At 44.7% G+C, this 288358-nt stretch overlaps 4 protein-coding genes, 1 long non-coding RNA gene and 1 pseudogene across 11 annotated transcripts in view; 3 read left to right on the top strand and 3 right to left on the bottom strand.

Moving 5' to 3' along the window:
* The window catches only part of ADAM19 (ADAM metallopeptidase domain 19), a 98571-nt gene extending 26604 nt beyond the window's left edge, over positions 1-71967 (top strand). The window contains exons 4-23 of one of the 2 annotated variants that reach the window (XM_001105246.5): positions 11781-11859; positions 18867-18943; positions 29711-29903; positions 30887-30952; positions 36248-36319; positions 40310-40476; positions 42656-42740; positions 43994-44133; positions 46171-46348; positions 49529-49618; positions 52093-52288; positions 54324-54432; positions 55836-56040; positions 57086-57163; positions 57274-57382; positions 59252-59396; positions 60522-60606; positions 60915-61139; positions 67361-67513; positions 68301-71967. In XM_001105246.5, the coding sequence (XP_001105246.3) occupies positions 11781-11859; positions 18867-18943; positions 29711-29903; positions 30887-30952; positions 36248-36319; positions 40310-40476; positions 42656-42740; positions 43994-44133; positions 46171-46348; positions 49529-49618; positions 52093-52288; positions 54324-54432; positions 55836-56040; positions 57086-57163; positions 57274-57382; positions 59252-59396; positions 60522-60606; positions 60915-61139; positions 67361-67513; positions 68301-68354 (2506 nt within the window). In that variant the 3' untranslated portion in view covers positions 68355-71967. Of the gene's footprint in view, positions 1-11780; positions 11860-18866; positions 18944-29710; positions 29904-30886; positions 30953-36247; positions 36320-40309; positions 40477-42655; positions 42741-43993; positions 44134-46170; positions 46349-49528; positions 49619-52092; positions 52289-54323; positions 54433-55835; positions 56041-57085; positions 57164-57273; positions 57383-59251; positions 59397-60521; positions 60607-60914; positions 61140-67360; positions 67815-68300 lie in introns of those variants that run through there. The other variant, XM_015141319.3, reaches the window with a different exon arrangement.
* Positions 71968-74575: 2608 nt separating this feature from the next.
* On the bottom strand, positions 74576-89966 carry NIPAL4 (NIPA like domain containing 4). The gene is made up of 6 exons (XM_015141320.3): positions 89808-89966; positions 86815-87054; positions 82442-82498; positions 80759-80849; positions 77781-77941; positions 74576-76962 (listed from the first exon to the last, which is right to left on the bottom strand). The coding sequence occupies exons 1-6, from the start codon at positions 89842-89844 to the stop codon at positions 76334-76336; spliced, it is 1215 nt and encodes a 404-aa protein (XP_014996806.1). The 5' UTR covers positions 89845-89966; the 3' UTR covers positions 74576-76333.
* Positions 89967-123171: 33205 nt separating this feature from the next.
* On the bottom strand, positions 123172-143964 carry LOC715046 (large ribosomal subunit protein uL24 pseudogene; annotated as a pseudogene).
* A 1247-nt stretch (positions 143965-145211) lies between these two features.
* Positions 145212-278640, bottom strand: CYFIP2 (cytoplasmic FMR1 interacting protein 2). Of its 5 annotated transcripts, XM_078004304.1 has the most exons (32): positions 278138-278438; positions 259113-259247; positions 257456-257545; positions 249375-249452; positions 247459-247560; positions 243639-243820; positions 241386-241482; positions 239896-240024; positions 236392-236496; positions 234411-234502; positions 232475-232592; positions 229384-229503; positions 228753-228878; positions 223930-224096; positions 223052-223199; positions 220832-220906; positions 219771-219924; positions 218214-218370; positions 217581-217677; positions 215610-215686; positions 212852-212960; positions 210248-210367; positions 204420-204619; positions 202506-202593; positions 184960-185103; positions 183722-183812; positions 182529-182659; positions 158075-158147; positions 157376-157470; positions 151365-151603; positions 150123-150270; positions 145219-147986 (listed from the first exon to the last, which is right to left on the bottom strand). In XM_078004304.1, the coding sequence occupies exons 2-32, from the start codon at positions 259227-259229 to the stop codon at positions 147819-147821; spliced, it is 3837 nt and encodes a 1278-aa protein (XP_077860430.1). In that variant the 5' UTR covers positions 259230-259247; positions 278138-278438; the 3' UTR covers positions 145219-147818.
* On the top strand, positions 168737-182249 carry LOC106999011 (uncharacterized). Its single transcript, XR_013394968.1, has 4 exons — positions 168737-168861; positions 177428-177603; positions 179623-179705; positions 180992-182249. It is a non-coding gene; the product is annotated as an uncharacterized LOC106999011 (long non-coding RNA).
* Positions 195538-202067, top strand: FNDC9 (fibronectin type III domain containing 9). 2 transcript variants are annotated; one of them, NM_001194600.3, is given in 3 exon segments: positions 195538-195548; positions 198024-198158; positions 200119-200985. In NM_001194600.3, a coding segment is annotated over 1 exon segment (675 nt). In that variant the 5' UTR covers positions 195538-195548; positions 198024-198158; positions 200119-200125; the 3' UTR covers positions 200801-200985.
* Positions 278641-288358: the final 9718 nt, after the last annotated feature.

Genomic DNA, 288358 nt, shown 5'->3' with positions numbered 1-288358 from the left:
GAGCTCAATATTTTAATTCTCCCATTTTTGGCTTTGAGTTGCGTTCTCTTGCCTCAGGTAGACCCATGTGGTCAGGGAAGTAGGTGATCTACTTCTAGGAAACATGCTTGAAGTGCACTCTAAAGCTAGGCTGTATTTCTACACCTTGGAAGAGAAGCAGCTTTCCTCCCACCCCTCCCCACTGAAGAACAATTTGGGCCGAGCCAAGGGGATGGAGGTGTACTTGGTGGATGGAGCCCATGGATTGCAAGGCAGTGATGGCTTCTTCACAACTTCTGTAGATGGGGAAGCCTCCTGAGATGCAAGGCTGGTGGGCGGGATGCAGATGGATTTGTGGATATACATTTGGATTTGGGAGAGGCCCTTTTGGCCCTCTCTTTTCTCCCAGCTCCGAGGATGTGACTAAGCTCTTCATCTAGGCTCTCTGGAAATTGGAGGATATTTCCTACTCTTTATGCTTTGTGCTTGGGCAATGGAGCATGACTATCCTGGAGAAAAGTGAGAGGAGGCTGACAGTGTGGCCCCTGGACAGATTCTGTCCTGAAAATGAAACTACATTTACACTTCACCCAGGAGATATTTTTGATTTTGAGCAATTAATGTTTGCTTTTTCTTTATTTAGAACTCAGTGATATACACAGACCTTTGGCTGACCCCTTGAATAAACTAAGTGAGTAGTCTTTTGGGTACTCTGGGGCAAGTTGCTAGGTCTTGCACAAACTCAACTGGGGCAGGTATTGAGTCAGAGAATCCCTGGCTTTTCTGGCAAGTCTCTTCCCAGTGTACTGGGCTTGAGCTCTGGACTACTCATTGAGAATTCCTAATTTACGTCGTTCTTTTCTTCTCTTCCTTCGTTAAACAAATATTGTGAGTGCCAACTATGTGGCAGGCACTGGGATAGGTCCTGGGTATTCCTGGGAGAATCAGTGGTGATCAAAATAGTCTCTGCCATCATGGGGCTTAGAACTTAGAAGAGGGGACAGATAATTAAACAGTTACAGAACAATGTGGGGCTTGCTAGGAGGGAGGAAGTAGAGGGTACTGTAGGAACATGGGGAAGGGGAACTTCCCCTGGACTGGGGGCACGGGAAGTCTTATAGGAGGAAGTAAAGAAAAGGGGGAGTGTGGTGGTGGTGGAGAGTGTGGCAGAGCTGGCTCATGCAACAGCGAGTATGTGCCAAGCAGCACAAATCACAGGATCAAAGGCCCAAAGGCAAGAATGACATTGAAAATGAAAAGAAGTTCTCTATAGTTAGAACAGAGAGAAGGAGGAAGGAAATGATGAGAAGAAATTGGTGAGGCAGGCAGAGGTGAGTCCTTAAAGGGCCTTGCAGGCACCTTAAAGAGTTTGGACTTTTATCTCGAGGGCAATGGGAAGCGGATGAAGAATATTTTAAAAGTCACATAGTGACAGCATCCAAAATTCATTTGAGAAGGACTAATTTAGGGAAGAGGTAGCTGATATAAAGAGAAGAGGATAGATTCCAGAGATATTTATAGGGTGGAATCATGGAAACTGGGAAATGGGTTGCATGTGGGCTGAGGGAGAGGGTGGTTTCAAGGGAGAGTCCAAAGTTTCTAGCTTGAATAAGTAGCAGGATAGTTGTCTTAATTCATTTTGCATTGGCAAAACAGAATCCTAGAGACTGGGTCACTTATAAAGAAAAGAAATCTGTTTCTCACAGTTCTGCCAGCTGGGAAGTCCAATATCAAGGTACCAGCATCTGTTGAGGGCCTTCTTGCTGTTACCCCATGGTGAAAGGTAGAAGGGCAAGAGAGCACATGAAAAAAAGAGCAAGAGAGCACACTTGCAGCCTCAAGCCCTTTTATAACAGCATTAATCCATTCATTAGGGTGGAGCCTTCATGGACTAATCACTCCTCATCAGGTCTACCTCCCAACACTGTTGCATTGGGGATTAAGTTTCCAACACAGGCTTTTGGGGGGACACATTCAAACCATAGCAAGGGTGGTGTCTGTCCCTTGATTTTTCCTTAGCTTGTGGTGGGACCTTGGACAAGCCACCTCTTTCCTTGGATCTTTAGTTTTCTCATTGGATAGGTGATTAGACTCAATAGACTAATTAGACTAGGTAATAATTCCTAGTCACCAACTTGGCAGGATCATCATGGGGATGCAATAATAAAACCTATGTGAAAAGCAGTATCCTGTACTCTTTCCCTAGCGCCTACAGGCCCAGCAGAAGCAAAATCTGTGCCTCCCCTGGTTTTCTCTGTTTTTTCCTCCTTATCTAAAATTCTAAGCACTTGATCTCTTAGGAACTGGTGAGACCTCTGCCCATTCCAGCAGCTGAGGCTTCACTGGGGACCTCTCTAGGGATTCTGAAACTGGCTTTTGTTGAAAACAATGATATCATTGAGTAGGTGGAGCTGGGCCGGACTTTCCTCAGCCAGTTGAAGGAGAAATGGGGTCTTTATGACTTCTGTACTTGTGGCTCTTTTCCAGCTTCTTCCATGGCTCCCATGTGTCTCACTTCCCCCCTTTCCTCCTTGCAGAAAACTGGCAGTCTCCACATTTTCTCCTCTTGCATCAGTCTCCCTGGGGAGAAGGCCAGAAGGGCCAAGGAGCTATAATGGCTGCATTATATCAAGCATGGTTTCTTTTTCCAAGGGCTCCCTTCTGGGGAAGGGAAGGGCAAGTCATGGAAAGGGACTCCTTTGGAGGGAGACTGGAGTGCTGGGGAAAAGGGTGATCTAAGTGTGGGGAGGAATGTCAGGCTCTTTGTATTCTAGAAGCTCTTTATCTCTTGACTCACTGATGCTAGATTTGGGGCTTGGGTAAGAATGCAAAGGTCAAACTGGCCTCTCTGGGATATGGTAATAGGAATATGGGTTTGGAGAAGGAGGGCAGCCATGTTGAGTGAGTATCCTTAGTTCCTGATCCCCAGACTGGTCTTGCTCTCTGCTCACAACACACACACACGCACATACACATACACACACACACGCACACACATGCATGCGTGCACATACACATCCCTTCTCCATAACTGTGTAGACAGCTTGTTAGGAGAAACTGGAAATTGATTACCACACTGGTTTGCAGCTGTTGCAGGAAGGAAGATGAGCTGTGAAACAGTGCCTTCTGGGGACCAGACAGTTACACCTGCCCTATGCATGGTGTCAGCATTTGCCAAGCACTTGGAAACTGCAGGTGCCAAGCCAGGAGAGGGAAAGGAAACCTAGGCCTGCCTCATTGGCTGCTGAAGCCCCATCCTGTAGCATAGTGCCTGGACTTGCAGATGCACGGCCTGCAGGGCCTGATGCTCAGGAAAGGTGCTGCATCTTGACCAAGGACCCCCAGCAAATAGTGATGAAATCAAGCTGTGAGAAACTCTGCCCTCCCGATGCCAGGTGGCCTGCAGTTTGTACCACATTACACTGCTTAATATGCAGTTATTCATGAGATTGCATGAATAGCCTTTCTCTCTGCCTTCTGGGTGTGTCTGGATGGCCCAACTCTTGGCTTGTCTACCACTGACATTTAGCTTACTCTAGTTCATTGAGATGATGGGTTTAGAAACAAAATATAACTGTGTGATGCTGGGCAAGTTGCTTTTGCTCTTTTGCAGATTCTTCCATCTGTGAAAGTGGAGGTCAGGGTTGGGCAGAGAGGGTGGTATATAACTAATGTTTCATTGCGGTAGACTCTGTAACTTACACACTAACCCTTGCTTCTCCTGAACAATCTTTTTGGAAAGGATATGGGGGAATGCATAGAATGAGGGAAAAGTTGAAAAACTAAGGTTTGGAAAGGTTGAGGTCCCAGAATGAATAGATGGTCCCTTCATGTACTATCATCTTGAAGTTTCGAGATGAGATCTGACTGTCCAGGCATATCATGAAGCATTCATTTGGCCAGGCAAGGGCAGGGATCTTGATCAACTCCAGGTGCCCTAGTCAGCAATGCTATGAGAAGGGAGTATTTCTTTAAATACAAATCGGGCCACTGTTATCTCAGGAAGGTGGCACGGATGCTGGGCAGGCTCCGACAATGGGTATCCACTATGATCTAGGAGGGCTTTCCAAGTTCTGACATCCTTGACTTATGCTTTGGGTGTGGTTTGTGCCTTAGTGTGCTAAGAAACATTGGACAAGTTTTTGAAAGTTACTGGGATATTTAATCAGAGCCTAAAAAGCGCTAAGCACCTACACCTCCCTGTTTTATGTTTGTTTGTTAGTTTCAGGGAGTGGTCCGCTTATTCCCGTTTTTCTAAGCATATTCTCACAGCTTCAGTGATCTCAGAGGGTCCTTCTCTTCATTTCCCCTGTGTCTTATCCACACCATTTTTCTTTATGATGTAGCTCTCTCCTCATACCCTCTTACATCCGTCTTTCCCTTCAGGTTTTCTGTGGTATCGGCTAATCTGATAAACACTGTGGTTATTTACCAAAAACTGGTTGCTAGAGAAGTTGCTCCTACTCACCATTTTCGCTTTTAAATTTTTCTCAGAAATACTAAAGGTAGCACCTCATTTCCCCGAACTGTTCTTATCTGGTTTCAACAAATACACATAATGGACTATTTGGGACACTGGAAAACAAATTTGTGAACTCTTCTTGGGTGAGCCATTTTGAGGGCCCCTCAGGTCCCTGCCAGTTAAGTTGTCTGATCTCAAGAAGTCAGCTCTATTTGTGCAGAGAGGTTACCCATCTTCATAGAGGCAGCCAAGAGGGAGGCCTGAAGAGGGTTAAGTAAAGACCCTGCTGGCCAAAGGAGTCAGTGGTGCTCATCCAAACATCCTTTGGTATATAATGTAATAGCAAAACACAGGACCAGAAACTAGTCGGAAGGGTGCCAGGTCTTGTGGGGACTGGGAGAAGATGTCATGGGAAGTGGTTGGTGAAAGGGAGTGTTGACTTAACGCATTGTTTGGAAACTTCCTTAATAGGAAGTTAAAGAAAACATACTGAGTAGCGTTGGCCTTTTGCCAGGCTTCTGGATGGCGCCATTTTGCCTTCGGAGTGTTGCTTCCAAAGCTGCTCCTCTGGCAACGATGGTGCTTATTCAAGGGAGTCCCTGGAATAGGAGGAGGTCCCAATTTTTTACTCTCGGAGCAACCTCCAAAGTTCCCCCTTCCTTGGCCTTTCTGTTCCCTCATAAAGGAATGTGTCTGCTTGCAGCCCCCTGGACTCATCAGTCCCTTATTTGGCTTTGGGGCCATGCCTTTGGCACGTTGGTTTGTTTCCATTCCTTTGGAGTCAGAGGTGGAATGAGCACTGATGCAGAAATCTTGGTTCTGAAGCAGCTCTAGCTGTCTCTTCCCTGCTTGTCTTTCAGCATCTTAGAAAACAAAACATTACTCACTGAATTTATTTTGTCCCAAATCTAGACTAGCGCAGGCCATGACATTAGAATAGCACTCTGCTTTTCAGAGACACTTTCCAGGACCTGTCTGTCCTGGGCATTGCCATTTCTGTTTGATAGAAAGGGAGACTGAGGCTCAGTAGTTTGTGACTTGCACCGTATCACCCAGCTAGTTAAAAAATATTGTCAAAATTTATAAACCCAAAAAGAGAGAGACTAGTATTATAAGCCTCAGACAGCCATTACCTAGATTTAACAATGATCAAGATTTTGGCACGTGTATATATAGCTAGTGCTGGAGAAAATGATAGCAATATTTGTGAAGCGCAAATACTTTCTACTTTACAAAGAATTCTTTCACATTTGTTCATTTTATCTAACGAATAGTCATGTGATCTTCCTATATGCCAGGCACTATTCTAACATCTTACAGGAGCACTGTGAAGTAGATTTTATCATTCTCCTCATTTTTATGATGAGAAACCATAGGCATGGAGAAGTTACTGACCAGTCTGAACTCACACTACTTATAAGAGCTAGGATTTGAAAGTATTTTCTCATTTGGTCCTCAGCATCGCTGTGATACTGACGGTGATTATTAGTCTGTTCGTTTTGCAGTCTAGAAAATGGAGGGGGTTTTTGTGGCTCACGTGAAAACACTTTTTATACAAATGCATGGTGAGCTCTTCTCGAAGTTTTATTTATCTAATTAATGGGGGAACCAGCAAGATGATAAAACTGGTTTAAAATTAGATAAGGGAAACTAAGATGTATTTGTGTGGGTGTGTGTGTGTATTTAATAGTGAAAAAAGGAATGCTGAGATAAGATTGCTAAATGAGATACAAAACTAGTTAATATCCTAGGGGCTGTAAAACCATAACCTTTGGGGTTATCTTTTCTACTAGATGGAAATATTTGCATTTCTGTTGTATCTTATTAAGTTTTTACAAGTTAACATCTGATTTTACAGAGTGCAGCAAGGGCTGCCGTAATTAATTGTAAATAGTACATCTTTCAAAGCCACATTCTTCCCATAAAGACCAGAGAACAGTAGGCAGGCCTCTGAGACTCTAAAGCTTGGCTATGCTCCGTGTTTTTTAATTTAATTTTTTGAGATGGAATCTGGCTCTGTCACTCAGGCTGGAGTGCAGTCGTGCAATGTCAGCTCCCTGCAACTTCCGCCTCCCGGGTTCAAGCGATTCTCCTGCCTCAGCCTCCTGAGTAGCTGGGATTACAGGCACGCACCATCATACCCGGCTACTTTTTTTTTGTAGAGAGGGCTTCTGCCCTATTGGCTAGGCTGATCTTGAACTCCTGGCCTCAAGTGATCCACCTGCCTCGACCTCCCAAAGTTCTGGGATTACAGGTATGAGCCATCGCGCCTGGCCGTGGCTGTACACTTGTGTGACATTGAGAGGAACCATAGTCATCTTTTGCTTTATTTCCAAAAGATGGCTTTGGAAGGGCAGTTGCGTAGCGCGGCTGCTGCTTAAACCAAAGCATTCTGACTTTCCCTCTCTGCTGGGCTAGGATGATCTTTAGATTTTTGGAAGGTGATTAGGAGGCTAGACATGAAAAAGAGAATTAAAAATGTTAAAATTGCTCAAATGGAGTAGAATAATTCCCACAACCTGAAAACATAAATCACCTGAAAAAAAAAAACGATTAAAAATACAGATTTCTTAATCCTTCCCTAGAGAAGGCAGGGGATTGTGTATTTTTGAACAGTCTTTCCGTGTTGTGCAGTTGCTGGGCTAAGTCGCATGGTGAGGACATTATTACTAACAGAGGCAGAATGAAGTGAAATAAGAGAGACCAGAAAAGCAGGACCTCCCAAGGCATCATCTGGAGACTCTTGGAAGAATTAGATAGAGAAAGACCCAGAGAAAGGAGGTGTCAGCAAAACTCGCTACTGAGGTGAGCAGAGTGATGCTCGCCTATGCTGAGCTCGTCTGCAGAGAGTGTTTTTCAAGGTAATTTGGAAATTGTTATCACTTTATCTTCACTGGTTTGCTTATCTGAAGCAGGAGGAAGAAGGTTTGAGCTCCCAGAAGATGTTTTGCAAATTCATTTTAGCGTCACTGCTCCTTCCTCTCTAGAGGGTGGTTTAGCATAGAGAGGCACTTGAAATTTGTCTGATGATAAATAGAACTTAAAGGAATTGTCCTGAGTTTGAAGCTTCCGAGCCTTAGGAAAGATGGGTCCAAGCTGTTTTCAGGCTGCAGTGTACTTTTGGGGCTGGCTGCTTGTACAGGTTTCAGTTCTTTTTCCCTAGAGAGTGACCTGATGTTTTATGTCCAGTGTTTGGGGGTAGCTTATTTTCCTAGGTGGAAGTCTGAAGATGCAGGTTTTGCTCGGGGACTTTTGAATCTAAGTGACACAGATTTTGCTCAACTGTAGTGCTGGCTACTATTCTAATGGTGCTGAGACATGGCAGTGTCCTACTGATTTCCGCCTGTCCATGGGCTCCTGAGCACGGAGCAGACAGAGCGGGAGGCAGCAGGGTAGAACAGAAATTGCTTTTCTATTAAAGCTAGAAAAAAAGAGTGGGCGGAATGGGAAATCATGCACAGTCCTTTCTCTTCCTGGATGCACATCACTCATAAGTCGTTTCCTGAAAATCCTAATGCAATCCAGTGGTGAGAGACGGCTTCCTGCCGGTCTGCTGAGCCAGCCGCTTGTTAGGGAGGAGATGAGAACAAGATGTGGTCAGAGAATGGGGCAGCTGGGCTGGGCCGGGCTGCTCAGTGGCCATGTGCCCTCCTCTCTGTGGGATAGCAGTGTCCTTTGGTTCTGAGAGCAGCACCTGAACACATGGGCGTATATGGACCTAGCTTGGGGGAGTTGCAGAGTTGTTCAAACCGATGGCTGGGCCCTAACCCTAGAGTTTCTATCTGATTCATGAGTCTGGGTGGAGCCCGACAATTTGCATTTTTAACTAGTTTCTAGATGATACTGCGGCTTCAGAAAGGGTGGTTAGGTGGAAGATGACGGCAGATTGTTTTATGCAGATTCAGAGGCCAGAACGAAGGCCTGTGGGTACCAGTGCCAGAGGGGTAGTTTTTAATCTGGAGTAAAAATTAACTACTGTATGTGGTCAGATATGGAGTGGGTAGTCTCAGGAGCAGCCTCTCCTAGGAGGTGTCCAGTGGTGAATGGCCATCTGGCAGATTCCTACATGAGATAAAAAGTTCATTTATTCATTTGCGAGTTTATTCACTCATCCACTCGTTCACAGAATGCACATGTACTGCCTGCTTGCTAGGTGCTGGGGGCCGGGGAGAAGCCTTCAAAGACACCGAGGTCCCTGTTTTTGGGGAGCTCACAGTGTAACTGGAGTTTAACTGTATGATTTCTAGGGTTCCTTTCAGTGCTGAGGGTCGGAGAGTCCTGTGATGACGGGGTAACGTCACTGGATGGATGATTGTTTTCCCCCCTTGCTAAGTCTCAGAGGAGGCTGAGAATGTTTTTACCAGGAGTGCATTTTCTGTGGGAAAAGTCACACTTCCCCACTGACACCTGGAATGAACCATTAAACTCTGAACTCCTGACCAGCTGTACGTGGCGCAGTGTGTGAAAGCAGACCCAGGAAATGGGCTGCAGGAATGAGCACGCTGCGTTTTACCACCTCTCTTAAGCGATGGACTGGGGAGTTCATGGCTGGGGAAAGTTAGAGAAACTTTCTGGGTTCTTCTGTCATAATCCCTGTTGAAAGCAATAATGATTATCACTAACTTTTACCGAGCTCCACTTTGTGCCAGGCATGGCATTAAGCCTGCTACATTTATTATGTTGTTTGATCCTCATCACAGCCCTGTCAAATGAGTATTTCATCCTCTTTTTTGTCTAAGAGGAAACAAAGGTTCAGAGACATACATTTACTTGTTCACGGCCGTAGAGACAGTAAATGTCAGAGCTGGAATCAAAACATCAGTTTTTCCAGTGTCCAGACCATGCTCTAAGCTCCCAGGACACTGAACTACTCATCCATCTATTCATTCAGTAACTAGTTAAGTGGTTTTTTCATTGAACAAATGTTGAGCACTGACATAAACCAGTGAGCAAAACTGCTTGGCCTCTGCCCTCCTGAGGCTTACAGTTTTTCTCCCTCAGGCAAATGGGTGACTCTTCCCTCGAATCTTGGGCTAGTTAGATGCTAAGGAGAAAGAGAAAGGACTGGGAGACAGATTCTGTCAAGTTAGCCACTGATCCAAAGTTTCCATGTGAATGAGAATTTCTCTTCACAAAGCTGGGGTTTGTGCTTTGCTTTATTTTTACATTTTCCTGTTGGGCTTCTTTTCTTCTTGTCCAAGGCGAGAAGTTGAAGGACTTGACATAGTGCAGAAGACAATTCTTGTGGCATTTGCCTTCTGACCACACACTGGGGATGGAGGGAAATCTGAGCGATCCCAGAACTTAGAGCTAGAAGTGACTCTAGAAGGATTCTAGAGACCCTCAACAATGACCCTCTCTTGCTGGGAAACGTCACCTCCTTTAAAACCTGGGTTATTCCTGCAGATTCCTTTGGCTTTCTGTGCTGGCCACAGCCTACATTTTCTTCTTTTTAAGAGCAGTTTTAAGTTAAAATTTCAGTTTTCAAAACAGCTCTCTGACAGTTAATTTAAAAGTCAACCAGCTTCAGAAATATGCAACTTATATTGTGAACATCTTCTGCAACTCCTGAGATAATCACCATCAACAAAGGTCATTTGTTTCTCCTTTTTTTTTTTTTTTCTTTTGAGACAGTCTCGCTCTTGTCACCTAGGCTGGAGTGCAATGACGGGATCTCGGCTCACTGCAACTTCCACCCCGCAGGTTCAAGCAATTCTCCTGCCTCAGCATCCCGAGTAGCTAGGCACCTGCCACCACACCCGGCTAATTTTTGTACTTTTAGTAGAGACAGGGTTTCACCACATTGACCAGGCTGGTCTTGAACTCCTGACCTCAGGCAATCTGCCTGCCTCAGCCTCTCAACGTGGTGGGATTACAGGTGTGAGCCACCACACCTGGCCTCTAATTATTTCTGATGCCTGCTTTAGAGTGTGTAGTATTTGATTTTCAATGAAATGGACTTTTAAAATACATACTCTTCAGAACTTTACTGTTGCTGTCTAACTCCATTTTAGACATCTTCCCATATTAGTACATACAGAGCCACATCATTCTCTTTTTGTCAGATTTGAATTTCTAATGGTGCCTTCCTTTAGAAACCTTTCTTGCCCCTTGACCTGGACTTTTTTTTTTTTTCTTTTTCCTTTTTTTTTTTTTTTTTCTTTTCTCTTTTTTTGAGATGGAGTGTCTCTCTTGTCACCTAGGCTGGAGTGCAATGGCATGATCTCGGCTCACTGCAACCTCTGCCTCTCAGGCTCAAGCGATTCTTCTGCCTCAGCCTCCCGAGTAGCTGGGATTACAGGCACCCACCACCATGCCCAGCGAATTTTTGTATTTTTAGTGGAGAAGGGGTTTCACCATGTTAGCCAGGCTGGTCTTGAACTCCTGACCTCAGGTGATCTGCCAGCCTTCACCTCCCAAAGTGCTAGGATTATAGGTGTGAGCCACCGCGCCTGGCTGACCTTGGCTTTCTCTAGATCAATTCTCCCTTTAGTGAAGCTGAACTATTAATAGTTGAAAACTTCCATTTGACTCTTGTATTTTTCTTTTAATTTTTAGAGAAATTCTAAGAATATTTCTTGGAGTTGCCTGGCCTTTGGTGAGGAGATTCTTAACCTCTACTTCAAGGGGTCTGTGGTGAGAGAAACCAATGTCCAAGTTTAGAAAAGAAAAAAAGGAATTTATTGGAAGGGTAATATAGAATTACCAGGTCTCAGGGAATCTGAACCACTAAGCGTCAGAAAGGGCAGGCAATGGAAGCTTAGGGAACCTTTGTGGCAGGCACAGAAGAACAGATGCATTGCTTCCATCTGTTCAGACCTGGCAGCATCACTCCACTGGCCAGGTCACCCCTTGGCCAGGGCCAAGTAGGACTCCTTGATTGACAGTCTCACCAAAATACACATCAGAGAAGAGGTATTCCCTTAAAGAAAAATTGGTCTGCTGATACTAAAAATTGGTAGATCCAGTGCTGGAAAAATCAACCAAGGTACACAATAGGGTTCATAGGCCCTGGAAAATTTTACATGTGTTTGCATGTCTGTTTTCCCAGGACCCAGACAAATACTAAGATCATTGCTTTAGTTCTGTCAATTTGATCTAGTTGGAGTGATGTTCCCATAGTGATGATAAATTATATTTAATTTACATTAAATATAAAATTAATAGCAAACTTCTGGTTTTCCCTTTTGTTCCTTAGCCCTTAGTGGCTGCCCAGTTTCTTTTGCATGGAGATGCTTGGGATAGTCCTGCCTGGTTCAGTTAAAATCACTAGTTGTTGTTGCTAGGAGAATGGAGTTCATCCACTTATGATATAAATGTCTCTTTTTATTTTTTGCAGGCAACTTTTTGCTCCTTCCTACACAGAAACCCATTATACTTCAAGTGGTAACCCTCAAACCACCACACTGAAATTGGAGGTGAGTTCAGGTCAACAAATGTCTACACAGCAACTGTCCTCTCCCAGCACCACTCCTAGGACCTCAGGAGACGCCTGATGGAGTTGGTCCCTCCCCTGAAGGGAGTGTTTCCCCCAAATGAAGACCAAGGGAGCAAACCAGAGAAGCAAAACATATATTTGATGTTTCATAGGTGCTCCCCCTTCTTTGCTAACTAAAATGGCTAAAGAAACATAGACTATTTTAGGGTAATTGCATCTGATTACAGTTGGTGCAAATTATTATGAAACATACATGCTCTTTACTTTATGTTAATTACCCACATATTAACGAAAGTTTTAGTAAAAGGAATGACTTACTCATAATCCTGTCATCTCATCCAATTAGATGTTTGATCAGTCCTTTTTAAATGGATGTATAACATTTACCGAGTTGTAATAACTGTGCATATACATTTTGTAGTCTGCTATTTTAATGTGATTTTTAAGTCACGAAGATTTTTAAATTTTGCTTCTGTATTCATATTGGACATTTTTTCCCTCAAAGTTGTTTTTGAGTAGGGATGTTTACACAACGTCAAAGATCTTTCATTTAGAAAATGGTCTTTCAGATGGTTACATGTCAGTTTGCTTTGCCGCACTCCACTGGTAGACATTTAAGGTAGTGAATGATACACATTTCATGGTGTCTGGTTCTTCTTACAGGGATGCCTATTGGAATTTGTAGGCTCAGAACATTGATTCTCAACCAGGAGAACCAGTGGTTTTCCCCCGACCCCAGGGGACATCTGGTAATGTTTGGAGGCAGTTTTGATTGCCGTGACTGGCAGGGAGGATCTACTGGCATCTGCATTCTATAATGCATAGGACAGACCCATCACTCCCCCACAACAGAATTATCCAGCTCCAAATATCCGTAGTGCCCAAGTTGAGAAACCCTGGATTCAAGTGACCATTCTCAAAGTCTGGGCTGGTGAGATGGGGGTAAAGAAGGGAAGACGCACGCTGGTAGGAGCAGCAGTGACCTTTGCCCTTGGGGCAGGACATAATGGACTACTGAGGCACACGGACTGGGAGGTGCGGTGTAGAGAACAGCAGGAGAGGTCCCTCCACCTCAGGACTCCTCCAGCAGCTTCCCATGGAACCTGAGTACTCTAGCAGGCCCGTTCTTTAAAATATCCCTGCTGGAGTGCAAGTGTCCAGCAAGATAACACTGGCCGCTATCAGTCATTAACAGCTCAGATTAGTTCACCAGATTACCCCTGGATGGGGAAAGGGACACAGGACAGGCAATTTTTGTGTGTGTGTGTGACAGAGTCTCACTCTGTAACCCAGGCTGGAGTGCAGTGGTGAGATCTTGGCTCACTGCAACCTCCGCCTCTCGGGTTCAAGCGGTTCTCCTGTCTCAGCCTCCCCAGTAGCTGGGATTACAGGCATGCACCGCCACACTTGGCTAAGTTTTGTATTTTTAGTAGAGACAGGGTTTCACCATGTTGGCTAAGCTATTCTCAAACTCCTGACCTCAGGTGATCCGCCCACCTTGACCTCCCAAAGTGCTGGGATTGTAGGCATGAGCCACCACGCCTGGCTAATGTTGTATTTTTAGTAGAGATGGGGTTTCACCATGTTGGCCAAGCTGGTCTCGAACTTCTGACCTCAGGTGATCCACGTGCCCCAGCCTCCCAAAGCACTGAGATTACAGGCATGAGCCACCGTGCCCGGCCACAGTTTTTGATAGATCCAAGAGACCTGGAGTATAGTAACTGGGTAGTTCAGGGGCTGTATTATATGGCTGAATGCGAGGACCAGTGCTGCCTTCTTCACCAAGACTTCCCTGGATAGGGAAGGAGTTGGTAGTGTGGCCAGTGCCTGCAGCACAGTTGGGCTGTGTCTTCTCATCCCCAGGGAGGCTGTCTAGCTGTGACTTCATATTCTTCAATGCCCCTTGGTCAAAACTTTTCCTCTCTTCTTGAGACCTCTGTTCTCTGCCTCCAGGGGCAGGGGTGGGATGGGGGAACAGGCATGCCTAGAAAGCCTAGCTATGACAACCTCCTTCAAACACCCTCCTCTGAGTTTGGATCCTGCCACTTCTATACCCACAGCTCAAGAATGTGTCTCAGTCCACAAATTTGCCATGAGCTCATGCTTCCTGCTATGAAAGCCCCCTTGGGGTGGCCCCATCAGGCTGAGAAGCTGAGGAATGCAATGACTTCATGACTGATTCTTGACTTGTTCTTTGTGCTCTCAGCTTGTGCATTAGGCAGAGATGTTGTAAGGGCCTTTCAGAAATAGAGGACTGGAAGAGAACTCCCCCTCTCCCAAAGTCCCCTCCTTCCAGAAGGTCTTGTTGGTTGAAGCACATCCTAGCTGAACCTTGGGACGGACAACTCACTGTTTGCTTATATCCCCTGCTACTAGACTCTTGCAAAGCTCCCACCCAGGCCCATGGGGTTCTCAGTCAGACTTCTCGTTTGGGAGCCGAGATCTCAATGAAAAATGGGAATGGAATAAACCACTCAGCTGCCCTTGACCCGAATGTTGGAGACTGCACTCTACTACCAAACTTGGCCTGGGGTAGCTGGAATTCTGGCAACCTTATCAAGACTCATCAGCCAGGCCTTTTGGCGACAGCCTGCATCTAGGTCAGGCGGCTGGGGGAATGGTCTGTGAATGTGTTCCGACAGAAAGAATGACACGGTTTGCGATCTGAAGCCAAGGTTGTTATCTTGGCTTTAACTAGTTATATGACCTTAAACAACCCCCTTGACCACACTAGTGTTGAGTTTTCTCCTTTGTAAGTTGGATATGCTGACATCTGACTCGCAGCGCTGTGGAAGGGTAAGATGAATCACTAATTTTTATGGGAATTCATAAACTTCTCTTCCAACCCCACATTTTACAGATGAGGAAATTGAGAGAAGAGGAAAAGTAACTTGCTCAAGTTCAGATAACCAGCAAGTGGCAAGGCTTAGGCTAGAACTTGTCTCCTTTGTTGCTAGAGAAGCTGGGGATAAAAGAGCTCTGACTAGCCAAGTTCCTCCTTTGCTACTGCTGAGAGAGGCAGAGGATGGAGCTTGGGGCCAGGCTGGTGGGGTTCCAGTTTCCACTTTGCTGTGTCACCTTGTGAATGACTTAAAACCTCTCTTTCAATTTCCCCCCTTTAAAATATGGCAATAATAATATCCACCTCGTAAGATTGTGGTCAGAATCAAAGGGAAAAATTTGCCTAAGTTGTTCAAACAGTAAGAGCTGGGTAGATATTAGCTCTTTTATTTTAGACATAGGGCCTCGCTCTGTCCCCAAGGCTGGAGTGTAGTGACATGATCACAGCTCACCGCAGCCTTGAACTTCTGGTTTCAAGTGATCCTCTCACCTTGGCCTCCCAAAGCATTGGGATTACAGGCATAAGCTGCCATGCCTGGTTAGATGTTAGCTCTTATTTTTTTATTTTATTTTATTTTTTGAGACAGAGTCTCACTCTGTTGCCCACACTGGAGTGCAGTGGCATGATCTCAACTCAATGCAACCTCCGCCTCCCAGATTCAAGCGATTCTTATGCCTCAGCCTCCCAAGTAGCTGGGATTACAGGCGACCACCACCACGCCCAGCTAATTTTTGTATTTTTAGTAGAAATGGGGTTTCACCATGTTGGCCAAGCTGGTCTCAAACTCCTGGCCTCAAGTGATTTGTCTGCCTCGGCCTCCCAAAGTGCTGGGGTTACAGGTGTGAGCCACCCCACCTGACCTCTTACTGTTAATAATACAAGTTGTAGGTGTCGTCGTCGCATGAGATAGTGTATGTGAAAGCTCTGTAAACTATAAAGCATGTTACAGAAGTCAGGTGCTCTATTTTCGAGAGAACTGGAGTTGTGAACACTCTTAGCATCCATTCAAAGATAGGAGGAGGTGCAGGGATTCTTCACAGCCATCCCTGGGTTTCACTTCTTTCTTTTTTCTTTTTTATTTTTTTGGAGACAGAGTCTAGCTCTGTCACCAGGCTGGAGTGCAGTGGTGCCATCTCGGGTTCAAGCAATTCTCCTGCCTCAGCCTTCTGAGTAGCTGGGACGACAGGCGCACACCACCATGCCCAGCTAATTTTGTGTATTTGTGATAAAGACAGGGTTTCACCATATTGGCCAGGTTGGTCTAGATTTCTTGACCTCATGATCCGCCCACCTCGGCCTCCCAGAGTGCTGGGATTACAGGCGTGAGCCACTGCGCCTAGCCTCAGTTCTTTCTGTTAACCAGCATTTTGAAACTATACCGATATACGTTTCTGAACTCCTTGATTCTTGGTCATTCCAACTCCTCTGAGCCCCATTTACCCCACACAGGCCTGGCCCCTCTTCTCCCCATGAATAATCCTGTGCTATAGGGCTCGTGGCTTCCCTGTTGAGTTCTAAGGACCAGGTTCAGGACTTGAGTGCTTCATGAGGGGCTTCCAAATCCCAGATCCCAGGGATAGGTTGAGAAGCCACATGACAGGCTGGCATTTGAAAGCAGTTGGAATCCTGGCCAGGAGGAGGGTTTTGCCTGCCACACTTTCTTTCATAATCACAGCACAGTGACTTTCCTTTGTGCTCCTCAAGGGTGACATCTGACTTGTTTAAAATCCAGAAGAGTTTGATGCAAAGACAGGGGTTGGCTCTGTCCCTCCTCCTGACTGTATGAGCTTGAATGGGCAGAGAAGCCACATTGCTGGCCGAGGGACCATATGCGGATGAAAGGGCACCTGTGTTCTGGAGGACGAGGCCATGTTGAGTGTCAGCTTGGCCTGTATCCTTTGATCTGGCTGCGTGGCTGGCTGGATAGGATGGAGCACTGGCACAGCTAGGGCTTTGGATTCAGCCTTTTGGTGGGCTTCCAGGTCCCTTGAGGCCATATTATTTGATAAAGGAGAATTTCATGATTATATGGTTGCCGATGTTTATTGCCTGCCACTCTGGGCCAGGTACTCTTACTAGCTCCTTTATGTACAATATTCTCACCACCACTCTGGGGGATAGAGGCTAAAGACACTGAAGGTCAGAGAGAGGTTGTGGAACTGCTTATGCCTGGATTTAAATATGCCTGGCTATGCCAAAATGCTTGAATTTAATTATTCGTCTATACTCATGCTTAGAGCTGGGAGGGAGGTGGAGCCAGAGAATACAGACACATGGGATAGCTGATTACTGGTCACATCCCTGTCCGGTGGGGACAGAGAAGCAACTGCAAGCAGCATGGTCCTAGAGGTGGGGGAAAAGAGAAAGCTTCTGTGTCTGCAACTGTGTGGTTTGCATCCATCCCTTTTGAGATCTTTCCAGAACTTGGCTCTACCCTGCGGGTTTTACCTTCTCTCTGTTCTGACCAGTGCATCTCTCTTGACTTATTTGGGAGGAAGCCTCTAGGAATGTGTCTCTTGTTGTTACCTCTCCATTTGTTGGACACAGTCCTGATTTCATCCCCGTCTGTCTGGTTTAGCGCATTAGCATGCTCAACAGTGCATATTTGCTTCCTAAATTCTATGGTTACCTGACTTATAAAACACTCAGCCCACACCTGAAATGTTTGTTTCAAGCCCCTTCTTTTGGTTTGTAATTGTATCTGTTTGGATTTCTCATTAATGACTGCCTCTCACAAGACCATAAGCCCCATGAAGGCTGAAGCTGTGACTCTATTTGCTGGCTATGGTGTCTCCAGGGGCTGGCCCCAGGCCTGGCACAGAGCAGTGCTCACAGCTGTTTGTAGTGATGGAGGAATTCTGACAGCTGTGAGACACAGTGGCTGGAGAGCAGCAGCAGACCTCATGGGCATAGGTGACAAATCAAGTATGATTCAGGTGTGGAGGGATTTGTGTAGAAGAGCATCTTGAGCTGTGGAAGAGTAGGCAGTGTTCATTTCCTAGGCCTATGGCAACAAAGCACCATAAACTTAAAGATTTAAAACAATAGAATTTTACTTTCTCACAGTCCTGGAGGCTAGAAGTCCAAACTCAGGGTATTGTCAGGGCCACACTCCCTCCAAGCCTCTGGAGAGAGTCCTTCCAGGCTCTTCTAGCTTCTGGTGGCTTCTGGCCATCCTTGGTGTTCCTTGGCTTGCAACTTCATCACTCTAGTCTCTGTCTCCATCTTCATGGCCTTCTTCTCTTTCTCTGTGTGTGTCTCTCTGTGTCCTTTCCTCTTCTTAGACGGACACAAATCATTGGATTTAGGACCTGCTCTAATTCAGCATGACACCACCTTTTTTTTTTTTTTTTTTCCTTTTCCTTGAGACAGAATCTCACTCTGTCACTTAGGCTGGAGTGCAGTAGTGCAATCTCGGCTCACCGCAGCCTCCACCTCCTGGGCTTAAGCAATTCTCCTGCCTCAGCCTCCCAAGTAGCTGGGATTATAGGTGTGCACCACCACGCCTGGCTGATTTTTGTATTTTTAGTAGAGACGGGGTTTCACCATGTTGGCCAGGGTGGTCTGGAACTCCTGACCTCAAGTGATCCATCTGCCTCGGCCTCCCAAAGTGCTGGGATTACAGGTGTGAGCTACCACGCCTGGCCCAGCATGACATCACCTTAATTTAATTATATCTGCAAGACCCTATTTCCAAATAAAATCACATTCTGAGGGGGACATGAATTTTAGGGGGTTCTATTCAACTCATTGCAGGGGGTTGCGAAGATAACGTTGGTGGGGAGGCAGGCTCTTTCAGGAATCAGTGTTTTCTGTGGCCAACAGCATGCCATGGAAAGAGCTCTGAACTAGGAAAATACTGGATTTTCCAAACAGCAGGGAGACCTTGGGCAAATCTCTTTGCTCCTTTGAGCCTCAGCCTTTCATCAGCTTCATGGAGATAATGACATCTGCCCTGCCCCGTCTCCAAGGATTATTTTGGGAATCAAATGAAATTGTGTCTTGGAAAGCTCTTTGCAGGTTGTAAGGTGCTATAAAGTTGGGTAGGTATATAATAAGCCATGAGTCACCCACCATCCTGAGACATTAACGTTGCCATGCTTATCAGTGTTCTTTAGCCTGACCACCTCCTTTCTCCTTGTTAGGATCACTGCTTTTACCACGGCACAGTGAGGGAGACAGAGCTGTCCAGCGTCACGCTCAGCACCTGCCGGGGAATTAGGTAAGAGACCCTAAGGCTACAGGTGGCACCTGACACTCTCCCCAGGAATGGAAGTTTCAAGACAGACAAGGCAAAGGCAAGGACCTTGGGAAGGAGTCCATTGAGAATGTGTGCAAGCCAGCCCAGAGAGGGGCTGAGCCTGGGAGGACGGGCAAGGGAAAGCCTAGGTAATCCACAAATCCATTGGGATTTAACTTTCCTGATGAAACCTGATGTTTTAAAATATAGGTTTTGTTATTATTTAGGTATGGTGAGGCCAAAAAATCAGGAGATGACTGCCATTGAAAAGATGGTTATACTCACAGAAAAAGGAGGGGCCCAGCTGTGCCATGGGGGTGGCCTGGGGAGGCACTGGGGTTGGTCAGCAGGCCGAGGGAGCCTGGAGAAATGTCAGCAGAAGCCCTTCTTGTGGTTTCTGCAGGAAGGAAAGGGAGAGGCAGAGTAAGCAGGTTTAGGATTGGCTAGTTTGCATCATTTCAGCAGGCTCTGGGGTTTATGGGCTCTCTGTCCTTAGTTGTCCTATACCTGGTTCTGGGGTGATTAGGGAAGGGGGATAGTGGCCCAGAGGTTGACAGCCCCATAAAATAGATGGCTAGGGTATGGGTTCTGGATTGATTGGCTTGCATTTGAAAGGCAAGGTAGCTGGGAAATTGTTGACCATCTCTAGGAGCTGGCTAACCCTGGAAGGGGCAGTCCCTCTATGGTCAGCAAGACTCAGATGTCAAAGAAACAGAAGATAAAAAAGAAGACACATGGTTAATATGCTCGCAATGGATGAGTTTGAGCATTTGGTTCCACACCTCCTCAGTTCTTCTTTGGGAGTACTTGGAGGTGGTGAAATAGGAAATGGACGGTTAATGAACAGAGAGTAGGAAGAGAAAGGAGAGGCAAGAATAATTTTCAAGAGAGAAAATCAATTGAAAAGTTCCCACCAGAATGTGCTTTTGAGAGTGACCCTTCCTTCTCTGAGTGAGACTACCTGGCTTTGAGCTGGTAGCAGTTTACCAGCTGGGTGACCTTGGGTCTCAATGGTCTCATTTGTAAAATGTGGATAAAAAGAATATATGCCTGTGGTTGTGAGGATTCAGCTTGCGAATAGCCATCTTACCTAGGAACTTGCAGCGGCACACTGTCAGCATGCGGTGACCTCCTAGGCCTTTGCTTCTCTAGGTGTGGTCCATGGATGGGTAGCGTCAACTTTACCTGGGAGTTTGTTCAAAATGCAGCTTCTCAGGTTCCACGCAGACCTACTGGATTTTAATCTGCATTTTACCAAGATTCCCACGTGATTTGTGTGCACATTATAGTCTGTACCTGAGAAGGTGTGTTCCTTGAGAATATGCAGTATATCTCACATATCTATTTCTCTCCACCAGCCTGCCCTAATGCCTTGCATGCAATAGAATCTACGCATGTATGTTGACGTGATAAGTCTTATTTATGTAGACCACTTTCAATCTCCTTCTCCTTCCCTTTTTTTTGAAGAAGGATGATGATCTAAAAAACCTGATATCTCCTTGTATATACTAATTGCCTGGGTTTTGATTGCCTGTACTATGTGGTGCCTCTGTGCAGTGATAGACAGTGAGCTACAGTTTCCAAGAATACACAGGCTCAGTGAGAGACACTTCAGCCCAGTGTAAACTGGCTCTATGACAAAAAGGAAAAAGCCCTGATTTGTAGCATCTGCCAATATGCTGGCAAAGATAATCCCACCATGATCAATTTCAAGCTACCCATGTGATGTTATTGAAGGCAGAATTGGGAAGACATGCCTTGGATTGGCTCTTGTGAGCTGATAGGAGGTGGCTCCATTGTGTGTTCTTCCTCTATTGACTGATTCATTCATTCAGTGATTGCCTTTTTCATTCACAAATTGAAATTGAGTGTCTTCCTGATGCCAGTGCCCTACACAGGCGGAGGGAAAACCAGCATTGTAATTTTGGAGCCCTCAGTTTCCTTGTCAATAAAGTGAACATCAATATTAGGCATGATAGAGATTATTGCTGTAATTAAGGTACTTTTAAATGTAAAGGTTTCTCCTCATCTTACACTGGTGAAACGATGCTAAGACTTATGCAGGCTCCTATACAAATGGAAGGTTTCTGACACTGCAGGTCCCAAGTGTCTGTTTATAAATTGGGCCATGACTTTGTTTGAATGCTGCATGGTGAGTTGGCTGGAGGAAATTAGGCAGGAAATGGGCTTTGGATGGGAAGCAATAACAGAGTGGCCCCAAATCCCCTCTGTTTAAGTGACCTGGTTGAGCCAAGCTAACTGGCCTCACAGTGGTATTTACAAGCCCAGCCACCGCCACCTGCAGTCTGCAAGTAAACAAAGTTTGTCCCAAGAAGGAGGAAAAAGAACATGCAGGTGTGACCTGCTTCTGTCTGCCTCTTCCTCCATCCCCTCAGTCTGGAGCAGTGGGAACTTGGCTTGGCGTCTTGTAAATCATTCCAGCAGCAGTGCTGACAGGGAGGGGGATACCGGGTGAGCTGTCCATGTGTTTCTGTTTTGCATGTTTCCGTCTGGTGAGGTCCACCTGCCTTACTTTCCCAGTCTTCTCACTACACACGCCTTAAGAAACCAAGGCGTGGACTGTGGGTGGACTGATTTAAGAGCTGGAGACTCATGCCAGATGGTTCCATTTGGACCCTGGAGAAGGAGCAGCTGCAACAGCAGCAGTATTCAAACCCATGTCATCAAACCTCAAGGCGCCTCCCAAAGCTCATAAAGCACTGCTACAGTGAAAAATCTCCATAGTGATTGTTCTTCTGTCCTGGAAACAAGATCCCGTGATTGGAGAAAATAGGTAGGATTTCTATCAAGTGAGATCTTCAAGCTGATGATACCAAGAGGAATTCAGCTGAGCTTCTAGATGGTTGCTAGGCCCCCTCTTCTCTCCAAAGCAGTTCTTTAGGTTACTTTAATTGAAGAAGTCATATATGATCTTAGTAAAAATAAATTCAAAAAGTACAAAAGAGTGTACAATGAAAGATACGTCTCTTTTTACCCCAGATTTCCACATTTCCCCCCCTTCCCAGAGACAGCCTTGGTTACTAGTTTCTTATATATCCTTTTAGGAATATTCCTTGCGAAAAAAGAACATAGATATGTAATTGATATGGTTTGGCTCTGTGTCCCCACCTAAATCTTATCTCGAATTGTAATCCCCATGTGTTGAGGGAGGGACCTGGTGGGAGGTGATTGAATCATGGGAATAGTTTCCCCGTGCTGTTCTGGTAATAGTGAGGGAGTTCTTACAAGATCTGATGGTTTAAAAGTGTCAGTTTCCGGCCGGGCGTGGTGGCTCACGCCTGTAATCCCAGCACTTTGGGAGGCCAAGGCGGACGGATCATGAGATCAGGAGATGGATACCATCCTGGCTAACACGGTGAAACCCCGTCTCTACTAAAAATACAAAAAGTTAGCTGGGCGTGGTGGCGGGCGCCTGTAGTCCCAGCTATTTGGGAGGCTGAGGCAGGAGAATGGCGTGAACCCGGGAGGCGGAGCTTGCAGTGCACTGAGATTGCATCACTGCACTCTAGCCTGGGTGACAGAGCGAGACTGTCTCAAAAAAAAAAAAAGTGTCAGTTTCCCTTGTGCTCCCTCTCTCCTGCCATCTTGTGAAGAAGATGCTCTCTTTCCCTTGGCCATCTGCCATGACTATAAGGTTCCTGAGGCCTCCCCAGCCATGCAGAACTGTGAGTCAACTCAACTTCTTTCCTTTATAAATTACCCAGTCTCAAGTAGTTCTTTATAGCAGTGTGAAAACAGACTAATACAGGAGTATAATGTCTGTAATCTTATTTGGGCCCCTGGACCCTTTGAGAATTGATTGGAAGCTATAGTACTTATAAATGACACCAATAGGCTGGGCGAGGTGGCTCACGCCTTTCATTCCAACACTTTGGGAGGCCGAGGCGGGCGGATCACTTGAGGTCAGGAGTTTGAGACCAGCCTGGCCAGCATGGCAAAACCCCATTTCCACTAAAAATATAAAAAATAGCCAGGTGTGGTAGTGCATGCCTGTAGACCCAGGTACTTGGGAGGCTAAGGCAGGAGAACCGTTTGAACCCGGGAGGCAGAGATTGCAGTGAGCTGAGATCGTACCACTGCACTCCAGCTTAGGCGACAGAGCAAGACCCCTTCTCAAAAAAAAAAAAAAAAAAAGACACCATTGAAAAGACGTGGCATCCCATCTCACTGGGGATGTCAAGTGTCATTCTCCCAAGCCTGTCTCAGATTAAGACATTCTCTAAATATCTACACTGGGTTAAGGTATCTCTGACTGAGCTTGTGTGTTCTGGGAAACTGTGTGTGTGTGTGTATGTAGTTCACTGTCAATAGCAGAGGTGTATCTGGTTGGTAAGTTGTTTACTTTTTTTAGAGAAATTTTTAACAATTATCATTATATAACTAATACGGGTTTAGTATTAAATGTTCAAATCATGCAGGAATGTGTAAGCTTTAAAAAATGAAAGTTGTTTATCTTGTCCTACCCTTCCAACCAATCCCGTTCTCCATCTGTTATTACTGTTGGAGGTATCCTTAATTACTGTTGGAGGTATCCTTAATTGAAATGCATAATTGTGTGTGTGTGTGTGTGTGTATATATATATATGTATGTAATATATGAACATATTTAATCCAAATGAGGTTACCTTATACATACAGTTTTGTTTTTTTTTTCCAACTTAGCATTATGTTTTAGGTATACATAGATCTATCTCATTCTTTTAATGATTGCATAATATCATTTGTACTAATGTCTGACAGATTTTCATTATATAGAAAGTCTTTCAGAGGCATACAGTAAATCATCCATCGTGGTCTATTTGATGGATCACCCTTATATTACAGCAGCCCTGCCTTCAAAAACATAGGGCTCACTCTCACTGTAATTATACCTTAACTGTGGTCCCTGGACTAGATTCTGTGAGAGAGGGAGAAAGGGAGAATATGAGATTGAAAATGAATGCAGGAGAATGTGTAGGAAAGTGCGCATGATGGCCTGGAATAAGCTCAAAATTTAAAGTCAAGGGATCCATGTTTAAGATCTAGCTCCATACTTCCTGGCTGTGTGGCTCTCTGTGTTTTCCTCTCCCCATTAAATTTTTTCCATGTCTTTGCTGTGGCCAGGCTGGTCCCTCCACAGGCCCTACTCTGTCCGAAAGGTGGGTAAGTCCTGGGAGTGGGGTGGGTGGTCAGTGGGGGTGAGGTCGCGGGCATACCCCAGAGTCATGAACCTGGACGTTAGGAGAGCTGGGATTTGCACCGGCTGTCACATTAACTCACTAGGTGAGCTTGGGCAAGTTCTTTTTTGGGTGGGCTTTCCTCTCTTCTGTAAAACGAGAGTAGACCAGACTGTTAAAAGCTTCCTTTTGTGTTGGAAGTCCTGGGATGTAGAGAGGTTGGGCAGAGTCTCAGGGAGGTGGGAGCCTGGGGCAGAAGGAGGTGGTTCATGTATACACAGCCAGCCCTGGACGAGAAGTGGCAAGTCGTTTCCACCTTTGAATTCCTTGCCTTCCTTCTGCAGAACAGATCATAAATGCCACGTCCATGTCAGGCATTGCGCAGACTAAGCCCTCAGAGGACAGTATTATTAAGTTGTGATGAATTTAGATTCTGGAGCCAGACAGTTCCTGGTTTAAACCCTGCCAAGCTACTTAAGCTATCTAGTCTCAGTTTGCTCATCCATAAAATGGGAATAACAATATTGACATCACTGGTGGATTTACAATAGGTGAGGAGTGCAGGCTCCTTGACAGCAGGGACTTTGCTTTGATCATGCTGTTTCCCGTGCTGAGAACAGCTCCTGTCACACAGTGGGTTCTCAGTACAGATGTGTGGAATGGCTGTCGAATAAAACACTTTGCACTTTGCTTGACGTATAATACACAATCAATGACTGTTAGCTGTTCTTTTAAAATGCTGCTTTGGTTATTAGTGAACATTGCCTATTCAGTCCATTATCACAGCAACTCTGTGAGATGGGCAGTGTTATTACATCACTTACCACACAGCTAGGAGACAGCACAGCCAGAGTTTGAATCCAGGTGCTACATGGGGGCACCCCGTCCCTAAGATAGCACATGACCTACAAGCCTTCTCTTCTCTTTTTTGCAACCTTTGGAATTCCCCGTAACTCCTTTTGCATGGATATAATTTGCAGAGAAGGGGAGAGGAAAGAAGGGTAGCAGGGTAGTTACCTTTTAGGGCACCTCTGGGTAGAGGGATGTAGAACGTGTCCCCTTTGGTTTAGCTCTGAATGGACAAGTCCTCAGGAAGCAGTTCTTGGCCTACTTCCTTGAAGAATGCATTTGGTGAATCCTTCAGTTATGCAGGGGTTAGACATGAATTGCCTGTTGCCTGCCCGACCTGGCCTGCCCGGGTTTTTCTGTACAATTTCATTTGTATCCATCTCTTAACAATGAGCAGTAGGATGGAGGACAGAATGGAGAATGGCATGTGAGGCTGGCCACCCAGCCTCCTGGGCCCCGGCTCATGCCTTCTGGCTGAGTTCTGCCTTTGCCAGCGCTAACATTCAGCAAATTAGATCAAGCAAGGCTCCTAGAAAGATAAACAACTGGTGGTGTTTGGAAGGGGGCAGCTAAAGGAATTAGGGGTGGGGGCGGGGAGGGCCCCTGGAGCCACATTCTCAGACATTCCCCCAGCAACAAAGCTGCAGGCCGCTGACAGTGCTGGGGCTTGTGCCAGCCTCTCCTCCATCCCCAGGCCGTCTGAGGGGATTGCAACCGTGACATGGGCACATTACCAGGAACAGCAGTTGGAGGAAGGGAGGGAAGTGGCCACAGAATCCTATTGCTGGAAGGACCTCCAGGGTCCTTCTGAGCCTGCGTTTCTCTCAAACTGTAATCTGCCCACTCCCTGAATCAGAATTACTAGGGTCCCCGTGAAAAGCAGGTGCCTGCTGCAGAGTGCGGTCTGCAGGCCAAAGTTCCTGAGTGTGGCTGGGCAGGGAATTACTCATGGGCCTTGATAACAGTGCAGACACTCAGGCCTGCAGATCTGGGTTTTTTAAGTTGGGCCCTGTATGAGTCCATTTGTGTTGCTATAAAGGAATACATAAGGCTGGGTGCTTTATAAAGAAAAGAGTTTTATTTTGGCTCACAGTTCTGTGAGCCATACAGGAAGCATGGCGCCAGCATCTGCTTCTGGTGAGAGCCTCAGGCTGCTTCCACTCGTGGCAGAAGGAGACGGGGAGCCTGTATGAGCGGAGATCAAGTGGTGAGACAGGAAGTGAGAGAGAGAGGGAGGAGGTGCCAGGCTTTTTTTAATAACCAGCTCTTGAGGAAGCTCTCACGGGAATTTGCTGAGTAAAACTCTCTCATTACCACCAGGATGCACCAAGCCATTCATGAGGGATCCACCCCATGACCCTAACACCTCCTACCAGGCCCACCTCCAACACTGGGATCACATTCTACCATGAGACTTGCTGGGGACAGGTAAACCATATCCACAGCAGACCTGGATAGCCATGTTTTCAATACACTGTAGAATATTCTAGTAGATATCCCTGAGACCTCTGCTCCTAGAGATCTCTGACACTTAGGCCTGGAACTCACTGATGGAGGCAGAAAGCATAGAGGCTAAGGGGATGGGGTTCAAAGTCTGTGGACCTTGAATCTTTGACTCTAGATTACCTGGTCCCCATGTCTGGAGCCCACACTGCCCTTAGCCATGAGAGCTTGTTATTTAATGTCTCTGAGCCACAGTTTCTTCATCTATAAAGTGGGACTCATGAGGGTGCCTCCTTATAATGATGATGTGGGAATGAAATAACATTTGTAAACACAGTGCCTGGCATCCAGTTAGCTCAATCAATGGCATCTGAAGGTGAAAAGTAGGCTGCACACCTCCTTTGTCTTTTCTCCTAGGAAACTGAGGTGAGGCCAATCACCCCTCAAAGGAGAGCTGCTGGCACCATCACTGGAGCCATCTGTAGGCTGGTGGTATCTTTCTGATTCACTCTACAGGGCTGTTTTTTTTTTTCCTTTTGGAGACGGAGTCTTGATCTGTCGCCCAGGCTGGAGTGCGGTGGTGCGATCTTGGCTTACTGCAACCTCCACCTCCCAAGGTCAAGCAATTCTTCTGCCTCAGCCTCCCGAGTAGCTGGGATTACAGGCGCCGGCCAGCACGCCTGGCTAATTTTTGTATTTTTAATAGAGACAGGGTTTTACCATATCCAACTCCTGAGCTCAGGGAATCTACCAGCCTTGGCCTCCCAAAGTGCTAGGATTACAGGCGTGAGCCACTGCGCCCAGCCTCTATAGGACTATCGTGACTGAGGCAGTGGAAGGTCAGGGTAAAGTTGTGGGACTTGAAACTAGAATACTTCCATTCAAATCCCAACTCCTTTAATACCTAGGTGATGGGCTGATCTGTGCAGCAAATCACATGGCACATGTTTACCTGTGTAACAAACCTGCCCATCCTGCACATGTACCCTGGAACTTAAAATAAAAGTTGATGAAACACGAACAAAAAACAAATCCCTACTCTTTACTCTTACTATTTATGTGACTTTGGGTTAATTAACCTTGCTGAGCCTTTGTTTTCCCATTTGTACATTGGGGACAATATTTGTAAGGATCCTAGGAAGGTGGTGGGAATAATAAAATGCTCACTTGGCACAGTGCCAAGTCCACAGCAAAGGCTCTATAGTCTGCAGCCACTATGAGGATTCTTATTTATTGTGCACCACACTTTGGCTTGGTCTCTGTCCTGTTTAGCTCACAGGCTTGTTCAAGTGATGCCAGATCAATTGCGCCTTGTGACCCTCCACTGGAACTTTCCCCGATTCCTCTATGGAACTTTCCACTCACTGGGTGTCATCCTGGCAGCCACAGCCTGGTGCACAGAACCATCCGTTGGTGGTCAAGCCCTCTGTGTTCCCAAAGTGTGTAGCCATCAGGGGAAACTGAGGTGATGGGAGAGGCCTTGGTTGGCTGGGATGAAAGGATAACTTGGGAACAGGATGTGTGTAGCAGCTCTCTCCTCTGCCCTTTCCTGACTGGATTAGGGAGTGGATGCGACCCTTGCTCCTTGCCCCGCTCCCACCCCCAGATGTTCAGGGAGTACCTTACATGTCCGTCCGAGGGGGTGGTCGCGTATTGCTGCGTCAGCCTGGGTGAGGCAGCCAGGAAGTCATCAGGCTTCCTGGATCTGGAATAAGGTCAGCCAGGGATGGGATCCGGGAAAAGCTGCTGCCCATCACAGCCTGGCGCTGATTTTCCTGAGAGCGTCACAGGCTCTTCCCAAAGGGCAAAATCTGGGCGGGAATCCCAAGTGGCGGTTGTGGTGGAGGTCGAAGCTGAGATAAGCTAAGAGAGAGGTCCTGCCAATTTACAGTGGCAAAGACTGGGTTGGAGATGCTGTAGATTCTGAGCTCTCTGGATGGATGAGAGCCTGCCTGAGGTTTTAGAGCATACAAAATGCTGCTAGAGTCTGTAGGGCTTACTCCTGGGCTTCCTTCTCCCCCTGAGCCTTGATTACATACCTTTACAATCATGTTTATCTCATTGTATCAAGGATGACAAATGCCTGCTGCCTGGGCCTTCACTGATCATTAGCAATAGCAATAGATCATAAGTCATGGTCTTCTTTCTTGCTGAGGCTAGAAAAGCCCTCAGAAGCCTTGGTGATGTAACACTTGGAGCAGCTGCCTCCAGTCCAAGGGGTGATGAAATTTTTGCTCTCTCTGTTATACATTAGAGTGACTTATTCCAATGTTTAGACTCAACGCTTCACAAGGGTAGGCACTTGGTGTGTCTTGTTCACTATTCCATCCTCAGCAACTAGTATGATAACCTGGCCCGCAGCCGGAGCTCAGTAAATGTTTGTGACTGTCCTCCAGATGACTGTGAGTTTCTTGAGGAAAAGGATTATGTCTAGATTATGTGTAGGACACAGTAAGGGCTCCATGAGTTTATTCTGAGTTCAATGCTAGTATCTATAATCAAGGGAGGAAAAAAAGTAGTCACTCATGCTTGGTGGTGGATGTCACTTCACCAAATAACTGCCGTGCTGACGTGGGGCAGTTGGGACAGGTAGGCATGTCATCACTGATGCATCTAGCTTTAGTTTCCAAGCACAAAGACCCTTGTCTTTCCACTTAGTCATCCAGGAGCCTTGATAAGTTATAATTGCCATTTTAGGGATGAGGAAACTGATGCTTGGAGAGATTTAAGATGCTTGTTGAAGAGCGTGTGACAATTGAATGTTGGAGCTAAATCCAGAACCTGGGTCACCTCACTTGCAGGCCACTGTTCTTTCTCTGGCCACTGTACTGCTTCTTCTGAGTCTCTAAAGTTTTGACCCATGATTTGTCCTATGCCATGTTTTGGTTTGGGAGGCTTTTTGGAATCCTGGACCTACCATCCTTCATAAGTTTTAAGTGTCACAGGTACAGCCTTTTCAGAACTTTTTGAGATTTCCCAGTCCAGAGATTCTTAACCTGGAGCCTCACGATGAGCTTGGTGGTGGTGGTTGGGTGGGGTGGGGAAGGTCCAAGTGCCCTGAGCTCATGCACCACGTTTTATGTATATGTACATTTCGCTAGAGAGGAAGTGTGAGCTTGCATCAGAGTCTCACAAAGGGGTACATGGCCCCATAATGAGGTTAAGAACCGATGATCAAAACCCACTATGTCATTTTGCATATGGAGAAACTGAGACCTACACAAGGGACTTTTTCAGAACCATAATCTTTGACCAGAGTTTCTATTTCTCCTCTCAACAGAGGACTGATTACGGTGAGCAGCAACCTCAGCTACGTCATCGAGCCCCTCCCTGACAGTGAGGGCCAACACCTTATTTACAGATCTGAACATCTCAAGCCGCCCCCGGGAAACTGTGGGTTCGGGCACTCCAAGCTCAGCACCAGGGACTGGGCCCTTCAGTTTACACAACAGACCAAGAAGCGACCTCGCAGGGTGAGTTTTGAGGCTCAACCTGGGGACAGGCTTGTCCCCTCTGAGGTTGTTTACTTTGAATCCAGGAGTATTTCTAAATTGAAGGGTGATGCCTAAGAAGAAGGAAATAGTGTTTTTCTTTGATTCTAAGTCATTGTTGAGTGTGAAATACCATCATAATAGAATAACTGCTTTTGGGGAGAACACCACTACCTTTAAAACACTCAGATGCTGACTTCAGAAAGCTTAAAAAGTGAAAAGAAGGCTGGGTGCCATGGCTCATGCCTATAATCCTAGCACTTTGGGAGGCTAAAGCAGGCAGATTGCTTGAGGACAGGAGTTTGAGTCCAGCCTGGGTAACATGGCGAAACCCCATCTCTACTAAAAGTACAAGAATTAGCTGGGCATGGTGGCTGGGTACCTGTAGTCCCAACTACTTGGGAGGCTGAGGCACGGGAATCACTTGAACCCGGGAGGCGGAGATAGCAGTGAGTCGAGATGGCACCACTGCACTCCAGCCTGGGTGACAGAGGAAGACCCTGCCTCAAAAAAATAAGAATAAAAAAGTGGGAAAGAAAAGTATGCCTTCCCTATTGGAGTAGACACTACACCCTATGCACGCAGTCCTCATATTGATTCATACTGAAAACAGCAGGGTGTTTTGAGGTTTTGAGGTTTCGAGGTTCTGTGGGAACGTGGTGGTTAGCACACTCCCTCTCGTACGCTGGCCTCTGTCCTGCCTGTGCTCACCAGCTCATCTCAGTATTTTCTGAGAATAAAGGACTGAATCCAATGTCCCAGAGCAGCCTCCAGCAATAACCAAATGGCAGTGGAAGGTGTTATGTGAGTGACGGCCACCACAGCCAAGAACATCTCTAGTGCCCAATGACAAAATCATTACAGAGGTAGCTGCTGCTTCTCCAGCAGCTCTGTTTCTTAGCAGTTTTTTAAAAATGAGGCCAAGTCCACCATTTCTATAGCGCTGATCTGTTTCTCTTTCTTAGATGAAAAGGGAAGATTTAAACTCCATGAAGTATGTGGAGCTTTACCTCGTGGCTGATTATGCAGAGGTAAGGGGGAGGCAATGGGTTTGACAGAAAAACTGCTCTCTTGATAGCTTCCATTCCAGGCTCCAGACTGTTTGGGGAAATGTTGCCTATTCATCTTTCTCCAGTTCATCTATGATTTTGACCTTAAGTCTGACCAAGGGCTGGGCGCGGCAGCTCACGCCTGTAATCCCAACACTTTGGGAGGCCAAGGCGGGTGGATCACCTGAGATCAGGAGTTTGAGACCAGCCTGGCCGACATGGTGAAACCCCGTCTCTACTAAAAATACAAAATTAGCTGGGAATTGTGGTGCATGCCTGTAATCCCAGCTACATGAGAGGCTGAGACAGGAGAATTGCCTGCACCTGGGAGGCAGAGGTTGCAGTGAGCTGAGATCGTGCCAATGGCACTCCAGCCTGAGCAACAAGAGCAAAACTCCATCTCAAAGAAAAAAAAAATCTGACCAAAGGCTCTTTTTGCCATTTTAAACATGGCTGGGGGGAGCTCCCCTCACTCCCCTGACCCTTTGTTCCCCTCCCCCAACCCCCCACCCCACACAGCTAAGCCTCTCCTGGCTTGATACATCAATCACATAGAAAATCAAGACAGTTATCTGATTAACATTTCTTGAACTGGGTCTGAAGACCTTAAGGTTCTGGTGTTTATTCTTAGGAACCCATGAATTGTCCATGGAAATTCTAAAACTCTTTTTTGTTTGCAAAGATAGTAAGTACATTCCTAGTCATCCGACTGAAAACTGTGTTCTTGCCCATGTGTGTGGGTCCATTTTTATAATCATGTCAAATGATGCCAAATGATGACCTAAAGCCATGGTCCCCAAAATGTGGTTCCCAGAGTGCCAGCATCAGCAGCACCTGTGATCTTATATAAAATGCAAATTCTTGGGCCCTACCCCCGACCACCTGAATCCCAGACCATCAGGATGGGGTCTAGGAATCCATGTTTTAACAAGACCTCTGGGCGATTGGGTTGTACAGGCAAGTTTGAGAACCACTGACCTAAAGGCACAGCAGTTCAGCCTTTAACACCATGTTCCTCAAATCAGACAGGTTCTAAGATTTGGTGAACCCTCACCTGGCTCATTGTATATTTCATTTATTCATCAATGATCTCTTGATTTTCTATTATGTGCTAAGCACCTGGACATATAGCTCTCAAGAAGATGTACCCTCCCCTGGCATCGCAGAGTTTGCAGTAACAGCACACAAACCTGTAGGTCCAAAGTGTGATGAGCACTAAGATGGACCATTAGGAGGGATGAGAGCGCAGATAATGAGGGATTCAACATAGTTTTGGGAATTAGGGAAAGCTTCTCTAACATTGAAGCAGACACTTAAAGAGTGAGTTTAGGCCCTGAGCCCATATTCGCCTAAATTAGCCAGATGTTACCTCCAATTCTCACTGTGTTTAGCGTCTCCATCATATAAGTACTAAGCGCATCTTGTGTGCATTGGATGTCATTATGAGCTGAGCGCTCGCTGTGTTGGAGCAGGGCAGACACTGGCCTTGGTCTCTCCTGAGGATAGAGCCCATCGCTACTCCAGTCTGTCTGTATCCCATCCACATGGTTTAGCTACCATCTCCCCAAAGAGCTCAGTCTAAGGCGCCTATATCTAGTCACATTTCCAAAGCATGTGTCCTGCGGCAGGGCCTGGTAGTGTGGGGAGAGCACTAGGCTGTAGGCCAGAAGGTCTTTGAGTGTTAGTCACTGGATGTTCGTTAGTGGCAGAAGGAGGTGGCCCTTGAAGCTGTCTTAAAAGACAAGGAGGAGTTAACTGGGCAGAGGAATGGAGATGAAGGGCATTCCAGACCGAGGGAACATTGTGCTCTGCTTTGAAAAGCGTTTAGCTTTTTAATTGATGTTGATATTGGTTTTTCCAACAGCTGTGTGTGTGTGTGTGTGTGTGTGTGTGTTTTCTATGTTTTCTGTTTCCTCTCCAAAGACTGTGTACAGGATGGGGGAATAGTGTGGGGAGCAAAATCCAAAGCTGGTTTAAAAGCCAGCTGAGGCTCCAAAGTCATGGGAGGAGATAACTGACTCTGGCCTGCCCTGCACGACTGCCCGTCGTGGGAGGACTGGTGGAAGAAAACCGAGCTCCTCTGACTCTGGGACATTTTTCCATTTAAGCTTTGCATCTGTGATCATCTAATACAATGGTCATGAGTCATTTCTTTCAGCTACAGAATCCTTTGGTTAGATGGCAGTTCCTGGGAATCCCAATACTTAAGTATATAGAGCCCAACTGCTCTAGTTTAAAGGTGGGGTGTTTCTCCCCTTTGGCCTTGCACTGTTCTCAGAGGAATTCTGTGCAGGTTTTAAAACCCACTGGGTGTGAATCTCCAGCAGCTGGAGAAGTGGGCAGCATGGGGGGAGGCAGGGATTAGGCATCTTCTGTCTCCTGACCTCCAGGGTCACAGCACACCCCCAGAGAAAAAGTGTCTGCTCAAGGTGCCTCGAGGACTCTGGTGTCACCTAGAGCCATCTTTCTCTTACAAAGGAGAGCATCTCAGCAACAGCCCGGGGTTCCCAGCAGGGCTGTGATTCATGCAGCCGTGGCGGATAAAGGAATGTGCTCATTTCTCAGAGCCCTGGGCACCCCTCCGCTGAAGGCTTTGAATGATTCATTTGAGGGACTGGGGTGGGGGTGTAACAGGCCAGGCTGGGTTCACAGGCTCACGAATCATCCCCTCTCCACCTGTCTCCATCCTCTGCAGACAGAAATATATTCTTGACAATTAATTAATCAATCTGAGAGGATGGGATGGCAGGAAAGGGGAGGGCTGCTTTACCATGATTTATAACCTCCTGCTGAGACAGGACAGCCTTCACCTTGCGGCTCTGAATGCAGAGGAGGAAGTGGAGACACAGATAGGGAGAGCGAGACGCTGCTGCTGCCTAGAGAGAGAGCTGTCAGCAGTAAAAGTGAGCAGGCAGCTCCTCGCTCCCTGGTCCTCGGTGGGAGCTTCTAGTTTATTCATCCCCCAGGTGGAACGGAATCCAGGGCGGAATAAAGAGTAAGGTGGACTGTTGTAGGGGTAGACAGGATAGCTGTAAACACAGGCCTGTAGAGGACTTCCATGATGCTGGTACAGTGCCAAATGGCTGGGAAAGGATGGTGCTGCATGTGGTACTTGCTGTGTCACCCTAGAAAATGTGAGCTTGAGACAGTCCTTTCTTTAGATCAGGGGTCTGCAAACTATACTCCATGGTCACATCCAGCCTGTACTATGTGTTTGGAAACAAAGTTTTACTGGAACACAGCCAGGCCCGTTGGTTTCTGTATCATCCAGGCCTGCTTCCGAGCCACCGCTGCACAGTTGAAGAGTTGTAGCAGAGACTATATGGCCACAAAGCCTAATCTGACCTTTGCAGAAAAGGTTTGCCGACTCCTGCTTCAGACTACTCTGGACAACAGAATTCACTCCTTAAATTATGGTGGTCTCATTAGGCAGTTCTTTGAAGAGAAGAAGGTTAATATTTTTTTGAAAGACAACGAAATCTGACCCTGATGTTCTAATAAATATTACTAAATGAATGGAAATGCTGCAATGCTATCTGTGCTGAGAGACCAATTTAGAAACAGGAGACCTCTAGAATGAGAAACTCCTGGATTAACACCTTGGAAAGGTCTAAGTTACAGTGTCTCACTGAATCTCACTCTAGAAAGCGGTGGTGACAGATTCTCTTCTGGTGAGTGGCAGTTTTAAGGAAGCCCTGAGAATGTCCACAAGCTGTGCTGAAAGGGAAATGGTGGATTTCTTCCCTGTGTCAGGGCTGGGACACACCTCTGGCCCAACAAATATCCCAGGGTGTTTTACTTGGCTGTTCTTGTTTCTTGCTTAGATACTCTTGCAGGATAGAGGGGAGGAAGGACGTGAAGGTTCAGAATTGAAGTAACATGTACAGTGGGTACCCAAGATAAATTAGAGAGGACCCAGATTCTATGTAACAATGGCAGTGTACAGGACATGCCTATGATTTTCAACTTTAATTTGCAGTTGTAGCAGGTTTTCTCTTTACACTGTGAAGCTTTCCTTCATCGCAGCTCAGAGAGATCTATTTTTTTGAGGCAGGAATGGTAAATAGAAGGTATTCACACTGAAATGTCCTCTTTCTGGTACCCATGGCAGATATTTCTAATGGAACACAGCTTTCTTTCCTATGCTTGGTTAGAAATGTCTGATTGCGGCCGGGCATGGTGGCTCATGCCTGTAATCCTAGCACTTTGGGAGGCCGAGGCAGATGGATCACTTGAGGTCGGGAGTTTGAGACCAGCCTGACCAACATGGTGAAACCCCATCACTACTAAAAATACAAAAATTAGCCGGGCTTGGTGGTGAGCACCTGTAATCCCAGCTACTCAGGAGGCTGAGGCAGGAGAATCACTTGAACCTGGGAGGCAGATCTTGTGAGCCAAGATTGCACCGCTGCACACCAGCCTGGGCGACAAAGCAAGACTCAGTCTCAAAAAAGAAAAAAAAAGAAATGTCTGATTGAATTGATGCAGTCTCAGAATTCTCCTCACTGTAGAAGGCATTGCCAGTGGATCTGAGTGGTGTGCAAGATGAAGCCTATTTGCCAGTGTCTTATGGTCCTCCTCGTTAGCACTCATGCCATTCACATGGCCTCCTACTGTGGTTTTTCTGTGCACGTTTTCCAGGCAGGTTTTCTCAGACCATTTCAGTTGTATACTTCTTAAGCACAGGATCTGTCACTCAGGATCTGCCACAGTTATTTCTGGCCCTTTCTGTTTTAATTGAAGCTCCTCTAGGCTAGGACCAAGATCTCACACTTCTCTGGGTCCTACATAGTGCTAAGCGCAGTGCCTTGCCCATAGCAGGCATTCAGCAACAATTCGATCATTGTTGATTGACCACATGTAGGGAAGCCTCCTGAGATCTGTGCGATGGTGGCTTCATGTTGCGGTGATGACCGAGGTGAGGATTGGATCAGTCCTCCTAAGCCCCAGTGGGAGTTTGTCAGAGGCCTTGTAGTTTGAAGGGCAGGAGAATAAGATGTGCTTCAAGGGTTAGAGGAAGGCAGTTCAACTCCATGCATAATTATTACATGCCTACTGTGTGTGCTGCACTGAGCTAGTAGCTGTGGATACAAAGATAGATGTGACAGGTACTGCCCTCCATCAGCTCTTACTGTGGTGGGGAAGACAATTGCATAAAAATGACGGCTCATAGAAGACAGAAGGAAATAAGAGCAAATTCAAAGACGAGTAATGGGGCGCAGGAAGCATCCTGCGAGAGGTTCTGGGATCTCACATGGCTCTGCTTGTCCCATTTAGTTTCAGAAGAATCGACGAGACCAGGACGCCACCAAACACAAGCTCATAGAGATCGCCAACTATGTTGATAAGGTGAGACCAGGTGTGTACTTTGTGGGAAAGGTGCCAGGTGCCAGCACTTCCAAGGGCACTGGAGCTGCCTTCTACTGGATTGGCTGCCCCAGCCATCTTCTGAAAGGGAATGAGCAATGCCATAGAGGCCCAGGGCGGTCATGACAGAGCCCTGAACTACGTACCCTTAGGCAAGTAACTCATTTTCTTTGAGTCACATTTTTTTTTTTTTTGTTATTTTTATTTTTCCGGTGGAATCTTAAAAAATGAAATCTTATGCCAATGTCTAGTATAAAAGTTGAATGAAAACAGACTGCTCTAAGCGGGAGCAGGGGTGAGGACCCAGAACACTGTCCTTCTGACCCCTTCCTCTTACCCCTGCAGTGGATCCCAAGCAGCTTGGGCATGGAAGAGCCCAGTTTAAGAATCCTTTAAGGTTCTTTAAGGTTCCCCCAGATACAGAGCCCAGGGATTCTCTGACTTAGGAGGGAACTGAGGTGGGTCAGGGTGGGAAAGACACACAGCCTTGAGAAGTGGGCTGTTTGAGAAGTGGGCTGTTTGAGAAGTGGGCTGTTTGAGAAGTGGGCTGCTTGAGAAGTGGGCTGTTTGAGAAGCGGGCTGTTTGAGAAGCGGGCTGCTTGAGAAGTGGGTTGTCTGAGAAGTGAGTTGCTTGGGGCTAATCTGTAAAGTCTCCATGTGTAAAACTATCCTGAAATTATGTCTTCCCCCTTAGGAAGGATGTGCAAATGGTTAACTTTCCTAGGTCAGGACCTTTTACAAGATGCTCTTGGGAAATACCAACATTTTTGAATTTTACTAGAATAGGCTGGTCTGGGACTTGGAAATACATTGTGTATAAGAAAGAGGATATTTGTTATAGTACACAATGCAGAATAGGTAACCTAGAACGACAGTAGCCTCTTGGTAGGCTAGAAGTATATAGTTTTTAAAAGTAGGTTTTAATGTGTTTGGGATCACAGGTCTCTTTGAGAATCTGGTAACGTTTATTGCACAATTTTAGAACACTCATAACATTGATGAAGCTTAACCTTGGGCCTGCTAGGGATTCATGAATTCCAGGCCTAAAAGGAAAATCATTTTTTCCTAAACACTAGAGAATATAGGAGATTACTTAAAATATTTTTTAGGGACCAATAGGCAAATATGTTAGCGTTCTGAAGTCGTGTGATGGCAGTTTCCATGCCCTTGGTTTTTTTTTCTGCCCTAGATGGCTCTGGAAACACAGGTCAGTGGTCAGTGACAGGTGAAAGTCAAACACTGGTATTTCCTGGAAGGACAGACTCTAGGGACACAGTCCAGTCCTCTCTCTAGCTCCTGACTCACTCAAGAATAACATTTAAATAATCCTACAACCCAAACACTCAACATCTGGGAAAACATGGGAATCTTGTTTCCCTGGGGAGAATATGGGAGGCCGACTCTGCTTTCACCCATGTGACATCCATTGTTTGGGGACCTGGCAGGTGGGGACTTGGCTGGGTATCCCCTCTGTGGGGTAGGTGATGGAGCCAAGGGTGCTGGTGACAAGTGAAGGGAGAAGAGAGGCACCAGCAAGCCTCAGTCCTTACTGAAAGCCCTAAGCCTGGGTGGCCCATGCATCCTGTCTTGGCTCTCTCCTCGCGGCTGCTGTTAGTCACTCCTGGCTGGTGAGGGAAGCCACGCCCACTTCTCTGGAGCTTGCTGACCCAGCTACTTGAACTGAACTATTGTTGAACTAAAACTGGAATGAATTGCACTCCTGTGCTGAATCATGAACCCAATCCAAAATGTTTCTCTGTAACTGTGAAAAAAAGCCAAGTTTACTTCCTTGAAAAGCTCCCTAGGAAAGCAAATTCAAATTGGAATCTGAACCTTTTATTTTCTGTTAACGATTGAACTGGCACAAAATGGAAAAATCAAAATTTCCGTTGAAATAAACTGATATTTCACTGAATCTTGAGCCCATCTTGACCAGCGTTTCTTGGAGCAAGTGGCTTATCTGGATGTGTCGATACTGCAGCACTGAGGCAGTAAAGGATCACACATAGGCTCTGAGGTTGTTATTTAGGACTTCATCCTGCCTCCACTATCTTCTTGCCGAGACTTTGGGCAAGTTCCTTAACTTCTCTAAGCCTCAGTGCCTAGTACATAAAAAGAGATGGAAAAATGTTGGTGCTATGATTATTCTTTTTAGCTGGGGCAGGACCTACCAATTTTGGATTAAGATGGTATCTTCTGCTCATACGAACTCTCCATACATGGGGCTTTTTATTAAGTCACGGGCTCAGGATTTGTAGGGTGGACCCATCAAAAAACCTGTTGTACTCACACCTTCCAGTGGTTTAGTTTTAAAGAAAACCCTCCTCCTGCTTATATTTGTATGAGATGAAAGATGCCAGGCCATCAAGGTTAGATGCAGCTCTAGCCTCGAGGAGGTTGAGTCAGATCTTGCGTATAGAATTTCAGGATCTCGGGTTTGCACAAAACCCTGAAGATTACCAACAATCTTTGTAGTCTATTGCTTGCAACTTGCTTATTCCATCCTTGACAAAACCTGAGACTATCCAGGGATGGGGAAGAAAATTTGAAGAATAAGCATATCTATGCACTTTTATGTCGTTGATACTCATTTACTTCCAAAATGAGTGGGAGACATTTTATAATAAAATATCCATGTATTAATATAATTTGGTATATCCATACAAAAGAATATTATTCAGCAATAAAGAGAAATCACAAAGGATACAGTCTACCACATGGATACATCTCAAAAACATTATGGTAACTGAGAGAAGCCAGACACACAAAACCACATATTGTAAAACAAATGTCCAGAAAAGGCAGAATAAAAACAAAGTAGATGCATGGTTGCCTGGGACTGAGGGTGAGAATGGGAAATGACTGTAAATAGACATGAGGGATTTTACTGATGTGATGAAAATATTCTAAAACTGGATGATGGTGATGGCTTTATTTTATTTTTATTTTTTTGAGATGGAGTTTCACTCTTGTTGCCCAGGCTGGAGTGCAGTGGCACAATCTCGGTTTACCGCAACCTCCACCTTCCGGGTTCAAGCGATTCTCTTGCTTCAGCCTCCTGAGTAGCTGGGATTACAGGCATGCGCCACCACACCCAGCTAATTTTGTATTTTAGTAGAGACGGGGTTTCTCCATGTTGGTCAGGTTGGTCTCAAACTCCTGACCTCAGGTGATCTGCCCACCTCAGCCTCCCAAATTGCTGGGATTACAGGTATAAGCCACCACGCTTGGCTGGTGATGGCTTTAAAACTTGGTAAATTTACCAAAAACGTATTGGGCTGTACACCTAAAATAGGTGGGTATTATGGTATGCAAATTATACCTCAATGAAACGGTTTTTTAAAAATCCATATACAAGAGAACTTTTTAGATACCCATAAGAAAGATAAGGCCCATGTAAGAAATTGGGAGAAAAAATGGTACCAGACAACCTGGCCAAGGGCACTGATTACAGAAGACAGCAAAGCTCAACTCTGAGCTATCTCATGACCAGCTTTGTTTGAAAGCCTTCTTCCTATTTTAAAATGAAATGTATGTTTCTGTCTCTTTTACCTGTTGACCTAAGCCCTACTTGAAAATCATGCAGAACAACGCTAACCCTTTTTCCACATGATAGACCTGTTCGTATCTGAAAGCAATTTTATCTCTTATCTCAGTCATCTCTAAGCAAAGTCACCGCAGTTCTGCCACCAGAATGTCCTGCTCTCTCTCAGGACCTCATTTTCCCTTTCTAAAAAATGTCAATAACACCAGTTGCCTCCTTCCCTTGGAGCCATGGGCAGAAGAGAAATCTGGTATCTGTGCTCTGTGTTCTTAGGTTGAGAAGGGGCTTTTTTTTTTAAATTTATTTTTATTTTTAGTTTTTAGTTTTAGTTTTTTTCTTTCTAATCTCAAGCTCCAGCAGAATGAAAGGAAGGGGCTTTTAAATCCCAGGTGGTTTGAGACGTACCGTGGTTTTCTGTGTCCTTTCAGTTTTACCGATCCTTGAACATCCGGATTGCTCTTGTGGGCTTGGAAGTGTGGACTCACGGGAACATGTGTGAAGTTTCAGAGAATCCATACTCTACCCTCTGGTCCTTTCTCAGTTGGAGGCGCAAGCTGCTTGCCCAGAAGTACCATGACAACGCCCAATTAATCACGTAAATAGCCTTTTTCCATATGTTGTGTTGTCCTTGGCTGCAAAGCCTCTGCCCACCGTGCACATGCTCAGAGTTTGCCCCATGGCGAGTGTTGGTTGTACAAGGCCATTCTGACTCCCTGGTCCAGAGAATCAGGCATTTCCTAAACATGCGCTCTGTACCCAGCATACCCCAGAAAATGTTTAAAAGCCTGAGTCACGTTAGTCCTAAGACGTGTTTAACAGTCTAATGGGAAAATTAGACTTACCCATATTCCATTGAGCATCTGAAATAATTGGGTATATATTTGGGAAGGGACTGACTGTTGGTCAGGTCTTAGACTTTCTAAGAGGCTCATCTCAATCTTCCTGGCACTTTGTTCTAATACATGAGCTGATCTCCCAACACAGGCACAGGAGAGGGGCTCTTTGTGTTGTCCTTCACTTGGTTCCCAAGGGGCACAGGGCTGAGTGCCTGAGAGAGTTGAAGTGTGAGACAGTGCAGGAACTGAGGGTTTGGCTGGAGGGAGACATTGAGGAGGGATTGTGCTAGATTTTCATCAGCCCCAGAGAGATAGTGATGGGGGTCGCATGTGACTGTGCCCCAGGGTGATTATTTGGTATTTATTAGTGTTGACTTCTGAAGGTATTTTGAGGCAGTTACAACAAAAGGCATATAGATAATAAAACCATTTGTCTTCTTCTTCTTCTTCTTTTTTTTGAGGGAGAGTTTCCCTCTGTTGCCCAGGCTGGAGTGCAGTAGCACCATCTCGGCTCATTGCAACCTCTGCCTCCCGGGCTCAAGCAATTCTAGTGCCTCAGCCTCCCAAGTAGCTGGGATTGGAGGCATGCACCACCAAACCCGGCCAATTTTTTTATTTTTAATAGAGACAGAATTTCACCATGTTGGCCAAGCTGGTCTTGAACTCCTGGCCTCAAGTGATCCGCCCGCCTCGGCCTCCCAAAGTGCTGGGATTATAGGCGTGAGTCACACATGCCTGGCCTTAAAACCGTTTTTCTTCTGTTCCCTAAATATAGCTGAGCCAATAATCATTTAAACCTTGGCTTATCCTTTTAAAGAAACTGGGAAAAATAACTGTCCCAAAACCTGGGCTGTGAACAGTTACTTCATGACAATACATTTGCCTAGGAAGAGTCTTTGGTTATTAGAACTTTTGGCCTGAACTTTGGAACATTTAGAAAATAACTAGTAGGACTTCATATCAATTTGCATAGATTTTGCATATTTCTTTGCAGATTGTTTCTCTGAAGATAAGTCTGCCTGTAATTCAGCAAACATTTATTATATACCCACTATGTGTGACATTCTGTGCTAGGTTCTACTGATCCCAAAATAGTTAAGATAGTCTTGCTGTCAAAGATATCATGGTCTAGATAAGAAGACAAACATGGAGATAAGTACCACATAATGAATTTCCACATAGATTCTTTAAATATATTACATGTTTGTGGCATGCACAGAAACACTGGTAGTTTTTTTTTTTTTCTTCTCCCCTACCCTGGATGTATGTAACTGAAAGAAGGATGTATTCAACTGGGGAAAATGCAGCTTGCTGCTGGCAGATGAGGATCCCATTGCAAAACAAAGGCAGAAACAGCTCATTCTTGCATCCAGCTGCACTTTGTGAGGTTCCTGATGGGACACAGCTGTTTCCTTGGCCCCTGAGTATGTGGGAATGAAGCATCATCAGCCCCACAGCTGCTGCCCCGATGCCCCCACCCCTACCCCGGGGACTCACACCACAGAGCCAGGGATAAGGCATTGGATCCCGGCAGCTGGTGGAAGTGGGCATGATTCACTTCAGCATCAGAATCTGTGCCACCCTTCCATCAACCTCTCCCTCTGACCTTTTCCTGTGCAGCAGGAATGCGATGCAGCTTTGCAAACCCTGCCCATTTCCTTCCAAAGAATCGGTTATGGGTATATTGTGGGGGATAAACGACCTTTCTCTCTCTCTTTGTGTTTCTCTGGAGTCATGAGGGAGTAGGTGAGAGGAAGTGAGAGGTGTGGTGAGCTGGAAGTTGTCCAGTTGGCCTGATTACAACAGCCTCTACCCTTGGGGATGACCTGGGAAAGTCAGCAGGGCCAAGGAACCCCGGGATGGCCACCTACTCCTGGGCACATTGGAACAGCCCTCTCAGTCCCCTCCCAGGTCACTCTCTCTCCTTGCCTCCTGCAGGGGCATGTCCTTCCATGGCACCACCATCGGCCTGGCCCCCCTCATGGCCATGTGCTCTGTGTACCAGTCTGGAGGAGTCAACATGGTGAGTCTCAGCCCATGTGTGTGTGCTGCAGAAGGCGCTGAACTGCCTTACAAGACCAGAGGTCATCTTTTGAAAAAAAAGTTGATATTTATTATTGTAGCAGAAAAAGCTTTGATATCAGGAAGGGCAGTTGTTTAAAATGAAGTCATTAAGTTCTAAGAGATGGAGGTACCCAAGGGTGAATTTTCATTTATTATAGTTCATTCCGTATCTCCAAGCTGAGGAACCCTGAAGAGATTACATGCATTCATCACTAGATCTCATATGTTCCAAACCAGGGACTGGAAAATAGTAAAAGAGTAGAGGTTAAAAATGTTTTTATTCCAGGTCGTGCGCTGTTATATATGTCATTAAGAAACAAGAACCTGTCTCAAAGTCATGGTTAGGAAATTACTGCCTTCTTTTGAAATTCACTCTGACTTCATGAGACTATTTGTTTTGACTCTGTATTTCTAACCTGTGAAGTGCATATCGAGGAAGACTTCTCTCCATCTATTTGTCTGTCCCTCTATCCATTCTGTATTTATTGACAAAGTAGCGTAATGGCCAAAACCACAGGCTCTAGGGTCTGAGCCTGCTGGGTTCAAAGAACACCTGTGTGATTTTGGGGGAGTTAATGAGTGTCCTCAGCTGTAAAGAAACATAGTTTTACAGTTGATAATCATAGGATAAGAATGGGAATTAAATGAAATAATGCAGGAAACACACATCCATGTTTAGTAAATCTTTCTGCTGCTTCTTTCCTGCTGGGTTTTTTTCCTCTTGATTTCTTTAGCTTTTGCATCTGACAATTACATACCAGACAGTACACCAAGTGCTGTGCCTGGAGTGTAGCTGTCTTGTGTGGCTCTCTCAGGAAACACTAAGCCGAGTACATCCTATGTTTGAATCAAGGTGGTGTTTTCTATGTTGATTCCCTTATGTCTGGAGAGGGATATATGTTCAGAAGAAGAATGGGGAAAAATCTTCCTCTTATTTATTCAGAAAGCATTTATTGGTCTGGAAGTTCATCAGTAGGTCAGTTGTGGTCTGCAACCTTGGAGAACTCAGAAACACGGACTTTTAAACATTTGATTTCCTCCTAGTGACAGCAGATTCAGCCTTGCTGTCAGAGGCACATGTAGAGAGTCTGTATGCTCAGTGACAGTGGAATTGGTGGAGACCTGCAAGACTTGGCTAAGGATAAGGCAGGGATAGGGGGCAGAGGCGGATCTGTCCCCTGGACCTTGACCTCAACTCTGTCTTCTGAGCAGGACCACTCCGAGAATGCCATTGGCGTGGCTGCCACCATGGCCCACGAGATGGGCCACAACTTTGGCATGACTCATGATTCTGCGGATTGCTGCTCGGCCAGTGCGGCTGACGGTGGGTGCATCATGGCGGCTGCCACTGGGTGAGTCAAACAGGAAGAGGGAGGATGGGGAGGAGGGTGGGCACACCTGGACAGTGTGACACAGGGGTTCCTCCCAGCTGGTCCCACTGAGACTCCCTTAAACTTCTGATGGGGCCAAAAAAATGTGGTTTTTACAACAAAGAAATTGAGAGAAGACCAAGGCAAATGTGTGGCGAGAACTTAACTTTCCAGCAGGAGGTTTGGTGCGGGTGTAACCCTAAATTTACTTAATTTCTGTTTTAAGGGGTTGAGTTATAAATTGGCTTGGCCACATGTGTCTTTTTAATTTCATGAATTTTTGATGAGGACACATTTTGATCATAGCCACAAACCTTAATTCTTCTATCCCAAGAGAGTTGAATCAGTGCTGTTTCAATTCCAGGCTTCACTGAAAGCTCGGATGTAACAGAACAAGTTGAAGAAGAGGGCCATCCATACACCCTACAGTGACTTCTCAGGGAATTTGCAGGCTGTGTTACCCGTGAGGAACAGGGCGAGGCAGCTGCATCTCCCTGTGGTCTTGAGGGATTTTTAAAACCAGAGCCTTTGAAGAAAATTAGGAAGTTTCTTCAAAGGACTTGTCTTCTAGCATCTGGACTCAGGCAGCACAAATCTTTGGGTTCTTCCAGGCTCCTTGGAAGGCATCACGATAGGACCTTGCGTTCTTTCACCCCAAACCATTCGGGCCTGCTTATGGTTCTTTCTTAGAGGATGGTGTTTCAATGCCTCCAAGAAACAATGCAGCTTTCTTAGACCTCTGGTGTTAATTTTTAAAAATTACTTCTCAGCTGTGACATAGAAAGGATGATGTTGACTGGGTGCAGTAGCTCACGCCTGTAATTGCAGCACTTTGTGAGGCTGAGGTGGGCAGTTCATCTGAGGTCAGGAGTTTGAGACCAGCCTCGCCAACATGGTGAAACCCTGTTTCTACTAAAAACACAAAAATTAGCTGGGCCTGGTGGTACACGCCTGCAGTCCCAGCTACTAGGGAGGCTGAGGCAGGAGAATCACCTGAACTCAGGAGGCGAAGGTTGCAGTGAGTCAAAATTGTGCCACTGCACTCCAGCCTCCAGCCTGGGCAGCAGAGCAAGACTCCATCTCAAAACAACAACAACAACAAAAGAATGAGGCAGGATACAACTTCAGAGTCGTGCCTGGATCCCTATAAGCTCATGGTTAAGCCCACCCGTTTCTCTCTCAATCTGAAAAACATATCTGAAGACAAATGATTGAGAGTTATATTGATTACTACTCCACTTTATTTTAAAATTATTCACCAATTTGGGTAGTTTAACAATAACGATTAGTAACAAATTCCTTGTAGCATACCTTCTCACTGAAGGAAAACCTCTAATTTCTTAGAGGGTTTAACCTTTAATTGGTTTAGAGAAGTGGGAGCAGGATAACTCTCCTTTTGTAGACCCAGATGGTTGTACTTTTTGTCCTTCTCACCAATAGTGGGACCCAGGACCTTCCACGCTCCTGTGATAAAGAGCATGCGTTTATGAGTTGGCTGGTTGAGTTTGGAGTGCTCTCGGCATCCTTGGAACAGCGATGAGATCACTGGCCCAGAAAGAAATAAAACTTATGATCTTGGCCTTTTTTTGGCCTGGTCCTCTGTTGCAAGAGAATATTCACCTGATATCAGCTTCAGGAAAGGTTTAGGTTGACTGGTATTTTCTCCAGCACTAAGGCTTGGGAGACCTATTGTAACACACTCAAACCTTTTACTTATTGCAACCCCCTCATGCAATGGGCAGAAATTGATACTCCTGATTCTCAAATGCTTCCTCCATGCAGAGTGAGAAAAATAAAATGCTATGGGATGGTTACTATCTCATCACTAAGGATGAAAGAATTCTAAATTAATGTATTGGTAAATGTTCTAAGGGGCAAGAATGTGTGTGTGTGAGACAATGGGGGTCTGAGCCCAGGTGGAGTCAGCCCCACGGGTAGCAGGAGTGACAGGAGGAGTGACACCTGCCTGACTGCTGGATGCTTAGATTCCCCACTAATTCCAACCTTGTCCTCTGCCAGGCACCCCTTTCCCAAAGTGTTCAATGGATGCAACAGGAGGGAGCTGGACAGATATCTGCAGTCAGGCGGTGGAATGTGTCTCTCCAACATGCCAGATACCAGGATGCTATATGGAGGCCGGAGGTGTGGGAATGGGTACCTGGAAGATGGGGAAGAGTGTGACTGTGGAGAAGAAGAGGTGAGGGGTCACAATGGTGCTAGGGGGAGGGGAAGAATTTGCATTGGTTTCAAAGCTCAAGGTCAAAAAAGAACACAATTGAAAATTTCTTAGTCACAGGCATTTCCTACACATAACTATCCAATACCCCATGACAAATCAGATACGGAGAAGAAGCTTCCAGATGGAATGTTTCTGCTGCCTCTCCCAGTTTGTGGCCAGCCTCGCTAGTGTCCAAGATCAGTTCTTCTTGTAAATGTCTGGTCTAACCAGAAACCACAATCGCGTGGCATGTTGACTCTCTCTTCTTCGGTGGAGCTGCACATGCCTGCTTGGCCCTCCAGCTGCACGGAATTTATTCTGGAGGCCACACAACTGGATATTTGGGCTTGAACAGGGGCCTTATGAGGATGCTTAAAATAACAAGCTCGTGCTGTTTAGGCTGGAGGAGAAAGGATGGAAAGGGGATGTAGGAAGTGCTGTCGAGTCTCGAAAGGGCTGCTAGGAGGAAGAAAGGGCAGAACTGTTTATGTGTAAACTCTCTCCTTCCTTCTGATCTTCACAGTGAGTGTGGAGGGCACACGGCAGAGCCTGGTCATTTTTAACAAATGCATGTGGTTCTGCAGAAAGCAGAACTGGATTGTTTCGTCTCTATTTTTTGAAGGCTGAAAATATGTATGTTTATACATGCATAACAATTTGGGGTAGATAACAAGTAACAGTAAATTATGGGGGTGAGACTGGGGTTCTGTATAAATGGAAAAAAATATATGATTTTATGGCCTTCTCTCTCTCACTCTGTTGCCCAGGCTGGAGTGCAGTGACATGATCTCTGCTCACTGCAACCTCCACCTCCAGAGTTCAAGCGATTCTCCTGCCTCAGCCTCCTGAGTAGTTGGGAATACAGGTGTGCACCACCACACCTGGTTAATTTTTTTGTGTGTGCTTTTAGTAGAGACACGGTTTTGCTACATTGGCCAGACTGGTCTCAAACTCCTGACCTCAGATGATCCACCTGCCTCGGCCTCCCAAAGCACTGGGATTACAGGCGTGAGCCACCGCACTCTGCCTGTGACCTCTATGATGTGAATTTCTTTTTTTAATGCCAGCATGCCACTTTCAGAATAGGATAAGTACTAGTCAAGGATGCCACCCCCACCACCATGAGCCCAGAGAGATCAACCCAGACCCATCAGAAAGAAGGGAGTGGTAGGAACATGGAGGGCCCATTGGGGTTGAGGAATGGCCTGAGAGTGGGCGTGGCCAGTTGGCTTAGGTTCTGAGCAGCTGCTCATTCTACAGACACACTGAGTGTGGGCTACGGTGTCTGGTCCTGGGGTTAGGATGAATGGCAAAAATGACATCGTTCCTGTCCTTGGGGAGCTGATAGATTAGTGGGAGAAACACATATTGAAATAATTGCGAAGGAATATACGTGCAGTCCATGGCAAGTGCTAGGAAGACAAATGACACAGTGCTCTGAACATGTATAATGTGAGGGGGAACCTCCTTGCTTGTGTGGGAGGTGACCGTGGAGCCCATATCTGAAGGCTGCATTAGGAGTTAGTGAGGCACGCAGGAGGGAAGGCACATATCAGGTGGAAGGGGAGCGTGTGCCTTCGTGGGAAGAAATATGATACATTAGGAAGGCAGGAATACAGGTCTTCCTGGAGCCCAACATGGTGGGAGATTAATGGGAGGAAAGTGTTCTATTCCTTCTCTTAGGGGAAACAGGTGGACAGGTGTCTGTGGTCAGGGGATGGGATGTGGCTCTCCAATATGCTAGAGCCCTGGACAGTTAGGGGTATAAGGTTGATAAACATGAGGCAGGCCTCAGGCAGACCTGACTTGAATTCGGCAGGCGTGTCCCTCGGCCAGCTACTGGACTTGCCTGAGCTGCAGCATCCCCATCTGTGGAATGGGGACAAGGCTGCCTCATAAGGCTGTGGTGGAGAGATGTGTGGAGCCCCATACACTCTTCATCAGTGGCTGATGGATTGGCCTGTGAATACTGTAAGAGTGTGATGAGGACACTCGGGGTCACTGGAGCGCCTCATCATCTTTTAAAAATCTCAGGCCGGGGGGCAGGAAGCAAGAGAGGAGAGCAAGGAATGCTTGGGCCTTTCTGTTCCAGAAAGGTCCAGGCCAGGAAGGGCTTAGGAAGAGAAGCAGATGGAGAAAAAAGTCTAAGGAAACAGGCCCAGGAGTTGACATAAACTATTCAGAGAGGTTGTTCCAGCAGCCTCTTGCACCAGCAGCCCCTTTTCATGAGATAAGAAAGCCTAGGAGGGTTGGAGGCAGGAGGGCACCCATGAAAGACGGGGTGTCTGGATATTCTACTGGGGATTAGAAAAACAAATCTTAAAATTTCCATGTACTATGCTAAAAAGTCAATTTTAGAAGAATACATGGTTACAGGGAGAAATATGCATGTTATATTAAGTAAAAAGCACTGTGGATACTATGATTTTGTAAGGTAAGTATAAATATATATGTATGTGTGTAGAAAATGCCTGGGAAAATATTCATACTCAAAATGTAGCTGTGTCCTAGCCGGGCATGGTGGCGTGTGCCTGTGGTCCCTGCTACTTGGGAGGCTGTGGCATGAGAATTGCTTGAACCCAGGAGGAGAAGGTTGCAGACTGTCTCAAAAAAAGATGTAGCTGTGTCCAAGTCATGTTACTAATGATTGTGCATATATATGGTTCTTGTGATAAGTACACATTAGCTTAGTGACAAAACTGTCACATGATTTTTGAGGTCAAAAGTTTCTAGGCCAGGTGCGGTGGCTCATGCCTATAATCCCAGCACTTTGGGAGGCCGAGGCAGGCGGATCACTTGAGGTCAGGAGTTTGAAACCAGCCTGGCCAACATGACGAAACCCAATCTCTACTGAAAATACAAAAATTAGCCAGGCATGGTGGCGTGCGCCTGTGGTCCCAGTTACTTCGGAGACTGAGGCAGGAGAATCGCTTGAACCCAGGAAGCAGAGGTTGCAGTGAGCCAAGATATATTGCATCACTGCACTGCAGCCTGGGTGACAGAGTGAGACTCCATCTCAAAAAAAAAAAAAACAAAAAAAAAAACAGAGAGAGAGTTGCTAGAGAGCTGGGGTTCCAGGGGTGTGTGGGCAAGGGTGGGGAAAATGTTGGGGGTGGTGAAGGCCCTCCCCAACTCACATCCACCCCACTGCCTCCCCAGGAATGTAACAACCCCTGCTGCAATGCCTCTAATTGCACCCTGAGGCCAGGCGCGGAGTGTGCTCATGGCTCCTGCTGCCACCAGTGTAAGGTAAGTGGCCCTTTCCTCCATGCCTTGGGCCCTGGCCTGGCAGTGAGACAACAGGACTGCTCTGCTGGGGTGGCTGGCTGGGATTTGCCTCCATCCTGGGGGAGTGATGGCAACAGAGTTTCAGAAACATGGAGCAGGAAAGGCACCTTGAATAAAATTTACTGTTCCTATACTGGGCCTCATGAATTCAGACCATCCCAGAGGAGGGTGGCGCCTCTTGGGAAATGGTAGTTTTTTTTCTTTTTCAAAGAAGCGTCCGGAGAGAGTGGACTTGATTTTACTGAGCTCATAAACAATAATAATTATCATAATTGGTATTGACATTGATGAACCTCTCAGTAGATGCCAGGCACTGTGCTGAGAATTTTATGTGCCTTATCTCATTCTCTCCTCACAAAAACCCCATAAAATAGATGCGATTATCCTCATTTTAAGATGTGGAAACTAGGGCTTATAGGGGATAAGAGGTTTATCTGGAATCAGGCAGTCAGGAAGGGACTGAATCCAGCTTTCCCTGACTCTGGTGCCCACATTCCTAATACTGATGTGGGAGATAAATCGTCTATTACTGCTAGTGTTACTGTAGAACCACAATCTCTCTTGCACAATTCTGAAGTTAAGAGAGTTCTAAAAGCTGGAAAAAAAATGTAAACACATTTGGTGGCAAAACTTGACCTGAATTGACACGAGACGAATTGTAGTCTTTTTTTAAAAAAGTCACTCCTAAAGTGAATATTTATATTGCATTATAGAAATATTAATATGTTTGATCAGAAGGTGTTATCCCCGGCCTTGCTGGGGGGTTGTGTAATATACATATGTAGTTATATATGCAGACATATGTAATTATTCATATCCATATATATACACACACATGTGTAATTATATATGTACACACACGTACATATGTACCTATGCATTACAATATCTGCTTTCTAAATCTGAAAAGGCTGAACCGCATCTGGCCCCAACATTTTAGGCAGGAACTGTGGGCCTCGGCTTCTGTCCAGCACTTGCTGAGTACTCGTTAGGGGCCAGATACCATTCACGTACTTCATTCTAACTCATGTTGAATCACCCATGAGTGGGTTATTATCCTGAGTTGTGGGTGAGTGAGCACACACAGGTCACACAGCAGGTGCCCAAGGCCCCCCTGCTGGTTAAGGAACGGGGATTTGTGCCCAGGCAGGCTGGCTCTGGGGCGGGTCCTCTTTGTCTCCACCTGCCTCTGGGTGGCAGAGGTGTGTCCTGCAGCCTCCTCCTGCATACACCACCCTGCCCACACTTGCAACGGGGCATCCACTCTCAGCATGCTGCTCGGCTGGCTCAGTCTCAGCCTGAGAGTGGCCAGTGGAGAAGCCTGTCTGCCTTCTCTCCTGGGAGGACCCTGTGGGTGGGAGGAGTGGCCCAGGAGCAGGGGAGGGGGTCTGTTCTCAGTCACAGGTTTCCTTGCCTGGCTCTCGGAATTTGCATGGCCTCTGGTTTGGCTGTGCATCCCCCAGGGAGGCTGTGCTGGGTCAAGTTCTTCCAGTTTTGGCCCAAGACCTAAGCATAGGCATGGAGTGGACCCCTTCATTCCACACAAGAATTTCAGTTTGAGCCTCAGAAAGGATTCCCTGGTGTCCGAGACTGACTTCAAACCCTGGCTGTGTGACTTGGGGCAACCTATTACCTCTGTGAGCCTAGGTTCTTTATTTGTAAAATGGGAAGAGTATTAGTAACACCGACTACCCAGGGACGCTGTAAGACTCTTCGCCCGTTGCCCCAGGTGTGCTGTTGATCAACTTTTCATCTGCAAAGTGGGGCAAATAGCAGTATCTATCCCATGGAAACTGTGAGGCTCCCACGAGATACATGTATGTCACACAGTCAGCCCAGTGCCTGGTTCCACAGTGGGGACGGATTATTGCTGAGGTGCTTTGTAAACTCCGGTGTTATGTGAATCCTAGGGGTGTGTGTGTGTGTGTGTGTGTGTGTGTGTATGTGTGTGTGTGTTAGTGGGCCTGGCTCCTCTGCCACTTACTATGAGTCTTTGGATGCATCATGTAACCTCTTTAAGCCTACAGATTTTATCTTCTGCAGAAGGGATAATTATATTACACAGGACTGTCATGAAAACTAAATGAAGTCATATTTGTACTGGATACTTACGTGGGAGCTGCAGAAAAGTAGCTGCTATTACTAAAGCGTGTAGGAAACTGTAAATTATTGTATAGGTATTGTTTCTTGCTTCCTTCTTAAGGCTTCCATGAAGAGAAAGTGAGTTAGCATTTGTGAAAACACCTTGAAATTCTGTCAGTATTCACATGAGAAGGCTGAAGATGGTTTGGGCTAATGAGGTCATGTAAAAAGTGCTGTAAAATCATGGTAATGGAAAATTCTGTTCTATGAGAGTGATCCTTATGAGCCCTTGGGCAATAGGGTTGAGGATGGGGAGGAGATTGACTGTGTTTTCCTCTCGTTCCTTGGCTCAGCTGCTGGCTCCTGGGACCCTGTGCCGCGAGCAGGCCCGGCAGTGTGACCTCCCGGAGTTCTGTACGGGCAAGTCTCCCCACTGCCCCACCAACTTCTACCAGATGGATGGTACCCCCTGTGAGGGCGGCCAGGCCTACTGCTACAACGGCATGTGCCTCACCTACCAGGAGCAGTGCCAGCAGCTGTGGGGACCCGGTAAGGCTCTCCTGGGGAGAATGGCTCTCCCCAGCCCGCCACTTCCCAGCCAGCTCCCCTGGCCCGCAGGGTAGTTTGGAATCTTGGCTTCAAATGGCGCCTCTAGATACTGCCTCTTTCATCCCCTTGACTCAGGGTAGATGTTCAAGGAGAACCAGAGGACAGTGTTCCTTCCTGGTACCTGGATGCTTTTATTTCTCAGAGTGGACAAACGAATAAGAGTAATCCAAAAGCAAAATGAGCAGAGGATGGAGACAGAGAAGCAAATGCAAACGGCCCTTAAAGCTATGAAAAGACGTTTAACCTCAGTCATACTGAGGGAAAGCAAAGTATAATTATGATGAGGTGAGATTTTTCATATATCAGATTGCAAAGACTGAAGTTAAGATAATGATGTAATAACAATACTAATGATGGAGCGTTGTGGAGGGTGTGAAGAAACAGGTAGATACAACCACTATGGAAAGCAATTCGGAGATATACTTAGAAATGCAGCTAACACTTGCACATGTATGTGAGGATATATTTACTATGATGTTTACTGCACCATTGTTAGCCATAGCAACAACAACCTATATGTCTTTCAGGAGGGACCAATTAAATTAATTATGGTACATTCATATAATGCGATGCTTTATGGCTAAATAAGGAGGCAGGCCCGTATTTACTGAATAAAATCATCTTCCACAAAAAACAAAGTGGAAATTGCAAGGTGTAGAACAGTGAACAAAATCTGCTTTCAAGCCAGATTTGGTGGCTGGCACCTGTAATCCCAGCTACTCAGGAGGCTGAGGTGGGAGGATGGTTTGAGCCCAGGAGTTTGAGGCTGCAGTGAGCCACTCCACTCTAGGACTCCAGCCCAAGTGACAGAGTGACGTACCATCTCAAAAAAAAAAAAAAAGGCCGGGGACAGTGGCTCTTGCCTATAATCCCAGTACTTTGGGAGGCCGAGGCAGGTGGATCACCTGAGGTCAGGAGTTCAAGACCAGCCTGGCCAACATGGTGAAACCCTGTAACTGCTAAAAATACAAAAATTAGCCAGGTGTGGTGGTGGACGCCTGTAATCCCGGCTACTCGAGAGGCTAAGATAGGAGAATCACTTGAACCTGGGAGGCAGAGGTTGCAGTGAGCTAAGATCGTGCCACTGCACTCCAGCCTGGGCGACAGAGTGAGACTCTGTCTCAAAAAAAAAAAAAAAGAAAATTCTTCCATTCTTTATTAGATAGATTATCTCTAGAAGATACACAGAATTATACCTAGGAGATATAGAAATTAGAGATGTAAGTCTCTTTAGAAAATATTGTTAATAAGTGCTATTCCTCCAGGATGTAGAGAAGTAGGAACTAGATGACTACAAGAAAAATTTTCCAAGCCATATGTATATCTTTACAATATTATGCGTGTTTGACCTATTTTTTAAAATCTTGAAATGGAACATGGCTTCTTCATTAGAGAGCAGGCTTAGCATGCAATCCTCCCCACACACAAATATAAATCCTCAGTAAGGTAGGAAGAATTCATATAAAACAGGCCAGGTGTGGTGGCTCACGCCTGTAATCCCAGCACTTTGGGAGGCCGAGGCAGGGGAATCACGAGGTCAGGAGTTCAAGACCAGCCTGGCCAAGATGGTGAAACCCCATTTCTACAAAAAAAATAAATAAATAAATACAAAAATTAGCCAGTCGTGGTGGCAGGTGCTTGTAATCCCAGCTACTCGGGAGGCTGAGGCAGAGAATTGCTTGAACCCAAGAGGCAGAGGATGCAATGAGCCGTGATTGTGCCACTGCATTCCAACTTAGGTGACAGAGTGAGAATTCATCTGAAAAAAAAAAGAATTTATATAAAACATTATTCTCTGAGTAGATCTTGATGAGAATATGGGGATGGAATAACCTGGGGTGGGGGGAACAGGAAGAAGAGGCTGAATATTCCCTCCTAGAAAATATTCTTAACTTCACTACTTTACCAAAGATACCTTTGCTCTTGGGGACTTCTGACAGACGAATATACTGACAGATGTTGCTTGCCCACCCAGGAGCCCGACCTGCCCCTGACCTCTGCTTCGAGAAGGTGAATGTGGCAGGAGACACCTTTGGAAACTGTGGAAAGGACATGAATGGTGAACACAGGAAGTGCAACACAAGGTGATGACCAAAGGGCAGGCCCCATGAAATGAGGATGAACAAGCAGTTTCTACTCTGTCCTCACTGCTGCCCAGCTTAGCAGCGTGACTGGCCCCAGAGCTGCACCTTTACGTCAATCAGTTGAAGTCAGTCATCTTTTCTCGGCCCCCTGTTTGACAGTGCACTATTCATCTCTAAGGAAGTCAGAGGAGGGTGTGGGTGGCAATGCTTCCTAGAAAGCTGATCAGGCTTCCTTTGGGGACCATCTTACAGTAGGGCAGGTAATCAGCCCTTTTGCGTCATTTCTGCAAAATTCTAATCGTGCCCTAATTTGAATAACTCCTCATTCATTAATTCACTAATTCATTCATTTATTCATCATTCATTCCAACCAACCATCCACTCATCTGTCTACCTATCCATCCATCCATCCATCCATCCATCCATCCATCCATCCATCCATCTATCCATCTAGTATCTATTGAAGATTTACCAACTATCTACTATCTATCGAAGATTTACCATGTGCAAGATACAGTGCTGAGTGCATGGAACTTGTAATTAACAATACAGTATGATAATGGGAGTGTGGAGAGAGCCATCCAACCCATCTTAGTGTGTCAGAGTGGTTTCCCAAAGGAAGTTATACCTACACTGAGATCTGGAGCAGTTACCTAGGTGAACAGGGTGGAGAGTGGTACTGGTGCATAGGAGAGTGATCCAGGAAGAGAGATGAATGGAGAAAAACTGGCAGTTGAAAGAATTGAGAACAGTTTGATACAGTTAAAGTATAATGTTGGGATGCGAAGGAGAAGGTCTGCTGAGAAATTAGCCTGGATAGTTTAGCACGGACCAGGTCATGAAAAGCCTCAAATGCATGGCTAGGGGAGTTTGGACTTTAGCTTGAGAGCAGTGTGGAAATTCGACTCCTATGGGGCAGACTGGAGGCAGGGAAATCAGTCTTCTGCAGACCAGGTAAGGGGAGTGGGGCAGTGTGAATTAAGGTAGATCTATAGGAGGGAAGATGGATAGGGTTTGAAAATGGCTTGAGCCCAGGACTGAGGGAGAATGGGGAATTGGAGATGACCCCAGATTTCTGGCTGGAGCTCCTGGGTGGATGGCAGTATAAGGAGCAAAAAGGGAAAGATTGCTCAGCTCAGGTGGCTGTTCTTGGAGTTAAGGACTTTTCGAGGCCAGTTCTCTGGTCTGGATTTGCTCAGGGTCAAGGAGCCTGTTCTCTTCCCTTGGTGTCAGTCCACATGGAGTCTCTCCTGGTGAGTCTCCAAAGCACATGACTGCCCTAAACCTTTGCCCCACCCCACACAAGCCCGCTGTCTTGGTCAGGAAAGGCTGAAGCTCTCTGGTGCTCCAGCTTTTCCTCTGCTCTGATTCCACCTCCTTCCCTCTCTGTCTCTTGTGCCCAGAGATGCGAAGTGTGGGAAGATCCAGTGTCAGAGCTCCGAGGCCCGGCCCCTGGAGTCCAACGCGGTGCCCATCGACACCACTATCATCATGAATGGGAGGCAGATCCAGTGCCGGGGCACCCACGTCTACCGAGGTCCTGAGGAGGAGGGTGATATGCTGGACCCAGGGCTGGTGATGACCGGAACCAAGTGTGGCTACAACCATGTGAGTCCCTTCCCCCAGCTCACCTAGGAGCCGGCTGCAGAGCAGAGTGATTGAGAAGTGAGCTTTGAGGGAAGGATGCCTGGGCTCAGATGCCACCTCCCCAACCTCTGAGCCTCGGTGGCTCCCTTCATGAAGCGTGTATAGCGACAGCAGGCGCCCACCCCAGAGAATTGTCAGAAGGATTAAAGAAAATCATCCCGGTAAAGCACTTAGGTCACCTAGCTAGTGCCACTTTCATTCTCATCGCTAATTATCATGGGAATTAAAAATGGACTAGGAGTTAGGGAAGCCTGAGCAAAATGATAGCAACTATCCCGTAGAGTCGATTCTGATAATGAAACTATGAAAAACATGAAGCATTTAGCATAGCACCTGGCACAGAATACTGTCACCATCATTATTTTTAAATATAATGTTAAAATTGATACATATTAATGACAAGTAATTAACATAATAAACATAATAGTCCTATAATATTATATTGTTAAATGTGATACTTTAACAATGTATTTGTTTTCTCCCTAATCACAAAAGTAATAGCAGAATTTAGCTGACTATTGTCCTGTCCTTAGCGTTTGTGGGCTGTTTTCCACTTTTCACTTTGATAGTTACCTGAAGTGGGCTGCCTTTTTGGGTCCTCATAATTTTTTTTTTTTTTTTTTTTTTGAGATGGAGTCTTGCTATGTCACCCAGGCTGGAGTGCAGTGGTACAATCTCAGCTCACTGCAACCTCTGTCTCCTGGACTCAAGCAATTCTCCTGCCTCAGCCTCCCGAGTAGCTGGGATTACAGGCACAGGCCACCAGGCCTAGCTGATTTTTGTATTTTTAGTAGAGACAGAGTTTCACCATGTTGGCCAGTCTGGTCTCGAACTCCTGACCACAGGTGATCCACCCACCTTGGCCTCCCAAAGTGCTGGGATTACGGGTGTGAGCCACCAGGCCGGGCCATGGGTCCTCATATGTTCCAAGTGCAAAATCTTGCCTCCTAACTCCCAACCAGCGTACCTCCCACTGCACTGATCATTCTATTTTCTCCCTGTGCAGATTTGCTTCGAGGGGCAGTGCAGGAACACCTCCTTCTTTGAAACTGAAGGCTGTGGGAAGAAGTGCAATGGCCATGGGGTGCGTGCTGGGTTCTGGCTTCTTTGTGTCATGGGGACGTCATGAGGGCAGGCCCTGTGGGTGGTGATGCTCTCTGGGGTGCTGATGCCTCTACCCTTTCTTCACTCTAGGTCTGTAACAACAACCAGAATTGCCACTGCCTGCCGGGCTGGGCCCCGCCCTTCTGCAACACACCGGGGCACGGGGGCAGCATCGACAGTGGGCCCATGCCCCCTGAGAGTGAGTGCCAGCCCTGCTGGGGCCACTGCCCGCTTTTGTGAGAAGAGCGGGTTTCAGGGGCAGGTGGCATGTTGCAGAGCATCCACACTGAGTCAGCTTCATTGTCCTGATTTTGCAGAGAGGAAATCAGGATAAAGAGAGACCAAGAGAGAGGAGCGACTGCCCGTAGTGTGGTGTGGGGTCACGGTTCAGTCTCTCTTCTCCCATCCTTTCTACTGAGGAGGGGGAGTCTGCTTAGTAGAATGAGAGTAAGAGAGACTGTGTAGGTCATTGAATGTTCCCATTCTTTTTAGGGAACGTGGTGAATATTTCTTTTTGGGCACTTAAAAATCATCATGAACCTGGCACACATTATGGTAGTTTAGATTTCCTCTAATGGACACAAGTTAAAATGGGGAACCAGACTCTCAGAAAAGTTTTGTAGTATTTTAGTGGATCTCTCAAGGATTCTAGCACTGTGGTTTCTAAAGATTTAAAAAAATAATAATAACAAAGAACTTAAAAAAAAAAAGCACCAAAATCTTTCAAGGAAGAAATCCCAATATGTAAAACTGATAAAAGCAGTATTTTGTTAGTACAAATATATTCTGTATATTTACATTAACCACTTGAGAGAATATTGGGGTAGTTTTGATGAAACCAAATGTTAAGTTATGGATTATGGGTGAGAGTTCTAGTCTTAAATCTGTCTGAGTCTTTTTGCTGCTTTGTTCTTTTTTTTTTTTTTTTTTTTTTTTTTTTTTTTTTTGGGTAGGGTGCGGTAGCTCATGCCTATAATCCCAGCACTTTGGGAGGCTGAGGCAGGTGGATCACAAGGTTAGGAGATCGAGACCATCTTGGCTAACACGTGAAACCCTGTCTCTACTAAAAATACAAAAAATTAGTCAGGTGTGGTGGCGGGCGCCTGTAGTCCCAGCTACTCGGGAGTCTTGCTCTGTCACCCTGGCTGGAGTACAGTGGTGTGATCACGACTCACTGCAACCTCCGCCTCCCGGGTTCAAGCGATTCTTCTGCTTCAGCCACCTGAGTAGCTGGGATTACAGGTGCCTGCCACCACATCTGGATAATTTTTGTATTTTTAGTAGAGACAGGATTTCACAATGTTGGCCAGGCTGGTCTCGAACACCTGACCTCAAGTGATCTGCCCACCTCAGCCTCTCAAAGCTCTCAAAGCATGAGCCAGCACGCCTGGCCAAGTCTTTTTGTATTTTGTGTTGGTTCCTTTGTGTTCAGGAAAATCATGATTCAGGCTAAAAACTAGTGGCAAATTGTAACAGAGCTTGAACTGCTTGCCTGAAAAGGGACCTCTTCAATTAAGTAGAAGTGGCTATAGAAGCTTTGTACTGTAGAGTCTGTGCAAAACAAGTTGACTTGGCTCTTTGAGCTAACATTAGTGACTTCCCAGTGGTACATAATGTGTGTGGTTTTTTTTTTGAGACGGAGTCTCACTCTGTTGCCAGCTGGAGTGCAGTGGCACAATCTCTGCTCACTGCAACCTCCGCCTCCCAGGTTCAAGCGATTCTCTTGCCTCAGCCTCCTGAGTAGCTGGGACTACAAGCGAGTGCCACCACGCCCAGCTAATTTTTGTATTTTTAGTAGAGATGAGGTTTCACCATGTTGGCCAGGATGGTCTTGACCTCTTGACTTTGTGATTCGCTCACCATGGCCTCCCAAAGTGCTGGGATTACAGGCGTGAGCCACTGTGCCTGGCCCATAATGTGTGCTTTTAATTATAATTTATAAGTTAAAGTAAGTAATACAAATTAAATGCAAATCAAATGCCTGAAGAAGAAGCAGGAATACTTATTTTGAAATCTGCTGTAGCCCAGACAGCTTCTAAATCTCCCACTTGGGTTCTGTTTCTGGAAGGTGTGGGTCCTGTGGTAGCTGGAGTGTTGGTGGCCATCTTCGTGCTGGCGGTCCTCATGCTGATGTACTACTGCTGCAGACAGAACAACAAACTAGGCCAACTCAAGCCCTCAGCTCTCCCTTCCAAGCTGAGGCAACAGTTCTGGTATGACAGGGTTCCATGGAGGACTCAGGGTCAATTTATGGGTCACAAAGGTCTCCATAAATGGTACTTAGCAAAAGTGTTGGTGACAGTGGGTCTAATTCAGGGAAGACAAATGCAAGGAACACGCTGCCCTCTCCCCTGCTGTGACTGTGACAGGCATTACTAGTTGGTCTTATTATAAGTACTCTACTGATTCTGGTCATCACTCCTGAGTTCTTCTCAGCAGAATATCCCCAACCAAATCAAGCTGAAATATAAAATAAAATCTATTTGCCATCCTTTATCTACTTGATTTGTTCCCCATGTTATTTTATTTATTTATTTTCGAGATGAAGTTTCGCTCTTGTTGCCCAGGCTGGAATGCAGTGGTGCAATCTTGGTTCACTGCAACCTCTGTCTCCTGGGTTCAAGCGATTCTCCTGCCTCAGCCTCTTGAGTAGCTGAGACTAGAGGTGCACGCCACCATACCCAGCTAATTTTTTGTATTTTTAGTAGAGATGGGGTTTCACCATGTTGGCCAGGCTGGTCTCAAACTCCTGACCTCAGGTGATCTGCCCGCTTCGGCCTCCTAAAGTGCTGGGATTACAGGCGTGAGCCACCATGCCTGGCCCCCTCTTTGTCTTTTTAACCACTGTTGCTTTAAAGTTTGTTTCATCTGATATAAGAATAGCTACTCCTGCTCGCTTTTGGTGTCCATTTAAAAAGTGATTTATTATTTTGGATATGGAAGATGTACAGTCTCTGAATCACCTATTAAATAATGCTTGTTCTGGAGGGGATTTTAAGTCCTAGGGTCTGTGGGTCTGTGCCTGATTGGGATTGGTTGATGGCTTGTGACACCCTTGTGTCTCCTCAGAGGGGAAGGATCTTAAAAGGGTGAAGAGAAGGTGTGGAGAGAGCTCTGCTTTGTATAAGGCCAACTCTGTTTCCTTGAGAGTTCTCCATTGGCCACACGTTTCCCTACTTAGGAAGACGTGGTTTGAGAAGACCAATCCCACTCCCTCCAGAGCAGACTTGGGGAAGATTTAGCTGCTTGCTGGCCCTGCTTGCGTCAAAGGGAACTCAGCCACTGTCCCCTGCTGAACATCTGCCCCTTTCTTCTCCTCCCCCATTTCTTGTTTCTAGTTGTCCCTTCAGGGTGTCTCAGAACAGCGGGACTGGTCATGCCAACCCAACTTTCAAGCTGCAGACGCCCCAGGGCAAGCGAAAGGTAAGAGCTTTGCACCACTGAACTTGGCTACTTTTCCTTTATCCCTCACGGTCATGCTGTATTTTTCTAAGAGCCTCTATGGGCCCATGGATTGGTAATAAAAGCCCTTTTATTGGCTGGAGAGACATGTTATTTGGTTCTGACTTCCCCTAATGACTTTAAAGGTTGCATCTGACCTCTGGGATCCTCGGGCGGTTGATAGATGGGTGTGTCTGTTCTCCCTTTGGGCTCTGGTTTATCTCAAAGAGACACACAAGGGCAGCCCGAGTGATTTCTTGTCTCAGGTGTTCCTTGACTTGTGCATACAGGTAATCAACACTCCTGAAATCCTGCGGAAGCCCTCCCAGCCTCCTCCCCGGCCCCCCCCAGATTATCTGCGCGGTGGGTCCCCACCTGCACCACTGCCAGCACACCTGAGCAGGGCCGCCAGGAACTCCCCAGGGCCCGGGTCTCAAATAGAGAGGACGGAGTCATCCAGGAGGCCTCCTCCAAGCCGGCCAATTCCCCCCGCACCAAACTGCATCCTTTCCCAGGTAAGTGGATTGTCAGCAGCCTTGGGCTGGGAACATTGCTTTTAAGGCCACTTTCACTGGGTAATGGCAAAGGTGGGGAAGGTGAAACTTGTGGGGTCATGAGCTGACTGCCTTTTCTGCAATTCGGTCAATACGGGGGGCGCACAGCGGGTTAGAGCAATTAACGTGGGGAAACAGACTCTCCAGGCAGCTCCTAAACCACGTGACATTTTCTCCCAGATTGGCCTATTTTATGACAAGCCACTACCCACCTTCCACCCCAAATGAACTTCTGTCAGTTCCCCATGCTCGTCTGCCTGCTAGGTCTTTGCCAATGCTGCTTGTTCTGCCTGATACACTCCTTCTGCCTTGGCGGGGCCAGCTCCTGCTCGTCCTCAGATCTGCTCCTAGATGCCGCTTCTCCCGGGAAGCCTACTCTGATTCCTCAAGTCTGAGGCTGATGGGACTGTATTTTTCTCACCAGAGTACACTTCCCACCAAATTGTACCTGTTGGTACCTTCTACTGATGGGAAAGTCTTACCCAGGGATGTGCCCTGATGCCTTGCCCATCCCAAGGGGGCAGGTGCCTCTGGGAGGTGAGAGTGGGGTCCAGATTCTCTGCCCCCAGGCCTGGTGCTCATGGAAGCAGAGCCTGCCCTGCAGCCTGTTCCCACTGCGTGTGTGTGCTCTGATGGCTCCGACCACACCTTCTGCAGGAGATCCCCCCGTGCAGACACAGGTGTTTCCTGGGTGGCGGCTGGGCGGGTTGCCTTCCGGAACTGGCCTGTGTGTTTTGGGGGTGACCTCTCAACTGAGACTGCTTTCCTTTCCTCGGGTGTGGTCCAGAGGGGTCCATGCAACCCAAGCTGTCTCTGACCCTAAGGACTCTGGGGTTGGCTGCAGGCTTTGGAGGGTCCTTAGGATGTGTGGCAGTGGGACAGCTTGGGAGAGCTGAGGGCATCCATTCTGTTTCTCTGCTGTGAAACAGCTGCTCTCCCCTTCCTTTTGTGTGGGGCCGCGGTAGAATGGAGAAATCCGTGCAGAAAGAGAGAGGGAAGATTGACAAGGAGAGAGAGGGAAGGAAGAAAGGAAAAAAGCAAGAGAGGGGAGGAGTGGAGAGAGGAGAGGTGGAGAGTGTAGTCGTGTGCTGGGGGTGCTCTAACAGAGTACTGCACACTGGCTGACTTCAAAACAGACACCTATTTTCTCACAGTTCTGGAGGCTAGGAGTCCAAGGTCAAGGTGCTGGCAGGGTTGACTTCTGAAGCGTCTCTCAGTGGCTTGCAGGTGGCCGCCCTCTTGCTGAGTTCTCACGTGGCCTTTCCTATGCACTCCTGCCTCCCTGGTGTCTCTGCGTGGCCAACTGTCCTCTTCTTATGAGAACACCAGATTGGATTAGGTGGCCTCATTCTACCCTAATCACCTTTTTAAAGACCTTATCTCTAAATACGGCCACATTCTGAGGTACTCAGGGTTAGGGGTTCAGCATATGATTTTTTTTTTAAGTGATGAGTGCACAGTTCAGTCCCTAACAGAGAGATGAAAGAAAGGGAGAAAGCAGGCGTGTAGAGACTTGGGGTTACGGGAGAGCAGGGGTGCCGGCGGAGGGAGGAGGGAGTGGGTCGGACTAGCAGTCCACTCAGACTATTGTTCCGAAAAACCCACACTAGAGGCGTGTTCAGAGAACACGGGGCCAGCCTCACCCCTGTCACCCCGAGGTGCTGAGCCCTAGGTCAGGAGGGGTCAGGGACAGTGGGGACCCAGCTGTGTGTTAAGTGGTGGAGGCTGCGTGTACCCTGCGCCTGCGTTTCTGGGGCTGCTGGCAGGAGTCCCGGGTGCAGGAAGCTGCCCAGCCAGTGGCAGGTGCCCCAGAACACAGCTAGCTCCCGAGTACAGCTTCTCCTGGGCCCCAGGGCCCAGTTGGGGGTCTCTCTACAAGCGAACAGTGGGAGGCAGCTGCTCCGAGTGGGGGTTGCTGTGATGACATTGGGCTGCCACCTGCCTTCTCACAGCCATTCCAAGAAGGGAGTTGCCGCAGCCCTCATTTCTCTTGGAGGTTGCCGGGCCTCACGGGGTTGAAGGGACTTGCCCGACATTGCGCAGTTGTGAGTGGAGGAGCTAGGACTTGAACCCAGGTCTCACCCAGCTGAGCGAGACAGCCTCCTGCCCTGGGGCCACTCACAGTCTCCAGTCTGCCATCAGAGATTCCCCACTTCCTAGCTGGGGGACATGGACGCCCTGGAGAAGTGATGGATGAAACCTCAGCACTTCTTCAGTTCTGCTATTCTCAACCGGCTTATGCACCTGCACTCTGGGCCAGGGGATGACGAGGAAGGCAGATGGCAGCTTTGCCTCCAGGAGCTCGCATTCTGCTGGGACAGCGACTGCAGGATACGTGTCACTGCAACAGCGATACGTGCTGAGAAGGAGAGGCTCAGGGTGCTCAGAAGAGTAACAAGGGGATTTGACCTAGTCTGGGAAATCCAGGAAGGTTTCCCTGAGGAGGTGACATTTGAGCTGAGACATGAAGGAGGAACAGGACTTAACCAGGCTGTGAGGGCAAGTGACGAAGGAGCTTTCCTGGTCCCAGGACCCACTAGTAGGGAGGCTCTGTCATGGGAGAGGGCCCTGCGGGTTGAAGGAACTTAAAGTTTTGTGTTCTTGGGGCCCAAGGAGCTATGAGATGAGGCTGGAAAGCCAGGAGGAGCCCAACTATGCCTAGGCCACATGGCCTTGGTCAGGACTTTGGTCTGTATTCCATAGAAAGAGGACAGTGGTGACATGATGCAATTCTCTATTGACAAGGATTGATCGCTGTTTGGGATATCTTTAGGCAGGAGGGAGGTGTAGTTCCTGCAAGGGGCCCATAGATGCTTCTGAAGCTGTTAATCTACTGTTTGACCTGCATGAGGATTACTTGGTGTATTCACGTTGTGATAATTCATCTAGTTGTATATTTATGATTTGTTCACCTTCTTCTGTGTATATTATATTTGAATTTTTAAAATAGTTTTAAAAAATGAAAGTCACTCTAGAAGCAAATGGGTGTCCTAGTTAGAAGATTGAAAGGTTGTCCTGAAGAAAGATGGTAAAAGCTCGGAGCAGGGAGTAGGCAGGGCTGATGGAGTGAAGCTGATAAGAAATGTGCAGAAGAGAAAATAGACAGGACTTGAGGATCCATTGCAAACAAGGCTTGGCAGGGGATGATGCCCCGTGTCAGGCTTGTGCAATCTAATCGAGTGAGATGCCGTCCCTTGTGGTGGAAGGGAGCGTGGGCCAGAATAGCCGAGGGACTGTTACTGCTTTAGAAAAAGGAAAACAGTGCGGGGCGAGGGCCCTGGTAGGGCTGAGTCGGATCATCACAGATGTGGCCTCTGGCTGGTTGCTGTGCTGGGAGGCCCAGCGCTGACATGCTGATGAGGCTCCTGCCCAAACACCAGCCCCTCAGTGGCTCATTGGCACAGCTCCTTGGGAGCACAGCCTTTACCAGTTGCAACCTGACATCTGCACCCAGCTGTCATCTGCCCCAGAAGGTCTCTATCCTGGCTTCCAGCAACCACTGCAACTTGGCAGCTATTCTGGGCTGGGGAAAGTGGTGGTGAAGGGGGCAGGTTGCATTGTCCTTCTACGTGGAGCTGAAGAACATGGCTTCTTGGCCCTAAGAATTTGCTTTCCTTTCTGATGCCGTGAAGCTTCTTGGGGAAAATCTCGGCTCTTTGTGTTATTCCTGGCCTCTCTACATGCTTGCCTTTTGTCCACTTTGATATGTGGTAGTAACCCTCTCGAGAAGGGAAGGAAGTCAAGGAGAGCAGGCACTGGAACGCCCATCTATGCAGTTGGCTTCCCCTTAAACCCCAACAGCTTGGGGGCCTGCGGGTGGCACCATCATTCTTTCCCCCTAAAAAAAAACATGGATCAATTAATACATGTTGAGCACCTACCGTATGCTAGGCACACTGTTCTGAAAGCCGAAGATGTATCAGTGAACCAAACAGATGGAGACCCCACCCTGCTTCAACTCTAGAGGGGGATGGAGAGACAGAAAGTAAAACTCAACTTGATAAGTAACTAAATTATATATGTTGGAAGGCGGGCAGTGATACGAAAAGAAAAGAAGAGATATGTTAGGATACAAAGGTCAGGGAATGTCAGGGTGGGGCTGTTGTAATTTTAAATAAGGTAGTCAGGGCAAAGCCTTGTGGAGATGGTGAGAACATGAAGGTAATAGTAAACAGCAAGGACAGAATCCATGAAATGTGCCACACACATAGACAACCAACATGAACAAAATGTAGCTGCTTCTTTGTTTAAATTTTGTTTTAATCTAAACAGGCAATACACATACATGCTCTCGTAAAAAAAAAAAAATGGAATGTTCGAGGGCTGGGCATGGTGGCTCATGCCTGTAATCCCAGCACTTTGGGAGGCTGAGGCAGGCAGATCACCTAAGGTCAGAGTTCGAGACCAGCCTGACCAACATGGTGAAACCCCGTCTCTACTAAAAATACAAAAATTAGCCAGGCATGGTGGTGGGCCCCTGTAATCCCAACTACTCAGGAGGCTGAGGCAAGAGAATCGTTTGAATTTGGGAGGCAGAGGTTGCAGTAAGCTGAGATTGTGCCATTGCACTCCAGCCCGGGGGACAGAGCAAGACTCCATCTCAAAAAAAAAAAAAAAAAAAAAAAAAGGAATGTTCACCTGGACCACACCCCTCCCCTCTTGCACCCCATCCCAGCATAATCTCTTTTCAATTTGGTCCGTATCCTTCCTTTTTTTCTGTTTATAGACATTTCTAGTAGGTGGTGAGCATGGTGACTTATTTTATGTCAGCTATCCTCCCCAGCTTGTTTGTTCCACCTGACAACTCTTGAACATCTCCCCACGCCAGCCCCTGTCAACCTACTTCATTCTTTTTAAGTGCTATGTCATCTGTCACTTTATAATTTTAGTTATTTTTCTGCTGATGAAATTTTGCTTATTTATGGTTTCTTTGCTGTTACAAATAGTGCTGCAAGGAACAGATTTGTTACATAGGTATACACATGCCATGGTGGTTTACTGCACCCATCAATCCGCCATCTACATTAGGTATTTCTCCTAATGCGATCACTCCCCTAGCCCCCTACCATCCAACAGGCCCTGGTGTGTAATGTTCTCCTCCCTGTGTCCATGTGTTCTCATTTCATGTTCAACTCCCACTTATGAGTGAGAACATGTGGTGTTTGGTTTTCTGTTCTTGTGTTATTTTGCTGAGAATGATGGTTTCCAGCATCATCCATGTCCCTGTAAAGGACAGAACTCATCCTTTTTTATGGCTGCATAGTATTCCATGGTGTATATGTGCTACGTTTTCTTTATCCAGTTTATCACTGATGGGCATTTGGGTTGGTTCCAAGTCTTTGCTATTGTGAATAATGCCACAATAAACATACGTGTGCATGTGTCTTTATAGTAGAATGATTTATAATCCTTTGGGTATATACCCAGTAATGGGATTGCTGAATCAAATGGTATTTCTAGTTCTAGACTCCCCCTATTTAATAATGATGCTGGGAAAACTGGCTAGCCATATGCAGAAAGCTGAAACTGGATCCATTCCTTTCATCTTATACAAAAATTAATTCAAGATGGATTAAAGACTTAAATGTAATACCTAAAACCATAAAAACCCTAGAAGAAAACCTAGGCAATACCATTGAGGACATAGGCATGGGCAAAGACTTCATGACTAAAACACCAAAAGCAATGGCAACAAAAGCCAAAATAGACAAATGGGATCTGATTGAACTAAAGAGCTTCTGCACAGCAAGAGAAACTATCATCAGAGTGAACAGACAACCTAGAGAATGGGAGAAAATTTTTGCCATCTATTCATCTGACAAAGGGCTAATATCCCCAATCTACAAAGAACTTAAACAGATTTACAAGAAACAAACAACCCTATCAAAAAGTGGGTGAAGGATATGAACAGACACTTCTCAAAAGAAGACATTTATGCAGCCAACAAACAGATGAAAAAAAGCTCATCATCACTGGTTATTTGTCCTTTCAATAGATACTGCCAGCTTGCTCTCCTGACTTCCTCTTGAGAATATAAACACATTATACATACAGTTTCTTTCTAAAGGGGACCATACAGTATATAACCTTTTCCTATCTGATTTTGACCCATAAGATAGCAGGGATATTTTCTTTCAAACAGGCCTCTGGCCTTCAAGTGAGGCTTGTTGCTTTCTCTCCAGGACTTCTCCAGGCCTCGGCCGCCCCAGAAGGCACTCCCGGCGAACCCAGTGCCAGGCCGCAGGAGCCTCCCCAGGCCAGGGGGTGCATCCCCACTGCGGACCCCTGGTGCTGGCCCTCAGCACTCCCGGCCTTTGGCAGCACCTGCCCCAAAGGTGAGTCCATGGGAAGCCCCGAAAGTGAAAGCTGGTACCAGAGGGCTCCAGGGGGGCAGGTGTAGAGTTGAGAAAACGAAGCAATTCATGCTTCTTGTGGTCTGGACTGAACTTCCAGAACAAAAGCCAAGGGCAAAACATTCATGTTTCTTGGTGCCTGCTTGACTGTGGAGTTTTGGCTTCATGTGAAAGTTGATGCTTAGAATCCCGAGCTGCGGTGGCTTCAGTCCTGCCCCTGCACGTGACCTGCGGAGGGACCCTGAGCAAGTCCCTCTTGAGTCTTTTTCCTCATTTGTACAGAGGCAATGATGGGCAGTAGTACCAGCCCCATCAGGTTGCTGTGAAGAGCAAGGCAGTGCATTAGTAGAAGCCACCTGGTCTGCGGGAGGCTGTGCACACTTGGCCCCTCCTCGTACCTCTTCTCTGTGGCTGACAGTCTCAGTTTGCCAGTCTTGGGAGTTGGGTCAGAAAGGGATGTGGTGAAGAAGCTGGCTGACCATCCTGTATTCCCATGAGGCACCGGGAAAACTATGGGCTGTGCTGTTGCCTTAGCAGAGAAGGAAAGAGGAAGGGGTGACTGGTCAGTTTGAGACAGTGGCATCCACCACACCCCTCCTTGCAGGACTGATGGTCTGGGTGAGCGGACACACGGATGCACTTCACAAGAAGCCTTTGTTCTCAGTGGGTTGTCCACCCCTTCTTGTAAAATCAGGAGGATGACTCCCCCTTGATCCCACTGATTAGCATCAAGCTGATGTCTCTCTCCCTCCCTTCTTTTTCTTCCCAGTTTCCAGAATACAGATCACAGAGGGCTGGAGGGATGATTAGCTCGAAAATCTAGACCTGTCCAGGGGGCTTCTCCCTTTCCTTGAGCTCTCTGGACACTGCAGAGGACGCATGGCCATGGAACCCTGAAGAAGCATGTCTGGCCGCCGCCTCTGATCTCCTCCCACCCTCCTCCAGGAACCTCCACATCTCCAAAAATCTCCTTGTTGACTCAGTGCCTCCTCGGCTTCCTTGGAAGCCCAGAGGGACTACGATCCAATGGCTTCTAGGTGTTGTTTTGTGCAATATACAGCCCCAGGTAGGGAGGGGAGAGGAGAGGAGGGTGAATGGCAGCTTCTCCTCCAGACTCCTAGCCCCGAGGTGCTGATGGAGATGATCAAGGCTGGCAAGCCCCTCAGGCCAGCTCATCCATTCACTCCTGGGGTGTAGGGCACGCAAAAGAGCTTCCCATTGCTTCTGCTCTCCTCAGAGGTCCCGGGCTGGACAGAGGCTGGTACTTACCCACTCCTTTTAGCTTTTAGGGATTAAAGAAGGGTCAAGCCAGCCACTGCTGTGGCTCTGTCCAGGGCTTGGTTGAGGGAACGGCTTCTGGCTGTATGGCTGCATGTGACAAGCCAAGTCCCCTCCCACCTCTCCCCAAACCCCTGCATCCCCGTATTCACACGGGTCACTCTGACTCAGACAGGTACTATTCATAGGCAGTGTAGACAACAAGAGGAGCCTGGGCTTGGGCTTCCTCTGAGTCGTGATGCCAAAGGTTGCGACTCCTGACTCTGGATAATTTTTAGTTGCTTTCTGTTTTTTCTGCTGCACTTTCCTGGTGCCCCATGTTTTTCTCTCTTTCTTCCCCTCTCATTCCCCTTCTAAGTGTGGTGCTTTGGTGGGCAAACCCTCAGCAGTCCTGACCTTCTGGTGAACAGGTGCTTGTGACCTACAAGTCAGAGTCCTCTGTCACAGTCGGCCACTGGATTTCCCGCGTTGGCTCTCAGGAGTGTGACCAGAGTAGACTTGGGGCATGGCCATGTGGTCATATGTTTATTTTTCATTGTGTTTTGTGACCTCAGCAGGGTGGGGGTCTTCCTCCGTAACTCTGAGCTAAATCTAGTGAGGTCCCCCCTTAGGAAGCCCAGCTATTTACAAAGTACACACGAGGGAGCCAGCCTGCCCTAGTGGCTGGTCATTGACTTCGGGCTGGACCGTTGCCTTCTGAGCAGAGAACGGACCCATTTCTGGGAGCTGCCTGAGATCACTGGAGGAGGCAGCCAGCAGCAGCTGGGCTGGAACAGTCAGAGCTGGGAGCCTCTTCCTCAGCTCAGCTTTTTGTCATTCACTGCCTTTTGTTCTCTGTCTGGTCACTGCCCTTACCTGACCCTCACAGAAAGAGAGCTCTGAGCAGGTGAGGGGCTCTGCGGGGGCTCCTGTCTTCCCTGCGGCAGGGAGGGAGGGCCACGTGGTGCTGTGCTAGATAGGACGGTTTTTGCAAAGCGCCTGGAGATGTTTTCTGGGAGATTGACTCCCACCCCACAAAGGTGCTGGGTAGTTCTCTGGACAGGAGCTGGCTTGACTCTCACTCCTCTGAGGCTTTTCTGGGGCCTCCTCCTGTCCTGCCATGAGCAATTGTTTGCTCTTGAAAACCTCACTGCAAGGCTGAGGCTGAGCTTCTGATTCACCACTCCAGGGCCTCCTTAGAGTTCTCTTCATACAATAGGTGCTTCTTGGATGTTCTTGGGTTTGGAAATAAGTGGAAAATACGGGCTGTATCCCTGGGGGAAAAGCCTGGGTTGGGTTTAGAAAGATCTCAGGAAAATGAGTTTCTCTTCCCTCAGGGTGGCGGTGATACAGGTTCCCCATCTCCCTGCCGTGGGCCATCCTTGCTCCGGAGATCCATTCCCCACCTTTCCTGTGGCCTGATTAAGTCAGGAGACAATCTTTTATTTAAATGTGCCACCCTCTGCCTCAAGGCTTTGGTTCCTGGAAAGTAAAGGTGAAAACATCCCCCTTAACCCCCCTGCAAAACAAACAAGCAACATCCTCAAAACCCAACCCCATGCCTCGCAGAGGTTCCCGTGGCTTCTCCAGCCTTTCTCCCTCACATCAGGAGGTAGATGGCTCTGAAGTGACAGCGCCACAGTCATAATGACTGCGTGATCCGGCTGAACCTGCAGTCCACCCTCCCTGAAACCACACCAGAAAGAGGCCTGGGTTGTTGTTTTCTTGCTTTTTGTTTTGTTTTATTATTTTCCTATCACCTCCATCCCATAAAGTTGTACTGTGAACTAGAAGATGGTGGAATGTTTTGGAATTTGATAGACTTTCGGCAACCAGTTCTACTGATGCTTCTTCACTCCTGGCTCTATTGAGGAAGGCTGCCCAGGAGGAAGACTGGCCATTGTGCATCCCCTTTTCTCTCCAGTGCCCAGTACGCTGTTTTGAGGTGTCAAATACAAATAAATCTGGGCTTAGGGAAGGAGAGACCTTATTCCAAAGCACGATTGCAGAAGGGGAAAGGGAATATTGCAAAGGGGAGAGGAAGGGGCCTTATGGGAATTGTGACAAGGCTCAGACCCACCGATGGCAAGATCTGCAAGTGTCTCAAAGCCCAGGCAGAAAAGGCCTTTTCTTTTATTGGAAGAATTAACATGGCTAGAAAGAGCCATGTTCAGGGAATGACTTTGTGCCCAGCCTTTTTTTTTCCCCAGGGGAGGGGCTGTTTGCTGGCTCAGGCTGAGGGTGGGTCAAAGTCCAGGGTTGGTGGGGAGGAGGGAAACTTAACTCAAGTTTGGGTTAGTGAGTTACAAGCTCTTTGTGCAGATGGAGATGTAGGCAAATCTTTTTAAAAGTGAAATTAACCTCCTGCTAGTTTTACAACCCAATAATTTTTTTTTTTTTTTACAGGCCTTGGAGCCATCTCTAAAACAAACCTCAAGGGATTTAGTGCCCTATCTCCCTGTCTCTGTAGAAGCTTTAGCCTGGGCACCTGGCTCCATCTTGTAACTGCCTGCTAGCCATAGGTTCCTCTCTGCCTTGCTGGCTTCTCCCTATAAAAGTAAAGCCCTTTTCTGCCCCCGCTCTGAGACACTTGCAGATCTTAAGGTCTGAGACTTGCTGATTTTCTGGTTGGAGAGTTTTTTGTACTGCCATAGACCCTTCCCCATGAAGCAATAGCCCCTCACTACCTCCTGCAATAGGCCTTTCCAATAAAGTCGCTCCCTGCCTACTTCCTAATTTATTCCTATTTGACAGAAGGTATGGAAGACTTGCAATTTGAAAACTGGGGACCAGTTCCAAAGTCAGTCATCGTGTTAACCACGTGTATAACAGCTCTGCTGGACACCCAAGAAAGCCATGGGAACACCAACTGGAAAGGTCCCCTTCCTGAGGGAAGCCTGCGAAGGAGAGGTTCTGTAGAATCCAAGCCCACACTTCCAAAGTCACCCCCCCCACATCCTCTCACACCGTCCACTGTGCGTCCGTATGTGTCTGGGATCCAGGGCAATGTGAATTTTCTTTTTATTTGGAGATTGTTCACGGAAAACAGATCTTCTTCTCTCTTGTCCACCTATTAATTGTTTACAATATTTGTACATCTATGCAAAATACTTGAATGGGCCATGGTGCCTTTTTTCCTTGTTTGTATTTAATTAAAATGAATCGTTTGTCATTTGCAATGTTATCTGGTTTGGCAACTCTTTATTGCGTGTTTGTTGTAATGTCCTGCTGCTCAGATTAGATAAGATTCATGATGTGGACTCCAGAAAGAGTTCCCACAAGGACCATGAGTTCAGCCTATAAAGCCATCATGGTGGACCCGGAGCCACAGCAAAGCCTGTGTTTTCCTATGACCAGCAGAGGGGGCTGTGTGTCTTTGCACCTGGACGCAGGCTGCTTATTAAATCCTGAGATTCTTCGGTGTTTCTTCTCATCCTACTCTACTGAATATAGAAGACAGCTGAGAGCCTCTGCTCACCTCCTCATCTTGTTAAGGCAAGGGATCATACTTTAAAGAGGGGAGACACTTGCCTAAGGTCTCTTGGGCTGGGTAGGTAGGCACAGCCAGGGATAGGGTTGGGTGTGCTTTCTGATTCCAGAACCCTGCGTGATACCACATCTCATATTCATTAGTGCTTCCCAGTACATAAAAGGATCCCACTCTTATTCTCTCATTGATCCCTACCTCAATTTTGAGGTTCTCTCGGAGAGATGGAGGATTAATAACCATGATGGAAGGTAACAGTTACTGAATACAGTCGGCCCTCCCTATCTGTGGGTTTCAAATCCATGGATTCAACCAACAGCAGATTGAAATGTTTGGAAAAAAAAAAAAAGTACAACTATAAAAAGTAATACAATTTTAAAATACAGTATAACAATGAGTTACACAGTGTTTACATTGTATTAGGTATTATAAAAATCTGGAGATGATTTAAAGTCTATGGGAGGATATAGTAGGTTATATGCAAATACTATACCATTTTATATAAGGGATTTGGCCGTCCTTAGATTTCGTTATCCATGAGGGTCCGGGAACCAATCTCCTGCAGATACCAAGGAACAGCTGTATTTAACATATGTGCGCCACTGCATGCGATTTACAAATAAGGATTATCTCATTTAATCTTCACAAAAACGCTGAGAGGGGCTTCTTGCTCTCTGATTATACTTTTTTTTGTTTGTTTGTTTTTAAAGATGGAGTCTCTCTCTGTCACCCAGGCTGGGGTGCAGTGGCATGATCTTAGCTCACTGCAGCCTCCACCTCCCAGGCTCAAGCAATTCTCGTGCCTCAGCCTCCCGTGTAGCTGGGATTACAGGTGCCCACCACCATACCTGTCTAATTTTCACATTTTTAGTAGAGATGACCTCATGTGATCCATCCGCCTCAGCCTCCTGAAGTGTTGGGATTACAGGCGTGAGCCACCGCGACAAGCCTGATTATACTTTTCTAACCTCTCGTGGTTATGAGGTTGCCTATGGACCCTAAAGAAATGTAAACACAAATGCTTTCACTACTAACATGCCTGCTCATGAAATTGCTTCCTACTCACACATCCCTCCCTGGTTAAGAGGCCACTCTTTCCCTGCTGTCAGCCAGACTCTGGGGTGATGCTCATGTGTTGGTCACTAGCATAATGGAGAAAGCCTGGTTGGACAGACCCTGGTTAAAGTCCTGACTCTGCTTTCTACTCAGTAGATGAGTGGGCCTGGATAAGTTCCAGATTTCTGAGTCTCTTTTCACTATACAAATGGGAGTAATATACCTACCTCAAAAGTGTTGTGATCATCAATGAAGTCCTGTATGTGAAAGCCCCCAACAGCGCCTGTCACAGGCTGTGTGCTGAGACACTGCTGACTATATCAGTTTACAGTTGCTTTGCTTAACATGCAGGGTTCTATTGGGATCTCCCTTGCATTGAGTGCTGGTCCCAGGAGAATTTGGGCAAGGAAAGATTGTGATATTGTTCCTTCAATCTTGTTTTTTTTTTAGTGCCTATGATGTACTAGGCACTGAGGATAAGCAGTAAATCAAAGCCAACTCTCATGAAGCTTGTATCCAGATGGGGAAAGAGCACAGATCACAAGAAAATAAATGAATAAAGTAGTAGCAGATTATGTACCAGGCACAGTGGCTCAGGCCTAAAATCTCATCATTTTGGGAGGCCAAGGTGGGAAGATCACTTTAGGAAAGGAGTTTTGAGACCAGCTTGGGTAACACAGCAAGGCCTCAACTTTACCAAATCTGAGCCTGGGCGTTTGAAGCTGCAGTGAGCTAGGATCACACCACTGCACGCCAGCCTGGGGGACACAGTCAGACTCTGTCTCAAAACACAAAAAACCAAAACAAATTATACAATTGGGAGCAAGGTTAGTCTTGGAGAGATGCATGATGCCTGGTGGTTAAACCAGATATCGGCTCTGCTCTTCCTGGCTGTGTGACCTTGGGCAATTATTTAACCTCTTTGAGTTCCTCTCCTCATCTATAAATGGGAATAAAAACATATCCAACTTGAGGATTTGTGAGGAGTTAAAGAGAGAATTCACAGGAAGCACCTACTATGCCTGGTGCCTGGTAAGGGCTCAGGTGTTAACTAGGGATGAGTTGTCTTCAACTGACTCCATTTCAAAAACTATCTTTCCCACTCTACCAAGGGTGTTAACTATCAAAGACATGGTAGGGGCTTTATTGGCAGTCACATTCATTCAGAGATTGGAGACTGTCCTTCCAGCACTGGAAAAACCAGTTTCATCACTCCATGCTCAAGGAAGGTCAAGACACAAGTATCAAGTAAATATAATCTGAAATCTTTATTCTTGATCCTGCAGACCACACTCTTAGGGCCCTCAGTTTACTGCCATTCTCAAGATCCAAGTTGTTGCATTGCTTTTAATTACAGACGGAAATCCACATTCATCAAAAACTGGGGATTTGAGGCTGAAGAGTCAGGAGCCAGTCTGCTGGTCAGCCAAACCTTGGAGCTCCAAGGCCAGCAGGAATTTACCTGGGCTTGGCCCACTTAGGGCACAGGATAGAAACACAGAGTGCAGGTAGAGTCACACAGGGGAGGCCCTGCACCAACCTCGGGGCTGAGGATCAAAGTCTTCCCTCTTTTCAGATATACCAGCCCACTAATTTCCCTTTCTAATGGTTATTCTCCAACCCCTGCACTCTTGCAGCCAGAAAAGAGATGGGAAGGGAGGGAATAGTAATTATCTCTCTCTCCAGCTGCTCTGTTTTTTTTTGTATGCCTCCGGCCAAATGTGAAGGGACCAGAGGTACTCCCCATAGCAGGTGGTGTTGGAACAGTCAGGGCATGCTACTTCCCCGTGTGGCAGCTCACCAGTGGAGTGGGGGACTCGGTGGCAATCTGGTCAGCAGCTAGAATGCATCCCATGCCAAGTCTGCACCTCCACTTGGACATTGAGATTCACAGCTGATCCCACTGTCTAAGCTTTTAAGGCTGCAGCCCAGAAATTACCCCTGAGTTCTTTTCTCCTAAGTTCCTGGATGAGCACCAGAGTCAACAAAAAAGCCCCTAGTATCCAGACAGCCTGGGACTGTCTTCTGCCACATCCCAACTTTGCTCCTCATCCTCTTCCCACCTCCCCAGATCATAAGTTGGTTGACTCCTTGAGGAATAGAAAAGTACATTCTGCCAAATTCTAGCTTGGCAGCCAGGCCGCTTTGAAGCAGTGAATTTGCTGTTCTTTTTTCAGAGTAAGACAAAATGAAAACACTGGGTTTGGCCACCAGAGTTTGGCTGTGGTTCTGTTATTGTTTTGTTTCCAGTTCTGCGATTACTGCCTTTATGTCTCAGTGACTGACTCCTTAGGATGTAAGTAGAGGGGGAAGGGGTGATGGTGGGATGGACTGGGTGGATACCGAGGTGCTGACTGCCAGGCTGGAGTGCTCGGGGAATGAGCTGGTTGACATTTTTCCCTGAGACATCAAGTGGCTTTCACAGTAAGAAGGTCAGCTGAGGCCTTGCTTCTGCCTCCAAAGAGGAAGTGACAAGAGCAACAGGATATTTTACATTGGTTATATCCCTGTCAGCTCTGGATAGGGAGGCATGGCCACTCGCCCTTTGGGCCTCTGGGAGCCAGCTCTATGTCATCCTTGGGCTAAACAACAACAACAACAACGGAGATTCCATCTCAGGAGGAGAATTGGTGTAAAGGAACTCCCAATGACCAATATCTCAGGGAAGTCCTTGGACTGTGCTACATTCAATGGGTCAGATTCCACCTTCTTCCCAATGGCATAGAGATGGCACCGAAAGAATGAATGAGAAGGGAGGTCCAGGGGACCTGCAGGCACTGATGTAAACTTGGGTATTTGGTCACTGAGTCTGTTTCCAGGAAGTTCTGCCACCACTGCTATTAGAGATGTTTCTCCTGGAAACAGTGATGAGGTATAAATGAACTTCTCAAGAAAAGAGAGCCCATTGGTAACAGTTGCACTGGAAAATAACCAGGTGGTTTTGAAATTGAGAGGTCAGGCTGTACCACTGGGCTCATCCTCTCACTCACATATTCCAAGCTTCAAGAATGGATTATAAATACTTTGGGTTTCTCTTCTGGCGATGAGGTGCTGGCGAGTTCTATATTGTCCACAAGGACGTTCTTGTCTTCCAGTCTAATGACAGTGGGTTCTGGGGCGGGAGAAGGGGGTGGGTTTTTGTGCATGTGGGGCAAGCTGGCGCAGCTGATGTCCAGGTCTTTGAAAGCATGCAGCATGAACACGCCCAGGATGATGGTGACAAAGCCCGAGAGGGTGCCCGCAATATCCACAGCAGACATGCTGTACCACTCCTTGAAGAGGATGATGGACGAGGTAACGACCACTGTGGTGAAGAACACGTAGTAGATGGGGAACACCAGGGAGGTGTTGAAAATGTCCAGTGCCCTGTTGAGGAAGTTGACCTGAGTGCTGAGGGACAGTGCCAGGATGAGGGACAGGATGTAGGGGAGCGGATGCCTGACAACTGGCAGCCCCTGGAAGAAGTTCTTGATGGTGATGCCCAGCCCCTTGACAGCAGCCACGGAGAAGGCCCCGATCACAGAGCAGATGATGATGTAGATGAGAATATTCCTTTGCCCGTAACGTGGGGCGATGACAAAGATGAGGATGAGGCATGACACCAGCAGAAGCACAGCAAACACGATGAACCCTTTGGGAGGAGAGGGAGAAGGATCACCCAGCTGTGGAGGGTGCAGGCAGTGTCTAGGGCCCAGACTCATGGCAGTGGGAGGTAGCATTAAGATCGTGGGCTCTAGAGTCAGACAAACACGGGTTCCAGTCCCAGCTTCATGACTTTCTAATAACTTGGTTAGGTTGTTAAACCCCCAAGAACTCAGTTTCCCCATTTGTAAAAGAGAACCAAGAATAGGATCATCCTCATAAAGCTGTTTTGTGGGATTCAGTGAGATAATGTATATAAAGCATTCATAACAGTGCCTGGCACATAATAAACACTTATTAATGGTACCCATACATACCAGGCCTGGAAGCCTTTAAGCTAGCCTCGCTAACAAGTACCAGCCCATTAACGTTTCTTCTTTAGCTTGCCTTCTCCTCTAGGTGGCAGCACCTGAGATGGTCAGAACCCAATCTGAATTTTGTTTGTTTGTTTGAGACGGAGTCTCCCTCTGTCACCCAGGCTGGTGTACAGTGGCACCATCTCAGTTCACTGCAGCTCCACCTCCCAGATTCATGCCATTCTCCTGCCTCAGCCTCTAAGTAGCTGGGACTACAGGCACCTGCCACCACGCCTGGCTAATTTTTTGTATTTTTAGTAGAGACGGGGTTTCACTGTGTTAGCTAGGATGGTCTCGATCTCCTGACCTCGTGATCCGCCCGCCTCGGCCTCCCAAAGTGCTGGGATTACAGGCTTGAGCCACCGCGCCCGGCCCAATGTGACCTTTTATGGGGCAGAGGGGGGCGTTCAACCTCCAGTATTTTCCTGCTCTTCGGGGACTTGGAGTCTACCTGTGTCTTTCATCTTGGAAGCCATCTCCATGATGGTGGTGACCTTCTCTTCCTCAGGGGCATGTATCACCATCACCGTGCTGCCGGCCACACAGATCACGCAGCCCAGCTTCCCCAGCAGATTCAGACTCTCTCCCAGGAAATATGAGGAGAGGATGGCACTGCACATGGAAATGGGAGAAGGGGATTAGAGCAGATATGCCTGTCCCAGAGTCCCAAAGAAAAATGGGGCCTGAGCAAGCACTCCCAGAGAACAACAGATCAGAACTCACTGCTCTCTCACGTGGAAGTTTTTCTTCCAAAAAAACTTATGTTACCATGGGCAAGTCATGTGACCACCCTAAGCCTCATTGTCCCTGTCTGCAAAATGGGGATGCTAATAATATCCAGGGGGGGCATTGTTCTCAGGAACTAAATGAGATAATGCACAGAAAATGCACAGTATAGAGCTGGCACCAAAGAATAAACACAGCTGTCACATACGGAGGGCTCAGTATGTGCTGAACATTCTGAATGCATCCCGCATATTAACTCATTTAATCCTCACAGCATCCCTAGCTGAGGCCAAGAGAGGTTAAGCAACTTGGCCAGGGTCACCAGGTTCTAAGAGACCAGGCCAGAATTCTAACCCAGGCAGTCTAATTCAGAGTCAGAGGGCTTAACTGCTATGCCACGTTGCCACTCAAGTAAACACTCATCAAATGTCTGATAGTTTTAAAAATAATTGATACGAAATATCTGTGCTTCCCACCACCCTCAGTTCTCCTGGGGGGGGGGCAAAAAATGTTTTATATAGAAACTCATTTCTGGGAGTGTTAGAATGTTTGCTGGAGGAATAGAAATGCAGGTGAATTTCTACCATTTTAGAGACTGAAAGTATTCCCAAACAGAAGAGTTGGAAGAACACTTCGAAATGCTCTTGTCACACTGCCTGCCCAATGGACACATCCTCTCTTAGCACTGCCAACAGATGGCTCTCAGCTTTGGCTTATAGATACCTCTGGTGGCAGAGAGCCCACCCCTTCACAAGCCAAATGAGGCTGTTGTAGATTTGCTCTAATCATTTACCAAAAATATGCCTCCTGGTAATTTCTATTTTTTGCTCCATCTCTGCTCCTCGGGTCATCCATAACAAATCTATTATTTCTTTCATTTGTATAAGCCAATATAAACAACTTCAGTGACAATCACAGGTACCATATCTTAGGCATTTATTACCTACTATGTATGGTGCTAGGAACTTCCTGTCTACCTCACTAGCATCTCACAATTCTTTGCAAAGTGAAATATACTATCTCCAGTTGATAGATGAGAAGACTGAATCTCAAAGAAGTTAAAATGACTTGGCAAGTTCAAATGACTAGCAAGTAGTGGAACCAGGAATTGAGCTCGAGTCCTTTCTAATTATAAAGTTCATGGGTTTTCTTCTATGCCTCATTGAAGAGGATCTTGTGACTTCCCTGAGTCTTCAATTTCTGGGCAAATTATCTCCAGTTCCTTGTCGCGCCGTGGTGACGTGATTTCCATTCCCCTCACATCCTTGAGCCGAGCCAGCAGAGGCGAGAAAGTAAGGGAAAAAAATCACGGGCAAGCCTCATGATCTCAGGGGCATGCTTCTGTCTCTTCACAAAGGTGGCATTTGTTTAGGGTAAAACCTATTGGCTGTCTCGGGACACAATTAGCCTCAAAAATCCTGCTTCAAGTTGTCAGGGGAGAGGAGATTGATGTCTAAGCTCTCTTGTCTGTCTTCCATCTTTCCTCTGAAACTACCAAATACATTTTGGCCACAATGTCCCATTCAAGAGATTATTCATGCAGGCAGGGGTCACACACAAGGATTTCATGGCTCTCCCAGCTTCCCCGGAGTAGGAATTTGCAAACTAATCAGATATGCAATTATAGTATCACAGCTACATCAGCTATGTTAGGCCAGTTACACAGCATGAGTCAGGCCAGTTGTACTATTTGGTTTTTGAGTGTGCAAATGTTGCAAAATTTTCATCAAGACGGTAAAACAAATGATGGGTACTGGGTGTGGTGTGCTAGGATTTACCAGTGTTCCAAGGTTAGGCCAAGGTTAGTCTCCTTCAAATGAGGCTCCAGGACCCCCACAGAGGAGCTGGCTCTGTGTTTGTAGCTCAGGGGGCAGCGGGAAGCACAGACGTTTAGTATCAATTATTTTTAAAACTATCAAACATTTGTTGAGTGTTTACTTGAGAGGCAACGTGACACAGCAATTAAGTCCACTGACTTTCGAATTAAGACTGCCTGGGTTAGAATCCTGCCTGACCTCTTAGAACCTGGTGACTTTGGCCAAGTTGCTTAACCTCTGTTGGGCTCAACTAGGGATGCTATGAGGATTAAATGAGTTAATACGCAGGATACATTAAGAATGTTTAGCACATACTAAGCCCTCACTATGTGACAGCCGTGGTTATTGTTTGGTACCAGCTCTGTACTGTGCATTTTCTGTGCATTATCTCATTCAATCCTCAGAACAATGCCTCCAGTAGGTATTATTGGCATCCTCATTTTGCAGATGGGAAAAATGAGGCTTTGAGTGACTAAGTGGCTTACATGACTTGCCTATGGTAACAAAACTACTAAGTGGCAGAGCGAGGATTAGAACTAAGGCAGCGTTAATCCGGAGCACATGCTCTTAACTTGTATGCTGCATCTATCGAGGCACCAAAATACTGGTATGCACCGTTCAGCCTGTTGATGGTGGAAGCCCTTCCAACTGGTTTGGGCTTGGCCTGCCTCTCTATGACCCAGTCAGTCAAGGGGATGCTCGGGCAAGTGGCAGCAAACATTCCCAGGGTCTATAGCTCTGAACTATAGCACACTGCCTCTTTCTGGAGGCTGAGACCAACCCAGGTCCCTGATTGCCAACTGGCAGTCAATCCCACTTGGCATTCCAGGCCTCAACAAACTGAAAACGGAACAGAATAAGAGAGGGCTAGAGAGGGGACAATAACCTTATGAGGACACTCAGTGCTCCCAGAGGCGTGACGACTGTTGCAGGTGCAAATGCATAGGCTCCAAAGTTGGCAACTTCTCCAGCAGCCACTAGGAAATGAAGAGAGAAAAGAGGCTAGCATGGCGCAGAAGCACCATCTCCGTCCCAGATGAATCATTCCGTGTGCAATCAGCTGGAGAATCCCCAGACCAGCATTCCTTAAAATCCTGATCCGTACGCTCTCTCTCTGGAGAGTCTGATCAAACGTCAGTCCCAATCTATCCAGATCGGATCCTTCCATTTTAAAGATGGTGAAGCTAAGGCCCCGAGCCTAAGGTCACATGACATGCTTATGGGGTAGAAGCCCTCTTGTTCTTTAGGCCTCGTGGCTTCTAGTCCAGGCACAAATTTGTCTCAGGGACTGCTAGTATTTTGCACTAGATCTTTAATTTAAATTCTAGGAAGTGTTAATTATCAAAGGAAGAAACAGTTACAATGATTGATACTCCAGGTACCAATTGGTCCATGGACCCCTCTTTTCCAGGGGAACTGTGAAGAGTCTAGAACTACAAGCAGGTGATTAGAAAAATCTGACATTCCTGGCTGGGGGTGGTGGCTCATGCCTGTAATCCCAGCGCTTTTGGAGGCTGAGGCGGGTGGATGACCTGAGGTTGGGAGTTCGAGACCAGCCTGACCAACATGGAGAAACCTCCAGCTCTACTAAAAGTACAAAAAAAAAAAAAAAAAAAAATTAGCCGGGCATGGTGGCGCATGCCTGTAATCCCAGCTACTCGAGAGGCTGAGGTAGGAGAATCACTTGAACCCGGAGGTGGAGGTTGTGGTGAGCCGAGATCGTGCCATTGCACTCCAGCCTGGGCAACAAAAGTGAAACTCCATCTCAAAAAGAAAAAAGAAAAGAAAAGAAAAGAAAAGAAAAATCTGACATTCCCAAGGGGGCAAGTCTTTTCTCTCCATCCGAGTTTTCCAATTTGTAAACTCCTGAGTTAATATACAGGATAACACTTAGAAAGTTTAGCACATAGTAAGCCCTCAATATGTGATAGCTGTGGTTATCAAAAAAGTGTCTTTTCCATCTCTCTGCTGATAGACAACGACCTGGTCTCCCCTTTAAAAGGAGATCGTCACTGGGATAGCTCTGGCTGAGACGGGGATCAAAACTTGATGTAGGGGGATTATGAATAGAAACCTGGTTAATTTTCCACCTAAAAGAGTCAGGGTTTGATAGCAGGAGAGGATGGGTGGAAAGTGGGGGAAATGTGTGAGTATACAAATTTGGGCAAACTTTAAGTAACGGACCAGCTATGTTATAAGTGGGCCAACACATTAACTGCCTGTGGACTGGGGGAAGTTGGCCTAGGAGTTCCAGCTTCTACCATGTAAAAGTCAAGAGTCCACTACCAACAGAGCTATGGAGCTATGTTGAAAGGGAAGTTGAGAAAATACACCTTCATTGTTGCCAGCTGTGTGCAGACCTCTCTGGGAGTAGACGCTTCATGGATGAAGACTGGCTTTGAGGGTAAGATGTTCTCCCTGCAAGGGTTGTCAAGGTTTTCCCCTGGGAATCTGGGCCTCAGATGGACACTTGCCATACTAGAGACAAAAACGTCCCACCCACCCCTCCCTTTGTCTCTGGCCCTGCTATCAATAGGCCACTGTTATTAGTAGCAAACAACCCACTTACTGGTGAGAAATCCAGCCCACCACATTGTATCTTTCAGGTAGCCGAAGCCTCCGTCCACTGTGGAGGGAATGGACACAAAGTTAGGATGGAACTTGGCCACACTTTCTCAGGCACCTTTCCTAACTCTCTGCTCACTCCCCGGCCTCCTTGAGGCTTGGTTCTGGGCCTTCTCCTGGGTGGGTTAATTTGTTCCTAAAGTTTTAAATACCATCTATATCTGGTGCCTCTGTATCTGTAGCCTGGACCTTCCTTCTGAGTCCAGGTGTATATCCAACTGCTTACTTCACATCTCCTCTTGGATTTCTCACAGGCGTCTCAATCTCTGTCCTAAGTGGAGCTCTTGGTTTGAAATGTTCCCCACCCACCTGCCGAATGAAACACAGTAAGTGGCACTCTCATTTATCCGGTTGCTTAAGCCAGAAACCAGGGAACTGCTCTTTGACTCTTCTCTCTCTCCTTCTGCAACTGGTAACTCTGTCTCCAAAAAGCATCTCGCATGTGTCCACTCCACTGCCACCCGCTACACCAAGGCAGTGTCATCCCTGCTCCAGGTTGAGGCAACAGCCTCCTTCATAGTTACTCTAGTTCCACTCTTGACCCTTTAATAACCTATTTTTCTTTTCATGTTAACCAGTGGTCTTTTAAGAATGCAAATCAGGGGAGGCCGAGACGGGCAGATCACGAGGTCAGGAGATCGAGACCATCCTGGCTAACACGGCGAAACCCCGTCTCTACTAAAAAATACAAAAAAACTAGCTGGGCGAGGTGGTGGGCGTCTGTAGTCCCAGCTACTCGGGAGGCTGAGGCAGGAGAATGGCGTGAACCCGGGAGGCGGAGCTTGCAGTGAACCGAGATCCGGCCACTGCACTCCAGCCTGGGCGACAAAGCAAGACTTCGTCTCAAAAAAAAAAAAAAAAAAAAAAAAAGAATGCAAATCAGGGCCGAGCATGGTGGCTCACACCTGTAATCCCAGCACTTTGGGAGGCCAAGGCGGGCAGATCACAAGGTCAGGAGATCAAGACCATCCTGGCTAACACAGTGAAACCCCGTCTCTACTAAAAATACAAAAAAATTAGCCAGGCGTGGTGGCGGGTGCCTGTAGTCCCACCTACTCGGAGGCTGAGGCAGGAGAATGGCGTGAACCCAGGAGGCGGAGATTGCAGTGAGCCGAGATCGCGCCTCTGCACTCCAGCATGGGTGACAGAGTGAGACTATGCCTCAAAAAAAAAAAAAAAAAAAAAAAGAATGCGAATCGAATCAGCTTATGTCACTCCTCAACTTATGGCTAACCAATGGCTTCTGAGTGCTCTCAAGATAAAGACCAGAATCCTTAACAAGACCGTGCATAGTCTTGGCTCTGCTCACCTGTCCAAGCACATCTCCTGCCACTCTTCTCCTCTCTCTTAGCTCTCCAAAAACGATGAGCTCTTTTCTGCCTCGAGGCCTTTGCACATGCTTTCCCTGTGTCCAGAATACTCTTCCTACTAATATTTGCCTCAACTTACACTCACTTTACAGGTTGCTATGTGACTGTTGCTTCCCCTACGATGCCATTCCTGACTCCCTGATTTCTATTATTTCCTGTTGGAGTTCCCTGTCTCCCTGCCTCCCTCCATCCTTTCCTTCCTTCCTTTCTTCTTTCCTTTCTCTCTCTCTCCCTTCCCTCCCACCCTCCTCCCTCCTTTCTTCCTTACCTTTTTCCTTCACTCCCTCCCCCACTACAGGGTCTTGCTTGGTCGCCCAGGCTGGAGTGTGCAGTGGCACGATCATAACTAAATGAAGCCTCAAACTCCTGGGCTCAAGGGATCCTCCCACCTCAGCCTCCTGAGTAGCTGGGACTACAGTCATATGCCACCATGCCTGGCTAATTTAAAAAATTTTTCTGTACAGATGGGGTTGCACTATGTTGCCCAGACTGGTCTCAAACTCTTGGACTCAGATGATCCTGACACCTCAGCCTCCCAAAGTGCTGGGATTACAGGTGTGAGTGACTGCACCCAGCTGGGGTTCTCTTACTGCGCAGTTCTTCTCTTTCATTGCATTGTTGTTTATAATTTTAGTTGATCTTCTTATTTTATGACATTTCGCCCAGTAAAATGGAAGCTCTGCAAAGCCAGGAACTGTGTCTGCTTTGTTCAGGACCTGGCACATAGTCAATACTCAATAACATTAGCAACAAGGATGATGATAATGATGGATGATCATAGATGGGTTTGAGACAGTTTTGTACAAATCCAAAAATCTTATGTTGCTTTTTGGGAATGCCCACTTTTCTAAGGAAAAAGTTTCTTGTTTTCACCGGGTTCCTAAAAAGGTCAGAATTTCCCGTAAATGTTAACAACCCTGAGAGCATTCTACTCTAAGGGTTGAAATCACCGAAGATACTGAAATAGCAGATTGGAGAAAAAAACCTATTCCAGGGAAGCTGTCATTCTGAATGGTCGATGATACCTTCTCTGAGCACAAGCAGAAATTTTCCGGGCACTCTGGGAGTTCTCTGGCCTTTCGAACACTTGTCTAGAAGTGAAGGGTGGAATAGCAATGACCATTGTTCCCAGCTTCATCCCTGCACCTTACAGCTATTCATTTTGCAGCCCACATGGGCTCTAGACCTGTACTTCTAACTGTGGGAACCTCCCACTGAGATAACAGTAATACCAGTACTAGTGCTAGTGTTTGCACCAGTACCTCTAACTGTGGGGACCTCTGACTGAGATAATAGTAATGCCAATCCTAGTGCTACTCTGTGCTAGGTATGATTCTAACTATGTTGCATTTTCTTATAACCCTTCAGGCTGGTACTATTCTTATCTCCATTTTATAGATGAGGAAACTGAGGCATAGAAATGGATACTTTTCTAGCCCAGAATTAAATCACCAGGAATTGAGGAACCAGAATTAGAACACTAATAGTCTGCTTCCAAAGTGCAACATCCCATAGAAACATTAAATTGAACATGTCCAAACCTGAATGCATCACCTTCCCATAAACCTGTTCCTCCTTCGATGCTCTTCATCTCAAGAAATAGCACCTTCATCTCCCCAGTTGCTCAAGTCAAAAGCATGAGTCATCCTTGACTTCTTCCTCCGCCCCCCCTTGCTTGAAGCCAACCTGTATCAAAGCTGGTAAGCTCTACCTTCAAAAACTAGTTCTGGAATCTGCCACTTGTCTCCATTCCCATTTCCATCTTCCGGGCCCAAGTTCTGTCCTTTCACTCACCTACTTGGCCTCCCAGGCTCCAGGCTTGTCCCCTAATCCATTCTTCACCCAGCAACCAGGGATCTTTTCAAATTGCAAATTAGTCTGTGTCACTCCCCTGCCTAAAACCTTTCAGTCACCTAACAATTGCACTTAAGCTCTGTGCTTCCGTTTACAAGACCCTTCATGAGCTGGCCCTTCGCTCACCATGCACCCCTCCTGCTCCTGCCATCCGGAATGACTTTCGATTTCTAATATCACTCAAGTTCTCTCACCACTGAGCCTTTGCACATATTATTCCTTCTGCCTGGAACACTGTCTCCCTCTTTCCCCTTTTACCTTGCTGTCTCCTCATCATCTAGGTCTCAGTTTAGAGATCACCTCTTCTAGAAAAACCTCCCCTAATCTCCTGAGTCTGGGCTTTACACACCCCTCCAAAATATTCCCCCATAGCAGGCTGTGTTTTCCCCATGATGGTACTTAACACATGATAAAACGACTGCCTACTGACTCATCTGTCTCTGCCACTTGACTGAAGGTTCCATGAGGACACTGAATCCCCGTGTCTAGTATTGTCCCTGGCATACAGCAGGCATGCGATAAATGGTGATTAAATGAATGAGTCCTTTTGCACAGGATTCCTTTTCTTAAGCACTGTTTCATGGAAAAACATCTTATGTCCCAAACAAGCAAATCCCTTGGGGTCAGAGACCTCACCATTTTCTGGCAGCCCAGAAGGGAGCTCAATTGGATGGCAAGTGAGGGCACACCAGTGTCTGACATTGCTCTCAGCAGAGGAGCTATTCCCATTTTGCAGAGAAACTGTGACTTGCCTGTGATGACGCTGGTAGGAAGTAAGACCAAGACCAGACCTGCAGTATCTGATTCTTGGTCCTGAGACTTGTCCCTTCCCTCCTCTAATAAAGACACCATGAAGGTCTCAGGAAATTGGATTCTAAAGGAAGTCCTCCTGCTGGATCTCTAAACTGAGACCTCCGGTTGGAGACCTTCCTTTTTAACCCTAAACCCTAACCCTGTTGGCAGGTGGGATTCCAGACAGGGTTGACAATGAGCCTTTTGTATCTCGCCGAGGCCATCCTCTTAGACTGCAGCCCTGGCCCCTGTGAGGGTTCAGCTGCCCTGTGCCCCATCCTCTCCTGGCCCAGGGACCTACCAGCTCTCGTGGCTCCCGTGGCCACGAGTCGCAGGAGGCCTTTCTTCTTGAGGATGACGCTGCTGCCGATGAGGAAGCTGGACAGGAAGGCCAGGCCCAGGCCGATGTAGAAGCCATAGTTCTGCCGGATCCTTTCCTGCCAGCTGTGAAAGGTGGCATTGCTGGGCACCTCAGGGCTGAGGTCACCGACAATCTGGCACAGGACTTCTTGGGAGGAGCAGTAGAGGTGGAGCAGGGAACCTGGATGGGAAGACCATGGTGAGAGAGTCACACTGGGGACATTTGCACACTTTTAAAATATTGGAATTGGCCACTGTTTCAAATCCTGTGCTTCTGCTACTGCAGCGCTATACCCATATACTGTGCCTCCATCCAAAAATAATAATGTTCAGTGAGTGCTCACTCTAGCTAGGGGCTTTCTTTGCATGACCAGAACAGATTTGTACCACCACACGCCAGATACAAACCTGGGCACAGGGGCAGACCCTCAGTCAGAAGAAGTACACAAGTTCAATGAAACTGCAAAAAATAGCCAATAATTCTCCAGTGCTACCACTCACATGGTCCTCTGCTCTGGGGTTTTCCAGGAGGGTCTCTAGTGACCACTTGGAAACAGGCACAACAATCATTTCTAGGCTTTTATTTGAAGAAACCAAAGCTCTGATAAGTTTAGAAACCTGCCCAAAGCCAAAACATGGGTACTAAGTAGTGAAGCCAGTGTCAGATTCTAAGCTTATCTGATGCCAAAGCCCATGCTCTTAACCACCACACACACCTCAATAAAGCAGGTAGCATCTGGCCTCCTAAGAAGCTTTTCGTTTGTTTGTTTTTGTTTTTTGGGTAGAGATGGGGGGTCTCGCTGTGTTGCCCAGGGTGATCTTGACCTCCTAGCCTCAAGCTATCCTCCTGCCTCAGCCTCCCAAAGCACTGGGATTATAGATGTGAGCCCCTAAGAGATATTTTAAAATAGAAAACGTTTAAAAATTGGGAGATTTTCCATGAAAATTCAGGTGTGAGGCTACGGTGAAAAATCAGGTCTGCTCACCATATTGCGCCCTCTTCTAAGGCAACCACTGGCTGCAGCTGGGCAGTGTTGCCCCCTAAAACAGGACATACTTTCTGCAGTTCCCCAAGAGTCTTATCTGACTCCTTTCAGTAATTTCTGGCATGTGCTTGGCCTTTGTAGGCATCTGAGTTTGTGACCTCTGGAGGTAGCCTTTTACAAGCTGTGTGCCACCAAGGCCCAGGTCCCTAGGCCAAGGATGTAAGCCTCAACCAAGTGTCCCTCCCACCAACCTAGAACTCCCAGCCAGTGCCTGGAAGGGCCCCCAAGTCCATGGTCAAGCAGCTCTGGCTCTGGCACATCTGCAGTGCAGAGTGGCATCTTGGTGGAACAGACTAAGGGCAATGTTGACCTTTCTTCCATGACACAGACTCCTGAATAACAGAGCTTGAAGAGCCCTTAGAAAGCAGCCTAAATTCTTATTTTCAGCTGGGGAAACTGAGAAGGGGAAGGGCTTGCTGAGGTCACCCCAACATCTGGTGAAAGATCTGGATCCAGCACCCACTAGGGCACATTCATGTGTCTTTTGCAGTGTGAGATTTCTCTTTCCAAAACCCATGTCACAATCAAGGGAAGATGAGACAAGAGGCATCTCAGTCCCTAATCAGACTTGTTCTGCGCCGCTCATTCCTGTTTCTCCAGCTCAGGCTTCCTTGCCCAAGAGCTGAATCTGGGGAGTTCCCTGAGCCCAGGAAATGAGCCAGAGCCTGGGATGACATAGGCTAGGGGAGGTGACTCCTGAGAGGAAGACCAAACTCATCCCCACGCCCTTCCCCTGCTCCCTGAAGATGCACCTCTAGCAGGTGGAGCCAAATAACCCTCTGTGGATGGACTTGGCTATCACAGTAAAGCCTGCAGCACCCAAGGGCTCAGCACCCTCCATTGAGTCAAGTTCTTCCACTGCAGTGAAAAGTAAAAGACAGAGGGCTGATGGCCAAAGTAATCCAATTCTGAGCATAGGCCAGATGATTCCTATCATCCCTTCCGGAATATGCTAGGACTGGGGAACACATTCTGGCCCAGAGAAAAGGTGAGGCTGAAAATGGCCCGCCTTGTTCAGGAAACCAAAGTCAGACACCTAACGGGCTGGCTTTGAAAGCTTCACGGTAGAAGGGAAGAGGTTAGAGGAACAGGGACACCTCACAGCCTGCAGTTCCAAGACAAGGTGGGAAAGTGGAGCCGCACCAAGGAAGGAGTCAAGGTTTTACCGTCCACCAGCCCTGGATCTATATTCCATTTCCTTACCGTATTACCTTGAGCAAATTATTAACTGTTCAGAACCTCAGTTTCTGGATCTTTAGAATGGGGATAGCAAGATAGTAAAAGAATAATATCTACCTACCTTCTAGAGGATTCAGGGAGATAATGCAGGCAAAGGGCCTAGTCCACTACCTGCTTTATGATCAGAACGCAATAGGAAGCCAACGAGCTTTCTTTACCCCTTCCTGTGGTTCTTTCTCTTTCTTTTCCAAAGACAAGACCGTCCTGTGGTAGTCCTCCCATTGACCCAAACAGAAAGCCCAACTGCTCAGGTACTAAAACCTGAAGCAACTATACATTAAAAGCAACTGTACATTAAAAGCAACTATACATTAAAAGCACAACAGTATATTAAAAGCACAGAATCCCCCACCCCCAACTCTCAGAGTGTCTGCTGTCGACAAAATACCGGTCCCAACTAACCCCCCATCTCAACCCAGGGACATCCTTTCCCTCCCTGCCTCCTCTCAGCTACCCCAGCTGCGAAGATGAAAATGAAGTCTCAGCCAGAACCCTGATCTTCAAAGCTGGGTGGGAGCCACCTCGTGCTGGCCCTGCCCCTCCCCAGCTCTGGCCCCCTTGGGAGGAGAGGATGCGAGGGAGAGGGGTGGCAAGGAGGGGAGGGCGGGAAGCGCGGAGCCCGCCTGGTCCCCAGCCCTGCCGTACGCACCGTTCTCGCAGCTGGCGTTGCTGACCCGCAGCTCCATGGGGCCCAGGGCACATGAACCGACGCGCGGGCGGACGGCGCCCGGCGCCCGGCGCCCGGGCTCCCCAGCTCCGGAGCAGGTGGCCGCGACTTGTCTCCCGCTTGGATCGCGCGCTAGAAGCCGCCGGGGGTCCGGACCCAGGGGTGAGGAGAGTGACGCCTCCCAGAAGGGGAGGGTCCTCGGGGAGGAGTCACCCGGCGTCTTGGGCAACTCCGGGGGAAGGGGGCCCAGGGCTCGGGCCGCCCGCAGAGGGGCGCCTGCCTTCTCTGGGTGAGGACGCTGCCGGGCTCCCAGCTCTGGAGTCACCGCCCGGTGCCAGGGGCAAGAGGTGAGGGGGCGGGTTCCCCGGCACCACCCCTCCGATGCCTGAACCGGTGCCCAGCTCCATCCCCAGTGAAAGAGTACAGGGGCCCTGGATGGCTGGAGAAGGGGCAACTTTCCTGCCGAGGTGGAAGTGGCAACATAGGGGTTGGAAGTGGGTACTGCTGCCAATTGGGAACCTGGGTTCCTTCTTTTCCTTCCTTCTTGCCCTCCCACCCTCCCACTCTCCCTCCTCTCCTCCACCTTTCCTCCCTTCCTCCCATTGGACCCTCCTACCCTTCCTCTCTTCCTTCTGCCCTGGACCTCCTTACTTGCCTTACCCATTCATTGATTCAACCTAGGTCTGATCTGTGCTGGTAGGTAACAGGTACATAGTGAGTGCCTAATAAATGCTCAATATATATTTATGTCTAATGAATAGATAATAGGAGCTTGGTAAATTAAATGAAAGAAGGAAATGAAGTGATTGGAGACCAAAATGAGTCAGACTATTCCCTGTCCCCCAAGTACCTTATATTTTAATGGGGGAAACAAAGTGTGATCATCTCTTAGAGACCAATGTTTTTGAAATTACCACTTTAAAATTATTTACATACACACATTGTGATGGAAAGCATATTTGTTACTATGGGTAACAGTAAAAAGCAAGTTAGAAAAACACTGACCTGGACCATAAAAACACTTATGTAGAGTTTGCTATAGGCCAGAGTTCTAAGTGCTGAAAAATTCCAGTTCATTTAATCTTCATAACTGCCTTATAATGTACAGACTTTTCTTATTTACCAGAAGGAAACTGAGGCACAAAGTGCTCAAGTAACTTGCCGGGGATCTCAGCTAGGAAGTGGAAAAGCCAGGATCAAACTCATGCTGTCAGTGGCCACATTAAGCCGCCTGGCAATTTACACTGAAAGAAACTGCTCCTGGGCAGTGAGGTTGTGGGGCTACTGAGAAAGCAGTGATTGGTTCTGCCAGTGGTGGTCACCGGCTTCCTGGAGGAGGCAGCTTTTAAGAACTGTCATGTATGGAGTCGTCAGCATGGGCCAGACACCGTGCTAACCCCTTTCCAGGCACTGTCTCATCGAAGCCTCCTAGGAGACAGATATCCTTACTCTTTCCATGCTACAGATGAGAGGAAACTGTTATTTTAAAAAATTTTATCATGAGATAATTTTAGACTTATAGAAGAGTTACGAAAATAGTATAGAGAGTTTGCATATACCTGTCACCAGCTTCCCTTAATGTTAACATCTTGAATAGGAATAGAAAAAACTATACTTTAAATACTCCAAGACACTTGCTCCCAAGGTTGCACAGTTAGTGAGTGAATGAGGGTGCCAGGTATAAACAGAGCTGCTCTGACCCCCAACCCTGTCCTCCTAGCTACTACCCTCCACTGTCTACGTACGGACTTCTAGCTGGGCCTCCAAGGATGGGTTCTTCCAGCATGGGGCTTCCCCTAACTTGCTGGACGACTTTGAACAAGTTGCTTACTCTGCAAAAGGATCAATTTCTTTGTCAAATGCAACAGCCCCTTCTCCAAGGGGTCGGGATCGGGTTGGGGAGAGGAGAGGTTAAAAGAGAAAGCGAAATGTGAGACACAGCGAATGTAACAGGCCACGTTTGCTCATTTTACTTGCCACAGAATTTCACAAGTCCTTGATTCTGTAATGATGTGCACTTCTCTGGAAAAACGCTTTGAAAACAAAACAGGATAGAGCGCAAGGCCCCCGCATCTCTTGTCTGAGACACTATATTTCTTCAAAGATAAATGACCCTAGACCTTGCCTATTCCTACACATAGGATAAAGTTTGGCAAGGTTAGTGACTATGCCTCTGTCATCTATAACCAGATATACTCTTGCACCCAGACTTTCATGTGATTCTGCTTTACTGTAACTTCTGAGCAAGTTTGATGTAATGTTTGAGCACACACTGCACTTCCGCTACCTGTATATCAGCCATGAGCTAAAACACTGTTTCAGAGCAGTGGGGCAAGACCTCTCTGAAAGACTCCTCCCAGACTTTTGTCTTCAGTCTCTAGTCCTCAGTAAGGCTTATTTTTATTTATTTATTATTATTTTTTGAGACAGAGTCTCGCTCTGTCGCTCTGGCTGGAGTGCAGTGGCTCGATCTCCGCTCACTGCAGCATCCGCCTCCCATGTTCAAGAGATTCTCCCACCTCAGCTTCCGGAGTAGCTGGGATGACAGGCACCCACCACCACACCCACTAATTTTTGTATTTTTAGTAGAGATGGGGTTTCACCATGTTAGCCAGGCTGATCTCGAACTCCTGACCTCAGATGATCCACCCGCCTCAGCCTCCCAAAGTGCTGGGATTACAGGCCCTCAGTAAGACTTCTGAATAAAACTAACTTAAAATTTAATTCCTTAAAAGCTTGATTTTCTTTTCTTTAGTTGATGGAAGTCATAGCCGTTGCCAACAAATGTATCTAAGTCTGCGGGTGAGTGCGCCCAGGCCCGCCTGTAACTTTGGAGGTGTGTGGTACCACCGTTCAAGTAGCGGTGAACACCTCCAAGACTGTATGAATTTGAACACAAAGCAGCAACACACTGGATGATTGACCCTCTTCGGAAGTGATACTTCATGATGAAAAAATACATGCATCCATGCTGCCTGCAAGGGAGAATGTGACAAGAGAATTCAACTTCTCTTTCTCTTCCCTAAGCATTTCTGCTGTTCAGCTCCTCCTTGTGCTATAAACCAGAGTCAGCACTGAACCCGGCGTGGTACAGCCCTCAAACCCTCACTGCATTCAAACTTGACTGCTTTTGTTCCAAGGACATAAGGTGAGACATGTGGAGTATTTCCCTCTGGTCCTATCCTATCTTTTTTCTTCCTTGCATTATTGAAGTATGACTGACAAATGAAAATTATATATATTTAAGATGTACAACGTAATGATTTGATATAGGTGTACGTCGTGAAATGATACGGCAATTAAGCTAATTAATACGTCGATCACCTCGCTTAGTTATATTGTGCGTGTGTGTGCGTACACGTGTGTATGTTGAGAACACTTTAAATAGTGGTGCCTCTCGGTGGCCTGACTTTTTAAATCACAAGAGAGGATGTTTCGGATTGTAGTTGCCAGAGCTGAGCCCAGATCCTGAAAGACAGATGCACGTATATGTTCTTTAATACATTTATTTTTGTGTGTGTTTGTGATTTGTGGAGCCTCTAAATTTTAGGTTCAGGGCAGGGGCCCCCTCGTCAGGGGTTAAGGGCAATATTGAGCTTATCCTGTGTTTCGAGACGGGCCTTTTCAGAGTCAGGGGAATCTCATGTTTTAGGGCAGTGGCACGAGGTGAAGGAGGCCAGGATCCACTGCAGGGACTTCCACACCCTCACTGGGCCTCAGGCTCCCCATCTGTTCTAGAAGGGGGCTGGGCCTCGACAGGGCTGGCATCAGAGCATCTCGCCAATACAGACATAAAGGGCCCCATTGAATTGCAGGCTCCTCGGCTGCTGTCCTGACAAAGCCCTTTTCTCCTCCAGCCACAATGGCCCTGTCAGGCAGGTAGCAGGGCCTGCAGCATTGTCTCCCCAGAAAAGAACAACAGGGTTCACTGTCTGTTCCAGGCTCAGTCTCGCTGGGGAGGGCGCGTGGCTTAAGAAGGGTCTAACCAGCTAGGGACAGATGGGTTCTGCCCTTAGCCAGCCAGCGACTGGTGACCCAGCCACAGCTCTTTTGGTCAGTTATTCCGGGATGAGTAGGAAAACAAATTCACCAAAACCCAAGTTTTTAAAAACTTGCTTTTCCAAGTGCATGTTCAGACATTTTAGGTTATAGAGCTGTGCCATCCAATATGGTAGCTACCAGCTGCATGTGGCTTCTGAGAACTCGATTAGCCACTAATCTGAATCGTGATGTGCTGTAAGTAGAAAATAGGCTCACTTAGCATTTTGGACCAGATTGTTCTTTGTGGCGGGGGCTGTCCTGTGCTCGTAGAATTAAGCACCCCTGGCCTTTACCCTCCAGATGCCAGCAATGCACACACCTCTGCACCCCGACGCCCACCCCAGTTTTGACAGCCCCAAACACCCCCAGACAATTGCCAAAATCACGCTGGATTGAGAACCACTCAGATTTCAAAAACTTAGTAAGAAGAAAAAAGGAAAATCTCATTAATGATTTTTAAATATTGATTATATGTTGAAATGATAACATTTTGGATTATTGGGCTAAGTAAAAACATTAAATTATTTTTCCTATTCTTTTCACTCTTTATAAAGTGGCTACTAAACTATTTAAAATTACATATGTGGCTCATGTTAAGTTTCTATTGGGCAGTGCTGTTAATAGAAGAAACTGGCCAGACGTGTTGGCTCACGCCTTTAATTCCGACACTTTGGGAGGCCGAGGTGGGCAGATCACGAGGTCAGGAGTTCGAGACCAGTCTGGCCAACATAGTGAAACCCTGTCTCTACTGAAAATACAAAAAATTAGCCAGGTATGGTGGTGTGTGCCTGTAATCTCAGTTACTTGGGAGGCTGAGGCAAGACAATCGCATAAACTCGGGAAGCAGAGATTGCAGAGAGCCAAGATCGCACCTTTGCACCCCAGCCCAGGTGAAAGTGCAAGACTCTGTCTCAAAAAAAAAAAGAAGAAACTGAGTGCCAGAAGGAAAGTGACCAGTGGAGGGTCACAGAGCAACAGAGAGGCAGTCAGGGCCCCAATCAGTTTTTCAGACTGGCACCTGTAGGGTAAATGCACCTGGTAGCAACAACTTAAGCATATGCTTACAATGACCTTGTATGACACACACACCTGAATGTGTGTTCCAAGGTCTGGAATCTGGGAGTGGCCAACCTGGAGACTTGTTCCTTGTCTACGAGGAACATCTGAGCCCCCGGTCTGTCCCATGGAATATGGGCTGTACAGAAGATTGAAGCCCTGACTTTCGAGTTGGATGAAGGTTGCCAGGTGGAGGTCATTAAGGGGAGGGTGTTAAGTGAAGATGGAATATAAACTGCATGCGGTTTGCAATTGGTTGTGGTTTTCCTGCCAGCCCTTCACCCCTGGGTTATCTTGTCCAGCCCACTGCGGCTGGACTGTAGGTAAGAAGGATATCATGTCCTTATCTGTCCTAGCCTGTCATCAGTGGACGGGTTTTCCTGTCTAGCTCGCCACCACTGGACTTGCTTCCCCGTATGTAAGCTGCCAATCAAACCCCAACTCTCATTTGCTGGCTCTGGGTCTCTTCTTCAGCCTCGTGAACCTGGTACCTTCCCTATCAAGGTTATAGGAGTTCAGCACAATAGCACCCAGACCAAGTCTTCGTCTCCATACAGCTTCACAACGGAAAGGAAATCCAAAAATCAGTGTGTTGCGTCTTTCTAGTGTGCTACGGTCAAAGGGCACTACAGCAGGAATAGAGAGGACAGACATGACGTCTGTGGCCCACATTATGTTTGACCTTCATTTAATCTTTGCAGCAACCCTGGTAAGAGACTCCGTTATTAAGCCTATTGTCCAGATGAGAAAACTGAAGTCCTGTGAGGACTCTTAGCCTGCAAGTTGAGAAACTAAGCATCAAACCCAAATACTCCTTTCAATATTACACATACTGCCGTGCAGTCCTAGGTCTAGTGAGACCTGGATAGGTTATCTCTTCTCCTTACATCCTACCTGGGTAAGAGGACTGCGCAAGATATAGTCTGAAGTCCTTCCTAGCCCTGCCGAGCTGGTCTTCTGGGCAGGGTGGGGAGAGACAGATGGTTATCACCTCCTTCAGGCTGATGGGGAGTCATGGAATCTGGATGGTCAGCATGCAGAGGCTGGCCCACCCCTTTTCAGGTGTGTCCCTGGGATGGCTGCTGTCCTCATAAACAGCTTTGCTGACATCAGAAATAAGGCTTGGAATGGACACGTGTACTTGCTCTGCTTCTAAGAAGAGCACCATGCCCAACGATGGGGTCCACTGGCATCAATAATGATTACTAACCGAACACTCTACTGAGTTCTGTGTGTTAAGCACTTAGCAGACATTACCTCATGTGCTCTTACAATTCTTTACTCTGGTACCGCTCTAAATCCCATCTTACAGACGAACGGAGGCTCAGAGAGGTGAAGTGACTTTCATAAGGTCACACAGAGTGACAGAGAATTTCAAGCTGGGATTGTGCATTCCCACAGCAGTTCCCTTAACTAAGGCACCGGTTTGATGAGGCCACTGGTTTGAGGATTAGTCCCCTTCCTGATCCTCCTCTGTATGGGAAGACTGGGGCCATCCAGACTCAACAGCGGGCAGCTGTATAACGTTCTCATCAGCCCTTCTCCAGAGTCAGAGTTGAAGCAGCTCACCTAATCCAACCCTGCTGGTTTGAAATTGTGGGGAAGCTGAGATACAGAGAGGGGCAAGGTCATGTCCAACGTCACTCAGCTAATTTGTGGCACAATCAGTACTTGACTCAAAGTCACTGGAATCCAAACCCAGCACTTTTATCTCTCTCGGCTTCTTTCTTTCTTTCTTTCTTTCTTTCTTTCTTTCTTTCTTTCTTTCTTTCTTTCTTTCTTTCTTTTTTGAGACAGGGTCTCACTCTATCACCCAGGCTGGAGTGCAGTGGCATGATCTCAGTTCACTGTAACCTCTAATCCCCAGGCTCAAGCAATTCTCTCACCTCAGCCTCCAGAGTAGCTGGGATTACAGGCGTGTGCCACCATGCCCAGCTAATTTTTATACTTTTAGTAGAGACAGGGTTACACCATGTTGGCCAGGCTGGTCTCAAATTCCTGACCTCAAGTGATCCACCCACCTCGGCCTCCCAAAGTGCTAGGATTACAGGCGTGAGCCACTGCACTCAGCCTGTTTCTTTGCTTTCTTTCTGAGAAGTAAGGACAGACTTTAGGACAAGTCATGAGTTAATAGTTTTTAGCTACTTTTTAAAGACGAGTCAAGGCACTGAGGTTTTCACAGGTATTATCCCATTTAATCCTCAAAACAAGCCTGGGAATTAGGGACTGCTATTATTCGCATTTTAGAGATAAGAAAACTGAGGCTCAGGGAGGTTGAGAAACTTGTCTTCTATTAAATAGTGGAGCCATAATGAAACCCAGCAGACTAATTCTAGAGCCAGTTTCTTCTCAGGCTGATCCAACAGCATCTGTGGAATTCTCCCATCAGAACATCTGCCTACAGGTGGAAGACTGTCAAATCACTGCAGAGGGCAGGGCTCAGGCCAGCGCAGGTATGAGGAAGTGCAGCATTGCTTGGCCTTGATGTGGGTGTGCAGAGAGCCTAATGCACTTAAAGTATGTATAAGAACTTCAGATCTTGTCGAAAACCAGCTGTAGTTAAAACAATAATATTGATATGAACTATTACTTGTTGCACAACTTCCGTGTTGCAGGTTCTTTATGTGTATTGCCTCTGAGCCTTACAGCAACCCCATGTTAGGATACCTTCATGGTAACTTCATAAAGTTACCCAAAGTTTACAGCTGTTGCAGTGAGACTTTGTGAGGTTAAGTGACTTGCTCAGGTTCCCATGGAGAATAAGTAGCTAAGCTGGGATTCAAGCAGGTTCTCAAAGCATCTGCCACTCTGTCTTCCTTGTTCCCTGCCGTTTGCTTCTCACTGGCAACAGTGAGGGCAGAAACCTCCTGGTGGAGGATTGAGGAGGACTGTAGTTACACTCATCCCCTGGGCCTGTGTGGACCCACAGCATTTTTTATACGGGAACAGGGAGGGTTGGAACACAGTGAGCTTTGAGTGCGGCCAGAGGGAAGACTGATTCTAAAGTCAACTTGAACATGAACAACAAACTTAGGTTCTGTTTTTCCTTTCAGTTAAAAACAAACAAACAAACAAACAAACAAGAAAATGACCAGGCGTGGTGGCTCACGCCTGTAATCCCAGCACTTCGTGAGGCCGAGGTGGGCGGATCACGAGGTCAGGAGATCGAGACCATCCTGGCTAACATGGTGAAACCCCGTCTCAACCAAAAATAGAAAAAATTAGCCGGGAGTGGGGGCAGGCACCTGTCATCCCAGCTACTCGGGAGGCTGAGGCAGGAGAATGGCGTGAACCTGGGAGGCGGAGCTTGCAGTGAGCGGAGATCGCACCACTGCACTCCAGACTAGGTGACAGAGCGAGACTCCGTCTCAAAAAAAAAAAAAACCTGAAACAAAACAAAAACAACCACCTCCGACTCTGCTGTTTGACAGGCTGGTATAAAAAGAGACAGGAGATGTCAGGTCCACTCTCTATTCTGTCACTAACACACCGGGACCTGCGGCAGTTCCTTCCCACCTGGGCCTGTCTTCCCAATACGCACAGTGGAAATGAAGAACTAGATCAGTGGTGTTTAAAACCTTTTTTTTTTTTTTGGTGGTGGTGGTATGGGGGTAGACAGCAAGCCTCTTTTTCAAATAGAAAGTTACATGGAAGCACAACATACAAACTGCTTTCAAGAGCAACTGCTTTCATTGACTCAGGCCCAGAACCTAGAACCTTGCCCCCCTCGGCCTCCATGTTGTCTCCCTGCTGCCCCTTCCCTGTGACAGCCACAGAGGCATCCCCCGCGTACGCTAGGACTTGGAAGATCCCAGGTCGACAGCCGGGGCCATGTGGCTTCCTCTACATATAACATGTGCACTGGCCATGGATGCTCCCTGTACAGAGAGGCTCATAAAGGGATGCGCATAGGCTCAGGACCTTCTCAGTTCTCCAGGCCCATTTGTCAGGGCCTTGGGTCATGGGCATGCTGTTGTCAAGTGGGTCTGAACGCTTATGCATGGGTGGTAGGGTCTGCGTTCTAAGGGGAAATTCCCACTCACTCCCGAGTGGCATGTGATGTGAGGCGTGGCGAGGAAGAGAGGTTTTATTTGCAAGTTCAAATAAAATGGGCTTAGCCTCCTTCAGGGATCCTGGAGAGAAAGAGCAGGTTTGGGGTTCTGTATAGGTCTCAATTCCGCCACACACCATAGCTGTGTGGCGTTAGGCAAGTTACTTACCCTGTCTGGGTCTCTGCTGTATGATCTGTAAAACACGAATAATGATGAGGATAATGATAATAATGATGAGGATAATGATAATAATGGTGAGGATAATGATAATAATGATGAGGATAATGATAATAATGGTGAGGATAATGATAATAATGAAGTGACTTCTTACTGTATACTTCCTGTGTGCAGATGCTAAGTAAGTGCCTCTCGTGCATTATATCTGCAAAGCCTCATGATAACCATATTAGGTACACATTGTATTATCCACTTTGCCAAGGAGAAAACTGAAGCGTAGAACAGTTAAGCGGCTTGCCCAAGTTCACACAGCTATAGCTATCAAGTAACATAGCTAAGATGCAAACTCATGTTTATCAGACTCTAAAGCCTACATTTTCAGCTGCAACATTATCCCACCTTCTTCAAATAAAGCCTGCTTCAAATGGCTGTTTTGAGAATCATGAAAAACAATCTAAGCCATGATCACAGAGCTGGTATATAGTAGGTGCTCAGCAAATGAGTTCCCTTTCCTTATCTCCATGCTAACCAAAAGTCCCTGCAGACTTGAAGGAGTGGATGACTGTTTATAAGTTCCTCTTTTCCTAGCAGGTGAAAATAGGGCAAAGGAAGAGAATTCTGTCTGATCTCAGGAAAAATAACTTTTTTCCTGCAAACAAGCTATTTTTATTTTAATATTTAGACTGGGTCTTGCTATATTGCCCAGGCTGGAGTACAGTGGGGCAGTCATAGCTCACTACAGCCTCTAACTCCTGGGCTCAAGTGATCCTTCTGCCTCAGTCTCCCAAGTAGCTGGAACTATAGGCGATTGCCCCTACACCTGGCTAATTTTTTTAAAATTAATTTTTTGAAGAGACAGGGTCTTGCTATGTTGCCCAGGCTAGTGTTGAACTCCCAGGCACAAGTGATCTTCCTGTCTCAGCCTCCCAAAGTGCTGAGATTACAGGCATTAACCACTGTGCCTAGCCCAAATAAGCTTTTAAAATGACTGTTTACCAATCTATGTTCCATGGGATACTATTCCACATTGTTCTGTGTTCAATAAAGTTTGAGAAATGCTACGTCCTCAACCCCGCTCTTGAAGAGTTCCATTGTACATTAGCAAATTAAAGGCACTGATAAATCCTGCTGCAAAGAGTTCCACCTAATTTAGCTTAACCCTGCCCGCCGCCATAATACATATTAGCATCTTTTTCTAAAGAACACACATGGAAGAGAAGCTGATTCTTGTCCATTTATGCACATAAGGCAATTAAGGGCCAGAAAGCTTTGGGTTTAGAGCTTAGTTCACATAGCTATCCAGTGGTAAATACTTTTGTAAATGAAGACTTATTCTCAAATCCATTGCCGAGGTGCAGGGTAGAGTGGCAAGTAAAAGAAGGAATCTCAAGTCAGATAACCTGAGTTTATATCTTGCCTCCACCATTCTTTAGCCTTGTGACCTTGAGCAGTTTGCTTAACCATCCTGGGCCTCAGTCTCCTCATCAGTTACATGAGGTAATATGATACATACCTCATGATGCTAGTTTGGGGAGCCAGTGAGTTAATACACGAGAAGTATTTAGAACAGCACCACGCATGAAGTTAGTTATCAGTATGCCTGTTGGAGTTTTGCATAAAAGGAAGTCCACCAGAATATACATGGTACTGGAGGCCTGCTGTTTGAGAGTGCCTGCTGCCTGCCGGGGCTCACAGGGCCTTGCTGGAGGGAGGCCGGGCCTTGGCTTGCAGCTCTGGGGAGGCCTGTTTTCCAGCCAAAGCTCTCAGGAGGTGAGAGCTCCTATCCTCCCTCCCCCACCAGCTCCAGGGCCAGGCCTCTTGGTGCTACCAGATCAGACAATATCCACATTTCTGTTTCTTCTCCCTGTCTCCTAAGCCCAGAGGAATCCTTGTTGGAATTGACAATTTGTGAGGCTAGATCGATCTGGAAGAAAGAGCTGAAATAAGCAGTACAGCATCGTACAAGGAGTACCGGCTTTTGAGCCAGACAGTCCTGGCACCAAACCCAGGCTATGACACTTCCCACTTGCATAATTTTGGCCAAGTCACTTAATTCCTTTGAGTCTCAGTTTCTTCATTTGTAACACGTGCATAATAATGGTACCTACTTTCTAAGTGTGCTGTGAGGTATGAATAACAGCTAATGTTTAATACATGCTTACTATATGCCATGCGCTGTTCTAGCAGCCAGGTATAGCTAATGTCATAATAGACAAGATACCTGCTCTCGTGGAGCTCAGTTCTATTAATAGAAGCGGTAGATACGACACAAGTAAAGAAATAAAAAAAAACAGATCCGAGTGTAATAATGTATATAGAGAAAATAAAATAGGGTAAGGGTCAGAGAATGAATAAAGTGGTCTGGGAAGGACTCACTGAGGCCCCGATATTTAAACTGAGATCTGACTGATAAGGAGTGAACTGTATGCAGCGATCTGGGGGAATAGCCTTCCAGACAGAAGGGACAGCCAGGCCAAAGGCCCTGAGGTGGGAGTAAGCCTGGTTTGCTTGAGGGACAGAAAGAAGGTCCTTATGATGCAGAAGGGGGAGAATAGTATAAGATAAAATTATCCAACCCGACTATACACTTAAACGAATGAAAACCTATGTCCACACAAAAACTTGTGCCTGATTGTTGGTTCATAGCATTATTCATAAGAGCCAAAAAATGGGAACATCCCAAAAATCTATTAACTGATGAATGAATAAACAAAATGTGGCATATCCATACCACGGCAGCCACAGAAAGCAATGAAGTACCGAGACGCACATGGCAGACAACATGTATGAGCCTTGAAAGCACTATGCTAAGTGGAAGACACCAGACACAGAAGGCCACATATATGATTCCATTTCTATGAAATCTCCAGAAAAGGAAAATCAACAAAGGCAAAAAGTAAATGAATGACTCCAGGGGCTGAGGGGAGTGGAGAATGGAGAGTGACTGCTAGGGGGCACCCTTGGTTTTGGACTGATAAAAGTGTTCTGGGCTGGACGCGGTGGCTCAAGCCTGTAATCCCAGCACTTTGGGAGGCCGAGGGGGGCGGATCATGAGGTCAGCAGTTCAAGACCAGCCTGGCCAACATAGTGAAACCCCTTCTGTACTAAAAATACAAAAAATTAGCCAGCCATGGTGGCGGGTGCCTGTAATCCCAGCTACTTGGGAGGTTGAGGCAGGGGAATCGCTTGAACCCGGGAGGCAGAGGTGGCAGTGAGCTGAGATCACACCACTGCACTCCAGCCTGGGTGACAGTGGGAGACTCCGTCTCAAAATAAAATAAAATAAAAAATGTTCTGGAATTAGTGGAAATTGTTGCACAACTTTGTGAAGATACTAAAAACCACTGAATTGTACACTTTAAAAGGATACATTTCATGGTACGTGGATTATATTTCAATCTTTAGAAAGAATTGGAGGGCTAGGCAGGGGCCAGCTTAGAAGTTAAACTGGATATTGGGGGGGTAGTACTACTGTTATGAATATTATGGAGGAGGATCCTAACATAGAGAGAAGATATGGAACTTGCCGGGGACCACACAGCTACAAATTGGCTGAGCCTGGCTTCAGAGCCCATTCTTTTATGTAAAACATTTATGTAGCACAGGGGCTGGTATCTGTCCATATAAACACGATATATGGGGTTAGGGTTTCAGTTTCCAGATTCCCTTCCCTCGAGGCCTCCAATCTCACGTCTGGCCTCCACTTCCTGAGATGCGCCCTACCCAACCGCCTCATTCCAAGCAGAGAGACTAAGGACCTGGCGTTCTTTTGTCCTGCCCTCTTAGGCAAGTCTACAGCAGCGACAGCCACATCCTCCTCGGTTGCTCATTAACTCTCTGCCAACACAGTCACACTGGAAATTCTGGTTTGCGGGCTGGGACTGGATAAGGGACCCCAGAGGAATCCAGAGCATGGATTAAGCTTTCTTCAGGCTTGTCAGGTGAGGCAGAGGGTTAAGCTGCCCCTCTACTACCAAGGACCTCCGCCCAGCCAGTGCGAGGCCAGATGTCCTGATGGGCAAAGGCCTGCAGGGCTGGGAAGAGCTCCGCCCACCAGGGTGTGGACACAGCCGCCCACCTCGGGATTGGCAGCACACAAAGGCGCTGGGCCAATAAAAAGCCACGCCTTTTAAACAGATGCACTAAAGCTTAAGTGGTGATAATTATCTGCATATTGCTCCCCAAAGAAAAATGTAGCTGTTTGTTCTGTAGCCAGCCCATTAACTACGTTGGTGCCTACCTATCTCAAGGCCTGCATTTCTGGCAATCCTGTTCTGACAGAGCAGTCTGACCTTCAGTCAAACCCCAACAGAACCAGGGGTAAGTAGTCTTTATTTTAGGGAAGGCCTTCATTGGTAATTTTTAACTTTTTAGGAGCTCCAAATTCCTTTAAGAATCCAACAAAAGGGGTCAACACTTGCCCAGAGAGAGGCACACACCACTTTTGCACTGAATTTCAGAAGGATACAAGTCAATAACCCTTGACTTTTGGCCAAAGGGGGGAAAACATCCTATATTTTTGAATGCATATTTTTTATTAAGGCAGAACTTCACAGAGAATAGTGCACAAATGTTAAGTGTGAAGATAGTGGGTTTTCATGTATGCATACACCCTTGTAACTACCATTCATGTAAGAGATGGAACATTTCCAGCTCTCAGAATGACCAAAAGAAATTTGGCAAGACTTTTTCATTTATTTATTTATTTTTTGAGACACAGTTTCCCTCTGTGGCCCAGGCTGGAGTGCAGTGGCGCAATCTTGGCTCACCGCAACCTCTGCCTCCCAGGTTCAAGTGATTCTTCTGCTTCAACCTCCCTACGAGCTGGGTTTATAGGCACGTGCCACCACGCCCGGATAATTCTTGCATTTTTCGTAGAGACGCGTTTTGTCATGTTGGCCAGGCTGGTCTCAAACTCCTGGCCTCAGGTAATAAATGCCCACCTCAGCCTCCCACAGTGCTGGGATTACAGGCATGAACCACGGCACCCAGCCAAATCATAAAATTTTAAAATTGTATGTTATAATTGGTTAAAAAAATACATAAAGTGCAGTTCAGAAGGGTGTAAAATGAAGGAAAAAAGTACCCTGGCTATCCTACACACAAGAGGTAGTCACCACCATTAACAGATTCTGTGATATCCATCCAGAAATTACATATACATACCACAACACGGAGTCACATTATATAGCTTTTATTTCGGGTTGCTTTTCTCCTAGCAACTGACTTAGAGACTTTTTCATATTATACATATGAATATACTTATGTTTAGAATACTGCATCTTTTTGGAATATGCTAATGTATAAATATTCCTAGCTTATTTCGTTACGTTTCTACTGATTATCAGTAGAACAGCTTGTTTCCAGGTTTAAATATTATAAATTCTGTTGTGTGGACATTACTTCTTTATACAGTTTAGCCTGTAGGATAAACTCTGCAAGTGGAATTGCTGGGTTAAAGGATATGACTATTCAAAAGGCTTCTGGTAGGCTGAATATTCACATTCCCCACCCATGTCTTCATCCCTGAAACCTGTAAATTTGTCACCTTACATTGTAAAAGAGATTTTGTAGATGTGATTAAGTTAAAAATCCAGAGACAGAGAGAGTACCCTGGGTTTTCCAGGTGGACCCAATGTAATCACAAGGGTCCTTATAAGTGGAAGGCAGGTGGGTCGGAGTTAGCAGGGAAGGTCATGTGAGGATGGAAGCGGGGGTGGAAGTGATGTGGTCAAGAGCCAACAGCCTCTAGAAGCAAGAAACAGTGAGAAGTGAATTGTTCCCTGGTGCTCCAGAAAGAACCAGCTTTGCCGACACATTGATTTTCATCAGGTGACTAAGAGACTTACGTCTTTTGGTGTCCATAATTGTAAGATAATACGTTTGTGTTGCTGTTAAGTTGGTGGTAATTTGTTACACCGGCGTTAGGAAACAGGGCTGCACCCTCTCTCATTTTCACCAAGACAGTAGGAGAGTACTGGGTTCCCCAAAGTTCCCAAATAGACTCTTTAAAAATGTTGCCAGTTTAGAGCAGAAGTTTGAGAATCTGAGGCTGTCTACGACTCACTGTTTTCTGAAGAAGGCAAAACACATATATACGTGCCTGTAGTTTGTGAGTGCTCATGGATCCCCTAAGGTTAGAGCTTTCCTTTTAGGGTTTTGGGTTCCCCTTCCCTTGCCATCTCCCCCAAGGCAGCTGTGGTTCCCATCCATGGTTCCAGTGCAGAAGATCTCAAACTGCCAGGGCAGGAGGAGTCCTTAGAGATCATCTGGGGTACTATGCCCATTATAAAGATGGAGAAAAAGAAAAGCTGGGATGAGATGTGAGTTTCGTGACTCCCAGTGCTGTGTGTGTGTGTGTATTTGCCTACACATCCTCCTCTGCAAGGGAGGAGAAAGGACAGAGAAGCATCCAGGTCTGGGCTGAGGCTTGGGAGATCCCTCCTGTCACAGGTGAGCCCAGTTTTAGTAACCAGTCAACCCCAGGCAGTAAAGGCCTCCCACAGGCTCGTCTTCCCTCTTCTGGGCAGGGAGATGCACACATAGAAGACCTATCCAGAGACTCCTGGCCTCAGGCTTCAGGTCCTGGGAGTGAACTCTGGGTTCTTCAGAGCTAAAGAGTTTGCCAAGGAGGGGCTGAGATGGGGAACTTGATCTTCTCCCCACTGGTCTCAGGTGCGACCCTTTCCCACCTCTGGGCTTCCTGGGCTCTGCCATAGTCCCCTCCAGCTGGCGGTTTCTTCCTCATCTAGGCTTTTTGATTCCTGAATCTGTTGGAAATAGCTTTGGACGGAATGGGGATTAGGGGTGATCAAGATCTTCCAAGATATACTTCCACCTTCCCTGGGGAATCCTGAATGGAAACCCGAGTTGGAAAGGAGGAAACGGGGCGGTGACACCTGGCTGCAGAGGGTAAGAACAAGTGCCTTCAGCTGACCGAACCCTTTTCTGTCTATCGGCACCAGTTATTGATCACGGACGGTGTGCCGGGCACCGCGCCAAGGCAATTCGTACATACTATCATTCATTCCTTGTAACAACCCAAGAAGCGGGTATTATCACTGTTATTATTATTTTGCAGATCAGGAAAAGGATGCTCAAAGATTAAGAATTTGCTAGTTCCTGGCAGAGCTGGGTTTTCAACAACCCAGATCTTAACCAGTTACTCTCTTCTGCCTGCCTTCTTGGTTGAAAAGGGTTCCAAAAGAGAAAATTAACACCACGAAACCTCATGCTCAGCCCTGACTCTGTCCCTTTGTGTTTGTCCATGTCCCTCCTGCCTCAACCCTACCTTCATAGTCCTGTTTTCTGCAACCCAATCTAGTATACCCATAATACTTACAGTCAGTGCCAGTTAGCCCTTTCCTCTCTTATGCCAGCTGCTGTTTTAAGGAAGGGTTTTTTTTTTTGTTTTTTAGGGGAAGGAAACAGGGAGATATGGATTCATTTAGATGACATACATGGAGCATTTATGTGTCACCCGCTGTGAACGGCACTGGCACTATGATGGTGAGCAAGACAGGAAGTCCCTATACTCCTAGACTGTGTTCATTACATGATCACACAATTAACATTGAATTATAATTTTGATAAGAGGTAAGAAGGTCAAAGACAGGTGCTTAGAGAATATTTCACAGATCAGCTGGAACCCAGGCTTCCAGGAGGAAAAGGCATTATAAGGATGATAGAAGGCCTTGGTCTGTGAAGAGGGGGAGGTGGGGAGGGGGGAGGGGAAAGATGGTAGGGGGAGGGGAGCAGGCAGTGTGGTTGCTTGACCTCTGTTGTGTTCTAAGTCTGAGTCCTTGTGTATGAAATGGGGATGATATTTGCTCCTCAGGGAGGGGCGGAGTGATATGACATGAGAATATGTGGTAGCTAGTAGACAGGCTGCACCCAGGCTGCCCTGCCTACGGTCAGCCCCCTCCCCATTACAGTTCAACCCAGTTTACTTTCTCCAGCTCATTCCTGGGTTTGGCTTCTTGCCAGAAAGCCTATTAGAAAAGTTCCAACCAGGGACTCTTTGATTTCCTCTTTTCCTGTCAGTCTGAAACTCCAAAAGGCAGAAATCCCTGGGTTTTATTCTGGCTAATGAAGGTAGAGTTTGGGGGCTGCATATTTTTCATTTGGATAGCATCTCACAGCGTATTTTCCCAGGGAAACTCTCCTCTATCCCTGTTCTGCCAGAAGCTGTGGGCTAGCCAGATAGTGATGTATCCGTCATCCCGCCGGACTCAGCCCAGAAAGAAGCCCAGGTGGAGAAAATAAGAGTAAATTAAACCATATGGGAAGTGAACTGGCTTTGGGGGCTGCTTACTCTTCTCCTTCCATAGAGGGGAAACAGATATGTCTTTATCCCTTTCCCACTGTGGGCTTTATTCTTTTTAGGGGTGCAGAATGCAGGTTGAGAGCCAGCCCCCTCCCAAAGTTTCTAGGGTCTGGGGCAGAAGTACCACATACCATATGTCTCCAAATAAAAGTTACATATCGCACCAATAAACTGTTTAAAAGATGCTCTATCTTCCTAACTTGACAAAGTAGACCATTATAACACAAAATAAGGTATATTTAAAGTCATGGTTTTTATGACTAGAAGCTGGCAAAAATATCAAAGATCACTGAATTTAATTATTGCATATTTCTGCGTGTTCTGTTTATGTGTCAGTGACATTTGAATAAAGACACTTGTAACTTACATGATTCTATGCATTTATTTTCCAAATCAACTTTGATTTGGAGAAACTGCTCTGATAAGGAGTTGCACCTGGAATTGTCAAGCAACATTTAGGTTCATTTCTGAATCTAAAAGGCCTGTGGTAGGCTAAATAGTCACATTTAAGTATTCATTTTACCTACTACATTCACCTGTAATGAGGCCACATGTACAGAAAGCCCTCAATTAACATTGTGGAGAAGTTCTTGGAAACTGCAGCTTTAGGTAAAATATACAGGTCCTCGAATGTCGTCACTGGTTCTACATCATTTTGTTATAATGTTGATGAGGACAAAAAAACGGCTTTTGTGTAGTTTCACTTAAACTTGTAGTTTCCAAGAACCTAGTGATAATTACTGAGACTTACTGAAAACAGTATCACAGAAAATTACAAATTATCTTCGCCTTATTGTATAAATATTCCTTATATTACAATTTTCTCTGTCTCTTAAAGCAGTATCTAGATCATACAGTATTTCTTGAACTGTTCTTTCAAAATTTTCAATTCTCAGATATTATAAGGAAACCTCTTTAAAAGCAGTATTTTCCTCACTTTGTTCTGACCTCCTTCAATCAAGATTATACCCTGACCTGTAATGGTCAAAAAATGGTTTATAAACAAGTTAGTTTGGGAGTACTTGCATGTGAATCTTCTCTTTCATAGTCATTTGAAACATTTTTGTTTTATTGTTTCGGTTTCTTTATATTTCACTGGAATGCCATTTTTGTTGTATATGTCACATGCATTTTTATTTGGGAAAAGCAGTTTCTAAAACCTGTAATACTTCAGTTGTTAGCGTAAATTAGGCAAGCGTAGATTCCTTTTTTGTGTGGTAATAGTAAAAATAGTTCATACTAAATAACTATAGATGGTGCTTATTCAAAATTATTTTTATTTTCTCCCAAGATCACAATTTCATTCTTTTTATTTCTTTTTAAAAATTTTTTCCCACAATTTTACTCTTTGAGGATCCTGTTTTACTTATTTAATGCATCTTTTACTTTTTCCAAACTAAATCTACTTTAATAGCATTTTGTCAACAGTCCTTTGAGTATGTGAAAGTGGTTTCAGTGTGAAATCTGATGTTTCATCAAATGTTCTCTTTTAGCAGATCCATAAAATATTTTAATCTTTTTCTAAAAATTGACACAATTCTAGGCACAGATATAACTGTGTCTCCTAGTAACAAATTTAAACTACATGCTGTATGTGGTAGAAAAAATACCCCCGGATTTTCAGCTAAGTTAATGCCATTTCCATGGGCTTGCCCTAACAGTCTTTTAAATAAATTCCTCAAGTGGAAAGTTGATTTGTTTTTTTTTCAGTTCTCCTTTATGATTGTCTGTCTTTTCTCTTACCCAAGTGCCTCCACAGCTCATACTTCTCCACAGTTCTAGGGAGCGCTCATCCCTGATATTGGTGGTGGCACAATCCACAGACGTTTGCTGTGCTTGGATGCAGTAGCATTTTGTCTCAGGGATGTACACGAGGTATTAAAAAGATTTCATGGGGGCCTGAATGGTGTGTCACAGAGTAGATGTTTAGGATTACAGATTGCACTAAGCCAGCACTGAGCATTAGATGCTGAGTGACAGTGATGCCCACTGTTCTTTGATAAACTTATTGTGACCTTTAGGGCCTAGTGAAGTGTGGGGCTTGGGGCAGAAATGTGTTTAACCTAATCTAGACTGCGTGTTGATCAGGGCCACCATGTGTTGTTGGTAGATTACTTCTCTTGGTGCTCTCATGCTTCTCCCTCCATGTCCATGAGTTCAAATTCTCATTTTTTTAAAGTTTATTTTCAAATGAAACCTCTTCCATGAAGACCACCCTGATACAGGCCTCACCCTGTCAATCTTATCCCGCTGGAATATTTTTCTCTTTCCTTTGGTCTTCCAAAATATTTGATGTGGCCTTGTTAGGATCCCATAGGATAGAGTTACTGTACATGTTGTTACATATTTTAGTGGTGAAGAGCTTGGACCTGGATCCAAACTCACTAGACTTTGGATCCTAGCTTCATTCTTTATCAGCTGTGAGACATGTGCCTCAGTATCTTCATCTGTAAAATGGGAGTAAATAATAGTACTTATCTTCTACAAGTTTTGTGAGGTTTAAAGTGTTTAAAGCTCATTTTCTGATGGGTGGCATGGAGAAAGCACAATAAATGCTAGTGATTATTAGATTCATCATATTCTCCTTCACATTCTAATACAATGTGTGCATATTTTATCCCTGCTCTAACTCCCTAAGTTCCCTCAGGTCTGTGGTCATGATGGATTTTTTCCATTGTTCTTATTGTGGTAAAATATGCATAAAATCTACCATCTCAAATTTTTAACTGTACAGTTCAGTGATACTAAATTCATGTTATTATGCAGCCCTCATCAACATCTATCTCCAGAACTCTTCATCTTGTAAAACTGAAACTCTACTGATTAAATACCTTACTCCCCTCTCCCTAGCCCCTGGCAACCACCATTCTTTGTCTCTGTGAAATTGACTACTCTAGGTATCTCGTACAAGTGGAATCATAGTATTTGTCCTTTTGTGACTCACTTACTAGACTTAATGTCCTCAAGTTTCATCCATGTTGTAGTGTATGTAAAAATTTCCTTCCTTGTTGCGGCTCAGTAATATTTGATTGTATATATGAATATACCACATTTTGTTATCCATTCATCCATCAATGAACTCTTGGGTTACTTTCACCTTTTGGCCATTATATAATGCTGCCGTGAATGTGGGTATACAAATATCTGTCTGAATCCCTGCTTTCAATCCTTCTGTGTGTGTACCCAGAAATGGAATTGCTGGATCATATGATAAACCTGCTAAGTTTTCTGAGGAACTGCCATGCTGTTTTCCATAGCAGTGGTACTATTTTGTATTGAACCAATGGTGCACAAGGGTTACAATTCTCCACATCTTCACCAACATTTATTTTCTCTTTTTTTGGTAACAGTCATCCTAGTGGATGTGAGATGATATCTTACTGTGGTTTTAATTTGCAGTTCCCTATTATTAGTTGAACTTGTCTTTATGTGCTTATTGGTCATTTGTATATCATCTTTAGAGAAATATCTATTTAAGGTCTTTGTCCATTTTTGAACTGGATTGTTGAGTTTCAGTGGTTCTCTGTGTATTCTGGATGTCACTCCCTTGTTAGACATATAATTTGCAAATATTTTCTCTCATTCCATAGGTTGACTTTTCACTCTCTTAATAGTGTCCTTTGAGGCACAGAAACCTACTTTTTGTGAAGTCCAACTGGTCTTTTTTGTTGTTGTTGCCTGTGCCTTTGGTGCCACATCCAAAAAATCATTGCCAAATCTAATCTCATGAAACTTTTCCCGGTTTTTTTTCTAAGAATTTTATTGTTTTAGTTCTTATATTTAAGTCTTCAATCAATTTTGTGTTAATGTTAATATATGGTATTAGATAAGGGTCCAATTGAATTCTTTTGCATGTGGATATCCAATTTCTGAGCACCATTTGTTGAAAAGACAGTCATTTCCCTGTTGAATGGTCTTGGCACCCTTGTTGAAAATCATTTGACCGTAAGTGCAAAGATATTTTTCTAGGGTCTGTATTCTATTCCATTGGTCTATATGTCTGTCTTTATGCCAGAACCACACTGTTTTTAATACGGTAGCTTTATAAAAAGTTTTAATATCAGGAAGTGAGTCTCCCAATTTTGTTCTTTTTCAAGATTGTTTTGGTTATTGAGAGTCCCTTGAAATTCCACACGAATATTAGAATAGATTTTTCTATTTTCAAAAACATCACTGGTATTTTTACAGAGATTGCATTGAATCTGTAGATGACTTGGGTAGTATAGATATCTTAATATCAAGTCTTCCAATTCATTAACATGGTGTATTAGTGTCTTTTCATGCTGCTGATAAAGACATACCCAAGATGGGAATTTACAAAAGGAAGAGGTTTAATTGGACTTACAGTTCTACATGGCTGGAGAGGCCTCACAATCATGGCGGAAGGCAAGGAGGAGCAAGTTACATCTTATGTGGATGGCAGCAGGCAAAGAGGGAGCTTGTGAGAGAAACATTATTTTAAAACCATCAAATCTCGTGAGACCCATTCACTATCATAGGAACAGCATGGGAAAGACCTGCCCCCATGATTCATTCATCTCCCACTGACTCCCTCCTACAACACATGGGAATTATGGGAGCTACAAGATGAGATTTGGGTGGCGACACAGAGCCAAACCCTATCACATGGTATGCCTTTCCATTTATTTGTGTGCTGTTTAATTTCTTTTAGCAGTGTTTTATAGTTTTCATTGTGCATGTCTTTCACCTCCTTTGTTAATTCCTGAGTATTTTATTATTTTTGATGCTACCAGAAATGGAGTTTTCTTAACTGCCTCTTCAGATTAGATTGTTCCTCATTAATGTGCAGGGATGCCACTTTTTGTGTGTGTTGACTTTGTATTCTGCTAATTTGAATTTGTTCTAACATTTTTTGTGTTAAATATTTAACGTTTTCTACATAGAAGACTATCATCTGTGAACAGAGATCATTTTTCTTCCTTCCCAATTTGGGTGCCTTTAATTTTTTTTTTCCTAATTGCTCTGTCTAGCATTTCTAGTATTATGTTGAATAGAAGTGAAAGCAAGCAAAGCATCCTTGCCTTGTTCCTCATTCTAAACAAAATTTTGATCTTTTTCATCACTAAGTATTATGTTTACTGTAGATTTTTCATATATGGCATTTATTATTTTGAGATGAGATACTTTCTATTTCTAGTCCGTTTTTACCATGAAAGGGTGTTGAATTTTGTAAGACACTTTTTCTCCACCAATAGAGATGACCATTTGTTTTCTCTCCCCTTCATTCTGTTAATGCAGTATATCACATTGATTTTTCTTTTTGTATGTTGAATCATCGTTGAATTTCAGGAATAAGTCCCACTTGGTCATTGCTATGGTTTGAATTTGTGTTCCCATTCAAATCTCATGTTGAATTGTAATCCCCAATGTTGGAGAAGGGGCCTGGTGGGAGGTCATTGATCACGGGGGTGGACTTCCCCTTTCTGTTCTCATGATAGTGAGTTCTCATGAGACTCATGCCTGTAATCTCAGCACTTAGGGAGGCCAAAGCAGGCGGATCATGAGGTCAAGAGAATGAGATCATCCTGGCCAACATGGTGAAACCCCGTCTCTACTAAAAATACAAAAATTAGCTGGGTGTGGTGGCACATGCCTGTAGTCCCAGCAACTTGGGAGGCTGAGGCAGGAGAATCACTTGAACCTAGAAAATGGAGGCTGCAGTGAGCTGAGATTGTGCCACTGCACTCCAGTCTGGTGACAGAGCGACACTCTGTCTCAAAAAAAAAAAAAAAAAAAAATGTGTAGCACTTCCCCCTCCTCTCTCTCTCTTCCTCCCACTCTGGCCATGTAAAATGAGCCTCCTTTCTCCTCTTCCTCCATCATGACTAAGTTTCCTGAGGCCTCCCTAGCCATGCTTCCTGTACAGCCTGTGGAATCAGGAGCTGATTAAACCTCTTTTCCTCATAAATTACCCTGTCTCAGGTAGACATAATTTGCAAATATTTTCTCTCATTCCATAGGTTGACTTTTCACTCCCTTAATAGTGTCCTTTGAGGCACAGAAACTTACTTTTTGTGAAGTCCAACTGGTCTTTTTTGTTGTTGCCCGTGCCTTTGGTGCCACATCCAAAAAATCATTGCCAAATCTAATCTCATGAAACTTTTCCCGGTTTTTATAGCAATGTGAGAATGGATTAATACAGACATGGCACATACTCATTTAAAAATGCTTCTTAATTCTGTCTGCTAATAGTATTTTGTTGAATTTTTGCATCAAAGTTATTGAGGGAGATTGGTCTGCACGTTTCTTGTGTCTTTCTCTGGCTTTAGCATCGTGAAGCAGATTCACTGCACTAGTTACCAGCTTGTCTGAGTCTTATGAGACAGAACACACACATATAACAAATTACATGAAGTGGGCTTGTTACTTACAGAAAAGCAGCAAGGGACAACAGAAACCTCACATTCATTATGATCTGGTCTTCCAAAGTTCAGAAAAGCTGCTCAAGGTGCATGGAGTCTCATCTGTGTGTGCTCCTTTTGCACTGCAACTGAGGCAACCTGGAATGTACCCCACCCTGGGTTTGATTTCCTTGGGGTGATATGACATACTGGGGTGACGTGACATGCTGAGTGAAAGTGTTGAAGGACATCTTGTCTCCGGAGGTGGGGACTGGATCAGGACCTGGGCGTTTCTGACTGGTTCCTCCCTGTCTCAGAATATTACACTCCCAGCACATTCTATAGTTATTACTGAACTACAAGTAAGAAAGAAGGGAGAACTGTGTCAGTCCAAGGCCACCCAGAGAACTGTCCTGCTGATATCAGGCCAATACTGGCTTCACAGAATGAGTTAGGAAATGTTCCCTTCTCTTCAAATGTCTGATAAAAGTTTGAGAATAATTGGTGTTAATTATTCTTTAAATGTTTGGAATTTACCTGTGAAACCATCAGGTCCAGAGCTTTTCTTTATTGGGAGGTTTTCAATTGGTGGTTTAATCTCCTTACAAGTCATAAGGTCTATTCAGATTTTTTTTGTGTGTGTGTTTCAGTCTTGGTAAGTTTTGTGTTTCTAGAGAATTTGAATTTTCCAATTTCCCTTCTGTTTTTGAGCTCTAACTTCACCCTATTGTGGTTGGAGAAGATTATTTGTATGAAACTTTTAAAAATCAGTTGAGACTTTGTGGCCTAAGCTCTAGTCTATCCAGGAGAATGTTCCATGTGTACTTGAGAAAAACATATATTCTCTTGTTGGTAGAGTGTCCTATATGTCTATTAGGTCTAGTTGATTTATTGTGTTGTTCAAGTCCTCTATTTCCTTATGTCTGGTTGTTCGGTCCATTATTGAGAGTGAGATATTGAAGTCTCTATCATTGTAGAAACATCTATTTCTCCATACAGTTCAGCCACCTTTTGCTTCATATGTTTTGATTAGCTGTTATTAGGTATGTAAATGTTTATTATGTTATGTTTTACTGTATTGAATCTCTTATTAATATATAATACCTTTGTCTCTTATGATTCTTTTAATTTAAAGTCTATTTTGTCTGATATTCCCATCCCTGCTCTTCTTGGTTGCTATGTGCATGAAATATCTTGTCACTTTCAACCTATTTATGTCTTTGGATTCTAAAGTGAGTCTCTTATAGACAGCATATGGTTAGATCATTTTAAAAAATCTATTCTGCCCAACTGTCTTTTGAGTGAAATATGTAATGCATTTAAATTTAAAGTAATTACTGAGAAGGAGGGACTTCTGTCATTTTTTGTTTTTTTTTATATGCCTTATAACTTCTTTTGTCTTTTTTCTGCATTGTCTCTTATGTTTAATTTTTTAAATAGTGAAACATTTCAATTTCCTTATCTCCTTTTGTGTAAATTCCATAACTATTTTCTTTGCAGTTACTGTGAATATTACATTTAACATCCTAAAGTTATAATACTATAATGTGAATTTATATCAGTCTTAATAGCTTCAATAACACAAAAGTTCTGCTCATTTACAGCTCCATCCCCACTGCTGTCAGCTATTGAAGTTAAAAAATGCATCTTTGTACATTGTGTCCAAAAATGTAAACTAATAATTGTTTTAAAAAATGCATTAGTCTCTTAAATTATGTAGAAAACAAAACGTAGAATTACAAACTGACATTGCAATAACACAGTTGACTATTGAAAATGTGGGGGTTAGAGGTGCTGACATCAGTGGAGTCAAAAGTATTCATACAATTTTGACTTCCAAAAAAACTTAGCTATTAGTAGCTTATTGTTAACCAGAACCATTACTGGTACCATAAACTGTTAACACATATTTTATATATATATCATATACTATATTCTTAAAGCGAGCAGGAGAATACAGAAGAGAAAATATATTTACTGTTCGTTAAGTGGAAATGGATCATCATAATGGTCTTCATCCTTGTCAACTATGTTGAGTAGGTTGAGAAGAAAGAAGAAGAGGACAGATTGGTCTTGCTGTCTCAGGGATGGCAGAGGCAGAAAGGTGGAGGAGGTGGAAGGAGAGGTAGGAGACACATGCATACTTGGTGCAACTTTACAAAACTACATTGTAATTTCTGACTTTTTTTTTTTTTTTGCTTTTGCATTTTTCTAAAAGTATTTCTATGTGGTACCAATCCTTCTTCCACCATTTGCTTTAGTTTCAGTGCCTGTATCATAGAAGGGTCCAATGTCAGAAAAGAAGTCAAAAGCAGTCTTGAAGAATCAAAACCCTTCTTCCAGATGGTCTAATGTCAATTTGTTTTCTGACGCAGCTACTTTTGCGTCTTCTTCCTCATTGCCTGGCCCTGGTTCTGAAGCACTCATCTCTAAGTCATCTTCTGTTAGTTGCTCTGGAGTGGCATCTATTGGTGCTTAAATTTCTCTAAGATCCAAGTCATATTCACAATCGCTTTCATGATTTCCTTGATTGTCTCTGTTGTAAATCCTGTGAAGTCATGCACAACATCTGGACAGGGTTTTCTCCAGTAGGAATTTATTATTTGGGGCTTGATGGCTTTAACAGATTTTTCTGTAATACTAGTGGAATCATGAATGGTGTAATCCTTCCAGACTTTCTTGATGTTCTATCAGGGTTCTCCTTGGTAGTGTCAACAATCCTTTCTGTAGAGTACCATGTGTAACGGGCCTCAAAGGTACTTATGACCCTCTGATCTAGAGAGATTGAATTAGAGATGTTGTGTTTGTGGTATTATTTCAGAGGGCTCTGTTCTGTTCCATTGGACTATATATCTGTTTTGGTACCAGTACCCAGCTGTTTTGGTTACTGTAGCCTTGTAGTATAGTTTGAAGTCAGGTAGTGTGATGCCTCTAGCTTTGTTCTTTTTTGGCTTAGGATTGTCTTGGCAACGTGGGCTCTTTTTTGGTTCCATATGAACTTTAAAGCAGTTTTTTCCAATTCTGTGAAGAAAGTCATTGGTAGCTTGATAGGGATGGCATTGAATCTATAAATTACCTTTTTTACAATGTTGATTCTTCTTATCCATGAGCATGGAATGTTCTTCCATTTGTTTGTGTCCTCTCTCTTTTATTTCATTGAGCAGTGATTTGTAGTTCTCCTTGAAGAGGTCCTTCACATCCCTTGTAAGTTGGATTCCTAGGTATTTTATTCTCTTTGAAGCAATTGTGAATAGGAATTCACTCATGATTTGGCTCTCCATTTGTGTATTATTGGTGTATAGGAATGCTTGTGATTTCTGCACATTGATTTTGTTTCCTGAGACTTTGCTGAAGTTGCTTATCAGCTTAAGGAGATTTTGGGCTGAGATGATGGGGTTTTCTAAATATACAGTCATGTCATCTGCAAACAGGGACAATTTGACTTCTTCTTTTCCTAATTGAATATCCTTTATTTCTTTCTCTTGCCTGATTGCCCTGGCCAGAACTTCCAACACTATGTTGAATAGGAGTGGTGAGAGAGGGCATCCCTGTCTTGTGCCAATTTTCAAAGGAAATGCTTCCAGTTTTTGCCCATTCAGTATGGTATTGACTGTGGGTTTTTCATAAATAGCTTATTATTTTGAGATGTCCCATCAATACCTAGTTTATTGAGAGTTTTTAGCATGAAGGGCTGTTGAATTTTGTTGAAGGCCTTTTCTACATCTATTGAGATAATCATGTGGTTTTTGTCTTTGGTTCTGTTTGTGATTGACGATGTTTATTGATTTGCATATATTGACCAGCCTTGCCTCCCAGGGATGAAGTCAACTTGATTGTGGTGGGATAAGCTTTTTGATGTGCTGCTGGATTCAGTTTGCCAGTATTTTATTGAAGATTTTTGCATTGATGTTCATCAGGGATATTGGTCTAAAATTCTTTTTTTTTGTTGTGTCAATGCCAGGCTTTGGTATCAGGATGATGTTGGCCTCATAAAATGAGTTAGGGAGGATTCCCTCTTTTTCTATTGATCTGAATAGTTTCAGAAGGAATGGTACCAGCTCCTCTTTGGACCTCTGGTTCAATTCAGCTGTGAATCCATCTGCTTCTGGACTTTTTTTGGTTGGTAGGCTATTATTGCCTCAGTTTCAGAGCCTGTTATTGGTCTATTCAGGGATTTAACTTCTTCCTGGTTTAGTCTTAGGAGGGTGTATGTGTCCAGGAATTTATCCATTTCTTCCAGATTTTCTAGTTTATTTGTGTAGAAGTGTTTATAGTATTCTCTGTTGGTAATTTGTATTTCTGTGGGATTGGTGGTGATATCCCCTTTATCATTTTTTATTGCATCTATTTGATTCTTCTCTCTTTTCTTCTTTATTAGTCTTGCTAGTGGTCTATCAATTTTGTTGATCTTTTCAAAAAACCAGCTCCTGGATTCATTAATTATTTGCAGGGTTTTTGTGTCTCTATATCCTTCCATTCTGCCCTGGTCTTACTTATTGCTTGCCTTATGCTAGCTTTTGAATTTGTTTGCTCTTGCATCTGTAGTTCTTCTAATTGTGATGTTAGGGTGTCAGTTTTAGATCTTTCCTGCTTTCCCTTGTGGGCATTTAGTACTATAAATTTCCCTCTATACACTGCTTTAAATGTGTCCCAGAGATTCTGGTATGTTGTCTTTGTTCTCATTGGTTTCAAAGAACATCTTTATTTTTGCCTTCATTTTGTTATGTACCTAGTAGTCATTCAGGAGCAGGTTGTTCAGTTTCCATGTAGTTGAGTGGTTTTGAGTGAGTTTCTTAATCCTGAGTTCTAATCTGATTGCACTGTGGTCTGAGAGACAGTTTGTTATGATTTCTGTTCTTGTACATTTACTTCCAACTATGTGGTCAATTTTGGACTAAGTGCAATGTGGTGCTGAGAAGAATGCATATTCTCTTGATTTGGGTGGAGAGTTCTGTAGATGTCTATTAGGTCCGCTTGGTGCAGAGCTGAGTTCAAGTCCTGGATATCCTTGTTAACTTTCTGACTCGTTGATCTGTCTAATGTTGACAGTGGGGTGTTAAAGTCTCCCATTATTGTGTGGGAGTCTCAGTCTCTGTGTAGGTCTCTAAGGGCTTGCTTTATGAATCTGGGTGCTTCTGTATTGGGTGCATATATATTTAGGATAGTTAGTTCTTCTTGTTGAATTGATCCCTTTACCATTATGTAATGGCCTTCTTTGTCTCTTCTGATCTTTGTTGGTTTAAAGTCTGTTTTATCAGAGGCTAGGATTGCAACCTCTGCTTTTTTTTTGTTTTCCATTTGCTTGGTAGATCTTCCTGCATCCCTTTATTTTGAGCCCATGTGTGTCTGTGCATGTGAGATGGGTCTCCTGAATACAGCACACTGATGGATCTTGACTCATTATCCAATTTGCCAGTCTGTGCCTTTTAATTGGAGCATTTAGCCCATTTACATTTAAGGTTAATATTGTTATGTGTGAATTTGATCCTGTCATTATGATGTTTGCTGGTTATTTTGCTCATTGTTTGATGCAGTTTCTTCCTAGCATTGATGGTCTTTACAATTTGGCATATTTTTGAGGTGGCTGGTACCGGTTGTTCCTTTCCATGTTTAGTGCTTCTTTCAGGAGCTCTTGTAAGGCAGGCCTGGTGGTGACAAAATCTCTCAGCATTTGCTTGTCTGTAAAGAATTTTATTTCTCCTTCACTTATGAAGCTTAGTTTGGCTGGATATGAAATTCTGGGTTGAAAATTCTTTTCTTTTTTTTTTTTTTTTTTTTGAGACCGAGTCTCGCTCTGTCGCCCAGGCTGGAGTGGAGTGGCATGATCTCGGCTCACTGCAAGCTCCGCCTCCCGGGTTCACGCCATTCTCCTGCCACAGCCTCCCGAGTAGCTGGGACTACAGGTGCTCACCACCACGCCCGGCTAATTTTTTTTTGTATTTTTAGTAGAGATGGGGTTTCACCATGTTAGCCAAGATGGTCTCGATCTCCTGACCTCATGATCCGCCCACCTTGGCCTCCCAAAGTGCTGGGATTACAGGCTTGAGCCACCACCCCTGGCTGAAAATTCTTTTCTTTAAGAATGTTGAATATTGGCCTCCACTCTATTCTGGCTTGTAGAGTTTCTGCTGAGAGATCTGCTGGTTAGTCTGATGCGCTTCCCTTTGTGTGTAACCAGACCTTTCTCTGACTGCCCTTAACATTTTTTCCTTCATTTCAACTTTGGTGAATCTGACAATTATGTGTCTTGGAGTTGCTCTTCTCAAGGAGTATATTTGTGGCATTCTCTGTATTTCCTGAATTTGAATGTTGGCCTGCCTTGCTAGGTTGGGGAAGTTCTCCTGGATAATACCCTGAAGAGTGTTTTCCAACTTGGTTCCATTCTCCCAGTCACTTTCAGGTACACCAGTCAGACATAGATTTGGTCTTTTCACATAGTCCCATATTTCTTGGAGGCTTTGTTCGTTTATTTTTACTCTTTTTTCCTCACTTCATTTCATTCATTTGATCTTCAATCACTGATACACTTTCTTCCACTTGATCGAATGAGCTACTGAAGCTTGTGCATGCATCACATAGTTCTCATGCCATGGTTTTCACCTCCCATCAGGTCATTTAAGGTCTACTCTATGCTGTTTACTCTAGTTAGCCATTCATCTAATCTTTTTTTTGAAGGTTTTTAGCTTCTTTGTGATGGGTTCGAACATCCTCCTTTAGCTCAGAGAAGTTTGTTATTACCGATCATCTGAAGCCTTCTTCTCTCAACTTGTCAAAGTCATTCTCCGTCCAGCCTTGTTCCGTTGCTGGTGAGGGAGCTGTGTTCCTTTGGAGGAGAAGAGGTGCTCTGATTTTTAGAATTTTCAGTTTTTCTGCTCTGGTGTCTCCCCATCTTTATGGTTTTGTCTACCTTCGGTCTTTGATGATGGTGACATACAGATGGGGTTTTGGTGTGGATGTCCTTTCTGTTTGTTAGTTTTCCTTCTAACAGTCAGGACCCTCAGCTACAGGTCTGTTGGAGTTTGCTGGAGGTCCACTCCAGACCCTGTTTGCCTGGGTATCACCAACGGATGCTGCAGAACAGCAAATGTTGCTGCCTCTGGCAGCTTTGTCTCAGAGGGGCATCCAACCATGTGAGGTGTCAGCCCCTACTGGGAGGTGCCTCCCACTTAGGCTATTCAGGGGTCAGGGACCCACTTGAGGAGGCAGTCTGTCTGTTCTCAGATCTCAAACTCCACACTGGGAGAACCACTACTGTCTTCAAAGCTGTCAGACAGGGATGTTTAAGTCTGCAGAAGTTTCTGCTGCCTTTTGTTCAGATATGCCCTGTCCCCGGAGGTGGGGTCTACAGAGGCAGGCAGGTCTCGTTGAGCTGCGGTGGTCTCCACCCAGTTTGAGTTTCCTGGCCGCTTTGTTTACCTAGTCAAGCCTCAGCAATGGTGGATGCTCCTCCCCCAGCCTCACTGCTGCCTTGCGGTTTGATCTCCGACTGCTGTGCTAGCAGTGAGCAAGGCTCTGTGGGTGCAGGACCCACTGAGCCAGGTGTGGGATATAATCTTCTGGTGTGCCATTTGCTAAGACCATTGGAAAAGCACAGTATTAGGGTGGGAGTGTCCCAGTTTTTCCAGGTACCGTCTGTCGTGGCTTCTTTGGCTAGGAAAGGGAATTCCCCGACCCCTTGCGCTTCCCAGGTGAGGTGATGCCCTGCGTTGCTTCCACTCACACTGTGTGGGCTGCACCCACTGTCCAACCAGTCCCAATGAGATGAACCTGGTACCTCAGTTGGAAATGCAGAAATCATCTTTCTTCTCCGTTGCTCATGCTGGGAGCTGTAGACTGGAGCTATTCCTATTCGGCCATCTTTGAACCATATCCATGTATGCCTTTCTTCTAGCAACCCTGTACTCATATGAAAGCTGCATTTTCAATATGAGATAAAGTATTTTGTACAGAGAACAAGGTTTTTCATGCCTGCTGGCATAGCTGCAGCTTTAGCTTCATTATTTTACAGTGGTCCTAATGTAGGATTCATTTATCTTGAAGTGGTGGACAACCCCAGCTGCAGACCTCAGTCTATACATATCAAGTAGTTCAACTTTTTCTTGTAATGTCATGACTTTTCTCACCTTCTTGAACACTTCCAGCATCACTAGTGGCATTTTGTATGGGCCTCAGGTTGTTACTCAAGTTTTACAATATTTCACTAAACATAAGGAAAAATACGTGAGGACTGCCGGAGATCTTTTTACTGCTACATGCAATTTACTAGAGGGACAAACTGTTCACATGGAGATGCATAGCATCACACAACATTTTAAGCAGATACTCACCACACTTGGTCTCACTGCAACAGCAACAGAAAGTATCTATGAAATTATTACAACAGTACAGTATGTACTCCAGTTAATTTTATGCAGTTGTGGTTTAATACTACATCTTTATTTACATTTCTCTTGATTGCAAATAGCACAAGTATGGCATGTAAGTGTGTGTGTAAGTTTTCATAAATTTTAACTTTTTCTAATTTCTATATATTTTATGGTAGTAAATGATAAAATAGCACCTATTTATAGTTTATATATTCATAACATTTACTTTTTTATATTTCTAGACTATGCAATTCATCTGTGATTATTTTCAAATTGTTGCAAATCTCCAAAAAGTTTTTCAATTTTTTTTTTTTAAATCCACATGTGGCTGGGCATGGTGTCTCACGCCTGTAATCCCAGCACTTTGGGAGGCTAAGGAGGGTGGATCCCTTGAGTCCAGGAGTTTGAAACCAGCCCAGGCAATATGGCAAAACCCTGTCTCTACAAAAAAAAATTAGCCAGGCATGATGGCACGTGCCTGTGGTCCCAGCGACTTGGGAGGCTGAGATAAGAGGATCACCTGGGCCTGGGAGGTTGAGGCTGCACTGAGCCATTATTGCACCACTTCAATCCAGTCTGGGTGACACAATGAGACCCTGTCTCAAAAAAAAAAAAAAAAAGAAAAAGAAAAAGTAAAAATCCACATATAAGTGGACCCATGTTGTTCAAGGGTTAACTGTACTAGCTTTTGGACTAGTAATAATTTTTAGTCTCTTAAATCATGCAGGAAATGAAGAATATGGTTACAGATCATTCTTACAAGAATATTAGCTTTACAACTTGCCCATGTGTTTACCTTTGCTGAGATCTTTATTTCTTCATATAGCTTCATGTTATTGTCTAGTGTCCTTTCATTTCAACCTGTAGGACTCCCTCTAGTATTTTTTGCAGGGCAGGTCTAGTGGTCACAAACTCCCTCAACTTCTACTTATATGGGAATCTCTTTTTTTGGTCGTTAAGTTTTAATCAAAGCTTGTGTATAAGATTACTTTATTCCTGCCTCTTCTTAATTGTTTCTTCCTTGTATTTGCCCTTTTCCTTTCCTACTTGGTGAGATTTGGCTTTCCGTTCAAAGATCTTTTTGTGGTCTTTGTCCACTTCTAGCCTAGTGATAACCACCTTGCTGGGGTGAATGCCTACGTGGACTGTTGTGCCGTTAGCCTTTTCACACTGCACCCATTCAGTGTAGATAACATATTTCTTTCTGTAAACCTGGAGTACTTTGCCAATTTGCTGACCTTTATAGTGTCCTCATACAACCTGAACTTCATCATCCTTTCGGATGGGCATGGATTGCGCATTGTACTTTTGTCTCAGCTGTTTGGAAACAGGGGAAGACATCCTCCTGCGAATGTGGAAAGGTGCTTTTGTGATTCTTGCTTTGGTTGGAAGTCACAAAGGGACTGAACCTCGTTTTGGCTGTTCCCGCTTTGGTGATGGCTGCAAAAGGGTTATCTGGGAATCTTTTAATATGTCCCTCACTGTTTTTTCCCCAATGAAACTTAATTTATTACCCTAAAATGTAAATTACATAAAATTTTCACGTGTTGTGAAATATTATTCCTGTTAATTTTTCAACTATTTTAAACTGTAAGAATCATTGTTAGCTCATAAGCTGTAGAAAAATGAGTAGCAAGCTGAATTTGGCTCAAGGGCTGCAGTTTGTTGACTCATGAGTTTATTTTTAAAAATTTTTTATTTCCATAGGTTATTGGGTAGTGTTTGGTTACATGAGTAAGTTCTTTGGTAGTGATTTGTGAGATTTTGGTAAATGCCCATCAATCATGATCAATGAGTGGATAAAGAAACTGTGATATATATATATGTATATATATATCACATATATGTATATATCACAGTTTATATATAAATAACATGATATATATGATGGAATACTATCAGCCATAAAAAGGAATGAATTAATGGCATTCACAGCAACCTGGATGAGATTGGAGACTATTATTCTAAGTGAAGAAACTCAGGAATGAAAAACCAAACATTGTATGTTCTCTCATAAGTGGGAGCTAAGCTATTAGGATGCAAAGGCATAAGAATGACACAATGGACTTTGGGGACTTGGGGAAAGGGTGGGAAGGGCATGAGGGATAAAATATTTCTCTCACTTCTGAAGGACAGTTTTGATTGATATAAAATTTGTTGGTTGTCACATTTCTAGAATTGATACATAATATTTGTACATATTGGGTACATGTTATTTTGTTACATGCATAGAATGTGTAATAATAAAGTCTGGGTATACAGGGTATCCATCACCTCGAGTATTGTTTCTTCGGGTTGGGAATATCTCGAGGCCTCTCTTCTAGCTATTTTGACATATATAACACATTGTTAACTATAGTCACCCTACTCTGCTATCAAACATTAGAACTTATTCCTTCTATACAACTGTGTGTTTGTATCCATTAACCAACGTCTTTTCATCCCCCCTCTACCAACATACCTTTCCCAGTCTCTGGTATGTATCATTCTACTCTCTGCTTTTATGAGATCAACTTTCTTAGCCTCAATATATGAGTGAAAACATGCATATTTGTCTTTCTGTGCCTGGCTTATTTCATGTAACACAATGACCTTCAGTTCTATGCATGTTGCTGAAAATGGGATGGTTTCATTCTTTATTTTATGGCCAAATAGTGTCCCATTGTGTATATATCACATTTCATTCATTCATTCATTCATTCATACATTGATGACCACTTGGGTTGATTCCCTATCTTTGCTGTTGTGAAGGGTACTGCAATAAATATGAGAGGGCAGGTATCTATTTGATACACTGATTTCTTTTCCTTTGACTAAATTCCCAGTAGTGGAATTGCTGGGTCATATGGTAGCTCTATTTTTAGTTTTCAGAGAAATCTCCATATTGTTTTGCATAGTGGCTATGCTAATTTACATTCCGACCAACAGTGTACAAGAGTTGCCTTTTCTCTGTATCCTTGCCAGCATCTGTTTTTTTTTTTTAATTTTTTTGTTATAGCCATTCTCATTGTGGTTTCAATGTGCATTTCCCTGATGAGTAGTGATGAGCTTTTTAAAAATTTCATTTACTTATTGGCTACTTGTACGTCGTCTTTTGAGAAATGTCTATTCATATAATTTCCCCCCTTTTTAATGATTATTATTATATTATTGAGTTGTTTGAGTTGCTTGTATATTCTAGATAATAGTCACTTGAGGGATGAATAGGTGGCTAATATTTTCTCGCATTCAACAGATTGTCTCTCCATTACATTGATTGCTGTGCAGAAGCTTTTTAGTTTATGATAGTCTCATTGTCTTTTCTGTTTTTATTGTCTGTGCTTTTGAGGTCTTAGCCAGAAAATCTTGGTCTAGATCAATGTCCTGAAGTGTTTTCCCTGTTTTCTTCTAGCAGTTTTATATTTTCAGATGTTACATTTAAGCCTTTCATCTAGCTTGAGTTGACATTTATATACAGTGATAAATAGGGATCCAGTTTCATTTTTCTGCATATAGATATTCAATTTTCCCAGCATTACTTATTGAAAAGCATGTCCTTTCCCCAGTGTCTGTTCTTGGTGTCTTGGTCAAAAATCAGTTGGCTGTGAGTATGTGACTTTTTCTGTGTTCTCTATTCTGTTCCATTGGTCTGTGTGTCTGGTTTTATACCAATACTGTACTGTTTTGGTTACTATAGCCTTGTAATAGATTTTGAACCAGGTAGTGTGATGCCTCCAGCTTTGTTCTTTTTATTCAGGAGGACTTTGATTATTCTGGCTGTTTTTTGGTTTCATTTGAATTCTAGGATTGTTTTTTCTATTTCTGTGAAAAATGACATTGGTATTTTGATAGAGATTGTGTTGAATCTGTAGATTGCTTTGGGTAGTGTGGTCATTTTAACTATGTTAACTCTTCTGATTCATGAACATGGAATGTCCTTCTATTTGTGTCCTCTTTAATTACTTTCAACCGACTCTTGTAGTTTTCCTTGTAAAGGTCTTTTGTTTCCTTGGTTAAATTTATTCCTAAGTATTATTATTTTTTGGAGCCATTGTAAGTGTGATTGCCTTTTTGATTTATTTCTCAGTTTATTATTGGTGTTTAGAAATGCTGTTGATTTTTGTAAGTTGATTTTATATCCTATTTTGTGAAATTTATTTATTGAATATAAGTTTTTAAAGTTTTTTTCTAGATATAAGATCATATTATCTGCAGAGGAACAATTTGACTTCCTCTTTCCAAATTTTGAGGGGTTTTTTTGTTTGTTTGTTTTTTTGAGACAGGGTCTTACTCTGTCACACAGGCTGCAGTGCAGTGGTGCAATCTTGGCTCACTGCAACCTCTGCCTCCCAGGTTCAAGTGATTCTCCTGCCTCAGCCCCATGAGTAGCTGGGATTACAGGTGCCAGCCACCACACCTGGCTAATTTTTGTATTTTTTTTTTTTTAGTAGAGACGGGGTTTCACCATGATGGCCAGGCTGGTCTCAAACTCCTAACCTCAGGTTATCCTCCTGCCTTAGCCTCCCAAACTGCTGAGATTACAGGCATGAGCCACTGTGCCTGGCCTATGTCTTTCATTTCTCTTACTTTATTGCTCTGACTAGGACTTCCAGTACTATGTTTAATAAGAGTAGTGAAAGTGAACATTCTTGTCTTGTTTCAGTTTTCAGAGAAAAGGTTTTCAGCTTTTTCCCATTCAGTGTGATGTTAGATGTGGACTTGTTGTATATGGTCTTTATTATGTTGAGGTATGTTCCTTCTATGCCTACTATGTTGAAGTTTTTATCATTGAATTTTATCAAATGCCTTTTCTCCATTTACTGAAATGATCATATGGTTTTTGTCCTCCCTTCTGTTGATGTGATATATTGTGTTTAACTTGTGTATGTTGAACCATCCTTGCATCCTTGGGATAAATTCCACTAGATCATGGTGTATTATGTTTTTGATGTTGGATTTAGTTTGGTAGTGTTTTGAGGATTTTTGTCTGTTAATCAGGGATATTGGCATGTGGTTTTCTCTTTTTTTAATTAGAGAAAAATTTGAATTACAGAAAATTTCCTCCTTTTCAATTTTTTGCAATAGTTTGAGGAAAATTGGTATTAAATATTAAGTTGGCAGAATTCAACAGTGAAGTCATGCAGTCCTGCACATGTTTTTGTTGAGAGACTTTTTAATACTGGTTCAATCTCATTTCTCATTGTTGGTCTGTCCAGGTTTTCTATTTCTTCCTGACTCAACCTGGATAGGTTTTATGTGTCCAGGAATTTATCAATTTTCTATTAGTTATTTATAATTTCTGATCTTTTATATGTCTGTGGTATGTCTTCTATTGTAATGTGTACTTTTTTGTTTCTTTTTTTAAATTTTAGATTTGGGGGTATATATGAAGGTTTGTTATATAGGTGAACATGTGTCATGGGGAATTGTCATACATATATTTCATTACCTAAGAATTAAGCCAGTACCCAATAGTCACCTTTTCTGCTCTTCTTCCTCCTCCCAACCTCCCCACTCAAGTAGACCCCAGTGTCTGTTGTTTCCTTCTTTGTGTTAGTGAGTTTTTATTATTTAGCTCCCACTTATAAGTGAGAACATGCAGCATTTGGTTTTCTGTTCCTGTATCGGTTTACTAAGGATAAGGGCCTCTAGCTCCATCCATGTTCCCACAAAAGATAGGATCTCATTCTTTTTTATGGCTGTGTAGTGTTCCATAGTGTATATGTACCTCATTTTCTTTATCCAGTCTTCATTTATGGGCATTTAGGTTGAGTCCATGTATTTGCTATTGTGAATAGTGCTGCAATGAACATTTGCATGCATGTGTCTTTATGGTAAAATGACTTAATATTCCACTGGGTATATACCCAGTAATGGGATTGCTGAGTTTAACGGTAGTTTTGCTTTTAGCTCTTTGAGGAATCAACATACTGCTTTCCACAATGGTTGAATTAATTTACACTCCCAGCAACAGTGTATAAGTGTTCTCTTTTCTCCAAAACCTCACTAGTATCTGTTATTTTTTGAGTTTTAATAATAGCCATTCTGACTGGTGTGAAGTGGTATCTCATTATGGTTTTATTTGCATTTGTCTAGTCAGTTATATTAAGCTTTTTTCTTAAGTTTTTTATTATACTTTAAGCCTTTTTAAATATGTTTGTTGGCTGCATGTATGTCTTCTTTTGAGAAGTGTCTGTTCATGTCCTTTGCCCACTTTTTAATGGGGTTGTTGTTTTTATACATTTAAGTCCCTCATAGATGCTGGATATTAGACCTTTGTCAGATGCATAGTTTGCAAACATTTTCTCCCATTTTAGATTGGCTGTTTACTCTGTTGATAGTTTCTTTTGCTGTGCAGTATCTCTTAAGTTTAATCAGACCCACTTGTCGAATTTTGCTTTTGTTGTGATTGCTTTTGGTGTCTTTGTCATGAAATCTGCCTGTTCCTATGTCCATGATGGTATTGCCTAGGTTGTCTTCTGGGGTTTTTATATTTTTGGGTTTTTACATTTAAGTCTTTAATACATCTCGAGCTAATTTTTGTGTATGGTGTAAGCAAGGGGTCCAGCTTCAATCTTCTGCATATGGCTGGCTAGCCAGTTATCCCAGCACCACTTATTGACTAGGGAGTCTTTTCCCCATTGCTTGTTTTTTGTCAGCTTTGTTGAAGATCAGATGGTCGTAGATGTGTGGTCTTATTTCTGGGCTCTCTATTCTGCTTCCTTGGTCTATGTGTCTGTTTTTGTACCAGTACCATGCTGTTTTGGTTACTGTAGCTTTGTAGTGTAATTTGAAGTCAGGTAACGTGATGCCTCCAGCTTTGTTCTTTTTGCTTAGGGATGTCTTTGGCTATTTAGGCTCTTTTTTTGGTTCCATATGAATTTTAAAATAGTTTTTTCCAGTTCTGTGAAATGTTATTGGTAGTGTGATAGGAATAGCATTGAATCTGTAAATTGCTTTGGGCAGCGTAGCCATTGTAATGGTATTGATTTTTCCTATTCATGAACATAGGATGTTTTCCCATTTGTGTCTTCTCTGATTTCTTTGAGCAGTGTTTTGTAATTCTCATTGTAAAGCTTTTTCATCTTCCTGGTTAGCTATATTCCTAAGTATTTTATTTTTGTGGCAATTGTGAATGAGATTGTGTTTCTGATTTGCCTGTCAGTTTGGCTGTTGTTGGTGCATAGAAATGCTAATGATTTTTTACATGGATTTTTGTATCCTGCAACTTTGAAGTTATTTATCAGCTTAAGGAGCTTTTGGGCTGATGCTATGGGGTTTTCTAGATATAGAATCATGTTATCTGTGAACAGATAGTTGGACTTTCTCTCTTCCTGTTTCAATGCCCTTTCTTTCTCTTGCCTAATTGTTCTGGCTAGGACTTCCAATATTATGTTAAATAGAAATGGTGAGAGAGAGCATTCTTGTCTTGTGCCAGTTTTCAAGGGGAATGCTTCCAGCTTTTGCCCATTCAATATAATGTTGGCTGTAAGTTTTTCATAGATGGCTCTTATTATTTTGAGGTATATTCCTTCAATACCTAGTCTGAGAGGTTTTAACAAGAAGGAGTGTTGAATTTTATCAGAAGCCTTTTCTGTGTCTATTGAGATAATCATGTGGTTTTTGTCTTTAGTTCTGTTTATGTGATAAATCACATTTATTGATTTGCCTATGTTGAACCAACCTCGCATACCAGGGATGAAGCCTACTTTGTCATGGTGGATTAGCTTTTTGATACGCTGCTGTATTCGATTTGCAAGTATTTTGTTGAGGACTTTTGCATCAAGGTTCATCAAGGATACTGGCCTGAAGTTTTATTTTCTTGTTGTTTCTGCCAGGTATCAAGATGATGCTGGCCTCATAGAATGAGTTGGGGGGGAGTCATTCATTGTCAATTTTTTTTGGAATCATTTCTGTAGGAATGGTACCAGCTTTGTTTTTTTTTTTTTTTTTTTTTTTTTTTTTTTTTTTTTTTTTTGTACGTCTGGTAAAATTTGGTTGTGAATCCATCCAGTTGCATGCTTCTTTGAAAGCCCAGGACTGGTTGGTAGGCTTTTTATTACTGGTTGATTGGTAGGCTATTTATTACTGATTCAATTTTGGAGCCTGTTATTAGTCTGTTCAGGGAATCAATTTCTCCCTACCTCAGAAGTGGGAGGGTGTAGGGTGTATGTTTCCAGAAATTTATCCATCTCATCTAGGTTTTGTAGTTTGTGTGCATAGAGGTGTTTATAGTAATTTCTGATGGTGTATTTTTTTTTTCTTTTCCTTTGTGGAGATAGAGTCTCGTTCTTTTGCCCTGGCTGGAGTGCAGTAGTGCAATCTCGGCTCACTGCAACCTCTGCCTCCCAGGTTCATGCAATTCTCCTGTCTCAGCCTCCTGAGTAGCTGGGATTACAGATGTGCACAACCATGCCTGGCTAATTTTTGTATTTTTTAGTAGAGATGGGGTTTCACCATGTTGGCCAGGCTGGCCTCAAACTCTTGATTTCAAATGATCCACCTGCCTCAGCCTCCCAAATTGCTGGGATTACAGGCATGAGCCACTATGCCTGGCTTGTTTCTGATTGTTGTTTTTATTTCTGTGGGGTCAGTAGTAACATTCCCTTTGTCATTTCTAATTGTGTTTATTTGGATCGTCTCTTTTCTTCCTTATTCTTCTAGCTAGTGACCTATCAATTTTTTTTCAAAAAAAACCAACTCCTGGATTAACTGATCTTTTGAGTGGTTTTTCATGTCTCAATTTGTAGTTCAGCTCTGATTTTTATTATCTTCTGCTAGCTTTGGAGCTGATTTGTTCTTCTCTAATTCTTTCAGTTGTGAAGTTAGGTTAATTTGAGATCTTTCTAACTTTTTGATGAGGGCATTTGGTGCTATAAATTCCCCTCTTAATACTGCCTTAGCTATGTCCCAGATATTCTGGTATGTTTTATCTTTGTTCTTATTATTTTGAAAGAACTTCTTGATTTCTGCCTTAATTTCATTATTTATCCAAAAGTCATTCAGGAGCATGCTGTTTAATTTCCATGTAATTGCATGGTTTTGAGCAATTTTCATTGTCTTCTATTTTTATTGTGCTGTGGTTTGAGAGAGTGTTTCATATGATTTGGGCTCTTTTACCCTTGTTGAGGATTGTTTTATACCCAACTATGTAGTTGATTTTGGAGTATGTGCCATCTGATAATGAGAATAATGTATATTCTGTTGTTTTGGGGTGGAGAGTTCTGTAAAGGTCTAACAGATTCATTTGGTCCAGTGTTGAGGTTAGATCCCGAATATCTTTATTTTCTGCCTCAATGATCTGTCTAATATTGTCAATGGAGTGTTGAAGTATCCTACTATTATTGTGTAGGAGTCTGTCTCTTTGTAGGTATCTAAGAACTTGCTTTATGAATCTGGATGCTCCTGTGTTGGGTGCGTATATATATTTAGGATTGTTAGGTCTTATTAAATTGAACTTTTTACCGTTATGTATTTTTACATAACTTCTTTGAGTTTTTTGATCTTTAGTGGTTTGAAATCTGTTTTGTCTGTAGTTAGGATTTTGCAAGCTTTGCTTTTTTTGTTTTCCATTTGCTTGGTAGATTTTCCTCCATTCATTCATTTTGAGCCTATGAGTATCATTACATGTGAGATGTCTCTTAAAGGCAGCATACCATAGGCTCTTGCTTTTTTATCCAGCTTGCCACTGTGTGCCTTTTAAGAGGGCATTTAGCCCATTTGCGTCCAAGATTTAGTATTGATATGTATGGATTTGATTCTATCATTGTGCTGTTAGTTGCTTAAGATGTTGGCTTTTGTGTGTTTGCTTTATAGCTTTTGTTATTAGCTGATAGAAGTCTTTCCTTTCTATAGGTAGTGCTGCTTTCAAGATCTCTCATACAGCAGGTCTGGTGGTAATGAATTCCCCCAACATTTGGTTATCTGAAAAGGATTTTATTTCTCCTTCACTTAGGAAGCTTAGTTTGGCTGGATATAAAATTCTTGGTTGAAGATTTTATTCTTTAAGAATGTTGAATATAAGCCCCTGCCCCCAATCTCTCCTGGCATGTAGGGTTTTAGCTGAGAGGTGTGCTGTTAGCCTGACAGGGTTCCCTTTGTAGGTGGAGAGTTCTGTAAAGGTCTAACAGATTCATTTGGTCCAGTGTTGAGGTTAGATCCCGAATATCTTAATTTTCTGCCTCAATGATCTGTCTAATACTATCAGTGGAGTGTTGAAGTATCCTACTATTTGGGGACCTGCCCTTTCTCTCTAGCTGCATTTAATGTTCTTTCATTGCAACCTTGGAAAATCTGATTATGTGTCTTGGGGATGATTATCATGTATAGAATCTTTCAGAAGTATTTTCTGAATTTGACTGTTGGCCTCTCTAACAAGGTTGGGGATATTTTCATGGATGATATCCTGAAATATGTTTTCCAAATTATTTGCTTTCTCCTCTTCCCTTTCACGGAGGCCAGTGATTATCATAGATTTGGCATCTTTACATAATCCCCTACTTCTCAGAGGTTTTGTTCATTTTATAATTTTTAAAAAATTTTTGTCTGAAAATTTTAGAGAGTCAGTCTTCAAGTTCTGAGATTATTTCCTCACCTTGGTTTATTCTACTATTAATACTTGTGATCACATTGTGAAATTCTTGTGTTATGTTATTCAGCACTGTCAGACCCATTAGGTTTTTTTTTGTACTGGCTATTTCATCCTTCAACTCCTGTATTGCTTTATTGTGATTCTTATTTTCCTTGGATTGGGTTTTTCTGTCCTCACGAATCTTCATGATTTTTGTTCCTATCCATATTCTGAACTCTATTTCTGTCATTCAAACCAGTTTGGCCTGGTTAAAAACTCTTGTTGGAGAACTGGTGCAGTTATTTGGAGGACATGACACTCTGGCCATTTGAGTAACTGGGGTTCTTCTGTTGGTTCTTTCTCAGCTCTTTGTGTGGATGTTCTTTTAACTGCAGTGTAGACTGACTACAGTAAATAGGCTTCTTTTCTGGATGTTTTCACCAGGCCAAGGCTTCGTGCAGGGTCTTTATTTGAAACTGACTTATTGTCTCTGATTTCAGAGAGGGTATGTTAGTGAGGTATCTTTGGTGTTGAAGCTTTGAGATGTGATCCAGCAGTTGGCACTTAGGCTTATTGGTCAGTTGGTAGACTCCTGCTTGGTTGTATTTCCTCACAGTTGCAGCTATGTTCTCTCTCAATGTTCTGAAAGTATGGGTTCCTTTCCCCCTCGAGTGCTGACCGTAGATGACAACTTGGCACTCCTGGGCTACTCACTGCAGCTCTGGGGTGATCTCAGTGTTTGTTTCTATTTCCCAACTTGGAGGCAGCAGAGGAAGGGATTTTAGTAGTGGTTGTGGTCAAGGGTCATTTGCTTGTCTCCTGAGTGCTCTACCCCAGAGAAATGAAGGTCAGCAATGGCTCATTGCAATCAGCCCAGGATGGAGGGTTTGCGCTGCAGGCCTAAGCCATGGGTTCCCTGTCTGGTGACAAGCAGTTGGGGGTAGAGAGGGTGTGGTGGGATCAATGGGAGATGGAGTGGCCTCCTCTCCTTGGGTTGACTGCAGCTTGTTGGAGGTATGGATAAGGCATTTAGGGTCTTTGCTCCTTCATTAGTCTGAGGGTGGCAAGGGCAGTTCCACTGCAGAGACAGTGACAGAGAGCCTTTCAATTGCCCCTGGAAAAGTCTGGCCACTTTTCCATAGGTCTGCTGCAGTAGGCTTGGGTCCCACTGCAGTCTCTAGTCACTTCGGATTTTCTAGTCCCGAGAGGTATCACCAGTGAAGGCTGAAAAACAGCAAAGATGGCAGCCTGTTTCTCCCGCTGGGAGCCTTGTTTCAGGGAGGTGCGGGCCTGTTGCTGGCCCAAAGGCACCTGCAGGAAGTACCTGGAGACCCAGCTTGGGAAGTCCTGCCCAATGAGGGGGAATGGGGATGATCAGGGACCCACTTAAAAAAGCAATCTGGCAACATTTTGGTCAAGCAGCTGTGCTGTGCTGGGGGTCTGCTTCAGTGCCCTCCCTGGTCACCTCAGACACTCTGAAGTCCAAAGGCTGGAATGGCTAAGTCGCTCAAACAGCAAAGATAGTGGTTCACCCCTCCCTCTGGGAGCTCTATCCCAGAGAGATTAAAAATCTTTGTTTACTGGAGAACACCAAGAGGGGTGGCTGGAGGACCCAGTTGGGAGCGGGATCAGGTATCCACTTAAAAAAGCAGTCTGGCCATGTTTCGGTAGAGCTATGCAGTGCTGAGGGATCCCTTCCACCCCCAGTTGGCTTGGGTTCTCTAAAGTCTGAAGGCTGAAACAGCTATGTCACCCAAACAGCAAAGATGGTGAACTGTCCCCCACTCTGAGAGCACCATCTCCAGGAAAATTCAAATCTCTGTCAGCTGGAGACCACTGGTGGCATTGGTTGGAGGGCCCAATTTGGGAGGTCCTGCCCAATGAGGAGGTCTGGCATCAGGTACCTGCTTAAAGCAGCAGTCTGGCCATGTTTTGGTAAAGCAGCTGTGCTGTGCTGGGGGATCTCTTTCATCCCTGGTCAGCTTGGACACTCCAAGGCCTGAAGGTTGGAATGGCTAAGGTACCCAAACCGCAAAGATGGCAGCCTGCCCCTCCCACCAGGAGCTGCCGCTTAGGGAGGTGCAATGCCACTACTGGTGGCTGGCTGGAATTCCAAGCCAGTGGGTCTTATCTTGTGAGGTGCTGTGGAAGTGAGCCTGCAGGCTATTCCTGCTCAGTCCCCTGGATTCTGCCCCTTTCCTAGGATTATGTATGGGGGTCTAACCTCCCACTTTGCTGGAGTTGCAGCTACTTTTGCCGCAAAGCCTGAGTATCTAAAGCTTCAGAGTTTCTGCACATGCCTGAGTGGCTGCTATGCTGAGGCTCCACATAGCTCTGTCTGTCAGACTGAAGGCCCTGGGGGAGTGGGTTCACAAGGACATCTCCTGACCTGAGGGTTGTGAAGATTCCTGGGGGAAGTGTGGTTTCCCGGGGTCTCTCATTCCCTCACTGCTTTCCTGGGTGGGGGGAGGTTCCCCTAGCTAGCTCCATGTTGTTCCCTGTTGGACTGTTGTCCTGTCTTGCTTTTTTTTTTTTTTTTTTTTTTGAGATGGAGTCTTGCTCTGTCGCCCAGGCTGGAGTGTAGTGGTGGTGCAATCATGGCTCGGCTCACTGCAAGCTCCGCCTCAGCCTTCTGAGTTGCTGGGACTACAGGCGCCTGCCACCACGCCTGGCTAATTTTTTGTATTTTTAGTAGAGACAGGGTTTCACCGTGTTAGCCAGGATGGTCTCAATCTCCTGACCTTGTGATCTGCCTGCCTCAGCCTCCCAAAGTGCTGGGATTACAGGCGTGAGCCACAGCACCTGACCCTGTCTTGCTTTTCTTTATTCTCCACGGGTCAAGTTGTTACCTTGATTAGTCCCAGTGCGAGTACTTTGATGTTTCAGTTGAAGGTGTTGTATTTACTTGCCCTTTCCATTCCTCTCTGAGAGGTCACACACATTAGCTGCTTCTTGTTGGCCATCTTGGCCACTCCCCACACTTTTTTAAAAAGTTTCTGAGTTTGAGTCTTCTTTTTTTTTTTTTTTCTTGGTTAGTCTAGCTAATGATTTATCAGTTTTTATCTTCTTAAAACACTATCTTTTCATTGATCCTTTGTATTTTTAGTTTATATTTTGTTTAGTTCTGCTTTGATTTTTTCTTTATGATTTCTTTCATTGTACTAAATTTGGGTTTGGTTCTTGCTTTTCCAGTTCCTTGAGGTACATTGTTAGATTGTTTTAATTCCTTCTACTTTTCTGATGTAAGCATTTATTGCTATAAACTTCCTTCTTAGCACTGCTTTTACTGTGTCCCATAGGTTTGGGTATGTTGTATATCAATGCATTTCTTTTAAGCAGTTTTTTGATTTCCTCCTTAGTTTCTTATTGGACCTAGGTGGTTATTCAGGAGCATATTGTTTACTTTCTGCATAATTGTATAGTTTTCCAGAGTTTCTCTTGTTATCAGCTTCTAGTTTTATTCCATTGTGATCTGAGAAGATAATTAATAGATTTTGATTTACAAAAATTGTTGAGACTTGTTTTGTATCCTAACAAATGGTCTTTCCTGGAGAACGTTCTATGGGCTAATGTGAAGAATATGAATTCTGTAGTTCTTGGTTGAAATGTTCTTAAATAACTCTCAAGTCCATTTGATCTGAAGTACAGTTTAAATCCAGTATTTCTTTAATTCTCTTTCTAAATAATCTGTCTAAAGCTAGGAGTGGGGTGTTGAAGTCCCCAACTATTATTGTGTTGGTGTCTATTTCTTCCTTAAGATCTAATAGTCTATCTTGAGTACTCTCATGTTGGGTGCATATATGTTTAGAACTATTTGATCCTGGTCCTTACTTGATTTCTGTATCATTAGATAATGACCTTCTTTGTCTATTCTTCACTGTTTTTGACCTAATATGTGTTTTATCTAAGTATAGCTACTCATGATTGTTTTGTCTTTTTCCATCTCTTTACTTTCAGTCTGTGTCTTTTACAAGTGAGATGAGTTTCTTGTATGCAGCATCCAAGTGGGTCATTTAAATAATCCATTCAGCGCGTCTCTTTTAAAGTTTAATCTGTTTACTTTTTTTTTTTAATTCAAGGCTATTATGTGAGAGTTTATTCCTGTCATTTTATTAATTGATTTCTGATTGTTTTATATATTCTTCCTTTCTTTCTCTCTTTTTATCATTGTGGCTTGATTTTTTTTTTTTATAGTGGTAACGTTTAAGTTTTTTATTTTCCTTATTTGTGTGTTTGCTTTACCTTTATACTTCCATGTATCTTCAGAATTGTAGAAGACATTGTCCTTTTACTTCCAGGTATAGGACTGACTTAAGCAATTCTTATAGGACTGATCCTAGTGGTGATAAATTTCTTCAACTTCAGCTTGTCTGGGAAGACTTTTCTCCTTCATTTTTTAAAGACATTTACTGGGTATAGTATGCTTGACTGGCAGGTTTTTTTCTTTCAGCACTTTGAATGTATCATTCCATTATCTTGGCCTGTGAGGATTCTGCTGAGAAATCCACTGTTAGTCTGATGAGGGTTCCCTAATAAATAACTAGATCATTTTATTTTGCTAGATTATTTTACTAGATCATTTTATTTTATTTTGCTGGTTCTCTTATTTGACTTTTGACAGTTTGACTATAATGTACTGTGGAGAAGACCCTTTTAAATTGTATCTGATTGGAGATTTCTGAGATTCCTATATCTGGATGTCTAAATCTCTTGCTAGACTTGAAGTTTTTCAGCTATTATTTTGTAAAATAGGTTTTCTATCCCTTTGGTTTTCTTATTGGCTTCTGGTACACTTGATATTGGAATATTTGGTTGCTTTATATTGTCCCATATATCACATAAGCTTTGCTAATTTTTTCTTTATTTTTATGTGACTGGGATATTTCAAAAGACCTGTCTTCAAGTCCTGAAATTCTTTCTTCTGCTTTATCTAGTCTATTGAATCTTTAGAATGTATTCTGTATTTCATTCAATGAATTCTTGTGTTATAGAATTTTTGTTTGGGATTTTTAAAATGTCTATCTCTTTGGTAAACTCATATTCTAAAATTTTTTTTTTCTGATTTCTTTGTATTGTATTTGAGTTCTCTTGCATCTCACTGAGCTACTTTAATATCATTGTTTTGAATTCTTTAGTATTTCATATGTTTCTTTTTCATTGCAATCTGTTGCTGAAAAGTTATTGTGTTCCTTTGGAGGTATCTTATTTCCTTTCTTTCTCATATTTCTTGTGTCCTTATGTTATCTGCACAACTGGTGTAATAGTTGCTTCTTCCAATTTTTTGGATTTACTTTCATGGGGAGGACTTTTTCCTGAAAATGTATCTACAGTGTTGGTTGAGTAGGAAACTTTGGCTTTGATTCTGGTGCATGCTACCATGTAGTCTCCATATGATTTCTTTGGGTGTAAACAGTGTCAGTTGTGTCTGTGATTTTCTCTGTGGCTTAGGGTATGGTTATTAGTCGTAGCTATGGTGAAGTTTTGCTGGAGATAGGATGCCACATGGATCAGTCCTCAGGCCCCAGTAGTGGCATCTGTAGGCCAAATGTGCTTGTCCTTGGGCCCCAAGGTGGTATATACTGGCACTAGTGTTAGCAGGTCCAAGTGGGCCAATTCTTAGGTCTCCTTTTGACCTGGCTCAGATATCAGCTGTGGCAGCAGAGGGCAGGGCAGGTGAGTAGATTCTCAAGTCCCCTAGGTAGTGGGCATAGCATGAGCAATTGGCAGTAGCAGTGGTTGAACAATTTTCTGGCTATCAAGTGGTCCATGCCAGTGTTGGTGGTGGCTATGATGGGCTGGGTGGGCCAGTCCCCATGCTTGTAGGTGGGGCATGTGGGTGGGTGCTAGCTGTGGTGGTGGTGGCAGGTTGGGTGAGCCTGTTTTTCAGCCCCTTGGAAGGAATACTCACATGCCAGTGGTGGTGGGGGGGGCAGGGTGACTTCCAGGCCCCTGGATGGTGTGCTTGGGCACGGAGCAGGGAATGTAGCTAGGCTGGGCAGGCATGTCTTTAGGCCCCCCAGTGGTATGTGCAGGTGCTGGCTATGATAGGCAGCAGCAGGGTGATCCCTAGGCCCCCAGAAGAATGCTTGGGTGGAGGTGGCAGCTGCACTATGGCCTTGCTTCTGGGGAGGGTGGGGTTGGTTTAAGTGGCAGCAGCCATAAATCGGTGCCTGAGGAGCTCATGCTTTGGCCTTAGGTGGTGGCTATTTACAGGGTAGCCTTTCCTCAGGATGCTCTTATTTTATTGCTATATTTTATTTTAGTTTTTCAGAGAGAGGGCCTTGCTTTGTTGCTCAGACTATAGTGCAGTAGTGTGATCATAGCTCTTTATAACTTTGAGCTCCTGGGCTCAAGTGATTCTCCTGCCTCAGCCCCCTGAGTAGTTAGAATGGTAGGTACACACCACCATGCGTAGCTAACTTTATTTTTTTTAAAGACAGAATCTTGCTATGTTGCTCAGGGTGGTCTTGAACTTCTGGCCTCAAGTAATCTTCCCAACTCGGCCCTCCTGCTCAAGCACTGGGATTGCAGGTATAAGTTACCACACCCTGATTTGGTGTGCTTTTAAATGACTGGTGGCCCTGCTACTGGGGGTGGCAGGGTTGCTAGTCATGGCTAGCATTTTGACCCTGGCAGTAGCAGCCAGTAGTAGTACCTGGTTGCCAGTAGAGGGATGTCAATGGGGCTCCAGGGATATGGAGGTGTAGGAGCTATTGGGCTCCAGGCAAGAATGCAGTCCAATGAGGGCTAGGCTCTCAAAATAGTGCTTTGTTATCATGGCTTATGTCTCAAGGTGTGTGTGGGGGCCTAGAGTGAGCTCTGTCTCTGGAGCAATAGCATTTCATGGTCTCCAAGCAGCTCCCTATGTTAGTCTCAGGGTCTGCGTGGGTTGTGAGGCTCTCCCTTGGCTAGGATTGCAGGAGTCTGTAGTGGGAATGTGGACCACCCAGGGTCTCTTACTTACCCTTACTTCCCCTTTTACCACATTGGGGAATCTCTAGGCTCCTAGTTGATTCCAGCCCAGCAGGCTGCTTTGCTTCCTTCTTCTGCCTTGTTTCTTATCCCCTCTGCATTGAATTTTAGCCTTCTCTCTTAGACGGTCTATTCAATTGTGATTATCTGCCTGCTAGTTTGATGGTTCTTTGTGGAAGAGGAGAGTACTAGATGCCTCTAGTCAGCCATCTTGAAACCCTTCTCGTTAGTTTTTTTCTTTTAAAAAAAAAAAAAAAAGAAAAAAAATGAAAAAATCTTGGCTTTTTTTTTTTTTTTTTTCTTTTTACCACTTTGAAATATAAGCCTCTTCCCTTCTGGCCTCCATAGTTTGAGAATCTCATAATCTTACTGAGAATCCTTTGTATTTGAAGAGTCACTTCTGTCTTGCTGCTTTCAAGATTCTCTTCTTGAAAGAGAGAAAAATTTCAAGATTTGTCTTTCAGTAGTTTGATTAGAATGTCTTTCTTAATTCATCTTACTTGTAGTGAGCTTCTTGGGTGTTTATAACCATATCTTTCATTAAAGTTGGGAATATTTTGGCTATTACATCTTCAAAAAATATCTCTGCCCTTTGTCTCTCTTTTGAGATTCTCACAATGAGTGTATTGGTTCATTTAATGATATCCCATAGGTCCCTTAGGCTCTGTCTTTGGTAGTTCGACCATCTAATGTTTCTCATGGATAGTTTATATTTTTTTCTTCCTTTAAATCAGCTATACTTTCCTGCTTCCTTGTATGCCTTGTGATTATGTTAAACACTGGACATGGGAAGCTAATAGTATGGTATTTCTGGAAATCGGGTTCTTTCTTTTCCTCCAAGTCTTGCTGTTTGTTTTTGTCTTTTTTGTTTTGTTTTGTTGTTTGTTTTTTTAATCATTGTAGGCTGCCTCCATGCTAGCGATCAGCCTGACGTGTAAGCTTAAGGTCTTCTCAGATCTTTTCTGAGCTCGTGCCTTTTCCTGTGCATACAAGGTAACTTCCTAATTTCCTCCTTTTATGTAGTTGTTTTTGAACTTACTCATCTTTAATGTCTGGCTCCCAAAAAGGGAAAAAGAGAAAAATGAAGTGGGCGTATACAGGGAAGAAAAAGAACACTAGCCTTTTATATCCCTTGGAAGTTGCTTCATCTGGGGTGGGGAGTGGCTTGTGACAATGGCTGCCTGCCTTGGTGCTTACATCTCCATGATCAGAAGCAGCAATCAACCATCAGCCATCAGAACATAGATCCCTGATATTTGGAGGACAGGGTCTTTATTGCCCACCCTGGCTCATGCAGGAACACATGCACAGCTGTCTGCCATGGGGCAGGGGTGGGGTGTGAGAGGTAGGGTGGTGAATGGGTAGCAACTGGTGAACCAAGAGCTGAAGTTGAGCAAAATGAACTGTAGTTCACTGTCCAAGTCTTCCCCTGGAAGTTTTAAGCCTTGAATAAAATCCAGAGTTCCAAAATAGTTGTATCAGATTCTGCCAGTGTGATTGTCATATAGGTGCGGAGATGGATTCCTTGGCCTTCCTACTCCACCATATTCCTATACTTCTCTCCTCTTTTTTTCCCCTAATCTTGTAAATAGTGAGTGTTCAAGGGGTGTTCCACAAAGGAATAGCATCCCAGCCTTCAAACTGTCCAAGGCTCCCAAAAATACTTTCTCCAGATCCATGCCCAGCGCAGTTCTGGGCTAAACTGCGCCCTGCCCCCGACCCAGGCCCCAAGTTCTAGCCCTCAGTACCTCAGAATGTGGCTGTATTTGGAAATAGCGTCTCTAAATAGGTCATTAAGTTAAAATGAGATCACTAGGGTGGGCTGTAATCCAATGTGACTGGTCTCCTTATAAAAAAAAAAGTGGCCAGGCTCAGTGACTCATGCCTGTAATCCCAGCACTTTGGGAGACCAAGGCGGGTGGATCACAAGGTCAGGAGTTCAAGACCAGCCCAGCCAAGATGGTGAAATCCCGTCTCTACAAAAAAAAAAAAATTAGCCGGGTATGGTGGTGGGCACCTGTAATCCCAGCTACTTGGGAGGTTGAGGCAGAGAATTGCCTGAACCCAGAAGGTGGAGGTTGCAGTGAGCCAAGATCACACCACTGCACTCCAGCCTGGGCAACAGAGCAAGACTCCATCTCAAAACACACACACACACACACACACACACACACACACAACACAAAAAAGGAAAGACACATACAGAGTGAAGACCATGTGAAAACACAGGGAGAAAGATAGTCACCCACAAACCAAGAAGAGAGATCTTGGGGAAAGAAACCAACTCTGCTGACACCTTGATCATCGATGTCCAGTCCCTAGAACTGTGAGAGAGTGAATTTCTGTTGCTTGAACCACTTGGTTTGTAGTATTTGTTATGATAACCCTGGGCACACTTATACCCCCAGTGATGGTATTCTTTCCCACTGTCAGAATGCTTCCTCTTCCCATCTGAAATCCTTCAATAATCTGTCAGGCCCTTGCTTCTCTAATTGTGCCCTTGTATCATAATTCTCTACATGTCAGTGGTCCTTCTGTGGGAGTTTAAAAAAAATCTTACCATGGATTTGCATACCCTTAGGCAAATGTTTTTCAAAGTGTGTTCCAAGAGAGGATGATTAACATTGCAGAGAAAGGGGTTTCCAAGGTAATGACCATTGATATGGTTTGGCTGTGTCTCCACCCAAATTTCAACTTGAATTGTATCTCCCAGAATTCCCCTGTGTTATGGGAGGGATCCAGTGGGAAGTAATTGAATCATGGGGGCCAGTCTTTCCCCTGTTGTTCTCATGATAGTGAATGAGTCTCAGAAGATTTGATGGATTTATCAGGGGTTTCTGCTTTTGCTTCTTCCTCATTTTTCTCTTGCTTTCACCATGTAAGAAGTGCCTTTCACCTCCTGCCATGATTCTGAGGGCTCCCCAGCCAAGTGGAACTGTAAGTCCAATTAAACCTCTTTTTCTTTTCAGTCTCGGATATATGTTTATCAGCAAACAGTGTGAAAACTGACTAATACAGTAAACTTGGGAGTTGGGCATTGCTGAAAAGATACCCAAAAATGTGGAAGTGACTTTGGAACTGGGTAACAGGCAGAGGTTGGAACAGTTTGGAGGACTCAGAAGACAAGAAAATGTGGGAAAGTTTGGAACCTCCTAGATACTTGAATAGCTTTGACAAAAATGTTGATAGTGATATGAGCGATAAGGTCCAGGCTGAGGTGGTCTGAGATGGAGATGACAAACTTCTTGGAGCAAAGGTGACTCTTGCTATGCTTTAGCAGAGACTGATGGCATTTTGCCCTGCCCTAGAGATTTTTGGAACTTCAAACTTGAGAGAGACAATTTAGGATATCTGGTAGAAGAAATTTCTAAGCAGCAAGCATTCAAAAGGTGCCTTGGGTGCTGTTAAAAGCATTCCATTTTAAAAGGGAAACAGCATAGAAGTTCAGAAAATTTGCAGCCTCACAAAGCAGTAGAAAAGTCCATTTTTTGAGGAGAAATTTAAGCCAGCTGCAGCAATTTGCATAAGTAGCAAGGAGCCTAATGTTAATCCCCAAGACCATGAGGAAAATGTCTCCAGGCCATGTCAGAGACTTTCATGGCAGCCCCTCCCATCACAGGCTCGGAGGCCCAGGAGGAAAAGGTGGTTTTGTGGGCTGGGCCCAGGGTCCGCATGCTGTGAGTGCCATCTAGGGACTTGGTGCCCTATGTCTCAGCCGCTCCAGCCATGGCTGAAAGGGGCCAATGTAGAGCTTGGCTGTGGCTTCGGAGGGTGGAAGCCCCAAGCCTTGATAGCTTCCACATGGTGTTGAGCCTGTGGGTGCACAGAAGTCAAGAACTGAGGTTTGGTAACTTCCACCTAGATTTCAGAAGATATATGGAAACTCTTGGGTGCCCAGGCAAAAGTTTGCTGCAGGAGTGGGGCCCTCATGGAGCCTCTGCTAGGGCAATGCAGAAGGGAAATGGGTTGGAGCTGCCACACTGAGTTCCTACTGGGGTACTGCCTAGTGGAGCTGTGAGAAGAGATCCACCATCCTCCAGACACCAGAATGGTAGATCCACCAGCAGCTTGCACTGTGCACATGGAAAAGCTGCAGACACTCTATGTAAGCCCATGAAAGCAGCCAGGAGGGAGGCTGTACCCTGCAAAGCTACAGGAGTGGAGCTGCCCAAGACCAGGGATCCCACCTCTTGCATCGGTGTGACCAGCATGTGGGACCTGGATTCAAAGGAGATCATTTTGGATTTTTAAAATTTGACCACCCTGCTGGATTTTGGAATTGCGTGGGGCCTGTAACCCCTTTGTTTTGGCCAATTTCTGCCATTTGGAATGGCTGTATTTACCCAATACCTGTACCCCCATTGTATTTAGGAAGTAACTAGCTTGCTTTTGATTTTACAGGCTTGTAGGCAGAAGGGACTTGCCTTGTCTCAGATGTCACTTTGGACTGTGGACTTTTGGGTTAATGCTGAAATGAATTAAGACTTTGGGGGACTGTTGGGAAGGCATGATTTGTTTTGAAAGGTGGGGACATGAGATTTGGAGGGGCGAGGGGCAGAAGGATATGGCTTGGCGCTGTGTCCCCACCCAAATCTCAACTTGTAGCTCCCAGAATTTCCATGTGTTGTGGGAGGGACCCAGGGGGAGGTAACTGAATCATGGGGAACCCATCTTTCCTGTGTTATTCTCGTGATAGTGAATAAGTCTCATGAGATCTGATGGGTTTATTAGGGGTTTCCGCTTTAGCTTCTTCCTTGTTTTTCTCTTGCTGCCACCATGTAAGAAGTGCCTTTCCCCTCCTGCCATGATTCTGAGGCCTCCCCAGCCAAGTGGAACTGTAAGTCCAATTAAACCTCTTTCCTTCCCAGTCTTGGATATGTGTTTATCCGTAGTGTGAAAACAGACTAATAAAACCATCTAGGAGATAGGTTGTTAATCCAGACTGATAAGGTTCTGCAGGACTCCTCAGTCTTTTGGATCTTCATGGGGAAAAGAGCATGAAGTGTTTCCCAGATTTATCTTCTTTGGAACCCTTTTTTCACTGAGTATCTCAAGACTAACAGTATTCCCACTACACTAGCTCAAATATGACTCGTTGTGATGGCAATTTGATGAGGTGATGACATAGGTTGAGAAAGATGTTGTATGAAGTAGACCTCTCAAAGTGCACCAGTGGGAAATTACCTAGAATCAGGATATCAGAGCTAGAAAAGATCATCTTGTCCAACTTGACAGAAGAGGAAACAGCCCTAGGACTCATTTTAGTGGATGACCTTTAGGAAAGCTGGTGCTAATGTGAAATGTGAGGCTCAATTTGTAAAGATGTAATTTCCCACGTGGGAAAGCAAGCAAAGCCATTAGTTTGGTGTGCAGTAACCTATATTTTTCTTTCATTCTCTTTTAGGTTGTTTTCTTAGTAATTAGTTTTATTATGGCCTTCCACAGGTCAATGAGGATTAGAATAGGACCAGGAATCAAGACCAAGTTGCTGGTTTTACTAGTTTGGAAGCAGTTTTAATGAAGATGGAAATGTTTATCAACTCAACACAGGTACCCCCAAAATACAAATCAAAATATCATCTTTAGCTGCATAGCAAATATGATTTAAGAATTTAACATCATTATTTGATCACAAGCGTAAATATAAGTCACCATAAATAAATGTAAATTCATTGTACAAAAATTCCCAACAATTCTTAATACAAATATGGTACATTTGACAGTTTCTGAAACAGATTTTTTTTAAAACTTTTTAAAACCTAAGCTTTATTTTTTTCCTGGTCATTAGACACACATAAAATAAAAAATCAAAAGAGGCTTGGGCAGTAATGCCAGGGAGGAAGAATATTAAACTCATTGGGTGTTAGGAAATCAGTGCCACTGGCAAGCCAGGGAAATAAATCTTTCTGCTGAAAGGGAAGACCTCAATCTACTGGGATCAAGTCTCCTGAAGGCAATATGACTCGGCCCAGAGGGTCAAATTTAGGGATATAAATGTGGGGTGAGAGAGGTGGGTTATTGAAATAAATATCTCATCAAATAGATAATTCAAATCTCCACGAAGTCGTGGTCAGGGATTTGGATGGAACTCTAGCCATCTATCAGCTACAGAAAGGCAGCTACCAACCTCAGACAGGACTAAAGATGTAGAAGGATCTGGAACTTTGACATTCTATATGTTTTGAAAGCATGTTCTCTGCCATGTGGGGTAATCTCTCTCTTCTGCCTCTGGAACATATCTATGGTCATCAAGAAGGAAAAGTCAGAAATCAGAATAGAAGGTGGTACCTCCAAAGAGGAGGATCTGCCAGTTTCTACTTGCAATCTCCTCCCTTCTCTCTTCCCTGTATGTATTTTCTTTCATGGCTTAGTGGTAGCTCAAAGCTCAAGGTGACCAGAATGATTCCCTTACAGCAGTGGTTCCCAAACATTGATGTGCAACAGAATAACTTGGGTAGCTTGTAGAAAGGGCAGACTTCCTGGCCCTATTCCCAGAGATTCAGAATTAGTAGGTTTGAGGTGGGTTCCAGGAATCTGCACTCAAATGTGCTACTCTCAGGATCTGACCTAAGGGGCCTTTCACATGTGGCCCCACCTTTCCTCACTGGAGGACATAAGTGCATCACGCAAGCCTCTTGCTGTGGGCACTTCCTTTGGGGTTAAAAATGGGACCATTTGATTAAGGCAACCATTTCTAACCATCTTACTTCCCAGGGCTGGAGAAATATCAAATGTCACATTTGATATTCTTAAAACCTCAGCGCCACAGATTTGCTTTGACAATGACATGCTCTGTAACAAGACATTTATATCCTAAAGGCTTTTATCCTTCTCAATGGTCTCATCACACTCGGTGGGAGATTTTGCAGAAGACTTTTGGTTCGGTCTAGAAAATGGAAGTAAATGTTACCCCTGGGAGGGAAGTCACACCCCAAAGTCTAACTTAAGGAATGTAAAGAGAACAGCAAGTTGAGAGTAAAAGCTAAAATGTTCCAAGAATCTTTCAGCTTCTAGGACAATGGAAGTCCTGATTCCCTAAAAGAAGACTCTTCTTCGGGGACAGGGGGCATATCTTGGTATTAAAAGCTCATTGACAATTATTATTACTCCTTCTCACCTCTGTTTCCAAGACTTTTTGGGCCTCTGTGGAAATAACCCCTTAATATTTTATTTCTTGTGGAAATGTTCCTTGATAAGCATTTCTGTGCCAAGAAGTGGCCCGTAATTTGGTCACTGGCTAATGCTGTAGGCAGTGCTATGATTGATTTGTTCAAAGCTGCTTCCCCTGTGTGGCCCAATGCTAAGCCTTTCCCGTAGGAATAAGGGAACCATCTCACCATCAAGCAGCTGAGATGGCCTGAAAGGATCCTGTTTGGACTATGACATTTCTGGCTGTGTTCACACATACCGCTTCCCCACAGCAGGCCTGACCAGTCTCCTACCTTACCTGCATGGAGTGTGATACAGCTGTGAATGCTTTTTGGACCTCTCTCTAGGACTTCCCTGAGAGAAGGGAGTTGGAATGGGGCTTTGGGAAGCCTATGTGGTAGAATCCCTGGTACCCAGAGTGGGAGAAGTTGCCACCCAGGGTACTGCATGGAGGGAACCAGGAGAGATGAAGTAGTAAGCTGAGGCATGCCCTTCTGGCCAGGCTGGCATCTCTGGGCATGGCCACATCTGTGTTCACAGTCTGAGACTTGAGTCCTGGGGTCACACATGAGCACTGGGTAGGAGGTGTCCATCTTGGGAGGCGGTCTTGGGAAGCAACCACAGATGGGTGCGACGATGGGATGGAGAAAGGGTGAAACTAGGAGTTCTTAATATAGTTCAGCAGGGAGAAAAGAAAAAGCACACACTGCCCTGTTTCCTTTTTTTTTTTTTTTTTCATTTATGCTATGAAGAAACCAGCATGGAGATGTCATGGGAGAGCATGCACAGGCCCCGCCCTAGGGAGTGGTGATGTGTTTGGGGAGGTGCTTGTTTCCAGGTCCATCCCACACGTTGTCCAGTTGGATCCTGTGGCAGGCTGGCTGTGGCTTTCTCTCTCCTACTTCTCTTCCTCCTCCAGAAAAGCGTCTGCAGGACCTACTGCTTAACAAGTGGTGGCCAAGGACTGGTGGATGGGCGGCTGGAAGCAGCGCACATGCTCCACAGTGGAACTGTCTGTCTCCACAGACTTCATGTACTTGTTCAGGATGGCAAAAACCTCATTGTTCAAGATCTGGTACTTCCTGATCCGGTCGGCCATCTTCTTCAGGGGCTACAGAAGGAAGGGGATGTTCAAGTTAGGGCAGGACAAAGGTGGGGGTGGAAAGAGGGAGTAACAGGAGAAGTCAGTAAGGTACAGTGTACCCTGCATCAGTGATCATGTCACCTTCTTAAAGTCCTTTTATAGAATCCCCTGGATCTGACAAGTGTTAACTGGACCCATAAAAACCCTCTCCAAGTTTTAAAGCAATCTACAGAGCTACAATAATCAACAGTGTGGCACTGGCATAAAGGTAGACATACAGATGAATAAAACAGAATAGAGAGCCCAGAAATACACTACTACACATACGATCAAATGATTTTCAACAAGGGTGCTAAGACTGTTCAATGGCAGAAACAGCCTTTTCAACAAAAGGTGCTGGGAAAAATGGATACCCACATGAAAAATAACACTTGACCCTTACCTCCTTATACCATATACAAAAATTAACTCAGAATGGATCAGAGACCTAACCATGAGAGTTAAAACTGAAATTCTTAGAACACAGGGGAAAATTTTTATGATACTGGATTTGGCAATAATATCTTGGGATATGACATAAAAAGCAAAGGCAAAGGGTTGCATTACATCGAAATTGAAAACTTTCGTGCATCAAAGAGACACCATCAGAATGAAAAGGCAACCCATAAAATAGAAAATAATCACGAATCAGATCTGATAAGTAATATCTAGAATACGTAAAGAACTTGAACTCAACAAAAATGAATTTAAAAAATGGACAAAGGACTTGAATAGGCATTTTTCCACAGAAGATACACAAATGGCAAATAACACATGAATACAGCACTCAGCATTGACAGCCATTAGGGAAATTCAGATCAAAACCATAACAAGATAACTTTTTTCACTCATCAGGATGACTATTAAAGAGTAAGTGGTGACGATGTGGAGAAATTGGAACTCTTGTCTACTGCTGGTGAGAATGTAAAATTGAGCAGACACTATGAAAAACAGAATGGCAATTTCTAAAAAAATTAAACATAGAATTACCATACGATCCAGCAATTCCACTTCTGGGTATATACTTAAAAGAATGGAAAGCAGAAATTTGTAGAGTTATTTGTACACACATGTTTCATAGTAGCCAAAATTAACCATTTTCAAAAATAGCCAAAAGGTGACAGCAACCTGAGTAGACAAACACAACATGGTCTATATACACAGTGAAATATTATACAGCCATAAAAAGGATGGAAATTTGAACACACACTACAACATGGATGAACCTTGAGGATACGCTAACTAAAATAAGCCAGTCACGGAAAGACAAATACTGTATGATTCTACTTAGATGAGGTACCTAGAGTAGTCGAATGCATAGAGAAAGTAGAATGATGGTTACCAGGGGCTAGGGAGAAGATGGGGAGTTATTTTTTAATGGGCCCAGAGCTTCAGTTGGGGAAAATGAAAAAATCTCTGGAGATGGATGGTGGGAATGGTTGTACAATACTTAAGTGTACTTCATGCCACTGAATCATATACAGAAAATTACCATTGAAACTATTTTATGTGTATTTTTTTTAAAGCCCTTTGTGAGGTGGCTTCTATCTCTCTCTCCTCTCACTGGGTCCCTGAGACCCACCCCTCGATCCGCCTTTGTGCCTCAGTGCCTCTGCTGTCACCGTTGCTCTGTCTGGAGCATCCTCCCTGCCCCATACCGCCTTCGCTGCTTGGTTCTTTGCTGCGGGCCATTCTGGACTCAGCCCAGACACAGCCTCCCTCTCCTGGGAAGCTTTCTCTGCCCGCAGCCTGGTTTAAGGGTCCTTCTCTCCCTTCCCACAGCAGCCTAGCTCACCCCATGCCAGTACCTACCCCATCCAGGTGCCCGCACAGCTCTGGTATTTGGTGAATATTTGTACAGGTGAGAAACTGGTATCAGCAGAGTCTGACTGGGACAGGGGAGATGCACTCCCGGTCTGGAGCCCAGCCCTGCCCTTCGGGGTGAACTGATTCATGGCAGTAAGTGATGAGCGGGTGACTCATGGCTTCTTCTAAGCAGTAGTATCTTTGTACTTGCGGTGTGGGGAGCTGGCCTTCACAAGCAGCTCTTCCCCTGCTTTTCTGGTGAAAGCCTGGTTGTCAGCCCAGCCCCACCTCCCAGGCCTCGGCCACCAGCCTGCTTACCACATTCTTAATGATTTCATCCTTCCCGTCCTGCCTCTGCACTTTGAGCAGGTGGTAACAGAAGTCGAACAGGTCGAAGCGACGCTGCTGGCCCAGCAGGACGATGATGGAGCAACCAGCCCAGTTCAAGCCATCGCCGAAACACTGCCTAGGAGCAGGGGGAGGAAGCAGCTGGAGAGGGAGGTGGCGGAGGAGGGCAGGGAGGGAGGGAGCCTCATCTTGGGCCAGGAGTACAGCTACTAAGCAGGCCTGTCTTTGGGCCAAGTCTCTTAATCTATAAAATGGGTACAAAGGAAGCTGTGAGGGGGGGTTCATTAGTTGCAGGGATGGTAGTTATATCATAAGTCCTTCCGGCCACAAAGAGGTGTCAGCCTCTTTGCATCACTAATGTTAAAATACAAAACAAAACAGAAAACAGCTCTTAAGAAGCTCTGAATTTGTAAGGAAAAATCCACCCAGCCCTTGAGATGTATGTGGCTGATTACTCTGTGCAGGTCAAAGGAGAATCTGTCTTGACTCTAAAGGAGCTGAAGGAACACCCAGGGGGAGAGGGGCCATTTCAAACCAGGAGGCCAACTGGCCAGAAGCAGGCTGAGAGGGAAGGGAAAGGCCATGGGGGGCAGATGCTGCTGGGGTCGAGGCTGAGTCCTTTTGGTTCTGACAAAGCTCCGACTGCAGGCCCCAACTCTCAAGAGACCTGGGCAGTTTGGATGGCAGTAGAGTCATCTTTCAGCTGTCTCTCTTGTCCTCAAGCAGCAGCCCAACCCGGGCGGGTGTCCCCAGTTCCCCATCCCTGCACTGGAAGCCTGCAGGCCAGCACTGCTCTGAGACAGCTTCACCAACACCACTTTCTTGGGGAAGCCTCCTCTTCCCACACCTTTTTCCTAGAGCTCTTGGCTGCCGGAGGGGCAGCCTTGTCTGCCTTTCCACTCTGTCCTCGCTATGTAGCTGGGTGAGTGCAGTAAGAACTAGCTCTGCTGTCTGCTCTAAGGACTCCTAAAGGTTCCTCATTGTCTAGTGGTACAGTGTAGTGGGGGTGAGGCAGGCAGTGAGGGTCTTACTATCAAACCCTTACTGGGCTCTTTCTTGCCCATGCAGTCAGCTCAACACACCCAACAAAGTAGTTGTTGGCCAACCACCCCTACCCCCTGCCCAAGTTTCTGGCTGAACTCTGGCAGCCCCATGACCTGCAGGAGCACAGGCAGACTGGGGGTAACCCTGCCCTCTCTGGCAGGTACTCACTCAGCTGTGAACTCGTTGGTTCCCACAGGGATGCAGTAGACGAACTGCATGGCGCTCCACAGCCGGTGGAACTCCACACACTCATCGACGTGCATGACGCCATTGGTGGGCGGCGGGCCCCGCCAGATGGGGTCCTGCAGGTAGCTCCGAATGCGGGTCAGGATGACCTCAAACATGGACAGGCCACAGCACAGCCGCTCCTTGGTCAGAAGGTCACCCTCGCGAGCGATGGCGATTTGCTGGAAATGGAAGGGCACATACACCTTCTATCCACATCTTAGAGCCCATCTGCCACCTCCCACCAGAGATTCCCAAACTCTGAAGCTGGCTGCACCTGGAATGAATTTACCAGAACTGGTCTTGTTCAGAGCAGGGCACAAACTTGATGATCCTGAATGCAACAGCAGGGAAGTTTCACGGTAAGTCTTACTGGTGTTAAGTAAAATCCAGGCACAATCAGAAGCGGATTAATTTTTAAAATTATGATTTACCCACGTCATGAATGCTGGATAGCCATTGAAAAGACTGACATGATACTACTAGTAGTACTACTGCTTCTACTATAACTACTACTAGCTTATGCTTTCTGAGTGTGGGTAGTAAAGCATAAGGCCCTGTTCTAAGCACTTGATATATACTGACTCCATTCCATCCCGTGAGGTAGATGCCATTACTGTCCCCATTTTACAGATGAAGAAACTAAGGTTCAGAGAGCCAGCCAGTGAGTGTCAAAGCTCACATTTGACCCAGTAGTCTAGCTCTATTGGTTAAGTTGTAAAGTAAACAGAGTAAATTGCAGAAACGAATGTATACTACAATTCTACTTAAAAACATTGACAATGTACAATCGGACAGATGAAAGTATGTGTGATGTGTGTACGTGTAAAGCATATTTTAGAAGGGCTAACATCAGTTGCGGGAACAGATGGGCTTGGAGAAATGAGTGGGATTGTCACTCTTGACTTTAAATACTTCTGTACAGTTGAATGTACTACAATGAACATATGTTACTGTTAAAACTTGCCCATGATTTCAGATAATTATTTCCTCTAGAAGTGCTTGTTTGACAGTTACAAATGACCTCTATTAATAACGTAAACTGGCCTTTCATCTGGGTTCTGGCTACTGCACATCTAATAAGCAGCTGGCTAGACAGGCTAGATGTCAGACACATTACTACACACGTTATGAGTCAAACCATGTAGGGGTAGAGGTCCTGAAAGCTATCTGCAAAGTAAGGTAAATGTTAAAATCGGAGGTTAAAGTAAGATCTCCAAATCTGTGAACAAAGCTAAAAAAGGCAGGCTTCTGACTCTGAGAGATCCACAGGGGACTCATGGAATCAGCTCCCCAGTGGGAGGTTTCCCCAAGGAGCCATTTTACAGGGTGGCTGGGAGGCACCTGCCTGACCTCCCCCGGAAGCCGCCTCCCTGGAGGCCCCCAGGAAGAGGGTGACCTTTAAGTGAACCCATGAAGGAAAGGAAATCGGGAAACACCAAGGCAGGAGTCTGTTATAAATGTGGACCATGAGTATAGTTGTCATGACAACTACGAACTGAAAGAAATCTAGGAAAAAGATGAATTGGAGAAGCAGTTTGCCAATGTGTGTTTTAAACACGAAGGAGAGGGAACCCTGATTCCCAGTGACTCATCTTGATTTCATTGGCAGGAACAGCTTGGGAGCCGAGGGAGAGTCGCTGAGATTGCCACAGTTAGCTAGAAATATCTCTTGTGTTTAAAAAAAAAAAAAAAAAAAAAATCCTGAGCCTGTGTTTGAGTCTGTTTGTATTCTCTTTATTTGTTCTTACTCTGTTCTATTTGGCCCCAGAAAGGGCTCCCCATTTCAGAAAGAGAGTCTAGTACAGGAGAGATGCTCAGTAAATAAAAGACCCCAATTTGTTCTCAAGCCATGCATATTCTTTTGCCAATTAATGCATACAGAGTTCTGGTTTACTAATTAATCGACTGTGCATTTGGCTAATTTGAATCAGTCCTCAGGGTCAGACAGTCCTGGAAGGGGGAATAGAAAAATTGGCCACTGAGGTTATAAATCTGCGGACAGACTTTGAACTCTGGTGCCCCCACCCACTACAGCCAATGAAAAGGGCCTTGACTGCCACAGGAGCTTTCTCCCTTTCCTTTGAAATGTGTTTGTCCTTTCCTGATGGCCTAATGGAGTGGTTAGGAAAAAAAGAAAAAGTTCTAAGGAAATAAAAATATTTCATAAACCTCATTACCCAGAGATAAGCGTTCTTAAAATAACTCATTTCCTTCAATATTATGAAGGAATGGCTACATTTAATGGCCATTGATATAATTCATTTAGTCTTATATACTTAGGTTATCTTAAATTGTTAACAAACTCAAAATTATGAACAATGCTAAAGACACCATCCTTTTTTTTTTTTTTTTTTTTTTTTTTTTTTTTTTTAAATATTTGAGACAGAGTCTCACTCTGCTGCCCAGGCCAGAGTGCAGTGGCGCCATCTGGGCTCACTGCAACCTCCACCTCCCGGGTTCAAGTGATTCTCCTGCCTCAGCCTCCTGAGTATCTGGGATCACAGGCATGGGCCACCATGCCTGGCTAATTTTTGTATTTTTAGTAGAGATAGGGTTTCACTATGTTGGCCAGACTGGTCTCAAACTCCTGACCTCAGGTGATCCACCCACCTTGGCCTCCCAAAGTGCTGAGATTCCAGGTGTGAGCCACCATGCCCAGCCCACCATCCTTATACATAACATCCTGTGAGCTGTGAATGAGCATTTTGTTAGGATGAATATTTACTAACTGAAGGGTCAATGAGTATAAATATTTTAAAAGGCATCTGCTATACAGTGGCAAACTATTCTTAAGGAAAGTTGATCCATGTGCATTCACCTGTGTGAAGCCTGTTCCTTGTACCCTCATGAATACTCCTGTATCCCAGACTGGGCAACATAGTGACACCTCATCTCTCTAAAAATAAAAAATTATCCAGATATGGTGTTGTGTGCCTGTCATCCCAGCTTCTCAAGAGGCTGAGGCAGGAAGATTGCTTGAGCCTGGGAGGCTGAGGCTGCAGTGAGCTATGATTGCGCCACTGCACTCCAGCTTGGGTGACAGGAAAAGATCCTGTCATAATAATAATAATAATAATAATATAACAATAATAATCCATTCAGAAATAGTCTTTGTCAACTTGAGATGAAAAGTTTTACCTCATTCTTTGAATGTGCATTTCATTGATTACTGGTAAGGCCAGATACTCTTCCGTGTGTGTTAACATTGTATTTTTTTATGTTGTGAACTTTCTTTCATGTCTTGTCTTTTGGTATGTCTGTCATTTTCTCTTTGCTTTGAAAACGTGCTTTATAGATCACTTCCTGCGAACACCCTCAATTTGCAGTTTGGTGTTATGTAGGGAGGGGAGGGTTTAACATGGCTTTTATCCATTTCTTTTCTATTCCCCTCAGTGGGGAGTTTTTCTCTTTCTGCCCTTATGTGAGTTTAACAAGGGGATAGAGAAAACATTTGTGAAGCTGTGCCGAAATAATCTCAATATTCCTTCTCTATAACTTTGAGAAGGAATATATAACAATATTCCTTCTCAAAAAACTCGATGTTTTTTGAATTCTTATGCTTCTATTATTTGCTCATCATAACAATCAAGAAAGGCAGGTAAAGCAGCTATGATCTCATTACATAGATGGTAAAATAAAGATTGAGAAAAATGGCTTGCACTAGATAATTTAGGGGTGGAGTTAGGACAAGGATCCCTGTCTTTTAACCTCCTCCGGCTCCAAGTTTTTCTTCCATGATAGTGTGGGGCAACAAACCAGGCCACTTCAATTTGTCTCAAACAAATGCAAAGAATGCAATACTGCTCAAGCTTCCCGGCTTTAAATAGGTTGCAGACTTCCTCTGTCACCTCCTAGGTATCTTACGAGTACCCTGTGCCCAAACCATCTCGGAAGTTAATATTTTGTTAACTTTTCTTTGGTTCATGGAATGACTAAGTTTTGGACTATTTCTTGAGGAATGGAGGACTTAGAAAACTAGCACTTCCTGTCCCACAGAATGTCTAGGCTTTTGTTTGTTAAACACTCAGCATTTGACAGACTGAGATTTCTATCAATCCCAAGGAAATGGTGTTCACCAGAACAGGGAAGGAATTCACAGTCCTCTAAGTGGAAACATATGCCAGACTTCGGAGTGAGAGGCGGGATGCCTGCGAGAGGCGGATGCCTGCAGGATGACAGCAGCCGTGGGGAGCAGACACATTCACGTGTCACTCACTGGGTTTTCTCCCTAAAAGGAAATCACTGGAGAGGATCTCCTCTGTTTAGCCTCTGCAGGCCAAAAAAGAAAATGTGTGTGCTCTACAGTATCTGAGTTCTCTCTGTGGTGAGTTAAAGAACCCAACCACCATTAGCTGCTTTTTTTTTTTTTTTTTTTTTTTTTTGAGATGGAGTCTCGCTCTGTTGCCCAGGCTGGAGTGCAGTGGCACGATCTCAGCTAACTGCAACCTCTGCCTCCCAGGTTCAAGTGATTCTCCTGCCTCAGCCTCCCATGTAGCTGGGATTACAAGTGCCTGCAACCGTGCCCAGCTAATTTTTGTGTTTTTGGTAGAGTTGGGGTTTCACCATGTTGGCCAGGCTGGTCTCGAACTTCTGACCTGAGGTGATCCGCCTGCTTTGGCCTTCCAAAGTGCTGGGATTACAGGCATGAGCCACTGCGCACGGCCCCACCATTAGCTTTTAATCACCATTTTCAGAAGGAGGTTGGTGGCATGCGGGGGCTGGGCTGGGGTGGCTTCCTCAGTGTGACGTTTGTGCAGATGAGGCTCTGCATCGCGCTCCAAAAATACCATGTTTTGCCAGAAGAGAGGCCACCTTCTGCCCTCTGCTGAGGATTTGAGTCCTTCTGCCCTTGGTGAGAACACCAGAGAGGACCGCCGGAATGCAAGTTCAACAGCGACTTTCAATCCTAAATCTCTTAAACAGTTGGCATTGGCTTGTCTCACTAGAATACCCTGTTTCTCTTCTTCCTGAATTCTTCCCCTGCCTGCGCCCATAAAACGTGAAGCTTGCTTAAATCAACTTGAAAGGTGACAGCACACGCCTTTTGTTTCTCCACTTTCCCCCCATGTCTCTTTCCTCCTGCTCCCTGCATAATCTGAATTCTCTGAAGGCAGGGGTCTTGTCTTACTCATCTTGATGTTCATCGTGACTAGTACTGGTTTTTAACAAGTACAGAATAACATATGAGCTCATTCACCTTTATTAGAACACTACAGAAAAGGCTGAAGTCTTCTTTCTCTCCCACTCTATTCTATCTCATCTCTCTTCAGAGGTTGCCACCATGATAAACTAGGTAGACGTCATTCCAGACATTTTCAGAAGAGTTTTATATGGTTTTGTTGTGTGCATTTAAAAAAACGCATCATCCTGCGTGAACTGTAGTGCAACTTGCTTCATCCAATCGACTGTGCTTATGATCTATCCACACTGATGCATCAAGATCTAATTTTGCCTTTTCATTATGTATTAAGTACACACGTAATATGCAATAACTTAGCATTTTATTTAATCAATGCTTTACTATTAGATGTTTGGGTTGTTTCTAGTTTTTGCTTTAACAAACAATGTTACATAAGCATCTAGTGTTCCTTTAGCAAAAATATCCAGAAGTGAACTGCTGGCTCACAGAGTATGTGGAGTTTTAACTTTTAGAGACAAAGTAACAGATTCTTGATATCTAGCAGGGACACAGTAGATACTTGTTTAAATAAGCAGACGACTTGTTGGCAGGATATACGATACAGGGTACTGAAGAAACACTCAGGCCTGAGAGTCAGCAAATCTCATTCCAGACCTGTTGTTGCTATCAATATTAACCAGTTTTGGGGTATTGGACATTCTCTTCCCTTCTCTGAGCCTCAGTTTCCTGACCTGTACAATGAGGGGGTTTGGTCGAATGCCTTCAAGTTCCTGTCAGTGATCAGAGCCCATTCATCATATAAGATTGGTACCTGAGGGGTCCCCAGCCGCTCGATCAGAGGGACCAGGTGGAGTGGGGCATACTTGGCTTCCAGACGTTTCATCCGGACCTCCAGGCGCTCCCCCTCTGCAAAAGGAGTCACAGAGCAGAAAATGAGACTCAGGGCACATGGGGCAACTGGGGAAGGAAAAACTCTCAAAGGACCTGATGATGTATCTGCATTCCAAAAATGGGATGGAGTGTGTGGCACCGCTCTCCTTCGTTCTGGAAAGTGCGAGCAGTGTTTTCAAGGAAGAATGTTCTATGATTTGTCCAACAATGGAATCGTCTGCCTTCTAGAATATCTCTAGTTGAGTGGTTTAATATATTAATATACATATATTTAAATTCCAAGCCTAGATACCACTAAACTAGAGATATTTTAGAAGGAACAAGGGACAGGGCCTGGAGTGTCATTTCTATAATCTTATAAGGAATTTGTTGAAGAATTAGAATGAATGACAGAATCAAAGATAACAGGCTTCAGAGTCTGTCTGGTCAGTCATGTGGTCAGTAGGCTCAATGCAGGTGGCTGGGTTCATCTTCCAATTCGTGATTCTGTGGTTATTCAATAGGTGTCCAAAGCTTTAACCTTCTCCCCTGCTGACTAGATCTGAGTTGACTGGGATTAGGAAGTGAAAATAAGGTTCAAACGCTGGTCAGCTATTCAGCTGCTGTAGTGGTTTCTTACCTTTGATGTAGACTCTAGGCAAGATGTTTTGGAAGGGTGCGGCATGGAGCAAATCACAGACCTCCTCCTGAGACTGCAGAGAGGGGGGAAAAGAGAGAAAGCAATTTTCATTTTAAACAAGGAAGATTTTTCATTCCTAAAAACCTCAGCACTGGAGTTAGCTAGACCTGGGTTCAAATCCTGGCTCTTCTCACTGTGACCTTGGGCAAGTTACTTAGCCTCTCTAAGTCTGTATCTATCTGCAAAATGAGGATGAGAACAGTACCTATTTTAATGGGTTGTGAGGATCAAATGAGAAAATGCATAACCTTGTGGCATAGTCACAGGTACATAATGAGAGCTCAATACATTTTTACTATGATCTTATAAGGAATTTGTTGAATTAGGATGGATTACACAGAATCCAACAGATGATGGGTCTTAGTCTGTGTCTGTTTGGTTGTGAGGTCTGTAGGCTCAAGGCAGGTGGCTAGGTCAGTCTTCAGTCTACAAATCTAGGATGACTCTGTGTAAAGGCCTATGTCTGATTGGTTTTCTGCACACCAGACATCAACTAGCAAGAAAAGAGGGACAAGAACCCAGGCCAGATTGGTTTCGATGGCGACTTGTTATGTGTAAAGATAAACTTAAAAGCAAACATACAATGGTTGGACGGGAAGCTTGGTTAGGGCAAGACGGGAGATAGGGTCTCATGGGCTTACTGTCCTGGGACAAGCTCACAATCCCTGGATTTCAGAACAAAGGGGAGGGAAGGAGTCTGGAGAAGCCATCCTCTACTGGGGTCTGCTTTCTCTTCAACTCTGGGCACTTGGATTAGGTAGGATCCAGGCTCCATTTCAAACTCTGACACTTTGGGATTCTAAGCATCTGAGAAAATCAAGATTGCAGGTGTCCTTGCCTTCCTCTACCCCAGGCATGGATGGAACACCACCAATCCAGGACTCTGAAAGGCCAGTTGTTCAAGAGGGGAACCCCAACTCCAGTTTAACTGCAGACCAGTCCTTGAAATGAGGCTACCAGAGGAAGAACACTCTGCAGGCCCTTCACAGGAGCCTGATCTGTCATTCTCAGTTTCTTATCCAGAGGGGAAACTTTCCCCTCAACTTTTTTTTTTTTTTTTTTTTTTGGTGAAACAGAGTCTCATTCTGTTGCCCAGACTTGGCTCACTGCAGCCTCTGCCTCTTGGATTCAAGCGATTACTCCTGCCTCAGCCTCCTGAGAAGCTGGGACTACAGGTGCTCGCTTCATGCCCGGCTAATTTTTGTATTTTTAGTAGAGATGGGATTTTGCCATGTTGGCCAGGCTGGTCTCAAACTCCTGACCTCAGGTGATCTGCCTGCCTTGGCCTCCCCAAGTGCTAGGATTACAGGTGTGAGCCACCATGCATGGCCCTTTCCTCCTTTTTTAAGTGAGGTGTGTGTTTCTCTCCTTTCTAGTAAATCTCACAACCTGGTCTTCATTGCTATGTCTAAGCTTAGATTCTTTGATTCATTATATAACCTGAAAACTTTGCTTATTGATCATTCAGGCTAATCTTTCATATTCACATGGTGGATTACACTGGATGATTTTTGAATGATGAATCAGCCTTGCATAGCCGAAATAAACACACTCGATTATATATTGTCCTTTTGATGTATTGCTCGAATTTATTTGCTAACATTTTGTTGAGGATTTTTGCTCTGTATTCATGAGGGATACTGATTTGTAGTTTTATTTTCAAATGCCTTAGGTTTTGGTATTAGGGTAATGTTGACCTCAGAAGATGGGGAGAGTTCCCCTTTTGCATTTTTTGGAGATAAAACCCCCTTTCCAAAATTATAACAGGGGAAATTATGACAGTAAAAGAAATCAGACCTAACGAACCTCATTTTGCTTCTAACCTTGAAGCTGTTCTTGTTCATTCCTGGCATAGGCCGAACTAACTTGGGAAAGGAATTCAGTTCATGGTTTGTCTCTGAAACAAAATTGATCGTAGCCCTATCCTGAAAAGACCCCCTTCTTGCCTGAGGACCAGTCCACCTTTGCAGGACTAACAAATTAGCCACAAGATTAGAAATTACAGTTTAGGGGTCATGCAGCCTCTGGCTTCAAGAGTCTGAAACTCCCCAATAGCCCCTGGGGATAACAATCACTATTATAAAACCTAAGATCAGTGCTTGAGATATTTTGCAGACCTTGCACTCTAGTGGATCAGCTGACACCATCCAGACTGGTAATCTGGCTCAATGAGTTCTGCCATCTCACCCAGGAATAGAAAACAGCAAGAGAAACTCACTTCCACCCTCTATGATTCCATCTCCAACCTGACCAATCAGCACTCCACACTTCCTAAGCTCCTACCTGTCAAATTATCTTTAAAAACGGATTCCCAAATGCTCGAGGAGACTAATTTGAGTAATAATGAAAATAATGAAACTCCAGTCTCCTGCACAGCCGGCTCTGCATGCATTACTCTTTGTCCATTGCAATTCCCCTGTCCAGATAAATGGGCTCTCTGGGCAGTGGGCAAGGTGAACCCGCTGGGCGGTTACAGAGGAGATCATGTAGAATTGGTACTGTTTCCTCTTCAAGTGTTTGATGGAATTCACAAGTGAAACCATCGGCGTATAGTGTGGGTTTTTTGCTTTTGTTTCTTTTTTCTTTTTTTTCTTTTTTTTTTTTTTTATATGGGGTCTTGCTCCCTCGCCCAGGCTGGAATGCAACAGTGTAATCATGGCTCACTAGCCTTGACCTTCTGGGTTCAGGTGATCCTCCCATCTCAGCCTCCTGAATAGCTGGGACTACAGGTATGTGCCACCAATCTGGCTAATTTTTTTTGTAGAGACAGGGTTGGGAGTTTTCTTTGTTGGAATTTTTTTTTTATAAGTAGGAATGATATTTCTTTAATAGATACAGTACTATTCAGCTTATCAATTTTTCTTAAGTGAGTTTCGGCGGTTTGTGTCTCTTAAGGAATTAGCTCCTTTCATTTAAGTTTAATTTATGGGTATATTACATATTTGTCTTTAGAACATTTTTATTGTCCTTTTAATTTTTGTGGGTTCTGTAGTAATGTCCCTCTTTCATTCCTGGTCATTTGTGTCTTCTCTTTTTTTCTTGGCTAGAGGTTTATCATGAACACATGAAAAAGTCATGTGTTCATGATTTTTTTCTCCTCATAAAACCAGTTTTTAGTTTCAACGTTACTGGTTTCTTTTTTCTTTTTTTTTGTTTTGAGACAAGGTCTCATTCTGTTGCCCAGGCTGAAGTGCAGTGGCATGAACATGACTCACTGCAACCTCAGCCTCCCAGGACTCAGTTGATCCTTCTACCTCAGTCTCCCAAGTAGCTGGGACTATAGGTACACACCACCACACCCAGCTAAGTTTTGTATCCTTTGTAGAGATGTGGGTCTCACCATGTTGCCCAGGCTAGTCTTGAACTCCTGGGCTCAAACTGTCTGCCTGCCTTTGCCTCTCAAAAGTGCTGGGATTACAGGCATGAGCCACCGCACCCAGCCTCAATGTTACTGGTTTCTGTTCCTTACTAATTCATATCTTTTCTTCCGCCTGCATTAAGTTTAATTTGCTCTTATTTCTCTAGTTTCTTTTTTATTTTTTAAATAATTGAAATAAAGAATAGGTATGGGGAGTCTCACTGTGTTGCCTAGACTGGTCTCAAACTCCTGGGCTCAAGCAATCCTCCTGCCTTGACCTCCCAAAGTGCTGGGATTATAGGCACGTGCCACTGCACCTGGCCATTGCTCTAGTTTCTTAAAGTGGAGGCCTAGATTACTGATTTGATACCTTTATTCTTTGCTAATAGAACATTCAGGGTATTCTTCCATAACTCCAGCAATCAAGAGTTCATTTCTTCTGGAGGCAGCTCAATCCACTTTCGAACAACTCTAATGGTTAGAAAGTTTAGCTGGGTATTGAGCCAAGGCTGCTTCCCAATAGTTTCCACTCTAGATCCTTGTTCTGTTCTTTAGAGTATCACTGAATGTATTTTTCAAGCTAGTATCTTTAGCTCTTTTATCTCTATTCTTCCCCTCAGAATCAAGCACTTTGTAAGAGTTTTCTACATCTCTCTCCATTTCCTAGTCTTCAGGTCCTTCCTCAGCAAACAGAAATATCATGCCTAGTCATACCATGCCATGACAATGTCTCTCGCAGAGATTACCAAGGACTGCACTGTCACCAAGTTCAATGCATACCTTTCAGTCTTCATCCTATGTAATGTCTCTAAAGTATTAGGCACTGTCCTCCTCCGCTCCTATGACAAGGTGTGCCTTTGTTTCCACCATTTTGGCTTCTCCTTTTTAGCATCTTTGCAGATTTTATCTCTGATCATCCCTTAAATGTTGTTGTTGTTGTTGTTTTTTCTTATTCTATTGTCCCAGTTTATCTCATCTACTCCCATGACTTGAAACACCATTCACTGTCCACTATTAATCAAACCTGTGTTTTCATCCAGACTTTTCTCCAAAGCTCTGGACCTGGACAGCCAACTCCTTGCTGGATGTTCCCACTTGAATATTCCACAGCTCAATGTTTCTAAAGCTGACCACCTTCTCCTCCTTATCACCTGGTGTTCCTTGCTCACAGAATGGCACAATCAACTCATCTGCCCAGGCCTAAACCCTGGGGTGCATCTTCTCTCTTTCTCCTAGAAACACCAATTAGTCTTTGTCCTGCTGATTCTCATGTATGATTCTTTGCACGTTTCTCCACACCAACCACCACAACACTAAGAGCTCCATAAGGGTAGGGATGGCGTCTCTATTTCTGCCTCTCATCTCCAGTGCCCTGCATATATTAGTTTCTCAATAATTTATTAAATGTCTAAACATCTGTTGCTCTATAAATGTTTCTTACATGAGTAAATAAATTTGTCTGCATGACAGTCCTCCAAGTATGAGAATGCTACTATTACATCCATTCATTCATCCGACAAATATTTATTGAGCACCAGGCACTGTTGCAGGCTTTGCAGATATGATGCTGAACAAGTTAGACTAGATCTTTGCCCTCACAGAATTTATGTTCTAGTTGACAGAGACAGATAAAAACAAGTAAACAAATCAGAAAATTTCAGGGTAATATGCTAGACAGTGACAGGTTTGGGAAGGGACTACTACAAGGTAGTTAGAAAGGATCTTTTTGGCCGAGTGTGGTGGCTCATATGAGCCTGTAAGCACTTTGGGAGGCTGAGGTGGGATGAATGCCTGAGCTCAGGAGTTGGAGACCACCCTGGGGCCGACATGGTGAAACCCCGTCTCTACTAAAATACAAAAAATTAGCCGAGCTTGGTGGTGCATGCCTATAATCCCAGCTCCTTGGGAGGCTGAGGTAGAATTGCTTGAACCTGGGAGGTGGAAGTTGCAGTGAGCTGAGATTGCACCACTGCACTCCAGCCTGGGCCACAGAGCTAGACTCTCTCTCAAAAACAAAAACAAAACCTTTTTTTTTTTTTTTTTTTGAGAGATGTTTGAGTTGGTGACATTTGAATAGAGAATGGAATGAGTTGGTGACATTTGATTAGAGAATGGAATGAAGCAAGGGATCTAGCCATGTAAATATGAGGTAAGGGTGGTCCAGTACAAAGGCCGTGGGGCAGGGAACGAGTTAGGGTGTAGTGTTGAAGAGACTCACAGTACATACGGCAGGAGGTCCTAAAGGTAGGGAGAGACCAGATCAGGTGGGGCCTCGTAGGCATGGGGCTAAGTGTGAATTTTAAGTGTACCAAGGAGCTATTGAAGTTGTTCCAGAGGACTGGTATACATAGCCCCACTGCCAAGTTTTCTCATCTTTCGCTTTTCCAAACATTTCAGTTGTTCCTAGAAATGTCTTGTTACTGGAAGCTGGCCATTGCGTGAACTATCAACTTTCTGTTTTGTTAACATGTGTAAAGTGGTGTGGGCAGCCGCCTTAGGGGATAGAGGAAGGGGAAGAGAGCTCTGGTTCTCTGCAAGAGTAATGCTGCTGTTTTGTTCATTTTACATGATGAGCTTCTTCAGATTTCTTTTGGGGAGACAGTGTTCCACTTACCCCCTTCAACGCCCCTGCCACCTCAATGCAAACTGAAACTGCAGGACCAGAGGTTCTTTGGGGGTGCTTCCTGCTGGCAAACTTCTGTGTGTGCTTCGTAATGTCATTTATCAATGAAGGTGAGAAACAGAAGGATGTGATTTCTTAAGAGATGGAAAAGCATTTGCCTGGAAGGTCCCAGGATTTGAGCTATGTGGCTGTTTTCATGATGAGGTGGCTACACACTCTGCAACACCTTTTGTGGAAGGTGTTTGTTTGGCATTGAAGCTGAGATCATTGTGACTGATAAAAACATCCATTTTGGAGCACACAAAGGCCTGTGTAAGGGATACAAACAAGCTTCCATTGTGGGAGCCCAGGCAAAGGCTGACCTCCCTCTTGTCTGATCCTTATCTTAAAGGATCCACACTAGGCCATCCACTCTGCCTAGGAACCCATCAAGCCATGCCCTGCTGGAAAGGCTCCTTGCTGTGGCCTGTGAAGACCACCCAGCCTTGGTTCTCTCTCCACTCAGCTCCCTCCTTCCCACTCCACTCTGACTGTTTCAGCCATAGGAGCTGTTTGTTATTCAAACATGCTGTCTGTGTGCCCATCACAGAATCTTCACTGTCTCTGGAATGCTGTCTAATCCATCTCTTCTCCCTTACTCTCTTTGCTTAGCAAATTCCTGTTCTTTCAGATCGCAATTTAAGCATCGTTCCTTTTAGGAACACTTCCCTGACCCCAATGCCTCCCTGCTCATGTAGGTTCCTTTATTAAATGTCCTCAAAGAACTGAGTTCTCTTCCTTTCCAGCATCTTAACTCAATCTATATTACACATTCCCATACATGACTAGTTCATAAATGTCTACTCCCCCACCACTGAAATTTAACCTCCATGAAAGTAGAGACAATGTCTATCTTTGACCACATCTTATTCCCAATAGTAAGCACGGTACCTAATATATAATAAATGCTCAATAACTATGTAGAATTAAAGTTGAAAAGTCCCAGCATGTAAGGAAATTTAGCCTTAGAATACAATCTCTCTTATTTGGGGCCTATGTGTTTCTCCTTATTGTAATAACAAAGGGAGTATTATCTCTTCAATTTTACTGATTACTCTATGAACTATATGAAGTGGTTTTAAGAATTGTCCATGTAGTGGGATTTTCAGGTGTTTTTAACTTTCTTTCCCACTCTTTCCCTTTTTTTTTTCCTACTTGTATGCATTTACTAAGTTTTCTACATTGAACCCATATCACTTTAAAAAATTAACTTGAAAAAAAAGAACCCTGAAAGCAACTACTTTTTCCCAACTTGAAAGTAAAGAGCTTTTGGAGTCTTGTTGCTGGAATCAGAGGGGAAAGGAAATGAAATCCTAGCATGCCACTTGATCCAGCAAAGAAAAATATTTGCATAGGGGCCAGGCACGGTGGCTCATGTCTGTCATCCCAGCACTTTGGGAGGCCAAGGTGGGTGGATCACCTGAGGTCAGGAGTTTGAGACCAGCCCAGCCAACATGGTGAAATCCCGTCTGTACTAAAAATATAAAAATTAGCTGGGCATGGTGGCACATACCTGTAGTCCTAGCTACTTGGGAGACTGAGGCAGGAGAATTGCTTGAACCTAGGAGGTGGAGGTTGCAGTGAGCCGAGACTGAGCCACTGTATTCCAGCCTGGGTGACAAAGTGAGACTCCGTCTCAAAAAAACAAAAAAGAAAAAATATTTGTATAGGTTTAATGAAAATAGTTTTTGTTTTAGGCTACAATTAAGGACATGACAGATGCAGAACAAAATATAAGTATTATAAAAAATATAGTGGTGATGAAGTAAAAGTGAAGCTGACAAGAGGCAGGAAGTGGGAGTACCAGGGGTGGTAATTTCCTCAGTCTTTTGACTTTTCATGGAAAGGAGTCAAGATACTAAATCATGTTAGCAAAAGCAGCAATAGAGGTATAAGTATATTATCTATGATTACAAGGGAAAACAACAGAAGCAGTAATATAATCAAATGTTGAGAGGGAGAGAGATAAATGAGATAAAATCCCATCTTTCCAAGTAGGGAGTCAGTATTGTCTAAAGTTGCGAATTAAGAAATAGGCTACCCTCATGAGTGTTACGGAGGTGACTGGAAGAACTGGAAACAGAAGTGATGAGGACAGGCTGCCCAGGGAATTGGGAATACAGGTGGGCAGAAGTGCAGTAGAGACAAGTAGGATGTTTTTCTTTAAAAGCTCATCTGTAGTATTTGATTTGTTATAATGTGCAATTAAGACCTTAATGGAATTAAGTTATAGTGTGCAATTAACAACTTGAACAAAATGAAGAGGCTGGATTAAATGGTCTCCAAGTCTTTAGAACCAAGAGTCTGTAAAATACAACCACTTTTCTCTTTAGAGAAGGAGAAGCAATGAACATTACTGAGCACTAAGTAATGAGCTAGCTGCTTTATGTCAGTCGCCTGCTGTATGCTTCTGGACAGCCCTGTGAGATAGGGCTCACTGTCCCCATCCTGTGGAGTAAGGTGAACTTTCCTAACTAGGTCTCCACGCAGATGCTTAAATAAGCAGTAAGGCTGACATTTAGATCCAGGGCCACTCCACTTTGACACACATTGTTTCTCCATGGCAGCCAATGCAGCCAAAGTCTTAGGAAGCTTGACTTTCCCCCTTCATTATATATACATGTCATTAAATTGCAAAGTTACCAAAAATAGAAATAGAAAATCACTTAAAATCTTAACACCTAAGAAACTTGAGCCTCACTCATATCTGACAGGCTCATATCATTTGCTGACTTATTGGGTTTTTGGTTATAGCAACTAACATTCTTTAAACTTAAACTGTGGTATATACGCAGTTTGAAGAAGAACAAGAGTCTGAGCTACGTTCTTCTGTGCAAAGAAATAGGAAATTACTGATACCTTTATTCCCAACTTCCAGAGGTAGCCTTGACCCTGAATTGGTTTAAATAATTTCTTTGCAGACGGACTACTTTTTATAAATCTGCTGATGTTTCCAAGTCTATAATTAGACCACTCACGTCAATTTGTACCCACAAATTCCTTCTTCCCTGACCCTCTTATCCCTACCCAAAATTTTCTACCCAGTTTTATCCATCCCATAAATCCCCATTTAAGTTTCACCTTGTAGGAGTGTTCCAAGCCCCTCCAGCCCACAGTGCCTTTGCTTTTTAAAAACTTACCAGAGCTCTTATTCATTCAGGGCTTCCACTAAGTCACCTGCAGACTGGGCTGTCTAATCTAGCCCAGGCTCCTGAAATCTGAGCTTCTGATGGAGGACCAGGACATTGACCCACATCTCATGCAAACATTGAGAGAGAATCTTCTTGAGGGACCACCCGTGTGTAGGACCTGCACGTTCTCTATATTTTTCTTGTTGGCCTGATATGCGTGTGTATAATAGGATCTAGATACCCAACAAGGTGGTACCAAATCTGAAGACTTTCATTCTGACTTGAATAGAGCCTGAGCCAGAGATTAAGTAATTCTTCCATTTATATAGCAAACAATAAGCACAAGGCTTTCTGCAAGGTGCTGGAGTAGGTGAGGGAGACCAGATGCACAACGCTTACCAAGATGATGACAAAAGCAAGTAAATGGGCAATTCTAATAAGTGCTACAATTGGGGTGTGCCTGGGGTCTATGGGGACGCAAAGAGGAGCAAGCAATTCAGACCTTCGGGGAGGATGATAGGGAAGGATTTCTGAAGAAGGACGCTAACTTGGAACCAGGGGTGAGTGATGGACAGCTAAGGGGGAATAGTACCTGCAAAGGCCTCAAAGCAAGAGGCAGGGCTGAGAGCCAAGGTAGACTTAAGCTTTCAGTGCTGGAGGAAAGTGATATGAGACAGGAAGGAGGGGTGGGAAGGAGCGGGTTGGGAAGACTCTTCTAAGTCTCACTTAGATTTCTGGATATTATCCTGATGGTTTTCATCAGGGAAATGGCAGAGTTGCAGCTTCACCTTCTGGTTGCAAGGGAGAGAAAGGATTGGGGAGAGCAAAGTGGGTGTTGGAAGAGTCCAAGCTGGAGAAAGCAGGGCCAGGAGTAAGTGGCAAAGGAGACGGAAGGAAGTGAGCAGAGGCCACAGACCTGATGACTGGACATCAGGACAGCAGGAAAAGAACCCCTGCACAGGGCACCTGTATGATGATGGTGCCGTTCGTGGAGTCAGAGGACACAGTGAGGCTGCAGGCAGGAGGAAGCCAAGGTCAGATTCAGGCAAGGTAAATTTCTGATGTGTGTGGACATGGAAAAGAAGATGTCTAAAAGGCAACTGGATGTGAGGCCTGGGCCCTGAAGAGTCTGTGGGGTAGAGCTGAACTTGGAAGTCAGCATGGGATGGAGGCTGACCCCAGGGGAAAGGAACTGCGCCAGGTTTGCATGAGTGGGTGCTTCTCAGGGTGACCAAGACCCTTCCGGAGACTTGAGTTCCTCTGACTATATGAGACCCAAGAGAAAAAAAGCACAAAGTGCTCCTTGAGTTCAAGGGAAGACATAAATTCTGAACATTTCCATGTCTACTAGCATACAGCCTACACAGGGATAAAAAGACACCTTTCAAGTCAGGAATAGGGAAGATACCACTTCTCTGCATGTGCTGCTACCTCTTTATTCCTTTCTTTAGGTCACCAAATATCTACTGAGTGCTTGCTCTGTGATCTGGCGGACAACCCAGAGGCACAGAGATGAAGATGGCACGCTCCATGGAGCCAGGGAGGGGCCTGGATGCTGCGGGAAACCCTGTAACAGGTAGAGCTCTCTATAAAAATGAGATTTCAGTGAAGTTTACCAGCTCGTGGAGAAGAGATCCAAGGATCCAAGGACACCTATGACGGAGAAATAAAACAGAATCAACTGGGTTCAATAGGAGAAGCTGCTGACAAAGGGCTTTGGAGACTGAGAAAAGAGAGAAACACCATCAAGTTCCTCGCAGAGAAAGGCATTTGATAAAATGTGTGTTGATGAAAAGGACCAGCGGTTTGGGGAGGATGAGGAAATGATGGCTGTGAGACGGGCCTGAGAGGAGGGGCAGGGTTTTGAACTGTGAGGAAAGGTGCCATCCCATTCAGAAGGAGGAAGAAATCAGGGATAAAATGAGGTGGCTGATATGAAAGGAGTGGGGCATCCTTGGCTTGGGCTTGTGAGGAGTGTGGGCCACAGTGCTATGGGCGGTCAGTGAGCCAGGCTTTCAGTTCTTACGGGGCTTAGAGAAAAGGCTGATTCAAGTCTCCTTGCTCATGGCACGAGGAGGAAGGGGGGCTCTTGGTAACTGAGGACCTGCTTCTTAAGCATTGGAGACTTTGCATTCATTACCTCATTTAACACTAAGAACTCTGTGAGGTAGCTCCTTAGTCCCAGCACTTTTCAGGTGAGGAAACTAAGGCTTAGAGAAGGAGTGTCCCATCTTTTGGCTTCCCTGGGCCATACTGGAAGAAGAACTGTCTTGGGCCACACATAAAAATAAAATACACTAATGACAGCTGATGAGCTTAAAAAAAAAAAAAAAATCTCATAACGTTTTCAGAAAATTTATGAGTTTGGGTCAGGCTGCATTCAAAGTCGTCTTGGGCCGTGGGTTGGACAAGCTAGGCTTAGAGAATATAACAGAGTCTCATAGCTATCCAGTATAGAGGCAAGACTTCTGAATTCAAAGATATATGGTTTCCAGTGGAGACCATGGAAATCAACCGGAAATCAGGCTGAGAGAGCCTCATGCAACTCACCCTGCCCTTCCCCTTGGTCTCATTCCATGTAAGAGTCTCCAGACTTAATGACACCAGCTCTTTGATAGGCACGGTGTCTTCCTTTGGACACAGGCAGAGCATAAGTAAACAGAATAATACTTCTTATTAAATGAAGAAATGGGTGATAAACCAGAGCTATGGCCTCTCAGGATTGTCTTGCTGCCAAAGGCCTGCTCTCATCTCCAAGTAGCCATCCGGCCTACCAGGCAATCACCTTCTTTAATATCAACCTCACTGTGTTCTACTTGCTGAGTCTTATAGTCAGGGCCTATAGATGGGACAAAGGCATGAGGATTCCTGGGTGCCTTTAACAAGTCTCAAGTTGGGAATGCTGATTTTAAAACTCCAAGTGGTCACTTAGAATGTTCTGGGTAGTAAATGTCCCCAGCATGAGTTTCCGTTACTCATCATTAGGCAGCAGACTCTGTCCCCTAGAATGAGTCTCCTTCAGAACCATAATGGTGCTGGGAGGGAGAGGCTGGGCTTGCAATGCAGTCGATGCATCAGCAAAGACCCCAGGAACTAACTATGTTTTTTACAAGTGACTGGAATGTGCAATCAGCAAATTCACAGACTGGAAATAAAAATGAATTCGCAATTTAATTGGAACAGAGACCCACAGTCCTCCTTTCCCCATGCTGCCTTGAAAAAGGAACAGCTGACTGGTGAGCCCTATCCAGTTAGTGTCCTGGGCTTTGCTGCATTGCCTTGCTGTACAGGACTGTGCATCTGACCAGGTGGAAGTGGGCATTTCGGGAGGAAAGCCGCTGCCCAGATACCAAAGCAGGACAAATGCCAGCACCTGGAATGCTGGAACAACGGGCAGTTTCCAGGGGTCTTAGATCAATGATACCATCTTGTCAGGGTTTGTGCTTATTTTGGGGGGATGGGGGAAGTTTATTACCCAAGGCTGCTGGGTATCGTTTATGTAGCGAGTATAGTATCCAAGGGCATCACATCCTAGGGAATGCCAAGCACACTGCAGACATCAGAGATTGTTTATAATCACTTTCTAGCAGATGTTATTCTTTAAAAATATATTTAAAAAGAAAGAGGTGAAATGTCTTGAGGAAGGATACCTTTTTATGATTTCCTGAAGGCAACATGTGTCCCAGTAATGGCCCTGGGGTCACCTCATACATCAACCACTATTGAGAGGCAGCAGTGGCTTTTGGAGAGGATTCTGACACCAATTCAGTGCAGCAGGATCGATCGACAGCCATGGCAAACTCGAAGGGGGCAGTGGCATTCAAACTACAAACCTGCTGTTCTTGATTTCCAGTGACTATCATCATTAATAATCTAGTTACCTTACATGTGGGATTTGACTTGAAATTTGTCATTTTCTTCTGGGAGTGCACCAAATACTTAATTTAGCTCCTAGGCAAAGACTGTCCTCTGGAAAATTACTAACTTTAGATATATTTTAATGATTGCCACTCTAGCCTCTTTTTATTGGCTATCTTTATGTTCACTTTCAAAAAATTAGAAAATGCAGATAAATTTTTTAAAGGAGGAAAAAACGTATAACTCCACCACCCAGGAGTCGTCACTGCTAATCGCCTTTTCCAGAGTTTGAACTGCCAAGTTCTTCTCTGCACATACCTTTTCAGCATACATTTTAAAATAAGAACAGAATATACCTACTCTTCTGTACTCTATTTTTATCATTTAGTATATACTATTAGCATCTTCCCATGTGCAGTACAAAGCTTCTATCTGGATTTTTTTGGGCCTATTTTTAGTTATCCTACATCCTTTTTAAAATGAGCATCCTACTCCTCAAAATTACTTGATAAATGAATATTCACTAAAGTATCAGCTCTCAGAAGCCCCATTTTAGTGGGGCCTTCTAAAGATCAGGGTAGGCCTGGTGGCTCAAGCCTGTAATCTCAGCACTTTGGGATGCCGAGGCAGGTGGATCATAAGGTCAGGTGTTCAAGACCAGCCTGACCAACGTGGTGAAGCCCTGTCTTTACTAAATAAATACAAAAATTAGCTGGGTGTGATGGCGCTCACCTGTAATCCCAGCTACTCAAGAGGCTGAGGCAGGAGAATCACTTGAACCCGGGAGGCGGAGGCTACAGTGAGCCAAGATTGTGCCACTGCACCCAGCCCAGGCGACAGAGTGAGACTCCATCTCAAAATAAAGAAAAAAAGAAAGATCGATCAGATAACATTCCAAACCCCTGGAGCGAGTCTCTAATAGCATTTCAGACACTGTGATAGAAAGTGGAGGTGCTCTTTCTTGGGGGCTGAGGGGGTGTTCTTGGTGCTCTTGAATTACAAGGCCAAGGTGGTAAAAGTCAACAAGCCTTAAGGTAGAAGCCAAGGACAATGGGATTCAGTCTTGCCCTGATGCAGACCTGCAGTGAACCTCAGTTTCTTTCTCTGTAACTTGACCCCCAAAGTATGCCATGTGGTTGGGTTGTGCAGCCAGGCAGACTGGTAATAATAGATAAGCTGGTGGAATAGGCATGGCTGAAATCTTCTGAGCCTTGCTGGTCAAAGTTGGGAGTTTGAATTTTAAGAATAACAAGAATCCATCTGTCAGTTTTAAGCTGGAGAGTAACAATCTGATTTATCATTGTATGAAGACCCCTTTGCTGTTAATGCTAAGGCATGCCCCTCTCTCGGCTCGAGCATGGAAAGGCGGTGACCCTCAGTAGAGCTGGGTTTGAGACATTTCTCTTAAACAGCGCATAGGGAGAAGGCATTCTTGTGTGTTAGTATTCCTGAAGCAGATGGCAAGCCTTCCCCCCACGGCCAATGGGAGGAGGGTGGCTGCCAGAGGTGTTCTCTTAGGGCCACTCACTGGCCTCTCATTTGGACTGGCCAGCTTCCCTGGGTTCATTTGCCTTTCTTGGATCTTAAACTGGTATTTCCTGATGGTGAATCAAATAGGTGGTCAGCCTGTGAGTCACGGCTGACTTCGGTGCTAGCAAATGCCTCTATAAATTTTTTAAATGAGGCCAGATGTAGCTCCGGGATATATGTTACCAAGAATAAATCTTACCAACTAGCGGAGTAGCTGGAAAAGACAAAAACCCTCATGACTTTCTTCTTCATACATCATGACCTTGTCTGCTTTAACCCCTTTCCTTCTTAACTTTTTGATCCCTGATGAGGTTTTATGTCTCCCACTTCAACTTCACATTAGGAAAAATTCTAAACATATAAAATATTTGAAGGAATAATATCCTTATACCCTTGACGTACAGTCACAATGAACATTTTGTCATATTTGCTTTATTTTAGAGTCATTTGAGAGTAAATGGAAGACACTGAGTCACTTCAGCCTTAAACACCTAAGCATGCAACTCCCAAAAACAAGGACACCCTCCTGTGTAACCTCAGAATCGTGATCCCCTAAATTTAAAATTTTCCTAATATCATATACAATGTAGTCAAGACTAAAATATCCTCAATTGTTCTTAAAATATTTCTTTTACAGCTTTTTTTTGGAACCAGGATCTAACCACGATGAGTTTTCCAAAGTGTGAATAATATGCAATTGCTCTACAAAAACAACGAACTTCAATGATCCCTCCTTGGAGAACTGCCAGGAGCTTGTGCTTCTGCAGAAGTTTCTCTCTGGGAGGAGTTAGTAAGTGAAAGTTAGGATTCAGTAACTTTGCATGTACCAAGTGCCATGCGAATGCTTGTTATTCCCACTATATGATAACTACAAGAGAAATAATCAGTAGGTGATTAAGAACCACGGTCTATCGACTGTAAAATTGCTGTGCTGACAGTAAAAGCAAAAAAGGTTTTTAGAGTCAGGATGCAAAAAAATATTTTACTGTAAGGAAGTCACATCAGAATTCAAGGGATTCATGTTTTATTTTTGCATTGCTTTCTGTCTTAATTTTCTTTTTGTATTATACTTAATTTACAACTCATGAACATCAGTTTTAAAACTGAGGGATTCCATCAAATATCAAAAACCTTAAGTGTTCCCAACTCACTTAGTCTATGAGGCTAACTGGAGACTTGATTTCTCTTGGCTACAGGCTACCATAAAGATTCCGTGTACATATTTAAAAAAGATTCAATACGATCCTAAGAATGTCAGATTTATGCAGAATGGCATTAGACTCTACCTTTAGGGTTCTGTTCACAGTTGAGTGAAAAACTACCATTTTTAGCTGATTTCCTAAAAACAATAATCAAACCAGTATTTTCTTAACCTTTAACTCTGATTTTTGAGGCAACAAAAAGACAAATAACAGTAATGCATTATGTTTTTGTGTGGAGAAAGGAGCTGGAAATGGGAGGTCCAGGCAACCCCACAGGGATCACTGCTTGGATTTTCTAGCAGGAGGGGGATGGGGAGCTGGGCCTAACCAGAGAGCTTAGTGTTCTAAACATTCCCTTATATGGAGGCACATAATGCGTTTCCCGCATACTGATGTTAAGCCTCAAGGATACACAGCCTGTGAGGCAGGCAAGAAATTAGGCTTCTCATTTCCACCATGACCCTCTCCCTTGCACAGAATGTACAAGTCGCAGCTTCCAGCCCTCATCTGGGACTCCAGGTGCGGTGGAAGCCTCAACCGAGAGACGGTGCCTCTGCTCCTATCCCACTGGTTCCTCACTTTCAGCAGCTCTTCGTAGCCCTCGCTAAATCTATCAGTAATTTAATCTTACCTGATTGTATGTGATCTTCTCCTGTCAATCTATGCCTTGCTTGAATAGTGCTGTATATTACTATGTTTCATCTCCAACCCCTTCCCCTGTCCCCTGAATTGTCAAGGGGATAATAGACTTATTATTCTGGATCAGAATAATATCTGGTCAACTGGGAAAGATCTATAGCCAAGAAACTGTGGTCTAGAAAGTGGGCTTTCCCTTCCCTCAAGTGTATGCCAATGTCTTCCAAGGTTAGCATTTCCTAAAGTGGAAATTGGGCACACAAGGAAATGTGATTTAATCATAATGAGCCACACAGTGAGCAAGTTCTTTCCTTTTTTAGTTTCCTGTCAATCTTTCTGACAACCTTAATGAGACAGTTTCCATTTGAAACCAGCACAGGTTAGCACCTAATATTTACTAATCTTGTTTTTATCAAAGAGGGAGTAGCGCTTGTGTTCAGAGATCTGGGCAGGCAGCAGCTGGAATTATATGACTTTGCTGTATTTTGGTTGAATGTATTATTCTGGTTGCTTTCTAATGATGGCAAGAGATGATTTTTTCTTTTAAATGCAAGTGATGGTTTCCTTTTAAAATTAAGTTTCATTAAAAGGATTACGTAAATAACAGAACCAGTGATCTGCAGATGTGGCAAGAACTATGACAACTAAGCATCCATGTCAAAAGTCTGGCAGCTCTAGTCCAAGAAGATGCTTCTAGATCAGAGATCCTCTACTCTGGCTGCACATCAGAGTCAAGTGTGGAGCTCTGAAAGTATCTGGGTCTGGCCAGGCGTGGTGGCTTGAACCCCACCACTGGAGGGTTTGGAGGGCTAACCCTCTATGCTGAAAACCAGCGGGTGGGTAGTGAACAGTGCCATCAGGGATGGGATATGCCCTGGAGTCTCACACTCTGCCTGGCCCATGGGGGCTCTTGGTCTTGTCTGTGGAACCAGTGACTCTTACCTCTCAGACCATTTTTTCCCAAGTCCTGATATGTTCACACTAACAGGTTTGTTTTTCAGATAAAGCCATGTCTGAAAAGATGTAAATATACTTACAAATCATAAAGTCACACAAAGGAAGGGTATTATTGGGAGTCAAAGTGCCTCCATTCCACAAAGCGTGGATCATTTTCAACCAAAAACATAATCAGTGTCTGGGCTAAGAAACACTGATACAGAAAGGCCAGAGGCATTACTTGTGGGTGCCTGGGCAAAGGGACAGGATACGCTTCTTGGGCAGCTGGAGGAGCCTTTTCTCAGAGTGACGGGCAAAATCATCCTGGATCAAGCACAGGTGGGCGTACGGAGTGACGGTCTGAGGGGGTGGTTGAGATGGGGCTTTTACTTTTTTACTTTCCATGCATTTGAATTGTATACATTTGCTACATATGAGTCTTTCCTTTTAAGGAAAAAAGTAATATTTAATGCAATAAATCTAAACAATAAAGTCTAAAAAGTGAGAGATACTTCTCCCACACCCCTGTCACCCACCACACCTCATAGAGGTAGTCACTCTTCTCACCTTGGTGGGTACTGCTTTTATAACTACTAATTTTATAAGGGAAAATCTGCTAGAACACAAAAACATCTGGAAGAATATCCTTTAGAATGTGAACAGAGGTCGGCCGGGTGTGGTGGCTCACACCTGTACTCCCAGCACTTCGGGAGGCTGAGGTGGGCAGATCACTTGAGGTCAGGAGTTCAAGACCAGCCTGGCCAACACCTCATCTCTTCTACTAAAAATGCAAAAATTAGCTGGGCGTGGTGGCGGTGCCTGTAACCCCAGTTACTCAGGAGGCTGAGGCAGGAGGCTGAGGCAGGAGAATTGCTTGAACCCTGGGAGGCAGAGGTTGCAGTGAGCCGAGATCACGCTATTGCACTCCAGCCTGGGCAACAGAGTGAGACTCCATCTCAAAAAAAAAAAAAAGTGAACAGAGGTCATCTTAGTGTGACAAAGTGGTTTTTGTTTTCTTTCTGCTTCTCTGAGTTTTCAATCAATGAATTTATTTCAACTGTGTAATAAAAACAATTAGAGGAAAGACATTAAAAGGTAGAAGTGGGAGACAGAAGGTCAGATGTGGGCATGAAACTACTGAAAAGAACAAAAACAATTGGCAAAGCTCAGCTGGGATTCTCTCTGTACTGTAATACACCTTAAGGTTAGCACCTTAAGGATCTCTGGACTCCAAGGGGCATCTGGTTTTCATCCAGACTCCTGCACTAGCTGTAAGGCTGGGAAAATCAGCTCCCTCTTGGGGCCTCGGTTTTCCTATCTAGAAAATGTGAGGTTGCACTAGATGAGTGGTTTTCAACAGGGGGAGGTTTTGCCCTCCTAAGGACTATCAGGCAATATCTGGAGACATTGTTGGTTGCCACAATGAAGGGTACGACTGGAATATAGTGCAAAAATGCTGTTTGACATCCTATAAAGCCTAGGGAAACCCCCTAAAAGATTATCTGGCTCCAAATGTCAGTGGTGCTGAGGTTGAGAAACTGACCCTGGATGGTCTCTGGGGGCTTTTCCAGATCTGATAGGCATTTGGATCTGTGAGTTTGGGTCTAGACTCGCCTCATCTCTGATGAGGGCAGTAATGCTCTCAAAGGACTGACTGGAGTGTTTCTGTGGTCCACTCTAACAAAATAAGGAGAGAAGAAGTAACAGAGATGAAGGCAGAGGCAAGAGGCCTTGCAGTAAAAGGCAGACTAAAAGGCTCTGTCCCTCCCAGGGACTCGGGCCCGCCCTCCCTCACACTTACAAACAGGTCCCTCTCCTGGTGTATGCTGGCATAACAAACAATGGCCCGAAGTCTAGAAAACCACACAAAATTTGAACAAAAACTTAGTGACTGCGACTTCCCTAATGACCACTTTCTGATTTCCCAGGGAAGAATTTCCTTTAAAAACCTGATACAAATCAGTATTTTTTATGTTTCAGATTAGATCCAACAAATATTAAGAGGCTGCGATGACCAGACCATTTATGGACACGAGATAAAAGACATAGCACTACCACTACAGACTGCAAGAGGAAGGTCTTTTCAAGAAGTAGCGCCAGAACAATCTGGAAATAAAAGATTTATACCTCCCATTAAACACAAGCATCAATTCTAGGTGAATAATATGGACTTAAAGGTCTGTTTAGCCTTGAAGGACTAACCTCTAAAACTTTCAGAGGATAGCCTATCTTGATGCGTGAGAGTAGGAAAGGTTTTCTAAACAAGTCACAAGAGTATCAACTGTAAGGGAAAAAAATAACTACCTTAAGCCTGAAGAACTTCTGTTCACCAAGACACAAGCCAGAGTAATATATCTGCAATACATGTATCCATAATATATAATGGCCACAAATCCATAAGAAAGATGACTTAAAAAGGCAAGAATGTTGACCAGCACTTCACAAAAGATGGTGTCCAAATGGTTAGTAGCATGTGGAAGGAGAATCAGCATTATTAGAGAAATCAAAATCATAATGAAAGATGACACCCCCCACCAGAATGGCTATGATAAAGAGGGACAAATTGTTTATGAGGCTGCAGAGAAGTTATAACTCTCATATACTGCTGCATGGGAGTATAAATTGGTACAATTTGCAAAACTGCTTTGAAGCTAACCTAATAGGTATTTCCCTAATAAAAACAGGAGCATACATACAGCAAAACACTTGTACAAGAATATTCATGACATCATTATTCATAATAGTACCAAACTATAAACAACCCAAATGTCCACCCACAGTAAAATGGATGATTCAGTTAGTCTGTTCATGCAATGAGAATACTAGAGTAATTGATTCAGTAATAAAAAATGGATGATCTACAACATGGATGAATCTCAAATGTAATCTTGAACGACAGAGGTCAGAAAGGAAAGGGAAAACATACTAGATAACTCTATATGAAATTCAAGGACAAGCAACATTATCTCCGGAAATAGAACTCAGAACCATGATTCTTTGCGGAACCCTGAAGAGGGCATGAAAGAACCATCTATGATACTGTAAATGTTCTGCGTCTAGACCTGGGCTACATGGACATGTGCCTTCATCAACCTGTACACTTAAGATTTATGCATTTGACTGTAATATCTTAATTGAAACCACCAGAATACCCTATAAAAACCCAAAACCAGAAAAATAATGTCACAGGTACCTGGGTTTCTGTACTAATATTGCACCCTGAATTTTGAGAAATATTTATAAGCACCTAACTTAATGAGGAAAATACCTTTGTCCAAGTCATCAACTATTCAATTTATATCCCTCTACCTATCAATGATATATTAATCTGTTTTTTTTTTTAAAAAAAAGGCAAACGACAGAATGAGAAGGTATTATGGAACCTATAATCAGAAAGACCTCTGAAAATCTATTAGAAAAAGACAAAATATGGAAAAGTAAAGGGGGCAAGAGATTTCTTACTTGTTCCTTTGCACTTTCTGGTATTTCCCAGTTTTTCTAAAACTAGCATATACTAACTGTTTTAAAATGATAGGTCAATAATAATACATGAATATGCTTTCCTTGTAAGACATTAAGACATTCTAGATAAGGCTAAAAAGTCCCTGTTGACCTCTAATCCTGGATTCCTCCCTAATACCTAGAGAAAATGATTGTTAACTACTCGGTATGCTTTTTTGCTAGATCTTTTTCAATGCAGTGTTATTTGTGGGGTTTATTTTTTGTTTACATCTATGGCATCATATGTGTCTTAAAACTTTTTTTAAGCTCAATATTGTATCTTTCACTATTTTTTATCTTGGTATGTGCAAAGCTACTTTATCAGCTTATTCTTTTTACCTGCTTCACAGTTTTCCATGAGAATGGATATTCCACAGTTTGTACAGCCTTTCTTCTACGATGGCCATTAGGCATCTTTCTTTTCTTTTTTTTTTTTTTTTTTTTTTTGGCAATTAGTAGTCCTCTTTCATTGAGAACAATTGGTATGTCATTTAAATATTTAATTCTAGCTTCCTAAACTAAAAAAAACCTCCAGAAAGTTCACGCTTCATTCTAGTCTCAGAAAGCACTATCTAGGCTTGGCGATCTCCCCGGCTGTCTAAGTAGAAAGGGGAGTGTGGACTTCAGTGAGCCTAATCCCTGCTCTGTGTTCCCCACCCTTCCCTGACCCCTAGCCCCCAAGGACTGGGATCATCAATACCGGAAACCTGTGCTTTAGTTCTTCCATCTCTGCTGCTGCTATGCTGTGTGACTTCAGGTGAGTTCCTCCTCTCTCTGGTTCTCTGTTTTCTCACTTATGAATAGAAGGAGTTGAAACATTCATGCTGTAGGGGGTCTGTCTCAGCTCTGAAGGTCATTGATACTGAGTGTCCTGTTGTCCTCAGTGATACACGTGAGTGACCACCCAGACGGTGCCTGAGGAAGTTGTCCTTTCCTTGCAACCCCCATCAATAGTCTGCCTCCTGGAGTCTGAATAGGGGAAGCTGAATTGGCGGTCTCTGAATCACAGTTCCTCATGAAGAGAGGTGCTTAACAGGAGACACTCGGGGAATGAGGCTTCAGGGACCCCCCCACCCTGACCTCCACTGTTCCTGGTGCCCCTGAGGCCTTCAGAAGTTGTCCCTATGTATCCCTGTGACTTCTGAAGGCTACATTGCTATAGCAACCTGGGTCTGCTGATCTGTGTAAAAAACCTATCAATTAGTTGTCTGGAAAGTCCATTTAAGGGGTAACAAGCAATTACTCCTTATAGAGGAAGAACAAACAGTCCCCATTTCAGAGCCTCTCAGGGTGAGTTTGAGAGCGGCAGGTCCAAGTCACTCATTTTAGGGATGGGGGATGAAATGAACTGGTTCATCCCAAGTCACAAAGACAATTAGAGGCAAGGCATCCTTTCTGGCTCTGATTCGGAAGCTCCATTATCTCTCTACCTTTGTTCCAGGCTCTTCCTTTCCCCTCCCGTCTATTCTCCAAGCACCTACTGCCTCCAAGATGGGCTCTAGATTGTAAGAGACTTGTCGTTCACTCTCCCAATAGCTCCCAGGCCTTTGAAAACAGCCAAGCAGACCCCCTCACCTGCTGCTCACATGGCATCCTGCAGTGGCCCATGAGGCCCCAGTGACCTGCTGCCTGGCTGCCTCCCTCCACGTCTCTTACCTCTGTCCTCTTGGCACCAGCTCACTATGAGGTCCTCCCTGTCCCTTAAAGACCAAGCTCTATCCTCTTCAAAAACAGCACATCCCTCTCTGACACAGCCACTCTCCCTTTATCCTGTAATCCTGTGTATTCCTTCACAGCTCCCCTCCCCATCTGCAACCACAATCTGATTATTATGACTTTGCTTGTTTCCCTCTCTGGAATAAAAATGGCAAAACTCTGTCTCTTATTCATGGCCATTTATCCATAACCTAGAACTGCTCCTGGCAATGAAGAGGCTCGCCACGCCTCTTGCTGAATGAGTGGATGGAGGCTGAAAGAGATTCCCACTAGGTCCTGAGAATGATGCACCCCAGAGTAACATCCTTCCGTTTCTTTCTGCTCCAGGCTGTCTCTGCTACCCTGACACCTGTAGGACTGGGCCCACTGGGAGCACCTTGGGGAGGAAGGAGGAGAGCACAGCCTCTGAGTCAGCCGTGAGGCAGAGCAAATCCAAGTGGTCATGCAGGAAGAAGAGTGTGCCAGTTCTGCGGGGTCCTAAGAGGGAGATGTATGGGGGGGGTGTGCTTTGTTCAATATGACAACACTACCGATGTACCGATGGTTTAGTTCTTACTGCATGAGCTTTACATGTGGTGTATCTTTCCAGCCTTGAAACTATCCTGCAAGGTAAAACAACTGTCCCCCATCATAAAAAATGAAGATGACAGTGCATGTTCTCCCTCGGCCTGGGACAGCTTCACCAGGCAAATTCCTGCTCATTCTCCACGCCACCTCCCCGGAGAAGTCCTTCCTCAGCCCCAAGAACGCATTGAGTTCTCTGCTTTCTGTTCCCACGGGACCCTGCACTCACCCCTCCTAGCTCTTGCTGTAACCACAGACACACGATTTCAGCGTAAATATGGACAGGACAGGAGGCAGGGCTGGACACTGCTACATGCCCCAGCACAGTGCCTGTCCTGAGGTATCCAAGGAATAATTTCTAATGAGTGAGATGGAGCAGGGAACCCCCTAGGGGCCTGCAGCACCACCTCACCTAAGCATGGAAATAAAATCTTGAGTTTCTTCAAGGGAAATTCCAGGCACCTAGCTAGCCCTGAGAAGTAAATAAGCAAGCTGATAAGCAAGAAGGTAATAGTAACTTAAAGATAACATCTTCACATACGAGCCGGAGTTGTTTTTCAGAAACCTGGACCCACACCAAACAGATGTGCTGGCATGCAGACCTCAGATAAGAGGGAACTGCAGGCCGAACTCTGACCGCAGTTCTTTGTTCTAAACTTATTCCTGGGAGGCCTGGAAGAAATCATACCCACAAGCCAGAGCTAACATTCTTTTCTGCTGACCCTAAATTTTAAAGCTTCTCTTCCTTACCCAATTGCAAATCAGAAACTCTCTGAATCTACCTATGACTGTAAGCCCCCACCTACTTCAAGATAGCCTGCCCCATTGGGCTAAACCAATGTGTAACTTCCCTACAATGACTTTTAACTTTGCCTGAAACTTCTGCTTTCCTGAAACTTACCCCTGCCTCTAAAAACCCTTGTTTGCAAGTCATTGGAGAGGTGAGGTCTTAGGTGAAAACTGCTCAGTTCTCCTTGCATGGGACTCTAAAAATAAACGCCCTCCTTTCTCCTGCAGTAAACCTCGGTGTGGATGTTTGTCCCCTACTGTGCCAGGCAAGTGGACCCCAGTTTGGTTCCATAACATGAAGGAATGGCAAACTAAGACCTAGACAACTGCACTAATAGTGATTGGGAGAGCCAGGACTGGAATGCATGTCTGTCTGGAAATGAACTGAAAAGAGCATGTGAGCTTACACTAAAAGAGCACAAACTGATGCTACAGGAGCCTCAATATCTGGTTGGAGTTGGCATCCCCTCCAACCTGGAGATACCTCAATTCCTTTGGGCTCTGGACTTACCAGAGCTTGCTCTATGAGGAGGCAGAAGAGGATGGCATTGCCCACTTCCCTCAGGCTCTGGAACACGTCTGTTTTGAGCTCTGCGTACTCAATGATGTCCTTCAGCTGGTGGTGGAAGAACTCCAGGATCCCTGGGAGAAGAAGCGGGATGGGTCAGTGGGAAGTTGACACTGCTCAGTAGGGTCTATGGGAAACAATGACTGAGTGGCAGCCCCAGACCTGACTCTCGGATAGCAAAAAGCCAAACCACGTATCCCTCTTCTCTGCAGGCCCAGAGTGAGATTTCTTTCAGGGCTCAGTACTGGAAAAAGTTCGAGAAGCGGGCTCGTGTCTTTTTCAGAACACACACACATGTGCACGTGCACACACACACAAATGAGGCAGCACTGGACCCTTTCCAGTCCCTCCAAAGTTGCCTGAATTCCTATCATGACAGGAATGAATATTTATTAGTAGGTGTCAGATATTGTGCTGAGCCCTTTATCTGTAATACCTCATTTACTACAACAATATCACTAGGCACTATTACCCCTGTTTTCAGATAAGGCTCAGAGAGCGTAAGGGGCACGCCCATAGTCACATAGGTAGTAAGTAGGGCAGCTGGGACTGAACTCCAGAAATTTTAGCCTTATCTTTTTCCTATTCTGAATCATGCAGACCCAGCACTAGACATCTTGGTTTTGAAAAGAAACATCAGATGCCAAGTCACAGTCCCCATCTTTCCCTCTTCTCCAGGCCCTGTATTCAGTTCACTATCAAGGAAGGAAATAATTATTTCTCTGCCCAGTGGTCAAACAGCAGAGATGTCCATTTCCTCACTTATCTTAGATATGTCAACTTGGCACCACTGCCTGGAGCCTCGGTCTCCCCAAATATGCAGATGGAGGAAGATCTGGAGGTGCTGAGCTCATAAGTACCTTTTCTAATAACCTGGCTCTGCATTATTTAAACATGCTGACATCTGCTGTCATCTTCCAACTTCCTAGCAGTCCCATGAGGCAGGCCCCGCAAGCATCATCTCCCTCCACTGACAAGATGATACCATTGCTCAGAGGGATTAAAAGGCTATCTAGCTAGTGGCCGGGGAGGATGGATAGCCAGTACTCTGCCAGCTCACTGGCATGTTAGAGAAGCAAACGCTCTGAGGTGGATGGTCAGAGCCTCCCTTCCCACCTTGTTTTGCTATCACCAACCTGGGGAGCCATACTCATGTCGGGGCAATCGGCATATCTTGGGCATCACCTCTATCAGTGTTTTCACATACTGGAGAATGGTTCCTTGGAGCTGACAAAAGAAGAGTACAGATGAGTGAGATAATCTGCTGCAGCAAGTGTGCATCTCTGGGCTGAATTCTGGGCTACGGAGGGTTCTGTTGAGACCTCTGAGAGGAAGGGGCAGGCTTGCCTAAAGGTGGAGAACAGTCCCTTTGACCTTTATAAGACTGAAAAAGGAGCTCTCTCATTATTCTTTCAGGCTTACAGACTTCAAGGAGGGCACATTTCTAGGTGTAGGGTCTTTCCTGGGGCTGAGGATGCTTGTATCAGATTCAGACTCAGAGCTAAAATGAAATGGAGCCAGGAAATTGTGGAGATTGAAACAAGCTATTTAATTTCAGCCTGGAAAATTCATGGCACGTTCATCCCTCCTGTGCCCAAGGCAGACATCTTTAATCAATTACCACATTTTCTGGTTTTACTCTGGATTTAGCTCCACAATCTTTAACAACCCATGGTTCCACAAAGCTGCTGCCACAGAATTGGAGTTAGCAGATTAATCCTATTTGCTATCCCTGATCTGGTTATAAATTACTTTTGTCACTTGAAATTTTCATAAACATCTTAAATGTTTTGGCCTTCAGCAGTGTTGCAGGAAATTAAATGAAATTCAGATGACCATATTTGGGGCAGATGCAGAATAGTGGTAAAGGGATATAGCGGTAAAGGGATACAGAACTCTCTTAAAGCCAGTGCAGTATGAGAAGCAGTGTTTAGCAAGAAATCCCAAGGGAAAGAAGCATGGTGATTGATTAGAGATGTCTGCCGTGGGTAAGGGCGTGGAAAATGGCAGCTACAAGTGTCATGAATTCGCCCTGCTCAAATTAGATAATGGAGTACAGCTGGGGAGCATGAGGAGTCAGTGGTAAGCGCTGAAGGACAAAATCAGGATTTCTGACTTCAGTCATCAAATACAAGGAGTTTGGGGTCAGAAAATGAGGAGCACAGCTATAGGTCAAAATGTGCACAGAAATGTAACAGAATGATAGGTAAGACCAATCCAGGGATACGGGCAAGGGACTCCCTGAGCAGTTTCTACAGGCAGAGCTGCAGTGCCTGGGATTTGTTTTTACAGGCCAGGTAAAAAGTAAAAGCAAACCTTGTTTATGTCAAACCCACATGGGCACATCTCAAGCCACACTGAGGCCTTTCCTTACCAAGCTCTTCACAATCTTTAGCAGTTCCTCCATGACCACAGCGATGCCCTGGTAACCCAGGAGTCTGCAGATAGTCTTGAAATGAGGTGGCCCCACAAAATTCCTGTAGGAGCTGTAGATGTGGCTGTAGGCAATGTTGAGAGGCTGGAAAACAGAGTGGCAAAGTAAGTGCCTGAGTACTGAATGGATGCTGGTGGAGTCCTGGCAGATGTTCCGCTGACAGAAGAATTAGGAACTCAGTGTTATGAGTGTGCTCACTGGGGCTCTATGAATACGTTTGCAAAATGATGGTCAGAGAGAGAGGTATGGTCAGTGACTACAGGATGGCGCACAGTCACCAGATGGAGCAGCCACTCCCTAGCAGAAGAGGATAAAGGACTTCCAAGCAAATATCCCTTTTATAGGGATTCCTGCCACCCATGATGTTCCACACCCAAACCAGGAGTTTCACAAATGGAGCCATGGGGGAAAAGATAAACAGCCAATTTCCTTTCTTAAGAGGCATTACTAGTACTAGACATTGGCTGGAAGAACCATGTGAAAACTCAACAGCTGCTTCAATATTGTCATCTTTCCTCTACTGTTAGTTGTTTCCATCTATGACAGGCGGGGTCCTGGGAACACACAGGCCTGGGAGTCAGGAGACCTCTGCTGAGTGCATGGGACAACTGCCCAGGGTTTTTGAGCCTTAGTTTCCACATCTATGAAATGAGGGGTTGGATTAAGTCAGTGGTTTCCTAACTTTAAGAGCAGCAATCCGAATGAAAGATGCCACGGAAGCTCATATGTGAAGCAGGCAAAATGGAGCTGCTCTGGCTTGGTGCTGGCTGGGGACCCAGAGCCCTGGCCACCACCATTGTCCTCTGGACCTCATGAGACACCATAACTGAACCTGAAGGATCTCTTTAAGATCCTTGTCTGAGAATATACAACCAAACTATAGGGCCCTAAATTGGTCTCACTTGTTTGGTGAGAATGTAAAGTTATCATTGACTCTAATGCTCTGTTCTGGAAATGCCGCTTACGAAGCACCTAATGCCAGGCTTTGTGAAGCCCTCCAGGTACATTCTTGTTTAATCCACCCAACAAACCTATGTGATCTATATAATTATTAGTCCCATTTCACAGATGAGGGAACTGAGGCTCAGGTGGGAAGCAGCCTGCACTCACTTTAAGTGGGTATGGCTGATTCCAAAGCCCATGCTCTACCTACCATGGTGTATTTTGGAAGTTGAATTCTTATATAAATGATACTCAGTTTTTTACATAAGGTTTTAATTCAAAACTTAGGTTTTTTTCTTTGTTTCTTTGTTTTTTGAGACAGAGTCTTGCTCTGTCACCCAGGCTAGAGTGCAGGGATGTGATCTCGGTTCACTACAATCTCTGCCTCTGGGGTTCAAGCGATTCTTCTGCTTTAGCCTCCCAGGTAGCTGGGATTACAGGTGCCCTCCACCATGCACAGCTAATTTTTGTGTGTGTGTTTTTAGTAGAGGCAGGGTTTCACCATGTTGGCCAGGCTGGTTTCAAACTCCTGACCTCAAGTGATCCGCCCACCTCAGCCTCCCAAAGTGCTAGGATTATAGGCATGAGCCACTGCACCCAGTCCAAAACTTAGTTCTGAGTATAGTTCTCCCAACTGGAATTGCAAAAATCTTGTACATGAAACATGCAATTTATGGGATGACCACATAAGATATTCTATTCACTGAAATTCTCTACTAGCTAGCTAGTTAGAAATTCTACATCAGTTAAATGGAAATTCTCATGATGCTTTTGAAGTACTGCAAGATTTTCAACTCCCTTTGGAGCCATCAAGAAAATATTTAATTGAGTTCAGTCTAAGTTTTGAGTTAAGTACGTATATATGAATTATTCTAAACTTTACAAAACAAGCATCACAAATATGCACTAACAACAAGGATACGTGAAGAACACAATTAGAGTTCCCACTAATAGCAAGGACTTGTGAAGAATTAGAACACCCACTCATTCACCAGGTTGAGTAATAGTTCACTTGGTGAGCTAATGTCTAGATATTGGGAGGCCTGGAATGTGAGAAAGAGCAAAGTTTTTTTTGTACATGACACTGAGGAGCTGTCACAGCAAACTGCCTGAACCTAGGGGAGGAACTTTTTGTATTTAGCTTCGAAATGTATGGGCCAGGAATGGCTTACATAGGGAGAAAATGGAACTGACTTAAGAGTATGATGTTCACTGAAGTCGATGTTCAGCAAATCCTTGGAGTGTATGATTTGCTGAGTTGATTTAGCTAACTGTGGGGCCAGGCCATGTCACTTTCTAGGTATGAAGCAAATCTCTTTTAGTGCCTCTGTCACAGGCCACCCTGTCAAACAGGGCTGGGGCTAGGTTGAGGTGAGTGAGGCACACAGGATGCAAAATGCTAGGAGGCGTGTACTCTTCTAAGTGAGTGCAGCTTAGTTTTTGCCTTGTTAGCAAAGCCCCACTCTGTATTCTCCTGTTTCCCTCTCTGGAGATAAGGAATACATAGCAATCACCAAACAAGCCATGGCTTACCTCTGTTGGGAGGAGGAGACTAACTGGAAAGGGGCACGAGGGGACTTCCTAGGGTGATGGAAAAGCTCTACATCCTGATTGGGCTGTTGACTACATAGAGGTGTTTGTCAAAACTCACAGAACTGTACATACAATTATGATCTGTGCCCGTGTGCACCGAATGTTTGCATCCCTTCCAAATTAGGATTTGGAATCTTAATCACAAACAAATTAGGATTCTTGTGTTGAAATCCTAACTGCCAATATGATAGTACTAGGAGGTGGGCCTTTGATAGGTCATCAGGCCATGAGGGTGGAGCCCTCATGAGTGGGATTAGTGCCCTCATCAGAAAAGATAAGAGTGCTCACTGTTTCTCTCCTCTCTGCCATGGGAGGGTACAGTGAGGAGAGGGGCCATCTGCACAGCAGGAAGTAGGCCCTCACCAGACACTGGATCTGTTAGCACCTTGATCTTGGACTTCTCAACCTCTAGAACTGAGAGAAATAAATTTTGTTATTCAAATCACTCAGCTTATGGTATTCTTGTCATAGCATGCTGAACTGACAGACAGTGCATCTTACTGAATATGATTATACCTCAATAAAGAAGTAAATTTAAAAATCCCACTGAGCTATGTCATAGCTTAATTCACCTTCCCAACATGATTTTCAAAGGTTAAAAAGCAGAAACATGCTTTAAATTTTCTCCTGAAGAGAGCGGTGGCTTAAGCCAGCACAGGTACCAGGTGACAAAGACCTGGCTGTGCTCACAGCCATGGGAACATGGTGTTCATGGACGGCCCTAACAGCCTTCTCATTCTCCACCCACACCAGGGACTCTGGGCTTCTCCTGTAAACCCAGCAAAGCTCTCAGAACATTCTCTTTTGTCCCCTTTTCAAATATTTAATGAAAGGAATTTCTGAGTAGCAGGGAGCTTTCAAATGGATATCTCTGGAGGGGACAAAAAGCAATCATCTACTTATATTTTCTGTCTGGTTCTCTGACTTCTTTTCTAGCTTTGTCTGAGTCTAGAGGATGGGCTCTGGGGTGGGCACACCTGAGTTCGAATTCAAATGTATTAGTTAGATGCTCTTGGGCAAATTACCTAAACCCTCTAAGCCTCGATTTCCCCTAAGTAGAGATGATAATACCAAATCCAGTAGGGTTGTTGGAGGTTTAAATGTGATCACATATATAAAGCAGTCAGCATGGGGCCTGGCACACTGGAAATGCTTACTGAAATAATAGCCATTAATATTATTTTGTTTGATGACTTGGTAAATAAAGATGAAAACGCAGCTTTCTGGTCAAATTTCACCCCAGCAGCTCTGGCGACAGCTACGCTTCTCTGATTGTAAAGAGGTGGGCTGTAATTTTATACAACACAGTGTGTACCCCACAAAGTGATAGGATAGAGGTAAGAGCCAGGACTAGTTGATAGAAAGGGGAGATGTTCACCAGCAGATTGTACCGGGTGGAGTCCCTCCTCATTGCAGGTATCTTATACCAAGGTTGTTATAAGGTTCCTGTAAAGGGCTGGAGGTGGGGATAGATGTGCTTCCTCTAGAGGATCAAGCTGAAATGCATTCTTCCCGGACGTTTGTCCTTCTGAGTGGTCTCCTAAACCCTCATCCCCGCCCAAGGAGCTTCTAGTACCAAGCTTCCCTGAACTCTTCCTGGCAAGCACAAATAAACACACATTTACATATATGGAAACTGTTCAGCAGGAATTCCCAGATCTAGGCAGAGGCGAAGAGTAGTATTGGAATTGTTTTACCACATAAGGATTTTTAAAATGCCCCCTACACACCCACTCGGTGTACTTTGGAGGCCTCTGGTTGACATTCCTATGTCAGACTTGGATTCTGGTCTAGACTGGGAGTTTAAGCTTTAGTTGATGGCCCAAGATGCATTTCATGTGAGAAGGACCAGCATGAAATGAGGAGAATTCAAATCTCCTAAGATTAAAACAAAAACTCCTCCGACCCCTCATTCCCCCAAATACACCACACGCATGCAAGAGGAAATGCACATGCATGCTGAAAAGTACACACATACACACCCCCGGAGGGCACCCATCTGACCTGCTGGCTCAATAGGAGGCTGGACCCTATTGAGAAAATGTGGGAATAGGGGAGCCTGGGCATTTTCTGAGGGTTGGCAAAGAAAAACAAGAATGCAACATGACGTGAGCCATTGGTAACTTGCCATTGAACCAATCCTGCTAACTGATAGGTTCCAACCAATGGGCCTCATGGGAAACTAATTATGTATCCTACCTGGTTAGGATGGATCACTTAAAATCAAGCTTGTTTAAATCCACATTACACAAAATAGATAGCTTTATGAGATCTCAAGAAATAAACAACCCTGATTCAGGAATTAGAGCCATGTTATTACTGTGTGACGCAGACCTGCAGTAATATGATGAGTGGAATCTGGCAGATCCTGGGCACTGTAATATTATCTGTAGATGAACTTTAAAATGTTGTGGTAAAATATACAAACATAAAGTTCACCATTTTAACCATTTTTAAATGTTGTATATAGGCTTTTCATCTATCTGTTGAGATAGGCCTCTATCTCATCAGATGGTAAACACGGCCAGCCACTTCAAACAGTAAGGCCTATTTACTTGGCAAACTGAATTTGTAAGCAATTTGCATCTCTGCTCTCTGGAATCACAATTGCTGTTTTCAGAGGTCCCAAGAGGAATTAAAACTGCTCCTAATTTCCTATTTTTGTTACAATTTCCCTAATGGATATCATCAGCCTACAAACACAAACACAGCTCTCTAATTGAGGTGGAAGAGCTGCAGCTCAATTCTCTAAAATCACTGCAGGTAAATGAAGGCGAGGGCAGAAATAAAATAGCAGCATCGTCCTTCTCGGGAAGGTCACAGAGCAAGATGGCGCCAAGGACTGATCAATTCTCAGTTCCAGGATCAAATCCATTGTGAACGCTTGGGTAAAACTACTAATGTGTCATCACTTTTCTTATAATCAGTACTCATGTGATGACACACAATTACATCATGCTTCTCCGTGAATTTTTCACATACGAATTCCATCGTAGCCGCCCACATTGTTTTCTGCGGCTGCTCTAACAATTACCACAAACTTGGTGGCTTTGAACAATAGAAATGTATTATCTCAGGCTTCTGGAAGCCAGAAATCCAAACTAGGCCAAAATCAAGTTGTCATCAGGGCCACACTCCCTCCAGAAGCTGCAGGGGACGATCTGTTTCCCACCTCTTCCAGCTACTGGAGGCTGGCGGCATTCCCTGGCTTGCGGCTGCACCATTCCAAACTTCCCATTTCTCTGCTGGGTCTTCACATGGCCTTCTCCCCTTACATGTGTAAACTCCCTCTGCTTCTCCCTTATGACACTTGTGATGCATTTAGGATCCAGCATAATCCAGGATCCTCTTCCCATCTCAAGGTCCTCCAGTTAATCACATCTCCAAAGACCTCTTTCCAAAGAAAGTTACATTGACGGGTTCCAGGATTAGGACCTGATGTCTTTGGGAACCATTCTCAGCCTTCTAAACCAGGTAAGGCAGTGCAAGTATTCCCATTTAGCAGAAGTGGAATCTGAATCCCAAGTGAAATGAAGTGACTTGTCTGGGTTGAGGTACAAGATGAAATTCTGCATAGGAAATTCCATATGTACTGGTTGCCAAAATCACAAAAGCCTCTGGACTGGTGGGTAACCTACCTTGTGGACGTGGTACCATGCAGACAGAAGGGTGGGGTGGTGACAGGGAAGGGGGTGGTGCTATTGGTGGTGGTGTCACAGGGACCAAGATTCCCCTGGTCAGCTCAGGTGGGCAGTGTTGGCATCCAGGTATGTACCCAGCTGAGCTGTGCCCAGCTTGCTGCAGCAAAGCACTGGCTTCTGGGTCCTAAGGATATGATTTAATGAGGAAGGCACTGTGAGAGTACGGCAAACTTGCCTCAGACAGGGGCTTGTGACAACCAGGCCAAACAGATCACACCAACAATTTCTAAGGGCCAAAAAATTACCAGGGAGTTACTGGAATAATTGAACGAATGCTTTATGTCACAATCTGTGTCACTTGGGAGGCAGTTTTAGGATAGACTCTATATAATTTATTTTATTTAGAGAATATACTCTTAAAGTTTTGATTCATCTATTAATTCTGATTACTTGACCAGCTGTTAAAGTTTTGTTTTATTTAGCATCATCCCTAAGTGACAGAGCTCTTGGGCAGAAGAACCTGGGCTTCAGAGTAGGGCCTGCTCAGAAGAGGAAACACTTGCTGGTCATATTTCTCCAAATGAGTTGATATCTTCCCTGATGCTACCACATCAGGTGGTTAGATGTTCTCTGTAAGAGCTTTTAGTTCTTCACCTGCTCCACCATTCTGGAGTGCATCATACTTTGAAGTCCTGGCCCTACCTCTCAAGGGAAGCTAACCACAAAGCAAAGGGCTACTACGGACTGAAGAATCACAAGTTACAGGATGGTACAACCAGAGCAGCAGAGCATCAAAGAGGCCAGCCAGGATCTCCAGCTCTAGTGGCCAACAGACCCAGGCTTACACCATTGTTTGCCAGGACCTAGCTTCGTGAGAGCAGCCAAGCCGTCCCCCCGTGAGCTTCAGTCTCTCCAGTTGTACAATGGGGATAAGAAGGCCAATCTCAAGGAGTTGTCATGCGGTTTGTAAAACGAGAACACACATGTAAAATGCACAGAAAATTCCCAAGTTTGAGTTGCATGAGTTTTACTGTCATCTTTGAACTTTTCTATATTATTCATGTACAATGAGTATATACATTAAAAAATAAAATCAATAAAAGTGATTTAAGAGAGGAAAAAGCAAGGAAGTGCTATGCAATGCAGGGTGTAAACTTTGCTCATTATAGCCTCTGGATGAAGCTATGACCAACTCAGGAAATGGCTCTGATCCACTGACCTTTTCTTCTTAATAATGACAAATACTATTCCTAAGCCCAGGACTTTATAGACATGGGTTCACCTGTTATAAATAACACTACAAGGCAGACATTATAATAGTCCCATTTTTAAAGTGAGGAAGTTTCCCCTGAGAACTGGAACAAGACAAGGATGCCCACTTTCACCACTTCTATTCCACATAGTACTGGAAGTCCTAGCCAGAGTAATAAGATAAGAGAAAGAAAGGGCATCCAAATGAGTAAAGTGGAAATCAAACTGTCACTGTTTGCTGATGACGTGATTGTATACCCAGAAGACCCTAAAGGCTCATGCTATACACCAACACCGACCAAGCTGAGAATCAAATCAAGAACTCAACCCCTTTCACAATAGCTGAAAAAAAATTAAAATAGTTAGGAATATACCTAACCAAGGAGGTGAAAGACCTCTACAGGGAAAACTACAAAATACTCTTGAAAGAAATCACAGATGACACAAACAAATGGAAACACATCCCATGCTCATGGATGGGTAGAATCAATATTGTGAAAATGACAATATGGCCAAAAGCAATCCACAAATTCATTGCAATTCACACCATCAAAGTACCATCATCATTCTTCACAGAACTAGAAAAAACAATCCAAAAAGGAATATGAAACTGAAAAAGAGCCCACACAGTCAAAGCAAGGCTAAGCAAAAAGAGCAAATCTGGAAGCATCACATTACCTGACTTCAAACTATACTATCCAGCTACAGTCACCAAACAGCATGGTACTGGCATAAAAAATAGGCATATAGACCAATGGAACAGAATAGAGAACCCAGAAATAAAGCCAATACTTAAAGCCAACTGATCTTTGACAAAGCAAAAAAAACCAAAGTAGGGAAAGGACACCCTTTTCAACAAATGGTGCTGGGATAATTGACAAGCCACATGTAGAAAAATGAAACTGGATCCTCATCTCTGACTTTATACAAAATTCAACTCAAGATGGATCAAAGACCTAAATCTAAGACCCGAAACCATAAAAATTTTAGAAGACAACATCTGAAAAACCCTTCTAGACATTGGCTTATGTAAAGACTTCATGACCAAGAGCCCAAAAGCAAATGCAACAAAAACAAAGACAAATAGATGGGACTTAGACTAAAAAGCTTCTGCACAGAAAAAGAAATAGCAGAGTAAACAGACAACCCACACAGTGGGAGAAAATCTTTGCAAAGTATACATCTGACAAAGGACTAATATCCAGAATCTACAAGTTCAAACAAATCAGTAAGAAGAAAACAAAACAAAACAAAACACTCCCATCAAAAAGTAAGCTAAGGACATGAATAGACAATTCTCAAAAGAAGATATACAAATGGCCAATAAACATATATATATATATATATATATATAAGCTCAACATCAATAATGATCAGGGAAATGCAAATCAAAACCACAATGTATTATCACCTTATGCCTGCAAGAATGATCATAATAAAAAATAAAAAAATAATACATGTTGGTGTGGATGTGGTGATAAGGGAACACTTTTACGCTGCTGGGGAGAATGTAAACTAGTACAAATATAATGGAAAAAAGTGTGGAAATTCCTTTAAGAACTAAAAGTAAGAACTACCATTGGATCCAGCAATCCCACTACTGGGTATCTACCCAGAGGAAAGGAAATCATATGAAAAGGATACTTGCACACACATGTTTATAGCAGCACAATTTGCAATTGCAGAAATTTGGAACCAGCCCAATGCCCACTAATCAATGAGTACATAAAGAAAATGTGGTATGTATACATCATGGAATACTACCCAGCCATAAAAAGGAATGAAATAATGGCATTTGCAACAACCTGGACGGACTTGGAGACCATTATTCTAAGTCAAGTAACTCGGGAATGGAAAACCAAACATCATTATGTTCTCACTTACGAGTGGGAGCTAAGCTATGAGGACAGAAAGGCATTAAGAATGATACAATGAACTTTGGAGACTCGGAAGGGTGGAAGGAGGGAGAGGGATAAAAGACTACATATGGGGAATAGTGTATACTGCTCATATGGGTGCACCAAAACCTCAGAAATCACCACTAAATAATTAATCTATGTAACCAAAAACCACCTGTTCCCCCCAAATCTATTGAAATTAAAAAAAAAAACTGAAATAAGTAAATAAATAAATACATAAATAAATACATAAAGTGAGGGAATTTGGCCAGGCATGGTGGCTAATGCCTATAGTCCCAGTACTTTGGGAGGCCAAGGTGGGTGGATTGCTTGAACCCAGGAGTTCGAGACCAGTCTGGGCAACACGGTGTGGGGAGGATGCTTTTTTTTTATTTTGTTTTTTTGAGACGAAGTCTTCCACTGTTGCCCAGGCTGGAGTGCAGTGGCGCGATCTCGGTTCGCTGCAGTGGGAGGGTGCTTTTATGCTCTGTGGGGACTCACCACTAGCAGTTGGGAAGAGACATGCTGTATGCATTGCTGCAGATTTAAGACAGGCCCCTGGGAAGACTGAATGGCATGGGAAAGCTTCAGAGCAACTGTCTGATCTCGTATCTACTAAAAACACAAAAATTAGCCAGGTGAGGCAGGGCGCAGTGGCTCACGCCTGTAATCCCAGCACTTTGGGAGGTTGAGACAGGTGGATCACGAGGTCAGGAGTTCAAGACCAGACTGGCCAACGTGGCGAAACTCCATCTCTACTAAAATACAAAAATTAGCTGGGCACAGTGGTTCACACCTGTAGTCCCAACTACTTGGGAGGCTGAGGCAGGAGAATCACTGGAACCCAGGAGGCAGAGGTTGCAGTGAGCCGTGATTTTGCCACTGCATTCCAGCCTGGGCAACAGAGCGAGACTCCATCTCAAAAATAATAATTAGCCAGGTGTGGTAGTGCACGCCTGTAGTCCTATCTACCTGGGGGGGCTGAGACAGGAGGATCACCTGAGCCTTGGGAGGTCAAGGCTGCAGTAAGCCATGACTGTGCCACTGCACTCCAGCCTGGGAATTCCAGGGCGTGCTCTGTAAGCCACTCACTTTCCCCATGTGCCAATCCAGCTTTGGGACTGGGGCTTGCCCCATGTTATCCCTTCACTGCCACCTTCAGGAAAGGTGGAAGAACCTTGCTCCTAGCTGATTTCCTCTAGCAGTAGTTTACTACTGGTGTCAACTAGCTGGGGCCCACCTGGCCTGACAGCAAACAGGCTACAACTTGCACAGACTCTGGAGGAATTGTCCCTGATGATGGAGAAAGTGTGAGCATGGCTGGGGTGTAATGTCCTGGGGCAGGTGTCCCAGTTACTTTATCTCCTTCACAAAGGGCTGCACTGGCTCCTCTGGGTGCTGCTGGCGAGTGGCGACAGCTCAGGGAAGCGGGATGAACCCTGGCCTCCGAGTCTGGGGCCCCATCCCATTTCACTGGCAGCTCTGCCACTCATCAGCCAAGTGGCCTGAGGAATGCCACGTCTTCTCCCAGGACTGTGAAACAAGAGGGCTTCGAGGCCTCACATTCTCTGAGTCTCTTAATTCCACAGAGGAAAATTTTTCATGGTTAAAAATGTCATCCAAGAACATTAAAAATAAATTCCCATTTTCTGTGGAAAAAGGCTTGAGTCTCTACCTTGTTCCTCCTCAGACCCCTTAACTCTGGTATTTTTACTCCCCTCAAAATAACCTTTTCAAAGGGCACCTGCGAACAGTTGCGTGGCCTTTCTGTGAGAAGGATGCTTTCATGCTCGGTGGGGACTCACTATTAGCACTTGACCTGACTGTGCTCGCATGGGAAGAGACAGGCTGCACGCATTGCTGCAGACTTAAGACAGGCCCCTGGGAAGACTGAATGCCATGGGCAAGCCGCAGAGCAACTGTCTGATCAAGGATCACTGGCTGTCCTGAGACTCCACGCCTCCCAGAGACCTTTGGCCAAGTGTAGGGTCACAACTCACCAAGGCAGTTTTTTTTTTTTTTTTTTTTCCAATGGAGAAAGTCTTTCTATGTTGCCCAGGCTGGTCTGGAACTCCTAAGCTCAAGAGATCCTCCCACCTCAGCCTCCCAAGTGGCTGGGACTACAGGTGCACACCACTGCCACTGTGCCTGGCTTTCTTCCTAACCTTTTATCATTAATAGGAATCAGAAAGAGACCTTCATGTGTTCACTTGGATACTTTGGTCAACAATCAAGAAGAGAAAAGCTGACTTTTAAAAACATATAATTTGTACAAATTCATTGAGGTCTAAATGTATGTGAGCTACTTTCCACCCTCTGTTCCAGACACGCCCTGTGATCTCCTCAACAGAATGGCGGCAACACGTTCTTACAAGGTTGAAAGGAACAGGAAGGGATGGAACCTCAGAGCCAGACAGCCCTTTGTGAGGAAAGGGGAGGCAAGCAGTCTGGATTCTTGAAAGGAACACTGGGGATGGTCCAATCCAGGAGTAGCAGTTTCCATTTCTGGCGTCAACTCCAACTGACTGATTGGGAAGCAGTTTCTTGGGACGCTTGTGTTCAGAGGAGCTCTGGGGCTGTTTCAGCACCCAGCTGGAAGGAGTGCTGCATTGGATTCCTAGGGTTGCTATCACAAATTACCATAAATGTGGCAGCTTAACATGACAGAAATTTATTCTCTTACAGTTCTGGAGACCAGAAGCCTAAAATCAAGGTTCTGGGAGAACCATGCCCTCTCCAAAGGCTCTAGGGGAGAATCTTCCGTTGCCTTCCCAACTGCTGATGGCTCCCAGTGTTCCTTGGCTGATGGCAGCATCCCTCCACTCTCTGCCTCTGTCTTCCCTTGGCTTCTTCCCTTTGTGCCTCTCTGTGAGTACATCTCCCTCTCTGTTCTCTTACAAAGACATTAGTCATTGAATTTAGGGCTCATCCTTAAATCCAGGATGAGTTCATCTTGAGATCCTTATCTAGTTACATCTACAAAGGCTCTATTTCTAAATCAGGTCACATTCTGAGGTTCTGGGTGGATATGCATTTTTTTGTGGTGGGGGGCGGAATTATTCAACCCAGTGAGAGTGCCATGACCGTTTAGCAAGCTTGACATGGGTTCGGGGCTGTGCAGGGATAGGGTTCATGTCTTCTGCCTTCTGATCTGCCATCCTGATGTAGCTCAAGCCCACAGCTTTACAGATGATGGCGGAACTGAGGTTCAGACAATACATATAAAAGGGTTTTGACCAGTATCATATAACTACGTAATGCTACAAGAGTCAAGAACAGAGAAAAATGAAGATAAAGAGGTGGGGTAGGCAGTTGGGATGGGGAAGTGTAGGGGTGGGAGGGGATGAAGATGAATATTATTGTTTTGGTTGTGGAGTAACTGAGAAGAGCATCTTTGCATTTAAAACCATTAGCCAAAGAGGATCTAGATGGGACGAGAAAATAATAACCAGCCAGTTGGGGAGAAAATGTAGGAGTGTTAGAAGAATTAGTACCGCACTGGGGATCAGTTTGCAGGGGATCATCTGCCCTTTTTCAGCCAAAGGAATGAGAGCTCCTCTCACTGGGCAAAAGCCTTTCCAGGCTGGTCCCTGAAAGCATCGTGCGTACAGATGCCTGCTGGTTGCCATGGTGAATGATGCTGATCTGAAGAAATGAATAACATGAGCGTTAGGGGCAGCAGTGGGATTACTCAGTGTTGAGAGAAACAACACAGAAAGCCCAGAGTGGAGGAGGGAGAAGGCACCATTCTCTCAGCTTTAATCTACTCCACCTCGGAGGGCAGAGCTCTAACCAGACACGCTGCGAGCATCAGGTAAGAAATATAAATGGCTCTTCTTGGAAATGGAAATGAGTTCTTTTCACACTCTGTTTGGAGAAGGGCTGGGCAATGGTAAATGAATAGTTAAAAATAGGGGAGAATTTAGAAATGGAAACAGAGGAAGAAAAATCAATAAGGGAGATGGACCTGGTCCTAAAAGCTGAGGATGCTATTTGCGTCTTGACAGAAATCTCTTAAAAATGTCTGCTGAGGTAATTCCATCTGTACAGACAGCTAGTGGCAGATAGGAAGCCAAGAGAACATTTGTGCGTGACAAGAAACAGGAAGGGTTTTACACAGGTGGCTGCCTGTGTATCATAAGTAATGAATTAGGCTCTTTTCATTGTGGTCGAAAGTGTATTTATAGGGGTGTGTGGGGTGGGGAAGATGAGTGTGTAGAGGACAACAAGCCAGGGAACACAAACGTTCAGTCTCCTTCATGATGACCTTCCCTGGAAGGGTCTGAGCACATCTGTCTCATCCCTTTCATTCTCCATTTATTGGGAAGAAATTTTCAGCCACATAGAAAGACACTATTCACCTTCCCAAGCATCTTAGCTCACTGTTACCCTTACAGAAGCAAAACAAGGATTGAGAAATTACTCAATGCTGTGCACCTTTCTGCAGCTCCACTGCTGGAGGAAAATGGGCACAAACACAAGAGGATGGGGGCAAGCGGAGGAGAGAGAAAGGCAGGTCATAATAGCCATTGGTTTGGCTTAATATCCAATGCAGGCGAAAATCCAGTTGACAGCTGTTTACTATGTCACTGCAACCCAAAATGAAACCTACTGGATTTCATGTGAGGGAGGAGGGACGGAGGACAAAGCAGGGTGAGACCTTTACGTGAATATACGTAGGCTGACTATGACTTTCTCTGTATTTCTGATCGGGGAAATCAGTAGAGGGGACTGCAAGAGAGAAACTAAAATACTTGAAGATGGCTCTCTCTTATCAAAGCGGGGCCTGGCAATCTGAAGAGGGCTCATTTGATTTGTCTGGAAAAACAGCAACTGGGTCTCAGTCCTGGCACCTCATTTTGCAATAACGTCTGTAACTAAACCCGGCAGCCTCGCATTAGGAAATGCAGTGATTAGGCAGCATTGAGTCCTTTTTCTACATATTCGCGGTGTGACATCAGGTTGCTCATCCGTAAAATGGGAATCTAGCTCAGAGGATGTGATGAAGAATAAAGGAAATTAATTACTATCTGTGAATCATCTAGCATGATCAGTGACATAGCAACCACTTACTGTGAGTGGTTATTACCATCATTAACATTCATAATACCAGCAGAGTTAAATAGTGGTAGTTATGCTGATATTAGGGGATGATTATCTTCACCTATAAAATAAATTTTCTGGTAACGCTGGTTTTGAAAAAACAAACAAAACAGGAGAAGCTTTGGGGTGAAATCAGCTGCTAAAGAGTGACGAAGCGAATTTCCACTCACCATGGGCAACAGAACCAGGAGGCTAAAAAAAGCAGTGGGCAGAATGTTCTAGATCACTGAGTTCACAGTACTTACAGCAGAAACAGAAGGTCAGGGAGGAAAATTGAGGTCAATCAATTGCCTGAGGGGAGGTCACAGACCTGAGAATAAAGGTGGAGTCTCTGAGGTTCTACTGATTTCTCCTACTTTTTCGTCTTTTTTCTTAAGGGTATGAGAACAATGTTATTATCTGAAGGATCTTGGCTAGGGTGGGATGTGGCTGGGATTACATGGGTGCATCTCTTTTTAGGCCTGAAATTTGGCATGGGATGGTTTTAACTTTTGTTCAGCCACTTTTTCGCTATGCCTAAATAACAGAACATCTAGGCCTCCATTTCTTTGTCTGTAAGATGAAGGCAATATGAGAGACTGTCTCAAATGTGCAACAAATGGTGGCTATGATTATGATAAATACATACTTAAATCGGGGGATGTCACTCTTCACTTTGATTCTGGTTCTAGAATCGGGATGAACATCGAGGTGGGGAACATTTCTTATACAGGAGCCATCATCTCCTGGTCGTCCTCGGAGCCCTGCCTGGAGGACTATTACCATATTATGTATAGGCCCAACTGGAACAGCATCTTCTCTGGCTATCTTCGCTACAGCTTCCACCACGAGGAGAAGGTGCCTCGAACGATCAGCTCCGTGGTGCTGGAACATCTCGCCCCTTCCACTCTCTACTTCCTGTGCATCAGCTGTAAGAAGGCTGCCTTCCCTTACAGGCACTACTGCACCATGTTCCACACCCTAGATAAGAGTCCGCTGGCTCCCGGAAGCTCCCTGGTAGACCCCCAAATCTCCCTTTGGGTGCTGATGGCTATTCTGCTGGCCTGCTTCACAGCTGTCTTGGCCTTCATCTGCCTCCAGTTCTGGTGTGTCCGTTGCCATGAGCCGCGATGGTCTTACAGGGCTGGCCACATGGAGGAGGCCAATGGGTTGGTGAGATGGCCAGAGGAGGCCCCGGATCTTGGTCAGAGGGAGGAAGACCTGCAGGGGCTCCCCCTGGTGGAAGTGCCACGCAAGAACTCCAGAGATGAAGCTGAACTGAATCCTGAAGCCAACCAGGATGCCCCTGATGCGGGTGCCTTACAGAGAGGGGGTGGTGACCAACCCGCCATACTGCCTCATTGTGGGGAATGAGAGTGGGGGGGGAGACAGCCCGCATCATGTAGCCTAAAGCTTTCCACACAGTAGGTCTTTTGTACAAACATGTCTATAGGCTACCCATTTCTCTCCCATCAAATGTCATTGCTATTGTGGGTCACCTGGGTTGGATGAATGCCCCATGACAAAGCTTCTCAAGCTGGAAAAGGTATCCCCCAGGGTATGTCCCCCAGGGTATGCCAAGGCACCAACAGGGCATCTCTGCAGCAGCGTCCACTCGGAGGACACAGTTAAGAATTGAAATCTTTGTTTTAACATTAAAACAAACATGGATATGTTATAAAGTAGAAAGCAAACATTTGCATGACTTAAATAAAACAGCACTTGAAGGAAATGTTTGAGTTGCGAGTACGCTCTGGGAGGTACACTTTTGGGCAAAGGTGGATGTCTAGTTTCCTCTGCCCTTGAGGGGATTACTTGGAAGAGTGTGAGAACCCTTGCTCTGGAGTGTTTTCCAACTTTTAGGCAATCACACACCACCTGTCTCTGTTTTTTAAAATCATGGATTATCTTTACTATTATTAATAATACTTTTTCTCTCTTTAAATTGACTCCGTTTTTAGGTGTAAACTTATTTTCAAAGACAGCCTTATTTTAGTCCATAAGTGAAAAGCCAGCACCCTCCTGCTACAAACAGAAGGGAAGAGACGTAAGAATAAACATCATGAAAACAAGATAATATTAAATCTGACTTAGCTTCTATTGCCTGCCAGTGACTCTGAGCTTAATGCCCGCTTGCTTGTCTTTGATAAAAAGGGAGATCCAGTGTTGGAGAGGTAATAAACACATATTAGCACCAATATTTGTCTTTCCCTTGATACAGCATAAGGTTGGAAAGAGAATCGAAAAGGGAAGTGCTGTTTTTACTTTATGAGTCAGTGTTAATTAAATGCCATGTCTGTGAACCACTTCAAATGCTGTCAGTCAGCTTCCCTCGATTTGAGAAAATTGTCTTGACCAGACTAGGCGGGCTGTTCTGGAGAAGATGCCTGCACTCTCCAAGCATCATCCTAAGACTTTCCCAGTGCCCTCTTGTATCTATAGAGCACAAAATCCCAGAATCACAGGACGACACTGCAGTGAATCAACTGAGAAACAGCGGGAGCTGAGAAGCCAAGACGAGAAGCCCCACATCCCTATTCCCTTGCCTACCTCACGCATTCCCTGCTCAGCACCCAGTCATGGAGGTCTGCTTTTGCCCCCATTCCTGCTACTTGTGAACAAATAAAGATTCATATACTCATAGCTGTTTCTGCCTGGATCTCATTGCTGCCTTTTTCCTTTCTCTTTAAAGATAAGAGTCCCGCCCTGTCACCGAGGCTGGAGCGAAGTGGTACAATCATGCTCACTGTAGCATAAAACTCCTGGGCTCAAAGGATCCTCCTGCCTTAGCCTTCCAGGTAGCTGCTGGTGCATGCTGCCATGTCTGGCTAATTTTTTAATTTTTTTTTGGTGGAGACAGGGTCTCGCTATGTTGCCCAGGCTGTTCTCAAATTCCTGGTTTCAATTATCCACCGGTCTCGGACTCCTGAAGTGCTGGAATTAAAGGCAAGAGCCACTGTGCCTGACCTCATTGCTGCATTTATCTCTCCACCTTCTTACTCTTCTAATTAAGGGACACTTTTCTATGTGCTTTTTCTCACCAACCCTCTTTTAGGCAGGGTAGGGCAGGACTACTTACCTTGGATCCATAAAGGTAATAAGGCTGGACGTTGGCAGGTTTGTCTCGTTGTGGTTCTTGGGTGAAAGGAATGGCAGTCCGCACAAAACTAGTAGAAGCAAAGGGATGGGAAAGAGTTAATATGGTGCTAACATTATTCTTCATGGGACACAGATAACAGGAGTGCTTCCTGGCCAGGTGAAGGTTTGCATTGGTACAAGTGCACTGTTAGGTGGTTGACTATAAAGGTACTAAACTCTTCTGACATCTTCCTATTTAACTTCCCATTCAACTCCTTTCCATAGATGGGAAAACTTCAGTCTAGATTCCTGGGCTCAACCAGGAGCTTGTGGCTGCTCAGAATGACACTAGGCAAGAATAAGAGTGGGCTGGGCTTGAACATGGCTTTCTCTGGGGCTCCACTCCTCTACCTTCAGTTTGGTTTCTCAAGAGCAGAGTTCAGCAAACTCTTTCTCAGAAGAGCCAGGCAGCAAATATTTTTAACTTTGGAAGCCAGATGGTCTCCGTTGCAAGTACTCAACTCTGCTGTTGCAGCATGGAAGCACCCAAGGACAATAATAAACAAATGGCATGACCGAGTTCCAATAAAACTTTATCAATTACAAATCATTTTCACTTGTCACCAAATATTATTATTCTTTGGATTTCTTCCCCTCAACCACCCAAAAGTGTGAATACTATTCTCAGCTCATGGGCTTTACAAAAACAGTCAGCAACTAGACGTAGTCTGTGAGCCACAGTTTGCTGCTCCCTGCTCAAGAGTGTTAAAACTCCTATATCTTTATAGAACTGGAAATCTATCTCGCTTAGTGTGTGGATTCAGGTACATTTGTGGATATCTCCCATACCCTTCCATTCATTCAACACATACTCATTTAATACTGGCCCTGAGCCAAGGCTTGGAGATACCTAGAAGAACTGCAGATTAATACATTTTTTTGCACCCTTACATACTTATTTTGTATGTGAATATCCATGCCTTACCTCTTTCACCAGGCTATGAAACTTTCCAGGGATAAAGAAATTAGGTCTTGGCTCTACCTCAGTGCCTGGCCCAGGGCTGTGTGCACCTTGCAGGAGGCAAGTTCCACTTTGTCACGTGTATTTGTGCTCTGCAAATGTATGCTGTTTTGCATGCATGCTTTCAGATATGTGGATATCCTTACAAACATACAATCTGATCATGTCATCTCCTTTCCTCAAACTCCTTCAGGGTTAATAAAAATGCACGATCCTGCCCTGGCCTCTAGAGTACTGCACAATCTGTTCCTGTGTTATCTTTCATGGCACCATTTCCCACCCGACTAGTTTTACCCTCATCAACCTCTTGGAGAAACCCTTAGAAACTTGTCTGGAATATTCTTCTGCCTTTTTGCCCTTATTTATTCCTACTCATCCTTTGCATCTTAACTCCAGCATTACTTCCTCAAAGAGGCAGCCTCCCTTGAGGTTTGCATGACTTTTTAGACTGGAACAGGTGGTGCTGTTACCTCTGCCATGGCCCTGTGGGCTTTCCTTCATCTCCTTATTCACTATTTGTAATGGTACATTTGTCGTGTGATTATTTGACCACCTATATCCTCCTCTAGTCTGAAGACTCAAGAGACAGGAAGGTATCTGCTCACCATGGCATGCCCCATGTTTTACTGGAGCAGTAGAACACCCAAATGGGCAACTTCAGAGTAGTAGCAGAAAGAGCTCTTCAATGAAAGAAGACCTAATTGTTAACAACATTCAACTGTCAATCAGCTCTGCGACCTCAGACAAGTGACAGAGCACAGAGCCTGTGCCCAGGAGGGGGTCTGAGAGACTCCTGTTGCAGGAACCACTCACATGTGTACCGGGCCTAGTTTGGAGGAGGCAGCTGGTCACTCCCCCAACCCCCACCCGGCCCCCTCTGAGGGATTCCCTTACCGGTTCGTGGACCCATTGTAGCAGTAGTTGGGGAGAAAGTCAAAGTTCAGTTCCCAGAAGACATGCAGGGTGATACGGCCATAGGGAGCGGACACATTGTGATTGGCCTCCCGGAACATGGCGTCAAAGCTGTCCAGCGTCATGTGCTTACAGAGCAGCCGGTGCGTGAGCCGGTTAATCTCCAGCAGCCACTCCAGCTCCTGTCCAGAGACAGAACCCACAACTGCTGAGGAATTGCTTGTAAGGATTACATGTGTGCTTTATCTTACTGCTTCTGTTCATGCAAGTGACAGCTGCTCAGACAACCTCCTGACCATCTACATGGCAACCAGGACCCCTGCAGTAGCAAGTGACAAGGTTCCCTTCTTCTGAGAAGTGGAAGGATTGTCAGACTATGCTGAGAGAGATGGAGGCCCAGAGGGTTAAGGGCAAGGTTGGGGAAAGGAGGCTGCATGGCTATCCCGTGGAAGGAGACCACGGACCATGTGCAAATCCCCTTTGGGTAGAGAACAAGCTTACTAGATTTCCAGTTTCTATATCGATGAGAAAAAAGCAATACTAAGAGCTACCACTCATTAAGGGTTTACTATCAGGTTGAACCCTATGACGTTACTGGTTTTTTAGGTTACTGGCAATTTTGTCTGGTTCAACCAAATCACTATGTGCCAGTTTTATATGCGTCAACTCATTTAATGCTTATCAAACTCTATGAGGTCAGTATTGCTGCTGTTCTTATTTTACATGTATGGAAATCGAGGCTTTGAGAAGTAAAGTAACTTGGCTTCAAATCCAGGAAACTGGGCTCCAAAGTGCACATTCTTAACCACTATATACTCTAACTGCTATAGAAATTCTAAAAAAAGGTGGGAGCAGAATGCCTCACCCTTTGGAGTGTAGGCCCCTTGAGGTATCACATGGGGTTGGCAAAGGCGTGGCTACAAGCCATGGGCAAGCAGTCTGCAGTCAGCGCATGATGACTGGGATCCATGCGCACTGTGGGCCCTGAACAAAGGAATCCCATCTTCAGGCAAAGTGGGACACAGTAACATTGAATCCCAGCAGGACACGGCATTTGCTGGGAAATGAAGGAAAAGTGTAACTCTTCCAACACGCTTTGGTCCCTCATTGTCCTGCAACTTCCCCCCATTGCTATCAAAAGGAACCAAAGTACAGCCTTGTGTAGAGACAGAAAGCACCTTAGGCCACTCCTGTGTTGTTTTGGTTAAGCCATCTTTTAAGATCGGTACAATGGGCCCTCATTCAGAGAGGGGAAATGGAGGCCCTGAAGGTTAAGCAACTTGCCCAAGGTCACCATAATAGGCCTTAGGATGTGAATCCAAGTCTCCTTATTCCAAATCATGTGTTCTTGGCTCCTGTGATACAGTTCCCCGGAATAAGGATGCAAGAGCTGTGAAAGTTCTTTCAAAGACAAAGCTAGCTTTACAACATAAAGGCTAAAAGAACACCAGCAAGGCCAATTCATCAGAGCATGACCAGGTGGGATGACCATGGGGTCTGCTGTAATGGCTGGAATATTTCCACAGGAGGCAGCCTCATGCCAGGGATTCAATTTCATTCTCATTAGCCACAAAGACCTCCAGATGGAGACCAGAGTATGGTCAGGTGGAGATCCCAGGCTAGGCTTCCAATTTTTGGAGCTCTGCCTCTCTGAAACTCAGATTTTGTGACTCTAAATTGAAGTGGGCAGAAATGGTTGAAGGCTTGCAAACATAAACAGCTAAAGAGACCAGACAGGTCAGGTAAGTGAGATCAACTGGGGTGAACAGAAAGTTTGGGGAGTGAGTCCGTCTATGGCACATTGGAGGGCCCTGCCCAGGTAAAGGTGGAGCTACTACTTCTGATACCCTGTCTGACTGCTGCCATGCTGGAGTGGGGGATTAGTGATGGCAAATCCTGCAATTTTTCAAAAGAAGGTCAGAATTTCAATTCTGGAACAGCATTGGCGGAATAAGTTTCCAGTCATTGTGTACCATGAAGTAAATGAAGGGCAGAAATACAGAATCAGCTTCTCTCCTGGGGGCCTGGCTAGCTGGAATATGTCTCTATTCTGATTCACTTAGGATGGGTACTAAAGAAATAAAAAATACATGGAGTAAGCACTACTCAATTTATTTCTAAGATCGCTGAGTCCCCTGGCACACTGCAGTGCCTGTTACTGGGAAGACAACTGAGAAGCTGTGGAACAAAATTCTGCATTACCGTTCTGTGACTTTAGCAGTCTTTATAACACACATCCGTGTTCACAAGGGAGACCGAAGGAGAGGCAGATCCACTGAACCGCAGGTCCACTTCTCCCTGCACATTATGCAACTCAGACGATGTTTCTGCAACACATTTTGGATTTGTTCTTCTGGCCTTGAAACCAGAAGAGGGCATGTGCCAGCTGGATGCAGGGCTCAATGCACCAAAGTGTGGAAAAGGCTTAAAAAGCCATGTGGGCAGTTTAGGGGTCTCCTAAGAGGATGACAGTTTTCCACAGTAAGGCTGATTTACTAAAGGGCAACACAGAGAAACAGAACCGGGGCAGTAAAACACCCAAATGGGCAACTTCAGAGTAGTGGGAGAAAGAGCTCTTCAGTGAAAGAAGACCTGACTGTTAACCACATTCAACTGGCAACCAGCTCTGCGACCTCAGGCAAGTGAGAGAGCAAAGGTCTCAAACTCAGCACAGTGAGGCCTGGTAGGTCACACACATAAACGAAGCCTGCCAGTGGGGCTGTGGCAAGCTGAAGAAAGTGTAGCCCATCTCACAGGAACTTCTAGTCATTTCTGGGCAATCGTTACCATCTGGGAATGCTGGTCTGGCACCGCCAGAGCTTCTGCATTTTTATTGGAATTCTTCCCAACGTTAAATGTTGGCTCAAAATTACAAGTGTATTATGCCGCCTAAACAAAACGCAGCCTGTGGGCTGCCCGTTTTCAACCTCAGCATCAGGTCTTGCTGAGACTGTTTGCTCAGCCGTGTAAAATGAGGGGGACTAACTCCCCAAATCTTTGCAACCTCTCCCAACTCAGAATCAAGTTGTCTCCCCATCTCAGAATGGAGTTTTTCAGGTGGAGGGAAAGGCTGAGGGGAGCGCACTCCTCATTTTGTTTCTTGGAGGAGGTCGAAGTTTCTCAGCCAGGGCGAGCAGGGGCCGTCCTGACCCACCGGGAGAGTGCTTCCCTGAGGTCTCTTCATGGGCTTCCCAGGAACGGGTGTTCTCCGGGGAGCCATTGCCCTCGCCTGATAAACAAGGGCTTTCACTGCTTGTTTTGATTTTGTTCTCAGCCAAAAGAACATTTAGTGCTTTCAAACAGGTGGGAAGAGGCCATGGAGACACATATATCCCAAATCTTTTTTTTTTCATAAGATATGCTCATTGTTGGAAAACTAGAAGATACAGATAAACAAAAAAGAAAAAAAAATCCCACCACTTGGAGCTCATCACTGCTAACCATTTGGCATAAAGAATAACTCTGTTTCTCAAAATAGAGATGAGCAAATGATTTCTCAGCAAAGTGCGTGCTGTGCTACAGTCTCTCGAAGTAAGTGACCCAGGACTAAGGAGGGTGGTTAGGGCAGGCCCTAAGAAATGCTGTTGAAAATTCACCCAAAATCATTGCATTGCAGCCCCAAATTTATTTTTCTCTCATCTTTTTTCCATAAGCTATTATTTATTAAGTGCTAACTATGTATACAAAGGATTCTTGGGAGGCTGAGGCAGGTAGATCACAATGTCAGGAGTTTGAGACCAGCCTGGCCAACATGGTGAAACCCCATCTCTACTAAAAATACAAATATTAGGTGGGCCTGGTGGCACATGCCTATAGTCCCAGCTACTCAGTAGGCTGAGGCAAGAGAATTGCTTGAATCTGGGAGGCGGAGGTTGCAGTGAGCTGAGATCACGCCACTGTACTCCAGCCCAGGCAACAGAGCAAGACACCCTGTCTCCAAAGAAAACAAAACAAAAACAAACAAACAAACAAACTCTGCAAAGCTCTTTCCAGGTAGTTATCTCATTTTATCCCTATAGTAACCCTAAGAGGTGGATTCTGATATTCCCGCCATTTCTACAGATAAGGAAACAGACTTGGAGAAGCTGAGTAACTTGCACAAGATCACGCAGCTAAGTAAGTAGCAGGGTAAGGACTGGGACTGCAGGTATGATGCTAGAGTCCTAGTTCATTGCCACTTTATTTTTTACCACTTTGTCCACTTAAAATAAAACCCAACTTTATTTAAAAATAATTTTGGACTCATAGAAAAGTTGTAAAAACAGCATACCCTGCATATCCTTTACCCAGCTTCCCCACTGTTAACCTCTGGCAGAACCACAGTACAATTATCAAATGAAGGAAATTAACATTGGTACAACACTATTAGCTGAATGACAGGCTTTATTCAGGTTTCACTAGTTTTCCCACTAAAGTCCTTTTTCTGTTCTAAGATTCAATCTAGGATTCCATGTTGCATTTAGTTGTCATGTTCCCTTATTCTTTCGTAATTTGTAACAGTTTTCACTCTTTCCTGTCTCTCAAGACCTGCACACTTTTGAGAAATATCATTCACTTTTTTTTTTTTTCAGAATGGCACTCGATTTGGGTTCATCCGATATTTTCTCAAAATTAGATTGAGATTGTGCATTTTGGCAAGAATATATCATGACAACAATAATGTTTTACTGGTGATATTAACTTTTGGTTAAGATGGTGTCTGCTAATTTTCTTCATTGTAGAGTCATTCTTCCCTTTGTAATTAATAAGTATCTTGGGGGAGGTACTTTGAGATTATGCGAGTATCCTGTTTCTTCTCAAAGATTTTTTGGTTTAAAAAAATTTTTTATTGTGGTAAGATGCACTTAAAATTGAACACTTTAATGATTTTTAGGTGTACTGTGGCATTAAGTACATTCACATTGTTGTGCAACTATCAGCACCATCCTTTTCTAGAATTGAAACTCATCTTCTCCAACTGAAACTCTGGATCCATCAAACACCATCTTCCTCTTCCCTGGCAACCACCATCCTACCTTATGTATCCATGAATTTGCCTACTGTAGGAACCTCATATAAGAGAAATCATGCAGTATTTTTCTCAAAGTTCTGCCCACTTATTTTAGCAACCGTTGACAGAACTTGCCTACAATTTTTATTATGTTCTAATGGTGATTTTCCATTTCCCAGTCCTACTGTTTATCTGCTTTTGAAAGCACTGAAATCTTCCTTTGATTCACTGAAAGGATAACCAGTCAAGTTTACTCTAACTCTTGAAGAGAGAGAATTAGCAGAGAGTCGTTTAAATTGCTGTTTTCTGGGGGAAAGGAGTAGGCCTATTCCAGGCTTGTGCATCAGAACCAGTTACATAATGTACAGGGTATGATGTTTAATGAAAATGTGGGGCCCCCTTGTTTAAGAATTTCAAGATGGTGACAGCAGAGCAGTAAACCAGCTGCAAAGCCCATCTGGGCCTTATACTACTGCACACCCGTGAAGCCAACCCTCTTGTGAAATTTCCCCTAGGTTCTTAGGACCATTTACCTACTTGCTCAGCCTGCAGGATCCTAAGGACATGCAGCTGTGTCTGAGGGTTGGCCATCTCTAGAAATCTCAAGGAGACCCCCTCCGCTCTGTCATTCCCAAGGCAATCAGGAACGTAAGATTATTCTTATTCTGTGTAAGTTTTTATTTCTTAGCTCCATTCAGATGGGAAAGAGACTCACTGCCCCTCTTTAACTGGCCCATCACTAGACTAACTACAGTCCCCATCTAGGCTTCTAGTCTGAGAACTCCCAGAGCAGAAATCCCACACGCTCCCAGACTCTTACCACAATGGAGGTCAGATCCTCACTCTCAAAGCGGCTGATAGCCTGGTCCAAGGATTTATACATGGCGGCAGAGATGCGCTGGGTAATGAGTCTGTTCAAGTCAATTGATCTACCCAACAGCTGGATGAAGAGAGAGAGAGAAAAGTTACTTAAAATTCACACTGGCCGGGTGCAGTGGCTCATGCCTGTAATCCCAGCGCTTTGGGGGACCAAGGTGGGAGTAAGACTGCCAGGTGGGAGGGGTTTCCTGAAGAAACTCCAACCAGCCTGTCCATTGAGGTAAAGGCTTGGGAAGTTTATGATGTTTCCAGCAGGGAGGAGCCCGGCCCCTCCTCTTCCTGTGTGGAACCTGGGATTCCAACAGCCTGGCAGGAAGTTCTCTAGCTGAGGGACTCTGGCCTTGTGAAAGTCCCTGTTTCCCCCCTTTTTTTCCCCTTTTCACCCAATAAAACCCTGCTTTACCCACTCTTTAAACAGTCTGCAAGCCTAAGTTTTCATGGTCGTGGGACAGACAAGAACCCCATCTTTAGCTGAACTGAGAAGTCCTGCAACAGGAGGATAGCTTGAGCCCAGGAGTTTGACACCAGCATGGGCAACATAGTGAGACCCAATCTCTACAAAAAATAAAAAATATTAGCCAGGTGTGGTGGTGTACATCTGTAGTCCTAGCTACTTGGGAGGCTGGAAGTGGGAAGACAGCTTGAGCCCAAGAGTTTGCGGCTACAGTGAGCTATGATTGCACCACTGCACTCCAGGCTGAGCGAGAGAGAGAAAGACCCTATGTCTCAAAAACAAATAAAGGTTCTCACTGACACCTGATGAGTATGTGCATGCACTGATAGGAAACTGGATTAAAATTACAAAGGACATAACTGGGACAAATGGGAACTGTATTTAGAAAGCAGTACTGTTAAATTTCCTGAGTATCATCATTCTATTCTGTTTTTATAAGAGAATGTCCTTGTTCTTAGGAGATACAGGCTGAAGCATTCAGGGGTGAAATGTCATGATTTGGCAACTTAAACTCTCAAATGATTAAGAACAAAAGTATGTACATTCATCACACACACACAAACAAACACACTGTATAAGTGCTAGAGAGAGCATACATACATGAGAGAGAGAATGTGAACTAAATATGGTAAAACATAAATAACTGCAAATCTGGCTACGGGATAATAAGTGCTCATCGTATTATTCTTTCAACTTCCCTGTAGGCTTGAAACACAGGAAGTTTAGGAAAAATACGATTCACTCAGGCTGTGGGAAGAGGTTCAGGATACGCTCTGGTTTCCCATAAATGTTTCTGCTGACATCCTAAATTTAGCCCTGAGGTGCTTCCTGCATCTTTCCTGTGCTCAATTCAGTCACCAGGGCACAGCAGCTGCCTCAGCAAGGGCCCAGTTTGTGCCTTCGTGAGGGAAAATTTAAAAGCAAGAGGATGAAGGTCTGATTACAGGATGGAAAATATAGCTTAAGGTACTTTCCACTGGGGTACATGCGGGCACTACTGCAGCTGCTATGTAGATAGCAATAAACATTTGTCGAGCACCTGCTGTGTCCACAGCACTTTGCTAGGTGTCAAATGATTATTCTTAACTATTTTATTTTTCAACTTCTCTTTTGGCACAAATTTTCTACCAACTGACTAGGGCCCCTTATACCCATCTTATGCACACATAAAGCCCTCAGTATTTAATATCCTGTGGCTAATTCTGGCTGCATTGTAACTGATAGCAGTAATCTTCTGAGAGGTTGAAAGAAAAGCTCTCATTGAGCCCCTGCTGTTGACAGAAGTACAAATTCTATTCCCTGCCCCCTCCCCCACCCCGTTTAATGAGTCTCCATTTCCTTGGATTTCTCATTGCAATGGGAATGTCCAGGGTTTCTGAGATGAATTCTTTCCTTTTCACCTCTGGCATGGGCTTAGCCTCAGCCCGGACCTTTCACAAAGATCAGGACCACATAATAAGCACACAGACATCACAGCATAAAGGCCATTTTGCCACCCACTTGGCCAACAGCAGGGCTCTAGGAGGAGGGCTCGCCATCTGCTGGGGCATCTCTTATGCTGTCTGTCTGCCTCACATTAACATTGTTAAGTGGGGATGTTTCTCAGTTCCCAGCAACATTTCCTCTATATCTAGGGTCAAATGTTAATAGAAACCAACTCTAAACACACAAAAAAACCAATTTCTACCATGGATTTGCCCTGACATGCTTTCGTTTCAAAGGCGCCACGGTCTTCCTCACTTAGACCAGCACTTGGGCCCTGTTCAGGGACAGATATACCCATCTCTGAGTGGCATCCCAACTGGAAAAAGTGGGCTGCAGCTTATGATGAGAAGACGAAGGCTTTGGTTGCCATAACTTGTCAGAGGTCAGCTATAGACGGTGGAGAAGCCCAGAACCTGAGCCAAAGGACGCCCAATGCCTCCTTATTGTTTATGAGATCCTGAGGCTGTGCTACACCCAGGCTCAGAAACCCACACTGGCAACGTGCCGGGAAGACAGTACCCAGGCCTGATTCCTGATCTCTAGGCTGACTTCACAGCTGCTCTCTCCTGCCCCTTCCATCTCCATGGTGGCTTCCGCTCCCCATACCTGGACGTGTCTCTGTTTCAGCAGTGTTTCATAGCGATTGGACGGTGGATAAGGAATGATGACGCCATAATTCTTACACTCAGCTCGAAAACGTTTATCCAACAGGACACTGGAAGGAATAAAAGTGAAACAAGGTCAGTAAACAGACAGTGAATGACTCTCAACTGCCCAGATACTTCTATTTCAGATCATAGAATCTACCCACAGAGCACTATCTTATATATCTTAAGCAAAATTGTTTTCTGCTCTAGATAAGTTACTTCACATTTCTTTTGAGTCACAGAAGCTCAATACGTGAAACAGAGTTTCTAAGTTAAAGATGGGCAACACTGAACTTGGGCCACTTTCCTCTTTTATTCATTTACCACAAAAGCAATTGAGTGCTTGCTTGGTGTATCCCAGGAAACATTCTGGGTACTGGGAATACAAGGTGCCTCTCCTCATGGAGCTCATATTCGAATGAGGAAAGACTGATAAACACAAACAGAGGAATGAAATAATTTCAGATAATAGGTAATAGTTGCATAGTGTTTATTATTTCCCAGGCACTTTAAACACACACAGACAAACACACGTCCTTTTAAATCTCTCCACAACCCTATGAGCTGGGAGTGTTACTATCTTTCACACTGAGGCATGGATTGCAGAGGAGCAAGTGCTTTGAAAATAAGAAAATGGGATCATTTGGAGTTAGGAAGTCAGGCAAAGTCTCTCTAAAGAAGTTTTGCTAAATGGAGGCCTGAATGATAAAATCGGAAAGATCTAGGGGAGCACTATCATCGACACCATGAGCTTGGTTACGTTTGAGAAAGGGAAAGATGGCCAGTGTGGATAAAGTACAGTGCAGGTTGCACCGTATGGTGCAAAATGAATTTATGACATTAGACCAGGGCCAAACCAGGTAGGGCCACACAGATCCTAGTACAGAGGCTCGGTGTATTCTAGACATAACTAAAAGCCACCTAAAGAAAGAGACATGATCTAAATCTACACTGTCCAAAGTAGTAGCCACCGGCCACATGTGCCTACTGAACACTTGAGATGTGGCTGGTCCAAATTGACATGGGCTGTAAAACACAGGATTTTGAGGACTTAGAAGAAAAGAATGAAAAATCTCTAATAATTCCTATATTGAGTATATGTCAAAATTATAATGTTTTGGATATGTGGGGTTAAATATATTATTAAAATTAATTTCACCTGCTTCTTTTTCCTTTTTAAAATACCTCTACTAAAAAATTTAAAATAACATCTCTGGCTCACGTTTGTGACCATGTGGCATTTCGAATGAACAGGACTGACCTAGCTCATGGTTTTCCTCCTGGGTTTTCTCCGAATCTCTCAACCTCCTCAACTTTCCACACTTTAAAAAATCACTGATCTTACAGGGAAGGGTGTAGATAAAAGCCCATAAGTTAGACAAAGGAAGACCCAGGGTTCGACATGCCTGAGTCTGTTTCTATAGATGATGGAACAGTGTATTTGGAATCAGAATTGTCTTATAGAAGCCAGAAACCCAACTCACTGTTAGAACCACATCCCATTCAATCCACAGATGCGTATTGACTACTCTGTGAAAGGCTGTGTTCTCTGCTTTCCTTGAAATCCTACATGCATGCTTTCTATACTTTCCAGCCTTTAAGAGTCGCATTATTTAATGCACATCCTATGTTAACAGAAACTTATATGTGCTGCACATCAACTCCTATTTGAAATATATCAGGGCTACTTTGGCTGTTAAAAGCAAAATGAAGTAAATCCGTTTCATAGAGAAATTATTAAAGCAAGGAACTATCCTTGAAATTACTGGTTGGTATGTTTGGATTTCCAATAAGAATGGAAATACCTATATATAAATTTGAGGTTTTCCTTGATCAGTGCTGTTACAGGTTCTTGAAAACCAAGAACTCACGAGGGTTTGAACCAACATATAGTGGCAATACCAAGGAGCCTCTAAGCCTGATACATCTCTGATCCAGACTTCTTCACTGGCCTCCTGTCTGGTTTGCACACACCCATTCTTCTCCAATTCATTCTCCGTACATTTATATTTTTAAGGGAGTAAACTTTCACAAGTAAATAAAAATCGAATCGGGTCACTGTTGTACTTTTGAAACCATTCGGAGTCATTCCACTCCTGGGAGAAACAGCCACAAAGCCGGCGTGCCCTGGCCCTGCCCACCTCCCCAGCCTTAGCAGGCAGCCTGCCCCCTCTAGTGGTGGTGAAGAGACACTGACATGCATTAATTCACAGGAATCCTCCCACAGCCCTGTGAGGTTGGCAGGCTGTTATCATTATACTCCCGCCACAGGGACCTTGCACAAGCAGTTCCTTTTGCCTGCAACTTCCTGCCACATCCTTCACCTCCTTTTACTTTCTTCACTCCTACCAACTTCAGATAAGAACTCAGATGCCACTTCCGCAAGATGGCCTTTCTAGTTCCCCACCCCCAAAGGTTTAACCGTCGTACGTTCCCACGAGCTTTTCCCTCACAGAGAGCATGTAACCTCCTTGTCACTGTGCACTCATCGGCTTTTAGTCAATGTCTGTCTTTCCTGCTAGACTGCAGTCTGTGTGAGGTGAGCCCTCTATTTATTTAGTTTCCTTTCCACTCTATTTCAGCACCCAGTCTGGGCCTGTGGAATGGCTCTGTTTTCCTCAGGGGCTAAAGAAGAAGGGAGGTTTCACAATGGAAAATCACATCTTCCAGGTGGCAGTCTTAAGAGATTGCTACTCACAGCTCTGGGGCTTTCCTACCTGCCGGCCATGGCTTTGTAGTAAGCAAAGATCTGGTCTGCCAGCTTGTAGACAAACTGATCAAAACACAGGTTCACCTGGTGGAGAGGAAGCAGGAACATCACTGGTGCCCGTTCAGCTTAATCACAGAAACCGAGCCAACTGAAAGAGGGCAGTCGGCCAGGACTGCCCAAAGTGCATTCTGGGGAAAGACGCTTTGAAGGGGAAAAAGAAGATTCTGTGGCTAAGTTTGGGAGGTTTGGTCCCTTGCTCTCAGGGTCCTCAGTCAGTCAACAGACAAGGCAAAGTTCAAAAAGGAACCAACCTCCCCACGGACCCCCTCCTTAGCTGTTTTGAGGCTGCCTGCCTGGAGGGATGCAACGAACAGACCGTCAGAACCCGTCAGTGCTTGAATCTGTCTGCTAACTCGGCAGCCTCTCCATCTCTCTCTTCTGATAGATGTTATTTTTCATTGTATTTTACTTTGCTTTGCAATTTTTTTTTTTTTTTTTTTTTTGAGACGGAGTCTCGCTCTGTCGCCCAGGCTGGAGTGCAGTGGCACAATCTTGGCTCACTGCAAGCTCCGACTCCCGGGTTCACACCATTCTCTTGCCTCAGCCTCCCGAGTAGCTGGGACTACAGGTGCCCGCCACCACGCCCGGCTAATTTTTTGTATTTTTTTTTTTTTTTAAGACAGAGACTCGCTCAACAAGTCGCCTAGGCTGGAGTGCAGTGGTGTGATCTCGGCTCACTGCAACCTTCACTTCCTGGGTTCAAGCGATTCTCCTGCTTCAGCCTCCCAAGTAGCTGGGATTACAGGCACCCACCACCATGCCCAGCTAATTTTTGTATTTTTAGTAGAGACAGAGTTTCACCATATTGGCCAGGCTGGTCTCAAACTTCTGACATCAGGTGATCCACCCACCTTGGCCTCCCAAAGTGCTGGGATTACAGGCATGAGCCACCACACCTGGCCGCAAATTTGTTTATGAAGTTGATGGTCACATTTCAAAGCGCCTTCCTTCCAACTTTGCTTACGTAGCTTTGGTTTTTAATGAAGAAAGCATTGACATTTCAGGGTCTCATCATCAGTGACAGACTGTGATGCTCAGGTGGGAAGATAATTCACACCAGACACAGAGAATCAAACCAAATATTCCAAAAATAGCAAGAGCAGGACATGACCATGAGATGGGGCAAAGGCAGTAGCTAGGTAAGAGTCAAAGGAAACAGATCCTATTTACTGTCAGATTTAGTATTTTAAGTCTTTCATGTTTAACATTTACGTGATTAACCTTTGATCCTTTCTCACCAGACCCTTGGCTCCATAAGGTTAATGATTCAAAAAGCTTTCAGATCTTTCATCTCACACCCTACGTGGTATGCAGAACACAAAATCCCAGCGCTGTGTTTAGTGCTTTCCTCAGACCTAGGTCACTGAGGCCGCTGCCCTGCACTTTGAGCTTCAAGGGTCATCAGTAGACCTCCGTCCAGGCAAAGAATCCATAGGGTCAAGGTGGGCATGTGCACTCAGGCCCCATTCTCCCCTTCTAGAACCAGCTCTGAGAAGCCTTCTACAGGCAGCTCAAGCCTCTTCCAGGGCCACGTGCTCTCTTCTCTGGCCTCCCCTCTGAGGATGGACTGCACTACGGGTGTGTGTGACCATAGGTTTTAGGTCTGGCTGAGGGTCACTGTTTTTGAGCAGAGTTGACAGGCAGAGCTTGGGTATTTACACACATGCACATGAAGCCCTTCATGGTGCAGCACAGAGTTTGTGGGTGGGAAGAGAAAGGCAGCAGGTCCTGAACTGGGTGTCTCAGTTTGTACTTCTGCCCTCAAAGGTTACACAGGCCTTCTGATGGCCATGATTACAGAGATTCCTCTCCTAGAACAAGTCACTGATACTCCTACTTCATGCTAATAGCAAAAAACTGGAAAAGTCCGGAATTTGGAACAAGATTAAAGGAGCAAAAGGAGAAGCACGTCACTTGCCTCAGCTTCGATCTCATCGTACAGGAACTGCTTTTTAAACTTGGTCAGAGCATAGTAGGCGCTGTCATTGTATAGATCCAAAGGGTAGAGGACATACCTGAAGAGGGAAAAACACAGCCAGCCGCTTACTAATGACCTCCCTTAAGGAAGACAGTTTTATACTTGCTTGGGAAATAGAAACAAGTTCAGAGTCAGGAAAAGACCATCTTTCAGCCCTCTCTGATGGTCCCAGAGCCTCCACCGCTTAGGAGCAACTTACTTTACAGTCAGCCCAAAGAAATAAGAAGTCCAAGATGCAAATAAAACCAGGACTTGTAAACATGTATCTGGGACTAAAAGACATCAGGTGGCAGTTAAGAATATGAGCTTCCTGCTCCTGAGATTACTCTTTTCTGAGCATAGCTGTTATGAGGCTGACAAAGCATAGGAAGGACAGCTGGCCTGGGAAACTTCAGAATTTATCTGCAAGGCTGAATTAAATGATTCTGTCTGGCTGAGCTTTCCCCGTGGTGGGGCACATGGCCTCATTTCTTGTCAACTCAGTGCTTCCTTCTGGAAAGAACGGAGCTCCCTGGTAAACTGCCCTCCACTTGCACCCCAAGAGCCACCTGCTGGCCCAATGCTGCCTCTTACTCCATCATGGAAGGTTCTTTGGTTTCCAGGATATGGTCCGTTAGAATCCAGGGCATGGACATCTCGATGGGGAACTGGATTCGTCGGCCCATGGTTAACTCCAGGAAGAATTCTCGGAACCAGAGCTGGGAGAGGTCACAACACTGCTGCAGGGCTTCTGAAAAGCATAAGGGAATGAGCCTTGGGTTACTCTTAGCACTAAAAGACCTTAGTTCTCATTGTTTTTATTAATTTTCATTGTTATTGTTACTGTGTTAGGTATGTAGCAGGTACTAATATTGATTAGTAGGATCCTGCTCTCTTTTACTTAAAGGCAAGCCTAATATGTACTTGGAAAATAGCATTTGTTAAGCTTGAGTGGCAGTGGTTGTGGGCTGGCGGGGGAGAAGAGAAGGCAGTGATGTTTTAGAGCTTTAGATGCCCCTATAGTTCCCATCACCCTCCTACAAAGTCATCCTGAAAACCTGCAACCTAAGCTTGAAAAGTACGCTCATGGCTGGGCGCAGCGGCTCATGCCTATAATACCAGCACTTTGGGAGGCTGAGGCAGGCAGATCACTTGAGGTCAGGAGTTTGAGCCCAGCCTGGCCAACACGGCAAAATCCCGTCTCTACTGAAAATACAAAAAAAAAAAAAAAAAAAAAATTAGCCAGGCATAGTGGTGCATGCCTGTAATCCCAGCTACTCAGGAGGCTGAAGCAGAATTGTTTGAACCTGGGTGGCAGAGGTTGCAATGAGCTGAGATCACACCACCGCACTCCAGCCTGAACCTGGGAAGCAGAGGTTGCGGTGAGCTGAGATAGTGCCACTGCACTCTAACCTGGGCAACAGAGCGACTCCGTCTCAAAAAACAAAACAAAACAAAACAAAAGTATGTTCATTACACAATACAGTGTCAGTGTCAAGATAGGCCCCCAAGTGCCCACTTTCAGTTGGATTGTGGCTCCTTGACTTCTTGTGTGTGTTAATTCGTAGATCCCATACAGTTTAGAGGCCTTGAAGGCCCTTCCCAGGCTACTCTCTAATGGAGAAGAATGTACTGTTTGTTACAGCCATCACTCTTTTCAATCCCAGCAGACATACGAAGACTCACGTCCCTGAGATACTACTCTTCCTCTGCCCTAGACATACATCTTACTAAAAGGAGAGGAAGTGTGAAGAACACAGGACTGGGATGCAGCTCGAGAGCCTCCCCTGCTGGCAGCAGCAAGTACTACTTAGCGCTCGGCTGCGGCTGAGTAGCAAGTCTAGCATCCATGTGTCTGTATGTGCATATTCTTGGTTTTGATCCCTCTCTACTAAGGACTTTATGACAGATTAGCCACAGGTATCTCCCGGACACATTTAGCTAGGTCAGAATAGCTGAGTTGAACCTGGCCTTTCCCAGCTCCAAAAGCCCACTGGAAAGTGTGTGTGTTTTCCTTGGCGGTGATATCAACGATCACGTCCTTAGGGTCAACGATCACGTCCCTTTGCCATGCCTGGCTTGGTGGTCTTAGTGGCTCTGAGCCCTTCGTCCCCTCCCTCCATGCCTCAGCAGGGGTGGGATGCAGCTCACCACTGATGTTGAGCAGGTGTGTGAAGAAGAAGGACTGTTTGTGAAAGTCCTCTATGGCGAGGACAATGGGTCCGTCGAGGCTGCTCCTCAGGGTCTTCTTGGAGCCGCTTTTGTCTGCAATGAGCGATTCAAGCATGGTCCGCACCATGTATAGCTTGAAAAAGAAGGCAAGATGAGAAGGTCAGAAGCTGGCCCTCCACCCCAGGGGAAAAGGTTGCTTCGTGTTGTATTTATGTATTTATTCTTGTCTGCAGATGTCTGCTCTTAAAAAGCATTGTCCTAAGGAAGCACCAGTTTAGGGTTTGAGAAGTAAATGTGGAACTGTGAAAAGCTTCATGGCCAACCCGGGCCCCGTGGCATCCCTGGGCCGGTGGGCCTGGCCACAGCAGGTGGCTCCCTGCTCTGCTTGGCCAAGGGTGTGTATATCAGAGGAGAACCTCATTACATGTCACCCTGGAGTCACTCACTCCCTGTTTTCCCAGAGGGCCACAGATGCCATGGGCGGAGCACTGGACTGGGAGTCAAAAGACCGGGGTTCAAGGCCAGGCACTGCTGCTGATTTGCTGTGTGACCTTAGGCAACAAAGCCCCCACTCTGGGCCTCAGTTGTCTCATGTAACATGAGGGGGTTGGACCAGATGCCTTCTCACACCAGTCCCTTTCAGAACTAACATTCTGAGGAACTGAGAAATGGGATAAGATCAGAACGAACCCCCTCCCACACCTGTTCCTGATCCTCAGCGTTTTGACCCCGTGGCTGAGCAATGGCGCCCCCTTGGTGGCATCAGCTGCACTGCACAGCCTGCTGAAGTCCGGGGCGGAAGGCGGGTTAACATTGGTACTTACACAGGAGGCTACTAGACAATTAACTCCCGCTTACAGGGTGCCTTAAGTGCAAAGGATGCAAGTGCGGTGGGGTGGTTCTCTTTGCTAATCTAGATCTCTCCACATCATTTGTCTGTGAATCTTAGGGCTGGAAGGGGCCTTGAGGAGCCAGGCTAGTCCATTCCTGCTGCCTCCTCGAGAAGGGTACCCAAACCACCCAGCCAGGCGGTGTGATACCAGGGATCGGCAGCCTCTTCGGCCCTGTGTGCCACCAGTGGGGTGAAACAAAGCCCTCGGGGACCACTGGCAGGCCTAAGACACAGATAGGAGAGAAGGAAGAGGGAACGGGAGGGCAGGAGAGACAGGGAAGAGGGAGAGAGAGAAAGAGAGAGAGAGAGAGAGAGAGAAAAGCAAGAGGTATTGTATACGGTGGGAAAGCCGCCACGACTGCCGACTGCCGGGGGCTACCTCTGAGACACTCCAACCTCCCAGCAACCGCGTTCGTCTTCGCTGCCTCTGGAGCTTCCCTGGGATCTTCCCCACCACATACCTGGCACTGATGCGGGCAGGGCAGCCACAGAAACGTGACCCACCATCCCTGCCACAGGGCTTCCTTTGTGGGAAAGCAGCCATGGTGGCTGTCAGTGCCTCAGACAGTCCCCCATCTGCAGGCCTGTTGGGGGGCCCGTCTCATCATCCCTAAGAGCTGAGAAGCACTCTTCTCATGACGGCCTCTCAAGTCCTCAAAGGAAGAATGCAAGTCTAATCTGTTGTGGATGCTGTCTGATTGATGTCCAACTCTAACGATCTGAAAACTGGTTTCACCCATAAGAGGGTGAACTCTTTTCCCATGTACTTTTACTTAACAGAGCATTTAATTCACCAAACCAGTCTCTATCCCAACTATGCAAGATGCCCATGTCTACTGTGCCCTGCAGACCATACCAGAGCCCTGGGTGGGTGTCAGGAGACCTGGGTTCTTGTCCCACCTCCACCTGGGACTCGCCTTGTGACTTGGACAAGTCACTTCCCCTCTCTAGACCTCAGTTTCCCCATCTGCAAGATACGGGGAGGGCCTAGGTTTCTCTAAGAGCTCTCCCAGCTCTGGTTGTCTAGGAGTCTATTCCACATGTCTGTGCCACCCTGGCATGACCTGGTGGAGGCTGGGGGTGAGGGGGGATTTACTGCTGGTGACCCACCCCTCTCACATCATCTACACAAATCCTCCCTTCCTCACCTCTCCTTTTCTCTCTGCCTGTTAAGCCCCCTCCTCCTCCTTTCCAGTGTCTTTTGTGCCTTGTCTGTCTCCTGCTCACTCATGTCTTAAAACTTACAGAAACACCTGAAAGCCCTGCTCAGTGTTCCCCGGACCTCAGTCCTTGATACTACACAGAACTGTTTGCAGACGCTTCCTCGGGGCGTTCTACAACCAGCCGGTGAGATTGGTGCAAACTGGCAGAGGGTTGTCAAGCCAAGGGGAGTTAAGACGACCCTGCCGAGAACCCACCTCTCCCCTGCCCCAGCCCCCAGCACAGACACAGACACACACACAGGGAGAAGGGTCAGGGGGTGGGCCTCGGATGGTCCATCTCGGGTGGCTGAGAGCAGAGAGAGGCTTAAAGGTCATGGGAAGTGAGGCCTCTGAGACCCTTAAACCCGCAATGAGAACCATCTGCTTTTTCCAGCACATCAAAAATACTACCAGAAACTACCTAGCCTTAAGTAGGTAGCAGGGACTTAACGGAGATACTCAGATTATTGACTTTTTTTCTGTAATGTTATGACTGCTCTGGATAAGCCACGGGCGACCTCTTGCGTAGAAGCTCTGGCTGGCAACTCTGAGTGTTTCCAAATACTGGACTTCCTCTAAGGGGACAAGGGCTTTCAACACTTGCACTTTTGGAAGGATGTGGAACTAAGGGATATTTTGTTAGTAACACAATCTCATTCGAAGTTTTCATTTTGCAGAGAAGATAGTCAGAGCTCAGAGAGCTCAAGGTGCTTGCCCAAGATCACACAGCAAGTCAGAGGCAGAACTTTTAGGGGAAAGGGCCAGGGCTTATTAAAGAGGGACAGGATAGATGTGTATAGATTCCACTTTAACCTCCTCCTGCACTTTGGAATCTATACTTCATAGGACTAGAAGATAGCCAGGCAAGGTGGATGTGGTATTATCCCCATTAGCTAGTTTAAACAACTGAGGCACAGAGAGATCTGTAACGTGCCCGAGGTCACACAGGTATCTAGGACTAGAATCCAGGTCTCCTGAATCTTAAGCCAGTGGTCCTCCTTCCTATATCAAAACAATATGGCAGAATAAGACCAGAGCAGCCACTCAACCCTGCCCCTCCTGACCAATGGCTCCCAGTCCCACTGCCCATGGCCAGCCATGATGACCTACCATAGCTGGGCTGGCCTCTGAGTCAACGCAGCTGGCCTGTGCCTGGAGCCGCTTACCTGTGTGCTGGATGGCCCCACAGCACGCCGGGGCACCTTGATGTCAAATCCACCTTTGGGGTCCTTCTCCCCTCTCAAGCATGGGTCATTGGGGGGCTCTCGCCCTCCCTCCCAGTCACAGATGGTCTTTCGAATTGCCTGTAGGACACTGGGGAAGGAAGAACTAAGACTTAGACCAGGTTTCACCATGGGAAAAAGGCACTACAAGCTTGTGTGTCTAGGGGCCATGGTGTCCCAGGACTACCCACATTTGAATTCTTGGGGTGCTTGTAAAGCATGCTCATTTCTGCCCCCATTCCAAAACTCTGGTTTAACGGATTTAAGGTACGGTCCAGGAATCTGTGCTTAAACAAGTGTCCTACATGGTTCTGATGTCCAAGGGATGTTTGAGAACTCAGCTCTGAGCCCATCAAGTGAGACAGAACTTGTGTGAGGCAAGATGTCTATTTTTCCTTTCTGGTTATCAGGGAGTCTCATTGGTCTTACGAAATCTGTGTGTGCTTAGTTTTCATAATAGCTTAGATGTACTGCATACCTACTCCATGCTACACGTGCTTAGGTCTATCTGTGGACCATCTCATTTCATCATCCCAACAGGCAGCAGGTGGGGATTATAATAATCCCTATTTTACAAATGAGGAAAACTGAGGTTTGGAGAAGGTCAGTAACTTTACCAAGTTCACACAGCTAGATAGCAGTGGATATGGACTTCCAGAGATGAAGGCTTAATTCATCCCAAATGCCCAAACTCCTAAAGAACCCTCTAGAGCTTGCTGGAAGAACCCGTGGGTGTTCAGTGGCTGAGCCAGGACATCCTCTCTGAAGGGTATCTGGCATACTTACGTCTGATATGCTCCTGAAGGTATCTGAAAACCCACCTGATGAGGACGTTCTTCTTCTTCCGTACCGCCTGCCGCAGGGGCTCACGCAGCGTCACCTGGGCGAAGTCCTGCAATGCCGCATAGATGGTGTTCCTGATGGCCTGGTTGAAGACACTCTCCATCCTGCCCATGAGCACCTGCAGGCCTTTGATCATGGCGATCACCTGGGCAGGAAGAGGCCAAGGGTCAGGTTCACCATGTCCAGCACACCAGCTCTCTACTACCCATCATCACCTCACCAGGGGAGGCGGGGAATGATATCCAGAGGCGTAAGGCCAGTGCTACTCAAAGTGCCAGTGCATGGCTAGGTAGGAGACATGTGCCAGAATGTACGTACATCAGCACTTAGCTCCAATCATTGAGAAAGTCTTGCTACAAAACACAAATGTCAGCTCAACTAACAGCATTCTTCGCAATGCAACTGATTTTCATCCTGGCATGAGCTCCTGATTTTGTTGCTCACTGCTGACAAATGGCAGCTGGCCCGTGGGCCACCATTTGAGCATTTTGAGAAGTGCCCTGGCTTTTGAAGGCCCCTCCATAGACCAGGCACCCACAGACCACATCAAATAGAACTTTTTTAACATAAAATTTTCTAAAGAATTTTTACAACCTTTGTTTTTAAAACCATTTGGCCAGTTACTGCTTGAGTTTATAAGATCAAAATTTCTCTTGCAGAAGTCATGGGGGAGAATGCCTCTACTCCTCTATTTCCCTTCTCCTTACCCTAACTCACTGATCTGTTTGGAGAGATTGGGATTCAGGCGTGTGTGATGAGAGGAGCCTGGCTTGACCTTGGCTCGCTCTTTTGGGACCTGCCTGCCTGCAAGTATGTGGCCTCCCTTCTAGGTTTCTGGCCACTTCTTGCAGTGACCATCCCCTGCCCACCCCGAGGAAGGGAAGCGTGTATCTATGCAGCTGCTTTGCCTATTACCCAGTGGCAAGTTTAATGAGATGTAGGAGGCATAGGAAGACTGGTGTGGCGTTGGGTGAAAACCACATTATCTAGTTCAGCTTTACCAGCAGTAAGTCTGAGCCTTTGACTCCACTGGCCTCTAACATTAATTTCTCAATTGATTCAGAATTCAGAGGCAAAGACATGTGGCAGATCGTCCACCTCACAACTGCCACACAGATCACACCCATAATGGCATGTTCCACCTTCTACACCAGACTGGAAACACATAGGACAGGGCCCAGCTATGCTGTGCACACCCAACTGCCAGTGTCTGGGCTCATGGTGGGCAGACACATTTTTTGTTGAAAAGGAACAAATAAATGAATGAATGAGCTTAGATCCTAAGCCTGTTTTTTTTTCTCTAAAACTTAAAGGAAGAAAAAGAACATTTTTAGATAGAACTGGTATGAAAACAACTCAGGAGGTGATGGTTTTCAGTGGCACCAACAGTACAACAATTTTGTTGGCGATAAGTTTTGGTGCGGAGAAATAATGGGAAAGAAGCATTAGAGGACTGTTAGATCATAACAGAATCTGGGCTCCTGGCTACAGATGTAACTAGGAGACATCAGGACAAAGGAAGGAGTAGATAATGAAGATGTCTCAGACTAACTCCAAACACAGAGGAGTGGGCAGGCCTGTTGCATCTAAGGGAAAAATCTTTGCAACTCTAGACAAGGCAAAGATTTCTTAGCTGAAACCCCCAAATCACAAACCACCAAATAACTGATAAACTGGACTTCATCAAAATGTAAAACAGCTGCTCTTCAAAAGGCACCCTTACAAAAATGAAAAGGCAAAGTCACTGATGAGAAAAATTATTTGCGACATATATTTGACTAAAGACTTGTAATCTAAAATATGGAACAAATTCTCACAATTCAGTAATAAGAAGACAGAAACCCGACTTTTAAAAAATGGGCAAAAGATCTCAATACTTCACAGAGGAAGATATATGAATGGGATCCAAGACAGGACAGAGGTAAAGAGAATTCTCAAGATAATACATAATGAGGAGACTCTTCGATCAGTGGCTGGGCTGGTCTAGAGACAAACCCATGCAGACTGGAAAGAAAAGGGCTTGTGGAAGAATGGCTCCAAGAAAAAAAGAATAATATCAAAACTCATCAAATGATGACGGTGATGAACTATTTTGTAAGGAGTTTTACATTTTGTTGGTATGTTTGGTGTTGCCTTTTTGATAGACTCATAGAAAACAAAACAAAAAATAAAGTATTGCTAATTCTATGAAGAACAAAAAGTTGTGCAAGAAAATAAAGGTATTCACATTAGATCATGTGGCTCAGTGATGGACAATAGTTACTTGGTTATACTAATAATAAGGTAACTATTGATTTTTACCAAAAAGTGTAAAATTACCAAGATGGGAAGATGGGGGAAGGAAACCAGGTGTGTTGCAGGGACGGGAGGTAGGAAGGAGATAGCTATATCCTCACTTCCCAAAGTAGAAAATCAATACGAAATGTCATAAATTGAAAAACCAAGAAATAGTCTCGTTAGAACTAGGGAGACAAATACTACAAGGAATCGCTTAACAAGTTGAATGGTGTTTCCTATTTGGGGACTCAGATTGGAAAGGCATGGTGCAGGCAGGTTACTACTCTCACTTTGTTTTATTTTTAAAGGCCACACTGAACTATTTTTCTTTTTTATTTTTTTAAACATGTTTTTATTAATGAGATAAAAATGATAAAACCTCTCAATGTATAGCACAGTAATGACTAGAAGGAAATCGAGTGACATGTTCTTGGTGGTTGTGCTTGGATGATGATATGAGGTTGTGGGAAGGTGAAGGTAGAAGTGGGGTTGGGGTAGCACCTTCTAAATCACTTACAGTGCATATGCATCCCTTTTATTAAGGACATAAGTGCAAAAATAGTTTTATAAAGTTGCATTTACCCTCTGACTGTCTCACTTTAAATAGGCTTCAGGATGACTTTGTAGAGATGACTGCAAAACTTTCTTCCAGGTTGCCAGTTAGTAATGGAAGTGCCAAGGGGTCTGGGGCCACTTAGGACAATGTAAAGTGTGATTATGATTTTTCTCCTTTCTGAAATTATGCCACTGAGCCTCAGTCCTTTAAAGTGAACTTGGAGAGACAATGACTCTAACCTCTTACATTTGTATGACCCTGTAAGTTTTCAGAGCTCATCTACATTCATTATCTTACTTGACAATTATTGTTTGATTCTCCATAATAACCCTGGGATGGGGCAGGGGAGAAATGATTAGCTCCATTTTACAGATAAGGAATCTGAGGCTCTGAGAGCTGAAGTGACCAGAGGGCCCAGGGCTGGGATCCAGGTCTCTGATTTCTAGATTCGTCTCCTGTAGGTTTCAAATGGTCCTCAAAGAAATAGCTGTCACTCACAACCTAGTGTAAAGGAGTTTTCCTCCCAAATAGAAACATCATTTTGTAATCAAACAAAATACAATACAAAAAGGTATAAATCAGACAGTCCTGTTTCCAGAAATTACTACTGTTCATGGTTTGGTATACATCATAAATATTTATGTCCCTCAGTTTTCCACAAATATATAAAAGTATATTATATTTTGGTATAAGTGGAATCATTTTATATGTTGTTCTGTTTTTGGTCTAAATGTCTATATTTGGAGTTTTATTTTTTATATGTTGATAATATGTATTTAGATATATTACATATTTCTTTACATACTTAAAAATATCCACATTTATGTGTATATGCATCTTTATTTCTAGATATATTTCTGCTTTTTCCCTGTATGCATGAAAACTACAGACATGCTGTTCTTTAACTATTTCTTTTTTAACTTAACAATATGCTGAGCGTAGCCTTCCACGTAGGTATATCTTTTTTACTTTTTATTTTTTTTGAGACAGAGTCTCACTCTGTCGCCAAGGCTGGAGTGCAGTGGCACAATCTTGGCTCACTACAGCTTCCACCTCCCGGGTTCAAGTGATTCCCCTGCCTCAGCCTCCCGAGTAGCTGGGATTACAGGTGTGTACCACTACGCCTGGCTAAATTGTTTTTGTATTTTCAGTAGAGATGGGGTTTCACCATGTTGGTCACAGTGGTCTTGAACTCCTGACCTCAACTGATCGACCCGTCTTAGCCTCCCAAAGTGCTGGGATTACAGGCGTGAGCCATGGTATATCTTTTTTAGAGGCTGCACAGTATGCAACGATATACCTGAGTCTTAACTTATTTACCTGGTTCCATATTGAAGAACATTTAAGTTGTTCCATATATTTCGGTATTATAAACAACACTGTGATAAATATCCATGTACATATATCTCTGCACAGTTGGCTTATTTCCTTGGGATATATTCCCAGAAGAAGAACTTGGCCAAAGGGTATGCACATTAAAAACGAGAGTACATATAATCAGATTGCTCTCATAGAAAGCCTATAAAATGTAGACTGACCACTAAAGACATGAGAATGTCTATTTCCTGCAATTTAACTTGCAACAGGCATCACCCAGCTGTCAAATCTCTGCTATCCTGATGGTAAACACTGTATCCCATCTTATTCCAATCTGTAGCTCTTTGACCACTGATAACTTTGGGCATTTTTCATACCTCTTTTAGCCATTTGTGTTTGTTTCTTCTGTTGGTTTCTTTGTGCCCATTTTTCCAGTGGAATGGATGTTTTTCTTTGGATTTTTAAGAACAGAATGAGTTTCTAATCAATTCTGAGTAACAGAATAACTTCTGACAAATTAATTTAGATGGGAGGACAGGGAAGAGCATGCAAATTGGGGCAACCAATGTTGTTTTCTTGCTCACAACTACGCAGGAACCACCATGAGCTACAGCCTCAGGGACAGAGGGAGATGCAGGGAGTCTCACCTACCTCAACGAAGGCAAATTTTTCCTCACTGGTGTAATTGTAGCGCGTGGCTCTCTCATATTCTTCTGCAGTGCCAGGACAGTCCTTGTTGCAGAACTTGTCTGTGGGATGAACCAGTTTCCAAGAGTACTGGGGAGAGTGGAAACAAACCAAATGTCCATCAACTGATGAACGGACAAACAGAATGTGGAGGATCCATGCAATGGAATATTATTCAGCTGAAAAAAAGGAATAAAGTACTAATTCATGCTACAACATGAAAAACCTTGAAAGTATGCAAAATAAAAGAAGCCTGACACAAAAAGCCACATATCATATGATTTTATTTATGTGAAACATCCAGAATAGGGAAACCTATAGAGGTAGAAAGCAGATTGCTCAGGGCTAGGGAGATGGGAGGGGATATAACACAAGGCTTCTTTTTGAAATGATGAAAATGTTCTAAATTTGACTGTGGCTATACAACTCTGCGGATATACTAAAAACCGACGAACTTACACTTTAAATGGGTAAATGGTACGGCATGTGAATTATAACTCCATAAATCTGTTAAAAAGACAGCGCTAGGGGGAGATGGAGGCAGATTCCAAAGAAAGAGAGGTCAGTGTGAGGCCCTCTACCCGGAGACACCTACCACCTCCATGACGTGGGCGCTCCACTTGGATAGAAGCTGCAGACCCCGCAGGGCTAAGTCAAAGAGCTCGCGATACTCCTCGTCTGACTTCTGGCTGTCCAGCCCTGAGCCCGTCACCACCTGGGGAGCATCAAGTGTCATACTCACGGTCTATGTGCCTGACACTTTTATATGTTATCTCATTGATTCCCCCAAGAACACTGCAGGGAAGTGCTATTATTACATCCCCTTGACAGATAAACTGAGGCTCAGACAAGTGTCTTGCTGAAGGCCATGTGGTTTATAAATCACTGAAGGTTTGGGTTCAGGTGGTGACGCCAGAGCCCCACTCATAACCACCCTGGAGTATTACAGGGCAGCAATTTTCAAACTCTGACCGCATTCACTGTAGGAAGTGCACACTATATGGTAACTCATGAACATATATCTACATACAGATATTAAATATAGGTATGCAACAATTTTTTTTCTTTTTTTTTTCTTTTAGAGACAGGGTCTCACTGTGTTGCCCAGGCTGGTCTCCTGGGTTCAAGGAATCCTCCTGCCTCAACCTCCCAAAGTGGTGGGATTACAGACGTGAGCTGTCACACAGAGCCTCAACAATATTTTTTACAAAGCAATCTTACTCTTAATATATGGGATTCCTTCTGCTTTTCTATTCTATACTTATATAAAAATGCTAATCACAAACACTAAGTTGATTTCACAACTCATCAGACATGACTCACAGATTGAAAGGCAGTGGATAAACATCTATATAATATTCCACAATGATACAGAATATGTGCATATGCACAAACTTACTCCGTGTGTGTGTATATGTACATACACACATATACATATACAGCCAGTCCTCCTTATTGGCGGATTCTGTATTTGTGAATTCTCCTACTGGTTAAAATTTATTTGTAACCCCAAAATCAACACTCATGGTGATTTCTCAGTCATTTGCAGACATACACCCACTCCCAGCTGAAGTCGGACAAAGTGACTCTGCCTTGTTTCAGCTCTCATACAGTAAACAAGTGTCTTTTTTGAAGTCTACTTAGTGCCATGTTTTCTGTATTTTTGTGCTTTTAACTCCAACTGCTCAATTTAAAATGGCCCCCAAGCTTAGAGCTAATGCGCTATATAGTGTTCCTCTGTGCAAGAAAGCTGTAACATGCCTTATGGAAAAAAAAATACGTGTTCTAGATCGGCTTTGTTCAGGCGTGAGTTATCGTGCTGTTGGTCATGAGCTAATGAATCAAGAGTAGAGATCACATCAAGTGTCTTCAAACAGAAGCAAGTATAAAACAAGGTTATATAACGATCAGTTGATGAAAATGTTGTGACCAGAGGCTCACAGAACTGTAACTCTGATTTCTTCTTGGGGCAATGATTTAGTATTTGCTACTTCAGAGTTCATGACCACTTTACAGAACTCCTGTGAATAATGAGAATCAACATGTATAGAGCATATAATTTTAAAAAACATCTTTGGCCAGACTCATTCTCAGACCACATCAAAATGTGAGTAGGAATTAAGAGCTCTGGCGGGGGGCAGTGGCTCATGCCTGTAATCCCAGCACCTGGGGAGGCTGAGGCAGGAGAATCATTTGAGTCCAGGAGTACGAGACCAGCCCGGGCAACATAATTGAGATCCTGCCTCTATTTTTAAAAAAGAAATAATATATTTAAAAAAATTTTTTAAAGAAATTTTAAATAAAGAATAAGTTATTCCTGTAACTTCAGTTCAATTGATTGGTACATATGTTTAGAAAGCTAAAGGTCTGGGCTTGACCTTGGTCCCTGTGGGCCACAAGTCTAATGACTACAAGTCATGGTCTAATGGCCACAACTCCTTGCATTTGTCAGACTGTCCCCATTTCAGGTACGTTGCTCTGTGATCAAAGGCATCTCCTGAGTTGGGGTTTGTAAAGCAGAGTCACCATGGCTGTTAGCCACATGGTGGAAGCAGTGAGCATACGTGGGTCAGTGCACAGTCACCCACGAGTGCTATGTAATAAAGGAATCTGAGTCACAGGATCAGTGTTTTTCTTTTCTTTTTTTTTTTTTTTTTTTGAGATGGAGTCTCGCTCTGCCGCCCAGGCTGGAGTGCAGTGGCCAGATCTCGGCTCACTGCAAGCTCCGCCTCCCGGGTTCACGCCATTCTCCTGCCTCAGCCTCCCGAGTAGCTGGGACTACAGGCGCCCGCCACCTCGCCCGGCTAGTTTTTTGTATTTTTTAGTAGAGACGGGGTTTCACCGTGTCAGCCAGGATGGTCTCGATCTCCTGACCTCGTGATCCGCCCGTCTCGGCCTCCCAAGGTGCTGGGATTACAGGCTTGAGCCACTGTGCCCGGCCAGGATCAGTGTTTTTCAAACAGCATATTCATGTGTTAGGAGGGTATGTATGGGATGAGAACCAGAAGAATATATACATCCAAATACCAGTCTTCGTTGGTTCTGGGATGGTAGGATTTTATGTGATTTTCTCTCCTTTTGCTTATTTGTGTTCTTTCCTGAGGTTTGTGCACTGATCATGTCTCCATTAAAAAAAAAAAGTTTTTAAAAAAGGAAAAATTAAGTGAAATGTAATTATTGGTATTAGTGGAGATTTTTATGACCTTCATCTGCCCTTAAGTATATTAGTGATATTTTTTTACAATGATGATTTATTGCCGTGTAGTTTAAAAACATTTAGGTAATGTTATGAGTATGCGTGTTCTGTTTTCTTGCCATCCAGCGTGGCGATGGTTTGCATCACTTACCACATACAGGCAGAACTAACCATCACCACGCCTTTATTATCTGCCATATCTTTTAATCCTCTCAATGAACCTTTCAGGATAGATACTGTTATCACCCTCATTTCACAGATGAGGAAACTGAAGCAGAGAGATGTTGAATAACTTGCAAAGGGAAGCAGCACCACTGGAATTCACCCCAGTCTGCTTGGCTCTAAAACCCCTGCTGTTGGCCACTTTACCCTCCTGCCTCCCTCCCTCCTACTCTCCAGTGTTCTGTGGATCCACATTCTTTCCTGGCTGCTCCTTACCCCTTCTGGCCCTGGGCCCATGGGCCTGCTTCCCAGCAGCCTGTGTGCTCACCTCACTGTTGCTGTAGCGAGCAAGCTCGGAGATGAAGCGGATGTGGTCATCCCGGATCTGAACCATCTGCTCACAGATATTGTACTGGGGGCTGATGCTGCTCTGGGTACACGTCCACCTGGGTAGAAAATTACGGGGTCGGAGAGGGTCCCAGCCTCAGGTGCCTGGGTGGGACAGGCGTTAGCTGCTCCTGGTGCTCAGCCCACATGGCCAACTCCCCTGGGTAACACCACATGGTATCCCAGCCGCCTCAGCAAGAGAGCCTGCTAAGTCCAACACTGTGGGAGCTTCAGGCCTAGTGGAACAGTCCTTCCTCCTCCTCCTCCTCCTCCTTGGGGCTGGCCTCATCTAGGACCCAACTGCAGGCCTTTCCAGATACCTGGTCCATAATACTTACCAGTAATGTGAGAAGGGAGGGAAGACAGCGTCTCTAGGGCTACAAAGGGGTGGAATCCAAGCACAGAAAAAGCAAGGTGGGCAACCTCCAAAACCAGCCTACCCACTCTGACAGCATACTCTGCAGCTGAAGCTGGCTTTGGGGGGCCTTTGGGCTGAGATTGCGGAAATCTGAATGTGACTGTGCCTCTTTTCCAACAGTGCCCTGGCAACATGGAAGCACATGTGGTGGGGGAAGCCAGGGTCACTCTGAGACATGGGGGTGGCCCCTCCCTCCACCCACCCCCTCTACCTTTCGCCCCCTTCTCTCCTTCTCTCTCCACTCTCTTTCCTCCTTCCCTCTGCCTCTTTTCCACTCCTTGTGAAAAGATGTCATTAGGAAAACCATCCTAAGTCAGAGAGGAAATGAATGAATGAACATCTTCACTCTCCATGCCCAAGAGAAAAACCACCACCCCCTCTTCTACCCTCAGGTGCTGGTGACCCAGCAGACAGACGAAGCACAAGCACCAGACAAGGCAGAAAAAAGATTCTAGGGAGAATTTAGTATTTCAGAAGGAGCCCTGACATACCCCTCATAAGAACAGCAGAACAGTGACAGCCTTCCTCAGGCCTCCCTTCAGTATCACTCAGAGAGTTACCTGTGGAGAGGGGAGCACCCGGCCCCTCACACCCCGCCCCCGTCACTCCCCCAGCCTCTGCTCCCAGCCAGCTTCAGCGGGTCGGGAAGTCAGGCAGGGGGCTGAGGAATGAGTTCAGCATTCTCCATTCCCTGCTTTTCCTGCAAACCCCCTCACGCGCTGGCAGCCAGAGGGTGATGAAGCGACTACGCGAGCTTCCTTCGGACACTCATTTGCAGAGGCTCCAGGCAGATGCAGTTCAAGGACACTCCATTTCTATCTTTTTAAGATGCCAATACACTCACCCTCGACTAAAGGACAGCTGGTTCCCCTCTGTGTGGAAAAGCCACAACTCTGGGTGAGAAGCACATAGAAGGAACCTCCCTAACAGCCTCAGAGACCAAAGGGGCAGCCGAGGTTGGAGCCCCCCAATTTCAGTGAGGCACTGACACCCCAGGCCTTTGCACAGATGACCTAGAATTGTGGTTTATCAAGTGGCTGAAGGTGAGGCTGCCCACCCAATTCACGACTCCACGATGGACTTAGCACACGGTCATCTAACCTGAGAGAAAGCATGAGGAGGAACAACGCCACCTCTCCTCACCAGACCACTGAGGGCTGGCCACTCCTCCAGAGGAGGAGGTGGACTCCTGCTGTCCTGCTGCAAGGACGTGCGAGTCACTGCTGGGCTGGACAAGGGGCGTGGCTGTGCTCTGAGCCCTTTTGAACCTGGCAGCAAAGGGCGGATACAAAAGGGCTCAGAGCACCCTCGCGGCTCCCCTCCGGCCGGCGCCTGTATTCTGATGGAATCCACCTGCCCAGGACTCTGGGGAGGGAGGAGGGGCTGAAGTGGCCCCTCGGCTCCCTGCCCGGGCTGGGCATCCTTGCGGGAGCCGAGAGACATTACGGCAGGCACTCACTTGGACTTGTTCTCTTCATAGTGAGCACTGGTCTTAATGTATCTGGCCAGCTCTATCTGCATGTCGCCGAAAAGGGGCACCACCTGCAGCTGCTGCAAAGGAAGCAAACACAGCTCGTGAGATGCTGAGGAGGGGCTGGGGCGGCCGCCTTCGCTGCCACCCCACCGGGGGAGGCACGCTTCTGTGTATGCCTGGGGGCCGACCCCTAGTTTCTGCTTCCAATGATGCTACCATGTGACTCTGAAGCCAAAAGGAACCCTAGTCGTGTACAGGTCCTCCCCTGCCTCCAACCAACTCTATGTTCTAGGCAATGGAGCCCAGACCGGCAAAGTGACTTGTCCAAGGTCACTCAGCCAACAGCATGGGTGAAGGCCAAGGACTGGATGGACGGCTGTCCAGTGCAGGGTCCTTTCTGCTCCAATCTTCCCTGGCTTAAAGCATCCTTGCTGCTATGAATTCTGGGCTAGAAGCAGGTGTCTGAGTGCTGTTAGTCTTCCTGAGAAAGTCTGTACTTTCAAAGCAATTAAAATCATAGTAATACCTAACATCAGAGGGCAGACAACTCCAGACCAAAAACCAAGGCAAATGGCAGGGAGGCTGGTATTTATCGTGTGCTTCTCACGCACTAGGTACTACGACAAGCACTTTAAAAACAGTATCTCAAGCCATACAAGAGCGCTGTGAAGCCTGTACTATTATCTTTCCCATTTCAGAGAAGAAACCGAAGCTTAAACAGCTTAAGTGATTTTTCACAAAGTCAGACCAGCTAGAAGTCAAGAAGCCAGGATTATACAACCCAGGGCTCTGAGTCATCTATTGTAACCCCACTGAATCCTCCAGGCAACCCTACAGAGCCCATACCCTTGGTATTCACATTTTCCAGACTTGGAACTCAGTTTCAGAGTCAAAAAAGATTTAGCGACTTTCCCAAAGTCATCCAGCTATTAACTGGCAGAGCCAGACTTATACCCAGGCCTGCCAAGGGAAGGGTTGTATTCTCTTTCTTCGACCCTCATCTCATTCATGCTGACTTAGGAAAGATTTTGCAAGGGTCTCCCAAAATGAGCCCTACTTTCATTTGGGGCAACTCTAGAGAAAAGTAAAAGTTCCACCCTTGAAAACAAGCAAAGCCAAGGCACAGGATTCCTCTTAGTGACTTATGTTCCTTTTCCTTAACCTTGAAGAGTCAGTGGGACTCAGGCCCAATCTAGTGCCCTGCATGTCACACCACTAAGGAATTTTGCTGTGAATATTAATCTGGGCTTTCCCACGTCTGACCTCTCAGGCTTGCTCTAAGCCCACAGTGCCCAATGCTAGAATAAATTGAGAACATGGGAAGTTAATTCCAAAGTGTAAGATTCCTCCGCAAAATTCTAAGAGGCTTAGTTTAACTGCAAATTTTTAAAGATCTGGAGCCAAAAGATCAACTCTCAGAGGCACTGAAATAGAGTGAGTAGATGACGGACGTTGCTGAGGCATTCTCTCCAGAGGTAAGGGCAAGCTGAGGTGGCCCCTGGTGTACCAGGTGAGAGCCTGTGATTTTACAAATGTCAACCAATTTAAAATCCAGTCTTTAATCATTCTACTTCTGCGAGCTCTGATTTATACTGGAAATTAGAGCAGGTGCTGTCTTCTGGGATGCACCTCTTTAAGTGACAAGGGACTTCAGAAAAAAAAAAAAAAAGCAGCATTCAAAAAGAAGCATAGGGCCTCCTCCTAGCCAAATCCCAGCTGAATCCTGAAACTTGGAACTATGTGTGGCTTTCATGCAACAGCCTTCTAGGGCATAAATGCCTCCATCGATGGCAGCTGGAGGCCCTGCTGTTCTATTCTCTCCCTCTTCCTACTCTTGGGATCTTTGGAGCTACAGCTCAATTAAAAAAACCTGACAGTTTCCTGGCTCATTTCATCCCTTTCCCCCAAAGACATCTGAGCTCTGGTAACCTCAGCCCTCTGCCCAGCCCCAGCCCCAGTTGCTGACCTTAAAGAATTTATCAATTTTGCTAAGATTAATTCTCTTCTTGGCATCCAGTTTGTAAATGTTACTGACATTTCCATCCATTAGGTAGAGGCCAAAGCCCATCACCTAGAATGAGAAGGAGGCACAGCATAGAAACTAATCACATCCGCTGGAAAAGTTTAAAAACAAAAATGTAAGTCTGTATATGTCCTACACACACACACACACACACACACACACACACACACACACCCGGTAGAGACGCACATTATATTATAAACACCTATGCATCTTCAAATAAAGGCAGGAAATAGAAGTCTAATTTCAACCAGAAATTTAGTGTATTACTATGGCAGCTACTTCTTCAGCCCTTACTATGGGCCTGAGTCTGTGCTCAGAGCATTAATAAGCATTATTTTCTCAAGTCAAGTTCTCGGCAATAACCTTGTTCTACAGATGAGGAATCAGAGACACAAGGAGGTTAGACAGCTCACTAAGGCCACACAGCTAAGCAGCAGAGACAGGAGCTGAACAGAATCTGTTGACATTTCCGCATTTAGATCTTTCTGAGAGAAAGGGCTGCTCCTAGCTCCTTGCTGTGTCCCAGGGTGTGGCGCAACACAGGCATCTGATGAATACTTGAACAGGTAGTGAATGTGAAAGTATCCACCTCTTTCTCCACAGAAAGGACAATGTAAAGATTTCCAAGAGCTGCTGGTGACTTTAATTTAAAAAAAAAATCTTCCTGAATTTGCCCTCTGAGTGGGTTGACATTCTTGATTCCAACCCTTCTAACAGTTTCTTGAATGCTAGCTTGGCTTGTTTTGCTCCTTTTAAAATGTATGCAGAAGGGAACCTGAGCAGCTGTGTGACCGTGAGAAAGTCACTTCTCTCTGTGCCTCTATTTCTCATCTGACATGAACAGGATGCAGCAGGATACTGCTAGGGTTGCTTCCCCTGTGGGTGCATTTACTTTTTTTTTTTTTTTTTTTTTTTTTGAGATGGTCTCACTCTGTTCCCCCACCACGCCGCCCAAGCTGGAGTGCAGTGATATGATCACGGCTCACTGCAGCCTCAACCTACTGGGCTCAAGCGATTCTCTTACCTCAGCCTCCTGAGAAGCTGTGACTACAGATTCACGCCACCAATGGCTAATTTTTGTATTTGTCTATAAAGATCATATTCCACTGTGTTGTCTCAAACTCCTGGGCTCAAGTGATCCTTCTACCTTGGCCTCCTAAAGCACTAGGATTACAGGCGTGAGCCACTCTGTGGGTATATTTTGTTCTGCAGAATGAACTTCATCCTTTTCTGCGTAAGAGCAGACAGTGCCCGATGGTGGCATCTGAGTTCACTAATACAAACTACCCATGTGGCAAAACCATGTGAAGGCCAGATTGAAGAGGGCGGGGAACAGAGAGGGAAGAAGGCAGGGAAGTCCGGGTGTGGAACTCTAGAGAATGTGAAAGCCACATTAAGACTACTTGGTGGGCTGGTAGGTAGTGACTTAGCTTGTGGAAAGTCTACAGCAACCGCTCAGGCAGAGCACCAGGGGTGAGAGGGGTGTGTGAACTGTGACTGGCTTCTCTGGATTTCTGACGGTCGGGAGCAAGCCAGAGTGAACAAGTCTCAAAGCCACCCAGCCCTGCAAACTTAACTGAGGTACTAAGACATGTAAGACAGGAGCACCAACACGGGGCTGGGATTCTCAGAATAGCAGGAGAGACACTGAAGGAGGAAAAAAAGGAAAAACCACCAGAATGTTGAGAAGTGAGGATCTGGGACAGAATCAAAAGGGGCTCTGCAGCGTGTATAAAGAATGGGAAAAGGCTGTTCACGTCAGTGCTACAATTGTGAGGTATCAGTTAGAGACAACCTAAGCTAACAATGGAATAATGGCTAAGGAAGGCTCATGGAAATCACATTATTTCACAGCAGCATAACATCGCCAAATAAATTTAGTCACATGAGATAAAATGGATACATGGTCATGCAGATTGCAAATTTTGAAAATATATAAGCATAGCAAAAAACTTAGAAGGACATATATAAAAGTGCTCAAAGTAGGCCAGGCGCAGTGGGTCATGCACGTAACCCCAGCACTTTTGGAGGCTGAGGCGGGCAGATTGCTTGAGCCCAGGAGTTCAAGACCAGCCTGGCCAACATAGGAAGACCTTGATTCTACAAAAAATTGTTTTAAAAAAATAGCTGAGTGAGGTGGCATGTGCCTATAGTCCCAGCTACTCAGGAAGCTCAGGTGGGAGGATCGCTCGAGCCTGGGAGTTAGAGGCTGCAGTGAACCACGACTGTGCCACTGCACTCCAGCCTGAGAGACAGAATGAGACTCCACCTTGGAAAAGAAAATGCTAAAAGTGTTAATTCTTGGTGAAGAGATTGTGAGAGATTTAATTTTTTTTTATGCTTTGCTGTATATTCCAGATTTTTCAAAACAATAAATATGACAATTCTGGAATGAAACGTGTAAACTGATGAAACAATTGTGATCACTTTGGCAAAATGTAGCAAAAGCTTGAAGATTTATTTTGTTTTCTAGTATGGAGATTCCTTAAAGAACTAAAAGCAGAATTACCATTTGATCCAGCAATCCTACTACTGGGTGTCTATCCAGAGGAAAAGAAGTTATTGTATGAAAAAGACACTTGCGCACATGTTTATAGCAGCACAATTCACAATTGCAAAAATATAGAACCAACCTAAATGCCCATCAACCAACAAGCAGATAAAGAAAATGTGTTCTATATACACATCAGGAAATACTACTAAGCCATAAAAAGGAACAAAATAATGGCATTCACAGCAACCTGGATGGAGTTGGAGGCTATTATTCTAAGTTAAGTAACGCAGGAACGAAAAAACAGAATGTTGTATGTTCTCATTTATGAGTGGGAGCTAAGCTACGAGGGTGCCCAGGCATAAGAATGACATAATAGACTTTGGAGAATTGGGGACAAGGCAGGGAGGTGGGTGAGGGACTACACTTTGGGTACAGCATACACTGCTTGTGAGACAGGTGCACCAAAATCTCAGAAATTACCAGCAAAGAACTTTTCCATGCAACAAAAAAACACCTGGTCCCCAAAAACTATTGAAATAATAATAAAAAAAGGTTTATTCTGTTTTTCCCTTTGAGCCAGCAAATCCTCTTCTAGGAAGTTGGGCTTGACAAAAAGATGTGCACAAAAACTGCTACAAGGGTGTTCAATGAAGTTTAGCAAACAAATATCCAACCACAGGGGATATGTTACAGGACAATGTTCCAAAACAATGGAATACTTGGCAGTCATTAAACATAACATTGTAGAAATAGCCTTAATGACATCTGGAAAGGTGACTATGGTATATTATACTATAGGAAAGGAACAAGTTACAAACCATTCTGTGCAGTAAGATCTGTATCAATGTTTAAGAAAAAAAGAAACATTGTTTTTTAAAAAGGATTTTTAATAAGAAGAAGGTGAGAGGGTAAGCCCAGGCCCCATGGGTGTGGCCTCAAGGGAGTTTTACCTTGAGGAGCATGTGTTTCTCACTAGGGGTCAGGTACATCTTGTTCTCGTAGTAATCCACGCAGATATTGACAATGTCAGCCAGCAGCTCCTCATAGCCTGGGATCACTTCCAGTTGCTGGTGGAGACACTGAACAGCAGTGCCACCCTCAGGTTAGGCAGCGCATGTATCCTGTGCCCTCACCTGCACCCCTGCAGAAGGCCCACAGCTGGCAGGTGTGGTCCCCACTGATGGCCAGGAATCACAGCTCCAGGGAGGGCAGCCTGCATGCCAGCTGGCACCTGATGCCTGAATCCTCTCCTTGATGTCCCCACAGTACTCCTGCACACCTCCCATGGCAAGGAACTCATCCCCCTATTTAATTCCCCGGCATTTCTGATGGTTAGAAAGTGCTTTCCTGGCCTGAGCTAAAAAGCAGCTCAGTTTTACAGCAATAGGCTTCTTGTCATTTCAGCTCAGCTTGGAGGACGTGGGTTTATCTAGGATGTCTTCTCAGACAATGGCAGCAAAACCCCACCCGGGGGAGGAGAGCTGGTGGTGGGGAGTGGGGCAGGTGTCTCCCTCCCGGCAGGACACAGCAGTAGAAAAACATCTATTAGAGAAGGGTCTGAGGTCCCCACTCCAGGCCCTTTCTCTCCAAAGGGACCAACCAGGACCCTGCAGGGTATGCAGAGGAGGACACTGCTGGTACTTCCCACAGGCAAGAGAAAGAAAACCTGAGGCCTCAGTGACTGAACAGCTTTCTGCAGTTAACAAAGAGTGGCGAGGGCCCTGTCAACCCAAGGGCCTCTGTGATATGGATTTGAGCGTGAATACCCTTGGAAGATGGAGGATCCCCTCAGTTTTGTCCTGAGTCCTGCAGACATTCTTGCTAGAGCCTGTTTAGGCTGAAGTGACAGAAAGCAAGACAAGTGATGCTTGTCTTGCTTATGTTGGGCAAAATGGGAAAATGGCAGCTGAGGGGAGTGCCCTGGCAAACCAGTGGTAGCAATAACAACTATGTCTTCCTAGGCCCTGAACATCTGTCAGGATCTGCATGCTAAGGACTTTTCATATACTGGTATCATTTATTTCTCACAACAGTCCTATGAGCTGGGTTCTCATAATATTCTCAAAATAACAGACCCATTTTACAGAAGAGGAAACTGAGGCTTAGATTGGCCCCAGGTCTTACAGAGTGGGTCAGTGGTGGTCTAGGATTAGAAAACAAGGCTGCCTAACTCCAGACCCCACGTTCTCAACCCTGATGCAGGGTCAGAGCACTGGCTGAGAGGGCTTCACGAGAATGACAACTGGAGAGGGTGAATGGGCCACCTGGGGTTGGGAGGAGAGATTTAAGTCCTCAGCTGCATTTCACTCTCACGGAGGGCAGCGGAGACGGAAGCTGCAGACCGAGCTTGTCTGCTTGGGCTCGTGGTCCACCCAACCTCTACATGCCTGCCCGTAACCCCGAGACACCAGGTCAGGCCTAACAAGGAGTCTGCCCTCACCTGGGTGATCCTGTTGTGGTTGGCCAGGAACATGGAAAGGTTCTGCGACTCCTGGATAGACTGGGGATCCGCCATCTTCCGCAGGAACTGTGCCGCCCTGAAACATAGATAGTGGGCGCTGCAGAGAGGACTGTCCAGGCACAACAGCCTAACCCATGCCTCACGGGCTCCCATGCCCACCTAACCCAGAGTGACACCATCTTGGAAGTTAAAGAGCTCTGAATATCCCAGGCAATGCTAACGTCGAAACAGAGTGTGTTCTGAAGTCATTTGCTTTGGGGCTGTCTACACCCTTGTAATAAGGACCCCTTAAATTAAAAGGCGGGAATGTACTAAAAATCTCTGAAATCTCAGATAGTTTAAGGGGAACTAGCATCCCATCAACCAGCCAGGAGTGGTGAAACAGGGAGTAAAATGATATCCTTGTACCCTCCTGTGACCTCCAGTGAGGCTGCATGGTAAGTTACGGAGAAGCAGCGCAGGTAGGATGCTAGAATGCACTTGTTGTGTATTCCATTATTTACAGGAAAACTTCAACATTTCCAAAGCAAAGCACTGTATAGAAAACAGAAGTCTATGGAACCTCACAGAATTGCAGGTGATGGGATGACGGGCACAGGGAACACAAGCAGGACTTGATGGGAGAAAGCTGCGGCTGCCTGACTTCCCAGCCTAACCTGGAGATGGTGCCACCTGTGTCATCACGAACTGTGAAAACAGACAAGACACCCCGTCTTGCTCATGACCTAGCTGGGCTGCAGAGAATCTCATTTGCGGCCATGACAGAAGCAGTCTGGCTGCAGCTGGGGAAAATTTGGTAGAAGATATTATACGATAAGCTACCCATAAAAAGCACTTTGGGAGGCCAAGGCAGGCGGATCACAAGGTCAGGAGTTCAAGACCAGCCCGGCCAATATGGTGAAACCTTGTCTCTACTAAAAATACAAAACTTAGCCAGGCACGGTGGCGGGCGCCTGTAGTCCTAGCTACTCTGGAGGCTGAGGCAGAAGAATCGCTTGAACCTGACAGACAGAGGTTGCGATTGCACACTGCACTCCAGCCTGGGTGACAGAGCGAGACTCCATCTCAAAAAAACAAAACAAAACAAAACAAAAAAACTTTGTAAAGTTGTCAACTTCTAAGTCAGCCTTGAGACGGGGCCCTGCCTGCTGGACAGCACCAGATGTCACAGCTGACTCAGGAAGGTAAACTTGTGAGAATCAGTCTGTTTTCTCTGGTTACCTTGCAGCCCAAGAAGATGCCTGTATCAGAGGCACAGCAAATCCTTCTCAAGAGACTTCTGGGTGGCTGTATACTGGTTTCTGGAATGACTCCTCCCCCACTTTCAGTCCTTTTTGTTTGTTTGTTTTAATTAAAAAAGAGAGATGGGGTCTCACTATGTTTCCCAGGCTGGTCTCGAACTCCTGGGCTTAAGTGATGGGCCTGCCGTGGCCTCCCAAAGCGCTAGGATTACAGGTGTGAGACACCTCTCCTGGCTAATCTTTTTAAGAGCTGGCAGAGACCCTGAACTCCAAAGGCGAGCAACCATCCCATCAGCGTATCCCCACCTCTACACCTCCAGTGACTGACAGGAGGTTTAGCATATGACTCAAGCTGAATCAAAGGCAATCCTCCCTGGGAGGATATTCAGAGTTCCAAATACTAATTTGGAAGAAGCAGCATCCCGTCCTTCCTTAGAAGCTGGGGTTGCTGCACTGGCCTGAGGAAAGCTGCTGGAAGACTCCACGGACCTGAGAATGAAGCCAATGTAGAGGAGGAGGTCGAGCTGAGAGCTGGAGGCACCCAGGTTAACATTATCATCTGAGTGCCTGCGTGCAGGTGTGCCTGGACTTTCTGTGAGCCAATTCATTTCCTTCTTCTACATACACTGTTTGAATTGGCTTTATGATTCTTGCAGAAAATGACTAATGTAACCATTCTGTGATGATCTTACTGGTTCCATATTACATGGGGCAACGTAAAATGCTGCTGCTCCACAGATGGGGGAATGAGGATTTGATTCTATCTCGAGACATAAAACTCTTCAAAGATTAAGTTCTTCCAAGGCCCAGCTCTATGCCCTGTTCCTCAAACCACATTGAATCAGGCCAAGCCCTGCTGTGTTTGGGAGATGGCTAGTTTGGTACCAAAGAAAGAGCAGGTGAGAGGGGCTCCATCCTCTTCCTCCACTTGGTAGGCAGCCCTGGAGGAGGGGCCCCGCTGGGGAATGGGAGAAGGGGAGGTTGCCCTGACCTTTTGTAGGCAGAGTGGTCATTCTTGACGCTGCACTTCATGTTCTTTAGCTCATCTAGGACAGCAAACATGTTGATGAACTTGCCCAGGGTCAGGAGGTAGGCCTCAGAGACAAAGTCCTTCCTGCGCTCGGCGTGGCACAGCCGCTTCACCTCGCTGCAGAACCGCTCGATGGCCTTGCGCTGGGGGCAGAGGGGCAGCGAGTAAGGTCCCCTGGGGCGGCTTACTGTGCTCCCTTGTAGGGGCAGGGTGCAGGCTCCTCTAGGGCCTTCCTTAGAGCCAGCCCTCTGGAGAAAGGCAAATCTGCCAGGCAAATTTTCTCAGAGGAGTCCTTAAATCCAAAGCTGATTTCTAGAGGGGAGCCTGGAACCTGCCCCCAAGAGATTCAAATCAACGCATTCATTCAACATACATTGGCTGAGCATTATGTCTTATTCATTTTGGCATTCCCAGCACGTAGGACAGTGTCAGAAACCAGTCAATAAGGTGGTAGAGACCAAGAGTGAGAGAGACATACAGAGAGAAAAAGAGGTTCATTCATCCAGTAGCTATTTAATGGCCATCTACTATGTGCCAGGCATCATTCTAGGTCCTGGGGCAGAGCAGGAAACAAAAGAGAAAAGCAGACAAGCAATGAAATTCTGCCTTCAGGAGCTTACATTCTACTTTTTTTGTTTGTTTGTTTTTGAGACTGAGTTTCACCGTTACCCAGGCTGGAGTGCAGTGTTGCGATCTCGGCTCACTGCAACCTCCGCCTCTCAGGCTCAAGTGATTCTCCCGCCTGAGCCTCCCGAGTAGCAGAGATTACAGGCACACACCACTATGCCCAGCTAATTTTTTGTATTTTCAGTAGAGACTGGGTTTCACCATGTTGGCCAGGCTGGTCTTGAACTCCTGACCTCAAGTGATCTGCCTGCCTCAGCCTCCCAAAGTGCTGGGATTACAGGTGTGAGCCACCATGCCCGGCCTAGGAGTTTACATTCTAGTGAGAGAAGACAGAAAACAATGCATAGATCTATTAGAACGTGGTATGTGCTATGGAGAAAAACAAAGCAGGAAAGCTTGAGGAGAAAGGCTCAGAGGGGTTCTCCTTCTAAGGAAGAAGATCAGAGATGGAATCCTCAAGAAGTGACTTTCAGGAAAAGAAGCTGAAAGAGGAGGAAAAAGAGGCATACGGGGTAACTTAATGGTCAGTGTGAAGGCCCTGAGGCATGTTCCAGGGATGGGAAGGAAGCCAGGGTGGCTGAACTGGAGTGAGTGCACCAGGAGACAGAGAGATGAGGCCAGGGCACTGGCTCTTGTAGGCCTTTGTGAGGGCTTGGGCTTGGGCACTGCATGAGTTGGGGAGACATGGGAGGTTCTGAGGCCAGATAACATGGCCTGAATTATATTTTAAAAGAGTCCCATTGGCTGCTGTGGGGAGAACAGACTGTAGGGTGCAAAGATAAAAGTGAGAGAATAGTTAAGGGGGTATTTAAAGGCTTAAAGATGGGGTTACCATCTGACCCAACAATTCCACTCCTAGGTCTCTACTCGAGAGACATGAAAACATATGTCCACACAAAAACTTGCACATGAATGATCAATGTTTCTTCATCCTAGCCCCAAAGTGGAAATAAACCAAAGTCCATCAACTGATGAATGGATAAATAAAATATAGTACATCCATACAATGGAATAGTATTCAGTCCTGAAAAGGAATGAAATTCTGACACATGCTGTAACATGGATGATCCTTAAAAACATCACACTAACTGAAAAGAGCCAGATGGACACAAAAGACCACATGTATGATTCAGTTTATATGAAATGTCCAGAATAGGCAAATCCATGGAGGCATAAAGTAGCTTAGTGGTTGCCTCGGGCTGGGATGTGGGCGGAGATGAGGGTATTATGGAGTGACGGCCAAAGGGTGTGGGATTTCTTTTTGGGGTAATGAAGATGTTCTAAAATTGATTGTGGGCCAGGTGTGATGGCTCACGTCTGTAATCCCAGAACTTTGGGAGACCAAGGCGGGTGGATCATTTGAGGCCAGGAGTTTCAGACCAGCCTGGCCAACATGGAGAAACCCCATATCTACTAAAAAAAAAAAAAAAAAAAAATACAAAATTAGCTGAGTGTGGTAGCACACACCTGTGGTCCCAGCTACTCAGGAGGGACGTGGAGGCAGGAGAATCACTTGAAACCAGCAGGCTGAAGTTGCAGTGAGCCGAGCCAGTGTCACTGCACTTCAGCCTGGGCGACAGAGCAAGACTCTGTCTCAAAAGTAGATAAATAAATAAAACTGACTGCGGTGATGAATGCACAATTCTGTGAATATATTAAAAACTGCTAAATTATCCACTTTAAATGGGCAAATTATATGGAATGTGTTAAGTATATGTCTATAAAACTGGTACCATACATTTTAAAAGGCAGTTGAACAGCAACAACAAAACAAGGCTACTGTAGTAACCCAGAAAGAACAAGAAAGAAAGAGGAGGAAGAAAAGGAAAGCAGAGAAGGAATGGGGAAGAGAAACGATGGCCCCGCTTGAGCTCCACTCCGCTTCCATAGGCCTGAGAGGCCCAACCAGCCAGTCCGTCCTTTCCTTCAAAGACTAAGTCACACTTTCTCCTTCCAGAGTCTAAGTCCAACTATACTCTGTGAGGATGAAAATGGTCCATATATGCACTGTCCAATACGACAGCTACCATCACACAAGGCCACTCAGCACTTGCAATGTGCCTAGGATTACTGAGGAACTGAATTTTTCATAGTGTCTCGTTTCATTTTTTTCCAACCTACCTCATGCTTTGATTTAAAAATTTTATTTTTACTCATGTTTAGCTTTTAATCTTTATGTTTTTCATGTTGTCACTTTTTAATTAAGGTAAGTACCCACATGTGGCTAATGGCTATGGCACTAGACAGCATAGTTCTAAATTATTCCAGATCCTCCCTTCTGTAAATACCTCTCATCAGGGGACTCTCAGTTTCACACTCAATCAGTTTCTGGATAGTTCTTCTCTCTTGGCCCTGCCTTCCCAAAAAGATTTTGGGCTCCCGAAGGCAGGTCCATGATGCTAACAGCCGCTGCAATTTGTGAAACCTACTCTGACCAGGGTCCCACTTGGCTCTTTACAAACAGACCTCATTTATTCTCACCATAAACCTGTGAAGCAGGTCATTTTCAAGGTGAACAACCCCAAGGTGTCAGAGACGTTAAATAACTCACAAGCACACAGTTCGAGAGTGAAAGGGCCAGGGATGTGACTTGGGCTTCTCTGCCTCCAAAGGCCGCCCAGGCTGCATACCCATACCCCACCTTCCCATTTCCCTCACACCCAGGCCCTTCATTTTATTTCTTAAACACAGCAAGCTCCTTCCAGCCTCAGCCTCAAGGCTTTTGCCTCCGTGATACCTTCTGCCTGAAACCCTTTCCTCCTGGTCACCACAGGTCAGTCTCTCTCTCTCGAGTCCCAGCTCAAATGCCACCTCCTGAGAGGCTGTCCCTAAAGCAGCACCCACATCACAGGCACACCCAGAATTTTTCAAAATGTTATTTTACTCAGAGAATTTATTATTCCCTGAATATTAATGTGTATTGCTTATTGTCTGTCTCTCCTCCTACACAAAACACACTCACATACTCACTAGGATGAAAATCACGAGGGCGGGGAGACTCATCTGTCTTGCTCACTCAGGGGTGTGTAAGGCACAGTCAAAAAACATTTGCTGAGTGAATAAATAACATGGCAAACAAACTGCAGACCCCAATGATTAGACGACTAGGGGTCTTTTCAGTTCTCCAGATGCAGAACTGCCCCTCCCCACTCACCTGAAAATACATGAACTTCATGAGCTTGGTGACCTCCGGCTCCAGCACCTCCACTGTCTTCTCATAGATCTCTACTCGGTTGGGTTGCTCGTTGCATTTCACCTGTGGGGGACGGTAGGGGCACACACATCCTGGTTTGCCCAGGCAGTCCTGGTTCACAACTGTTGTTTTCTTACTGTTTTTTGTTTTGTTTCATTTTGTTTTTGAGACAGGGTCTTGCTCTGTCATCCAGACTAGAGGGCAGTGTCATGATCATGGCTCACTGAAACCTCAACCTCCCAGGCTCAAGTGATCCTCCCAACTCAGCCTCCCAAGAAGGTGGGACTTCAGGCATGCACCACCACATCCAGTGAATTTTTGTAGTTTGTGTAGGGATGGCATCTCACTATGTTGCCCAAGCTGGTCTTGAACTCCTGGGCTCAAGCAATCCTCCCACCTCAGCCTCCTAAATTGCTGGGATTACAGGCATGAGCCACCATGTGCGGCCCTGTGGTCAAAATAGGGCTCTTTTTCACTCTCAAATATACCTGATTTTGGATGATAACTGATCTGCTCATCCCGGTGAGAGGAGATTTGGGTAGCCCCTGCTTCACCAGGATGGCAGGGGGCAGAAATGCTCCCCAGACACTGGCTGCAGGAAAGGAACCAGTTCGTCCCAAGAACAAAACCCTCCTTCCTTCTTCTCAGTTCTGTGCCCTGTCCGTGAGCTACTGACATGTTCATGTTGATCTGCAAGCTCTCCCTCCTTCAGTCTTTCCCCTGTCCTCACTCCAGCAGGGTCCAGCTGGATTCTAGGTAGAGAGAAATGTTCTTTCCATTGTTCTGGATACACCTGGGACACCATTTCCCCTACTCTGCAGTTTTCACCAGTGTGCACATTAGAAAGCCATGGCAGACATCCTCACAACGCATACGCCAAGACTGCTAATGGATACACGGGATCTGAAGAGTGAGCCAAGGTAAGCACAGGGACATTCTTCACACTATTGCTTAGAAAGTCTTACAATAGCAGCATCATGCTAAATATCCACTAGTTGACCATTAAGTGGATAAAATATGCTACAATCACATAATATCACTGTGAGCTGTTAGAAGGAATGAGACAATTCTATGTAACCAGGAAACAAAGTCACCATAAACAGTTGAAAAAAGTGACAGAATAGTCAGGTCCCATTTTTGTTAAGTGAAACAAGACAGCATGTGTGCTCATATATAAGACAGGCATAGAAAATCTGAAAGGATGCAAACCAAACCATTAATAGTAGTTTATTGCTGGGGCCTAGAATTAGGAAGAAGGGGCAGGAATAGTTTCTCTTTACACACCTGTGGCTTGCTGACTTTGTTGCCATAGGACCCGCTAATTACATGCTGATGGCACTGATGGTAATAAAAATATCTGTATGTGTCAACATGAAAAAAGTCAGTAAGTAAGAATTAAGTGGGGAAAAAAGCAAGTGGCAGAACAATAGAAACATGAAACAATACATTTTTGTAAATAATAATTTACAAAATAATATTCGTGTCAGGAAAAAGATCCAGAAGAGTATGTCACAGAGTGTACATGGCCATCCTATGGCGGGAGGTGGGTTTGGGTGGTTGGGGTGAGGCAGTGGGAACATCTTGCTTTTTACTTCATACCCTCTGCAGTGGTTTTGGTGTCATGTAGTTACCATATACTGCTTTGGAAATAAAATATATTGAACAAATGTGTTTTCAGTCCCTTGACATGGGTCCCTGTCATCACTTTTATGGGAAGCTCTCTGAATGTCATCCAGGTTCTTCCTTGGATAAGAGGACCTGCTTTACTCCCTACCATGTGGAAAAAAAAAATAGCTCAGCTCTCTGGTTTGGGGATGAAGTCGGGGTTAGTAATGTCCTCTGGAGGGGAAAGAGACACACAGCAAGGACAGTCTCACCTGGGGAATGGCCCGGGAACAGCTGCGCCAGGTGTACAGCATGACCGCATACTCATGTCCTTCCTCCAGCATCTCATTCTGAAATGGTAAAACAGCCTCAGCAGGGAGGAACCAGATGGGTGCCACCAGGCTTCAAAAGCCCCCAGGTCCTCACTGCTTATGGAATGGTCCATGGACTCACAGCATGGACATCACCTGGGGACCTTACTGGAAATGCAGAATCTCAGGCCCCTCCCTGGGCCTATGTAATAAGAATCTGCATTTCAACAAAATTCCCAGGTGACTCACATACACAATGAGTTTGAGAAGAACTCACCCTCAGGCCACATTTTCCCAAACAGATGGATGGCTACCTTAGAAAGAATGGGGGAGACCTATGTGCCACCCAGATATAACATTAGCAAGAAAATAAGCAAGTAGCAAAACAGTATGTACAGCAGATAGGTTAAAAAACAAAACAGAAATAGTTATGAAAGTATATTATCAAAACTGCCTTTGCAAAGATTATGACAGGAGAGAAATCTGACATAGTTGACGCCATCTTGCTTCTAACCTCCAAACTGTCCTTGGTCATTCCTGGATGCAGGCTAAGCTACCTTTGGGAGGAATTTTGTTGACAGTTTAACCTTAAAGCAAGGAAGATAATAGCCCTTTCCAAAACTAAACTGCCTTTGTAAATCTAATGAAAGTCCACAAGGTTAGGATTATGAGAGGTGCGTGAATTCTGCTTAAGATGTAGGCATATTTTCCATAATCCCTTACTACTTAGGAGTCACGTGGCCGGAGGTCACAAGATTTGGGACTTCCCCAATTGCTCTTACTAATACCAACACTATTGTAGAATGTAAGATTGGTCTTTTGAGAAGTTCTTCAGACTGACTCCACCTGGACTTTTGGGACTCGACTGGTCCAATGGCCCCCACCCAGAGGCAGCCTCAGCACATGAAGCCTGTTTTCCACACTCCATGACCGCATTCCCAATCAATCAGCACCCATTTCCTAGCCCCATGCCCACCAAACCATCCTGGAAAAAAGTCTAATCTCCACGCTTTTGAGGAGGCTGATTTGCATAGTAACTCTGTCTCCTTTGTGGGCAGCCTCATATTGATTAAACTCCTTCTTTACTGCAATACCACTGTCTCAGTGAATTGGTTTTGTCTGTGCCGTGGACAGGAAAAACCCGTCAGGTGATTACATTATTACGTATTGAAAAAAATTTCAGTGCAACATGCACCAAGCTATGAATAGCAAGTGCTCTGTGGGGCTGGATTGTTTTGCATCACTTTTTAAAAAGTCCTACAGCACTATAATGCTCATACTTTTATAAGAGCCCATGTACTATCTCATAAGCAGGAAAATGATTAATATCAATTTTTAATAATAAGCAGAGCAGATGGGAAAACCGACAACAGCATGAAAAACTAATGTGAAAAAATACAGTCATGACTCATCTCACTGAGGAAGTGTTACTGTGCAAAGAGACCTAAACTCAAGGTCCAAATATCTGGGCTCAAGGCTGGGCATGGTGGCTCACACGTGTAATCCTAGAGCTTTGAAAGGCTGAGGTGGGTGGATCACCTGAGGTCAGGAGTTCAAGATGAGCCTGGCCAAAATGGCAAAACCCCGTCTCTACTAAAAATACAAAAATTAGCCAGGTGTGGTGGCGGGCGTCTGCAATTTCAGCTACTCGGGAGGCTGAGGCAGGAGAATTGCATGAGCCCGGGAGGCAGAGGCTGCAGTGAGCTTAGATTGCACCACTGCACTCACAGCCTGGGTGACAGAGTGAGACTTCACCTCAGACATACATACATACATACATAAACATGTGGGCTAAAATACCAGCTTCATCACTTATTAGCCCTTTAGTCTACTGTAAATCACTTATCCTAAAATTCTCCACTTAGTCATCTGTTAAATCACGATAATAATAATCTCATACAATTTTATGAGAATTAAATGGAACACACACACATACTCTTGGTAATCTATGAAGTGAGTCAGGATAGTAATCTGGCAGTGTTACAACATGTTAACCACAGATTTACCATTCGACCCAGTAACTCCTGGGTATGTGTATACCCAAGAGTACTGAAAACAAATATCTACACAGAAAAATGTGTAGATTCAAGATTTGCAAGTAACACAAATATTCATAGCAGCATTATTCAAAATAGCTCAATAACCTGAGTGTCCATCAACGGATGGATGGATAAGTAAAATGTGGCATATCCATACAATTAATTATTTGGCAATACAAAGTAATGAACTACTGATACACGCTGCCACATGGATGAACTCTGAAAACACTATGCTGGTCAGGCATGGTGGCTCACGTCTGTAATCCCAGCACTTTGGGAGGCCGAGGCAGGCGGATCACCTGAGGTCGGGAGTTCGAGGCCAGCCTGATGAACACGGAGAAACCCCATCTCTACTAAAAATACAAAATTAGCCAGGCGTGGTGGCGCATGCCTGTAATCCCAGCTACTTGGGTGGCTGAGGCAGGAGAATCGCTTGAACCCAGGAGGCGGAGGTTGTGGTGAGCCAAGACCGTGCCATTGCACTCCAGCCTGGGCAACAAGAGAAAAACTCTGTCTCAAAAAAAGAAAGAAAAGAAAAAAAAGAAAAGAAAAGAAAAGGAAAGGAGAGGGGGAGAGAGAGAGAGAGAGAGAAAGAGAGAGAGAGAGAGAAAGAAAAGAAAAGAAAAGAAATAAAGAAAACATTATGCTAAGTAAAAGAAGCCAGACACAAAAGGTCCCATATTGGATTATTTATTTAGATGAAAATAGGCAAATCCATAGAAACAGAAAGTATATTAGTGACTGCCAGGAGGTGGGGGGGTGAGAGGAATTGGGATTGATTGCTAACAGGTCCAGGGTATCTTTTAGGGGTGATGAAAATTAGGTAGTAGCCATGGCTGTGTAACATTGTGAATATGCTAAAAACTACTGAATTGTACACTTTAAATGGAAATACACCTTGAAAAAAAAGTCAACAAAAAAAGAATTTTACTAGGCCATCTCTTTTTATAAATGTTTGTATCTACATTAAAAAATGAACTTCAGGTCAGGCGTGTTGCCTTATGCCTGTAATCCCAGCACTTTGGGAGGCCAAGGCAGGCAGATCATGAAGTTAGGAGATCGAGACCATCCTGGCTAACACGGTGAAACCCTGCCTCTACTAAAAATACAAAAAAGTAGCCGGGCATGGTGGCGGGCACCTATAGTCCCAGCCACTCGGGAGGCTGAGGCAGGAGAATGGCATGAACCCGGGAGGCGGAGCTTGCAGTGAGCCGAGATCGCGCCACTGCACTCCAGCCTGGGCGACAGAGCAAGACTCCATCTCAAAATAAATAAATAAAATAAATAAATAAATAACTTTATTTTAAAATCCACATATCACCATTTCATAATATCTTATTAGTACAATAGCAGATTAATTTACTTATGACAGTTCTGTTTTCAACAGCAAATGTCATTGCCAAGTCACACTTACAATGATTAATTTAGAGAACTTTGAAAATCAGTAACATGTTGTCCTTGAGAACAGGGAGAGCCAATCAAGCCTGTGGGTCCCGCAGTCATCTGCCTCAGAACACATGTCAAAAAGGGGAAGTGACAGTCAGTCATGTAAGGAACATGTGTCTACTTTTAGCACTGAACTGCCTGCCAACAGGTGTAATTCCAACTCATGCATTCAGTGAATGTTTAACTGGGTACTCACGGGTCCCAGGCTCTGTGCTTTGTGCTGCGAACAGCGCAGTGAACAAGAAGAATGTGAACTCTGCCCTGCGGACAGTTTGGCCATCAGCCAGATCTGTCATATAATTATGCTGGAATGTAGAGGTTAGGATTGTGCGGTGGAAAGAGCCCTGAGTGGGGAAACTTGAGTACTGGTCCTCACTCTTCTTGGGCCCATCTTTTAATTTTTAATGTCTTAATTTCCTTACTTGGAGGTAAAGAGTTGGCCTGAATCATTGGTGTTCAGCCCTGGTTGTACATTAGAGTTACCTGGGGAACTTTGATGCCTAAGCCAGGCCCCAAACTAACTATTTATCCCTGGGGATGGGGTGGGACATTGGTGTTTTTAAACAATCCCCAGGTTGATTCTCTTGTGTAGCCCACATTGACAGCTTCAGGACTAAGGATCTCTAAAGTCCTTTACATTTCTAATATTCTGAAAGTCCACGACTTAAACCCAATGTAAGTCTGGCTCAAATTTTCTGTAGTGGCAGATTCAGTGATCACTCAGCCCCCATCTGACCCCCAGCAAAGAACCTTCAACTCTTCCATATAGTTGGTCAATTATGTGGTTTGCGCACTTCCCCTCCTCTTTTCTCTGGTTATCCTGCCCTTCAAGAGATTCACCTTGCCCAAGTAGGGGGCAGGAGACATACAAGAAGATGAGCATCTCATATGCCCACATTGCTGCTGAGAAGCTACCCCAGAAAGACTGGGAAAGGCATGAGGAGGACACTGTTGACCGAAGGGAGATTTTGATGTTATCCGGGAATGTCAGCATTGCACGCCACTCATGACTCATGCCTAAGCCACATCAACACTCTCCCTGTGTAGGCAGAATAATGGTCCCCCAAAGATGTCTGCACCCTAATCCCTGGTGCCTGTGAATATGTTCCTTCACAGGGAAAGAGGGAGTTTACAGATGTGATCAAGTTAAGAGCCTTGCAATGTGGGTAGGGGGGTGGTGGTGGTGATTCTGGATTATCCTGGGGAGCCCAGTGTAAACACAAGGTACTCATAAGCAAAAGAGGGAGGCAGAAGAGTCAGAGAAGGAGATTTGAAGATGCAGGCAGAGACCAGAGTGATGTCACTGCTGGCTGGGGGCCACAAGTCCAGGAATGTAGACACCTCTCGAAGGTGGAAAAGGCAAGGGCACAGACTTTCCCCTGGAGCCTGCAGAAGGAATGTGGCCCTGCTGGCACCCTGATTTTAACTCAGTAAGACCCATGTCAGACTCCTGACCTGACAGAACTGTGAGCAAATAAATCAGTGTTGTTCTAAGCCACTAAGTTTGTGACGCTCTGTTAGGGCAGCAACAGAAAATGAACACCATCACCCTCCAACCTAGCCCCTCCTTCCGACTGCCCTGTTGGTGACTTGACCTGGTCTTCCTGGGAACTCAGTCAGTGCAGTTCCAGCTGACTGCTAAGCCAGTGTCCCTCACATCCATATCCTCTTAGCTGTACCCCAGTGCCATCACCCTCATTCGACCTGGAATACCTGCAGTGTAGATAACTTTAATTATCTTGACAAATTTATTTGCCCCATTCCTACTTGCAACTCATTCTACATATAACTAACACATGGAACCTGTCCCCCAAACAGAGTTCTGTTCACATCTCTTCTAAGGATAAAGATTTTCCATGGCTTTTAATTTTTTATTAAATAAACTAAAGCCTTCTGTTATGGGCTAGACTGTGTGCCCCCCAGATTTATATGTTGAAGCCCTAACCCCACAGGACCTCAGAATGTGACTGTATTTGGAGATAGGGCCTTTAAAGAGGTAATTAAGTTAAAATGAGGCCATTAGAGAGGGCCCTGATCCAATCTGACTGGTGTCCTTATAAAAAGAGGAAATCTGGACACACAGAAAGAAGGTGCCAGTGATGTGTGCACACAGAGAAGAGACCAGGTGAGGATGCAGAGAGAAGCAGCCATCTGGAAGCCAAGGAAAGAAACCTCAGGAAAAACCAAACCTACGGACACCCTGATCTTGGACTTTTAACCTCCAGAATAGGGAGAAAATACATTTTTACTGTTTAAGCTACCTCATCTGTAGCACTTTGTTATGGTATCCAAGCAAATGAATACACCCTCCATGCCCCGACACCTTATTTGTAGGGAATCTATAAACAATATCCCTATATGTACTTTACAGTCCAAACCAGTCACTCCTTGAAAATCCTTGCCCTGTGCCTTTGCTCACACTGGCTCTTCCACATGCTGTGCTCTCCCCATCTCATCTTGGACTGGTAAAATTCTAACTGTGTGAGACAGCACGGAACAGGAGAAAGAGATCAGGACTGGGAGTCAGTCCTGGATTTCAGGTCCAGTCCTGTGATTTACTAGTTGTGAGATCATGAGCAACCTGCTTATTAACTTTTCTAGGCCTCAGTTTTCTCATCCCTAAAATGGATATAATGATCACTTTGCAAGTCACAGGGCTGTTATAAAGCCCCAATAATATAATATATGAAAATGCCTTACATATATTTTAAAGTATACTGTGTCTACAAGGTATCATTATCCTCCTACAAGGCCTCACACAAAAGCCACTTCCTTCATCAAGCTTTCTCTGACTCTCTCAAGGTTCCTTCAAAAACACAGAACTTTGAACTTTTATCATGACATTTACCCCTAACTTTGCATATTTTTGTTTGTCTGTAAGGCATAGTCTGGAGCAAAGGTTTTGTAGTCAGGCAGACCTTGATCTAGAGCTGTCACTTGTCAGCTGCAGGACCCTGAGTAAGTTACGTAATTTTTCTGGGCTCCAGTTTTCCCCATCTGCAAAATGGATATGACAATAGAACCTATCTCACAGGGTTGATGTGAGGAGCAAATGAGACAATGCATCTAAAATATCTGTATAGAAAAAGCATTCAATAAATGGTAAGCTTGTCAATTTCCCACTTGACTCACTGAGGATCAGGACTGGCCCCTATCTGTCCTTGCATATCTCTCCAGCATTTACACGGTCCTCTGTGGGCACCAGTGACACAATACCTACTGAATGAATGAGCAGAGTTTGTCAACACAAGGTTACGGGAAATAACTGATACAGTGCTATGGTTGGAGTGTGTTCCCCAAAGTTCATGTGTTAGAAACTTAAACCTCCAGTGCAACAGTGTTGAGAGGTGAGTACTTTAAGAGGTGATCAGGTCACGAGGGCTCTACCCCCATGAAAGAATTAATGCTGTTATTATGGGGGTGGGTTCCTTATAAAGGATGAGTTTGGCCCCCTTCCCTCTCTCTCCTACCCACGTCATGCCTTCTGCCACGGCATGATGCAATAAGAAGGCTCTCACTGGATACTGTCCCCTCAATCTTGGACTTTCCAGCCTCCATAACCATGAGCCAATAAACTACTACTCTTGTTTTTTTTTGAGATAGGGTCTTGCTCTGTTGCCCAGGCTGGAGTGCAGTGGCATGATCACAAGTCACTGCAGCCTCAACCTCCTGGGCTCAAGCCATCCTCCCACCTGAGTCTCCCACGTAGCTGCAACTATAGGTGTGCGCCACCTCACCCAGCTAATTTTTAAATTTTTTGTAGAGACAGGGTCTTGCCATGTTGCCCAGGCTGGTCTCGAACTCCTGAGCTCAAGGGATCCTCCTACCTCAGCCTCCCAAAGTGCTGAGGTTAGGGGCATGAGCTACCGTACCCAGCCTAAGCTTCTACTTATTATAAATTACCCAGTCCGCAGTTTCCTTGTTATAGCATCACAAAATGAGCTAAGACATATAGTGTCAAAGGTCTATGGAGCCACAGGCAGGGTCTATGAACACGGAATTTGGAATTCTTTAAATTGCAGTGCTGCATGAGAATAAAAGCAATGGAAGCCTAATAGAGAAGGGGAGGAGCCCTCCACAGATGAATCAGACTCTAGGAGAGAAAATAAGAACTAACCCTATTTGCACGTGATTTAGGCCATCAGCTTTTTTGAGTAACTGTTACTCCAAAACCAAAGCCAATGTCCCTTTTTCAAGGAACCTTTTGCTTTGCTCGAGACAAAATTCCACACATTCATTAACCTATAAACAAGGCAGGATCCAATCACATGTTAACCCAAAAAGCTATAGGAGCTCAGGGAAGTGAATAGTGGAGACTCAGTTGGGACCTAACAGTTAAGGAGTATTCACAAAGCCAGACGATAAAGGGGAACAGTATGTTTCTAGGCACGGAGAGGGGATGGGGCAGAATGTAAGAGTGGGCTTAAGCAGATGCTTCTGACTGAGGAAGGGGGTTCTTAGAGTAGGTGTGCACATGCCTCTGGCGTGAGAAGCTGCCCACGACCCCTGCCAGCCCAGCAGGGAGCATGTCTGCACATGTGGATCACAGAGACTTACCATGCTGGAGTGAACTGTCGCCTGCTCAATGTACCTTGCAATGCCCGTGACAAATGCATTTCTGTCTTCGAAGTTCGTGTCAAAGTTAGCCTGTGGAATTAGAGGACAGGAACACTTTGGTTGTTAGAAAACAGTTCCAAGTTGGCTGGGCATCCAGGGAGCAAACTGCTGCTGACAAACAATGCAAGTTCTCTGTGGGGACCTCCTGCTGCATCACCTTTCATCTTGCCCCTTCCCCACAAAGTCCTACTCTCAATCACACTGGGCAGGAGCTGGCGATGACAGGGCCCGCCATCTGCTTCCCATCAGTAATCAGGTTCACTCGGCTGAGCTTAAGAAGCAGATGCTTAAACTCCACAAGCCCAAATAGCTGCTAAAAGTTAAGATGGGCATTGCTTTGATTAGGCAGTTCCAGAAATACTCACCCAAGGGTGTGGATATATAGGTACAAGAATAATCACTGTGGCAGTTTTTTGTGATTTAAAAAAACTATAAACAACCCAAATGTCCAGCAACAGTGAAAGGCTAAATATACACACATTTATATATATATATATATATATATATATATATATATATATATATATATAAATATATATATATATAAAAAAAATAGCATATCCACAAATGGACTTTTAAGTACCATGAGGTGGCTAAGCATAATGTGGTAGTACTGCGGCATTGTCAAGGAAAAATATCCATAATAAATTTTAAGTTAAAAAACCAACTCATAAAGCAATAAATATAGTATGGTTTTCTTTTGGTAATAACATATATATGCATATATACACAAACACATATATGTATATTTGGTAAAAAAGGTATATATAGGCATAGTTATAGAAAAAATTTATATGTTTTTGTATACTTTTTTGTGTACTTTTTGTATTGCTTATAATAAAAAAGATATTTCTATAATTAAAATTTTAATCTGGGTTAGAAGATGTGAATCAATGAAGTTTATGAGCTGAACCTTCAAGCATGTGCTTCATACATGCACTGAAAGAAATTTAAGAATTTATTATGTATTTATATTTAGTCTCCTTTTGCTGTCTGAGAACTATCGAAAGGTCAAACACAGTTAAAACTTTCAAATTAGCATATGCTTTCTTAACATGGCATCTGGCCTGGCACACCCAGACAAGGGGCTATAAGCTTGACTCCCGGCCCTGATGGGTCATAGTTTGGAACAATCTGATGGTGGTTTATCACAAGCTCTGCTACCTTAGGCAAAAGCAAACAACTGTGACCAGCTTCCCTGAGCCATGAGCTGCTATGGGGTGTTGTAGTGTCCTCCTCACACGCATGAAGGAAAAGTAATTACCCAGGCAGGCTCTGGGGTTTCTAAGTTGCAATATTTAATTCATGAGGCCAGAGCTGCCAAAACCTCGGTTGGTACAGCAGCAAGAATAGCCAGGAAGGTATTTCGGGGTCAAAGCAGATCAACAAGACTTCCCTGTGGGAGGGAAATAGTCCTGCAGCACATTTAGTAGCTAATCTGTTCCTTACACTCAGCTCCACCAGTGCACAAGGGACTCCATCAGCTCACGACTTTTCACCTTCTAGATGCAGACCTCTCCCTCTGCCTCAGGGCAAACCCTCTTAGGGGATCCCCAGAATTCCTGGGCCCCCTGTTGCTATCTGCCATTTCCATTACCTGGTACATGATGGAGGAAGGCGGGGGCTCGATGCATGGCTGCTGGTCAGGGAGGGGAAGCTCTTCAAGCAGGTCCACGTTGGACAGGGCATCTTCCAGGGTGACGTGCGTGGTCATGGCTGCAGTTTCTGTATTCTGCACTGCGGGAAAGGAAGAGACAGTCAGTGGAGAATTTCAGGGGCCTCTAAAATTCCTCTTAACCACACCATGTCCAGGATCCTTAGGGAGTACAGAGAGAGTTAAAACGCATTGAGGCCACTTCTCCTCACCACTTCTTCCCAAGGTGTTCTCAGTGTGTATCTTTTATATCTGAGGATCTCTTTATGGCTAACAAAGTACTTTGTGTGTACTTGGTCGACCCTCACCACCGCCCTCTGTGATCAACGTGGAAGGTGGCACTCTATCCATATAACCGATGAAAAATCAAGGCTCAGAGAAGTTATGTGATGCCCACACAGCCACGTCACCAGGAGCGAGGGACCTCAAGTGGGATGTGAGGACATGGGTCATGGTTAGTTTCTCCACCTTTCGTTCTTCATAAGGATATTTATGAGTTCCACTCTTAAATTACCATGCAATACAATTATTCATGATGGTGACAGCCAAGATAATCAACTGAAAACCAAAGCCCAGGTTTTTAGGCTAATTAAATTGGGATTAAAATAACTCAATTCCTGCAAATCAACCTTCCTTGCAAAGATGGAGGAGCCATTGTCTTCCTTGGCCTGGGTATGTTTTGTGAGTCACATCAAACAAATCAGCCCTAAATGGACATTTCTGTGTCTTAGACCCTGGCACAGCACAGCTGCTTTGATTGTATGTTTGGCAGGATTAGAAGCTGAAGAGAATCTGAACAGCACAGTTACCCAACTCGAGCTAATTCCTATTTTAAGAACTCAGCACCCAGCAAACAGAATACTCATTTTTCCCCCCAAACATATGTGAAACACTGCTTAAAAACTAATCACGATTTAGGCTATAAATCAAGTTCCCACAAGTTTCTTCAAAAATGATAGCCTACAAGTTACATTCACTGTTTATTAAATGTAATGCAATGAAATTAGAAATCAATAATGCAAATTGTAGCAATAAAATCCCATACCTTTGAAAATGTGTAAAACATACTTCAAGGTCATTCAAAACTAAAAGAGGAATTCCAATAGAAATGATAAGATATTTAGAAATGAAAGATGGAAAGCACTAATACATGTCTTCAACACATTTAGCTGAAAGAAAAGTGGAACTAAATGAAGTTAATGTTACACTAAAAAACCTTAAGAGAACAAAAGTCAGCCCAGAGAAATGAGAATAGAGGGACTGAGAGTTACAAAGGCAGACATAAAGCAAAAAACAAAGCAAAATAAAACATAACAGTAGAGGTAAACAAAAACACTAAAAGCTGAGTTCTAGAAAACAGCTTTTAATAACAATAATAAAGCCAACCCTAAACACACATGATTAAGAGAGACACAAAGAGAAGGGCCACTGTGCTTGTCTGAGAACCCGTTCCTGACCACCTTCGATTCCAAGGAGTTGTGAGATCCCTGGGCTGGAATTTCTCCTGTGAATGTCAGCCAGTTTGCCTTGCTTGTTAGGAAATACGGTGTCTGACATTAGGGGGAAAAAGGACCATCAACACAAGAATTTGGTACAGGGGCTGCAAAGGACTAAAACAACTGCAGAATATACCCAAGGTCATGCTGCCCCGAGACTAATACCTGCCTTAGGCCCAAGGTTGGGAGGGCAGAATGGGGCTGAGCCTTCACTGGCTGCTGTGCAGCTAACCAGATTCACATTTCACTGAGTTCTCGAACACACCTTCCCATCACGTACCATGGCAACAGCAAATGCTGCATCCAGTGAGGGCTCACTGAGCCCAGAGGTAACTTCCCCATCTGCCCTCTGCAGAAGGCTGGTCTCCTAGGGTGGTTTCAGTTCCTCTCCACACCTAAGTTTCTTCCTCTTCTCTACCCCACAGTTCTAAGTGTGGCATTCAGTTCTACAGCAAAACCACTTCACTGATCCATTGAAAGAAAAGGAAAAAAAAGACTCTCTTCCTTCTTATACTACTACTAAGTGCATTTTACAGGAGGGAGTAATGATTTTACTGGGCATAATGATCTTCAGCCTCCAAAGCCCTAGTAATTCTCTTCATTAATTCCAATTATAATAACAGTAAAACATTTCTTTAGCCCTTACTTTGCGTCAGACACTACGCGAAGTACTCAACTATTTCATTCTTGTATCCACCCTATAAAGGTAGGTACTATGATTACTCCCAGTCTATAGATGAACAAACAGAACCTCGGCATTTAATTTCACAGGATCAAGCGCTGGCAACTGGTGGAGGGAAGGCTGGCCCAGGTTTGTCCAGCTCCATAGTCTGAAGTCAGCTTCATTACTACATACTTCCCTCCAAGGACTCACGCTCGCATTTTGAGATTACACTTGATGAGTGGAGGTTTATTTCATACCAACCTCTACACTAGGTGTTTTCAAAAACTACGCATTAAGGGTTCTTGGCCCTGCTTGCACCAAAAAATCATGTGCACAGCTTCTAAATAACAAAATGCCTGGGTTCCAACCAGGGGACCAGGAAGACTGCATTTGAAAGGTGTCCTATCTCATTTTCAATAAGGAAAATCCAGATGAAACTTACAAGGAGATACACCATTTCTCACTGATTAGATCGACTCAAATCCAAAAGTTTGACCACACATGCTGTTGGCAAGGCTATGGAGAAAAAGGCTCTCCCAAACATTGTTGGTAGGCATGGCAAAATGACACAACTCCCGCGGGAGGAAATCTGCAATATCTAACAAACTTCCATAAGCATTTTACCCTTTGACCAGCAATCCCACTTCCAGGAATCTGTCCCAAAGATGCACTGACAAAAATACGCAAAGATACATGCACAAGGCCATTCACAGCAGGACTACTTGTGATAGCAAAAACTGAAAACAGCAAACATTCATTGATATAGTTACGATACTCGCCCTCACCCAAATCTCATGTTGAATTCTAATCCCCAGTGTTGGAGGTGGGGCCTGGTGGGAGGCGTTTGGATCATGAGGGCGGGTCCCCATGAATGGCTTGGGCTATCCCCTTGGTGATGAATGAGATCTGAGTTCACAGGAGATCTGGTCATTTAAAAGTGTGTGGCACCCCCCTCCCCCACACTGCCCACTCTCTTGCTCCTGCTTTCACCACGTGGTGTAACTGTTCCCCCTTCTGCCTTCTGCCATGACTGAAAGCTTTCTGCAGCCTCCCCAGAAGCTGAGCAGATGCTGGCACCACGCTTCCTGTACAGCCTGCGGAACCTTGAGTCAATTAAACTTCTTTTCTTTATAAATTACCTAGCCTCAGGTATCTCTTTATAGCAGTGCAAGAATGGCCTAATACATCCATTAACAGAGGAATGTCTGGATAAACTATGGTGCCACCATACAGGGAAATATGAAGCAGCAGGAAAATTAAGTGAGGACCCTCTCTACATGCTACTACGAGTGATCTCCAGGACATGGTATGGACAGCATGCGCTCATTTACCCAGGAGCGGGGGCTGCAGATGTCTACACACACATCTTCTACTTAAAAAACAAACCATGGAAAGGCAAGCCATATACTTTTAAAAATTAGTTACCTATGGAGAACAGGAAAAGAAGGGAAAACAGTTAACGGGCAGAGATAGGGGCTACAATACTTTGAATATGTCTTATTTTGTAGATTTGACTTTGAAAGCATCAAAACATTTTACATACTTACAAAATAAAATGTAAATTTATAAAAAGTGGCCCCCAAATCGAAAAGTAAAATGAAACAAATGAATGTATATATGTTGTACTATTGGAGTAACTCCACAGAAAGGGACTATTATTCCAAGTGATTTTAAAATTGAGCCATGTGCTGGAAGAGCCCTAATGGATCACAAAGACATCTAATAAAAGCTTGGTTTTTATTACTTTGTTACTGTTAGATGAGCCTGTGAACCAACTATTATGCTGAGAATTGGTAAATAACAGCAAACATTTAACCTGTCTTTCCTAAACAAACTATACCACCAGATAACCAAACTATAGAAGAGATGGATGTTTCTTTCCGTAAAAGTATTTTTTTCCTTTTTAAGATAAACAGACAATATCCTTGTTTTCCAACCTCTATAAACAAATGGATCTAGGCACTGATCATCATCAGCTGCTAACATCCCTAAATGAAAGACAATCAAATATTATGTGCTTAATGATGGAAAAACACACCAAGAATGCTGGATCCAAAACAAAACACCTGAATCTAATTAGGCCTTTGATGCCAACTCACAGGAAATATAAGAGGGCAGAAAAAACATGCTATACCCCAGTGATGTAATCAGCAAAATACAATCTATGACAAATTCTGCAGGACAAATGACTCAGGACCTCTAACATACAAATTGCAAAGACAGAAAAGAGAGATGGGAGGAAAATCTATAGATTTTGAAGAGACTGAACACACTATCATGTGTGGACCTTATTTGGATCCTATTTCAAACAAACCACCATACAAATAAAATTATAACTTTATGAGAAAATTAGAAAATTAGTACTGACTGGATATTTGATAATATGAAGGAAATATGTTATTTTATTTAGGTTTGATAATATCAAGGTTAAGTTTTAAAAGTCTTTATCTTCTCGAAATACCTACTAAAATATGGATAAAAGGACACAGGGGTTTGCTTCTAAATAATACTAGATGGGGGAAGAGTGAGTAAAAATGAAACAAATTCAGCAATGAGTTAATAAGTATAGATTGTGTGTGACACATACGTAGAGATTACTGTATTTTTCCATCCAATTTTATATATGTTTCAAAGTTTTCATAAAATCCCCTAGATCAGTTTATAAGCTCCCAGCTCTTATCCAACTTTCCTTTTTTCTCCCATAACTAGGTTTCTTCTGGGCTTCTCAAACTTAAAAAACACTCATTTACAGATGGGCATGGTGGCTCACAGCTGTAATCCCAGCACTTTGGGAGGCTGAAGTAGGTGGATCACCTGAGGTCAGGAGTTCGAGACCAGGTTGGCCAACAGTTCAAGACTAGTCTGACCAGTCCGGTCTACTTTTCTTACTAGAAATCCCGTTTCTACTAAAAATACCAAAAAAATTAGCTGGGCATGGTGGTGGGCACCTGTAATCCCAGCTACTCAGGAGGCTGAGGCAGGAGAATCACTTGAACCCAGAAGGCAGAAGTTGCAATGAGCCAAGATCATGCCATTGCACTCCAGCCTGCGCAATAAGGGCAAAATTTCATCTCAAAAACAAAAAACAAAAAACAAACAAACAAAAAAACCCAACTCCTTTACCAGAATAACCATTAAGTTTTCCTCTGCAGCCTAATAGTACCCCTGAACATCCCCTGAAGAGAATCAATAAGTGAACAACCTACAAAGCTAATAAATTAGGAGTCTGTTTATGTTAATGCTATCTTTCTTCTCCTCTGGCAAATACAACTTCTATAGTGGATTTCTACGAGCTTTGGTAGATCATTCAGTGCCTAAGGGAGAAGGAAATCAACATTTTTAGCTCAAGTGCTGGTAGGCATTGCGAAATCCACATCAATCGGAAAGAAAAAATATTCTGGAAATTTGAACAGAGGTATAAATGAAAATAAGAATGTACTTCTTTTCGGCCCAAGTGTCCTGCCTGTTTTGCAATCTTCCAAGTGAGAATGATTCTTTATGTTCAGTCTATGAACATGTGACCATTTCATCATTTTGGAAAAGAAATTAATAAAATATTTAAAAGTTAACAGTGTTCTGGGAGTATCATTTACCAAACACAGCTGCAACTTCTCAGTGGGGGACATTCATGACCGATTTAAATGCAGTGTCTTCAAAACAAACTCAGTCAGTGGCCTGGTTTCACCAAAAGCTGTACTAACATTGGGCTCACAAGCAATTTGCTTCTGAGAAGGGGAGCTTTAGGTGCCCCCCCATGCAGAAATGACTGACAGACCCCAAGCAAGAGGGGGATGGGTCCCATAAATGCAGGATGGCTGCCAGGAGAACATGGCTTTGGAAATGCAGGTTCTGACATTCATAGCTTAAACCCTGCTTCTTTATAAGCAAAATACTTGCATTGTCATTATCTGTTTGATTTTCTGGAAAGAAATGAACTATTAAGACGTTTTACTGAAGTGAAATATTAGGCTAGTGTAGTGGGTAAGCTTGAGTTCGGGGTTTGAATCTGTCATCTGCCACTTACAAGCTATATAACCAACAGCATGTTCCTTAACCTCTCTGAGCCTCAGTTTCCTTACCTTATAAGGGTGACAATTTATAATAGTGCCTGTCCTCAATGTTTATTTTGATTATATAACTACAGCATGTGGAATACTTAACACAGTAGCCAGCAAAGACGTAAGTGTCAAAAGACAAAATTACAATAAATTTATAGAATTAATTGCCCTTAATTTGTGATTTATGAATTGAAGCATCTCCTTTCTATACAATAGAATGAAAGCTCCCACTGGGCAATAGCAAAACAGTGGGTTTTGTAATGTGGGAAAAAGGAAACACAACAATAGAAAAATAAATGATTAGTTAACATCAAGTTACTTCAGGTTACTTTTTTGTAAGGGTTAAGGCAGAGGGGATTTGCTTATTATGCTGACTTAGGTGGAGAGTGGCATTTAGCATGAGTGACCCCATTTTGGTTTGGTCTGGTTTTTAGGGGCCTAGTACAGGAGCTTAGTCTTAAACAATGGCCTCCCATACTTTTGTTCAATATTAGCTAGTCTGTGGCCTGTTTTCAATCGAGAGGATGAATTAAATACTGCAACAATTCTCCTACCAAAAAAAGGAAGGTATTATTTTTATCACACTAATATCTCAGTTGTATAGGTTCTTCACATTGATTTTCTCAATCACAACTATCCTGCACATTCAACTCAGCAGGTGTAATTTTTGCTGTGTTTCTGAGGACACTGTGTTATGGAGAAGTAAACACTTTTATTCAAGGTCACATGGTCAGCTAGTGGCAGAGACAGGGTAGAAACAGGATATCTTGACTTCCAGTTCTACCCCTTTTCTTCTAGATCACACCTGGTTTTGTACCTTTTCGAAACGTGCTAAGCACATTTTTTTTTCCCAGTTTGGCTGCTTTTTCCTTCCTCAAGAAGAACACAACTCTGCCAAGCTAAAGATTAGGTAACTGTCACCTTTGTGTTTCATGAACATCAAGAGGCCAGGAAACACTTTCCATGTCCGTATGGCTCTCCAGCCAGAGGCTATATAAGTATATACACACACACAAACATACTGCACACACATATACATAGACATATATACATGTGTATACATATATTAGTACAAAGAAAATATTATATAAATATAAAAATAAAAGGGAGATTTAGATTGTTCCTATTAAAAAAATTTAGTCATTTGCCTCATAATGATGTTTCAGTCAACAGAGGATCATATATACGATGGTGTTACCATAAGATTATAATATCATATTTTTACTGTACCTTTTCTATGTTTAGGTACACAAATACTTCCCATTGTGTTGCAAGTGTCTACAGTATTCAGTACAAGAACATGCTGTACGGGTTTGCAGCCCAGGAGCAATAGGCTATACCATATAGCGTAGGTGTGTAGTGGGCTATGCCATCCAGGTTTGTGTAAGTGCACTCTATGATGTTTTCTTGGCCTCAGAATAAAACCCAAATACTGCCACTTCTTCTTCCCATGCCAGGGCAGACACTGCTAATTGGTAATGACTCTATTTTCCACTAATTCCACAGACAGCTTCAGAATCCTCATGAAATAGTGAGCTCCAGGAAGCCACCAGCAATCAATCTGAGTTTGCCCATGAAATAAAACATAACATGCCCTTTCTGGAGTAGAACCATGCATGTGAAAGCTCCTCAAGGTCAGGGACCATTTTTTTTTTTTTTTTACCTATCACTGAAAATGCAGAGACCTTAGCAGAGTGCCGCAAACAGATTAGGCAATGGGGAAGTACTGAATGAAAGAATTCATGAACACACCTCAGTCTCCTGACAATATAGGAGACAGGAGACGACCTGAAGTTGGCCATGTCCTTACTTCCAGTTTTTCCATTCTTTCTCCTTCACTATTAATAACACAGATAAGGCTGGACTCGGTGGCTCACGCCTGTAATCCCAGCACTTTGGGAGGCCGAGACGAGCAGATCTCCTGAGGTCAGGAGCTTGAGACCAGCCTGGCCAACGTGGTGAAACCCCGTCTCTAATAAAAAGCCAAAAACTAGCTGGGCACAGTGGTGCGCACCTGTAGTCCCAGCTACTCGGGAGGCTGAGGCAGGAGCATTGCTTGATCCCGGGAGGTAAAGGTTGCAGTGAGCTGAGATGGAGCCACTGCTATATCTGGGTGACAGAGTAAGACTCTGTCTCAAAAACAAAAACAAAACAGCTAATTTAAATCAGCATAGAATACACAGTCATATCCATAAACTGCCAGGATAATTCTTACTATTTTTTTCTAGAGATTCTGTTTTTTGCCAGTTTTTATTTTAGAAGGAAGCTTTATATCACAATCACAGATAGAAAACCAATATTATATGCCATAAACACAGAGGAGCCATAAAAAACACAGTAATGAACATAAACACAGGTCTGGGTATTATCTGAAAATCATTCCATGTCCACCACTGATACCCACACAAGAGGCATTTTAGTGTGGAGGTGAACTGGATAGCTTGAGTTAGAATCTTACCTCTGCCAATACCTAGTTGTGTGACCTTGAGCAGGTGACATAACCTGCCTGAGCCTCACTCTCCTCATTTTGGTATAAGGGATAATGATAGTTTCTATCTCACAGGATTTGAAAACTAAATGAGTTAATCCATGTAAATGGCTTGGCTGGTAGAAAGTGCTCGATAAAAGTTAGTGCCTCAACAAAACTGAATCTAGAAACATATAAAAAGATTATGCACCATGAACAAGTGAGATTTATCCCAGGAATGTTAAGATCAGGTTAACATTAACATCAGAATATCAATTAATGTAATAAGCTATAGCAATAAAGGTCAGAAACCATATCATCTCAATACACACAGAAAAAGCATTAGACAAAATCTCAACACCTTCATGATAAAAACACTCAAAAACTTAGGATTAGAGAATATCCTCAACTTGACCATAAATGGCTACAAAAAACTCTTAGCTAATATCAAACTTAATGCTTTCCCACTAAGATCAAGAACAAGACAAACAAGCCTGCTCTTAGCACTTCTATTCAACATCGTACTGGCAGTTCTAGCCAAGATAATTAGGCAAGAAAATTAAATAAAAGACATCTAGATTAGAAATGAAAAAGTAAAACTATTCCTATTTGCAGATAACATAGTCTTGTATATAGAAAATCTGTGAAAAATCCACTAAAAACTATTAAAGTCATAAACAAGTTCAGCACATTTGTAGGATACAATATCAGCATACAAAAATCAGTTGTGTCTCTGTATACCAGCAACGCACAATATGAAAAGAAAATTGAGAAAACAATTCTATTTATAGTAGCATCAAAAATAATACAATACTTAGGAATAAACTTAACAAAATAAGTGCAAAACATACACTCTGAAAGCAATAAAACCTTGTTGAAAAAAATTAAAGACCTAAATAAATAAAAAGATATCCCATGTACATAAGCTGGAAGACTTAATATTGTTAACACGGCAATACTACCCAAACGAATCTACAGATTCAACATAATCTCTATCAAAATCTCAGCTGGCTTCTTTGCAGAAATTGACAAGCTGATCCTAAAATTCATATGGAAATTCAAGGGACTCACTCAAGATAACTAAGACAATCTTGCGGGTGGGGGGAACCGAACAAAATTGGAAGACTCACACTTCCTGATTTCAAAACATACTGAAAGCTACAGTAATCAAAATTGTGCGGTGTTACCATGAAGACAGACAATGAACAATGATAAATTGATGGAACTGAACTGAGAATCCAGAAATAAACACTCACATTTATGGTCAATTGACAAGAGATGTAGAAAGAATATTCTTTTCAACAAATGATTCTGGGACAACTGAATACCCACATGCAAAATTTGTTTTATGGTGTGAGGTATAAATAATGTAATATATAATAAATTAATTCAAAGATCTATGTAAGAGCTAAAACTATAAAACTCATAAGAGTACATCTTTGTTACCTTGAATTATGTAATAACAAAAACACAAGCAACAAAATAAAAAATAAACTAAACACCTAAATAAAAAAATGTGTGCTTCAAAGGACACCATCAAGAAAGTCCATCCACAGAATAGAAGAAAATATTTGCAAATCATGTATTTGCTAAATATATAAAATATGTAAATAATTCTTGGCTGGGCACAGTGGCTCATGCCTGTAATCCTAGTACTTTAGGAGGCTGATGGGAGAATCGCTTAAGCCAGAAGTTCAAGACCAGCCTGGGCAACAGAGCGATACCTTGTTTCTACAAAAAAAATTTTTTTAATAAAAATAAATGTAAAAATGAATTCTTAAAACTCATTAATAAAGACTACCTGATTTTAAAAATAGGCAAGGAACAGATTTTTCTCCAAAGATATACACATAGCCAATAAGGACACAGAAAGATTAATGTCCTTAGTTATTAGGGAAATGCAAATTGATACAACTTCACACCCACTAGGATGGCTATAATCAAAAGGACAGACAATAACAAGTGTTGGCAAGGATGTGAAGAAACTGGGAACACAGTTGCTAGTAGGATTGCAAGATGGTGCCGCACCTTTGGAAAATCGATTGATATTTCCTCAAATTTTTAAACACAGAGTTACCATTTGACCCAGCAATTCTACTCCTAGGCATAACCCCAAGTGAAATGGAAATACATGTCCACACAAAAACTTGCACATGGATGTTCATGGCATCATTATTTGTAATAGCTAAAAAGCAGAACTAAAATATGCATCAACTGATAAAATACGGTACAGCCATATGGAATATTTTTCAGCCATAAAAAGGAATTAGGTACTGATATTGATACAACATGAATGAACTTTGATAATATCATGCTAAGTGAAAGAAGCCAGTCATTAAAGACTCTGTATTCTATGGTTGTATTTATTAAACATGCCCAGAACAGGCAAATCTATGGAGACTTATAGTAGACTAGTGGTTGCCTAGGGGTGGGATTGGGTGAAATAGGTGGTGCTGCTAAAGGCCATGAGGTTTCTTTCTGGGGCGCTAAAATGCTCTAAAACTGACTACAATTATGGGTTGTACAATTTTGTGGATATATTATAAACCACTGAACTGTTTTTTTTTTGTTTTTTGTTTTTTGTTTTTTTTTAAGACAAGAGTTTTGCTCTTGTTCCCTAGGCTGGAATGCAACAGTGCGATCTCACTCACTGCAACCTCTACCTCCCAGGTTCAAATGATTCTCCTCCCTCAGCCTCCTGGGTAGCTGGAAAAACAGGCACCCACCACCATGCCCAGCTAATTTTTGTATTTTTAGTAGAGACGGGGTTTTGCCATGTTGGCCACGCTGGTCTCGAACTCCTGACCTCAGGTGATCCACTCGCCTCGACTTCTCAAAGTGCTGGGGTTACAGGCATGAGCCACCATGCCTGCCCTGAACTGTATTTTTTAAATGAGTGAATTGTACAGTATGCAAACTATATTTCAAGAAAGCTGTTACCAAAAGTTAGTATTTTTATAACTACCTTTTGGGAAACTTTGGGTGTAACATAAGCAGAAGGGGTACAAAGACAGCTGGGGTTGGAGTAGGAGCTTGGGGAGTTTGGGGACTGTAACGCTGCCCCTACAAGCAGAGGTTGTGGAGAGCAAAAACCAATGGGGACAGCAGGGGAGGAAAAGAGCAATAGATACAACCATACCACCCCGCAGAGCGGCCCCCTAAACTGCAGGAGTGAACTAGACCATACAGGGCAGGCCCAGCTAGCTTGTTTGTTCCCTCCCCCCTGCCCCTGCCTGTTTTGGTTTCTCTGCCATCTGTCAGGTCCTGGGGCTGCCCCCCCCCGCCGGAGTAAAGACTCCTCAGATAATATTATCTGAGGAGTAATAATATTACCACCTGTGAGGTGGGTGGAGTGACAGGTTCTGAGGTTTAGAATGAGAACAAGAAGGGAGTCTAGCTCTCTTTCTACTGATGAGGAAACCGAGGCTTAGAAAAGAAAAGGGACTTGTGCAAGGTCACTGGGCTAGTTAGGGGTGGAGCTGGGGTTAACATTGCACTTCCTGAGAAGACAAGGGAAGGCAATAGAATAACTCATATGACACAGAGCTTTAAAAGAAAAGGAGAGGGCCAGGCATGGTGGCTAGCGCCTGTAATCCCAGCACTTTGGGAGGCAGAGGCAGGTGGATCACCTGAGGTCAGGAGTTCGACACTAGCTTGACTAACATGGTGAAACCCCATCTCCACTAAAATTTAAAAAATTAGCCAGGTGACCAGGAGGCAGAGCTTGCAGTGAGCTGAGATCGCGCCATTGCACTCCAGCCTGGGCAACAGAGCAAGACTCTATCTCAAAAATGAAACAAAACAAAACAAAACAAAACAAAACAAAAAAATTAGCCCGGTGTCATAGCACATGCCTGTAATTCCAGCTACTCGGGAGGCTGAGGCAGGAGAATCGCTTGAACCTGGGAGGCAGAGGTTACAGTGAGCTGAGATCACACCATTGCACTCCAGGTTGGGGAACAAGAGTGAAACTCCATCTCAAAATAAATAGATAAATAAAAGAAAAAGACAAATATTACAACAAAAATTCTGCAGCAAAACGAAAAGCCCTCTAAGAAAGGAAATACAATCAAAGGACATTACTGGTTCTCTGTGATCATCATTTATATATCTTAATAATGTAGACACTTTAAACCTGATTTAGGTTAAAATAGAGCTCTTCCTATCTTGAGAGACGGGGGCAGGGGAGGGAGGGAGATGGTGTAAGAAAGCAAAATCTCCATTCATCACAGCAGGAAGTAAATAGACAACGTGCAGAATAGATAAATCAAGAAATAGCAGTGTAAGCACATATCATTTAGAGATGAGGAGGCAGCTATTAGAAGAAACAGTGAGTTAAAAGTGGCAGCTTCTAGGGGACGGTGGGTGCTGGATGGTTGTTTTTCATTATAAGGCTTTCAATATTATTTGATTTTTAAAAACATGTGTATGTATTGTTTTGATCAAAATTTAATAATTTGCTTTAGAAGACAATCACCCAACGTCTCCCTGCTAGCAGTTCAGACACCTGGCTGGCACCCAGCACTGACTGGCAAGGCGGTCTTTGCTGTTTCAGTCCCTTGCTGCCTGTCTTCTGGGGCCAGAGGCTCCATCACCTACAGCTTGTCTCCACACAGGGGACCTGCAGTCAGAGTGGAGAAGTCAAGTCAGCCTCGACTTGGGCCTCTGGGCCTATCTTCCTCGTTGTTTATGAGTAGACAGAGAAAAAGATCTTGGCGGGGGCTAAAGGACTTGCCACTTCATTTGCCGTTTTGCCCAGCTGCTTCCTGTGTTGTTAGGGTTGAGGCGGCCTTTCTGGTGACACCAAACCAGGCAGCTACCAGCGGCTCAGGGGAACGGCCTCACGCTCTCAGGAGGGGAAGTCATGCCACCAAGGTGGCTTGCTGATTTGCTCCTGCTGGGGCCCTGGGGCTGTCATATGAGGAACACCAACATGAAGCGTATGTGGGGTGAGGAGCTGCCTCTCAGATGCACCTGCTAAAACTCACAAAGGGAAGCCATGCATCTGCTACGGAAACAAAGAGCAGGACTTCAGGTCTGGCCAGCAGATCGGAGCACGTGGAACTCAGCTTCATGGACGTGAAACTGCAACTTGAGCATGGCTCAATATGAAGACAAAGGTCCCCAAATCACATTTTCACTCACTCTAAAAGGGCAAATTTCTTTGTCTGTAAAATATGGAGGTTAGCCTTGGTTCTCTCTCAACCATGATGTCCTGCCTTGTGAAGGTTACTGTAGGTAACTTGTGCTAATAATAGCTTAAGCACTGAGGTTTGCAAACAAGGTACATTTTATTGTATGTAAGGCGAGGGTTCAAGGTCTCTGTGTGATATTATTCTTGTATGTTCATCTCTTCCCTTGAATGGCAGGACTGGAGCAGAGTTGGGGGATTGGCTGTGGGGGCCGATGGGTTGAGCATGTCAATATTGTCCATTTTGTGTACTAAAAAAACAACAACAGCAACAAGTTAAGAATCACTGGATTTGGGCCTCTCTCAGGGGCCTTCCAACTCTAAAGCAAATGACCATGACTACAGTCTAGACATTCCATCCAAAGGGCTTCCTTAAAGACACATGTTAAGGATCATGCAGACCATTCTCTGTGGCCAAGATATACAGGGCATCATAAACCTGTCCAAGGATAGTCTTCCTTTGTGCCTTTGCTCAAACTGTCTCCACTCCCTTACGGACTGTCTTCTTTCCTTCTTAAATCCTGCCAATCTATCAAGGCCCAAGTCAAGACAGGCCTTTTCCACAAAGGTCTGACCAGCCAAGCCCCATAATGACCTTCATTTCTCTCACTCCATTAGCACTCACAGTCTAGAGTTCACAGTTTTTAACTGCACTACAAACTGCTCTATATTTCACTAATTCTTTGGATTGCTAAGAATGCCAAGGATAGTCATCTTGTCTGAGTTTGACCCATAGCAACCAGCACAGAGATAGGCACACACCAGGAATTACTTGCTTAATTAATAATTCATGAATGATTTGTTGAATGCATGAGCCAATGACCAAAATTCTTAACTTCTGGTTTAAAAAAATTAACAAGAAAGTTAAAATATCACACTTCTCTGAGGTCCCATATCCAAGTCTGCCTTATCAATATAAGAATCTGAGGAGAGTTCTTTAGAGAATCCTTCTATCATACAGTTTCCACTTCAAACCCTAAGAAGCAGGTCCTCATTTCTCTTTCCCATGTGGAAGTATAGCAGACTTGGAGATAGGGGGCTGACCTCTAGTTCTGAATTCTTATCTTGTCATTCATATATTGCCAAAACAAATCTTAAAACATCATATTTTAAAAGCACAAATCAAAAGTAGTTCTCAGATATTCCTTAAGAGTTATTGCATGCCTTCTCTGAGGGTCAGCCCTGCAAATTCCCTTTGATCTCAGCCAGGCCTTCAGTGAAGTTAGACAATTCTCTCATTCTTCCCCAGTTGATTTCTTATTCCACCCACAGAGGCAACTGTTCCAAACTCTGAAGTCTCCTGAAGTTTCCTAACCAGTCCATCACCTTGATTTCCTGCAGAGGACCTCACCTCCTGCCTTACTTAGAAAACAGAGACTACAGAACGTGGACAGACTAAACACACCTCTGTTTTACCTAGAGATTAAAGCCTGACAACCACTGCTCTACAATGACCAAATAATGACGCAAACAGAATCAAAAGGCCTACTGATGAAGTCATCACTGGGTCTTTCTCAGGCATCTCGCCAGAAAGTCCTATTTACTTTCCTCTCTCACTGCCTGTAGCTGAGCTGCCCAAAGTCTATCAAAATGCCACACAACCAGAATGATCCCTGCAAGAAATTCTGCCTGAACTCAAGCTCTGCCTTCTCAAAATGATTTCTTTCAAGAATTTGCACCCTCTGTTGCCAGGGCCCAAGTATGGCTTAAATGGTCGTTTTTTTTTTTGTTTTTTTTTTTTTTTTGAGGTACATCACACACAGCCCTTAGCATAATGGCCATGGCTAGAAAGCCAATATCTAAGCTCTTTGCATCCTGGGAGGTGTCCCGCACCCACTGACTGAATTCTGAAGTGTCTTTGTACAGACAAGGCTATCCAGGGGCCTTGACAGAATCTGGGAATCACAAAATGCCTTTAAGCTTCCCATTGGCTCAACAGTACAGAGAGGCCACAGATCCGTCTTCTTAAAGTGACACACAATATATAAGGAATAAATTGTTTCTTAAGGAATGGAGGGCATTTACCCCAAAGAGTCACACATTCAGGAGGCTCCTTCTCTATTTCCATGGTCTTTGTTTCTCAGACTGGGATTTACAGACATTACCTCATCCACAGGCTTCCATAATGACAGGCAGGTAACAGTTGGGCAGGCTGCCTTCCATTGCTCAGTTTTGAATGTCAGAGAGGTAGTGGCTGGTTTAAGGGCACACAGCAACTCAGGGATCCTGTGTCCCATACTCACTGTGCTGCTGTGTCTGTCCTGGAAGCAAAGCATGCCCTCAACATTTTTGGGTGGTTGCAAAATGCTAAATTCTCACAGAGGAAGAGGCCCTTCCTTAACTCTCTGTGTTGAAATGTGAGAATGGCCCTGGGCTTCTGCTTGGCGTGTTCCCTCCCACTTCTCTCTGCCGACTCCAGTTCCACCCACCTCTCCTGTGCTACTTAAGAGCACTTCCCACCTGAAGCCTTTCAGTTCATGCCTTACCACTCTTAACTTTCCCTTCCTTTGGCAGGTAAACTTGGGGCTGGGTTTACTGGTCACAGAGACCAACTTCCCTCAAAAAAGCAAAATTCAGGAAAGCTCTAGAGGGAGAGGGGCTGGTAACAGCCAAGAGTTGATTCCATACATGAGCCAAATTCTTAATGATTATGTAACGAATACATTATAACAATAAATATATAAATATGCTAGTACTTACTATGTGCTAAGCATTCTGCTCGGCACTTTCATGCACCCCTCGGGTAGTAAGAGCATCCAAAGATATACTAGTTCCTCCCCCGCCCCCATTCACTGCCTAGAAGGCAGCAGCCTGCCCCCCTCCTCCCACCATCTCACTACTGATGCAGGGGCCATCCCCTGGACCCTAGGCATGGCTTTGCTCCTCAGAATGACACGACCAAAGGCCTTTCATAAAGACTCCAGTGAGGTGACTGATGTCTGGCTTCGTCAATTACAAGTGAATAATTAATACTTGCCAGTAAAGAAATAGACTCATTGTTATGGTGGCCACCTGGAGGCTACAAAAGGCCATTTTGTGACACTCTTGGTGGACCCCTGGGGCCAACAGAGGTCCAAAGAAGCCGCCTTGAGAGTGTAGTCCAATCCTTAAACGTAGGGACTGGGGCCCGTACTGTTTTCCAGGAGCGCTTTTCCGTTAATTAGCTTGTTGCCTATTCATCTCATTCAGTTTTCTGGTCAATGACAGCAGCAGAGGCCCACTGAACATCAGAGAGGGCATGATTTATCAGAGGGGACATGTAGAGTTCTCCCAGGGCCTTTTACCAGTTTTTGAATTCATGTCTACTTCCTTCTCTGGGCCAGCATCTGATTTGAGTAAAATTCTCCAACCCCATTGGGTTGTACATTCGACTCTTGGCCTAATGCCTAAAGCAAGTTTTTCCTTTTTCATTTTTCAGCAGGGACTGAACAAGGCAGCCTTGGGTGCCTACAGAACCGGTCAGAACTGGCCAGGAAATATAATAAAGAAGCTTAGTGAGCAGAGAGCTAATGCCCCCAGCCAGAGGCTCAGTGTGTAGAACTATCTAGAGGCACTGACTTTGTAAGCAAACAACACTCTCTTCTTGAGGTCTAATAATTGCCTTGGCAAAGGGTAGCCAATGCCAACGAGGAACCCTGTGTACACAAGTTTCTCATCCTGAAAGTGGACACTGGGTGCTCAAAAAATGCCTTCCGGTGACAGTAACCCCTGACCAGTTAAACAAACATGCACTCATGCACACACATGCACACACACTCTTACAGCATTCCTGCCCCCAGGGCCAAAGCTGCCCTTGCCAAATACAGAGCTGACAGCTGCTAGATATTGTCATTTCAGGGACCTGTTCCCAAAAGAACTACCCAGCTCCCCACCTCCACTTCCAGCCCACTGTTTGAAATTCCACCATTAGCGATAGCAAATATTTCTACAGTGTTTCCCATTAAAGCTTTGTTTCCCATTAAAATGCCTCCATCCTCTGTTTATTTTCTGGTCAAATGACTTGTAAAGCACCTGCTCCGCATCAAATGCGAACTTCTTTTGTATTCAGCTCTTCAAGATAAACACAATCATTGGCTCCTTTCTTGAAAACAATTTCTGACACTGGAGACTGGGGGAAGAGCAGGGCACTGTATGGAAGTGGAGGTGGTAGGCCACCAGGAGGGCCACAAAGAGAGGGTCTAATGGTGGAGAAAGCAACCGTCAAGGCCTTCACAGACCTGCCCATAGATACGGACCTGATTTTTACCCTCTAAGATCTCAGGGACCCGGGTTGCTGGCACAGCCTGTATCCAAGAGAAAGGTGAGACCCACTGCCCTAACTGGGACACAGACAGGAGGCAGGAAATGGGAACACAGGAACCGACACTCTCCTGATTTGCCCCTCCTGCCAGCAGGACTGCCTCCGTCTCCCTGCCCATGCTGAGGGCACAGGCACCCAGGAACTAGCAGAAAAGGATCCTTGTCCCATTCTTGGCCTAGCTGGAAGGACAGCTGATGGCTCGTCGGGGCTGGTGAATGTTTCCACTGTGCTGGGGAAAGTAGGCAAGCAAAGGTCAAAATCAGATTCCCTGTGCTGGGGGGGCACCGGGGGGCTGTCAGTGTCCTTTCCAGCCGGGTTCTGGGTATAGAGGGCCATACTTCTGTGGACCATCCCCCATCCCCAAGCAGAGAGCACCTCCTCTTCTTTTGCACATAGGTGGGCTGTTCCTTGGGGTGACGGGTAGGGTTGTCTTGAAAAGCAGACGTCACAACAGACAGGTAAGCCTCTTCCTGGTTCCTCAGAGCTCAAGAAAAAACAATCTTTTCCCCCAGGAGTCAGCCCACTCATCCCCTTCCCCCACTTCCATCCTGCCCGCGGCCAGCCTGGAGAGCGATGCTAGTGTAGGCCAGAAAGCTTCCAAGCGGGTCAGACCTGCTTCTCTCTCATCAAAGCCCTCCGCCCCCAAACATCGCCGCTGCGCCCCTCGCCCCACCCATCACACGTTCTGTGTGCCCGAGGCGGCTGCCAGGCGGGCCCAGGCGGCTCTCGCTGGCCCTGGGGGAGGTGACGGTGGTCACAGAGGCAGAGGCAGGGGTCAGCGCTCTGCAGTACCTGGACCCGAGGATGTCGCCGCCGCCGGGCTCGCGGCCACCGCAGGTGTCTCCGGTCCCTGAGATTAGCACCGCCTCCTCCCGGGCTGGCGGCTCCGGCCCAGGCCGCGCACCTGCTGCTGCGGCTACCCCGCCGCTGCGCCGGAACTCCGCGATGTGCTCGCGCCTCCCGGGCAGAGGGTCGGTGCCGCGGGACGCACCGTGCGCCCGAGGGGGAAAGGGGCCGCGTGGGGCCTGAGGCCGGGCCTTGCGCTAGCCCGGGCGCAGCGCCGAGCGCCCCCCGCGGACCGGGAGAGGGGGCGGCCCTTCGCGCATCCTCACGGCCTCAACCCCGTCCCCGGCAGCATCCCGGTCCCCGTGCCCGGCCCAAGGCCTGCGAGCGCCGCTTACCTGGCTCTGCGGCGAGTTCAGGGGAGGGGCCCAAGGCTACCGCAGGGCCCCGCGCCGGGGCGCAGGATGCTCTGCCCCGCTCCGCTGCGCGGCGCTCGGCCCCGCCCCGACCCCGCCGCTCCGCCTGCCGCGGCTCCGCCCCCGCCCAGCGCCCGCCCCTTCTCTGCTGCGGCTGTCACACAAAGGGCAGGAAATGGCTGCGGCGAGGGGCTCTCGGCGCTCCCCGCTGTACCGCCGGCGCGCCCGGGACCTGCCCCTCGGGCTCAGAGGACAGCTCAGCACCCAGGCTTCCTGCCCTGGGGGCGGGAAAGGGAGGGAGGGCTTCTTCCACGGCCTCCATCACTAGGAACCACACCTGCAGCAACCCGAGAACGAGAGCTTCGGCCGCATTCGGATCTCTTTGGCCCCACATGATTTCCGAGTGCTCATTTATCAACCCAATCTTTATTGATTACCTATTCCGTTCCATGTACGGTGCCAGGACCTGGGTGTGCACTGGTGTACAAAAGACAGGGTCCCTGCCCCCGTGGAGTTTTATCACCTTCCAGGAGAGACGGGTGTACATTAACCCATCTAACGTCCAGTTACAGCCCAAAGTGCTGTGAGGAGAAGTAGCAGGGTCAAGTGACTGAAGATGCAACTGGGGCTAGGGGAGGGGGCCTTCCACCAGTTGAACCTGGACGCTGATGGGGCTTCTTCGCTCAAGAATAAGTTCTTCCCCTCCCTTCCAGTTCCCTGGAGAAGAGTCCCTGAAGCTGCCACCTCTTTAACAGGGGCCTGCCTCAACTTCATTCTGGAATTGCTTCACGGACAAATAGGCGACAGGAAGCACTGAAAGGACAGGTACCTTTCTCTTCAAGGCTTATCTGCCGTTACGGGCTCCTTAAAGAAGCGATTATCTGCCCACCGGTGGCTCACACCTGTAATACCAACACTTTAGTAGGCCGAGGAGAGAGGATCGCTTGAGCTCAGGAATTGGAGACCATCCTGGGCAACTCAACGAAACTTCATCTCTACTAAAAATTAAAAAAAAAAAAAAAAAAAAAAAAAAGATGGGTGTGGTGGCATGCACCTTTGGTCCCAGCTACCCAGGAGGCTGAGGTGGGAGGATTGCTTGAGCCTAGGAGATTGAGGCTACTGTGAGCTATGATCCCGCTGCTGCACTCCAGACTGGGTGACAGAGTGAGACTGTCTCACAAAAAAAAAAAAAAGAAAGAAAGAAAAAGAGAGAGAGAAGAGAAAGAACGAGAAAGAGAGAAAGAGGAGAAGAAAAGAAAGAAGAGAAAGAGAGAAAGGAAAGAGAGGAAAGAAAGAGAGAAAGAAACAATTCTCATTGAGATCCAGCCTGGTAGGCCTTCAGACCAGGCTGAAGTCAGGCTGCACCAAATTCTAACCTTGAGACACCTGAGCAGGTTACTTCACCACTCTGCTCCACAGAGGTCACCATATCTGCAACACAGGGAATGACGGTTGCCTTTTATACCTTACAGGGTAAACAATTTGAAAGCATTTAAGACATTGTGGAGTGTATGTAGACATAAGGAGTGGTTTCCTAGGGTCCACAAATTTATACTTAATCACTCAGCTATTCCTAATAAGGGCAATTTGTAGAGGAGCCCCGTTATTCAAGCTCCAGCAAAGGACTTGTAGAAGCCTTTGCTTGCCCTTACTGATCTCACCTTATTTCCCAAGTGCTCAGAATCCATGATTCCTTGTGGTTTGATCTTAAATCACTAATTCCAATTCAAATTGCTATTTCAGAAAAAAAAATGACATATATATATATATACACACATACATTTCTGTCCCTGGTTCTGTGTGAAAAGCTGTGGGAGTGTTTGTGAAGGATGGGTTTAAAAACAGAACCGAGGTTTCCTTTAAAAAATGTTTCATTTTCCACCGTGATCCTTGGGATTTCAAGTTCAATGATTACAAATACTTTACAATGAGAATCCCAATAAGTCAGGTTTTCATTCTAAGGGGCACATTATTTCAGATGGTATCGTTTTTTGGAAGACGTATTTCTCCCTGCTGTTCCTTCGCTGTCTTTTCACCTTCAGGAACAAGTTGCCTAAAAACAGAAAAGACTATTACATGTATATTTGGTTAGATCTTAAACAAAAATAACTCCCGGACCTCTGAGTTCTACTTGTGTAAAAAGGAGAGCAGTATGGTCTTTTGAAGCCACCGTGTTGGAAATCCAGAGGCTTGTCTTTTGGTCCTAGTTTTGCAACGAACAGAAGAATGATCTTAGGCAAGGAGCCTCACCTCTGTTTCCCCACCTATTAAATGAAGTAGGTTGGATGCACTCCAACATCCTTCTGAATGTGGAAAATTACATGAGTTAAAACAAAGGGCATGCCCCTCCCAGGCTTAAGGCACTTCCCTAGCTCCCCACTGCCCCCCGATGAAGCCCAGACTCTCTCCAGTGGCCAGAGAGTCGTCAAGAGCTGGCAGCTATCTCTCCCTGTGAACCAAGCTTGCTGTGCTTCAGCTAAAAGGAACAGCTTTTAGTTCCTCAAACTTGCTGTGTTCTTTGTTGTGCTTGACATTCGTACATGCAAGGCTTCCTGAATGGCCCTTTCTGTGCCGGCATTCCCTCCCTCCACATTCCACACTTTTTCCCAGTTTACCTGATGAAGTTCTGTTCGTCTTTCTGGTATCCCTTTAGATGCTGCTTCCTCCAAGATTCCTACATGTCTGGGTTAGCTTGAGATTGGTTGTCTATGTGCCCTTAGCTGCCTGGGCTCCTTCTATCATCCCACGTATTAATCTGTGATATAATTGTCAATACACTTGCCTGTATTCCACCATGAGACCATAAAATCTAACGGAGCAGGGATATGTCTGTCTTGCTTTCCCATTGCATCCTCGGAGTTCAGTAAAAATGGATGGAATGAACACCCATAGATGACATTTTTAAACTTTGCCACTGAAATGTATAGCTATCTGTCTACTGCCTTCAGATTTCCTTCACATCCAACCCCAAGCTGTGCCATCAGCAATGAAATGGTAGACGATATCAATAAGAATTGCTTTGGTACTTGCAAAGCTGTGGCCCATGTGTCGTCCATGTGGCAACATTGCCTTGTGTTTTAGAAAAGTTTCAAGTTATAATTCCAGCACTTTGGGAGGCTGAGGCAGGTAGATTGCCTGAGGTCAGGAGTTTGAGCCCAGCCTGGCCAACATAGTGAAACCCCATTTCTACTAAAAGTACAAAAAATTAGCTGGGCATGGTGGTGGGCGCCTGTAATCCCAGCTACTCAGGAGGGTGAGGCAGGAGAATTGCCTGAACCCAGGAGGTGGAGGTTGTGGTGAGCCAAGATCACGCCATTACACTTCAGCCTGGGCAACAAGAGTGAAACTCCGTTTCAAAAAAAAAAAAAAAAAAAAATTTAAAACTATCAGGAGACCCTGCTTTATAGACACCATTAATGAAGTATCTGGAATGGGCATGAAGGGAAAACATAAATAATAATAATAACAATAATGGCTAACATTTACCAAGTACATTATCTCATATAATCTTTCACAATTTTTCTATGAGGAAAATATAATCATTTTTCCCATTTTTATAATTGAGGCAATTAAGATTTAATAATTTGCCCAAGGTAGTGAAGTCAAACCCATGCTTTTTACCACAATCTCATACAGCCTCACTTTCCCTCTTCCAAGCTAAGTCCATGTATTTACTAATACGCTCCCTTATTCTAAAAACATATTAAATGTAAGTTACAGGAATACATTATGTTAAAAAATTAAAAATCAGCAAGAAATTTTTTAAAAGGAAGGAAAAGAGTACAAAGATGAGATGGAGAATCAAATGTACATAAGACCAAAATGTAAACAAAACAACAAAAATCAATCACAAGTCTACCTGCTATGAACTTGCTAACATTTGGTTCCAAGTATTTATGTGGGTGGCAGGAAAAGAGAAACTTGATGGTCAGTTACAGAATTTACATTGGCCATTGACCACTTGCTCAAAATTGCCTCATTTTATAGGCAGGAGAATCGCTTGCGCCCAGGAGGAAGAGGTTGCAGTGAGCCAAGAGGGTGCAGCTGCATTCCAGCCTAGGCAACAGAGCAAAACACTGTCTCAAAACAAAACAAAGCAAAACAAAAAAGTATATCCTTTAGATTCTTGTAAAGGTTATGTGAAATGATAATGTAACACACTAAGCAGTTTAGTACGTAATAAATGCTCAGAAATGGGATTATTATTATGATTTTCTTTCTGAGATGGAGTCTCACTCTGTCGCCCAGGCTGGAGTGCAGTGGCGTGATCTTGGCTCACTGCAACCTCCACCTCCCAGGTTCAAGTGATTCTCCTGCCTCAGCCTCCCGAGTGGCTGGGATTACGGGCGTGTGCCCCCACACCTGGCTAATTTTTGTATTTTTAGCAGAGATAGAGTTTCACCGTGTTAGCTGGGCTGGTCTCGAACTCCTGATCTCAGGCGATCCTCCCGTTTCGGCCTCCCAAAGTGCTGGGATTACAGGTGTGTGCCACCACGCCTGGCCTGTGGCCATCTCTTGTTGCTATTGTGGTGAACTCAAGTGTTGCCAGTATCCACTTCAAGTGCTGTGTGATGCTTATTATCTCTGAGTGAGCAATTCATCTCTGCAGTTAATTGGATATCAGAGTAAAATGTGATATCTCCTGGTTCTCATGATAAAACATTTTTCATCATGTTTAGTGTAATACAGCAAACCTTGAATAACACCATGGAACCCACGTGAAGTGACACTAGTGATGCTGAAAGTGTTCCCGAAAAGCAGAGAAAAGTCATGACATTACAAGAAAATAACTGAGTTGCTTGATATATACCATAGATTGAGGTCTGCAGCTGCAGTTGTCCATCATTTTAAGATGAATGAATTTAGCATAAGGACCATTGTAGAAAGAAAGAAAGAAAGAGAGAGAGAGAGAGAGAGAGAGAGAGAGAGAGAGAGAAAGAAAGAAAGAAAGAAAGAGAGAAAGAAAAGAAAGAAAAGAAAGAAAGAAAAAGTAAATTCATGAAGCAGTAGCTGCAGCTCCCAGCAGGTATGAAAACCTTGCACTTTTGGTGAAATACCATTTTAGTTCATATTGAAAATGCAGGTTTTAGGTGGGTGCATTGCTATAAAGATTGCTATAAGAAAGACGTACCCATAGACTCTAATATGAGTCAGGAAAAAGTGAAGTCATTATATGATAACTTAAGGCAAAAGAAAGGTGAAGGATCTAAAGCCGAATAATTTAATGCCAGCAAAGATGGTTTGATAATTTTAGAAAGAGGTTTGGCTTAAAAAAATGTCAAGATAACAGGAGAAGCAGCTTCTGCCGACCAAGAGGCAGCAGATGAATTATCAGATGCCATTAACAAAATCATGGAGGGGAAAGGATAACTAATTGCCTGAACAGGTTTTTAATTTGGATGAAAGTATCCTATTCTGGGGGGAAAAAAGCCACAAAGAACATTGATTAATAAGGAAAAGAAGCGATCACCAGGATTTAAGATAGGAAAGGATAGGCGAACTCTGCTCTTTTGTGCAGATGCAGTCAGGCTTATCATCGGGACTGCCCTTACCTATAAAGCTGCTAACCCCTAAGCCTTGAAGGGAACTGTTAAACACCAGCTACCAGTCTTTTGGTTGTACAACAAGAAGGCCTGGACAATGAGAACTCTTTCTGGATTAGTTCCATCCATGTTTTGTCCCTGAAGCCAGGAAGTACCTTGCCACTAAGAGTCTGCCTTTCAAGGTTCTTTTGATATTGAAGGATGCCTCTTGGTTATCTAGAACCCCATGAGTTCAACACTGAAGGCATCAAAGTGGTCTACTTGCCCCCAAACACATCTCTAATCCAGCCTCTAGATCGGGGGTCATAAGGGCCTTTAATTCCCATTATATATGATACTCTTTGGAAAAGATTGTCAACGCTATGAAAGAGAACCCTGCTAGAACATCAAGAAAGTCTGGAAGGATTACACTTTTGAAGACGCCATCTTTGTTACAGGAAAAGCTATGAAAGCCATCAAGCCCAAAACAACAAGTTCCTGCTGGAGAAAACTGTGTTCAGATGTTGTGCATAACTTCACAGGATTTGCAGCAGAGCCAATCAAGAAAATCATGAAAGAGATTGAGCATATGGCGAAAAGGTAGGTGAGAGGTCTGTGTGAAGGGTCTCAAGATATGGATCTTGGAGAAATCAAGAGCTAATAGATGCCACTCCAGAGGGATTGACAGAAGATGACAACTTGATGGAGATGAGTGCTACTGAACCAGTACCAGACAATAAGGAAGAAGAGGTAAAAGAGGCAATATCAGAAAACAAATTGATGTTAGACAATCTGGCAACAGGTTTTGGTTACTCAAGATGACTTTTGACTTCTGTTATCACATGGACCCTTCTATGATGTGGGCACTGAAACTAAGGCAAATAGTGAAAGAAGGATTTGTATTATACAGAAACATTTTTAGAGAAATGAGAAGGCAAAAAGTCAGACAGAAATTATGACGTATTTCTGTAAAGTTACATTGAGTGTACCTGCCTCTCCTACCTCCGCTTCTACCTCCTCCACCTTTTCTGCTTCTATTACTCTTGAGATAGCAAAACCAGCTCTCCTTTTCCTCCTTCTCCTCAACCTTCTCAATGTGAAGACGATGAGGATGAAGACCTTTATGATGATCCACCTCCATTTAATGAATACTAAATATATTTTCTCTTCCATTTGATATTCTAAATAACATTTTCTTTTCCGCAACTATTTTGTTTGTTATAAGAATACAGTATATAATAAATGTAAGACATACAAAATATGTGTTAATCAACAGTTTGCATTATCAATAAGGCTATTAGCAGTTAATAGTAACAGTAGGCTATTAGCAGTTAAGTTTTTGGAACATTAAAAATTATACATGGATTTTCGACAGTGAAAGGGGTTGGGATCACTAACCTCCATGTTGTTCAAGGTCAACTGTGCTTGACTCCTTCAGTTGTCTCTCGTGTGATTGTGGCCAGCACTTGGTTTGGGCCTCGAAGGTCCTAGACCTACCACGAAAATAATGCAGGGAAAGAAGTTGGAATAAGATGCATTTTTATGCCTGCTAATTTCTCCACCTGAAATGCCCTTCCAGACCCTCTCCTTCCTGGGAACTCTCATTTACCCATCAATGCACATCTCAAACTTCACTTCCACCGTGAGGCCCTTCCTGATCCCTTAGGTGTGTTTACTTAATTCTCTGTGCTCTTGCAGTACTGTGACTGTAGCTATATCACATAACCTACAACAGCTCTTTGTAATTATAGTTGGTTCTTATTATTCAGTAATTCTGTAAAGTTGCCGTGAACACTGAGTTAACAAATACTGAACCATTGCTTCTAGGAGAAATAACGGGTTAGGTTCCTGCAAGCCCCTGTTCACCACACTTTTGTCAACTGATCAATACATAACCTTGTTCTGTGCATGTTTCTGTTAAAAAAAAAAACTTATTTAATGTATATTATTGATTTATTAACATTGAACTCACAATCAACAGTACTATAACTCATACCTTATTAAACTTATCGAAGTAACAGCTTTCTTGCAGTTAGGAACACTAGACAGCATGTCAGCACTACATTTTGGGGGGCGTTTTATTATTTATTTATTTATTTATTTATTTATCTTTTAGATGAAGTTTTGCTCTGTCACCCAGGCTGGAGCACAGTGGCAGAATCTCATCTCACTGCAACCTCCACTTCCCAGGTTCAAGCAATTCTCCTGCCTCAGCTTCCCAAATAGCTGCGACTACAGACATGCGCCACCACACCCAACTAATTTTTGTATTTTTTTTTAGTAGAGATGGGGTTTCACTATATGTTGGCCAGGCTGGTCTCAAATTCCTGACCTCAAGTGATCCACCCGCCTTAGCCTCTCAAAGTGCTGGGATTACAGGCGTGAGCCACCATGCCTGGCTGGGGGCCATTTTAAACAGAAAAATCACCAGAAAAAAAGTACAGAAATGCAGAAAATGTGTCACTAAATAGGCTTTTCTAAAGCCACTTGCTTGCAGCATGAGAGCTGAACACTGCTCTGTTTGACCTCAGCTGGGAATGTGTCTATGGAGCAATGCAAAATTTTCACTGCTCCACACTTGGCCATGTCATGAATGACTGCAGGAAAAGCCTCCAGGATTGATTTTAGGGTTCTAAATAAATTTTAGCCAGTAGACAAGCTTACAGATACAGAATCTATGAGTAATGAGAATCAATTGCATTTGTTTAAGTGTTGAACTTTTTCACTAGGCTGAGCCCTCTTATAGGAAGGATGGTGTCTGTACTAGGTATCTTGTCTTTGTCTCTCCAGACCACTCCACTCTCTCACCCTGCACTCTGGTCCTGGAGACCGACCTCTATGGACTACCCTACTAGGGCTTCCTTGTCCTCTGCCTTCAGTGGGATTTGACCAATAGAAGACCCAGTTGATGGGAGGAAGGAAGGAGAGTGAGGCAGGGTATTGATGCCCCTGGCTTCCTCCCTGTGATGTTGCCTTGGGTTTCCTCTGTCCCTTACTAAAGGTCTTCTAATTTAAGGCAGCACTCTGTAATATTCTCTTTCCATATTTAAATGACCACTCCCGCTCATCATCCCTTCGGGCCTAGGGGGTGATAACTACTTGTTTCAAGCTACTCAAGCTGCTATAATGAAATACCTTAGATTGGGTAATTTATAAACCACAGAAATTTATTTCTCACAGTGCTGGGGACTGGGAAGCTTAAGACCACGGTGCCAGCAGATTCAGTATCTGGTCAGGGTTCGCTTTCTGCTCCATAGATGACACCTTGTTGCTGTGTTCTCATATGGCAGAAGGGTAAAGGGCAGAAAGGGACTAACTCCTCAAACCTTTTCATAAGGGCAGTAATCTCATTCATAAGGGCAGAGCCCTCACGACCTGATCACCTCCTACAGGCCTCACCACTTAATACTATTGCACTGGAGATTGTTTCAATAGGAATTTTGGAGGAGCACAAGCATTCAAACCATAGCATGAGTGCTCAGCTGTCGTTTTCCTCTGTACCACTTTCTAAGGTTCTCCCAAACTGACCCACACAGTTTTAAATAGTCCTTTGTGAAAAAGTTCTCCTCGAATTATACTAATTTGATTGTGACATGCTTGGTCCCTAACTGATAATATATCTTAGTCATCTTTTTAGATCATGTACCTAACAAAGAGCCATAGTAGATGAATAGTAAACATTTATGAAGTAAATAAATGACCTCTAAAACTCCTTCTACCACTCATTGTCTGATTCTGTTATCCTATACATTGTACCTTAGGGAGAATCTCAAAGTCATTGCAGACACACCGTTACACAACCATACACACCCCTAGTGCTGGTACCAAGGGGTGGCTCTGGGAAGTGAGCCTCAGTGCACCAAAATTTCAGCACCTTCCCCATTAAAGCTCACGCAAATTAATATCTATTCTAAAGTAAAACCATGTGCTTACTGTTCAAATGCAGCTTCCACCCCAACCCTCTCTTCCTGACCAGGCCACCTTCCCAAGCCCTCTAATTGGGAATCTGGAGCTGTTTCCGCACCTGATGATGCACACACTCCCTGTCTTGCTGAATGAGGTATTTCTGTCTCTTCCTCAAAAGGGTGGCCTTAGGTGTTAGGAGATTCTGAGAAGAGCAAAGTCTGCAGGAAAAATCCTCTAAGAAGCGGATCTGTTCCTCCAATCTGCTTTTGACTTTCTCGTGTGGATGATTTGGCAGTGGGATTCAAGCCCAGAGGTGAGTTCTAGAAAGGACTGCATGGAAGCCTTGAGCTTTCTCATCCATGCTCAGTGGTTGGCACACAAACTGG

This window comes from Macaca mulatta, chromosome 6, assembly GCF_049350105.2.
Source record: "Macaca mulatta isolate MMU2019108-1 chromosome 6, T2T-MMU8v2.0, whole genome shotgun sequence".
NCBI lineage: Eukaryota > Metazoa > Chordata > Mammalia > Primates > Cercopithecidae > Macaca > Macaca mulatta.
This window is presented reverse-complemented; position numbering and strand designations above follow the sequence as displayed.

Coding starts and splice junctions, on each gene's coding strand:
- NIPAL4 (XM_015141320.3), bottom strand. CDS start 89,844: ATGGAGCTGCGGGTCAGCAACGCCAGCTGCGAGAACG. Junction 82,499..86,814: donor CACGGGAGCCACGAGAGCTG/GTAGGTCCCTGG, acceptor TTCCCTCCACAG/TGGACGGAGGCTTCGGCTAC. Junction 76,963..77,780: donor TTCCAAGATGAAAGACACAG/GTAGACTCCAAG, acceptor CTCCTCCCAAAG/GGTTCATCGTGTTTGCTGTG.
- FNDC9 (XM_015141290.3), top strand. CDS start 200,126: ATGAACATCGAGGTGGGGAACATTTCTTATACAGGAGCCATCATCTCC.
- CYFIP2 (XM_078004304.1), bottom strand. CDS start 259,229: ATGACCACGCACGTCACCCTGGAAGATGCCCTGTCCAACGTGGACCTG. Junction 232,593..234,410: donor TATGAAGAGAACAAGTCCAA/GTGAGTGCCTGC, acceptor TTTTCTACCCAG/GTGGACGTGTACCCAGAGCA. Junction 224,097..228,752: donor AAAAATTTGCCTTCGTTGAG/GTAGGTGAGACT, acceptor CTTCCTGCCCAG/GTGATCGCCATGATCAAAGG.